General features: G+C 36.1%; 2 protein-coding genes across 2 annotated transcripts; both read right to left on the reverse strand.

Annotated features, from left to right (window-relative positions):
• Positions 1-3,838: 3,838 nt before the first annotated feature.
• Positions 3,839-196,180, reverse strand: LOC134535278 (neuropeptide CCHamide-2). The gene is made up of 3 exons (XM_063374351.1): positions 196,064-196,180; positions 17,180-17,379; positions 3,839-3,982 (listed from the first exon to the last, which is right to left on the reverse strand). The coding sequence occupies exons 1-3, from the start codon at positions 196,140-196,142 to the stop codon at positions 3,938-3,940; spliced, it is 324 nt and encodes a 107-aa protein (XP_063230421.1). The 5' UTR covers positions 196,143-196,180; the 3' UTR covers positions 3,839-3,937.
• On the reverse strand, positions 23,300-31,777 carry LOC134535520 (uncharacterized). The gene is made up of 2 exons (XM_063374663.1): positions 31,562-31,777; positions 23,300-25,662 (listed from the first exon to the last, which is right to left on the reverse strand). The coding sequence occupies exon 2, from the start codon at positions 25,616-25,618 to the stop codon at positions 23,531-23,533; it is 2,088 nt and encodes a 695-aa protein (XP_063230733.1). The 5' UTR covers positions 25,619-25,662; positions 31,562-31,777; the 3' UTR covers positions 23,300-23,530.
• Positions 196,181-288,358: the final 92,178 nt, after the last annotated feature.

Raw genomic sequence — 288,358 nt, forward strand, 5'->3', positions numbered from 1 at the left:
TAGGGAATTCTGTTTTAAAACATTTCTCTGGACATAAGCTATTGCACTGCAATGCCGTATGTCCAAAGAATGGTATTAAATAACTACCTTGAATATTTTAATAGAAACATATGGAGTTATTAAGTTTGTTAAATTTTTCATTCTAATTAAAATGTTTTCGTTTCACTTAATTCGTTCTGGGATTTAAGTGAAAAGTGGTGTTATCTTGATGCCAGTAAACAATTTATTTGTGGTTCCTCGTGCCTTCTCTAGTAGAAAAATTATTGAATATGTTTGTTTGGAAAAGGTTTTTGGAAATAAAATTATTTTTTATGTTATACTAACTTCTTTAAACACGTTATGAGTGAATTTTTACGATGCGCGTTTACCATGCAACGAAATTTTCACAGAATAAAAAAAAGGTTACATAAAAAAGGAAACAGACAAAAATATTATGTAGGCTATGTGCTTTTAAATATTTTATTTTAGTGGTTGAAATTGCATTAAAATCATTTATTTAATTGTATTATTAGTGATAAAATCGTATTTATAAACTTGTTCAAGTTTATTTTCAGATTTATTTATGTAAGCGATGCTGTGTTGGCGTATGTATAATTTTTTACTTTATAATTTACTATTTTTTAATTTATTTTTATTAAATTTATAATACGTAAATAAGATTAAATATTCCGCGTAGTTATTGATTTTCAATATTAATAAAAATTTGTTACTATTATTTCAACACAATTAAACGTTTAATATTAAACCTACACGTTTTATATAAATATTTAATACTGAGGTTTTATTACTTTATTTTTAATTTTATTTAATTTACACTTATCCAATCGTATTCATATTGATACTCCAGTCCTTTTATTTTTCTATTTCTATTAATTATTTGAATGCCAAATTAAAATTTGATTTTTACTAAGCTCGTACCCGTACCTACGCTTCTAACACTCGTACTGGCACACAATTTTTTAAAATTTTGTTAATAGTGTGTCCAAGTGATACAATATATAGTAAAAACATTCACAATCCATATTAAGTTTATTTTATATTTTATACTAGTTTAGTAAAAATTTGTTAAAAATATTAATTATAATTTATATTTTTATTATAATGTTTCATCTGTTTCATATATTTATTATTATATTTTCTAGAAATGTACATAAACACATAGATATAGTCAACACTTTATCCTCCACAGTTCCAAATTTTATTTTTCCTTAGTTAATTTAGTTAGGAAAGTGTTATTAAAGAAATGAGCTTATAATAATATGAAGCTAACATTAAACTGGATATGCAAACAAAATCACAAAAGCAAGCAATTACGACACAATAAGAAAGATAAGATGAAAGAACAATTGATAGCCACTTATAGCAGCCTGATCACAGTAAAAGTTGTCATAAATGTAGCATATTTTAAATTATTTTAGTTCTAATAAAATAATTGATTTGCAATAACATTTTTAAAAATATTTCAAAAAAATATATACTTTATTTTAGTTAATGACTGAAAGTAATGTTTTGTATAGAATACGTACGCCTTTACAAATTTTTGTGTCTAACGTCAAGAATTATGTTTTTTATAAAACTATGTGAAAATAAAATTTGTTTCTTTTTTTTTTTTTTTTCAGAAGCGTGCTTCAATGAATTTGAACTAGACCCAAACTAAGAAGAACCGTTGTTATTTAATTTTAACTATCACTCCTCACAAAGAAGACTGTACCGTAACTTATTTAATGAAGTGAAAATGATTAAGTGAATTTTCTATTAGTCTATTTATTGCTGAAAGCTACCTCTTGTTTGTATAAATGTGAACCTTAGAATAAATTATTTCATCCCACCTAATAGTGTGTATTATTGTTATTGAAGTTATTGTTTATTGAATAACTTTACCCATTTTTCAAACCAGGTAACTTGGATTTATATTTTAACTTAATGAGTTTATATTTTGTTATTACTAAATGAAAAATAACCATTTTCTTTGTCCCCTTATGACACTTATAAACTTACACTTAAAAACTTTATTTTTCTTGTATATAATTATAAAATAATATTAACACACAGTATTCTAAAATTAATTAAGAGCAAAATTCTAAATATTATGGTTTTAACATATCTGGTGTTTGACAATAATTGGTTTGACTTAACATGTTTTAGTATTATGTAAGTTTTGAGCTTATTTTGTCAGCCAATTTCATTTTAATTTTTGTAAAATACAAAAATTAACTTGGAATTAATGCTAATTGGAGTTTAAGTAAATGTCAACTTTATCTTTAAAAAAAGTAATATTTTCAAACATATAATAAATATAAATTGACTGTACAAATTAATGTAATAAATGAACAAAATACAACCTTTTTCCATCATTAACGAAAAGTATGTATTAAGTCTTCAGGTATCTTTAAAACCTTAATTTTATAATTAATAAATGTATAAACAAATACAAAAGTTACGTTATTTTTAAATTCAGACTTACGTTTACATAGTACAATTTTGTTCCAAAAACACAAGAACAAATTTCAGGCACATTTAACTACAAAGACTGGGAATAAACAGTCACCATTGTTTTATATGATACATGAAATAACTTAATACTGCTAGCTATGAAAGTAATATAACTTTTTTTTTAAATCTTATTTGTCAAATAAGTTTTATATTTGTAGTGAAAGTATGTATCTGTAACATTTGAATTTTCAAATTTTTTTTAATTTTATTTTGGTATTTGCGCAATTGTTTTACAGAGTCAAGTTACAAGTAATAATAACAATATACTGTAGGCAAAATAAATATGTGTGTGTGGGTAAGTATGCAGGTTTGGACAGTAATTGCGGTTTTGGTAAGTTTTTGAGTTGTTGAAAATGGGATGCGTATATTCACATTTAGGATGCATATATTCACATTTCGGAAATCCATTGTATTAAAATGATTTTTATTCATAATATATTTTAAAATTTCAAAATTATATTTTATTAAATCTAACTAATTATAAACTAGCATTTATTCAGTCTAACATAATTATCTAATAAACATGTGGAGATATGACGTCGTAGAAGGGTTTTTTTCTTACTTGTACCAAGTACGTGTTTGAAAAATAGATACTACACAAATACGTCGGTAGTAAATGTTTTGAGAGTATCCACACAAATGTTTGTACTAACCTTAACAATAAGAGTTGAGACAGTCATAGTAATTTTGTGTGGAATAAAAAATATTTTCTCAGATATTTATACTAGTATGTTGTTTTTGTATTATTGCTATTAATTTTTTTTTAAAACCTGTTGAAGCACATTAAATATTCACACAAAACATTAAGGAATTTTAAACACGTGAATAATTAATATTACTTGGTAGTTTAAGTAATTATTTGAAACGTTTATTGGTTGTGTTTTAATTACTTTTGTTATTACCTGTTGCTTCTTTATAATAACATTTTGATAACTGTTATTCTTATTTAACGGTTGAATATTATGCATTTTAATTTCCTGAACTGTTCAAGGGTAAATTCTTTTTTCATAAATGAAGTTTTATTAACTTTTTTAATTATTAGCAAATGGTTCGTTTGGTAAGTATAATAAAATACATTTATTATTGGTGGTAAAAAAATTTTATTCTGAAAAGTTTGACTGTAATAATTTTAATGGAAAATATCCCAGAATTTTGTTCTTGGGATGAAAATATTTTTTTGTATGGACAGTTAAAAACATGAATACGAGCTGTAAAAAACTGACAGAATTAATTAATTGTGTTATTACGTCAACAGTTGCAAGAATTGTGTTGTAGTTGTAAGATTTCACTGTAGCTTGTAAAAAAATGTTCATAAATATGTTGAATGAGAGTAGTCACAGAGTCATGGAAACGTATTTATTTAACAGAAGAAGTGACACACAAACAGCTCAGACGAGGAGATCAGAGAAGGTGGATGGGTGAGATGTTCTGGACCTCTGCGCTCTCACTTCCTCTCCTCGATCCCCGAGCTGCGTCGGTAGGACTCCAGCTGCAACATGAGAACAGTTCTCGTCAACTGCTGCTGCTGTGCTTTCTGGTCGAGGTCATGTCCTTTAAAAATTATGGTGAACTCTCTCATCATGGCTCAAGACTCTTTACTGAAAATTATTGCGTGAGTTTCAGAAGCTGCACACCGGAAATTATAATTGCAGACACACGCCACAATGCGAAGGCATTTAAGTCACAGGTGTGCCGCTTTATATACATTATAATATTTTTGAAAGATCAATCTTAAAATACAATACATCGAGCTTTAATATACTAGTTTTACATCCAAACACAAAAAGTTAAAATTATGTTGTTTTTTTTCCTATAATGAAAGTTATTATTTAGATCAGCGTTAAAAACACTGTCAATCCAAAAAGAGGCTTCTAAAATTTGGTAGCAGAAATTTTTTGCTGTTCTGGTTCATTTATGGTTATCAAAACCATTTTTTATTCAACAGGTAAAATATATATACAAATCATAACAAGTCAATAATAACCATAATTTTCACAGGTACAGTGACAATTAAAAACAGTTTAGTTTATATTGCACACTTTTATGGTGTGTGCTATGATAATTACAAAAATCTTCTCATACGTTTTCTTTCAGATGTTTTCAAAATCAACGCGTTAAAACAATATTTGAGAGGGGGGGGGGTGTTGTGATACTCCAACAGGTCATTACTATTTCTGTTCTGAACTTATTACATATTTAATATTGATCGTGGCCACCAGATACTTGCTGCTGGTTATATGCAAATTGTGTAAAGAAAAGAGTTTGTTGGGGAAAAATATGCTTTACTACATTTTTTGCTTCAAAAAGAAACTCATTCCTGTGTTTACTTGTAGAGCATTCGTTGCTTTCAAACTAAAGCCTTAAAAAATAGTTAAGTAGTTCATCGAATTTTCATTCAAGTTAAAGTAAGAATTTAACAGTTGACAACTAGGCATCATTAAATAAGAGTACACAAAAATATGTAGGAAGTGGTCTTAAAAATATCACTAACAAAAAAGGCAATAAAAATATTTGGGATGAGGCAGATAAGTAGTATAGGAATGGGGCGCCGAGGACAGGCTTCAGGCTGAGGTGCGAGGTGCCGAGCCACATCTCTGACGTCACGTCCATCTCTGACGTCACGGCGGCCATCTTGGATGGTTGCGACCTTGTCCTTTGACCTTGACCTGACCCCGACGGCCATTCTGGATCCGCCATCTTGGATCCGCCATCTTGGATCCGCCATTTTGGATGACGTAATTGTGTGTTCTCGAAAATTCCTGTGTTGTGTTTTACGCCATATTGAGTGATGACGTCACCGTTGCAATTTTCGTTACGGCCGCCATCTTTTACTTTTTTATTTATTATCCGATTTTAATGAAATTTTTTTTAAAAATTATAAAAAAAATTAAATAATAAAATTTTAATAAAATATTTATAAAAAACAAACATTAACAACCCGGAGTTCGGAGTCCTCGGTTCGAACACGGTGAGGGCAAAAAAAAATTAAAAATGGCGACCGATCCTTCCCCCGTGGTGGGTGCTAGCAGACTGACTCCCACCAATTTTTTTCAAAGCATATATATCGTCATCTAGTATGACGTCATGTCCACCATCTTGTCTTTGATGCCATCTTGAAAATCTTTATTTATTATCCGATTTTAATGAAAAAAATTCCAAAATTCATCAAAAAATTAACGCAATTAAATTATGTTTGATTATATCGATGTACGTCCTTGGTTCGATTCCCGGCGAGAGTAAACAGTCAATCCTTCCTCCATGAAAGCTACCTAGACTGATCTACCACCACCAATACCAAGGTATATATCGTCAACTGGTATGACATCATGTCCGCCATCTTGTCTTCATCCGCTGGAGACCACCATCTTGTTTTCGTCTGCTAGAGTGTGCCGATACCATGTAGTATAATTATCTGGTCACCACACCTTTGACCTTAACCTTGAAATTTGACCTTGACCTTTAAATTTGACCTTGACCTTGAAATTTAACCTTGACCTTGAAACTTGACCTTGAAATTTGACCTTGAACTTTGACCTTGACCTTGAACTTTGACCTTGACCTTGAACTTTGATCTTGACTTTGAACTTTGACCTTGACCTTGAAATTTAACCTTGACCTTGAAATTTGACCTTGGACTTTGACCTTGACCTTGAACTTTGACCTTGACCTTGAACTTTGACCTTGACCTTGAAATTTGACCTTGACCTTGAAATTTGACCTTGACCTTGAACTTTGACCTTGACCTTGAAATTTGACCTTGACCTTGAAATTTGACCTTGACCTTTGTAATTTGACTTTGTCCTTGAAATTTGACTTTGTTCTTGTCGACCATCATGGATCCGACATTTTATGTTCAGTACATGCTACCAGGAGCTACCACCTGCTGAAGTACACCATATTGTGTGTGTACTGGTATTATAGAGTACATTTCCATCTGGATAATTTTATTCTAACCCGCTACAGTGCAGTAATCATTTATTATGGAGGTGCCCCCCCGCCATCTTGAAATTCGGCCGCCATCTTGAAATCATGTAATAATGTAGCTAGAAAAGCGGAAAAAAATCCAAAATTCATTAAATAAATTAGTAATCCATATAATGATTTATTTGATCGACTTAGGTCCTTGGTTCGATCCCTGGCCGATATAAAACAACTTTAATTTAAAAAATACTAAAAAAGTGTTAGGTTTGAGAAAATAAAAACACTACAAGTTCTTTTAAAAAAATTTTATTACATAAATTCAATACACTACTACAAGTACAAAAAAACACTGACAAATTACCAAAGCCTTTTGGATTCCTCGATTCAAACAGTCTTCTTATTGTACGGACTAAGCCTTTTACATGACTTTAAATGTCTATCCGATCCGTTCATCACTGCAGCCAGAGACGGAACGAAGTTCATAGTACCTATATAGTCTCATTAGCCGGTACAACACATGAGTCAAATCAATAACCATGTTCATTATACTTCTCGGAGCATTTTTTATAATGACGATGTAAGCTACCGAGACGTGAAATTAGTTTATTGCACTTATTGCACTGAAATTGTATTCTTTGAACATTATTAGAACAACCGCTTCTTTCATGTCTGCGAGCATTTGAAGTGATAGTAAATGATGCACCACAGTATTTGCACTGATGCGAAGTACGCTCTTCATTAATTGAAGTATTCAATGCTGATGAAACGTCAGCTGATGGTGGAACAGCACATATCGAAGTCTCCTCCAGTGTTGTAAGAGGCGTTGCCAACGGGATCTGGTCCAACATCGTCGGCGCCGACGTCATGGTTCCCGTAGTCGATGGTACATCCTCCATCGAGTACGACGTTAAAGTCGGTAAAGATGCCATCGAAGTCTCAAGAACAGGCAATTACACGACTTATGCACCAGAAGAAACAAACTAGGTGATCCGTACACCGTCGACGGCAGTAACAAACTGAGCGTCCTGCTGTCTAGGACTCGTTTATATACATTAACCGGTTTGAATAATACGCTAGTCAAATCAAGAACAATTTACTAAAATACTAGAGTCAAAACAACATTTAAAAAATAGAAGCACCATCAACAAAAAAAGGATGCTTATTTGGAAGCACCATCAAAAAATAAAAAAACAATAGGAAGCACCGACTACGAAAAGGCAGCACATTTGGAAGCACCGACAACGAAAAGGCAGCACATTTGGAAGCACCGACAACGAAATTGCAGCACATTTGGCAGCACCGACAACGAAAAGGCAGCGCATGTGGAAGCACCGACAACGAAAAGGCAGCACATTTGGCAGCACCGTCAACGAAAAGGCAGCACATTTGGAAGCACCTACAAAGAAAAGGCAGCACATTTGGCAGCACCGTCAACGAAAAGGCAGCACATTTGGAAGCACCGACTACGAAAAGGCAGCACATTTGGAAGCACCGACAACGAAAAGGCAGCACATTTGGAAGCACCGACAACGAAATGGCAGCACATTTGGAAGCACCGACTACGAAAAGACAGCACATTTGGAAGCACCGACAACGAAAAGGCAGCACATTTGGAAGCACCGACTACGAAAAGGCAGCACATTTGGAAGCACCGACAACGAAAAGGCAGCACATTTGGCAGCACCGACAACGAAAAGGCAGCACATTTGGAAGCACCGACTACGAAATGGCAGCACATTTGGAAGCACCGACTACGAAAAGGCAGCACATTTGGAAGCACCGACAACGAAAAGGCAGCACATGTGGAAGCACCATCATCGAAAAGGCAGCACATTTGGAAGCTCCATCAACAACAAAAAAAAGGTAAAAAGGAAGCACAAGTTACGAGATCTAAGTCTTAGTTAGAAATCAGAATACAAGAAATAAAAAACATTAAATTCTTATAATTTAAATTATTTATTTTATTGCTTTACATTATACAAATGCAAGTAAAACAAGCCATTATTGTATGTAGCCAGCATTCCTCAGTTCCTTGAGTATGAAGGATATTTCGTTGATGCACGAATAGTTTCCTGCACAAAGCGAACCATGTAGAAGTCTTAGCCGGTCAACCAATATGTTAGGATCTTCCCATGTGGTATAATCATTCTCTTCTACCACCATCTTCCTTGCACGTTTATAATAAATATTATTATCTCTGGCGTCTATCGTTTTACCACCAACCTCAGGGTAACTTTCATGTTTGAGACGGTGATCATCACAAGCTTGATCAGATTTATTTAATATATCACGTCGTTTCCACCGTTTCGGTCTCAGGACACCACCACCACATTCTTCGATCTTGGCAGCTTTAAGTGCTTCATCATAGTCTATGTCTTTGTCAACAGTCTCAGAGTCACTGTAACAATCACCGTAGAAGGAATCGTCTTCACCCAATTTACCGTAATAATTCGATGTTGATGATGTTAAAGTGTCTTCATCGTCTTCATGCTTCCTTTTTAGGAATCCATCATTTTTACAAAGTAGGAAAGATCTACTTGAATTCGGCTGGAACATATTCTCACTTTTCACGTTAAGGATTCTTCCATTGTCTTCATTCTTCCGTAAATCATCAACCTCCTTCAATTTAAGTTCTTTGTCGAGATCGGAAGAGCCATGAAAATTATTGTCGTAATGCAGATCACTCTTCCTTAGGCTAGTAGATTCATCGTTGTCCTCTAGCTTGTACGCAGGCTTGGCGCTACAAGTTCTGCCATGTCTTTTTAGGCACTCTCTCCGCGTAAACGACTTGCTACATCGAACACAACTTATCATATTGCGCAGTGGATTTTTAACACAGTCATTTTTCTCGTGTTGTCTTTTATTCTTTCTCAAGATAAACTATTTACTGCAAAACTTACACCTATGTTCTTTCGATACAGCGTCAGATCCCAAATCGGAATTCATATTAGTTACTGAGACTAATACCAGATACCAATTGAGTGTTTTAAATTAGATCCAACACTTAAATAGAAATTTTTTCATATTTCATCAGCGAGAATTAATATATCTCATGCAAAAGTACTTTATGCATGTAGTTCTGCTTTTCAACAACAGATGTCGCCACATGTTGCTTGCAGGTAAATAATATTTAGTTCTTTTATGCGGGATGCGGGATGCTCACTAACGATCGCAAAAGAAGGATGGCTTCGCTAGACTCCAAGGAAAAGGAAGTTCGTCTTGCATGTTGGTGCTCCACAGATGTCTCATGGCGTAATATTAATTTGACTGAGTAATGATATTTTTTAATTCCACCTGATAAAAATATTCCAAGATTTTATTTAGTAGCAGAAATTATCGAATTAAATGTAATTCCAAATAAAATGACATGTCTCATTAGACAAAAAAATCCACGCAGAGAGCGGTTTCTCAGAATAGTCAGAAACACTTGAAGAAACCACAGGAATGATTGCAAGAACACGGGAAAAACCATCAAAATATTGACAAGAATAATCAGGAGCACACAGAGAAAACCATCATAATATTGGCAAGAATAATCAGGAGCACACGGAGAAAACCATCATAATATTGACCAGATTAATAATAAGTACTCGGAGAAAACCACCACATGTTTTCTTTGATATCATAAAATTACAGGAAAAAATATTTAAAAATAAAAATAAATTAATAAAAAAATAAAAAATAAATAAAAAATGCATAAGTTTCTGCTAGCTTGTAAACTTATCATTGTTGAGCAAAGATAGAGTTCTTGTACAAGCCAGAAATTTATGCATTTTTTTATTTATTTTTTATTTTTTTATTAATTTATTTTTATTTTTAAATATTTTTCCTGTAATTTTATGATATCAAAGAAAACATGTGGTGGTTTTCTCCGAGTACTTCTGATTAATCTGGTCAATATTATGATGGTTTTCTCCGTGTGCTCCTGATTATTCTTGCCAATATTATGATGGTTTTCTCCGTGTGCTCCTGATTATTCTTGTCAATATTTTGATGGTTTTTCCCGGGTTCTTGCAATCATTCCTGTGGTTTCTTCAAGTGTTTCTGACTATTCTGGTAAACCGCTCTCTGCGTGGATTTTTTTTGTCTAATGAGACATGTCATTTTATTTGGAATTACATTTAATTCGATAATTTCTGCTACTAAATAAAAACTTGGAATATTTTTATCAGGTGGAATTAAAAAATATCATTACTCAGTCAAATTAATATTACGCCATGAGACATCTGTGGAGCACTAACATGCAAGACGAACTTCCTTTTCTTTGGAGACTAGCGAAGACATCCTTCTTTTGCGATCGTTAGTGAGCATCCCGCATCCCGCATAAAAGAACTAAATATTATTTACCTGCAAGCAACATGTGGCGACATCTGTTGTTGAAAAGCAGAACTACATGCATAAAGTACTTTTGCATGAGATATATTAATTCTCGCTGATGAAATATGAAAAAATTTCTATTTAAGTGTTGGATCTAATTTAAAACACTCAATTGGTATCTGGTATTAGTCTCAGTAACTAATATGAATTCCGATTTGGGATCTGACGCTGTATCGAAAGAACATAGGTGTAAGTTTTGCAGTAAATAGTTTATCTTGAGAAAGAATAAAATACAACACGAGAAAAATGACTGTGTTAAAAATCCACTGCGCAATATGATAAGTTGTGTTCGATGTAGCAAGTCGTTTACGCGGAGAGAGAGCCTAAAAGGACATGGCAGAACTTGTAGCGCCAAGCCTGCGTACAAGCTAGAGGACAACGATGAATCTACTAGCCTAAGGAAGAGTGATCTGCATTACGACAATAATTTTCATGGCTCTTCCGATCTCGACAAAGAACTTAAATTGAAGGAGGTTGATGATTTACGGAAGAATGAAGACAATGGAAGAATCCTTAACGTGAAAAGTGAGAATATGTTCCAGCCGAATTCAAGTAGATCTTTCCTACTTTGTAAAAATGATGGATTCCTAAAAAGGAAGCATGAAGACGATGAAGACACTTCAACATCATCAACATCGAATTATTACGGTAAATTGGGTGAAGACGATTCCTTCTACGGTGATTGTTACAGTGACTCTGAGACTGTTGACAAAGACATAGACTATGATGAAGCACCTAAAGCTGCCAAGATCGAAGAATGTGGTGGTGGTGTCCTGATACCGAAACGGTGGAAACGACGTGATATATTAAATAAATCTGATCAAGCTTGTGATGATCACCGTCTCAAACATGAAAGTTACCCTGAGGTTGGTGGTAAAACGATAGACGCCAGAGATAATAATATTTATTATAAACGTGCAAGGAAGATGGTGGTAGAAGAGAATGATTATACCACATGGAAAGATCCTAACATATTGGTTGACCGGCTAAGACTTCTACATGGTTCGCTTTGTGCAGGAAACTATTCGTGCATCAAAGAAATATCCTTCATACTCAAGGAACTGAGGAATGCTGGCTACATACAATAATGGCTTGTTTTACTTGCATTTGTATAATGTAAAGCAATAAAATAAATAATTTAAATTATAAGAATTTAATGTTTTTTATTTCTTGTATTCTGATTTCTAACTAAGACTTAGATCTCGTAACTTGTGCTTCCTTTTTGCCTTTTTTTTGTTGTTGATGGAGCTTCCAAATGTGCTGCCTTTTCGATGATGGTGCTTCCACATGTGCTGCCTTTTCGTTGACGGTGCTTCCAAATGTGCTGCCTTTTCGTAGTCGGTGCTTCCAAATGTGCTGCCATTTCGTAGTCGGTGCTTCCAAATGTGCTGCCTTTTCGTTGTCGGTGCTGCCAAATGTGCTGCCTTTTCGTTGTCGGTGCTTCCAAATGTGCTGCCTTTTCGTAGTCGGTGCTTCCAAATGTGCTGCCTTTTCGTTGTCGGTGCTTCCAAATGTGCTGTCTTTTCGTAGTCGGTGCTTCCAAATGTGCTGCCATTTCGTTGTCGGTGCTTCCAAATGTGCTGCCTTTTCGTTGTCGGTGCTTCCAAATGTGCTGCCTTTTCGTAGTCGGTGCTTCCAAATGTGCTGCCTTTTCGTTGACGGTGCTGCCAAATGTGCTGCCCTTTCTTTGTCGGTGCTTCCAAATGTGCTGCCTTTTCGTTGACGGTGCTGCCAAATGTGCTGCCTTTTCGTTGTCGGTGCTTCCACATGCGCTGCCTTTTCGTTGTCGGTGCTGCCAAATGTGCTGCCATTTCGTTGTCGGTGCTTCCAAATGTGCTGCCTTTTCGTTGTCGGTGCTTCCAAATGTGCTGCCTTTTCGTAGTCGGTGCTTCCTATTGTTTTTTTCTTTTTTGATGGTGCTTCCAAATAAGCATCCTTTTTTGTTGATGGTGCTTCTATTTTTTAAATGTTGTTTTGACTCTAGTATTTTAGTAAATTGTTCTTGATTTGACTAGCGTATTATTCAAACCGGTTAATGTATATAAACGAGTCCTAGACAGCAGGACGCTCAGTTTGTTACTGCCGTCGACGGTGTACGGATCACCTAGTTTGTTTCTTCTGGTGCATAAGTCGTGTAATTGCCTGTTCTTGAGACTTCGATGGCATCTTTACCGACTTTAACGTCGTACTCGATGGAGGATGTACCATCGACTACGGGAACCATGACGTCGGCGCCAACGATATTGGACCAGATCCCGTTGGCAACGCCTCTGACAACACTGGAGGAGACTTCGATATGTGCTGTTCCACCATCAGCTGACGTTTCATCAGCATTGAATACTTCAATTAATGAAGAGCGTACTTCGCATCAGTGCAAATACTGTGGTGCATCATTTACTATCACCTCAAATGCTCGCAGACATGAAAGAAGCGGTTGTTCTAATAATGTTCAAAGAATACAATTTCAGTGCAATAAGTGCAATAAACTAATTTCACGTCTCGGTAGCTTACATCGTCATTATAAAAAATGCTCCGAGAAGTATAATGAACATGGTTATTGATTTGACTCATGTGTTGTACCGGCTAATGAGACTATATAGGTACTATGAACTTCGTTCCGTCTCTGGCTGCAGTGATGAACGGATCGGATAGACATTTAAAGTCATGTAAAAGGCTTAGTCCGTACAATAAGATGACTGTTTGAATCGAGGAATCCAAAAGGCTTTGGTAATTTGTCAGTGTTTTTTTTGTACTTGTAGTAGTGTATTGAATTTATGTAATAAAATTTTTTTAAAAGAACTTGTAGTGTTTTTATTTTCTCAAACCTAACACTTTTTTAGTATTTTTTAAATTAAAGTTGTTTTATATCGGCCAGGGATCGAACCAAGGACCTAAGTCGATCAAATAAATCATTATATGGATTACTAATTTATTTAATGAATTTTGGATTTTTTTCCGCTTTTCTAGCTACATTATTACATGATTTCAAGATGGCGGCGGAATTTCAAGATGGCGGGGGGGGGCACCTCCATAATAAATGATTACTGCACTGTAGCGGGTTAGAATAAAATTATTTAGATGGAAATGTACTCTATAATACCAGTACACACACAATATGGTGTACTCCAGCAGGTGGTAGCTCCTGGTAGCATGTACTGAACATAAAATGTCGCATCCATGATGGTCGACAAGAACAAAGTCAAATTTCAAGGACAAAGTCAAATTACAAAGGTCAAGGTCAAATTTCAAGGTCAAGGTCAAATTTCAAGGTCAAGGTCAAATTTCAAGGTCCAGGTCAAAGTTCAAGGTCAAGGTCAAAGTTCAAGGTCAAGGTCAAATTTCAAGGTCAAGGTCAAAGTTCAAGGTCAAGGTCAAAGTTCAAGGTCAAGGTCAAAGTTCAAAGTCAAGGTCGAAGTTCAAAGTCAAGGTCAAAGTTCAAGGTCAAGGTCAAAGTTCAAGGTCAAGGTAAAAGTTAAAGGTCTAGTTCAAAGTTCAAGGTCAAGGTCAAAGTTCAAGGTCAAGTTTCAAGGTCAAGGTTAAATTTTAAGGTCAAGGTCAAAGGTGTGGTTACCAGATAATTATACTACATGGTATCGGCACACTCTAGCAGACGAAAACAATATTTTGGTCTCCAGCGGATGAAGACAAGATGGCGGACATGATGTCATACCAGTTGACGATATATACCTTGGTATTGGTGGTGGTAGATCAGTCTAGGTAGCTTTCATGGAGGAAGGATTGACTGTTTACTCTCGCCGGGAATTGAACCAAGGACGTACATCGATATAATCAAACATAATTTAATTGCGTTAATTTTTTGATGAATTTTGGAATTTTTTCATTAAAATCGGATAATAAATAAAGATTTTCAAGATGGCATCAAAGACAAGATGGAGGACATGACGTCATACTAGATGACGATATATATGCTTTGAAAAAAAGTGGTGGGAGTCAGTCTGCTAGCACCCACCATGGGGGAAGGATCGGTCGCCATTTTTAATTTTTTTTGCCCTCACCGGGTTCGAACCGAGGACTCCGAACTCCGGGTTGTTAATGTTTGTTTTTTTATAAATATTTTATCAAAATTTTATTATTTAATTTTTTTATAATTTTTTAAAAAAAATTTCATTAAAATCGGATAATAAATAAAAAAGTTAAAGATGGCGGCCGTAACGAAAATTGCAACGGTGACGTCATCACCCAATATGGCGTAAAACACATCACAGGAATTTTCGAGAACACAATTACGTCATCCAAAATGGCGGATCCAAGATGACGGATCCAAGATGGCGGATCCAGAATGGCCGTCGGGGTCAGGTCAAGGTCAAAGGACAAGGTCGCAACCATCCAAGATGGCCGCCGTGACGTCAGAGATGGACGTGACGTCAGATATGTGGCTCGGCACCTCGCACCTCAGCCTGAAGCCTGTCCTCGGCGCCCCATTCCTATACTACTCAGATACTTTTGCAGAATGCTGTAAATGACGCACAAATACAGTAAATATAAAAAAAACTACACGCAATAAATGTGGGTCTATACGTAGGTTGAATAGAAGAGACAGCAATTCAATTGAATATAGGTATGGACATTCTTCCTTTTATCTGTTAAAGTATATTAAAGCGAAAAAATTAAAAATAAATTATTAAATAAACACCGTGAACATGTATATACGCAGGATCATCATTACTTGGAATGTTCTACCGGCAAGGTACAAAACTACAACCTGTGTCATGTGACATGTATGAATTAATTTTCTCATTTTAGTACAGTGATAGCCTACTCATTTCTCTACTTTATCTTGCAGATTTTTATATGATGATTGATTTCAAACATTGACAACAACATTGAACTACACTGTTGACAGTGTAAGAGTGGCAGAAAGATATGTAGACCATTAGTAATTATTTTAAAAAATTGCCAATTTAAAGAAATATAACATGACACACACTATAGCCATACGCATGTTGTATTTTGTTCCTTGCACAATATTTTTGAAGTGGCGTTCCACACAAAAGGGATCCCGGGCATTTAAGTATACAAGTTAACGGCTTTTGGGATAAATGGAAGCATCTCCGGACTTACACTTTAAATTCCTTCTTGCAAATGAAACATATATTCATGTAACATTACATATATCGAACTTCTAAATTTGAACATTTACATGAAAACAACTGTATCACTAAAAAATATGTTCACATTAATACTGGGTTCGTATTCTTACCCAGGAATAAATGCTCAGTGTTGTCCCAATACCTCCAATAGTTAAAGTTATTTTTAACCGTTCCCTGAATAGCGTTCCAGTATTAATAGCACACATTATCAAGCGCAAATAAATAAAATGAAGTCCAATTATATAATATTCGGTTAATTTTTTCATGGTTTTGGTAAAAAAAAAAATTCTTGAATGAACATCAATTAAAATGTAAAATTATGTGCAAATTTTCGTGAAGAATACTCATTACTATCTCCAAAAACGTATTTCATATAAGCAAAAATTACCTTAGACATGTTGTGTACAAAGTTAGAAAATCTTTCTTGTAATGTTAGAAACTATTTGTTGGCAACATGTTTCCAGAGGTGTTTTTGTTACGTACATTTTTCCCTGTGTGTGACCGTTGTAAATTTGGTCTCCTATGCGTGCCCCTGTACACGGAGCCAAAGTTGTGGCGTGCAACTGAGCTTTGTGACCCAGCACTAGGGTATCCTGAACCGTAAACGATTATCAGAACCGGGAATTTCGTTAATAGTCTTCAACGGAACCGAGAATTACAGGTAATTTCGGTTCTAGTTAGTCTTTTTTTTTTTAATTAATGGTGCAGTAGTAGGTGATTCAAGTAGTAATAGTTTTAGTGATGAAAAGCTAAAAAGATAAACATCTGTGTTAAAATTTTTATAGCAAAGTAGTATCTACTAAAGTAAACAAATCACTTTAATGTCAGCCTTACTCTCAATTTTTCAACTTTAGAAGAAAAATTTTTTTAAACAAATACTAGTTACGACGCATGCAAAATCACAGAATCGTTAACTACGTAACAAACTTGATTGAAAACAAAAGGCACAGCGCAGAGGAGAGTATTAAATGAAAGTAGCCGTAGCGCGCAATAAATACGAAAGTTTCTTCCGTCGATGTCGAGTCCTGAAATATTTAGTTTTTGTGTTTGTACAGTATGTTTGTATATATGTATGTATTTGTATTAATTGACTTGTTCTATATCCTGGAGTCCTTACGTTCATATGGGATCCACAAATCAAAAACTGAATAAATAAATAAATAAATAAATAAATAAGTAAATGTACCGAAAGAACAGGGAATTGATTTTCAATTCCCTGTTGTTTTAACTACATGAAAGGCGCTGACCGGGATATCCCGGCGGGCACGTGCACGTACCCACTGGCGCAGGAAGGGCGGCACGCGCAGGCCCGGCTGCCGGGAGAAGTCGTTGCCGCCGTCCCGCCCGCTGCCCAGGTACACCTGCTCGTCCTCCCCTGGGCCCTGCTGCGGCATGGGCGGCCCCGCAGCGAGCATCGCCTCGTCCGAGCGCTTGCCGTGGCCGCCGAAGCACGAGTGGCCGAAGGACGAGCACCCGCCTGCCAACAAGCACTGCGTCAGCTCCGCGGACAGCAGGAAGGGAAACACACGCCTCAAGCTGGACAGCAAGCACTGCGTCAGCTCCACGGCAGACGCCAGCAGGAAGGGAAACACACACGTCTCTTGCTGGACAGCACGCACTGCGTCAGCTCCGCGGCAGACGTCAGCAGGAAAGGAAACTCACACGTCTCTTGCTGGACAGCAAGCACTGCGTCAGCTCCGCGGGCAGACGTCAGCAGGAAGGGAAACACACACGTCTCAAGCTGGACAGCACGCACTGCGTCAGCTCCACGGCAGACGCCAGCAGGAAGGGAAACACACACGTCTCAAGCTGGACAGCACGCACTGCGTCAGCTCCACGGCAGACGCCAGCAGGAAGGGAAACCCACGCGTCTCAAGCTGGACAGCACGCACTGCGTCAGCTCCGCGGCAGACGTCAGCAGGAAAGGAAACTCACACGTCTCTTGCTGGACAGCAAGCACTGCGTCAGCTCCGCGGGCAGACGTCAGCAGGAAGGGAAACACACACGTCTCAAGCTGGACAGCACGCACTGCGTCAGCTCCACGGCAGACGCCAGCAGGAAGGGAAACCCACGCGTCTCAAGCTGGACAGCACGCACTGCGTCAGCTCCGCGGGCAGACGCCAGCAGGAAGGGAAACACACACGTCTCAAGCTGGAAACAACAGTAACTGTAACACAAGATGATCTGACTTCCATGTTTGCAAACTTCCTCATTTCTAATTCGTCGTGTACACACCCTATGAGAGTACAGTGGGCTGTCTTTTTTGGCGGGACTTGAGAACTGTTCATATGTATCAATTATACAGTATCAAGAGATGGTCGAGGTAATACAGTTCTTATGTATATGTTATTTCATCTTTAAAAATAAATAATTGTTATTACTAATTTAAATAATAAATTTCAACTAATGTAAAAAAAATTAAAAATGTTCGCGGTTAGAATTGTAAACTGAAAATTATAAATTATTTGCAAACACTACCAACGCATGTCTGATACATCGTGAGACTACATTGGTTGAAATTAACGATAATATTTCATTTGTCGACCAATTTCGCACAGGTTGTGTGCACAATTGTGTATTTGACCTGTTAGGCACTAGCTTATGTTGTTTATTTAAACTGTGAACCCAGCTCTATCGACAGCGGGAAGTTTGAAAATTCACAACACATGTCTCGTCAAGAGTGAGGTCCTCAGAACTAAACAAAAAAAAAAGTCGATTCAACAGTGTGTTCATCAGAGACAGAAAACTATTTTAATGAGCTTAATAAATGTGGTCATTACAAAGACTGATCTAACGAATTTTCGCTCAGGTTTGATATATAATATAGCTGTTTCTGCATCACACGAAGCTGTTGAATCATTGGTTTGGAGTGTTTTATCTGCACACCATTCTTTCTGGTACCTACTGAAGATGGTTACTTCTTCCTTGTGAACCTGCGACAGTGTTGTGGTTTAACATTTTGCTGCCATTTTTTCTCATTATGATAAATGTTAATTATGTTTCATTCTTTACCTAGCCAAAGTACATAAAATATTTAGCTGTTGCCTTCTACGATGTTGCTTCTCTGCTGCTATATTTCCCAAAACATATTCTGTCTTAAAAACTGGTTATGCTCTTGGAACTAATTCAGCTTAATAGAGCTGAATGTTACTGTTCTTAAGGTAATATTTGTAGGACAATCAACAGGATTATGAAGACAAAAACATTAAAGTGCTCGTAAAGTAAAAGTGACTTTCAACATTTCAGTTAACGACTACTAATTTATTATTTACGAACATAAATAAAAAAAATTGGCAAACTCTTTCGTTGTTTTTTTTTCGGTTTATTTTGACTCTTTAAAATCAATATGTATAACAATGTGGTCTTTATTTTTTCCAATTTAATAAAGTACTCTTATATTTTAATTTCAGTTACCATTAGAGTTTGTTTAATATCCTGCATAAATATTAATTAATTAGAACAATCTTTTCTACCTCTTTAAATATTTAGTTTATATTGAAGCGCCAATCTTGCTTTGGTGCAACTTATTAAACAGAATTGTGCAATGATTCTGCAGTTTTTGCAAAAAATATAATGCTGAATGTAATGCACACTACAGTTATCAATGGTTGTCATATATGGAAATATAATTCCAAGTACCTATGTCATATGTTCGCGTAGCCTGTATAAAATATCGCAGGCTGTGTAGTGAAATAAAGACCAACACGTCTTCGAGAAAACAAAGGCTGTTCCTGACTTACAAAATGAGGACTAACTCTTTGACTGTTTAAAATACCTTTTGAACTATTGAACTTTCAATTGAAACAAGCAAAACATGCACAGTAAAACGTTTAAAAACCCTGCTAATAATTAATAATTTATTATGTGACTATGCTTTGATACGCTTAACCAGTTTTATATCCATTAGAATGTGGAAATAAATTTTGATAAGCGCAGAGCTAGTTCCACTCATTAGTAGCAGTTGCAATTTTAACGTTATTTACCGTCATTTAACCAAGAAAAATAAGTATTTTTGTTAAATATATAAGTACACTAGCTGCCCGACCCGGCTTCGCACGGAAATACTAATGGAAAAAAATTAAGCCGCATCTTCCATTTACAGTAATGGTAAATAAAAAAATATTCAGTGAAAATTTATTACAATGCTGTATAATGTACCGGAGAGAAAATGAATAGCACAGATGGTTTCCCGACTCGTGCACGCAACATACAACTGATGTACCCGTACTTCGCTACGGCAGTCTACAGGCAGATCACTCTTGCGCCGCTCATTATACATGCCCCTCCTTGTGGGTACGCCACTGCCGCGCGATGCCCGTTGCCATGGAGACGCAGAAGGCGTGAACAATGCCAAATTCTGCTCTCATGCATACAAAGTACACACTGTTGCCTGGTTTTAACCACCCATGGGATCTAATTTTCGGAAAATGTCATCCTGCGTAACATAAGGAACATTACTGTGAAGTTTCAAGTCTGTAAAATATATATACTTGAAAAAAAGGGCAATTTTTGATATTTAAAGTACCCGCAAAATTTCAACGGTGATGAGGACTGCACTAACAATTAAATAGTCGTTGCCATAGAGACGAATGAAGGATCAACACAGCAACAGATGTTGCCATGGTGATTTCCTAGCAAAAACTGGAAATTTTGGTATATTACGCCTCCGAAACTCCCCTTGGGATCGGATTTCCGCAGAATCCGTTCTTAGTGAGCGTCTACATCACAAAATGAGTAACTATGCTAAATTTCAAGTCAATCGGGTGTATAGTTTTAGAGATCTCGTGATGAGTGGGTCAGTGAGTGGTATTTCGCTTATATATTGTCACGTCTCACTTTCAGAGGGGGGGTTCAATTCTTCAAAAATGTAGCTCTGAACATAAGAAACTCAAAACATTAACTAGCCATAGAGCATCTCACTGAGGATTGAATCTTAGTAGGTGTATTCTTATACAAGAATAGAAAATCAGGATACTGAGAAAAAAATAAGAGTAACCTAAAAACAATAGAACAATCACATTTATTTATAACAATTAAATAAAGCTGACAAATAATGAGGCACCTTCCATGTCCGCTACCAGCCTTATAGATATTCCGACAGAAAAACAATAAACCATATATAAGATTTTCTTAGTAGTACTAACACATTAACATAATCGTAATAATTTCCTCCAGGCCACCCAGTGATACCAAGCTTCATTAGCTCTTCCACAACTTCATTTTTAAAATTTATTAAGAACATCCACTACCTTGAAACGGATTTTAGAAATTATTTAGTTTAAGTTTATAACGTCATCATTTACATGAAAAGACAAGGATCGTGATGCAAACAAATTACCGAGTTATACTTGAAAATAAAAAGGGAACGGTAGTGCTCAACGTATTACACGTTAAAACCACTAAGTTTCTAAGAACAAATTATTTATAAGAGCAAATAATACACCAAACGAGAATTTTTAAAGTTAACTACGAAGAAACACTGAAGGCTAAGAGTCCGGCATCACTCAGGCGCCATTTCCGATAGCACTCACCTAACCATTACCAAGTCGCCGCGCGGCCGGGCAGCATGACAGCCTTCCACAGGATTACCGCCCCGCGAAAACATTTTACATCTCTTTTAAGCTATTTTCTTGGCCGCAAAACCCCTACGGGGAAAACATCCTGACGGGAAGTTTTCCTGTGTTTTACAAACACGTAAAGTTATTACAACAAGCCGGCCGCGCGGTCGGCCGCGCCAGGTTGCCCACGTAGTCAGAAAACCGGCCGCTAGATTGCGACACTCGCCTGCGCACGGCGACTGCGCACAATCTGCGCTCTCAGCTGGCCTCAAAAAAAAACGACAAACAAGTCTGCGCCGCGTTTCTCTGGAACTGCAGCAAACAACGTGTCAGCTGGCCTGGCTGAAACGCGGTCACGCCTGCGTTCCCAGACAAAGACGTGCAAGACTCGCACTCTTCCAGCCCCCCCCGCAAACCCAAATCCAACAAAGGTGTTACCCCATCTTAGCGTGAGGGAAACCAAGTCCCGAACTAGCGAAAAGAATTTAAAATTGTATTTTCAACAAATAAACTAATTAAATAAATTAATGATAATTTTGAGCTACGCGACATCACCCCGGGCGGCAGGAGCTTGTGCCCCACAAGCTTACAACAATGCTTGGGGAATATTTAAGTTTGCTTCAAAAAAAAAAACCAATTGTCCCTATCATTTCTATGTGATCCAGTTACAAATTTAAATTAGTGATTACAGTGGTTGTTGTTTAGGTATAAATACCAACTCTAAGTTCTACTAGCACTTATTGACAATTTCCTCTCGGAGGACAAATGTGTTTTACAAAATTTCACATGTTAGCACTGCTTGGGACAGCAAGCAGCCAGGAGGGATACGGCGAAGAGATGCACCAACTCAGGGCAGAGACAGGAACAGCCAGCGGAACTGTGAGCTGCAGAATCACACCCCACTCCAACTTCTGCCTCTCCCAGCCGGTTCATCCCGACGTCGTTCATCCCAACTGCTCGTCATCCACGGTACACGACACCATTCCTACACAAAATACATGAGCAGCATCAGGAGTCATACAATTACAAACAACTAAAAAAAAAACTCTCAAACATCAAAATAATAGTGAACAAATCAAACAATTAAATTATCTTACTTAAGTTAATGACGTATTTTCATGTGTTTATCAAGAAGTATTCATGAGATCAACATAGATCAACACAACTAACCAAGGAGGGTCATACCAGGTATCAACACAAAAATAACTTTTAAAGATTCTTAAAACAAGTAACTATTCAAAAACTAAACTCGTAACTCATCTGCAATATTCAACATCTTGAAGAAAAGCCTACCCCCCACATTTCGTAGAGGAAGGATAAGGTAAGGTACCTAATAGGAAAATTTACAACAAAAACTTGACTGTGTCCACGTGTAGGTTGAAAGTTTATAACTACACTGGCCTTGTCTTGCTATACACTTTGTTTTGAACGTCAGGTCAGTAGTTTCAAACGATGGATAATTCTAGTCTTCTCGATAAATTTGTTGTTTGGGGGGCCACACCCTATCGCGATGCGTAATCACTGTCCTTGGACATGGCCACTCCCAAACCGCTGATACTCCTGGTAATCGTGCATCACCACACGATTCGACGATACGGGCACCAGCCCGCAGCAATGGGTAGAAGCAGGTCCTCTTCTCCCAACTGGCCCACGTGGTATCTGGCTGACCCTTAACGACGCGCCTTCTCCCAACTCGAGAAGGGACAAGAGTTCTGGATGGAGCTGCACCACAGCACTCCTTTCGAAATTGCCCTTAACAAGTCCGCCTCAAAAGTCATTCTCTTCGATTGACGAAAACTATCAATGTCACTTCTTGAATAATAAAAACACAAGGGGGGGGGGGGGGGGGGGGGTTATGGTGGAAAATGGGAATACGGAAAGGATCCCACCCACTTTCTCAATGATTAGTCCTGACGTCATAATTCCCCTTATTGAACCTGGTATTCTCCCTCCATCGTTATTTGGTTCTATAAAAATTATTTATGGGCGCATGCCCCTTCACATAAACATTAATCAAATTCTAATTTTTCTAATCGTAGGTAAAGCTTTACATTGAACAAAATTCATTCACTACTGATCATCACAAATGGAAATGGTTACTTTCAATTCCTCCCCAGTTTCACTGGATAACTTAGCTACACAACCATTATCTCTGGCTAGTATGTCTTTTAATTCTACCTTTCCACTGGTAGAAGGAACAGCATTTTCTACTGTAGTCGAGATTTCTACAGACATACTGAGGGGTTTCCGATTTCTCAGATATTTTAATAACAGAACTAAAAACATTCCAACTATTACCAATATAGTAATTACAGTTACACTTATTTCTATGCCAAGGGTAGTAACATTGTCCAAGGCGGATACTCTTGGTAGCGTTCCAATACCTACTAGATATGGATTTTTAATAATAATAAATAATAATACACTACTTACAATGGAAAGCGCAATACTCTGTAAGTTTTTCATTACAAATCTTGGTACGTTTTCTGGTTCTCTTAAATGAATCGGGTCTAAAGGGGTTTCAAACTTTGTCAAAGAAAAATTTAAATGTGGTATTAGAGTTGGCCAATTTTCATCTAAACAATCCATTAAGGATGGAAAAACTGTATGTGTTGACGTAGGATGAGGGAAAATTTTCAATTTACGTAACTTCGTCCAAGCAGCTGGTATTACATGTACCAATTGAAATTTAGATTTTGTTAACGCATCACATGGATACAACTCGTTAATTTTAAGTTCTTGGTTTAAATACAAACGACAATCACACGGTACTTCTATATCTACAGCTCCGAGGATGTCTCCACTTCCTAAAAATAAAGATTCATTGTTATGTTTCATGCATTGCAAGTCTAATTTTCCTGACGGGTTTGTTAGGAAGTACCGCTCTGGTCCAGCCTGGGTGATCATCAGTTGGTTTCCGGAATGGCATCGAAACGCACATGTGGTACTAAGATTTTCAACGGTAATCCCCTGAAAAAGAGCCTTTGGACACAAAGCACTACCTAGGGTATCTCCGGAGAACCTGGGAACAAAACACAATTTATCTTCAAATGGTCTACAATCTAATAAATTTCTACCCTGAATAGTGATTAGATGGTCTCCATCCACTGCCAGAAAATTCGGAGCATGATCCAAATGACAAGTTGAGTTCTTCCACTGAAATGGGACTGCGACGAACTGAAACAATCTCCAATTGGAATTTAGTTTAACAATTGGTACTTTAATTTGAAGGTATAAATTTTCCTTGTGGACTTGACATTTACAAATGGGTAAATTAAAATATTTCTGAACTTCTGATACACTTATGGACAACGCATAACCATCCCTATTAAGAATTTCATTTAGCATATTTAATTTCTCTTTCAATTGAGCTGGTGTAACTACAATGGCAGGTATTTTATTTGACCGGCACTGGTCCAGAATCTCTAGTCTTGTAAATGTATGCGCTTGTTTGGCTAATTGAGAGGCCAACAGTACCTGAAACTGGAATGAATGTCCTATGTCTTGAACCATTCCTGAAAACTTAGTCACCATAGTCTCTCGGAGGTCTTTTAAGTAATCAGACAAATTTGTGAATTTTGATTGTACTCTTTTTAGAATTCCGGTCATTCCCTCGTTTATAACAAAAATAGTGTTGCTCATATTTGCCAGTGCCTCATGAGTGTTTAAAATTTGTGATTCCATCTTGTTTATGTGTTCTGACATTTGTTGTTCATTTAGGAAAAGATTATTCAATTGACTATTGACGGCAATGTCACAACACCAATGAAAAAACTCTCCAATGAAATTTAACCCTCGTCTTTCCCGAACTTGAGACTGAAAATCCAATACGTCATCCCCTGCTGCTTCGTTTACCTTATTAATTAGCATGTCAGTATAAATTAAGCTATGTTTTAATTCTTTGAAAATAACACACCATTCACTTGAACTATTGGAGGGACAAGAAGTGATTTCTTTGATACTATCCTGAATGTCATCTAATTGCATTGGCCAAGCAACCTTAAAATTTACTGGTACCGATGAAGTGTACAATGTTACCTGAGGTATCGGCTCGAAATGCGCTCCCGCAACCACCCCCACTGCTCCTTCAGGTAGCGGTCGATGTTGTCTGCTGCTTCCCAGCTGCAGGAGCACCAGGACGATGTGTAGCATCCTCATCGTCAGTACGGAAGATGATCACGCCTTAAGACTCTGTAAAAATTCTATACAAAACTAAATATTAGACACGCTCAATTTTTGTTTACAAGTGTTACAAAACTTTCGAATTATTTTTTTTTTCTCTCTCTCTTTGTTTTATTTAGTTATCCACAACCACAATAAAAAAATCTCTATTACATAACTTATCATAACTTATACACTGTAAAAATTTTTCATTCTCTCTACGTTTGTAACTTCGTAAACATCTCTGCCTCGACTCGTCTTCTTTAACCTGTACAGGTTATTAGACAATTTGTCCACCACAACATAAGGACCGAACCATTTATGCAATAGTTTCTCTGACAAACCCTTTTTTCGAACAGGTGTGTACACCATAACCTCCTGTCCTATCTTATAGGTCACCGCTCGTCGTCTGCGGTCATACCTTTTTTTATCGATACCCTGTTGTCTCTTTAAATTCTCTCTGGACTGTCGCAGGATCTCCTTCCAACGAGTACGCAGTCGAAGGCTGTCCTCATCTTCTACAGGCTGACTTAATTGAACATCTGAGGGTAATACAGGTTCTCTACCATACATGAGCACAAATGGGCTAAATTTTAATGTTTCCTGCCTCGCCGTGTTGTATGCCAAAGTGACCAAGGGTACATATTCATCCCAATTACGTTGTGAGGATGCCACATACTGAGATAGCATCATTGCTATTGTTCCATTTAATCTTTCACATAATCCATTTGTGTTTGGCCTGTATCCTGAGGTTTTCAAACTTTGTACATCCATTAACCTAAGTAATTCATTAACGACTTTGGAAGTAAAAACTTTTCCTCTATCTGTCAATATGGAACATGGTACAGAATGGCGACAAATTATGTTTTCTAGTAAAAACTTAGCTACGTCATTGGCGTTACTAGTGGGGGTGGCTTTAGTCTCCGCCCATCGAGTACCGTAATCAATAGCAACAAGAATGTATTTGTTTCCTGACACGGTTTTTGGAAAAGGGCCTAAAATATCGACACCAATACGTTCGAAAGGTTCACAGATAGGTAATGGTTCTAATAACCCTGCTTTCTTTTGAGGAACTCCCTTTTTCCCCTGACATCCCCTACAACTCCTTACATAGGCCTGAATCTCTTTTAGCATATTGGTCCAATAATAACGACGTATAATTTTGTCTGCGGTGCGAACTACTCCTAAGTGACCGCCAAAAGTGGGATTGTCGTGACTTTCCCTCAGAATTTCAGCCTTTAAGCTTTCTGGGACTACTAATAGCTTGTCTCTACCACTTGGGTTAGAGTTATTTTTGTACAAAACACCATTCAGCAAAGAAAAATTTTTCGCTTGTCGGCTTAACTTATTATCGATTCCTGACGGTTGAGTCAACTCAGAAATTAAAGGTCTTAGACTCACATCAGAATATTGCAGCTTAGCTAAATCCACATCATGCATCACAAAAACAGGTAACTCAAGGGATTTTTCTTCGTCAAGGGCTGTCCCTGTGTTGACAGCATTTCTACTCAAACTGTCTACATGTACATGAGTTTTTCCACTACTATAACATACAGTGTACTCATACTCCATCAATTTCAATGCCCACCTGGTTAACCTTCCTGCGCTATGAGCATTAAATTTCAAACGATTCAAATAACATAGGCTATGATGATCGGTTACAATTTTGAATGGCTTCAGGTAAATGTAAGGCCGAAACTGGTCTAAAGCATAAATCAAGGCTAAACATTCAAGGTGAGTTATAGGATATCTAGTCTCAGCTGACGTGAGAGTTCGACTGGCATAGGCAATAGGTTGTAATTTTCCATCAATTCTTTGTAACAATGTGGCTCCTATCCCTAAGGTACTAGCATCTGTATGTATTTCAATGGGCTGGTTTTCCTGGAAGTGAGCTAACACGGGGGAAGAAATCAGCTTTTCTTTCAAAATTTGGAATGCTTGTTCTTGCTTGTCGGTCCAGATAAACTTTTCATTTTTCTTTAGCAATGTCGACAAGGGTTTCGCAATCTGAGAGAAATTTGCTATAAACTTACGATAGAAAGAAGCTAGGCCTAAAAAGCTTCTCACCCCTCGTTGGTCCTTAGGTGTAGGAAATTGTTTCACTGCTACTACTTTATCAGGGTGGGGTCTAATCCCTTCATGGTTAACCAAATGTCCCAACACATCGGTTTCAAAATAACCGAAGGTACATTTTGACGGTTTCAAGGTTAAATTAGCATTTTGCATCCTTTTAAAAACTTGTTCTAATCGGTCAAGATGTTGATTAAACGTACTGCCCACTACTAGAATGTCATCCAAATAGACTAAGCATGAACCCCACTTTAACCCTGCCAAAGTCTTATCCATGTATCTCTGAAAAATTGACGGAGCGGTTTTCAAACCAAAAGGAAGGGTTTCAAAACAAAAAGTACCATCGGTGGTAACAAATGCAGTTTTTTCCTGATCCTGTTCAGCTACTCTCAATTGGTGGTATCCTGAATTCATATCCAAGTGAGTAAAATACTTAGCACCAGTCAAGTGACTTAAGAAATCATCTATTCGAGGAAGGGGGTATTTATTATCCTTAAGAATAGTGTTAAAACGACGGTAGTCCACACACATCCTATAATCGTTGTCTTTTTTTCTAACAAGAACAACTGGTGAACACCAACTCGTGTCACAGGGTCTCACAATCCCATTTTTAATGTGTTCTTGTACTATGTTATGAATAATTTCCCGTTCCCCAGGAGAAACTCGATAAGGTACAGATGATATGGGTGTGCTGTCCCCTGTATCCAGAAAAACTACTTCCTCTTTTGTTCTCCCTATCTGGCTGGGGTCCCAACTGAAAACATTTTGATATTTATACAACAACTCTACCAGTCTGTTTTTTTGTTCCTCTGGTAACTCTGGATTAATGTTTAATTTAGACACATCAAAATCGACATTATTTTTATCTCTAGCTTGTAATACCTTAGTTACTTCTTTGTTCTCGATACTGGGTGTTTCCTCAAACTCATTTAAATATCCTAATTTCATTCCCTTATGAAGAGTAACTGACTGGTTAGTAGTATTAGTAACCCAAATGTGAGTATGCTGTTTTCTGTTTACAATACTCCTAGGTACAAGTACAGAATATCTGTTGTAAATATCCTCCTTAGGCTCTATCAGCACCTCATCAGGTAAATTATTTCCTTCAAAATTAATTTCGATAAGATGATGCATCCTTGGCTCTACTCTAACATGATTGTGAACTGTCACACAACCTAACCTGAAAATATTTTCTGGCTCGATTTGGCTTAACTCCTGTGTTCCATCCTGACCTACATTATGATTAACCCGATTTTGGTTTTGATCTACTTGAATTTTGTCTCTTTTTACTTTGGTTTGGCTTTTAACCTCCCTTATTTCGGTATTTGTGGTATTTACGAAGCAATCAGGACGTGTTATGGTCAATGACATTTTCTGGCCTCCCTTACAAGAAATTTCTGCTCCATATTTGGTTAAAAAATCACATCCTAAAATGATCCCTTTTATTGGGGCTTCCACCAGACCTACCGCATGTGAATAAACATACTGTCCTAATTTAAATCTTAATTTGGCCATCTTATTAAGTTTCTGAACTCTTCCTGAGACTCCTGTAAAACCTCTTGGTTCTGCGGATTTCCAACAACTTTTCGGTACTAATCTATCCTCAATTAGTGATACCGCAGCTCCTGTATCGATAAAAACGGGGATTTCTTTTCCGAACATTTTTGTCTTCTGACTTAAAATACCGTCATTTTGTAAAAGAGACATTTGGTTAACAAGGGACGAGTTGTCACCCCGACCGACTCTCGCCCTATTTAGTTTCCCTGTTGTGACGTTTTGCAATCTCGTATCAAGTGACCTGGTCGTTTGCATTTTAAACAAATCGGCCTACCATCTGAGGTCCACTGTGGTCTGTCAGTTATTTTTGGAAATGAATTACTTGGGGTCTGCCTGAAAAAATTGTTGTTCTGATTTCGATGGTATTGTGTTAGTGTACTGTTATTTTTGTAATTTCCTCCCTGAGTTCTAAACTGTGACTTTGGTTGTGCCTGTAATCTCATGGTATCCAGTTCCCCGCGTAATTGTTTTAATTGTTTATTAAACTCTATCAAACTGTCCTCAATTCTCGTGTTGATAGATGACAATTCTCTTTCTGGTGTTTGAATTTCTTTAAGATTTCTGATAGGTACTTGTTCCTGTTTCGAATTTACCCACTGTGTCCTCTCATGATTTTTAGCGTAATACAGACCTGCCTCAATATTCCTCAAATTACCTAGTAACTGTTCCACAGTATTGTTTGGGAAAAGCATAACTTTCTCTACAATGTCTGGCCTTAACCCACGCAATACATATCTAACCTTACTAGCTTCATTCATCTTAGCATCAAGTCGGTTACAAAGATTCAATATGTCGTACACAAATGACTCGAAGGGTTCATCTACTGCTTGTACTCGCGCCTGCAATCTTAACTCTAAGTCCTCTATGTGACCCACTCTCACAAACGCATCCCTTAATTTATTTGCTAATTCCTCAAATGTAGTTAAATTCTCCAATGTGCTCTCACAGCTGTCATACCATTTTAAAGCAGGCCCTCTCAAAAATGTAGGCAAGTATGACAAACATTTTTGCTCATTCCACCCATTTACCTTGGCTGCTCTGCGAAACTGTTTTAAAAATTCCTCAACCTCCTCACATCTCTTTCCAAAAAAATATCCCGGGTCCACAAAACACCTGCCTGTCTCCATGTTTAAATTCTGATCTTTCAATTCTGGTTTTATGTCGCTTAATTTATCTTTTAACACTTTCAATGATTCATCATCTGACGAAGAACTACTATCACTGTTCTCAGGGTTTTTTACTTTGTCATCCAATATTTCAATTGTGTATTTACTAGCCATCCCTAATAGACTCCACCTTAAATTATTTTCATTAGTCCTTAACTTAAGCATACATTTCACATTTCACCTTAAATTAATTATTGTTAGACAAATACAGCCATCCCTGGTCTCCCACTGGTTTCCTGAAATAACCTAAAATAAATTTTATTATCATTACACAATTAATCCTATAAACACATCAATCTTAATACACCAGCTGCACTGCATGCTCTTCTTCTTCACTAAAATAAATCAAAATGTTAGACCACACCTAACACTCTTATCTTAATTTATTTTTCAGTATCCCAACATTCTTTATACCTACTAACCGGCGATCTCCACCATTTGTCACGTCTCACTTTCAGAGGGGGGGTTCAATTCTTCAAAAATGTAGCTCTGAACATAAGAAACTCAAAACATTAACTAGCCATAGAGCATCTCACTGAGGATTGAATCTTAGTAGGTGTATTCTTATACAAGAATAGAAAATCAGGATACTGAGAAAAAAATAAGAGTAACCTAAAAACAATAGAACAATCACATTTATTTATAACAATTAAATAAAGCTGACAAATAATGAGGCACCTTCCATGTCCGCTACCAGCCTTATAGATATTCCGACAGAAAAACAATAAACCATATATAAGATTTTCTTAGTAGTACTAACACATTAACATAATCGTAATAATTTCCTCCAGGCCACCCAGTGATACCAAGCTTCATTAGCTCTTCCACAACTTCATTTTTAAAATTTATTAAGAACATCCACTACCTTGAAACGGATTTTAGAAATTATTTAGTTTAAGTTTATAACGTCATCATTTACATGAAAAGACAAGGATCGTGATGCAAACAAATTACCGAGTTATACTTGAAAATAAAAAGGGAACGGTAGTGCTCAACGTATTACACGTTAAAACCACTAAGTTTCTAAGAACAAATTATTTATAAGAGCAAATAATACACCAAACGAGAATTTTTAAAGTTAACTACGAAGAAACACTGAAGGCTAAGAGTCCGGCATCACTCAGGCGCCATTTCCGATAGCACTCACCTAACCATTACCAAGTCGCCGCGCGGCCGGGCAGCATGACAGCCTTCCACAGGATTACCGCCCCGCGAAAACATTTTACATCTCTTTTAAGCTATTTTCTTGGCCGCAAAACCCCTACGGGGAAAACATCCTGACGGGAAGTTTTCCTGTGTTTTACAAACACGTAAAGTTATTACAACAAGCCGGCCGCGCGGTCGGCCGCGCCAGGTTGCCCACGTAGTCAGAAAACCGGCCGCTAGATTGCGACACTCGCCTGCGCACGGCGACTGCGCACAATCTGCGCTCTCAGCTGGCCTCAAAAAAAAACGACAAACAAGTCTGCGCCGCGTTTCTCTGGAACTGCAGCAAACAACGTGTCAGCTGGCCTGGCTGAAACGCGGTCACGCCTGCGTTCCCAGACAAAGACGTGCAAGACTCGCACTCTTCCAGCCCCCCCCGCAAACCCAAATCCAACAAAGGTGTTACCCCATCTTAGCGTGAGGGAAACCAAGTCCCGAACTAGCGAAAAGAATTTAAAATTGTATTTTCAACAAATAAACTAATTAAATAAATTAATGATAATTTTGAGCTACGCGACATCATATATATATATATATATATATATATATATATATATATACACACACACAAGTCCTTGTCAGAATTGTAACAGGAGAGGAAAATTATTGATAGTCCGAAAAATGAAAATTAATTAAAAATAATAAAAATAATTCTAGCAAAAGAAAAAAAAATTAAACACAGAGAGAGGAAAAAAACAATAGTTTAGGTTTGTGATTTAAAGTGATAAAAAGTATTTAAATACTAATTGAACTCTTATGAGGGTACTGATTGCTTCGTTGTTAATATCACACGGGTGTTTTTACTTGTATGGGAAAATTAAGAATAATAAGGCATCTAGTGCGTGGCAACAATGTTAATAGGCAATAATAAACTTCTAGCGCCTGCAGCATTGTCAACACACACTTCGTACGTGTACTGCATGTTGTATCTAACCCCCTCCAACGCATTTGATTTTAAATTGCACTTTTAGTAAGGATCCCTAATATTATTGATAATATAATACAGCCTATAGCCTTCCTCGATAAATGTACTATCCAACACTGAAATAATTTTTCAAATCGGACCAAAGGTTCCTAAGATTAGCGCGTTCAAACAAACAAACAAACTCTTCAGCCATATAATATTAGTATAGATTAAATATCCGAAACAATGCTCATTCCATGATTACTGCATTATTAATATGTTTGAAATAATTTCATTCATACAAATACATATGTCACAATTGAAGTTAAGAAATATATCAATTTGCAAAAAAAAAAATCATTTTCGTCATTGAATAAATTTGATCATAGAAAATTAAACGAGCCAGTTGAAAGTCAATAAATGTTTGAAAATAATTTTAAAATGACAATAATATTAATTTAGATAATTTACTGCATAACAATTTTCAAATTACAGTTTTATATTAAAAATAAGTGAACCTCCATCATTTACTTAAATGTTTATTTTTTTAGTATATGTGAATGATTAAATATTTCGGAAGTAGTTTGGCTTCTGGGTTGTAGCCGTGTCCTACTGGTAACTGCTCCCTGATGATGGCGACTTCAATGTCGACCGAAACGTCGGTTAATTATTCGGCAAGGACACCGGCTACAACTCAGAAGCCAAGCTACTTCTGACAGTGACCGTGAAAGCCTGCGAACATTATCATTTAAATGTTTCGTTTGATCGTTTGAGTCGATTATTGAAGGGTAAAGTTTCACATCTTAACGGTCGTGGCCGTCACGAGAAGTTTTTTTGAAGTGAAACTTCTAATGCGACTTCCAACAAGGTTGCGTTAAACGTTTAACGCTCCTGGGGAGGGGGAATAGAAAGATACAGAGCGAGTGTGTGTCATTTCTCTATGACCACGAGGTCTCGCCGCGTCAATTTTCTCCTTGGGGCGAACCCGTCCGCTTAGTTAAATAAACAGCTTTTATCGTTGAACGATTTCATGATTTTATTTTAGTTTGATTTGATACAATATGATTTCACTAAAAATCAATTTCTACCCCTTCCTATTTTCATTTCCACATTACGAAGTTTCACTTCTTCCGCGCGGAGGGACTCCACGCACTATTTTTTTCTTCTTTCCCTCCGTGGAGAAAAAGCGCCCACCTGGCGAAAGGAGGCGCGTGTACTCTTGGCCTTTCTTTAACCCCGCGCCCAGGGGAGGAATCCAGTGTCACGAGTGGGTGAACACCCGTGCTATTTCCCCGAGCCTTGGTCTCTAAGCGTCGTGACGAACAGCTGGGGAAGGAGGGGGGGGGGGAGACGTTTGAAATATGCGGCTTAACAACGAGAGCGCCTTTGGGAGCGGAATGGCAGCCATATATTTTTTATTATTATTCCGAAACCACCCCTTAGCTCAGGAAACAAAGCGCGGGCTCGTAGGTATGGCAACGAGGGTATTTCACGCATTGTGTTTTACGTTCCTACCTATTTATATTTCATAATTTAAAAAAAAAAAGAGTCGGTAAAACAGTTTTATTCGCAAACAGCTCCCTTGATTCCAGCTTCATTCCGCATTTTAAATTCCTCACTCTGAATTTAAATTGGTAACGTTGCTGGACATGAAATATAAATTCTTAACCTATAAAATATAAAGGGAAATTTACATTACAAATTTGGTACCTCTTTTAAATTTGATTACGAAAAAGTTAAATTAATAGGGAATCATTCATATTTGTATGATAAAATTTCCATGCAGTTATATAGGTTAATAACTTCCATCGCATATTTAGTAATATTATAAAAGATTTTATAGTGGCTAGGTGTTTAAAAAAAATAAAAAAAATAGTATAGTAAAGGTTTAAGTGAACATACATCAGGCTGCGTTTGTATAAAATGTAATAAGACTCTGATAAGAGGGTTTTTTTGAAATACATTTTTCCATGTTTTAAAGTAACGGGAATACACTGAATATTTTAAATTGATGCTTATATTTTCACGTGAATTTTTTCCAAATAAGATTGATTCAACAGAAAGCGTTGAAATTGGTTTGAAATAACTACTTGCTTTTGAAAGAACACTGGTTTAGTTATAAACACGAAGATTTGTTCAACCTTGTTATTAACTATCCCGATAAAATGAAATTTTCTTTTTGATTCCTAAATGTGTCCTTTTTTTTAACGTGTCTCTCTTCCATTTAACTCATTTAAAGTATTGTTTTTTTTCGTTTTGTTAAACTATTGTTACGGGTATAACTCCTTAATAATGTTCTACGAATTATAAACAATATACTAAAAAAATTATATCTTGAAAAAACATTTTACATTATAACCTCTTTATATTTTTCGAAGCTATCCAAGAATTGTTACATAAATAAAATAATATATTTAGAGAACTCATAGCAAATATATATCGTGGTTTGAATAAGATTTAAATGTATGTATTTATCTTCACATTTTGATCAGTAATTTTAAAAGTGAGTTTTGGTTACAAAAGAAAATAGATTTACGTAGTCTCAAAATTTGGCACCAACGTCAAAGAGTTATGCACATCACGAGTAAGAATGGCCTGGTCTCTTTCATGGTTTTGAAACCATTTGTGAAGTGAATTCATGCTCTAACGTTTAATCGGTCGGTGATAAGTTCCAAACATTTCATCACATGCTGCATCACCTGTAGGCCAAAATTAATGCGTAGTTGCCCGAATGACGTCTGTTTAAGTGCATTGGGTATAACTTTGCTGTTTTTATACTAATGTAATTTTAGTAAGGGGTTAGAAATAACAGTAAGTTTTTGGTCTTTTTCTTTTACGAAAAATGCATCTGAAACATATGTATTTGTAGCTGAATCTTGAGAAAAACGTACCCTGATTTCTGACATCCGAGTTTTATTTTCGGCTTTAAACATGATGAATAAGCATTTGAAAAAAAAAACGCATTGCGTTTCTCTCTACACAAAAAAAAAAAAAACATTTTTAAGTTTTACTTCAAGAATTTTTTGTGTGTTCGTGTTGAAAGACTTGGAAATTGTAAATTTAAGAATAATTTTTATACGTTAAAAAGTGAAAAGTTTTACAATGAGTTAGAACAATTACCAAAGATCAAAGGCTTTCGTGAACATTATCTGGCGTTGCTTGTGTTCTGGGTTATAGAAGCGTCAAAGACGAAGACATTACAATGTTTCGGTCGACATTACAGTTGCCATCATCAGGGAGCAGTCAACTACTATAGGTAAATGTAGGCAACTGCTCCCTGATGATGTCGACTGCAACGTCGACCGAAACGTCAGTAATGTCTTCGCCTTCGACGATGCTACAACCCAGAAGATAAGCAACTCAAGTTAGAACAATGATGAGACATTTGACTGAGAATTGGTTTTGCATGTTATCGTGGTATCTTTTAAGAAATTCTGATTAGTATCGAAAACAACTACATTTTTAAAAAGGATTACAAATTGATAGAAATAACAGATTTCTTGATACGCGAAGTTAAGCACGTGCCGTTAGCATGATTGTATCTGAAAAAAAAAATACCAACACCAATAAACAATTATGGAGAAGAAAACATTTCTCAAACTTACAAAATTTAAGTCATAAATACACTTCTTAATTTAATTATAATTTTTGCTATGGTTTGTTTAAAGAAATCTGTGTACTTAAATGATTGTATCTTCTCTAGGTAAATATTAGTAAACGTAATTCTGTGAAGTTTCCAACCACTTTGAGAAAAATTAAAATGATATTGTCGTTAAAAATTAGGAACACATTAATATGAATTTGACAAATATAATTTCATGTGATAACCTTTTATTGTAAAAACAAAAAAAAACATTATTTTATAAAGAAAGAAAACTCTTTCAGTACCAAAGACGTGCCAATACATGCATCACATAATGGATTTATGTCATTTGCTAAATAGAAATTAAAGGATGCTCTGAATTTTTTTTATACGCAAGTTACCGTAGCAATTGACTGTTACAATGGAGTTAACTCACCCTGTAGCTGCGAACAGTAGCAAGGGAGGCGTTCATTAACGGCAATTATCACTGCAATGAAACGATCCGCTGGCGCGTTAAGGAAGAAAAAAAAACGCCTTTGAAGTAGTCAGATCGGAATTTAAATGACTGTAAGGTGTAACTTCACGAGCGACCAGTTTCTAGCCGAGTAATTTAAAATGCTTGATCTAAAAGGATCCATTCTGTGTGAAATTTATCTTCAATTGGGCTACACATTATATGCTGTAAACATGTTTTCTTCAAAAGGTAATTAAAACTGGTGAGAAAAAAATTGAAAGTAATTATTAATAATTTTGGTAAATTAAGTTAGAAGTCAACAAGCATGTAAGCCACTGTGTAATATTAAAATATTATTAAATAGACGAAAAGTAATAACTTATAATTTTTGCAAAAAACTTTTAGTCTCATAGGTTGGAACTTTGAAAAATCCCAAAGAAAAACAACTTTGCATTGTTCTAATATACATAATAGAAATATCTCATAGAGTTAGGAACTGTCACGATACAGCATGCTGTGACGTAACTGAAGTCAAATTTTAACCTCTCTATCGCCATATTGTTCCACCCAATACCTTGCGGAAATGTGCTTGACTACATCTGATGATGGTTAATGAGCATAACAGTACACTTCAGCCAATGTTTTGTGCGTATAACCAATATGGCGCAACAAAAAGCTGGAGAAAAAAGATTCCACCCAGTAACCATTAGGGTATTTGGAAACGTAACCGATTTTCAGAATCGGGAATTTCGGTACCAGTCTTCAACGAAACCGAGAATTATCGGTACTTTAGGTACTAGGTAGTTTTTTTATTATTAATGGTGGAGCAATAGGGGATTAAAGTATTAATAGTTAGTTTTGTTCGAATAAAATGTGTTTGTGACCAAAAACTGTAATACAAACATTTTTTTTTGCAATTTTTTTTTACTGAAAAACGTATCTACCAACGTGAACAAATCACTTTATTCTAATTCTTTTTCTCAATCTTTAACTATGAAAAAAAAAACATTTAAACAGATAATTGTTTTAATGCATGCAAAATCACGGAATCGTTAACTAAAATAATATTTCTTCTTTTCATATCAAACTTTTAAATAATATATATCGTTATTTAAGGAATATTTGGTGCAACAAACACAAGACCAGCACACACACGGCGGACCGGACGCCGACTGCCTCCTGAATATCTCACCCTTCCCCCCCCCCCCCAATCCCACCCCCTGCGCGACAGACTCCCTCCCCTCACCGCTCTCGCAACCTCCTCCTCGTCAGAGGAGAGTAACAAATGAAACTTATTTCAGCGCGCAACAAAAATTAAATTTTATGTTGTCGATGTCGACTCTCGAAAGTACCGAAAGAACTGGGAATCGATTTTAAAATCTCGGCTACTTTACTACATCAAAAGTACCGGGAATTTCCGGCTCTTAGGGGACCGAGATTTCCCGGCTCTGAACCCTGGTAACAATGTGATCATGTAGACGCGGCTACCCCCTGTCAGGTCTAAACTTTCCCTTGACGCGATACACTGAACGACTTTGGTCAGGGATGTTGGCGCAGGAATCGGCCATCGTCTATAGCAAGAAACTATCGCAGTCTTTTTTTCCTGGAGTTACTCCAGTAAGCCGTAGCAAACATAGCTCAGGAAGGCCGGCCGGGATTCGAACCCAGGTGTTCCGGAATACGAGTCCAGTGTCTTACCTTCTTTTTTTTTTTAATTTTTAAAAGATGGGTGGCACACAGGCAAGTCATGACAGTCACCAGTGTGCCAATAATTCCCCCCCCCCCCCTTAACGTTGTATTGTTATGTCACCCCGAGTCATTGTGAAATTGTAGTTTTAATTGTTGGTGTATTAATACAACACAAATTACACCCATGTCTTACCCGGGATTAGAACCCAGAGCCCCCCACTGTAGCCCGGTGTGTAATCGACTGCGCCACGGAGGCTGACTTACCACCTGAGCCACTTAGCTTCGTCCCAGCAACCAGGGGTGCAAATATGTATGAATGACGTAGAAAAGGGTAGTGGAGGGCGCTTCCCTTGAGTTTTTTGCGTGGTTTAAACGGACAAAATTAATTCATTTCTGGATAAGGGGGCTTGTAAGTTGTACAATGCCCATATTTTGGCCTAGATTCACGGAATAAGCATAAAACATTAAAAAATATACGGAAATATTTCTATAAAACATAGTGTTGACGTTTATGTTTATCAACTACATTTTACAATCACGATTTTGCAAGCAATGAGAGGCTTCTTAGTTTCCTGATCGTGAAGTGGGGGGGGGGGGGGGGGGAACTGGCCCCCTCGGGATCTACGCCCTTGAAAGAAAACAGTTCATAATGCTCAGTAAATCAATATTCCAGGAGACACAAACAGTAATGTCACGAATTCTTTAATAATTGCAAATTTTTTTCACTTTCATATTCCTGTAAGCGTTTTTGAGAGTAAAGTCTGCATATCATAAGCCATATTGTTTAAAATGGGGTTTCTTTCAGGAAATCAGCAAATTTTTACGTGGTACAGAAATCTCGATAGAGCAGGGAAAAATTTACATTTTGTTATTTTGAAGGATCCGTAGGCCTGTAAGTAAACCAATTTTTTTAATGCTACTACCGTAATATTAAATTAATCTCCGTGCCTGGAGTGTGACTCGAACCCACGACCCCATGGTCGAGGGGCATTTCACGTTCATCACTACACTGTCCAATCCTACATAATAATTTTATTACAATCATCACTTACTCACTGAATCTGTAAGGCCAAGGGGATATGTATACCTTGGAGACAAGCGTATCATGAAGCACAAATATTAGCCTACTCCATAGATATGTGTATAAAATATAAAATGAAAGTTTAATAATAGAATAACATTTTAAATACAGTTACATAATTGGAACACGCCTTAAATAATAAATTAAATTGTTTGTTATATTCATCAAGAGGCACCTTACGAACATTTAAGCTTATACTTACTAAAAAGGCTTATATCTCAAAAAGTTTAGCTATTAAAAAAGATGAAAATTTTCCCTTTTTGAACATTTAAATTTGCGTCACTGGGAATCTTTTGATGGTGTTTTGAATTTTGTACTTATGTTCTTTCGATTTATTTAAATATGCTTATAACTTTGAAGTATATAATTTTATTAAAAAAACGTTGGTATTTTAGTCTTTTATGTATGTAATCAAAATTTTCATAAAAGAATGTCCTAATTTCAATGGTATATTATAAGAGTTAAGTTTAGACTATTTACAACAGATCATACATCGAAATGAAGGTAAGGTAACCTAGTTTCTTATAATATCCGGGACACCCGCTACTATTTATTTACGCTGGTTGTCACAGAACACAGTGCTAAGCTAACCAGCAGTGGTGCAGCCTAAGTCCAGAATGTTAGGTAGAATCAATCTTCCCCGATGAAAGAATCATTCAAGGTCAACGATGAGTGTTTGGAGTTTGGAGCGTAAAATGGAAACAAAAAAAAATTAAAACAAAAGTATTTGTTTTATAGTAAGACCAATTTGCATTTATTTCATTTGATATTTTAAAAATTCTGTTCGAAATTTTCACCATTAATTTTTAAAGATTAAGAACGCTAGTTACCTTATAACCTATCCAAGAGTCTCAATAAATTTACCGTTAGTTTCGTAAATTTACGGGGGAAAAGTTCACTTGTTTTGAAAGTGAACCTACAAAAGTAATTTTTGTATATAAGTAAACATTTTAAGAACTGGTTAAGACTCCATGCAAAAACACTTTTTTTTTCCCTTCCAAGTGTTTATACCGAAATTAAATAATTCATAAGTTGAAATACGGCCTAGTTTCTACAAAAACCCAGCAATCTAAAATTACGAAGAACTCTATGTTGGAAATTCCGTAGTTATAATGTAATTTCTAACAATGTAGTATTGAATTTAAAGAGGCTCAGTAAGCACGGATAGCCTATTAATTCTTTTGGAGTGACCTCCGGTAAATAATACACGTATACAAAGTAATGTGTCATCGGGTAATATTAATGAATACTTGGGTTATAATGCAGGTATTCCTACTGTCGAAGTACCGCAACTTAATTTGCATTTTGTTTCTATGAAGTCTCGGTCTCACGCGTCTAGTTATTTATTTCATTTTATTTTGATTTCTATTATTTAAGAGATTTTTACGAAAATGTGTAACTATTGTTCTTGCATTTTTTTTAGTTTCTTCTCAAATCATCCCAAAACATATTCACTAAACATATAATAGCGATAAATAACAGTCACGGGACTGTTAAATAATTATGTCACTTGCGTGACCTATCACAGCCTCAAAATAACGCTTAGCAAATACGTGGTTACAAAATTTGTGTACCAAACACTGAGTAATACAGTTGACAAGAAATATGATATGACCTTCTAGGCGTGTGAGACAGTGCCTTAATTTAAATTGCCTCTCGGTGTACCAGATGAAACTAAACAGATACAAATAACGAACGTCATAGTGTGAGCACTTATTGTTGACCCCATGACCGGGAAATGATTAATGAAATAATTATTCTCTGAAAAACCAACAATGCATATGCGTGCTCTTTACAATTAACAATGCACTTTTCTTCTACACTCGTGGCTGTCAATATCCACAGCCTCAGCAAAAGAGGGGATTGGCTGTTGGCGAAGTGGGTCGGAAGGGAATTGATTTAAAGTAGAATGGAGGTCTATTTATATTTGTCAGTACTGGGGTTCACGCCGTCGGAAAGAAATCACCTGGAGAGAGAAAAAAAGTACGGAAGAATTTACTACATCAGGTAGCTGAGGTATTCGTTGTAGCCTATTAAAGAAAAAAATATCTGTACGGCTAACTATTTCACTTTCTTCTCCTGTCACTCAACAAAAAATATTTAGGTTTTTTTTTTTAGTTACATGACATTGCCTGCTCACACGACTTTTCATTAAAAAATATATTGAGTTTTATATTTTATTAATAATATTATCATTGGATATTTTATTAATGTTATTTTCAAAAATTGAAATAAAAATGCCAGAATAATATTTATGACTATATGTTTGTTATCTGCTTAATGGTTACTTTCTAAAACACTTTATATGACAGCCTGTGAGTAAAGCGTTTAAAAAAATTATATTTTGTTTTCGTATTGATTAAATGTTTTTATCAAGACATGATATCTATGAAAAAAGCACAATAAAATGACGGTTGGAAACCAACATTTATAATCATTCTTCTTTCTTTCGTTTCTCCTTTCTCTTGAATTTTTTTTAACAGGCGAATTAACAGAAATTCTCCCTTATTACCATTTAAAACGCCTTATCTATAAACAGACGTATCAACCTCGTACGACTTACCGTATCTATTAGTTTAAATAGTGTTACCGGTATTAATTAAAGAGGAAATAATGGGAAGTTCAATTACATTATCTATTGTGTCATAAAAAAATTGTGAACTGTCGATTCACAATTTGAAATGGACACAAAATATAATTGTAAGAGTGTTTTTTTTATCAAAAGCTGTCCTTTGATATACAAATAACGATGCAAAGGGTTTTCTTTAAGTATAAGGAGTAAAACTCCACATCTGTAAATTAAAGTTTTTTTAATGATTTTCTTTTTTTTTTAGTTACGGCCTATTGAATTGTAATATTATATTATTATTATATGGTACCTAATTTCTTGTTGCTAAAATTATAGGTTAATAGTAGGTACATATTAAAGGGTTTGTTAAATTGATTTTTTTTCAACGGTACCTTACTACTAACCATGATTTTAATTACTAAAAATGCTAATATACTCAGAAAGTTTAGCTCTAAAAGAAAAAAAAAATGTGAAAATATTTACTTTTCTGGAAACATAACTTTGTTTCACTGGAAATCATTTCATGATATTTTGATATGTTTACTTATGCCTTTTCGAAAATATATGTTTTATTTTTTTTGTTTATGCTTGTAACTTTTAAGTTTTTTATTTTATAAAAAGCCGTAAGTATTTTGGTTTTTTTATGTACATAATGTAATTTCATATGCCGGAATTGTTTTTTGTAGATTCACTTTTTTGTAGTTACGTCCTTTTTCATTTTATATTATAGTCATCTTTTGTTGCTATACTTATATACTTTATTTATAAAATATGAAATTATAAAATAAAAATTTTTACAAAAATAATGTATATTATGTAAGAATTATTTTTTTCGTTTTATATAATTTATTATATTTGTATATATTACTTGATTAAATAAAGATAATAATTTAAAAAAAACCTGACTTCTTAAACCAAAAATAATAAAAATAAATACTTTTAATAGTAAAAACAGGTTAAAGCCACATATTATCAATAAATTAATTAATGCTGTGTATAATTACCTAATTAATAAAATAAACTAATCAATGATAAAACATAATTTTAAAAATAAAACAAAAAACTATTTTTTCATAATTTTTTTTTCTAATATTATATATAACAAATTATTTAATTTTTAAATTTAAAAGAAACGGAATTATTAATCAAAATTTCAAATATATTAAATTAAAGTGTTTGTTATATTATTTTTAATAATATTGTATTTTAAAAATGGCCAACAAGATGGCATTGACAGCTTACTGGTGGTTGATATAATATGATGAATTTAAGTCGTGAGATTTTTCACCATATTTTATTTAACAAGTTTTTTTTTACCTAGGATAAACCTTTTTTTTTTGGATCCAACAATGATCGAAAAAAAGACAGGAATCGTTAGAAAATATCGTTGTTTTACTTTTTTAAAAACGATTTTGGGAATTTTTTTCCAATATTTTGTTAAATAATTACGGATTTTCAATATGGCGGTCCAGGCGGCTGACAATATTACGGACGCCACAGCAATAAATACTAGGTTCTGAACTCTAGCAAAAAAAAAAAAAACATTAATCCAATATGTTGGTAGCACACTCTGGCAGATATCATGTGTAATAGCACTCCTAATAGCGAGTACTAAAAACAAGCTTGCGGCAGTGCTCAATACTATAACTCCTTCTTAATTAAAAAAAAAATTACAAGTCCTAATATGTGTGTGTTATTGTGTTATATTTTTATATACATTTTTAAAATCTCATTTTGGTAAATATATTGACGGTCGTGCGGTTAAAGGCGTATGTTTACCAACCAAGAGGTTAAGCTGTCATGGTTTGAATCTCAGCGCTTTCAATCCATTTTGTACAAATAATATATATTTATTATGTCGCTAAGGGCCACAACAAATCTGCTGGTGCTCTCTAGGAATAAACACCAGAAACGAAGATCGCCTCAAACAGAACGGAAAAACCTAGATGCCGATTTGATGTTATCCAAGAGAGAGACCCCAGCATACGACAAAAAGATGGCAGCTGTGTCACCAGAATAAAAAAAAAATAGCGACAGTGATGTCAAATCCAAGATGGCGAACTTGACATCAGATTTGAAGATGGCGGGCGTGACAAGATGGTAGACATGATTTCAACATTAAAGAATGAAGGCGTAACGAAAAGTGCAACGTTATAGAGTGGGGACTTGATTTCACAAAGGTGGGATTCAAGATGCTGTAATTTAAGATGGCATAATTCAAGATGGCGGAATCCAAGATGGTGACCGAAGACAATGACCTGTTCAAATTTCAAGATCAAGATCGTCCAATTTGGCTGCCGTGATGTCAGAATCCAAGATGGCGGACAAACGATCCAATCCTATCTCCAACTCCAGCCTGGATATATATTGATATATGTATGTAAAGAGATAGAGAATTAGAGAATTAAAGGAAGATAGAAATATGCTTTGTCACTTACTTCAAACAAAATACAAAAAAATATTGAATGAGATATTGCAATGCATGCCGGGCATTGGCTAGCAGGCCTATAAATTAGTAACCAATATTTAAATATATTTATCCAGAACTAATCTCGTAAAAATTCATCCGTTCTTTCTTGATTACTATTTGAAAAAAAAAGAGGAATTCAGGATTGTTTAGAACCTATCCGCTGTTTGCTTAATGTTTCCATACAGTAAAAAGCAATTAGGAAATATATCCCCCCGATGTACTTTCGTCGCAGCAATCGGCAAATGATGCCCACAGCAAAAGGAAATGTGACCAGTGTTTGAGTGTGTTTTTTTTGACGTGACAACGTCTAATAAATCGATGAACGCCGGCTGCACGCACGAAAAAGTGTCCCGTTACGCACATTGTCCCGTTACTCTCATTGTATTCTTGCGCCGCATCTATCTCTCTTCCACTCGATTGGAACAACCATCGATTTGACTTTTTCGAGGCACATTAAACTTGAAACACTCCCATTGGTTTCCTACTTTTCCTATCATCGTCTGATCCTTAACAGAATAACACAGATTGGAAGAAGATAAATAGCAAACATGTATAAAAGTTATAGTTAAAATAATCTGTTCGTTAAAGTAATAAACATATTTGAATTAATGAGTGCAAATAAAAGTAAATTTATCAATTAAATTGTAGATTTCATTTCACTCCTTCTTTGTATCCATACAAACTAGTGATAATTAAAAAAATGATTCAATTTTATTCATAAAAGTATGCAATCGTTTCATCAATGTTTTGTTATGACGTTGTCACGTTAAACTATCGTCCATAAACCGACTGTACAGACAACCAATTTTTTTTTCCTGTGAAAGAATACCAATTATGAGGATAATACAACCCGAAAGGCCTCGGACGCCTAAGGCCGAGCGTGAACTGCGGCCGCGGCGGTAACTCTGTACCGGCGGAGCGTGTAATCTCTGCTGAGCTTCGCGCCGATGAAACAACACATAATACACGAAGGCTCGTAATACCGGCTTTGTCAGCGCTGTCCAGCGGCGAGGTGCTGGAGTAGCCAATTGGATTCCTCTTCGCGTTTCACACGGCGTAGCAAAACGAGGATAACTTTACAGTTTAAATGGCTCATATTGTAGTTTAACCTAAAATGCCCCAATAAGATGAAATATTACTTGGCTTTATATTTTTTGACCGATTTTGTTTATAAGAAACAGAATACGTCGAATTTATTTTTTATTATATCTATATCAATTTTTTCAACAAAAACGGAGTCATTTTCACTGATAAATTAGACACGTTTACAATCAAATAATGTTTTGTAAACATGTCTAGAACTAAGCAACTTAGAACAATAAAATTTATTGTTAATATTAATCGGCCAGTGTTAGCGTGTTTGAAAAATGTACCAATGTTATTATAAATTTAAAAAGGAGTTACTAGTATCAAAGAGATAAAGATTAAAACAGTCAATTTACATGTTTCCAGTACATTCAGCCCACACATTTTGGTACTACTTCATTTATACATATAAATTACGTTAATTGAATACAGTGTATTAAAGGATTACAATTTTGTGCTCTGGGATCATTTTTTTTTAAACGCTGTTTGATATCATGATTTAAGTTACGTCTGAGTTGTTTATGGTGTGTTTAATGAATTTCGGTGCAATATGGTGTATTGGCACGCTTTTAGGTGTTATTTTGTTTGAATCGCAATTCGCTACAAAACATTGTTCCTAATCATAGACGCAAACACATTGCAATTTCGTCAACTGATAGCTGAGAAAATACAATTCACCCCGTAACGAAGGAAGTATTCGTACGAGTGAACGAATGGGCTTAACTGCCCGTCGACATCGATGTCATTCGGGACGACGAGGAGCGGTGATTTGAGAATGGAGCACTGTAGGAATAGATGGGCTGGGAAAACAGGAGTTCCCGGAGAAAACCCACCGGCTACTAGGAACGTCCGCCACGTTTCCCACTTAAAAAAAATAAAAAATTAGTTCGACTCCGTCGATAAAGTCGTGTACCAATATAGGAAACGTTTTATTCATCCATGTATTTATTTGATGATTCCTAGGTGTAGTTAATTGAACTCATTGAAGTAGAACTACATTGGCTAGGGCCGAACTCCCAGACGCTTTATTTTGGTGTAAAATGTTTTTATTTATCACCGTCTTTATTGGTGGCGAAGTTAAGGCATCACGCCTTTCCTTACTTCTAACCACATTACTTTGTAAAAATACGTAAAAATAAACATAGCATATTATAAATTAGTTAATAAGATTTAAAACAGAATAAAGCTTTAACTAAATGTTAAAAGATAAGTAACCATTTAAAAATTTAATCAAAATGCTAATTTAGGGGTGACTGACTACTAATTAAGCACAGACACACTCGTGCTGGGAAATAATCAACGCTTAAAAAACATGGCGTTGCCAAAAAATGGTATTAATAAGTAAAATAACAGTAAACCAATCACTCACACATTCACACACAGTTCAAGCAGTAGGTAAGCAATGGAGTGATCATGTAAGTAGGTGTTCCAAACGATATTCCGGGTAAGGCATGGTTTCGTATAACTTGGTCACAAATGCATCGAAATCAATCAAACTATGATAAGAAACTGTCGCATCAGAAGCCAAATAAAAAGAAAAGATGGTTGACTTGTTCAAAAACAAGCTAAACCATTATTAATTTCATTATAAATATAAATCGTAGCCACTCCACAGAGGCTATCAGCACTAGATTGCCGTCGGGTCAAACCCGGAATTTTCAGCATGTGGAAAATGTGGCGGACGTTTATGCGAATTTGAGGTTCTTCCTCGGGAATTATTTTATTCGGGGCAGAACTAAAATCGTCGTTCCAAGACGCCAGCCGAATATTCGTCATTCTGGCCAAGAATTTGACAGCCTAAGTGACTGAATCAGTTTGTTAAACAAAAAAAAATATTGTATGCACCAAGATTCTCAAAGCGGTTGTGTTGTTGACTGTCGTTACTGTGCTTGAAGAAAATGCAAACTAAAAGTTTTTTTGCACCATCGCACGCATTACTGGAAGTAATGTATATATTGAAACTAATAAAAACAATCAACTCAAATTGTGTATTATTTTTAGTTATTGATAAGTTTAGCTGAAACTGTAATTTAAAAAATTTACTTAAGACGTAGAATTGATCACAATACTCTCATTTGAATTACTAATAATTTTACTGTCGTATTCGTAGTCTGCGTAAGAGTGTTCTACCTACATGGATACCATCGTTATTATTTGGAACAAAAGTAAGTAAATGGCAGTGTGATATTCGTTAACTAATAGATAGTTAATTAACTGATTTCAAACTTGAATTCATATTTTTTTCCTAAAATTAGTGGAAACCATTAGAAACTGGTCAAGTCTACAATAAATTCACCCTTATTTATTCCATACACCTGTTTACTACTAGTTTCTAACAGTGTGCAAGTTTTCGACAGAGTTATACAGGAGGCTGTTTTTTTCTTCATTGTGGAGTATGTAGCGGCGTGTATTTATAATATATTAACGGAATAATAGGAGTCATACTTAATCACAAAAAATGAATGCAGGAACAAAATTAAGTCTATATATTAACATCATCGAAAGAAAGCAGTTGTATTTGACGGAGATTGGAGTAAGAAATAATAAAGATTTATTGTTATGTTATATTCAAATCTAAAAATAATGAAAAAATTACTTTCATGTTTCTTAGAGAAAGGTCATTATTTAGTAATAGAACTTTACTTGGATATTATCGTCAATTTCAATATTATGTGTGTCTTTAAGGCATTCTCTATAAAATAAATGTTAGACAAGCAAAATATACTGGTGTTTGATTTTCATGTCTTGGTTGTGCCATTTCTCGGTTAATCAGGCTGAAAATAATTCGGTGATATTATTCAATATTAAATTAATGTTATTTAAAGTATATTTGATTTTTATTCTAAAAACATCATGAAAATATTTTTAAAAAGGAATAAAACGTTTATTTCGTAATTGACCGGTAGAATGTTATTTAATTTGTTTTATTTAAACCAGTTTATAGGGTGACGTTTTACTGAGAGACAGTCGCATGAAGGAAATACTCTTACTGGAAGACATATTTTTAATACGTGTTCAAATAATAAGTCAAGATTATCTCTTAAAATATATTTTAAAATAGTAAAGTATATATGGCATAGAAGAAAATATTGAGTGATTTTTGCGTAGTGTTTTTTCTATTAGTTTTTGATGGATAACAATAATTAATATGCATGTTCCTCAAAACAATAGCAGTATAACACTTTTCAAGCAGAGTTGTAAACTTTTTTTAAAGTTTTGCAGGCTAATGTAAACACACTTTCACCTTCACATACAAACAAACCATTCTTAAACAATCTTATAAAGCATGTTTAAGTGTGGATGGTTGCCAAAATGTGTTAAATTATATTTCCAAGCTTAAGCAGTAGACAGGCAAAAGTGATATGGCTGAAAAATCCCTCCAATAAGAAAATAAGAATTTCTAAAACTTAAAAAATAATTTCCATGGATTTGATTTCATTGTTATTTACAACGCCTTCAGAGATTCGAAAGAAATGAAAGGTATTTAATTTCAAACATGAAACTAAATATAACAGTTAATAAAATCTTACATCATTCATGAATATTTGAGCACACCTACTCATTTGGTTTAATTGCTTTTAGTCAGAATTTGCGTTATTTTTAAAGACCCACACAATATCTGCAGACACCCCAGTGAATGTTTTATGATTCAACTTCCTTTAGTATTTTGCTTCGTTTTCGTTTGGGTACCTACTAAAATTATAATTCTGACTATCAACGAAACTATGTTTATTAGGTTTGCTGAGCAAACATTTGCTTCTCCTAGAAATTTCAAGTTTTATTCACAAAGTCAAGGTTTCAGTAATACATATTTACAGTTGTATTTTTTGGCCTAATATTGTATTTTTTTACGCGTTACAATTCCTAACGAATAGGCAGCGGTTTAAAAATAAAAAAATATATATATAGGCTAAAAAAATCCAAATTTTTCTTATTTGAATAAATAAATATGATCATTTTGTGCAGTTTGCAAAAACTTTCTAATTTTTTTTTGTGATTAGAAGGGTTTCCATTTCTTCTTTTTGGCTGCCTTTTACTAAAACCCTCGTTATGTAAGTCAAAAATTTATTAATAAATATTTTATTAATGCTATATATCAAAACATTTTATTTTAGAAAACAATACACAATAATACTATGATGCTGTCATATACCACACTTACTATTAAAGCATTTTCTATTAACTTAACGGAAGAGTCAAATTTCTTTACAAATTAAAAAATTAAGTTTTACTGTATACTAGCTGCAGTACCCGGCTTTGCCCGGGCTGAACACCGGGTGATATATTGTCCGCGAGTTACAGCAAAATGGATAGTGATATGTCCAGTCTGGTGGGCATTAAGAAATGACACATTATTACTGTTTGTGTATCTGTGACCTATGGTTTTCTGTTTACCCATGGCGATCGGTTGAAAGGTTTAGAAGTTGATGCGCTACAGCGCCATCTAGCGGCGAGTTACAAAAAAATTGTTAGCGTAAAAACCTTCTCCATGATAAAAACACTTCGATGTGCCAACTAACATGGCGATCGGTCAAACGGTGTAAGAGTTTATCGACGACATACATGCCAACATCCAATTTATATATATTCTTATATTTCGAAATTTTGGGGCTTTCACTTTTGCAGAAAGTGGATGTTCAGGACCTCGAATGGTTTGGAACACTCCATCTCAAAAGAATAGATATTTGAAATTCCTGAAATTGTCGAAATTTTGGGGCTTTGTTCCCAGAGGGGGGCGGGGGGTTCGAGGACCCTGAGGCTCGAAAACACTTAAAATCGAAAGATATAGATTTTTCAAATTTTTTAAACTTTCGAAATTTTGGGGCTTTAACCACCTGGGGGGGGGGGGGGGGGTGGTTGACGTTGAGGACCCCGAATGGCTCGGAAACATTCCAAATCGAAAGAGATATAAAGGAATATAAGAATGTAGGCATTTACTGTACTCCTATCTACCATAATAACAATATTGACAAATAATAGAAAGCTTATTACCTACCTATTAATAATTATCTAAATAAATTAATAAATAACTGTATGTTTAGGAATTTACGTACATACATAATATTAAACTACAAACTATACACACCAAAAAAAAACTAAGGATGTTTGTGAAACTATATTTATTTGTCATAATGTTTAAAACATTTGTAGGATTTCTTTATATGTAAAACTGTGATGGCAACATTCCGCTTATCCAAAGGAGTATAGAAATTAATAGAGATGTACAAACCACAAATCTTTGAATTAAGTATAAAAAAACCATAGTCCAAAATGAAACAAAAAGTATAAATAACAACTAATTTGACAAAAAAATTATACAACTGGAATGACAATGTTAACATCCGCCTAAAATTTAATAGAAGTAGGTAGGTAAGAATATATATATACATATATATATATATAAGAAATAAAATGAAATTAAAACATACATAAATAAAATTATCACATACTCAACCAAACATAATGTTTAATATGAAATAAAGGAAGATGGCAATTACACGTAACTATTCTTATTAATAAAAAAAATCAACTTTCCTGAAATAGTAAAATTCAAATTTTTCAACAATATATTACATAATTGATTAATATTTATGGTCTTTGATCTCAGCAGCCCTAAGACTCTTGACGCTCAGCAGATAAATTATAAACACTAAACCAAACTCGCAAATAAGTAGGTAATGTAAAAAAATAACAATATTGACAAATAGAAAATATTAGTAGGCCCTACCTACCTATGAATAAATTTCGAAGAAATTTATAAGTTTAAGAATTTATGTACCTACATAATATTAAACTAATTTTTTTTATTTGTCATAATACCTAAAATACGTATGTTTCAAAAATGAAACAAAGTATAAATAATGACCAATTTGACCAAAAAAAAGTTGTACAACTCGAATGACATTGAAAACATACACGTGAAATTAAAAAGAATTATGAGTGCCCTAGGTAGGGAGGAAAAATATATATAGAAGAAATTAAATTAAAAAAATGGGTGCGTGTACTTAGGTACGCGCATGTGAAGTTATACTTCTTTGGCATCATTAAAAAATAGTTTTTAATTGCATGCAAAAATATTGCGTGGAGTCCCTCCGCGTGGAAGAAGTGAAACTTCGTAATGTGGAAATGAAAATAGAAAGGGGTAGAAATTGATTTTTAGTGAAATCATATTGTATCAAATCAAACTAAAAAAAAATAAAGGAAATAAATTTGTAACGATTCATAGATTGATCTTCAGAGAGAGAGAGAGAGAGAGAGAGGGAGAGAGACCTATTGAATGTCTATAAAACTAACGTTTTTATGAGAGCAGATTTTCATGAAATATATCATGAAATCATTCAACGATAAACCCTGTTTATTTAATCAAGCGGACGGGTTCGCCCCAAGGAGAAAATGACGCGGCGAGACCTCGTGGACATAGAAAAATGACACACACTCACTATTTATGTGTCTATGAAACATGATTTTTTTTCTGCAATTTAAGTTGTAATATAAAAAAACGGTATTGAAAATTGAAACAAATATGGCGACACTACAAACTGTCAAGAGCTTTTTTTTTTCTTACTCTCTACTTAGTTACTTACAATAGCAAAACGTAACGTAATGGCTTGAAAGCTATTGCTCGGCAGACATAGAGGAATGACACTAACAGTTTGTATATCTATGACACACATTACATTTTTTAGTTTTTTCTTAACTCAGAATCGAGATAAAATATCCAATCGTGAATCCAAACCATCCTCGAATCCCCGTGAACTCACACACAAAATTTCATCAAAATCGGTCCAGCCGTCTAGGAGGAGTTCAGTGACATACACACGCACACAAGAAATATATATATATATACTAGCAGACCCGACAGACGTTGTCCTGTACACACGTCGTTAATTCGAAAATTTCAAACATTCTTCAATAAGCTCTAACAATCTGGACTGTTTTGATGAAAATTATTATTTAAGAGTTATTTTAATATCTAACTTCATTACATGTACACTTATACAAATTCGACCGATCGGTAACATGTGAGTATATACTGTGTGTGTAAGTATGCATATACTGTATGAGTGAAGTGAAATGTAGAAGCTGTGTTAACTAAAAAGATGCATCTATTACCACACTCCACGGATAAAATTTGTAGACTGGATAATAGCAGCCACTTTCTATGATTATTGACACGGATATTTATAGGCGTCACCGAAAATTTTAAGTGAATGAAATGACTGATTACAGGGTGGGATATTATCCGTGGAGTGTGGCAATAACAGCATCGTAAATACAAACTTTAACTTGTTTTAAGTAAAGGTAAACAATCTTATAATGAAACTATTTTATAACATTTATTTATTAATTTACAAAAACTTAATTTATCTTAATGCTATTGAATGTACAATATTTTAAGTTAATCCTTGAGGTGTATAAACAAACAAATTCGATGGTTTTCCAACTCTGGAACACGCAACATATAATTGACCGTGAGAAAAACACGGATTTTCTAAATCTAAGCCACAAATTGTCATGGTTTGGCCTTGTGACTTATTTATAGTCATAGCATATGCCAAGCGGATTGGAAATTGTAAACGTTTGAATGGTATAAGCGAATCTGAAGGAATCATTGGGATCCGTGGTAGAAGTACAACCTCACCTTGAAATTTTCCACTCAAAATAGTAGCTTCAAGAATGTTGCCCATGATTTTTTTTATAACTAATCGCGTCCCATTACATAATTTCGGAGCATTCAAATTTCGAAGCAAAATTATAGGTGAACCAACCTTCAGTCGCAAATTATGTGGTGGCATTCCAGGTAAATCTAATGAATTTAAAAATTCTACAGGATAGTTAACAACTTCATCAGGATCAACAACAGTGTCGATCGATTTAAATGTAGTTTCATTACCAGGCAGTAATTGCTGTATTTTGACATTGATAGCATCAACATCTAAATTTTTCGCAGCTAAAATTGCTCGCTCTCGTAGCCATCCATGATTAGTAAAATTATTTCTCAAATCTGGAAAGATACTGTTTATTAACTCATCTTTGGTAGCCACCATGTTGCAAAAATTCTCTGGAAGTCGAATATATTGTGTATCTTCATACAATTCAATTTTACCATTGCCAATATCCAACAATTGTTCAGAGAATCTTGACGCTAATGGATCATTTTGAAGTTGAACGCGCATATTAATAGTAAGGCATAATTTGCTGACCTTTCGCCATAGATAAGATTCTTTTAAACATGCGTTTATTTCGTCTGCATATGTCGCGCGTGGAATGACTGGTAATGTTTGTCTGAAATCACCAGACAGCAACAATAGAGCACCACCGAAAAGCCTAGTATTATCCTTGATATCTTTCAGGGACCTGTCGAGTGCTTCAAGAGAATGCTTGTGGGCCATGGTACATTCATCCCAGATAATAATTTTGCATTTTCTCAAAACTTGAGCCATGCCTGAATGCTTCTTTATGTTACACATTGCTTCGGGATTTGTGTGAACATTCAAAGGTAATTTAAGCGCTGAATGCGCCATCCGTCCACCATCAAGTAACGTTGCTGCGATTCCTGATGAAGCAATAGCCAATGCAATATTATTTTGTGATCGGATGCGCGCAAGTATCAATGAAATGAGGAATGTTTTACCAGTACCACCTGGTGCATCCAAAAAAAATAATCCACCTTGGTGCGCTGCGATTGATACATTAATTTGATCATATACATTTCGTTGCTCAGCAGTGAGCAATTGTTCATTATTGGCAACAAAAGTAGCCAAAGAAGTTCTATCGAAGTGGTGTTCCCGTTGAACATCGCTGTTGATGGTATCTACTGCTGGGCGGTTAGGCGCTGGCATGCCGAAATGGATCAGCGGCATATTCGAAATAAGAATACAAATATGCTCAATAATTATTAATGACTCATTATATATTTCTGCGGAGAATTCGATATTTTGATTTTGATTAGTAATTCTAATCCGATGTAAAATATCCTCACTCATTGAGTCTTTATATTTGTCCCACAAAGCAGATGCTTCAGACGGAAAACACATTGTCAATATTATTGAAAATAATTGACGAATTTGTTGTGGAGATGAGCTCAGTGCTGCATCTGCAAGTGTGAGATCCCAATGGTTATCATCCTCCAATAAATGTAACTCACGACACGCATCAAAGAAAGTGTCATATAAAGTACCATTGACTTTTCGCAAATATCGGAAAGATGTTGGTCCAGGAACGTTAACCAATAACAAACGCAAAAAAAAAAAACATTCGCGTTGCTTAGGATGAACTGTATATATTCGACCTAAAGCATTTGTCATAAATATGTCGGTGAATCCTGGGACTGGAATGCCTCGTTTCCGTGATTTTCAATTTTTTGATTGTTTATTCCACGTAAAAAATTTAGGAACATCAGTATACATTAATGTCCTTGCGAATTGACCAAAAACATCTTGTCGGCAACAAAGGTTGAAAAATTCAGTAAGAGTTGTTTTTGGAGCCGTTAAAGCTTGTTGTATTGCAGTCTGTTCTGTAAAGTAAACACGCTGTCCGTTTTCAAGATGCACAGCCAAATGTATAACAGCAGGATCCCTTTCATGTATAGGAAACGTAAAAATGCGCCAATTAGCTTCGTTACTGCTTATGTATCGACCCATTTGATAACGTGTAATTTCGTCATTGTCATTTACATTTTGAACAGCGAATACAGCTTTATCACTGCCCTTGTGAACATACTTACAAATGTATTTTATAGATTTCACTGAACTGCATAGTTCAATGTTTATGTGCGCTTTATAGGTTTTGCACAGCAATGGAGAATATGGAACTACCCAGCGATTATCAATATCTACTCTCACACCGTTTGACAGACGCAATTCATATGATTGACCGCCATTGTCTACGTCTCTACGCCGGTAAGATGGATAACCGTCAATATTGGTGATAGTATCAGATTGGCATGGTTTTGGAAAACGTTTCGTACATTTTCCATTGTCCATACATGGTGACATCATGTTTAGAGTACCACATGGACCATGGATCATATTAGTAGTTACAATGTCAAACAATTCTTGATCAACATTCGGATCTGGAATTTCGGCTGAAATAATTTTGTCGATTTCTTCTGGGCGTACTTTATCCACCAACCAAATCAAAATATGCGCATGAGGTAAACCTCGTTTTTTCCATTCAACAGAGTAAAGCCAACAACGTGTTTCACCAAATACCGAGTGATGTGTAATCAAATTCATCAAAGATTTTAATTTTTGTTTAAAAACACGTGCAGTGATATCATGGCGATGCATCGATGTTTGACCTGGCAACAACAAACTTTGAATTTCATCCCAGTTTGGATTACACGTAAATATGATAAAAAGATCTGGTCGGCCATATGCACGTACGTAAGTCATGGCGTCTTGAATATACTCTTGCATATGACGCGGACTACCAATGTATGATGATGGGAGAATATATGCGCTACCGATGTTGTTGATGTCATTAGATGCATCTACGTTACCAATAACAGCGTCACGCAAATGAATGTACTCCTCAGCACGAAGTTTTGTTTGATTAAATTTTATATATCGTAATCTCTCACTTTCGATTTTTTACGTACATATCGACAATATACTGATGAAATAGCTGTCTGCATCGGAGAATGGTATTGTCTTCATTAGCACGAATCATCAATCGACATGCGTAGAAGTTCATAGCACTAACTTTCTTGACCAGTTCTTCACCTGCAAATAAATATATATATGAGAGATACAGAAATTATTTAAAAAAAAAAATCTGTAAGATAGTTTATAAGTTGTACCTGTAGTTAGATTCCTTTGTTTAATACTTAAATGGTATCCATCTTCTCCTTCCCAAAATATCAACGGATACTGCAATGCAACGTAAGAACGATGATTGTCTTGAATTATTTGCATCGTATTATTTCTGCGTTGAATGCAAATGTCTCGACGTTCACATGGGTCACCAGCCATAACAACTGCAACTTCATTAATAGTTGGAACATTATATGTGCCTGCGTGCTCTCCGTAGGGCACTTTGTCTGCTTTAATAATAATGGCGTAGTTGTCGTTTTGCAGTCTGCTAGAAAAAGTCTTGAACAATTGCAACAACTGGTTATGGTTTTGCAAAAACGTTTCCAAAATGTCCACAATTTCTCGTTCCTCCATCTGCGCTATATAGTTGTAAGGGCAGCGTGTGTGTGATTGTTGCTCCTCATTGCCCATAAAATAAATTTGTAAAAATTTTGGATCGGCATCAGGCATTGGGAGCAATGAACCAATTTGGTGGTACACTTGACCTTGAATTTTGAATGTAGATTCGAAATTACGACCATCTTCATTATGAACAATTTTTGTTGCTCCAAATGATGTTATTTGGAAGCATGAATTGAATTTACGAATTTTTCGCAAAAACAATTTCGATTGAGATGTGGTGCCAGCTAAAAGTGTTTTTAAAGGTTCCGGCGGTGGATTTAGCGATGGCAGTGAAATTTTTCCAGATGCGCAACATAAACCAGCTGATTCACCTTTGTACTTGAAAGCATGACAATGTTGACACTTTATGTCCATACTACCAATCGAGATTAATGCATGTGACGAATAGTTGATTTCAGGATCATATTAAAACGCAAGGCGATTGAGTGATGCTCTTGTCAATGCTCGATCATTTTGCATCCGGCGTTGGTTATACGTTCTCTATGTGCATCCGTCGCTTGTTGACGTGCCTCTCGTTGTCTTACTGCATTAGCACGAAGACGTCGAGTGCGTTGTACTGAATTTTCATTCGCACGTGTAGATGCAACTTGATCTCTCAGATTTGCATTATCCGCCGAGTGTTCTTCATCTGTTCTATTTATTCGACGATCATGGACTAATTGCGCGTTCGGAGTACGTCGACCAATATTTCTGGCTCTTCCTCAAAGACGTGGCATTTTTCTGGAAAAAAAAAAAAATACTGTAAAATAATACGCAACGAATGTGAGTTTTTTAAATTAAGAATGAAATTTTAATTAACTAACAAAAAATATTTATTGTAACAAATTTTAGATAAAAAACGTGTAATTTTATTTTTTTGCTTGATAACTTTTAAAATGAATAACTTTTTCCAAAGTTAATAATTTTTTATAGAATTTTTTTCAAATTTTTTTATAGTTTTATTTTAAATTTTTTTTAAATTTAAAAAATGAATAATTTTTATTAAAAATGATTGAAAAATATGTTATGGAATCAATAAACTACACAAATAATTTTTATATTAGGGTGGTTGTTAACAAATTTATACGAAATAAACTCAAGTAATCCACAACGAATATGAGTTATTTATTGAAAATAAAATTTTAATTAACACCGAAAACGATTTAAAGTATGTAATTTTTAATAGAATTTTTTTCTAATTTTTTAATAATTATTTTTATTTAAAACATGAATAAAAAACAATTTAAAAAATGTATTATGAAATTAATGAGCTACACAAATAAATTTTTAGGTTAGGTTGGTTGTTATAAAACTCACGTTATAAAATTCTAATTTTTATTAAAAACAATTGAAAAATATGTAATGAAGTCAATAAGCTACCAAATAATTATTAGGTTATGTTGGTTGTTATAAAACTCACTTTATAAAATTCTAATTTTTATTAAAAACAATTGAAAATTATGTTGTGAAGTCAATAAGCTACACAAATAATTTTTAGGTTAGGTTGGTTGTTAACAAATCTATACGAAATAATATCAAGTAATCCACAACGAATATGAGTTATTTATTGAAAATAAAATTTTTAATTATCACCGAAAACGATTTAAAGAATGTAATTTTTAATAGAATTTTTTTCTAATTTTTTAATAATTATTTTTATTTAAAACACGAATAAAAAACTATTTAAAAAAATTATTATGAAATTAATGAGCTACACAAATAAATTTTTAGGTTAGGTTGGTTGTTATAAAACTCACATTATAAAATTCTAATTTTTATTAAAAACAATTGAAAAATATGCTATGAAGTCAATAAGCTACCAAATAATTATTAGGTTATGTTGGTTGTTATAAAACTCACGTTATAAAATTCTAATTTTTATTAAAAACAATTGAAAAAATATGTTATGAAGTCAATAAACTACACAAATAATTTTTAGGTTAGGTTGGTTGTTAACAAATTTATACGAAATAAACTCAAGTAATCCACAACGAATATGAGTTATTTATTGAAAATAAAAATTTTAATTATCACCGAAAACGATTTAAAATATGTAATTTTTAATAGAATTTTTTTCTAATTTTTTAATAATTATTTTTATTTAAAACATGAATAAAAAACAATTTAAAAAAATTATTATGAAATTAATGAGCTACACAAATAAATTTTTGGTTAGGTTGGTTGTTATAAAACTCACGTTATAAAATTCTAATTTTCATTAAAAACAATTGAAAAATATGCTATGAAGTCAATAAGCTACCAAATAATTATTAGGTTATGTTGGTCGTTATAAAACTCACGTTATAAAATTCTAATTTTTATTAAAAACAATTAAAAAATATGTTATGAAGTCAATAAGCTACCAAATAATTTTTAGGTTAGGTTGGTTGTTATAAAACTCATTTGTAAATTTGATAAAAAAATGTATACAAAATATATACTTACTTCGATTCCACCCTAAATTCGCAAAAAGGATCGTTTTTTAGGAACACTTCAAAACTCTTCAAACATCAATTTACATTCATAGTTAATATTTTAATTAGCACACGACTTAAACGAACACATTAATAACACAAAATTTCAAAAATTTTTCTCAATTTGATCGAAGCACCAACTGTCGGGACAAACTGAAATTAAAATAGAATAATATTTAATATTTTATGCTGCGATGGTAGCGCAGTCTACCGGATCGAATGTAAAACATTCCAAAATTAACAACTACTTATAAATGAAAAATTAGTTAAATAAACATTTTCTAATTTTTATTGAAAACAATTGAAAAATGGTTGGTTGTTATAAAACTCACGTTATAAAATTCTAATTATTATTAAAAACAATTGAAAAATATGTTATGAAGTCAATAAGCTACCAAATAATTTTTAGTTTAGGTTGGTTGTTATAAAAATCACGTGTAAATTTGATAAAAAATTATTTTTTTGCTTGATAACTTTTAAAATGAATAATTTTTTCTAAAGTTAATAATTTTTAATAGAATTTTTTTTCAAATTTTTTTATAGTTTTATTTTAAATAGTTTTTTTATTTAAAAAATGAATATTTTTTTTAAAAAATTATTGAAAAAAATTGTTATGGAGTCAATAAACTACACAAATAATTTTATAGAGAAATGACACACACTCACTATTTGTGTGGCTATGAAACATGATTTTTTTCTGCAATTTAGATTGTAATTTACATATAGGGTATTGAAAATTGAAACAAATATGGCGACGCTATAAACTGTCAGGATCTTAATTTTTTTCTTACTCTCTACTTAGTTCCTTACAATAGCAAAACTTAATGGCTTCTAATAATGCGTTGAAATTTTTGCTTTTAAAGCGTGTTTTTTTAGTTTTTCTTAACTCACAATCGAGATAAAATATCCAATTGTGAATCTAAACCATCCTCGAATCCCCGTGAACTCACACACAAAATTTCATCAAAATCGGTCCAGCCGTCTAGGAGGAGTTCAGTGACATACACACGCACACAAGAAATATATATATAAAGATAAAGATAAAGATTTAAAATTAATAACAGTTCATATATTTAAAATATTTTACTATCATTAAAAGATTTCAAATATTTTTTAAGGAATCACTTATTTTTAAAATTAATTTCATTAATTTATTACATATTATATATAGTCACTAAACCTTATCACATAATGTACGTTTACAAAAATGACATGCTCAATTTATATAAAAAATAATATTTAATAATATCATACAATATAATTTTTAAAAATAAACTTTTTTCAGTAAAGGTAAATTATTTTTTTTGAAAATATATGTTATGTGACATGAATTATGTTTAAAAGAATGTGCTGGATTTATTAAAAAAAAATAGAAACTATGTTCAGCAAAATTGCACACATGTTTACATTTTTGTTTAAAATAAATTTGTGCATATATTTTGTGAGCAATAGGCCTATGTGGTTATAGACTTTAGTATGAATTAGCGTACTAACACAAACTTACATTTTTGGATTAGCCTATGAAATCATTCCTCAAGATCTACAAACATTATGGCCATTATGTGTCCCAAAAAATCCAATGGATTTTTTTAACCGTATAATATAATTTAATTTTTCGCAAGCGAAATGGGGGTTTGAACTGCGTCTGTAAATGCTCGTGACATGATCGTTTTGAGCTCTGGAATGACAGGGTAACAGTTGTTCGTCAAAGCTGGAATCTCAAGTTATATAAATATATATAAATATATATATATACATATATATTTATATATATGTGTGTGTGTGCGTGTGTTTATATATAAGTACAATTCAAAGATTCATACACCTGTGTATTGATCCAGATAAAACTTCTCGCTTCCACGCGAATCTTTACTCACATAAAAGAGTATACATAGCGTAGGTTTATTGGGTTAATTAATTTAAACGGGAGCCACAAGTGTTTTATGCTCTTGATTTTCAGCATTTTAATTAAAATCTGACAATGAAGAAATCTGTTAAAAATAGAATGGGGAGAACTTTTCGCTGTTTTATTTGTCTCGACACATTATTCGGAAGAAGGTAGTTCTGTTACATAAATCTCTGGAGTATGCCGGTCAACTTTTACGCTAACGTAGGACGACGGGGAAAATTTGCCAGCCACAGTATAAGAAAAATAGAGTAGCAGCTGTTAAAAGTTTTTGCATTGTAAATTACTCTTATAGTGTAAGGTGATTTTTTAATTAATTACTTGCAACAATGTAGTGATAATATAAATATAAAGTAATTTAATTCCGTAAGTATGTAGAAAGTAAAGTCACTATAGTATTCAATGGCTGTTCTTTTCTAACTTTATATCCATCAGAATCTGTGTTCATGAAAGCAACGATCTTTTCGTCTCAGGTCACATATACATAACACTCATATGATGAAGTCCCAGGTTTGACTCGTAGACATAAATTTAAGGGATTATTTGGCTTTCTGTGTCAAACACTAAATTCAGTAGATTATCAGCTCCTCCCTCAGACCTTTTCCTTCGACTAATTCGCTATAGTGTTTCTGTTGTAAAAAAAATGTTTATAAGCATAATGAGCGAAGTGGGGTAAAAGTTAAAACATTTTACTTGCACTTGGGAGGATCCGAGTTAGAATTCAAAACCGTCATATGGTTTTTGAAGTGAAACTATTTTATAGCCGGTATAGTAACATCAGAATCGCAGGGTAACGGAAGTGAATAGGTAACGGAGTTACCGTGTGTAACGTACAGGTATGTAAAGTATGTAAGAAATATATTGTTAGATTGCGCGGAGTTTTTCAAAAAACGTTTTGAATTGAAACATATATACAGCCGGTTAGAGGTGGCAGTAGAAGAGCATAACTTAGTATACTTTCCAATAATCTTGTAAACGTTTACATACATATATTTTTTTTAACGTTTACATACTTTCTCATACTTTCACTACATTTCATACATTTCGCATAATTTTGCATGCTTTTGCACACTTTTTCTACTTCCGAAACTCTAAACCCTAAACACTTAACTCTGAGAATAGATCGGGGGATAGTTTTTAAAGGTATTTCCAATATAGTTATGCATTATATTTAAACTGTATTAAACCCATTCATTCATTCTAATTTCCACTTAATAAATGAGCAGACATAATTAAAAGTTGGTCTATTTTCAATGCATAACTACGCTTGTTTTAAATATTAGAGTACTCTAAAATTTTCTTATGCCAATTATCTGTGAAGTTTTACTTCTAATGCGCGTGCTAGTCAGACACTTGTATTTAATTTTCCTTACCCCACGTAAATATTTATATATTTTGTCGTAATGAATCACGCTTTTTTCTCATTTCCAAGGTTTTCTGGAAAAAAATGCAGGCAAATACTGGGCTTGTTCTTTACTATATGCCACTACCGATTACCTTTTTGATATTCATACTTTACATCAGTTTTATGTGTCCTTCTCTAATAGCCACCAAACCACTAAGCACATAAAATAATTAGACTATCGAATTAAGTGCATCGCATATAATAACAACTCATTCTGACAATCTGCAGTTATGGATAAAATCCCTGCTTGTTGTAGTAAAAATGCTTACGAATGACATGTTCGTGGACACTTATATACCTTACATCCCTACTAATATTATAAATGCGAAAGTGTGTTTATCTATTTGTCCTTTTTTCACGCAGAAACTGAGCAATTGATTGACATAATATTTTGCACATAATAGTTTAACGTCTGGAGAGTGAAATAATCTTTATATAATTATGAAATTCAATCCTTAAGGGAGTGCACAAGGGAAAATTCAGTTTTATAATACGAACAGTGAGTGGTGTCATTTCTCTATGTTTGCCACACGGTCATTGAGTAAGTTATTTATCCTTATCCTTGGCGAAAACTATACGCTTAGTAAAGTTCGCGGCTGCTAGCGAACTAAAGGTGCCAATAAAGGTTTATTTTAGAACTTCGACAATAGATGGTGTTACATTAAATTTGTAGCGCGTTATCGTTTGGTGCGTCCGTCACGTCTTTCCTATTGGTTGCCTGTCTTCACACAAAATGAAGCGGAAGATTGGCGTCCTGGTTTTTCTGATGCGTAGCCTTGATGCACTGAAATTAAAATTCCGTTTCTCAAGTGTATGACCTACAGACTTTAAACTTGGCAGGGATGTTCCTTATATAGGGAATTTCCTTATATTATGAGGTTTTCAGCCTGGACAACGCTGGGTATTTCAGTTGGTATACCTATACATAAAAAATGTTGGCCGTAACTATTAATGATGTACTTCATGTACTTTTTACAATGTTTCAGGATAATGTGTAGTTTTTTTTATATCTGCACTATTAAGGGCGCTGGAAGGCTAATGCAGTCGCCCGAATTCCGCTAGGTAGCAGAGGCTGCTCTATCCGCGGTGGCGGCTGGAAGCACGCCTTATCTCAGTTACAATCTGCGGTTGCCCTCTCTCTCGCACCCGGGCCGTGCCGAGCCGCGCTGGGCGACAGGCAGGGATCAGCTTACCAGTGTTGTCAACTCCACTGACTGACATCACACCCGAGAGCTTTTATCAGCGAGTCCTGTCCTTGAAGGAACACATGGCTCTTGCCGATGAGTAGGGCCTACTCGGCTTTCTGAAGCGAGTGGTTGCCACCGTATCTTAGCATATGACCTACCCGAGTTAAATATAGACAAATTTGTATGATAAAATATTCTATAATGTACATTCCTAAACTTTTATACTTGCATATAATTGATAATGTATTTTGTGTTCCGTTGTTTTGTATACATTAGCTATATGTGAAATTGGAAATCTAAAAACTACAACGCCGAGAATTACGATTTATGTAATTATTATCTTTTAAATAAACACATATACAAACATAGCGTGTAATAAAAATTATATTCTAAAGGAATGGTGTCGCTTACGTATCACTAATGTGCCATGGGTCGTGGGTTTTATCCCAACACGTTTTGTCTTAGTTTATCAAAACTGAGTTGTTACCACAGTGATTGCATGTGTAATTTTTGCAGTCTAATTTGCACATTATTACATCGTTTATTATAAGATGTTACTAAATTATTGATGTTTTACTACACATAAAAAGGTTATTTAAAAGGAAATAAAAAAACGAGATTTTTAAGTTATATCTCAAACAGTTCTATTTAAAATTCTAAGTGATCTAAACTTCATACGTAACAGTTTTCTTAGTACATACATAAGAAATGGCGCGTGGCTTGATCGTTGAATCTTGATAACTTAAGTAAGACATGCGTACTCATTTTTAATGATAAACAGCCCTAGCATTAAAACTCTCTGTAGACGGGAACACACAGTTTAAACTTTTAAAAACCGACAAAAGAAAAGTAATATACTTTATTACAAACCAAAAACTTTCATCAAGAAATATTCTGCTTACTAACAAATTGTTTGGGATCCCATTTTTCTGTGTTTTTTTTAATGAAGACATTTTTTAGTGATTAACTACCTACCGTGTTTATTGCCCTACAAATCTTTGTAGTTGTATTACAGATACATATTGTTTCGATATCGCCAAACATATCTAAATGCAAACTTGATTTATTTATAGTAGACCATAATATATTCTTTTATATACATACATCAATTACCATTTTGGGATTGTGTCATTATTGAGTATTACAGTCTATGGAAGTCTCCAAACAGCGTTTTATATTTTTATATACTGTATACATATTTACGTATAAAAACGTTACGGCACTATATTTAGCGAGATGCTTTTGTTCAGGAATCACTAACATTAATTTAATGAAACATTTATAACTGGCAATCACCAACAGCAAGGCCCTTCCTCAATTAAATATTAATGTAACAAGAAATTTGTAAAAATGTTTGTCCACTGCCTCAGAGAAAGCAACTGGAGGGAATTATTTTTATTTAAATATTAAATTCAAACAGCTAATATATTAACACGCACAAAGTGATTGACCAAATATGGTCAATTGTTTGATTTATTTTTTGGCAAACCTTTTTGTACAAAAGCAAACAGGCAATGTAATAAGATGTAATGTCTCATTAGCTAACTATTCAGCCAAATACTATTAGAATATTTTTACTGTAATTTTTGTTTTGACACTATTAACATATTTACAACACAAAAAGTAGAAACACATTAACAGTCATCTGAATACAAATTTAAACACAAGTTCTATTAGGCCAATAAATTAGACTAAAAAAAGACAGTGCTGACGAATAATTAGAGGAAAGCTGGAAACTGTTTTAATGTATTCAGCATACCCCTAGTATGATCACATTAGATTTTCCCCAATTTCCGAGTAAAGCTTTATCCGCCATTTTGAAAAAACTGAATATTTTTGTTTGTTTTTGAGGTTTTTCTCAAATTTCTCCAAAACGAAGCGACCAATCAAAAAGTATGTAAAGAAGTTAAATTTAGATAGTTTAATTTCGCTTCAAATGAATACCATATCTACGAAAAGGGGTATTGCGTTTTCTTTAGAAGACAATTTGAAAATTACTCATTTATTTAGATTTGTGGGAAATTCCAAATCTATCGGTTTTGCACGTTCAACATCTCTGAAGCGGCTCATCATTAAACAAAAAAAAAGGGGTACATCATTTATAGGAAATTTATTTCAATATTTAGCAACACCTAATTATTTTACTAATTTTTTACATTAACAGGTATATGCGATTTTACATGTTGAGGTGTGAATGATTTTGGTTTTTTTCCCACTTATAGATAATTCAGTAGAATGCTTGCATTTATTCATCGTAAATATGTAGGTTAAAATCAAGTATATTAAACATTTGATTTTATTAGATATTCATTAAGTTATGAATATGGAAACCATTTACATGTACAAGTAAGATGTATTACAGACAGTACTCTGGCAAAGTGGATCTCTTCAATGCCTGCTGCTATTGCGATTTTAGACCAAATTGAAACATTCTGTGGAGTGTCATTTGCGACAACTGAGCAGCATGTTGATGCCAGGGCATCACGTATATTAAGAGACGACATTGATGTAGAGAAATTGTTGGACTGGTTTACCTCTCATGATCCATTCCCAGTTAAGGAAGATGTAATGTCCATAAGTACTGGACTGACAGGAGAAGAGAAGATTAACTGCCACCTAGTTTATGAAGCCGGAAATTTCAGCATTTCGAGGATGATTGGCAGTAATTTTGGTATTGTCAAGTTTCAGCGAAAACAAAGAGTTATGCCCCTACGATGTGTTAATTCTGCTGTGAAAATTCACAAGGAAGAAGTTACAGTCAACCCTGTTACGATTTTCCGCAGAATTTCATTACATAAAAAATCAAATGAACAACTGAAACAATACTTTCAATTTGAGCTGGCTCCGTATCCGTTGTCCTTATTTGACGAAGTTGGTGTGCGTAAAACACGCAAATCAGCATTCTACGAACTGTTTACTCCTGAAAAGGATTCAATGGATATGAGTAACTCTGCTTCTGTCATAGATGGAGGCTACCTCTTACACCGTGTGTTGTGGCAGGCCCGAGAACCATTTTCGTCAATATTAAATAAATATGTCGAGTATGTTAAACATTACTTTGAACAAGGTGCAACCATTGTTTTCAATGGATATCCAGATGAAACAAGTGCTAACGGTATAAAATATGCGGAACGACTTCGAAGAGGCAATAAGCTGACAGCAGCAAATGTTATGTTTGATGAGACAATGTCGGTGACAATGCCACAATAATTATTTCTATCAAATGAACATAACAAGAACCGTCTTATCTCCATGTTGAATGAGAAATTTAAAGCTGAGCAGTTTGTTGTAAAGCAGGCGAAGGAGGATGCTGACACTAATTGTGACCAGTGCAATTGTCATCGCCCAGCATGCTGATTGTGTGGTTATTGTGGGGGAAGACACTGACCTGTTGGTGATTTTGACTGCATTAGCTCCAGACTCCCCCAACATATATTTATTGAAGCCAGGAAAGGGTCAACATAGCAATGCACTTTACAGTCCACGCAATTTCAATTCATCCGAACCTGCTAAGGATAATACCCTATTCATTCATGCATTCAGTGGTTGCGACATTATATCAGCTTTTTTCAGAAAAGGAAAACTGAAATTCGTTAAGATGCTGGAGAAATAGAGTCAGTTGCAAGAAGCTGTAAGGGTGTTTAACAAAGCCGAAACTACTGCAGATGAGGTTGATGTGGCAGGACTGAAATTCATTGCAGCAATCTACTCTGGACGTAGTGATATACCACTAGATGAAATACGCTACAAGATTTTTCAGAAATCGCTACAAAGAAATGAATTTAACCTCGCTTCTTTGCCTCCAACTCCAGCAGCTGCTCGCCAGCATTCCTTGAGAACATATTTGCAAGTGAAACTGTGGAGCAACAACCACACCGATCCACTGCTATGGGGCTGGAAGATATCCAAACATGGTCTAGTCCCTGCTACAACAAAGAGTTGCAGCACCCGAAGAGCTCCTCAAAACTGTGTCTTCCAGGTGTGCCAAAGGCTGTCATGGAGTCTGCTCTTGCCGAAAAAGTAATTTGAAATGTACAACGATCTGCAAGAATTGCAAAGGCCTATCGTGTGCCAATTCCCCAGTAGACGACATTGTTCAACCAAACTTTGTCTGCAACGAAGAGCATATAGACCTCCAAGAAGACAAGTGTTTATCAGACTATGAGAATGAGATCTTAGAGCAGCCACCTGAATTACTTTGTTCTAAAAGAAAGAAAACATAAGTGTGTGTATTATGTACTTAAAAAGTGATTTATTAGCTCACATGTTATGTACTGTTTTGTTTGTAAAAATTGTTTGTTATAACTGTACAATATAAATGATAATGAAATGTCTCTTGATTATCATAGATGCACTGCTGAATGATTTGGTTTAAGATGAGAAGGGAGATTGGTAAATCTACAGAGTTAGAGGCACCATGTATTACGAATAACTGTCTGATGTGATATTATTTTGAAAATATGTTAACATATCATTTGTGTTTTGTTTTAATCACATGTGTGGTTATGTAAGCAATAATATGTCATATTCTCAGTGTCGAGTTAACTGGCCAGTCTTTAAATCATTATCATATGTGTTTATTGTATTCTCTGTGTTATAAATATTTTATTTTGAATCGTTATTATTTAAAGAGAAACTGTTTAATTCTCCACGAATGCACAGTGCTAATTGATATTAACAAGTTTCTGATAATGTTGTCATGAGACTGATAAAGCCATAGTACATTATATTGAATATATTTGATAGAACAAGTTTCTAGTTTTTTTGTTTTATTATAATGTTATATTTGATAATCACTATTTTGTATTTATCTATAAAGATACTGGTAAAACATTTTAATGCTGTTTTTTAATCACTGTGTTTCTATATTTTCGGTAGTATGTATGTTACGAGTATCCAATAAATCCATCATATATGATAATTCTTAAGTGCTAAAACTTTCAATGGATTGTATGTATAGTGTGTAAACGAATAAGTATGTATATTATTCCTTCATTTTCAGTAACAATAGAACTTTTTCGATTGTCAAAATTATTTCGGATTAGGAAACATTTATTTTATTTTTTACCTTTGTCGGCACCCAGCCTTCCATTGATTTTGATTACCTTATTTTCAATATATTTATTAAGTCACAAAACCATTTCTTATTCTCAATACAACATATGAAGTAAAAGAAAAGTTTATATCACTTAAGTGGTTTAGCATGTGTGATCCTTTTTAAAGTGTTTTTAATCCTATGTTGTATAAAGTTTGCGTTTCCTACCAAATCAAATTAAATGGTAAATGTTATGTTTGACCAAATAAATATCTGCTTATCAAAAAAAATTTAATCGAAAAGAAAGATTTCTCACAACATAACCGTTTTACAATAGTGGCTCAAATTATTAATTTATATATACAAATGTATGTGTACTAAATAAAACTCAGTGTTCGTAAAAAGCATAATAAAATGTTCTTCAACTTTTATTACATTAATTTTTCGGTTAGGATGGGCTATTTCGGATATATTGCTAGTAATTAAACTAAAAAATTAAATATTTAGAAAATACTTTTTAAAAGGTGGTTTTCAAAAAGTGTTAATTAAGTTAAAAAATAACCCATTTCAATGTATTTTGTACTCTTACGAATCGTAATTTAATAAGCTACATTTATCTTCGGAACAATTTCTTTGATTGGAAAATTCGTTTTCGAATATTGAGAAAAATCAGGAAAAAAATGAAAAAATATACAGTTTTTTAAAAATGGCGGCCAACGCTCCACTCGTAAATCGGGGCAAACGTAGGATACTCTTACTACGAATGAACTCCGTCGATTTAAACAGATTCCAGCTTTCCTCTAATTATTCGTCACCAAAACCTTTATTTTACTGGCCTATATTGTCTACCAACAAAACACCAAATTACAAACGCATTAACCCACAGACCGAATCGGTGTTAGTTTAATACAATGTACACAAAACTCTGAAGTTAATATTCAATACAATTTACATAAAACAACCCGAATATCAAGTCAAATAATAAGAAGGGAAAATGTTTACACAAAGAAGTGACTATTCAAGGTATCAGAATTAATCCCGGTAACATTTATATACATTTTATATTGGCTACTAATAAAACTAATAATAACAAAAACATATTAACTCACAAAAAATGTCAAATACCTAACAGAGAAAACAAATGCCGATAGTAAAAATACTTTAAAAATAATATCACGTTATTTAGCATTTACAATGTAGGTATAGTGATTATTTAAGCTTCCTAATAATTTTTGATGACATACATATCTTGTATTGCCTACCAATAAAACTTGTTATTGCAAAAAAAACATGACAACATACAGAATTACATGGCAGATGCTTAGAAAAACATTTCACTACACTATTCACAAAATAAATGTAATAATTTATTTGGCGTAAATATATCAATTATAGCATATACAAAATAGACTATATTATTTAAATGGATACATTCGTTACTAACAAACGTGTATATATATATATATATATATATATATATATATATATATATATATATATGGTGTGTGTGTGTGTGTGTATTTACTGCTGCCACAATTTTTTATAATACACATACATAAAACAAAACATGGAAAAACGCATCAATATTTTTATCTTACATTAAAAAATGGATGGCTGGCACCTAAAATAAACTTGTGTTCTCAACAGTCATACAAAATTAAAAACGAGTGGGAAATATACACACATATATGATAACTTAAGACATAAGAGAGAATATTATTAAAATAAAAATATCAATATACAACGTTTTTAAAACGGACTAAAAAGTATAAAATAATTTATCCTAGTCTCATACAGATTTATAACCCCATACAGATTCCTAACTCCACACAGATTGTCCTGTAATATTGTATTTATGAAATTTTAAAATCTATGAAAATGCCTGTCCACATAAAAATGAAAACAAATTACATTAATTTAATTAGTTAAAACAACTTAACACGTACTTCTAATGTAAAAATGCTTCTGGGCTCATGAATAAACCTAGTCATTTTTAATATGACCCACTACCATGGGCGCCGTTAGCGAGGGGCAGGAATTGCCCCCCCCCCCCCTCCTCTAATATTTTAAAATTTGTGCCCCCGGACCCTCCTGTGCGCAGTATTCCATATTCTCCCACTCCCCAGATTAGGTTCGTCCCCCTAATTAATTTTTCCTAACGACGCTGGTGCCCACTACTATGGAGGCACAGTTTTTTATGGTCTATATCATAGGCGGATTTATGGGGTGTACCCTAGAAGGGTAAAATATGCACTGGATAATATGACTTATGCAGTAATACACAGGTATTATACTAGATACAGACTACCCGTGCACCCCCCCCCCCTCCCGTCACCCAAAGGTCATTCCGATTGGGCCCCCCCAAAGGTCATTCCTATGCCCGTCGTCCCCCCCCCCCCCCCAAAAAAAAAGAAGGAATTCCTGGTTCCGCCCCTGGTCTATAGTAAGGAACCATCCCGGCGTTTGCCTGGAGTTATTTCAGAAAATATTGTGGAACGGGCCTTAAAAGAAACACCGTAGCACCATGTAAAAGGCAATAGGATTTACACATCAAGGTAGTCTAATTAATTTCAAACTTCAACTGTGTGGACAAAATGGAAATTAGTGCTATGTAATTATTACATTAAGTCTATGGTTTCTATTAAGTACATTCTAATTATCACACTAGCCAGGACCGAATATTAAAAAAAAAAAATGGGGGGGGGGGGGGAGGGGCCAAAATATTTGACTAGAGTAAGTTTGCATTGAAAGTCAATAGGTAAGAAAACTATGTTTATCCTAATTCCGTAATCGTTACAATTTCCTTATATTGCTGTCAGTATAAAATATAGTAATTACAACCAACTCTATTTTAAATGAAGCATATATTTTTTTAATTCACCCTAAGATAAAATTTAAAGAAAGTAACTGACAAACCATTTTACATTATTTTGTATAATAACTTACCGCTCATCGGCACATTCTTGGTACATTTAACATTCACCGGAATTAGATGCTGTAGAAACAGTTAATTGCACGCATTCGGAAGTAGATGCGGTAGGTGCGCACAATTTTGAATCGGAACCTTCACATTGTTGTGAAATATAATTTTTTAATTTTCGCTCTGCGTGAAATTTCTTTTTAATCCTCGCTTTCTTGTTGTTTTTTGTTTTCTTATAAGGCCGCCCAACCACAAATTTTTGTAGGGCCATTTGGAAACAAAATAAAATAAAATCTACTCAAACGCGGAAAAAAACCACTAGTTTGTGTTGCACACTGAGCGATGCTAGCCGCACGAGTGGAGCTACGGGCTGAGCTCGTATACCTGCTGCCCTGCTGGCAGCGCGGCAACAGCGCGCGCCACGAGACTAGGCCGTGCCGAGCTGCGCTGGCTCCAGACGCGATAACACCAGACACCGCGGCGCCTCCAGTGCTGCGGGCTGCATCCGATATATTCTCAGAATGCCAGGCGCAAAAAATACATGCACTGCTTGCATCCTACAAATCTGCTGCAATTTTATTACAATCCAGCATTGTGAAACATGAATAATAAAATGAAATCCAAACGCATTTCGCGCATGTTCTCATTTTCTTATAAGTATTACCATGACGTTTATATAGTCTAATGAAAAATGACTTATTTACATGCCTGCACACTTTTTTCGTAACAATTTATGAGTAATTTCATTTAATCCCTTCAATAGATTACTTAACATACTTCAGTTATACCAAATTTCATTGACATATCTTATCTTGTTTTCAAGATTTGTATAATGCCAAACTGAAAAAAACCAAACTTTGAAAGCGATTTATTTAAAAACTATTTGCCTAAATAATATTAAATTTGGTACAATCGATGCTCTTCGCAGGATGATTAAATGTTACAAATAAAAACGAAAAAATATTTTTCGAGCAGCCCCCTTAATGCCATTTAAATCAACCTTCATAATTAAGTTTTTTTTCTAAGGGAAATAATAAATTATCATAATTTTTTCACATGTTTATGTTCAAGATCTAAACATTCGTCAATTGTTTTTATGTACTCAGTTGTCACAGATGTGCTATACACACAGAAATAAAAGAATAAGAACCATCTTCCTCTTACCATAGATAAGATAAGAACTATGTTCTAGAAAATCAGTTTTTTATTATTCTGATTATTTCCAGAATAAGTGATAATTTTTTTTTTTTTTTCAAACAGAGTCTACATTTCTTATGTGTCCCATGAAATAGACGTAATGATTCACATTGTATTAAGGGTAGTCTCACATGCTAGGCGCCATTTTATGTATATTTTCTGTGTCGATAAACTACTTACTTACATATTTCGTGGAACGATGAATTACCCAAATGTGAACTATCCATACCACTCCTTACCGACGAAGAGCTTGTTCACGTATGGAACTCATTCATGGATGGCATTTCTTCATAGATTGAACTTCTTTATATGTAAATCGGACGATGCTCGTTGCTACTCTAAAGTTGACGATTTAATCACTAACGCCATTTTACCAGTGACTGAAGAACGCTTTCGGTACATGGAATAACGACTGCTTGCATTTCGACCATCCTGTAAAGCCTTGTAGTTCCATTTTAAATAATTTAATTTTTACAAACAATTCCATACATAAAAATTAACACGCGTGTTTCTTATTTATACGCCCTCGTACAATACAAACGTGCAAACGAGTTCTGCATCTACCATCTGAGTTTTAGACAGGTAATTTTATGGCTAAAACATGGAAAATGTATGTATTCTTCTTTTTCAAAAAAGTACACAGTCAAAGTTCACACAGGAGTTTACAATCGTAACAAGTATGGCGACGAAACACCTTCAAAGAATCGTAAGTCCCCCACACACACTTATCAGTCGGAACTTAACAGTCGGAACTACCGTGTGTGAGCAAGAATGGTGGACTGGACATTTGGAACTTACGGACTCACGAACTGATGGCTTTACATTAAAGCGTATTGTGGGCTCGAGAGCCCTAACTACGAACTGCAGTGTGTGTGCAAACAACGTATCGTCATTCCAAACAATCTGTCCATCAATCCATCAGATGAATATCGTGGCAGACGTCTTTGTCCATACTCTTTGGTTACTTTGATAATTATCTTTTTTTCTTTTTTTCTTACTTAAAGCGCAACTGCAATTGCAAAATCCAAAGGTTCTTCCATATTCAGCGATTAAACGATACATCCAACAGCAACAGCCAACACAAGACTGATCGTGCGTGGGGAAGGCTTCAGTGCAGTCCAAACTGTCAGTCAGGCTTGTCCGTTTCGAACTGATATCCTGGCCAGATGACGTGATCAGAGGAACTCAATTCAATACAAACTGATCAGAGCGAACTAGGATCTGGAGAGATCGTGAAGGGACACCTGAGCATCGCACTTGACAGTTTTCGTTGTTCTCTGATCTCGACCTTATCGACTGTAAACAGATTTTACTTAAAAAATAAAAAGGGTGTTGTCTGTAAAGTCGGTTTACAGACGATAATTTTACGTGATAACGTCATAAGAAAACATTAATGAAAAATTGCATACTTTTTAATTTTCAAAAACATTATTTACAGTTTTTGCAAACCTAATTTAAATAATTCGTTTAAATATAATCACGAACAATTAGTTAAAAAGCCCGCCATAAGCTGTTTGATATTATAGAAGATTTTCTCGCACGGTGTTTAGCAGGTTCTTGCACGCTCGGCTCAGGTGGAACGTCACAATTAGACATGCTTTTTCGTGCGTGCAGCCGGCGTTCATTGATTTATAAGAAGTTATCACGTCAAAAAATTGGTTGTCTGTAATGTCAGTTTACGGACGATAGTTTAACGTGACAACGTCATAACAAAACATTAATGAAATGATTGCATACTTTTATGAATAAAATTTAATCATTTTTATTTTAATAATAAAATAATAAATACTTGAATTTTAATAGTAATCAGATTTTTAAAATGCAAGAATAATTAACCTTTACCTATTGCCGAAATTGTTGTTGTACTTAATAAGCAATGAAAACCACATTAACTTTTCAATTCACTTTATAAACAATCGACGTGTAGATGACTTGAAATTAATTTTAAAAACTAGTGTTTAGCTATAAATTTTATACATAATAATGAACAAGTTTTCATATAAATAAACTGTAATCAAATATCTATCATAAATTATATGAATCACCATAACTGTTTAGTCAATTGTAACATAACCTATTATTACTGCAATCGCCGACAGCGTACCAGAACAGAGCGTAACGGAACAATGAGCGTAACGGGACACATCGTATCGGAACATTGTGCTTAACGGGACACTTTTACGTGCGTGCAGCTGGCGTTCATCGATTTATAAGACGTTATCACGTCAAAAAATCGTGTGATAGCAATGATCGCTCTGGTGCACTCGAACCCACACGGCCTTGTTCTCTGTACGCAGCTCGCGATGAGAGCTGTTGTGTTCGAGACCCACCTGACGGCTGCGTGGCTGGCTGGCGCCGCCGCGCATCGCGAACAACAAAACACTCGAGCAGGCAGCGCGGGCAAACAGCCTCCGGAGGGTTGCGATTATTTCCGCCGGTCAGGGGAACCACCGACGATAAAAATTTCCCACGGAGCAGTTTATTTCCCCGTGCCTCTTGGCTCCGGGCGTTTATCGTGCCATTTATCGGGACACACTCGACTACAGTTCGATAACGGAACAAAATTATGTTTGCCGAGGGATTATTTGTGTGCGTAGAAGAGGGCCGTTGTTTCTTAACAACTGCTGTAATATGGTTGTTGTCGGGCGGACATTTCCCGCCCGAGAAAGTAATGTTTTCTTTTCATTTTTATAACCTTTAATTTGTTATTTTCATCCGTAAAATATTAATTAAATTAATGAAACTAAAAGATTTAATTATGTGACATTATTTCACTCCCTTTGCGGTTGAATTTCCAAACAAAAGAGAGGAAAACACTCTATATAAATAATTTCGTATAGTATAAGTGTTAGTTTTCTTACATTCCGTATGATTTGCTTCGGAAGTTTAGTTTTATTATAAAATCATATACTTTTTCCACCTTCCTAGGAGTGAAATTTCGTATAATTAATAGCCCAATACTCATCTTAGCAAACATACTAATATAATAATCAGAATTCATTCTGAAGTTTTGTAGCAACGAAAAACAAACAGATAATGAGAAAAAAACAGACGAAAAACAAAAAATATAAAAACGTATATACATGTGATTCAAGTAATGTAAAAAGCCATTTCCAATAGATTTTTTTTCATGAATACGTGCTTCTTGAATACGTTCCACCCTGAACTCAATGAATGGATTGTTGTATGTGTAGTTGATGTAACGGTTTTTATAATTAATGTATTTATTTGCAAAACTTTTGTCATAAAATAAGACGATTACAGAAATTTATTTAAATCAAACCCTTAATTACCTAATGTTTCTTTAAATCATATTGTTATAATAACAAGAATTATGTTAATATTATCCTGCTGCAGTGTTATTACTTCATAAGGAAATTTTCATGAATTTAATTCCTCTGTTCATAGACGCATTAGATAGTAATACTTGGGTACATAAGTTAATTCATCGCTAAGTATGGCCGGTTCCAAGTACAGCGGTGTTGGACTAACTGTCGCCCATCGCTTTCAACTCGATGTAAAACGGTGCTGCATGACTGCTACACGTTAAATTTTTCTTTAAATTGAACAGAAATATTCAAGAAAAATTACATATATGCGTAAATTTATAATATTTATATTAAACCAACTGTATCACAAAAAGAGGTGTTCGCAGTAACACTTGGTTCGGATTCTTACCGTGGCATTTACGTATAGTATCGTCCCAGTACTTTCAATAGTTAAATTTATCCGTAAAACCGTTCCCTGAAGAGCTTTCCAGTATTAAGTGCGCACATTAACAAGCACGATTAAACTAAATAAAGTCAAATTATGGAATATTGTACATATTATCTTTCCCGTGGTTTTAAAAAAAAATTATGCCTGAATGAAAAAAAAAAACAATATAACATAAACAATTTTGAAAGATTTTCGTAAGAAATTCTTAGTATTATATTAAAAAACGTACATGTTGAAATATACTTAGCCATATGTTGCACAAAATTACGATATCCTCCTTGTAGTATTACAAACTATCTCTTGGTGACTGGTTTCCAAAGGAATCTTTTGTGAAAGTGCTACAGAACAATTTTTTTCCCCTGCGTGGGAACCACAGTGCCCTAGCACCGGGCCGGGGGGGGGGGAGGTGATGGGCGCTGATTGCTCCGCCCTTGAGCCCAGAGGTCGACCCCGGCTCTGACGCCTCGCTAGGCTTCACCGCGCGGTCTTCATCCCCGCCGGAGTGTTAGGTATCCGTCGTCCGCAGGCGGCGCGAATTACCTCCAGGCAATCGCCCTCTTGGATGAAGCGCTTACGAGAGGCGTTCCAAATTGAACCAAGGATTCAAAAAATTGAAAAAGGAAAAAAAAAACGTAAAGAAGATATACTACATAATGTTTGACTGGTGAAGGGTTCAATTTATTTTCGGTCTCCATCGGAAATTGTAGTTTCAAGAGTAGCAGTCTTGAACTGATTGAATTATGTTCTGTGTCCTGAAGATGGTGACTGCCATATCGAGCGAAACATCAATGGAACCTACGCGGCTAGAACCCAGGAGCCTGGCAACCTCGGACTGCGACAGCTGGCGGTCCTTGTCAATGGTCCCTCTTGCCCGGGAACACATACGGCGTTGCACACCGAGCATCAGAAGAAACCATGTGATTTGGAAACAGCTCAACATAACCTGAGTCCGGTCTGTTGACTAAAAGCATTTAATAATGCACTGAGGCCAGATGAGGTCTGTTTCCGTAATTTGCTTTTAAACTGTATTTATATGATAACAGGAATGACTAAGACGCGTTTTTTCAGGATAAATTATAGACATTTTAACCCCGCAAAATATTCTTGAAAGCACCTCCAAAGGTCTTGCATTACTCCTTTACCCTAATTTTTCCGCCATCTAAATTTATGGATACTGTTATTCTGGGAACGACAAGAAGTCTGCGCCCCAGTCCATAGCTTTGCGCTTAGAGGCGACACCCCACTAGAAGCACCAGCGAGCGTTGCACTTATCATCCCACCTTATTAACCCATATACCTACACCCTTGATTAGGAGGGCCCCTTAATGTACACTGTTCCTCATAGTTGAATTAACTATAAAAAATGTTATTTATGAATTTTTCAAAAGTTTATAAAGTTATGCGCAGTCTGCAACAGTCTTCTAGGTTTCGTTGATCCAAGAGATAACTGTAGATATGCGTAAACTTGTACTTGAGGGATGACTTATAGGTCATCCTGCAACCTTTAATAAGACGCCTTCGCCGCTATGGATGACTCGCACAGACCTACAGCTTTCTATCGACAAGTTTTGAAATAGATCTAAGATTACAGTGATCAAGTACGCACAATTTTTGAAACACGGCAAAGAAGTGTTGTGACATTTTAGCTTTCTTATTACATGCTTTAAAAGTAAAATAAAAATAAAAATAAAAGTTTTTTAAACCAAAATTATAAAAATCAATAATGGCCTACAACTCTAATGAGATGCGTTTTCGCTTTTCTAGAAGAAACTCGTTCAGAATTACTTAAAAAACTTCGTTTCGTTTGCGAAAATTCTGAAGGCTAAGAGTTGGGCAACCTGGCGCGAAAAGAAACTATTCCTCAAACCAGTTGTGCCTAAACCACTATGAAGTCAGATCTGTTTAGGGCCTATATATGTTCAACTGTTTTTTGTATCATAACTGCGCGTTGTTAAACTTTATAATTCTTTGCCTGCATGTCCAGCAATTCATTTATTAAAAAAACGCTTAAGCAGTTAAATGCCGAGATACTTACTCTTCTAAAAATAATGTCGCGCGCTTTTGCATGCGGGAGCCGAGGTCTTGCCATCCCACTTGTGTCGTTCAGGTAGCGGGCGGTCCGTGTTTGCTGTCTTCATTAGCAGCTCCGAGGACTGTCAGTACAGTCGCTAGTGGAGAGGGAAACGCCTATGGAAAAAAAAACACTGTTCGTGCAAAAACAGCGTCGAATAAACGCAAGAACGGGCTCAGAGCTCTGTCGTCCCACTGCTTAGGACAACAGACCGCGAGGGTTGAATTAAGCCGGGTTCCATTGACCGAGAACAGGAAGAGACCGTGACTTAGTTAGGAGAAGTGTTCTATTTCCGATGTCCGGAAAGTAGGGGTAATTTTGAACGCAAACCTCTACCCCTAAGTGGGTTTTGGTTTGCTTCATAACCACTTTAGCAGTACACACTGTTTGGATGGATTTATTTCAACCATAAACGTGTTTGTCACATTGAAAACCTGAAGTGAATACCTTTAAATGGCACAATAGCACCTAGAAATTTTTTTTTCAGCAATTTAAGAGATTTCATACACTATCCCTATTTTATTTTTAAAATTAATTTTTAGTTGCAAATTTTTTTAAAAACTAAACACATTTTTGCATGGTAAATATTACAATAATCATTACTATCCTCTTAATAAAAATTTGAAAGATAAAAAGAAAATGTATAAAAATAAACCAAATAAATTATTGAAATAATAGTCTCGTGAATTTACTATTCTGTCTAGTCATAAGCCACGTAATAATAATAACACTAACTAATATTTTTCTTCAAAATTATTAAGTACTTTTTTGTAATGTTTGGCTTTTTTTACATTTGTTTACATAAAACGGTGCATGTGTTTAAATAGTAAGAGATTAAGCTTCATAGTGGCTAAGAAAAAAAAAAAATAGAAAATTATTTTTTCAATATTTTGGGTAAAATATTCTTTTGTGTGGGGCCTGCTATGAAATTTCGTATTGGTGAGTGAAGTGCTGAGAGGTAATTTTACCATATATTATGTCGTGGTAATCCACACTGACATTTACTTGTTTAAACTATACGATAAACTGCCAAGCCTTTGGTTTAGTAATTACTTGATATGCTTTTAGAGAAATTATCTATAAGTAAATTTTATGTAGACTGTACAATATTATTATTTCAAATAAATTTTGCATATATAACAATGTTAATTCAAATGAATTAAGTTGGAAGTAATTTTAAGTGGCTGTTTTTAGAAGATTTTAAATTTTGTAACCCTTTTGAGAAGTCATTATTTATTTATCGATTCTTGTACTGCATCTAGCAAATAACAAAGTTTATTTATATGATCGTATCAATTAAAGCGATAAAAATAAATATCTACCAAATTTTTCTTTAGAAAATTTAGACATTTTCAAATAATGCAAGAAATTTTTTCCATAAAAATGGCCTTTAATATTACGAAATAAAAAAGATATATATAAAATTTAACAATATATTTTATACTCCGAAGTTAGGGTCAGGATTCTTAGAATAATATTGTTTGTTTTTATTTCACTGTAGAACTAATTTTTGAGTTTACTATATTATCGCCTGAGGCTTTTTATTTCATGAGTACTTCACTTCGCTCCACATATTTTTGTAAACTTGAAGTACCAACCTGAACGTTTTTAGGTAAATGGAAACAATTTTTTTTTTTATGATTTTGCGTCTCAGGCTTCAAAGACAAAATTTGCTTTGAAATAACCAGCACTAAAAAGTCCCTCAGAAGACAAATGAGATAAAGGCATTTGCAGATATATAAATTGCATAGTCGTCGGGAAATACTGCTAAAGATGAGTGTTTTTTATTATAAATTTATTACAAATGGAACAAATTTACTAAGAAGAATGATTGTAATAAATTGTTCTTATGTGAAGCAAACACTGAAATTTTAAATACTGTTATTTCAATGCAAATCTAAAAATGCTCTACACAGGTTGTTCAGATTATCGAATAAAACAACGTTTCTAACAAAAAACTTTAAATTAACCTAGATCTCTGTGTAAAATTGTTATATTTTTTGTAAGCTTTATTGTTATTTTTATGTTTAACGTTCTGCCTGGTATTTTTGGCAGCACGCAAACAATAAATGTTTTTTTTATGACCATAAAATTTTAACATATTTTTTGAAGTGGCAAAACAATTTTTTTCATTTATTGTGCAGATATATTAATTGTTTTTATTACCGTTTGCATAAAAACGCTAATGTATTTTGAGTGTCTATAAAATAATTTGGAGAATTGAGCAAATTATTAGCATTTTAAATTATTTTAGTTATTATTATTTCTCGCACACAAAAATACATTTTTAATCACTTTAAAATTTGTTTTGAATGGAAAGTAAATTTCTTATTAAAAATTAATAGTGATGATAATAATAATTATGTGTGAGCAAAAAAAAAAAAGTTAAAATATGTATCAGATTATTTCTAATGAAAGTATATTTCACTGTTTCTCAGATACGCTAGTTTCTAGATGAAAAAATGAAAGTTTTGCATTAAAATATAACAATGTATATTCAAAGGTTTTTGGGAAAACAAAATAAAACTGTTAAAAAATTGCGTACTTATTAGTTTAAAGAGTGTAAAATTCGTCTTGTAAAGGAGATAGTACAGGAGTGCATTCAGATAGATCAAGGACACTCGAGACTATAGAGCATACCTATTTTACAGAGAGATCAATTTAAAAAAATGAAAATTAAAAAAATTCGTGCTAGATTTATTTTTTTATGTGGTCCTATCAATTGGTCCCTTACAAATGCGATTAACAAACGAATATTTAAAGGTTATATGGGGTTATATATTCCTTAAATAATAAGCTTTTCTATTTGTTAAACATGCAAAATGTTACCAAATTACTTTATTAGTTGAACCAAACAAAAATTATAGTTACAAGTTTTAATGTGTCCAAAATAATTAAAATATTTTTGCACAATAAGCTAAAAAATAATTTACTGTAAAAATTATTCCAAATAATTAGCTGAAAGTTGATATTTTTCTGCGATTAATGCCGTGGAACAATGGATCTTGCGTTTCAAAAAAAATTGTAATGTACTTTTCCGTGGACAGTTTTGTAGTCTTTTGATATTGGACAGGAGATGTCCCTAGCATTAATGCCAGACAGCCGGCGAATGTTATTTCGTATGTCATCGCCAATAACATCGCGTCGTATTTCGTTTCATTTCGCGTCGCTACGTCGCATCGTCCGCCCTGCTCTCGGATCGCGAAGTGAAATGAACGAGGCCAAAAATACATTCCGCGTCCCGCGCTGGGAACACGTATTTACAAATAATCAGCAACCCGAACTGTCTGGCATCTCTTCTTTCGCCCGTGCTTTCTGCATTTCATCCAGCTTATTTTTAAAATATTTATATGATTCTTGGTATTTTCCTATTGTAGGCCTACTGCTGATACAAAAATTATTATTATTTTTTTTTTCCAATTTTGACGTGACAACGTCTAATAAATCCATGAACGCCGGCTGCACGCACGAAAAAGTGTCCCGTTACGCACATTGTTCCGTTACGCTGTGTCCCGTTCCACTCATTGTTCCGTTACGCTGTGTCCCGTTACGCTCATTGTTCCGTTACGCTGTCGGCGAGTGCAGTAATAATAGGTTATGTTACAATTGACTAAAAAATTGTGGTGATTCATATAATTGATGATAGATATTTGATTACAGTTTATCTATATGAAAACTTGTTCATAATTTTATTTAAACTTTATAGCTAAACGCCAGTTTTTAAAATTAATTACAAGTCATCTACACGTGAACTGTTTCGTCGACTGTTTATAAAGTGAAGTGAAAAGTTAATGTGGCTTTCATTGCTTATTACAACAACAATTTCGGCAATAAAAGTTAATTATTCTTGCATTTTAAAATCTGATTACTAGTATAATTTCAAGTATTTATTCTTTTATTATTAAAAAAAATTATTAAATTTTATTCATAAAAGTATGCAATCATTTCATTCATGTTTTGTTATGACGTTGACACGTTAAAATATCGTCTGTAAACCGAATTTACAGACAACCAATTTTTTTTTCAATATTTAACAATAAATAATTAAATTATAAATAAAACACGTGAGGTAGTAGTCTTTCAGTACTCACCAGAGATGTATTACATCTAACCTCGGTAACTAGCAAATTCGTGTGTTCTCATGTTGCAAATACGCTTTTAATATGAAACTTATACGTGAAATTTAACGTAGAATTCTTATAAATAGTGCCGACCATGAAACATATATAAACAAGTTCCGCACCCACCGCTGGAATTCACGACCGGAGCAGCTACGTCGACAATTGAATCTTATGACAAGCATACCAAATTTTATAATGAAACAATTACGATGAAGGCAAAGAAAAACTTAAAAAAAATACTTAACCTTGGTTTTGATCCTGATTTGCGAAAAGAAATTTTCTTAAAATACTGCCCATCCTGTTAAAATTTAATAAACAATTAATGCTTTTAAGTTTTCCTTTAACATTATGAACACTGACTTGATGTAAGCTTTTGGACAATTTGAGTAATTTGGATGATTGTGAACACTGGTTTGCACTATCTGCCACCAATGGCACAATCGTGGTTACACATTTCCGTGGAATGCAATTTACATTACATTCACGAAATTACTACTACCAAATACCTAATACCGAGAACTAACATGTTACACATTGATACACATAAAATAAACAACATAGAAGAGGCCCTTTTCCACATCTAATTGCCGTAAGAAACACTCTTATATACACGCACACATACAGGCAAGAATCTCCTTGTGTGATTCACTCACTTATCTGTACCAATTGTAACCATCCCAGACTTTATATTTCACCCCAGAGAAGTTGATTTGCGCTATGAGGGAAGGGGAGAGGATTTAGAATATAAATATGCGGGGTTTCAGGATGGAGCAGCGAGGACCATCAAAACGAAGCCACAGTGAATCGATGACATAGAGAGAGAGAGAGAAAGAGAGAGAGAGGAGAGTACGAGTGTATGGAGGTTATTGGAGAGAAAATATAAGTTTTGTGTTTATTTAATTTAATGGCCATATTTTTTTTATGTCCGGATGTCTACTGTTCTACAATGATACTTGTATTTTTCACTAATGTTACTGACATCTTTTTCCTAGTACTTTTTGTTTGTGTATGATGCACCTGGTAAAGATAAAGTAACTGTTTGTTATGGTGCTCATAATACTATTCTTTTTTTCTCTCTGCACTTGTTTGCAATTTCTGCACCTTCTGTGCGTTTTACTAGGTAGACATAATTGTTTCAGAGAAATGAAAATAACTTAGCACTCCCAAGCCTTGACATTTCTTGTAATTGTCTATTATATTATATCTCAGGGTTGAATACATTATCACTGTAACCTTAAAATGTTTGCTATAAAGGAAATTGAGATAAATAATTATCAGAGGAAATTAACCTTATAAGATAACTTATTTTGGTTATTGCTGTTACCTCAATGTACCTGAAAACTTAATGTCGAACATAATGATTATTTTTATATTGTGTTTATTACATATGTTTGATATTTAGAATTGAATAAATCAATATATATTACTTATTTTGTCTTGTTAAAAATCTGCCACCTTCTAAAGTTTTTAGCTTATAGTCTATTTCCTATAATGTTTTTTTATTTAATATGCAGGCTAGGCATCCATATGGCCAAGCAAGTTATAACCTTGTGAGTTGGTAAAAGAGTTGGTGCTTGCAGTGAGTGTTTGGGACCAGATGGGACCAGCCTCAATACGTGAAAACGAAATTATGAATTCAGGTGTAGGTATTATTTGATAATTTCCAACTTTAAGAATGCCTCTCACATCCGTTCCTACAAAAGGAACTGAAAAAGGCGTGTTAGTGTTTTATGAACTCATACTTTTTAATAAAACAGTAATTATTACTAAATTATTATCATACACATAAATATCAATAAAATTTACACGAAAATATAACATGGGTTGAATGCTAAAATTGAGCATATTCTAAGTTTGTCATTATGAAGCAGTACTCACATCTTTAAATTAAAACACGTTTTATTTCGCAAACACGAGAAGTTCAAATCCCAGAAAAGAAATTTGGATTGATTAATTAATCATTTTATGTTCATTTAACATAGGAAAAAAATATTTTTGTGCGATGACACAATTCTAAAGTTTATGGGTAAATCTGCAGAAGTGATGGTGTATCCTCACCTTGATCAAACTTTGGTACTTTGGTAAAGTTATAATAAATAGTTTATTTTGCTGAATATTTTAGTTGGGTAGGTTGATCAACCAGGTAAATAAGAGAGCTGGAATATCACTGGTGACAGTTACAAAGGTTACTAATTTAACATACAAATACTTATTCGCATACGATAGGTAAACTAGCGCTCTTCTTCCAGTTGGCAAAATATTTGGACCTACTATTCGTAAAACGAGGCATTCCCAGAAGTACCCTATGGCTGACATCACGTCCGCCATGTTATCAAAGCAGCAATAATTGCGGGCTTGGTCACCCTGGAATGCAACTCGGTTCACTGGTCCGAGCGTCCGTCAGGGGCCGGTACACAGAACAGAGTGAAGTCAAGGTTGAAGGGCTTAATTCACTCGGGAAGCCTACGATTCACTCGTACTTCTGGACATACCCGAATACTCACGTTGGCAAGCCTTCTTTTCACAGACCAGAGAGCCACACCCGAAGTTCCCCGAAGTTCATGCTCGCTTTTTTTTCCCGTACCACAAGAGGTGTATTTATTTGGGGGAAACCGTTTACATGATTTCACAGTATCTTTAATGTAGCTATCCTAACCAAATCAACCGTCCACAATGTTTTAAAGTATTTATAATGTAGCTAACCTAACCTAATTTACCATTAGTTATCATGAGTTGTATATTTATTTACAATGAACAAAAAAACCGACGATGCACGATCGGACGTTTGGCTCTCTCGTCTGTTGAAAGAAGGCTTGCCAACGTGAGTATTCGGGTATGTCCAGAAGGACATGTGAATCGTAGGCTTCCCCATTCACACGGATGTGACCAGAGACGTGTGAAGGATGACGCGGAGCAGAGTGTCGGGATGCGTTGATGAGAGCCAAGTCTCTTTCTCACAAGCAGAGTTGGTTATTGAATTAGTCCTTCTCATTGCTATTGTTTGGCCTATCTTCCTGTCGATTTCATCAGGATAGCTATTTTGCATGTGAATGTTCACGCGATTTATGATATGACTTGATGTAACCTTTTGGACATACGCCATTGCTAAGCACATGCATGTCTGTGGAAGAAAACTACAAAAAAACACAAAATACTGTAGTTTTCTTCCACAGACATACATGTGCTTAGCAATGGCGTATGTCCAAAAGCTTACATCAAGTCATGCACTCCCATTGTACAAATCTTTCAAAGATAATATCGATGTATGATATCATGGATTCTCGCTGTAATGTTTTACCACTGTCGTAGGATAATTAATAAATAAATGTTTAGAAAATTTGAAAGGAGAAATAAAATACATGAAAACAATTGTGATCAATCTTCAGTAAAATCCCTCGAACAATAATAAGGACAGTAAAATTAGTGTAAGACTATATCTGGTTCGTAGCAACATCCGCCACTTGTTCAACTGGCACAAAAAAAAAAGGTTACTTGTTTGACGTCGCCCAGAACACAAACCCTGAACGAGTGATCTGACCGCTGTGTCACCGAGGCCACCTGCGGAGAGATTGTTTTGGGGAGGGTTTAAGAGGGTAGGGGTTAAAATCTGAATACGGTGGCACGAGGCGCGTGACTTGGTTTTTAGTGGCCCTTAACTCGTAACCATAACGGCGGGTCGCCGATTGCCTTCCAGTGTTCATGCCACCCTTTTCCCCTTCCCCCGGCTTACTTTTACAGCACCTGCAGCTTCTTACAGCTCCTCTGGCCAGGGAAGCAGTTAAAGGGCGAGCACAGGAAAAATATTCCAGGATCCATTTGGCAACACGCTGAGTTTCAGACCCGTTCAGAGCTGTGTCGCTGGTGCCATCGGACCACAGATGGTGCAGAGGAACTTGGCTCGGTGAAAAAACCATCAATTACAGAAGAACCGAACCACCTTCATGGAGGCAAGAAGCTAGGGAGGTGGTGTGTGCTATCTTTGTCACGTAAGTAAATGAAGTCCCATCTGAATAGCAATAATATTTTTGACGTGACAACGTCTAATAAATCGATGAACGCCGGCTGCACGCACGAAAACGTATCCCGTTACGCACATTGTTCCGTTACTCTGTGTCCCGTTACGCACATTCTTCCGTTACGCTGTGTCCCGTTACGCTCATTTTACGCTTGCGCCGCATCTATCTCTCTTCCACTCGATTGGAACAACCATCGATTTGACTTTTTCGAGGCACATTAAACTTGAAACACTCCCATTGGTTTCCTACTTTTCCTATCAGCGTCCTATCCTTAACAGAATAACACACTGGACGAAGTTAAATAGCAAACATGTATAAAAGTTATAGTTAAAATGATTTGTTCGTTAAAGTAATAAACATATTTTAATTAATGAGTGCAAATAAAAGTAAATTTATCAATTAAATTGTAGATTTCATTTCACTCCTCCTTTGTATCCATACAAAATAGTGATAATTCAATAAATATGATTCAATTTTATTTATAAAAGTATGCAATTATTTCATCAATGTTTTACTATGACGTTGTCACGTTAAACTATCGTCCGTAAACTGACTTTACAGACAACCAATTTTTATGTATGCAGAGGATCGAGGAACCAATTTTTATACATAAAGACGTTTGTCGCTAATTCCTTGCTGAAATGTTCAAGATGGCATTTTTAAGATACTGCCTACCGAGTTCCTTACAAGTTATTAATAAACTTCTAGAGTTTTTTGCCTGTATACAGCTATTGTTTGTTTGGGAAACCAATTTTTAATTATTTGAGTGACTTGAGCTCCAACACTCACTCCATAGTCTAATACTTTATTGAATCACACTCAATGAGTCTTAGCTAAAGGACCTAGCCTCCTGGAAACTGTACTCAGTGACAGGGTTTTACGTCTTAAATACAGGCCCTACTTAGCGCGATTTTAGGGATTTTAAAATAAATGGTTTTCAAACTATCACAAAGAACACGGCTATAACATGAACAGAACGAAAATGTTAGTGTACATTTGGTTTTAAAGGTAAAAAATATATATTATTAAAAACTAAAACTGAAAATAAATACGCACAACACAAAAATACAAAACGTTTTGTCTAAAACCAATTTTGTTAGATTTTTTATCTTTCATAATGATAGTAAAAAATTAATTTTTTAAAAAAATTAAAAATATAATTAGTACTGATATAATTTGTTCAGAGTCACATCCAAGTGAAGGTCGCTTTTTTTTAAGTCGAGAAAGATTTCGATATTTCTAACTTAATTCACTCAAACTATATCGTACACTAAACTTTGAAATATAAATTTTAATCCAGCTTTTATATAAAGTATTTTTTATTGTATATTTCACTCATATATATGAAATAAAAATCGTAATTTTTATTAATTAAACATATATTTCAAACCATTCCTACATAAAAAATATTGTAATTGATTTATTTTAATTCACAGTTTACCCAGTTTGAAATGTAAATTACATGTAGAAAGTTTTAAATATTTTTATAACCTGATGTTCATAATATTAGAAGTTATGATTTTACGTAAATGATAATTTAACAGTAAAATTTTTATACTAACAATTTAATAATGTAGGCAGCGTGATGGGATTTCAGTAATATTTGCTATTTTTACCAACAATCTGTTGGTACACAGTCACTAAGATTATAACGCAAAACTATATTCTGGTAAGAAAAAAAATGGGATAAAATCATGCAGAAAAAGGCTCCAAAAATTGTGAATGTTAATATTAGCTATAACGTATTTGATTTAAGTCATTTTTATAACAAGAACTAAATATTTGAGTTGACACCTCAAAATTTTTTGTTTAAAATATATGTATGAAGGAGAGAACCACGGGAAAGATAAAGCATAAAGAATGAAAGAAGTCAGTAAAAAAAATGACAACAGAAACATACAAAAATTTATAACTCTGATTTTACTCCTGCAGTTTCATCGCTCATATACCTATATTTTTTAAAGTTTTTACAGTCAATAAAATCTAATACAAATCTACACTTAAGGAAGATTCTGATCATGGCCACAAACTAGTATTCAGTCATTCGTTAGTGATAGGGATACTGTGAGACTAAAATTAAGATCGCACTAACAAACAGATTTTATTTGTAAATATAAAACAGACAAACTTACTTTAAGCTATGTAAAGTTGTTCAAATATATAGTTTTAAGTTACTGCAATACAATATTTTTTATCATAAATTCTAGCTACAACGCCAATTTCCAAACTGGAGCTATCCCAGCGGATGTGGTCGTTAAGCTAAACACTCTTGTTGGTAGGAAAGAATTAATTTCAATTGTGAACACTTTATTATGTATATTGTGGACCGTAGCCCAAATATAAATCTACAACCGAAATAAGTTAACTCTCCTGAAAGATTATGTTCGTTGCAGGCCTGCCATTTATTCGGCCGTAAAGTGAAATTAAATACATATTCATAAAGTTTGGGCCAGTTATATTTTACCACTCACTCCTAGCAGTCTGAATTTTACTAGATATTTACCATAGTGTTGCTAGACATACCACAAAATTAAACATAAATTTATACTTTTAAATCTATCTGAAAATGTAGTCAGATCTGAAAGAGACTTTTGCTTTGAATATCAGTCATGTTTGACCCCCAATTGTCTGAGTGATTTATTGCCCAGTACACAGCACCCATCTGGGCAGTTCAACAAGCTTGCGAGAAATCAGAAAGCGACACGGGATTCTGCATTTGTTTCAACAGCCGCCCGTAAGAGTCGGGAGCAGTGTCCATAAACTGCAAACGACCTCGAGATATGGTCTCCCGCAACAATCCTCAGAGTTTTACCGGCACACGTCTCGCTAGGCTAGTGAAAGTCTAAAAGCGATCAGAGTGAACGACTTACAAAAACTACTTACATATTGGGTTCCAGCTTTCGCATTCCAGTGTAGCTTTCCTAACTGGCGTCTGCGGGGATTGTAATAAAGGAGGTACCTAAATACTTCCGCGACCACACAGTTAAGTACTTATTTCTTACGTGGGCTAAAGTATTTGATGTTTTTTGTGTGTGTGTGTTTCTTTTCCCTCGCTCTGCGTTGCACGGTGTACGTGCGAGCGGTGGTCTATCATCCGCGACGGCAGTGGAGTGCGCGACTCCACTTTCTTGCTCCGACGAAGGGCACAAAGAAACAGGCCGCTGGCTATTGGTACATTCCCTCACGGCCACGCCTGCGCCCGGCCCGGACGAAACATGACGGATATAAATACTGGGGGAGAAACAGCATCCAGCATCAGTTCGCTCTCTGTGTTCGAATAGACCACAACAGCTCTCTTCCTGCAAAATGGCTTGTGTCTCACGTGTAAGTAGTGAACTATTTTACCTTCTGATAGACCTTACGTTTCGTGGGAAGACTACCCACTGCAGTCGCTATTCGGGTGTGACGTTCGGTACTTGGTTACAATTCCTGGACCTCAAAACCATTGTCAACTCAAATATACCTCTTATCTTTATATATTGCTTCATCATGGGCATGATAACTGTCGTAATTTTGTACAATCACTTCCGGACTGATAGATCAAATAAAGAGATGTAAAATTTTGGTCGAAATCGTTAATGGGTAAAATAGGACCAAGGGGTTTTTCTATGGGGAATGCTATTGAAAAGTTAAAAAAAAAATCACTTTAATATTGCGTAGTACTGCATCCGTTCGAATTTATTATACATCATGAAAGTATTGCTAAAAACGTTTGTTTGATAGGATTTTTGTATAAAAACTAACCATTAGCTCAAAGGGTGGGAAAAATTAGATGTCAAGAAACTAAAGAAAAAAAATCTGACTTAGTAGGTACATAATCATGTTATTTTCATTCCATCATACAGAATTGTGTATTTTTAAATCTATCTGTAACTGCAGGCTGTGGTATGTGGTAGCGCCGGCGTACCAAGTGGATTGCGGCCACTTCGATGGCTTCCGAGCGACAGAGCCCCCACCAGGACTCGGCCACAGATACTTCTGTTTTGAATATCAGTCATGTTTTACGCCTGAACTGTCTGAGTGACTAAACGTATCATTCCGAAGTTGTTTTCCTAGCCCCCGTTAGAAATAATTTTGCCATACAACTACCACGGCTGTATTAAGTCTGCATGAACAGATGTTTACGAACAGGATTCATTTTGCAGTACTTCAACAAACCACATGATCTATGATTTGCTTGGCGAACAATTTCCAGCCTCTGATTTATTAGAATATTTCTTCTGCTCTGTATTTATTTAATCCTAGAAATTCTACAATTTTTTGGGCCAAGAATAAAATGTTGATAGTTTTAAAGGACAGTTTAGAAGTAATATGTTTATTAATTTTTCGATCCACTGCAGAAAAACGAATGTTAATTTACTTGAGGTTTAAAAGTTAACAGGAAAAACTGTTTTAAAATAAAATAATGCTGCAAAAACTTCACTGTTTACTTTACTGTTTATTTCAATAACTTTAAATTGTTTTACTAATTTTAGCATTGAATTTCGCCACCACATTTAAGTCTAGGACTATATGAAGTGTCAGTCAGTAAAGTTTATACACAAGTATCGCAATACGGAGTAGTTAATTAGCTCAATTGCAGTTTAAAAGTATTTTATCGATCAAAGTCATTGATTGAAATTCAGAGTATAATAGTGCAAAAAATTTGGCACCACTTATCAATTAAATAGAATTTTTCATCTTATTTTGTTTTTCTGAATACAATTAGCCGTTTCGTGAGCTGACCACAGCTGCTAAATTTAACTACTCAAATTTAAATGTTTGTCCTCCATTTATACTGTCTAAACTGTCGAAGATCAATTGAATGACGTACGCTTAGTTCCTGTTTGGGAAGCTATGACGAATGAGACTTGGCATGTTTTAATAGCGTTGTCCCTTATTCACGCCTCAGAGTAATGCTTTCTCGCTGTCCTAGACCTGAGGCTTACGTTACAACTTACTGTAAATCTAACTATTTTTCTAAATAATTTTCATAAATATGTTTTCAATGGGATTGAATAACTTAAACATTCTGACGTAATTCCCAGATGCTTGAAAAAATTACTTTATTGTTTTTGAGAAATCAGTTGATAATCGTTTTAATTATGAAGTACTGGTTAAAGTATTATTACTGTGCACTATATTTATAGAAAAAATACGCTGACAAAATAATGCAACCTTTCTTCTACTGTGGTCAATTTGATAAGAACAGAAAATATGACTTGTCTCTGGGTACCAGAAAAAATATTTTTAGTAACTGAAATATAGCTAATATTATCTTATTTAAGTTGGAAAATATGTGGGGAAGTAATTTATAATTTAAAATAATTTATGTTTTTATTTTTGTATTATTTTTAAGGTGATCGCAGTGATTCTACTCGTAGCCGCCTTCTCCGTATACGTGACAGCTGGCCATGGAAACTCACATACTTCCTTACGTAAGTTTTGAAAAAAACATAATTTAATATTTGTGAAACGAACAATATAATTAGCTTAAGGTGTCATATGCAATAATTTATAGCCTTTCGTTTTGACAATTTCACATAAAATAGTAAGATGTAATTCAAATAAAAAGTTACTTATGTGTATTTTAAATGTTCATCTCTTGTTGGATAAGTGAAACTATGAACTTTTGGGAAGTTTTCGACAGTAAAATAAAAATATAACTTAACATTTCACGTTTACAGTGTGTTACCTGCTCAGAATTTCAAATAACTAAAAATACACTTTTAATTTAAAAACCACAACAAAAAACATTATTTCAAATTTTCTCAAGTTGGTGAAAATAAATAATTTTATCTCCAAAACGTGCAACCAAAAGCAAAATTTAACACACTTTCATGATCATGTGATTTTGGTAAATAGAAGACTGTATGATAATCCATGATTTTTTGGCTAAGAAATAGTTAGTGACACTGACTACGTAATCTTAAGTTCCAGATTTATTTATTTTAGGAACTGAAACGTTAAAAATTTTTTTAACTGAATATAAAAATCAAATTATTTTAGAAAACAATTACCACCCTTTGGTATGTATAACATCTTAGCTCTCGGTGTACGGCATTTGGAGGGCGTAGTTTTATGAATACGACGGAAGTCAAATAACGGAAATGTGTAACAACCACGGTGCTGCTATCTGTGACTAATGGCGCGAACCAAAGTTAACATTGACAAAGCGATAGTTTAAAGTAGTTACGTTTTAGTGTATTTTAACCAGTTGGACAGTATTTTTATAAAATACCTTGTCGAAAATCGTGTCCAAAGCAGGGTTTTAGTTGTTTTCTTTTTATTTCAAGTCTTTATCGTTTATACCGGAGACGTTTCATTGTTTAGTTTACAATTTCTGCCTGCCGGTCAAATGATTCAATAGTAGACCAAGCTGCTCTGACAACGAATTCTAGCGGTGGATTCGGAAATTATGAGTGATTTGCGTCAATGAATATACTTAAAAACGCAATTTTTCGTTGTTTTTTTTTTCACGCTCGGTATTATTTTCTTAGTTTTCGTATTATAAGTGTACATATTTGCAAAATAAGAATACACGAATTGTCTCGTTACCGAGGTTAACAAGCGCGGCTCCAGAAGGGGGGCGGTGGAGGCGATAGCCCCTCCAGAGATCAATTTTATTGATTAGTGTATATTTATGTTTACTTAAATATTTAATTTCATATGTTAAACTTTTATCTCATCAAGAGTTGTATGGAGCTAGTAAGGTTCTGTATTTCCTGTAATTTGTAAATAATATTCCAAGGCCAATATCGTACCACTTTCATTTTTTTTTTTCAAACTTCGACTTTTCTTTGTGCGATAGCCCCTCCCGAAAAGTCATCCTGAAGCCGCCATTGGAGGTTAGATGTAGTACATCTCTGTGTTTTCCCCGCAGACAACGGGCTCGGGTTCTACTACAAGTACGACATCGACCACGCGCCTCACGGCCACTGGCACGGGGCCAGCCACCCCAACGGCTACGGCGGGTTCGTAGCGCAGGGCTACCACGTGGGCGGCGGGCGCTACGACGGCTACTGAGCGACTCGGCCCGGCGCCGCGGCTTCCAACAACCTGTCTGCGCTTCTGTTCAAGATGCTTCATAGAAGGAGCGATCAGACATCGCGGAGTTTCATTTGCCCTGATTTGTAATATATATACATATATATACATACAATTTCTGGTTAAAATGCACAACCTATCTCTATTTAAGTTTGATTCGATCCGTGGATCAAATACACATTTTTTTTTTCAAAATACTTAAATATTTTCCCGGCCACAGCATTATATTTGTATATTATTATTATTTTTTTAATTTTGTACTTTGTATATTTGTAAGGAAATAAATTTCTATAATGGATGCTAAAAGTTTTTTTCTTTGCTGAGATTTCAGTGGATCTATAACCTGTTATACTAACATTTTAATAATAAATTGAGATTTAATTGCAAAAAAAAATTGGTGTGTTTGTAGACAGTAAATTATATAACCGTTCTGTGGCCAACTCAAATTAATTATGTTAATATATGACCCACCAATTATCTTGTGTTAGCAACAAAATAATTTTGAGGACCACGAATTGGATTTTCAGTGGAAGCAATTTGTTATGTTACATTACTTTGTCACTATGAAATAATTTGTCTTCAGAAATAAAAAAAAGTTTTCTGTGTTCATTAGATAAGACCTACAAAATTTTTTACATTTAAGTTTGTAACTGGCGGTAAAAAAAACATTATTTCTTGGAAGGAAAATAACGATTTTATTGTTACATTTAATAACATGTAAATACATTCCAATTTGATTTATATTTGCGTGTCACCATTAAAAGGAACCATTTAATTTAATATACGTTCCATAGCGTGTTTTCCTTTATTTCAATTCAACTCATCGGCATACACGTAGCTTTCCAGGAAATGTGTTCCGTTAAATGTGCACAGTTCATCGAAATGGGCTAGTGCCAGCATCCACATCAGGGCGTGGGGGTTCTAAAACTGAAACACAAGGCGAGGTATGCTCGTTTGTGGTGGATGGAATTGAAAAATTTAAGTTTGGCTACATGTTTTCAAGTCAGTGTATATTAGCCTTCCATAGTTAAACACTGGCGCCAAATAAATCAATATATTTAAAATTCTAAGAAACCTACACTTGAACATAGATATTTACAAGCATTGTACTGAAAAGTATGTAAATCTGTAACATAATTTTCTTAATGTTTCAAAACGTGTAATGAATTATTTATTCCTTTAAAATATAAATATAATAAATATCTATGTTCCTGGCTGTTTTTTAAACAAATTTATGAGATATACTATGGGTTAATGACAAATTTTCATGCAATATAAAATATAGTGTAATAACTTCCATTTTAGGTTAATAAATATTACCAAAATTATATGAGCGGAGGGAGATACAGCACTGACACGCCGGCTTTTATGGTAAAATTTAAATTTATAATTTAACATCCATTTAGCAAGAAATCATTGTCATAGTGTCCTAACATGTTTGGACATGTTTTTCGAATCTATAATTTTTTTTTTAAATTTGAAACCTTTCATCGCGTGCTGAAGCAACACCGTTAAAAGGCGCTCTATGTTTCAGTCTCTTGTTTGAACAACGTTTCCCCCATGTTGACTCAGCGCTGCCAACATCGTGGGAAAAAAATTTTGACTATTCCCTCACGTGGCAAAACTTGGAAAAATATTTCCCATCCGGATCGTCGCCCAAGCCACCGGAATGTTAATGGCTTGTTACTTCATCAAACAGTGGCGCTGCCGCTTTGTGTGGGGTGAGGAAGAAACCAGCGACGGACGGCATTCAAACAAACAGTTGCACGCGAGCTGAATTGTAATCAACCTAACTGCTCCGTCTCCATGTCATGCTAGAAGCTGTGTCCTCGGTCAACAAGAGAACCTGGATGGGCTGGAAGTTGTGCTATAAGTAATGCATTCCAATCAAGTTGGGGTTTAATGTAACTTCATAACTCGACTGCCTTGCGTAAAATATTCAATTTTAAAAATTAAGTAATAATTTAGGATATTTTGAAATTTTTTATTATCACTGTTACATTAAAATGTTTTTTTTTTTTTTTTTTTTTTTTTTTACATTCACAAAGTACCAATATTTCATCATTAAAATCGTGCTTAGATGTGACGCATGACAGCAACGTTGTTGCTGAAATAATTTAGTAATAAATTTGTTTCTTTTTATTTGTAATAATTTAATAGCTCTAGTGAAAATCTAAAATTCCACTTTGAACATTATGAGTGTAAATTTTTTTTAAATGATTTTAAGATAAATATAAGTGGACGATTAATTGCAGGTAAAATATCATGATTCAGCTGCCAAAATTTATCTTCCCATAACTTCAAATATGTTGTGGCAAAATTAAAGCGTTATGACGTCACCGAAAAAAGCACTAGCGTGACAATTTGGATGGCTTGATTTTCCAACAAATATTTTGGATATAGGACGTTTTTTAAAATGTGTTGGATCTTGGATGCAATCGGGCAATCAAAATCGTAACCAGCGAAAAACGTAAATGACATACGATTCCGTCACAACGAATCTTTGAAATGGCGAAGAACACATGGGCGAATTAAGAGGTTATAAAAATATAATTATAATAATTATGTTAATATAAATGTCTTATGTGAAATAATTTTATGTGTTAAACGAAAATTATGTTTCTATGAATTAAATTTATATAGTTTCAAAAATTTTCGAATGTACCAATGGCATAAAATTTTCAAAAATTTCATCCAGCACTGTGATGCATTATTTTTTTTAGAAATGAGATAATATTTAAAAAATTTGAGATGGTTCAGACCAAAAATAAACTTTGATATTGTGACATGATTTTAAACATATATGAAGTTATCTGTCCAAATTTATTTGATGGGGACAATCGGAAGCCATATTTCCGTCCAATACTGCCCCTCCAACACTATTGTAAAATATTGTTTGAAGACAAATAGTTTTCAGGGTGACAGGGCCTTAAGTTTTCTGTTGTCCATTGACGTCCGCACTGCGGAAGACAATGGTAAACCACCGCAGACATATCTCGCCTATAGCAGGCCATCGCCACACCGTGGGGTACGTTCTCGCCGCGAGGTCTGTGAATCCAAGCTTGCCCCAAGCTGTTCATCTCATCACGCCGGCGCAGAAGTAGGCGAAGCAGCCAAGTTTCACACTATCACGTTAAACAAAACAAAAATATTCTGGACTACAGCCGCCAGGGGTTTGTTTCATGAATTTCCAATTGCCCTTGAAGACTGTACGAATTATTTGTTAGTTATTGGTTGCGGACTAAAGCTATCAACCTTTCTTCCATTTCCTCACGGGTCTCTTTCTTCAGAGTTTGGCTGCTGAGAAAAAAAAAATTGCGTCACCAAACCGCGACAAACTCGGCCCATTTTTCACATTCACCGGCTCGACTGACTCCATATCAACATCAGAATCTTCAGAGACCATATCCATGTCCATTACCGGACATCTGCATTCCCTGTCGCTTCTCCCGAGGCTCGCTCGAGCGCAAATATCGCGCCTCGTTCGAGGACTCGTTTTTCCCCACTGGCTCGTTTCTCTCTGCTACATTTTTTCATCATTCAATACCTACTAACTTTTCGGCATTTTTAATTGCTTCTGCTCGGGTGATTTTGCTTTTTTTTTTCTCCAACATAACCTGTTTTAGCTTAGGCATTTTGCGATCAATGGCCCCAAAACCAATGTTAATAACTCTATAGTTTATTCCATCCAACTAGCATCACTCGGTGCTCAAAAGATGAGCAAATGAGATTTTAAATCACGCAAATCTGTCTATTACTTTTGGAGTTACAGCTCTCATTGACTTCAATTTGACGTTCCCCATCACCAACGCTCATCACATTATGTTAAACGGGTGAGTCATACGTATTGACCACGAGCGACGTGTGCTATACGGGAAGCCTATGATGTACATTCTATACTTATTACACAGACCCGAATACTCACTTTGGCAAGCCTTCTTTTCACAGACGAGAGAGCCAAACCCGAAGTTCCCCGAAGTTCATGCTCGCTTTTTTTTCCGTTCTAACTCATTGTATAAACCGATGTGGCATTAAATTTTGCGGTCGATTAGTATAGATAAACTACATTATAAGTAGTATGTAATAGCCGGTCCGGGGACTGGCTTCTGGCTGTGGTGCCGAGTTGCCGACCGCCATATTGGATTGTGACGTCACGGCGGCCATATTGGATGCGTGTGACCTTGACTTTTGACCTTGACCTTGACCCCGGTGGCCATTTTGGACTACCATCTTGGATTTGGGCGCCATTTTGTTTTATGACGTCATTGCCACCATGTTGTTTTACGATCGCAGCCATTTCGTATTCCGGAACATTCCGCCATATTGAAATTTGAGCATTGCACACTTTCGCTATGGTCATCATATTTAACTCTTTTATTTACTATCGAAAAAATTAGGGAAAAAATTTAAAAATAAAAAAATTTAATTACTAAAATTTTAATAAATTTTTTATATACAAGACTTACAATTAAAAGTCCTCGGTTCGAACCCGACGAGTGCAAAAAAATAAAAATGGCAACAGACTCCTTCCCCCAAGATGGCTGCTGGCAGACTGACCCCCACCACTTATGTCAAAGTATATATATCGTCAGGTAACATGACGTTATGTCCGCCATCTTGTCTTCGTTTGCTGGAAGCCATCATCATTGTATCGTCGGCTAAAGTGCGCTGACGCCATGTTAGTTTTATTCTTACCTGCTAGAGTGCAGTAATCATTTATTATTTTACTGTGACACCCGCCATCTTGTCATTTAGATGCCATCTTGGAATTGTGTAATTATTTAGCTAGAAATTCGGGAAAAATTCCAAAATTCGTTAAATAAATCACTCATTAATTTACATATTGATTCGATCGATTCCTGTCCTTGGTTCGATACCCTATCGATGCAATAATGTTTAATTTAATGTAAAATAATAATAATTACAATAAACCATTTTCAAAATTCTTAAAGAGACTTTAAATCCTCTACAACCATCATCCTATAAGACATCAAGACCACCATATTGTAAATTCGTAATTTTAATGCTAGAGATTCGGGAAAAATTTCAAAATGCATTAAATAAATTTGTAATCTATATACTGATTGATTAGATGGACTAAGGTCCTTGGTTCGATCCCTGGCCGATACAAAAAACTTTAATTTAAAAAAAAGTGCCACTAATTTGGCAGGTTTGAGAAAATAAAAACACTGCAAGTTCTTTTAAAAAACCTAAAAAAAATTATTTCATTAATTCTACACTACTACAAGTACAAAAAAATACACAGACAAATTACTAAAGTTTTGTGGATTTCTCGATTTCTGCATCTGCCACCCACGAATTAAAGCTAGGTGGTAAGCCCCACCACTTGACGTAGGATCGTCCATTTCTTCGTTTTATAATCTTCTCTACCAAGTACGTATCGGGATACAACATAGGCTGAATCTCTTCGGCATAGAAACCGCCACAGATATGTTTGTGGTCCAAATCTTCGAGGTAGTAGGTCCTAGGCTCTGATTCACGAACATGTGTCACACGGAAAAGTTCAGGACTCCAATTCGCAGTGAAACCTTTCTGGAAGATGCCATTCTGCTTGGAGATTCGCACAATGTCACCGACGTTAGCTTTAAGGTTTCGTGGATCTTTCTTCTTCGTGTTTGAAAACACTGTTTGAAAGACGATTGTCCGTTACGTCCTTTGGCTTCATTTTCGTAGTAGAATGTACTATGGAATTATACTCGCTTATTAGTTTCGGCAAGATGTCAAGCCACTTGTAATTTCCGTTAGCCGTGAACTGCCACCACATCTTGGAACGCAAAGTTCTGTTAAACCTTTCGACAACGGAGGCTTTGACGTTACTAAATTAAGAGTAGTGTTTGATGCCATACTTCTTCATCAAAGCCTTGAAGGTTGCATTGTAGAATTATTTCCCGAGGTCCGTTTGCAGGTGCGACGGTACACGCCCATCACGCAAAATATTGTTCATGGCCTTGGTTACTTCAGTTGCAGATTTTGATTTTACAGGTCTAGCCCAAGCGAACTTGCTATAAACATCGATGACTGTTAACATGTATTTGAAACCTTTATTCAATCGGGAATACGGTATCATCTCAACAAGGTCCACCTGGAATAAATCATCAATTCCGCGAACTATGACTTTGCGACGAAGGTATTTCCGTCTAGTAGGAGCATGAAGTTCGCGAGCGATTCCGGTTCGACTCATTGTATGTAGCCGGCTTCCCTCAGTTCTTCAAGTATGGAGATTATTTCGCTGATGTGCGAATACTTTCCTACACTAAGCGAAGCATGTAGAATTCTAAGACGAACCACTAATTCATTGGGGTCGTCCCAATATACATAGTCAAATATCTGATCACTTTCTAGCTTTTATAAACCTTCACCATTTATTGTTAGTTCACTGAAGAGATTAGCGATAATGTCGATTTTTTCATGATCTTCTTCTTTAAATACACCACTATTTGGATCGTTATCGCGAAAATGTGCATTGGTTAGCTCTATCAGTTTTTTGTACTCTTGTAAGTCTTTCTGAGAATATACTTTAGGCTCCCTGTCAAACAGCAATTCGTACAGACCCGGATTACCGCGCGTTTTGAACTCTTATACGCGCACGATATTTCCTGGTAGAAAGTCTATATCTTTAGCACCGAGGAACCACTTATTATGTTTTCTGTACACTCCGTAGGTCGTGTCATTATTCCGACTCGTAAACGATATCAAGTATGGCCGGACCATTGAATTAACTTGGTGTCCCTTTTTCGGTATTTTTTTCTTGTGCATGCACCTCGGCACCCCAGTCAGAAGCCAGTCCCCGGACCGGCTATTATATATTACTATTATAAATACTTTAAAACATTGTGGATGGTTGGTTATATTAGATAAGTATAGCTACATTAAAAATACTGTAAAATCATTTTGTGGTTGCTTAGCAAATAAACTTTTAATGTGTAGGTATCCAGGGCTAGGAAACCGTTTTCATGATTTCACAGTATCTTTAATGTAGCTATCCTAACTAAATCAACCGTCCATAATGTTTTAAAGTATTTATAATGTAACTAACCTAACCTAATTGAACATAAGTTATCATGAGTTGTATATTTATTTACAATGAACAAAAAAAACCGACGATGCACGATCGGGCGTTTGGCTCTTTCATCTGTGAAAAGAAGGCTTGCCAATGTGAGTATTCGGGTCTGTTCAATATATAATGTAGCCTACATCACAGGCTTCCCGTGCTATACCAAGATATACTTACTTCAACTCTGTAGCTTTCATAGTTTACGAGTTTTAAGCGGTGTCGAATTCCAGCCGAAGTGACACCCAACCCGAGATTAAAGACATTCATATTTCTGTCGAAAACTCATGTCGAAACCCGTGCTGTGTGTTTTAAAAGGAAGAACATATCTATATATAATAATAAAACAGAAAGTTTGTCGGTCTGTAGTTTGCGTTGTGTGGAGACGCGTAAGCTTAAAGACGTGAAATTTGATATGTAAATTCTGCAGACTGGTGGACTCTTTGCACATCAAAGCGATTATTTTCAAAAAATATTATTTATTGATGTTTTATTTACTTTTTTAAAGCGATTTTCAACCACATTTTCCCAATTATGCCCGCTTATAACTATTACCAAATTACTATCGTAAAGCCGTCTGTAAAATAAAGCTTGTACCAACATTATAGCTTAATTAACCAGTTTTTGTTAAATATTTAAACATGTTTTTGATAACCAAATACCTAAGTGAGGTACGACTATATCAGAAAGTTATTAAAACATGAAGGAATAATATATTGTAGGATTGTGTTTCTAAATTCGAAAAACGAAAACATTGACTAACTTTGCTTGAAAATATACCTACAATAATTATTACGAACTTTTAATTTAATAGAAATTTCATTATCTTTGCCCCGCACAGTGGGTTTCGGTGATGATATGAAACTAGAGCATTGTCGGAATGAAATGTGCGGGGTAGCAGAAGAACCCTGAGAAAACCACCAATCATATTTTCCACTAGCGAAAATTTCAATTTTGACCCCACCGGTAATTGAACGCGGGTCGTATTACTGGGGATTGCAGTTGTTTCAACACTCAGCCACCGTGACCTGGTTACGAAGTGGACTTAACCACGCAAACCACTGCAAAATAACTCACAATATTCTACCGCGCTCGGTTGCTCAGCTATTTCACTGTCATCATTATATCTGCCTGCTTAACTTCAAGGAACTTACTAAGTTTAAGCACATCACGAACTATATGGTTTTTTGCTTTCAGTTTTGTTGGAACCTTCCCACGAAAAGTTTGGAATAAAGGGGGAAAAAATAAGACGTGGGAATAATTTGTATCTCTCCGTGTTCACCGATGTTCTGAAACTGTGCGCAGACATTGAGATCCACACTTTATACACCATGAGGCAACAAAAACAAAGTTTCGGTCGTAAATTAAATAAGTTTCAATATTTTGGCACACATAATAAATATTAGTTAAAGGTAGAGTAATTAAATTCAGGCGTATCCCTTCTTCTTGTGGGTGACATCTGAATGGAGATAGTTCAAATGTTCACTGTGTAGAAGCACGAGGATGCTAAGGGCGACATTGACTCACACATCAGATGCCTCGTCATCCCTGCTCACAAGTCACTGATCTGGCATGGAGTCGTTCCGGAGTTGGCCCGTTTATGTCGAGCCTTAATGTTAAGACCCATTATTTTCTTCCTTATGATTAAAGATAAAAGAGTGATGTGTGTGTGTGTCTTCAGATTATTTTAGATATCGTATCGGGATTGTTGTACCAGTCAGGGCTGTAACTGTGTTAGTGCGACGCTCTGTGGGGTTCTAGCGTGTTGTCGTCTCTAAGCGCAAGGCTGCGGCCTGGCGCGCAGGATTCTTGTTATCCATTGGACAACTGTGTAATTTGAGCGGTTACCGTAAAATTATATGGCAGAGAAATGAATTTTAAAGGTGCATTGCAAAGCCATTCAGTGCTTCCAAGAATTTTTACTGGGTGTTATTATTTTGAAAACACGCATTTAGCCGTTTTTACTCTCCTAAAAATACTTTTAAAATTTAAATACGGAAACGAAACTACTCATCCGCTATCAGCGCACATTAAAATGTTGTGTTAGCGCATGCTTTGGAATGTACTCTGTGAAATTTCAGCCATTTTGGTAGCGCAGTTGTTTTTTAACAATCGTTTCGCGTGAGTCGATGTACATACTTTGTGAAAATGGAAAAAAAAAAACAAATAAGTATTGATCTGTCATTAAAAATTGGCTTATTGAAAGGCAATACGCCTACGCAAATTGAAGACAAGTTAGATGCTATGTACGGGGACTTTTCACCAGTATTTACCACCTTGAAATTTTGGGCAGCAGAATTTGAACATGGCTGTAAAGGTTGGGTGATTATGAACGTTTTGAATGGCCATAAACTGCTACTACGGACTATAACATCACTCAAGTGCAATGCATATAAAAAAATTAGTAGTAAATCAACCATATCATGAGTACATCAATCACAATAGTGTGTGGCACAAAGAGTGCGCCGTCATACCAAAGCATTTGTAAGCTATCATAGACCACCAGATATGCCCACGTAAATTTAATCTTTGACTTTCCTGTGCAGTCGTTACTTGTAGATAAGCAAGTTTTATGACATTCGTGGTTGTTCAGTGCGGGGTTCGTTCTGCTGTTCGAGCGGTGATGAGTGATACCGCTCCTCCAATGAGGTCCGCCGTTGCTTGTTTTGTTCCGACGAGACTCTCCAGATTCGACCCCGTATTCACGCCTCGAGTCCAGTCGTACCGTTAGGGTTCGGGCGTGATCTCGTTTCAATAGCCGGTTTAACAATGGTTGTGTTTTGAGCGCTGAGCGGAGATCATTGGGAATTTTGGGTTGAACCGACCGCGTGGCGGTTCATGGCCATGATCTCCGATCGACACAGCGTGAGTAGACGTGTCCTGAAATTGTACGGAATCAATACAGGTTATTTTAGTAATCAGGTGTATAAAAAATTCAAGAATGATAACTAAATTTAACATGATGTATAAAAATAAATAAAACAATCATGCTTTTTTATGGCGTTACAACCACAGTCCATGTGTAAAACCAATATTTTAAGTGTTTGTAATGCTCTCTCTATTTTAGTAATATAGCGTTACCTGCGCTCTGGGAAGCAATGCCACCACGCGTACCAGGTGCCTGAGCGGGCTTTCAACGGTAATCTGGCCTGGCGGCCAGGCACGGGCGCTGACGTCACTCACGCATACCTTTGGGGATTAGGGCGGCCCAACCTCGGTCTCCCCTACCACCGCTCCCTCCTTCCTCGTCACTGTCATCCATCCATTAGTGGCCTGGGAATTCTGCGGGCTTTCAGAGGCCGCCGCATGGAGTGGTGTGAATATTGCGCCGCTATTCTGGATGCTTCGGGCGTCGCGTTGGCCCGGGATGTCGCGACACGTCACAACCACTCCAGTCCATTCCAGAAAGACGGCCAACTGGTATAAAAGCGGCGACGCCGGCCTCTGCGGGAGTTCTGAGAGTTGGAACAGGTGAGTTGAGTGAAGTGCCAGTTTGACGAGGATAACGAGAGGACCCCCCCCCCCCCCTTTACCATTTTTTTCCGAGCGGCGCGACTGACCGTGCGTGTGTGACCGAGTAGCGCGAGACTGTGTATGGACGGGTGCGTGGTAAGGGGCGAGGGAAGCCTTCTTTTCACAGACGAGAGAGCCAAAACCCGAAGTTCCCCGAAGTTTTTTTTCTTCCGTATCTTTAATGTAGCTATCCTAACCAAATCAACCGTCCACAATGTTTTAAAGTATTTATAATGTAGCTAACGTAACCTAATTGACTTTTAGTATCCTTTAATCAACACCGACATATTTATTTACAATGATTAAAAAAAAACCGAAGGTCCACGATCGAGCATTTGGCTCTCTCGTCTGTGAAAAGAAGGCTTCCCAAGGGGCGAACCACTGTTGAGCCTAGCTCCAGTGAGGAGTGTGGACAGATATTAGTGATATATCAACAGACATTAAATGTGATGATTTAATTCGTAATGTAAATGTTAGTAACATATAATACTGTATTTAATTAATTGGGCGATCCTTACGAACCCGTTTTTCCCCACACGTAAGAAAACTGTATACATATTATTTTCTAAATTAAATATATATTTTTTGTATAATCAAACCATTATTTATTTTTGGTGCTACAGCATTTAAATTCTAGTATGTGTTTTTCAGTCGTAGCTAAAAGAGAGACTAGGCAGGAAACACATGTCCTACTATCTAGAGGGAACAAGATCAATAATATGCTATCCATTGCCCAATCGATTGTATCGACTTCACGTCGTTCCAGCCCGCCAATCGAAAAATGTATCTAACGTTTCTTCAACGCTGCAGCGGCCTGTCGCCACAGATTGTTAACGTATGAATTCAGTTCACGCGAGCGAAGATCGTGTAGTCCCGGCTTGTGTTGGCACGAAGTTCAGAGGAATGATTGTTAGTTAATTCTTACGTGAAGGTCATCGAAGAGCAGAATAGAGGCCTGGGAGGATGAAGGGAGAGGGGTGGAGAGGCCCACATACACGGCGGGCATCTCTGAGCCCCAAGCACCGCGAGTCAAACTGCGTGCTACCACGTGGCCTGGACCTACACCTGCTCGGGAGCTGCGCGGCCGAAAAAAAAAAAAAAACGCATAATATGGAGCTCAGGATGGCCAATTTTGATACACGAGCCACAAGGCCTGCAGTGGCTGTCATGACAGCGCAGTTGCCGCTTTCCCCTGCGGCGTTGTTGCCAGATTGCTACCCTCCCCCCGCCGACCCGAGCACGCACGTCAACTGAAGAGCTTCAGAAAAAAACTAAGTGATCTGAAAACTGCTCAAGACATCCGAGTGGTGTCTGTTTACGAAAATAATTTAACAAATTGCAGAGGGTGGATGAATAGTTCCTTTTTTTTTTTGTAAATCGTTTTTTAAACTACCTAACCAGTAGAGAGTCTTGACAGCACTCGAGGGACTTGCATTACATAATTATCTTCATTTCTCCGCTGGATGATGTTATGGACACCGCATGGAATCTCACTTGCACGACGAGAAGACTGCGCAGACTGTACACAGCCTCGCGCTTAGAGGCGACACCGCATTGTATGCACCGGCGAGCTTGGACCTTCTCGCTCGCCCCGCCCAGCAAGTCCAAGCCTCCGAAGAGTCGCTTGCGTCTTCTTGGAGGTGAGCTGCGCCAGACCCCTGCTTCCCAATCGGCGTGAATAATGACCAAAGTGTGACCTCATCTCGCTCCAACTTGGAGAGACCTGGTAGCCGAGCCGTCGTCCCCAGGCGGTGCTCGGCTGCCCGCGGACCCTGGCCTCATCAGCCCGCCCCCAGCCACCCCCTGCCGCCCCCAGCCGCCCCCAGCCGCCCCCGTCACCGCGGCGTGACTGCACACACCCCTGTCGGCGCAGGCAGCTTTCCGGCTTCATACTCCTGTTCATGTAATACTTGGACCTTTTAAAATAACTTTGAACGGAATCGATACTCAAGTTACTAAGGAATTAAGAATTTTTTAAATATACTTCAAGCCCTATTTTTTCCCCTCTCCTTAAGCTAATGGTTAGTGTTATAACAAAAAAAGGGTGCGTGTTCTCATTTATGCGTGTTAGAAGATATACTTACATGGCGTAGTAAAAAAACTGACATTAATCATGCACGCAAATAAATAATATTAAATAAAATAATACAAGTACTGGGGTGATATTATAAATACGATTGATAGGTAAAGGATACATTTAAAAAAATTAAATTTTTTAACAAAGACTTGAGATAAATATTTAATAATAATGAAAATATACACATATGCTGAATGTTTATTCTTATTTATTAATTTTAATTAATTGCTAAATAATAATTGAACTTTATAATTTATAATGCAAATAATTTAAACATATTAGAACATAACCTCACTTATATAAATACTTGATAATAGCATTGAAAATGTTTATGTACATAAATAATATTAGTAATATGAAAAAATAAATACTTTAATTCTCTGCACCAGTATTCAAAATATATCTCTGAGGTATATTATTTAAAAGCACATACATAATTTTTATTTATATGTGGCCTTTTATTATGATGACAATTTTTTGTCGCATGCTGCGAGTCAATTGTAAATATTCATTGCCATCATTTTTTCATAACGCGCCTAAAGAAATGTAACCTAAACTCACTTATATAAATACACTTGAAAAATTCTATAAACACCATTTGTATAACTTGTATTCACAATAACTATGTGTTTTTAATAATACGAACCAATATTCAATTTCAATCACTAAATAACAAAATTTAAAAACACACATCTATAATTTGTATTAGCCTCTTTTAGATTGAGAAATACTAGCTATTGTAGCCGTTAACATGGTGCGACGTCCGGAAAATTTTATATAGTTTTTCATTCTATGGTCCATATACCCCAAAACCATTATATCATTATATGTATAGATATATATCACAATTTTGTGGACATTATAATTATCGCAAATTTTCTCAAATCACTTCCAAGCTGATAAATAAAATTTAGTAGTAGAAAATTTCAGTCGAGTTCTTTAATGGTCAATATCCAACCAAAGGGGTAGAAATGGGGAAGGTTTTATAAAAAAAAAACAGAAAATTCATTCTAACTCCCGTAATATAGAACATATCACATCCTTTTGAACGTTTTATCACTCGTAAGAGTAATGCCAAAATATTTTGTCTGAATAAGTTTTGATACAACCAACCATAACTACAAGGGGGTTGAAAAAATAAAGTTGAAAAAATTTCGTTACTCCTTTAGTAGGTACACTTGTTTCTAAATCTTAGAATTTTTACCTAAAACTCTTTCTGAAACAATTTTTAATAAGACAGACCATTTTTTTTTGCGGGGGGTTGAAAAAATAAAGAGGGATAATTTACAAAAAAAACTCATAATACACGCACAATTTACACTGTTAAATCCGTTCTGTTTAATTGTAAAATCTTAATTTAAAATTTACAACTCTTGTCTGAAATAACTTTTTATGCGACCAATCAAAACTGTAAGGGGTTGAAAAAACTGGGGTTGGAGGACAAATAAATGAATCATTTCTCCCTTCGATGGCATAACATCGAATTGGTACAAATTATGTATTATTCTTATATTATTATCTAAAACTTTTGTCTGTAACAATTTTTGATTAGACGAAAAATTGCTGTAAAGGGTTGAAAAAATGGGGGGTAGAATTCAAAATAAATCATAACTAGCTTAGTAGGTACACTATTAAATCCGTTCAAACTGTTTAAAAATCTCATAATTTTTATCAAAACTCTGTCTAAAACAATTTTCGATAATGCATGTCATTACTGCAAGGCATGGAAGTAACAAGGTTAGAAAGACAACATGTCATTACTTTTATTGAATCCATTATAATTTATTGTTAAACGCTTAAACTTTATTTAAAACCTTTGGCTGGAACACTTTATGATGAATTCAACTATTACCGTGAAACAGGGGTTGAAATTAAAAAAAAAAATTAGTATTAAATTCGTCGGAACTTATAAATAACTATCTTAATATCACCTTAAACCTTTGTCCAAAAAATTTTATTCGACTACGTATTAGTGCAAGGGATGAAAAAAAATGTTCAAAGATAAAAAAACATGACTATTTTACTAGGCATATTATCAAATTCGTTAAGACAATCAATGCTGGATGCATTAAGTTAAAAAAATTCAAAATATTTTTGCTGCATGGAATATGAGAAAAGGTTAAATCGTTCTTTTTAGAATATTAAAATGTCCCAGGGTTTACAGAATTTTTCAGAATATTTCTAAAAAATAGGTTCTTTGAAATCTACCTACTGTATGGGCCAGGAATCTTGCGAGCTGTCTGCGCGGGGGTGAAGGGGAAAGAGTGGTTCAAGGCCGGCAGGGGAAGTAGGGGTTGAAGGGGAAGGGAGTGTCATGCGATAGGAAATTCCGTCTCCCTTCCTGCGTTACTAACCGTGTGAAGTATATTGGCAGGTAGTGTGGGACGAGTAATGGAGGCGAATGTAAAGCGTAGGAAAAGTAATAAGGTGAATCACAGCAAAGAGAGAGAAATTATTACTAAAGTAATATAATTTTGTGATCAAAAATCTCGTGACAAATTCCTTTCGATTCCTATTCACAAAGCAACGGAACGTGCTGCAAATTATACAGATGTAAGCAAAGCAACAGTGATGTGTATTGGAAAGAAACAAATTGCAATGCCAAATGAACCGCATACAACACCAGGGAAAAAGAGGTAAGCCATGCATTTTAAACATGTGTAATGTGCATTAGTGATATTAAACAAAGGGAATTTATCATTGGTTATGTTAGTTTTACAAAATATATCAGACGTGCATATTTTTTTATTATTAAGATTGCTACAGAATATTTTTTTTATGTGCAGGCCACGAAAAAAACGCAAGATTGGGATCGACAGCTTCGATAAACGTGTCATAAGAGACACAATCCAGGAATTCTATGCGGTTAAAAAAGTTGTCCCCACAGCACGCAAACTGATTCGCGTATTAAAGGAAAAGATAGGTTGGCAGTGGAACCCTTCGTCACTCAAGAGATTATTGCAAAGTATAGGCTTCGTCTGGAAACGGTGCGAAGACAGGCGGCGTTTGATAATCGAACGAGCTGACAAGCGGCGTGGCTCTCCAAGTACCTCACTCAAATTAGACAGTGTAGGTCTGAAGGTAAGGAAGTGTTTTACCTTGATGAGTCGTGGGTGGATACTAATCTCACATTCCAGAAATGTTGGCAACGCCAAAATGACGTAACGGGAGTAACTAAAGGCAATGCAACAAAGAGGCTAATATTGGTTCATATTGGTTCAAAATGTGGATTTCTCCCAGGGGGATTATTGATATACAAGTCAGGTACGACAGTCGGAGATTATCACGGGGAAATGAATGCTGCTAATTTTGAAAAATGGCTGTCCGAACGTGTTCTACCAAACTTGCCGCCATCTTCTGCTGTAGTAATGGACAATGCGCCATATCACTCCATACAAGAGGATAAGCCTCCTTCGAAATAAGTACAAAAAACGAAATGATTACATGGCTAAAACGCAGAAGTGTAGCGTGTGATGAAAAAATGCTGAAATGTATGTTGATGGAACTAGTAGAAAAACACAAACCAAAGGAGAAAGTATTTCGGGTTGATCAACTTTTAAAAAATGCAGGACATCATGTCATTCGGCTCCCACCATACATGTGTGAGTTCAACGCTACTGAATTAGCGTGGGCAAAGATGAAGAGGTGCATTCGGGAATGTAATACCGTGGGAGAGTTCTCTGCGCAAGCACTTCAGACGCACACACTGGATGCTGTTAACTCTGTAACAAAGGATGACTGGGTAGGCTACTGCAATCATGTTCAAAAATTAGAAGACGAATACTGGAAGAGGGACTGCATCATAGACATGGCAATGGACCAATTCTTAATAAATTTACATGACGACAGTGACGATGACGAATTCCTTTCATCAACAAGTAACAGTGTAATGGACAACAGTGATGAAAATAGTGATACTGACAGTGCTACATCGTGTTTGGCTCAGCCTTTGCAAGAACTGGTATTTATTCTTTGACTTATAGAGCTCTGGTAATATTTTAATGTTTCCATATCGCCTAGTTTCACATAACTAGGAGGTGCAATTTTGCCACTCTTGGCTTACATGAGCTGCGAATATAACCAACACACCCAAAGACCGGTTAAGAGACTCGTGAAAAAAAAAAAAATTCTTCCAAAAGTGGATTGAAACTGTTTGTACCGACGAAACAGAACTCGGAAGTTTAAAGGCGGCGTAGATCCTACATAGTTACAGCTATGTGAAATTACGAACAACACTCAGGTGTATTCTTCGTTGAAATGTCAGTGAATTTACTGTAATTTCCAACAGCGTGGAGAGAGATCTGTCTGAGTCGCCTGTGTTGAGGACGGCCACTCGTGGTTGTCAGTGGTTGAAGAATGCATGACCGCGCCGTGGCGTGGACAATCAGGCGACGTCAGGGCCTCCATCCCTCTTCCCTCCATCCCTCTGTCCCTCCCTTTCCCTTACGTTCTGCCGGTCGGACTTACCCTTCTCCCCGGTCAAGCCCCGCTTTCGACGAAATCGAATGACCGTATCCCGGCGGAACAAGCGACCGTGGTTCCCGATAGCAACTAACCTGATTGATGTTTCTCTATGCTACAATAAATCCAACTGGTACCGTTCAAAAAAATTGGGCTAACTTCATGCAAAGAAAAATTCAGCTGACGCTCTTCTCGACTGCAGAAATTAAACTCGGGAAAATTTAATCCCACATTAACCACGATTTCAAGGAGGTGGTCTGCTCATGTAACATTTTTGTATTTTTTGCAATTTGTTTTTATATTTAATGTATAATGTAATTCTAGTTTATAATTTAACAAAAAATATATTATTGAATGGTTTTGACAACTGAAAATGTCTATTTATATTTCAAACCTAGCGTGATTTGAGAACATAAAATCGTGTGTTTTACAATTTTGAAACAACCGTTTGTATGCAGACTTTCTTGTAAAACACTATGTTTTAGAATATAATCAATACATAAATAAATAAATATTTTGTTTCCCCAAAAAACCCAAAAGCTTGGCTTTCAGCAGTGACGTAGAGCACAAAGAGACATTCCGGCCTCATAGTCTCCATACTGCACTTCACATGGTGCTAGCTGTCTAGAAACGAGTTACAGGCAAATGAGCCCAAAACAGCGTATACTTCCGTAAGCCTAAAATGAATAGTTTTATAGAAGTGAAAGTCAATATGCAGATAGTTGTCCATTTCAGCAGCAACGTCCGCTTCCACTCTATTGGGCAGAAAGAAAACAAATTGTATATATATATAGACTTATAATAGGGTTTATAGCATTAAAAAATTCTAACATTTATGCTTATGGACCAGAAATCATGACAGTCCATGCGAAATCAATGTCAATATTTAATGTAAGTCTTTCACTCACGTGTCAGAAATTATTATTAACAGCATTAAAATATATTGTTTTATAAATATTTTATAAATTATATCAACATTTAAAGTTTTAAAATTTCCTTAAGTTTATAAAAAAGGGAAAAAATGTTTTATTTGGTAATCACAAAAATCGCGTGTAATGATCTCTTAAATCTTTAATAATATAAGTGCATTTACTTGACCAATTGTATGTTATTAGTTATGTTTCCATACATTTGAAGGTTACACATCACTGTACATTTTTCTACGTATATTTTAATATTGAACCAATCATTTATTTAGCTGACGTGACTGTCATTATGACTTGGGAAGTTACCTTTTTGTGGAGAGTTAAGATGTTTTCGGTATTACTTATAGCATTGTTTTCATAGAAACTAAAATTTTACTCGTAGAAAACGAGACCATATTAGAGTAATGTATCGTGTTTTGTAAAAATATTTATATTATTTATAGTTTTATTACACTGTTAAACAATTTGATAATCTGTGCTTTTAAGACATAAATTTTAATGGTAAAATATCAGTAATAAGAGTGATGTAAATTCATTTTAATTGGAATGAATATTAAATTAACTTCTCGCACAAAATTACTGTGGGACATAATTTCATTTCATGCACTATGCTGGAAGCGAATTATTGATTTATTTCCAGTGTAATTCATTCTATGAATGGACGTCATGCCTACAGAACTCATATCAAATGTCAAGAGTGACAGATGATGAAGACAAATGGCGATGCTATGTAAGTATCCCATGAAAGGTTACTCCACAAATGCCATCGATATAAAGTTAACATGCATCGGAGCCTTAACATACGTACGGGCTAGTACCATTATATACATTTTTGAAGAAAAAAACCACATAGCTTAGCATTCATTAATACAAATATATTTGCACAGTTGATAAAAATACAATAATCATATAATTACAGTACAAACCTTTGTTCACCTAAGCAAGTCACATTGAAATAAGTAAGTTTACAGCCTGGAAAGGTATTAGCTAAGTAAGAAATTTCTGAAGCCAACCACGAAAGAGCAGGTTTTTTTTTGAAAATAATTATTAGGTAAAAGTCGCTCATGGCTTTAATTTAAAATGATGGCTTATTGAGCGTTATTTCCAAGTAATATTTTTTACAATAATATATTTGGTATTCATATCAACATGTTTTGTTTACTTTTTTACTCGACAAGCCTTACTGAATATGCTAATGTGTATGACGTCAAGATCTTCTAATCAGGGACGTCTCATTTCTGGGTTAGTACTACTCCAAAATACTGTACTACACATAATGACTTCTTGTTAGGACATTAAGAGTATCAGGTCAGCTACGAACCTTTATTTTGATCAAACTCTTTTTTGTTTTTGTGATTGGTAAACGTGACGGTCGTTGTCGTGAGCCGATAACTATTCTCGCAGTATTCCCGTCTCCTTCACGAATGTTTGATCGCATATCAATGGGACGTGGGACGCGGAAACTTCTTTCATTTCTCAGGGAATCCTCCATCCTGAGCGTGACTGTATAGAGTAAGAAACGTTTCAAAAAAATATCATACTGAGAACTGTACGTAATTAAAAATAAACAGATATAGAGATATTTCCCATGAGTCCACGAAATGTTTCTAACAGGTAACAAAGGTCACATTAGATACGTATGTAAGGTACAAGATTTTAATAGTAAATTTATCACTAAGTTAATAGGTTAAGAAGATCCATTATTTTTTGGTATGTTATTTAAAAAATATTAACACAGCCCAAAACTTAACTTTTTAATTTTTAGGACACTACGCATTAAAGCGTTGTGACTGTTTTTATATAATTTTTGACGTGACAACGTCTAAGAAATCGATGAACGCTGGCTGCACGCGCAAAAAATTGTCCCACTACGGATGTCCCACTACGGATGTCCCACTACGGATGTGTCCTGTTTATGCATGCGTGGCATCTCTCTGGTATGTTGCGGACGGTACAGAGAACTCGGCCGGCACGTGGCGGTGTACTGCTCAGGTTTCACCCCGCCATGCTGCAGGGATAGGCGGGTCGCGCCGGTTGGATCACGCCTGCGCATTTCGCCACACACGGCTTGGGGCAGACGACAACATAGCGGGGTTCGAGGTTATTGTTGTGCACCGCGCCACGGGAGTATATTCGCAAGGAAATGGCGTTCTCACAAGTACGTATTATTTTAATTACTATTGTAAATCAGTTTATTTAAACAGTGTTGTATGAGTATTGTTTTAGCTGTGTAACTAAATATTTATTGCTGGTATGATACTTTTCACGCTTTAGTTTGACATTGGTAATTATTTGTCATGAGTTATTATTTGATCAAATAAATCACACACGATATTATAGTTATGAGTCCAAGAGTGTGTAAATATTTCGAGTCCAACAGAGAATATGCTAGTTAAAAGAAATTCAAACCAATATCGTGCGTGGAATATTATTAATATACAACATATGAAAAAAAAATTCCAATATGGCCTCGTGGCCGTGCGGTTAGCATCGCTGATTACCAATCCAACGATTGACAGATCGAATCCCGGCCATTACAATATTTTAATTTTTGTACTTGTAAAAATAAATACGGTGCACGCAACATTTCAAAAGTAATAAATATATTTGAATTAATGACCGCAAATAAAAGTAAATTTATTATTTAAATTGTACATTTCATTTCACTCATTTTTGTATCCATACAAAATAGTGATAATTCAATAAAAATTATTCAATTTTATTCATAAAAGTATTCAGAGGTAAATTTTATCATAAAAAAGACAGAAAAATTTAAAAAAATTCTTCCTCAAAGTATATCATATTTTTAATGCCTAAATGGTTTGGTTGCAAAAACCTATTACGGCTCAGTCTCAGGCCGAATATGATATTTAATTTTCTTCTGGATCAATCATTTCATCAATGTTTTGTTATGACGTCACGTTAAACTATCGTCCGTAAACCGACTTTACAGACAACCAATTTTTTTTTGTAATTAGCTGACCATGCTAGACGAGGAGCAATCTAGCTCGGGATTGCCTCGAAGGATGCGGATCAGCCGTCTTACCCCGGCGACGCGTGCGAAGCTTGTACTGTAATAGGTCCGTTAAAGGGTGGCAGCTTCAGGGGAGGGGTGGACTGAAGGGGGGAGGGTGTCTCTCCAGGGAACGGCGGGTAAAGAAAGGCGCAACTGTGGTTAGCGTCCGAGTTAAGTATAGAGGCGAGACGGATGACGGTGAAACTCTTTCCCCGCCGTTTAACGAAGACGCCTAAGAAACCACCTTCACGCTCTTCGAGTTGAGGTGGCTAGGTCCGTGGGCTCTAACCGCACTTACAAAAGAGGAGATCATCGATGACGTCGCAGTTACCATCTTCAGGGTAGCAGTATTTTACTAGAGAGTCTTAAAAGTTATCTCGCCTTTAAAAGCTCTCACTTGAGAGGTGAGTGGTTCCTGGTTAACTTTAACTGGGGGCGAATCAGAGGCTTCATTTCTTCTGATTGGCTGAGTGCTTTGGACAGTAATAGATGAGCTTTAGTGATTGTATGGAGCTGCCTTCCAATCAATGGCCCCTTCTCTTCTGGTTGGCTGGTCTATATCACCAGTAAAAGGAGATCTATTGAATTTATTTTATGTACCAGATCCCACTCACGTGGGGGCGTGCGGCTCAGATTGAACCCTGCCAAGCTGCAGGAATAGGCGGGTCGCTGCAGTAGAGACCAACCTTCACCTGAACACACCTGACTTGCTGGAATCTAGTAAGGAATTATTTGGGCGGACGGAAACACAACGGGATTGTGCTTATTGTTGCGCGCCGCGCCACGGGCCATATTAGCAAGAAAATTGTGCTGTTTTAAGTACGCATTATTTTAATTACTTGTTTAAATCAGTATTGTTAGACGGTTTTTGCGGGGTGTGCAACCACTTCAGTCGTGAGCCCGACCCCTGTGTTTTGCTAAAGCCCAAGTGTGGGCTGTGAAGGTGTTCCCGCGATTCGCCTAGTGTAACCGTCACCGCAGCGGTGTGAGAGTGACGTTGTGGTGACCCGGAGTCGCTGATCGACTCCTGATACATATACCAATGAATATAACATAATTATAATTTCTGTTTATTGTAAGACTATGATATGTGGATAAATAATTAGATGACAAATGATGTTTTATAAGGGTTACGTATATAACATATTAAAACGTAGCTTATAGTTAAAAGACACGCGCAGTAGGCTAGAAGATGCGCGTAGAATGTTTGTGAAAATCTTAATCACAGTGTACTAAAGTCTGACGTCAAGGAACCTCGCAGTGGCAGCAATGTCAATAAACATGTATACTTGCTCGATGCCCTGTGCAAACGAACGCACGAGTCTGCTTGTGTGCTCGTGGGAATGTGGAAGCTTCGATGGAAGGCAGGCCTCGTGACCAAGAACTGCCCGATGGACTTGGGGGAGGGGGAAATCTGTGGTAGAAGGCAAGACAAGGGAAGGCTGGTGGACACTCGGAGGGTGGGACTGATTGGCGTCAGACCTGCCATGTAATTCTGTAAGCTGTTTTTAGTAGAGAACGTATATGGAGTTTAAGATGTGTTTAATATAAGGACAGTCTTCAAGTTGATGCCTGCAGTTACTTCTCTGGAGGTACCTATCCCTTAGACTTGGCAAACGATACACGTCCGCTCGTTGTAGGAACACTCCGCGGTCCGGCTGCGACTCTAGGCTGTTTACATAGGGCAGCCTGACACTACAGCGTCATGCGACCAGCGCGGGTGCGTTAACCCCCGCTTTCGTTCGCCTCAGCGCACAGTAGACTCCGAGACTCCTAGACCAGACCCAAGAACCACTGAGGAGTTCTGGACCGGGCGAGACCGTCAGACGTGATCAGCGGTGGGTTCCTTGTCCAAGCTGTGTTAGCTGCAGACGTCACCACGTCCCTGTGAAGACTAGCGGGTGAATGTCCTAGTGATCTCCGAGGAAGAGATACAAGTGCCTGGTGACCCGCGACGCAGGAGACGGCTGGAGGAGGAGTGGGCGTGGACCCGGGGGGAGACGAGGAACAACTGAGGACTACCGCCGCCGGTCCCAGGTTCCTGTCCGAGCCGGTGCACTCGGAGGCTCGCAGGCGGTCCACCTGCGGGGGCGGCGGAGGACTTCAGGTCCACAGGAGACTTTGAACCAGGCGAGTAACCGAGGGTTCACCGGGCTGAACCAGACCTGAGTCCACGGAACTCGCGATTGCTGAAATCGTAGGTCTGCCAGAGACTGAGTGAACTTAGTAACTCGTTAAAATATTCTAGCGAGATACGTTAGTGACATACGTTTCCACACAGAGTTAGACGGAAAATGCACGGTGTCACTAGCACGTGTATGAACTTTGTTTACTTGGTAAAACTGTTCTGGGTCATCTGCGTGTATTGAATAAGTTCATTACAGAGAATCGTGAATCGTCAGACTTTTTTCAGGTACCGGGAGTTTGTGGCTGTCGGCCAGCTCACTCACGTTACGTCATATCAGCATCACAGGAGATGATACAGTTTTTAGTTTGTGCAGGCCTGTTTACTCCAGTGAGCTGTGCTACGCTACCAAGACGTGAGCAGTATAGCCTGGGCTCGACTGTCCCATTATCAAGGGGCGCGAACTGAAAGGTTTAGCTAGTTCACTTTGTTACCTAGTTAAAATGCTGTTTGAATAAATAGATGATGTATCAAGTCTCATTCGTCACCACGCTGTCATATCATTTTCCTTTAATTCAATGTGTCGGTCAAACTTCACTTTGGGGTCTGACCATTACACAACACAGTGTTATATAAGTATTGTTTTAACTGTGAAACTAAATATTTTTTTCCTTGTATAATGCTTTTCACGCTTCAGTTTGACAGGGTAATTATTTGTCACGAATTATTATTTGATTAACTTAATCAACACCGTAGCGTGAAAATGTGTTAAGTTTTACTAAGAATATTCTAGTTTAAAAAAATTAAACTACTCTCGTGTGGGGAATATTAATTGTTTTTTTTTTATTTTTACTTTGTGGCAAATTGGTTATAATGTAAATTATAACTGCGAGGAAGGTTCGTACCGTTTAGTTATCATGTCACGAAGTGGCAGACATATTACTCATTGTTTATTCATTTAAAAGCAGAACATTATCAATTCCTATGAATGCATTCAGAATGTCTATGTAGCCTATTGGCAGAATATGTTGCACATAACTAAATGATGGGGTTATATTTGCAGAACTACAAAACCAGTATTAGAATGACCAATCACATCAAACCTATAGATAATATAAAATTAAATACTAATTTATTATTTTTAATCTTAGCTTCTATAATCACTAAATAAATTTTGTTTATGATGTGAGTATTTCAACAGTGAGTAATATTTATTGTAAATTAATCAATATTGATTTATCAGTAATTATTCATATCCTGAGCTGATATTTTGAACTGAGAAATAATATTGTTAATTCATATTTATTTATAAAATGTTCTTTCTTCTGCTGCCTTTTAACCCCTTACGATATACTAACGAGTCGAGGTTTGAATTGCCAAAGAATTTGCACTTATATGACATATACTGAGTTACACACGCCTTTTACTCTCTTATTTGCTTTTATTTAAATTCAAAATGAATAATTACTAAATTTCAATCAAATCCAATGGGCAAATGAAATATTTCCTGTTTTGAGTTTTAAAGAACTTCAGACGTGTTTTTGTTGCCCCTGCTGCCGGTGCGACGCGTGTTGTTGCCCGCAACACAAAGACGCACGGCGGGCAAGTCATCCTTCCAGGCGGAGCATATTGAACTCCTGCGCGAGATGTCTTTGGCTCCGAGGATAATATACGGAGAATAAGATATAGTGTTGCGTATACGATGGTAGCCAGTGTGTGCAAAAGAGGAGGCCATATACCCTCCAGTGTCGATTTGCCTGTCTTGAACAATCAACCGTGCAAGCCGCACCGATTATGTACACCTAAAAATTTTCACCGACAATTTACGAAACACCGGTTACATATTATTCAGGAATCTTCGTAAGTTTACGGCTAACTTTGCAAAAATTACGGACCTTAGTTCACTTTCTTTAAATGTGATTGCGAAATACTATTCTTGGTGTATTAACAAAACATTAAAAAAAACTGGTTAAGTCTACATTAAGAACACAATCCTTTGTCCACGTGTGTATTTACATTTGTTTAGAATGTAACATCGAACTTGGAAGTCGTAATACAGTAGAGCTCTTTGTTTTTTTGAGTTCAATTCGTTGTTGCAAAGTCTGTAAATTCACAGTAATTTCTAACAGTGTAGTTCAGTGTCTCGAGATGATATTAGGTGTGTTATGGCTACGTGTTGAATGTAACTTTCTTTTCTTGGACACCCAACTAACAAACTTTTGAATCATCCAAGTGAATTCGTTCGCTCTTATGTGACTTTCGCGTGGAACATGTAAAATATATTTCACGATAGCTGTCATTGAATTTCAAAGATCGTATGGCCATATTGATTTAGGTTTCTCAAAGATCTAAATTTGTAATAGTTATAATATATACCTAGGTGAAAAGAATTATTCTTTTATTATTGTAATTTATTATTTATAATTGGTCATTAAATAAAGCGTATTACTAACAGCGTACCTAAATTCAATAATATTATGCTATACAAATCCCTTAACTCATCAATATTCTATAACATCGTTTAATTAATATTATTAAAGTGAAAGTTATATTAAAACTTATATATATAGATTTTCTTTTGTCAACATTAATAAATTAAAATACAATCAATTTTTCGAATTGATTAGGTCAAACTTTGAGCGGTTTCATAAGTTCGAATAATAAACTCTAGTTACCAGGAACAAGAACATTTAGTTAATTAAAAGTTTCTGCAAAAACGTTTTAACAGTCTGTAATGTAACCAACTATCATATAAACGTATTTAATGGGTAAATATTAACAATTTAAGTTATTAACTTATTTCGTTCAATGGCTGGAGCGTTATGAACAGGATAATCTAAGCGAAAAGGTATTGACCCTACTTTTCCTATTCACTATTTATTCCTGCCACATCCGGCAGTTTAGAAGTTCGTTTTCTTCCAAAGTATGTAAGCTCTCAAACGCTGTAATCTATTTTTTCACTTTAAAAGCCTACACTCTTAAAAACATTTCTTATTGGTGTTCTTAAGCTTGTAATGAAAGTTATGAACTTACACAATTGCGCAGACACCTACTATAAACATATTGCATTTCCTTTTATTAGTTGCGGAAAAATTAGTTCGTGGAAATAAATGTTTAAGTATAATTTCCATATAGTTTTTTTTATATTTTTAAGTTCTATAACATGTTTAGGTATAATATAAAATCATTCTTGAGCAAAGTAGCCTACGCTAGAAAAGCATCCACGTATTTTATTGTAAAAAATTTGATCAGTGAAGTAAAGAGAGCAAAGGTTACGGAGAGAAATTCTAATGCTACCTTCTCTCAGAAAAAATGAAAAGCCTGCCTTATTTTCTGTTACGTATATGACTGACTCGAACAAACCAACAAAATAACTGTTCGACGCACTCCTTGCGCGTGAGTTGGCCCACGCTCTTGGCTAATAACGGAGTGGAAGCTCCACGTTAAAAGTTATTGCTTTATTAATTTTGGTTCGGTTCTTACGTTATTCTATTAACTGCTTTTCTTTTAAGAACAGCATGGTGCCTCTGAGAAAACGTTCGCTGTTCACGCCGTCATTGCAACAGCTGGCGGAAACAGCCCGCGGCAAGAACAACCCTTCCGATGTTTCGGCCGTGAGGAGTTCTGCCTAGCGACCCTTACCCCTCACCCCTTCCCCTTCTCGTTCCTACAATATATGAACAATAAAAGTGGAGAAAAAATTAGTTTGAAAATATTAAACAATTTCTTGAGCTCTACAAAAAATAAACGTAACAAAGGCATGCGTAGACTGTAATACGCTAAGTATTCGGAAGAAAATAATCACCTACGTTTTGAAGAGTGGATAAATTAAATTTAAATATATAAATATTATATAATAATTAAAATAATATAAATTTTCCTATTTTCAAGACAATTCTCCGTCGGACAACCATTTTAATAAGTCTTTTTAGTATTTAAGGCAAAATGAGGAATGTTATATGGGTTAGATTTAGGTAGATTTCGAAGAAAGACTACATATTGTAGCCGTCATCATAGTGCGACTTCCGGGAAAATTCTATACAATTTTTCGTTTCATGGTCCATAGACTCTGCAACCATCGTCAACTCAAAACTGTTATATATATTTATATCTATATATAATTTTTATGGAAGTGATGATTACCGTAAATATTCACCAATCACTTCCAAACTGATACATAAAATCAAGTAATAGAAAATGTCTGTCGGGTTCATTAATGGGCAGAATCCGACCAAAGGGGTACAAAAAGGTAAGATTTGTCAAAAAACAGAAATATCGTTAATACTCCCATAATGTTACGAATGTCGCTTCAGTTTGAATGTATTGTAACTCGTAGGAGTAAACCAAAAACTTTTTTCATAATACATTTTTGATACAAGCAATCATAACTGCAAGGGGTAGAAAAAACAAGGGTTTGAGGCCAAACATTTTCAGTACTCCGTGAGTAGGGACACAATTGAAACTATTCAAATTGTTTGCTAATCTTATAATTTTTATCCAAAACTTTTGTCAGAAACCATTTTTAATCAACCAAACTACTGCTGCAAGGAATTGAAAAAACTATTAAATCCATTCTTTTTATTTTAAAACCTTAAATTATTATCTACCACTTTCGTCCGCAATAATATTTTTTATACTAACCATTACTACATGTGGTGGAAAATAACAGGGGTTGAAAGACCAAAAATGAATACCTACATAGTAAGTACACTATCAAATCCGTCCAAACTCTTTGTAAACCTTATAAATATAATCTAAAACTTTTGTTTCAAACTTTTTTATACAACCAACCATTGCTGCTAAAGGGGAAATAAACATGGGTTAAAAAAAAGACCAAAATATAACCTAATTTCCTGTTTAGGTACCCAGTAAAATCTACAATTACTAGAGGGGTTGTATGGCGCTTAAGGAGCCCTTTAAAATTTATAAATATAACTTACATTTTAATTTAATTTCAAAGTATTTTTATGAAAAAGCAAACTCTTTTAATATCGTGCAAATAAAAATTATTTCTGTAAAAAATTCAAAAATACAAATAAATTATTTGACAAAATATTACATTTGTATATAGTGCACGTGTTCTATTTACCGATAATTTTAGCATCAAGAATTTAAGTATTAAGAATTAAAAAAAAAGAATATAATATAAAAATTCAAAGAAAGTAACTACAAAAAAGCCAATATGCCAAACAACTTCCGGGGATTAAAACATATATATATGTATATACATAAAAGACAATAGTGCCAAAGGACATAAGTATAAAATTCAAAATAGCACCAAAAGATTCCCTGACGCAAACTTAAATTTCCAAAACAGGAAAACAATTTTCACCGTTTTTTGTTTAGAGCTAATCCTTCTGAGATATAAGGCATTTAGTAATTATAAGCATAGTTATTAGTAAGGCACCTAAGGCACCCATTTAAAAGTTATGAATACAACAAACACTTTAATTTAATAACTAAGACTTGTTACACTTATGTAGCTGTTTTTCAAATGTTACTCTATTGTTACACTTCCATTTTTAAATTTTATAGTCATCTCTATGGATTAGGCTAACATTTATGCTTCATGATACACCTGACTCCAAGATATACATATTTCTTTGCCGTTACAGAGTCAGTTAGTCTGTGATATTTAAAATTTCGTTGCACATTAAGTTCATACCAACAAAAAAGGAATGATCATTCAAACATCCCTTCACATAAATCATTTAAACACAGAATCACATGAGGAAAGATCATTAATACATAGAGTGACATAAATAAAGAAAAGAGCCACAAATATGGGAATATCAAGAGCATCTAATCATCGAAAAATAAAAAAAATAATGCGACAGAGTTAGATAAAAAAATGATGATTTTATTAGAATATATATTATTATGATTAAAGATTTAATGCTTTACAAAAAATTTTAGCGAAGCATTTGTAGAGACAACTAACTGTGTTTAGTGTGACGTGTAATAATAATTTTTTTTCCATTACCAAACGTAATGTGAATATCTATTTCACTAGAGGGATTAACTTGTATTTTGATTGTGTTACAGATACCTAAAGATGAGCACTGCATTTGACAAGATGAAAAGATACAAGCCGCAAGATATCAAGACTCCAGATTTCAAGCTTCAAGAAAAGTAGATACAGTCAGCCGTCATGGACGCAGAAGTCAACATTGATTATAAGATCATGTAGAAATTTTAATTATTTTCTTGAGTAAATTTTTTAATTCTTCGGAAAGAGGACCAGGCAGTGATCTGAGTACATTCGTGTGTGAATAACTCTTACTCCCAGACTAAATCGATGAGGAAAGAAGCAGAGAAGATAATTTCTTAATATTAATTGGCTAACAATTTTTAATTTTCAGTGAAGCAGAACTAATGGGAAGTTTTCTAGGTTGTGAGGTGAATTTACAGTTTTTTTATATCATTAATTGAGTTGGTCCCAGGACTACAAGAAGTGTTATGTTTACAGTTATTTTAAAGTCATTAATGCTTATTGTCTTTTAAAGTTGGTAACATTTAAAGCATTTTTTATGATGGTTAAAGTTTTGCTAGCCAAATGTTTCTGAGATTATGGGAAGTTAGAAGTAATTAATTTTTTTTATTAAAATTTGTTTGTGATAAAAGTAAGCACAAATGGTTAGTTAGATTTGTTAGCAAAATATTTTAATTAAAAAAACTGGGAAAATACTTTTACATTAAAGGATAAATAGTTAGGTAATTGCTGCATAAGTAAGTAACAACATTTTTAATTATTAAATGCAGATAGGTTGGTAGAATATTTGTAATGGTTCCCAGAATTAATTTTATTAGTTTTGATGAGATATAAATAAATTAATTTATGTTGTCCAAAGTAATTTAATTTTTGAGAAAGTTGCTTTAATAATTTAATAATTAACAGAGAAAACAATGTTTAAACTGATGGCTATGAGAGGGGGCAGGAGTTTTAATTTAATTTTTTGGTTTTGAATAATAATTTTAAATTTTTAAGAATTTGACTTTAATGGGAAAAAATTTTTAATTTTCTTGATTATGACCTAGGCTGGCGATGGGGTGAGATGGGACCACTTTTACCCCATAAAATTCCTAACATGACCTACTATTAATAGATTTAACATTTATCAATAAGTAGGAGAATATTGCAAGATACACATTAAAGTTTTTATGAACTGAACTTGGTTTTCATAATCAGCAATGTGCTAGGATGGACTTAGGCTGTCGCACTTGATTAACTGTTGGAACCCTACGTTTTAAAGAAGAAGAAGTATTAAAGACAAACATTTCGTTGTTGTTTGGAGGAGATGTGTTACTTTTCTCAGATTTTCAGAAGCCAAAGAAGCAGAAGCTGAATTTGTTTTGTTCGAGAAGACAGAGTGTGGTGTTTCCCGCTAAGCTTATAGCTAATTTCTGGCTTCCTAATAATCAGAGGTGATCAAACCGTAATTCTAGTTTCAAGATAATGATTGATAGCCAGTTTTCCTTAATATTCATAAAATTTCAATTGTTATTAGTGAATATACATCCAAACAAACACAAACTATTATAAATCATAAAAAAAAAATACTCTCAAGAAATTTATTTTGAAATAACACGCCTTTCTGAACTATTCAGCAAGTAGGCTACCATGGATAATTTAAACAAGCAAATGAGATTTGATGGAACACCTCCGGTCTACGGGCGACGGAAATACGTATAGGTACATTTATTTCGTGTGTTCGTTACGCAAGTTCAGGAAACGTGTCCGACGTGTGTGTAATTGGACGGCTGTCTGCCACGGAGACGCTTCAACTTAAATATCTCGACACGCCTCGCGGCTTGACGAAGCGCTCTTGGCGGATTCTCGCGTTCCTTAATTGGCTTCCTCCCCTTTAAACTCCCTCCCCCCACCCCTTCCCTGCCTTATCGACGGGGCGCCGCTAATGTGTTGATTCGAGAAGTCTCGCGCTAACGCGTTCGTTACCGCGGGTGAGAAAGCGTAGGTTTGCGAAGGATGAGGAGGGGGGAGTAGGACGCTAACAAGGTGACAAGTTGGGGCCGCGGGAGCCAACTGCCGCCAAACAAGGTTTAAAACCACGCACCCCTGCTTCAAGTCGACGCCTTGCGCGCGCCTCTGCCGAGCCGCTAACTTGCCCTGCTGAAGCTGAAGCCGAGCTGAAGGTCTACACCTTAGGTGGTTAACACGAGCTGAGTCCCTGACATGCGGTCTTGTCAGTAGTTCTACCTGCCGCTGCGGGACTTTCAATCAGTGAACATTTGGTATATTTACTGGCGACCATCCGGTGTATTAAACACAAATACTATGTAATAGGTAGAGACATGCAAAATTCGCGGTTTCGATGGCCTTCAGGATAGACTGCACATACCCCTGTACACTCGGGAAAATAATGCAAGTTCATTGGCTGCCGACTTGTAAGTCGTCTCAGCTGGTTTGTCTGTGATTCGATTCTTCCTTGGTTGAGGGTTTATAACTGGTTGTGATTCTTCCAGATGAACAGTAAGCCAATAGCAAAATTATTATCTAAAAGGTATATGTGTTTATATACTAGCCTATCACCGAATGAATCCGCGAATTTTGCAGGTCTCTAGTAATAGGGCATACTGGCCCTGACGCCGGCGCGTGGTGCCGGGTGCCGACCGCCATCTTGGATTGTGACGTCACGGCGGCCATCTTGGTTGGGTGTGACCCTGACCTTTGGTCAAGGTCACGGACATCCAAGATGGCCGCCGTGACGTCAGAATCAAAGATGGCGGACCGGCTCCAGCTCCACGCGCCGGCGCCAGGGCCAGTATGCCCTATTACATACTACTAACACAGATTTTCTTTCGGAAAGATACAACGAAAACTATATAACAAAACGGCTCCGATAAAAGCGAAAAATAATTGGAAAACAATAAACCCCGACTTTGAAATTGATTTTCAACGATAAATTGTATTAAAATACAGTTCACCTTGTTAAAATTCAATAACCAGTTAATGTTATAAAATTGGCTCGTGCCATCCGCCACAGATGGCAGCACCGTGGTTACACACTTCCGTCCCAATGCCTACCTCCTTTCCATTCACGAAATTTCTCCTGCCAAATGCCATAAACCAAGAGCTATGATGTTCCACATCAAAACTTAATGTATGTAAATGCCTAAAATTAGAGATAAAGAAAGAAAGACAGAACGAACGTCCAGCCTCTACGAGCTTCTTAATAAAACGTAGAATTTAGAGTTGAAAATTTAATTTTCTCCAGGTGAAAGATACGGACACCCAGAAGTTCTGTTATGCGTCGTGTAGTTATCTTCGTGCTGCGTGCAACAGAAGTTCATTCAGGCTTATATGAACAATTTTTAAATAAACCTATGAGAAATATCATTCCAAGTAATTTGAAGTAACCAGGTTTACTCAATGTGAAGTTGGCAGCTAATCAAGACAACTAGTGCCACAACTTTACGTGTCAACAAAAATTCTAATTTAAAAATGGTTAGCCCATTTAATGTGTTCATTTTTGTTCTTGAATAGTAAAGAAACTGATTTTTTCACTGACGAAACCGTAAGGGTATTTAGAGTTTCATTATTAAACGGAAAGAGGCTAATGCATTTGAGTGTTGTCGATCTCAGTAGCTCAGTGTGAATATGTATGGTCTACATTTAGTCAAACGTTAAAAGTCAAAATACGACTGCTCGTTGGTGATAAATATTACCAATATACCAAAAATTCGGGGGAGGGGAATCGTACGTTTAATCGCCTCCCAACAGAGCAAACCTGATTCGATTGAAAAGTGGTTAAAGTGACTAATGTTACCCTGAGACGGTAGGTCTTCTTGGGGTGCTCCCATTTCCCGCAACCATAGTCTCCGTCTTTGTTCCGTTATCACCCCAAAGGACCACAGCTGGAGCATCTAAGTCGTGACTACCGCGTACTGGAACACTGAACCTGCTTGATCCTAGGATTGAACACACTTTGGTGTTTTGCTATCACGACATAGCTTAGTATTTTACTTCACGTTCGTGTACTTTTACTAGGACATTGTGTGTGTCAAATTATCAGCAGGAATCGTTCATTTACATACACGTCGGATGTGTATTTTTAAAAAACTATGATTTTTTCCAAAATATTAATCGCAATGTGGTGTAAAATTACATTATGTAGTGGTAATTTTACACAATCTATGTGTAAAAGTACACAAAGTGTATTTGTTCGTTTCGTATCGCACGACAAAAATATTGTAAAAATACACTAAGACTAATGTGTAAATTTACACGAATGTTTTTTTTGCAGCGTAGACAAAAACTGATTATATTTATGGACTGTTAGTCATGTGGATTCATAAAATTTAAATCAGAAACCATTTTTTGACGTCCCAAAAGGTCGGTGGCTGGTCAGCAATCAAATTTTAACGTCCGCAGACGACGTTCGAAGCTCACGATGGCTCCGGGACTCGCAGCAGGGAGATTTACCGTCACGGCAACTGGGGCAGTATTTCATCCCCCCCCCCCCTGAGGGTTTATGAGTCGGCGGCGCCGGGACGTGTTGAGGGCCGTGGCTTCCGGCTGCCGGTCAGAGCCAGAGCCGCGCGCACGCAGGTCTGGCCCTCGGACCAGTGGCGCGCCCCCGCGGGGTCATTCCGGGGGGCTTCCAGGGGGTCTCCAGAACCGTCTCCGTCCAGTCGGGATAGTGCCTGATCCAGGGAAGATCTGTCCTTACGGCGTACACACCTGTGTGACAAGGTGGCCATCTTGAAGACGTTTTACAACAAGTTGTTACGCAGTTTCGCACTGCGTAACTATAAGACTACCCGACAGCGCCCCTGCGCTTCTGATGGATACCACCCGCAGCACAGGGGCTCGCAACGTTCGATTCCTGCGCGCCGGCCGGCAATGCATCGGGGCCGCTCGGGCCGCTTCGACTCCGCCCGGCTTCGCGGGCTTCGTCCGGAACTACCAGCGTGACGTACTTCCGCCGGCGGGTATCCAAACTGTTCCTTGGTCAGGCCCCGGCGGACTATATAAACCGGCCCAGCCAACGCTTCTGCAGGCAGTCTGACTCGCCCGGCTGCGAGAACTAGCGGTGACCACGACCCGCACCAACGACCTCCTCCGTCACGCTGCCCGCGGACGTGCCGACAACTTCAGCAGGAACATACTGTAAGAGACGCCGTCAGAAACTACGTCTGTCAGAAACCAAGTCCGTAAGGGACTTTGAAATTATTTTCAGCGTAGTAGAAAAAAAACACAAGTCCACAAGGGACTTAGAATAATTCAAAGCAGAAATAGTTTGGACTTAAGAATATTTTCGCAGAGTGAGGAAATATAAGATTTGCCTCGTCTGTAGAATAAAAAGAATTGTTTCGTGAAGGTCATGAGGCATGGAAGTGTTTAACTGGAGCTGATGGTAATACGGCAGTAGGGCAGTGTGGCAAGTGACGGAGGAGAGGTCGGGTCATTCGCATAACGTAAAGTATACCAACCAGCAGTACGTTGATGATTAGCGTGACGTAACAAACTGGCACGTCCGCAACAAACGTAGCCTTTACGTCACTGGATTCGACTGAACAGTTTTATAAGTTCCCGAACAGTGCAGGACAATGTTAGACGTGGCCAACTCCGTGGCAGGCGTCGATCCAGAACGGGCGCGCTACCAGCGGAGGTGTCTGCTGAGTTCTCCCGGAGGTAGCTACCTACCAAGGCGAGTAACAATAAAGAATTCTCGCCGCAATATTGGCGGGGCACCACGGACTACCACTGTCACTAGTCAGGAGACATTTCAATAGAACTCGATGACTATAACTAAACATGTGTAAGAACATAAACATTTTAGTGTCATCAATTTGCAACTTGAGACTTACACCAGAAACACTATTTAATAACTTTAAATTAAATTATACCACAGTGAGAGAGTATGTATTTAGAGTTTAATCGATATTTTTTGACGTGACGACGTCTAATAAATCGATGAACGCTGGCTGCACGCACGAAAAATTGTCCCACTATGGATGTCCCACTACGGATGTCCCACTACGGATGTGTTTACGCATGCATGGCATCTCTCTGGTATGTTGCGGACGGTACAGAGAACTCGGCCGGCACGTGGCGGCCTACTGGTTCGAGGTTATTGTTGTGCACCGCGCCACGGGAGTATATTCGCAAGGAAATGGCATTCTTACAAGTACGTATTATTTTAATTACTAGTGTAAATCAGTTTATTTAAACAGTGTTGTATGAGTATTGTTTTAGATGTGTAACTAAATATTTATTGCTGGTATGATACTTTTCACGCTTTAGTTTGAAATTGGTAATTATTTGTCATGAGTTATTATTTGATCAACTAAATCACACACTGTATTATAGTTATGAGCCCACGAGCGTGTAAATATTTCGAGTCCAACAGAGAATATGCTAATTAAAAGAAATTCAAACAAATATTGTGCGTGGAATATTCTTCATTTAGACCATCTGAAACGATTATTATCAAAGTGGACTCGTGGTCGTGTGGTTAGCGTGGATGACTTAACACCACCAGATACAACATAAAAGTAAAAACTGCAAACCCTCAAGACCACGACAGCTTAAAGAACTTCCTGAGGATAAAAGGATTTGAATTCTTCTCGCACCCACGACCAGAGCAGAAGAATTCTAGGTTCGTAGTTTGGGGCCTAGATACAGAGTACAACACAACTGAACTTGCAGACCAGATCCGAACTCTTGGCGTGGATGACGCATCAATCAAAAGAATGGACCGTCGTACCAGCACAGGGGAAACCATCCCGGTGCCTCTCTTCCTGGTGTCCCTGAAGGGCACCACACAACTGTCGAAGGTCCTGGGCGCGCACCGCCTGGACCACATGGAGGTTCGCCTCAAAGCCTACCGTGGACGCCAAGCAATACAACGTTGTGTCAATTGCCAGCAGTGGGGCCACTCGAGCCTCTACTGCGACATGCATCCCAGGTGTGTGCGCTGCCCAGGCGACCACGCATCCACCGCCTGCCCTCGGACCAGGGAGGAACCTCCCACCTGCATCAACTGTGTTCAACACGAACTCACGGACACAGCGCACATCGCCGCGTCCACGACCTGCCCAGTCAGACTGGCCGCGCTCACCAAAACCAACCAAGCAAATAACTCACCCCCCCCCCACGCCGCAATTGCCACCCACAAACACAACAAACTTCCCCCCCCTTGTGCACCCCACCAACCACTTTTGCCAGCCAACTCAGAGCCTACTAAACAACAGTGCAAAACTCCACAACAGACCAACAGAAACAACAACCGCCCAACCAGTCCCAACGAGACAACCACACTCCTGTAACATCCCAACACCGCCATGACTGGCAAGCCAACCCACCAACCCAAACCAACGCAGACGCTAACCCCATCAATGACCTGACAGAATTAATCAAACTAATCAAATAGACGAACATTATTAAATGTATCCCATTCCTTTTGGATGCAATCAAACAATTCAAAGCCTCACAGACTTATGACGACAAATGCGCTGTAATATTTTCAACACTAAATTCCATATGCAATGCCTTTCCGTAAATTCTCTTTTTTCTTCTTTACTTTACAAAATAGTAGGCACCTGTTGAAAAATTAAAAACCAATCTGACTGGGCAGTGTCTAGGACGCCCGGGCCGAACAACAAACTACGCACAGACTACCAAATGTAAATCATGTTTGTATTAAGTCAACCCTTTGTGTTTCTTTTTCTACAAATGTGTAAATATAATTGTGTAAATTGTTATTTAGGTACAGCGTCATACCGAAGACATTGAGTCCAAAAAAAGGCTCCAAAAGACAAAGCAAAAGGTTTTTTTAAAATTTTCCTTTTATTTTAACCATGTTTTTTTTCCCAACTATTCAAATAGAAACTGTAAATAAATTTAAAATTAAATTAAGACAAAAGAGCACTGAGTGCTGGAGTGTCCTGTTGTATATACCAAAACTGTACAGTGCAAAATATGTATTAATAAAAAACTTTAAACTGTTAACTGTTAACTTCCAATACAAAGGTTATCGGTTAGAATCTCGGCAGCTGCAAAATTTTTTTTGTACTTGTAAAAATAAATACGTCACACGCAACATTTCAAAAGTAATAAGAATATTTGAATTAATAAATGCAAATAAAAGTAAATTTATTAATTAAATTGTACATTTCATTTCACTCCTTTGTATCCATACAAAATAGTGATAATTCAATAAAACTGATTAAATTTTATTCATAAAAGTATGCAGATGTATATTTTATCATACAAAAGATAGAAAATTTTTAAAAAAATTCTTCCACAAAGAATATAATACTTTTAATGCCTAAATGGTTTGTTGGCAAAAACCTATTACGGCTCAGTCTCAGGCCGAATATATTTCCTTTTCTTCTGGATCAATAATTTCATCAATGTTTTGTTATAACGTTGTTACGTTAAACTATCATCCGTAAACCGACTTTACAGACAACCAATTTTTTTTTATTCTAGCATACCGCAAAATGAATGCGCGAATTTTTTCGGTCTTTACCTATTCCAAGGGTCAAGTACTTATCGAGAAAAGATTTCCAGACCAGTAAGGTATTAAAACTTTGTAGCATTGCTTGTGTTTGGTGGATGGCTGGGTTTATTCCAGGTACATGTCAACTTTCGGAACAGCAATCACAGTAAATCAGCGCGGAATAAGCGCGTTCTTAATGGCGGTCAAATTGGACAAAGGCTTCTCTTGAAGATGGCCGGCAGTTGCGAGGAAGAAACCGCTGGCGCCTGAATACCATATTGCAGTTTAATGGGTGTTAAAATTTATTTTTTTGGTGAAAAATGTTGCCCTTACCTATACACCACTACAAATTTTATCGTTGTCTAGGATTGTCATTCGTGAGAGTTCCAAAATTCCCACGAGTGGATTATGTTCAATCAATGCCAATACAATAAACCTCATTTCTGTAGATTGTTCTGTTTTTTTTTATAAACTGTGTAACCAAGTTAAACTGTGCTATAAGCGATTTCATGTCAGTTCTCCTAGATTATATTATTTAACATTTGTTATTCTCTAACGGTAAATTGATATTGTTTGGCAATTGTAAATTCATGTTAGTACATATAATTAACGTAATATTTGAATGAGCCAACAACCTAATAATGTGACGTTCATATTTGCTACAAGTAAAATTTCGATTGCTGTTTGCTTTATAACAAGGCAGTAATTCAATGTGTGTAATTTATATCAGTGTTCCAATATTGTTAATTGTGTTATTCTGTTCACAGGCACCCTAGGCACTTGGGGGTAGTCATCAAAATAATAACTCAGAAGTTTATCAAGTCTGATCATTCGTGTATTGAAGGATGTGATGTTGTTACAAGTTTTGTCAATAAAATAACTTTTGTTTCACGAACTTTGGAACCACTTTCTGAGGTTCTAACCCTTGTCCTCCCGCCCTTCCGGACATGAGGTAACAAAGGCTCAAATGCTCATTTGGAATTGTGTGAATTAATTTAGAAAGTCACTTTTCAGTGCATGTGAGTTTTGACGTGACAACGTCTAATAAATCGATGAACGCCGGCAGCACGCACGAAAAAGTGTCCCGTTACGCACATTGTCCCTTTTCGCTGTGTCCCGTTACGCTCGATTTAATATTGCTCTTTGCTAACCTGAACCTCCTAGCATTGCGACCGAGTCCGTGGCGTAATTCTGTATTCATGCATTTCAATGTAACACCTTCATTGCTCTTTGCTAACCCGTTCCTCCTAGCATTGCTGCAGAGTCCGTGGCGCAAATATATTATTTTTGACTGCATTTTGGTGATGGGTAAGCCTTTTCCTTCACATCATCCTTGAAACACTCCCATTCGTTTCCTACTTTTCCTATCATCGTCCTATCCTTAACAGAATAACACAGATTTGAAGAAGTTAAATAGCAAACATGTATAAAAGTTATAGTTAAAATATTATCTTCTTTAAAGTAATAAACATATTTGAATTAATGAGTGCAAATAAAAGTAAATTTATCAAATAAATTGTAGATTTAATTACACTCCTTCTTTGTATCCATACAAAATAGTGATAATTCAATAAAAATGATTCAATTTTATTCATAAAAGTATGCAATCATTTCATCAATGTTTTGTTATGACGTTTCCGTAAACCGACTTTACAGACAACCAATTTTTATTTTTATTTTTAACTTTTTGATGTCAAGTACTAGTAGTAACAATTGAATCGATTGTATAATTTCATCTGAGAACAGAAAACTGTTAAGCGCTTAACTACCACTATATCTGAAAGAAATGTATATGTAAGGTAACAATAACGCTATAACTGAAAAATGCATTGAAAGAGTTTTCAACACAGTATGTTAAAAAAATATATGTCTTAAAACGTCATTAACATAATTTTGGGTTTATTTTATATTTTTTTAAAAAAATATACAGTATAGTAGGACTAGAAAATATAAAATAAAACATTTCATAAAAAAATTAACAGACTTCAAAGGCTAGTACTCAACCGGAGAAAAATATTTTTATGTAAAACGTTTTTTTTATTCAGAGGGCGTTATGGGAACCAGTGGATCGATCGCACGCAAGGAACATGGTAGGAAAGTCTTGATCCCAACCGTACAGTGAAGGTAGGTATACAGGATGTGTCTGGATTTGATCGGCGATCTCTGACTGCGGGAATACGACAAAAAGGAACTTACATTACAATATACTTATGAGCTAAATATTTTCCCAACTCTGGTTGGTGCACGCCCTTCGAGAATGAGCTGAACAATTAATTTATTGCAAGTGTTATAGGCAGTATTTAAGAGCGTATGGATGGTCTTAGCACTTTTATTTTCTGTACTTTTTTTCCGGAAGATCTGCCACTCCAAATTATTTCTTTAGATCATTTTACGACAGCAACAAGTTTGCAGTGTTTGTATAATTTTGTTCATTTACACAACATCCAGACTCTTAGGGGTTTCATCTTAAAAACTTCATGTGTTATTTAAAAAAAATTAATTTGTTCAAACTCCAAAATCGTATTGATACCAGCCATAAGTTGTGTCTTATTTTCGAGTTACATTTTTTGTGATGAACCTGTAACGGAAATTCACCAGTCGAATTCAGAATCATTTTGTAGAGTGAGCTGGGTCTACTGTGCAATGTGCTAATATATACGTCACTGTGTATAAAAAATGGGATTGTCTGCAAAGTCGGTTTACGGACGATAATTTTACGTGATAACGTCATAATAAAACATTGATGAAAAATACCATATTTTTTAAATTTCAAATATTATTTACAGTTTTTGCAAATTTAATTTAAATAATTTGGTTTAAATATTATCACGAACAATTACATAGTTAAAAAGCCCACCTTAACCTGTTTGATATTATCTAAAATTTTCTCGCACGGTGTTTGGCCGGTTCTTGCACGCTCGGCTCAGGCGGAACGTGACACTTTTTCGTGCGTGCAGCCGGCGTTCATCGATTCATAAGACGATATCACGCGAAAAAAAAAAATTTCTCCTTACATATTGGAGGTGGTAGATTCTGAACCGAAATATAAAAATAAAATAATTGTATTTCTCAAGTTTATGTAACTTTCTTTATTGATTTAACGTGTTTTGGTATATGATTTCAGGAGATGAAATGCGAACGTAAGATAAAATTGTAAATATTGAAACCGATTATTGTACAGGTGTGTCACGCAATTTTTTTTTTTATTTCGTGCTGGCGTGCATTCACGTTGTACGGCACGCAACTCCAGTGCGCCCGGCGTAACGGTTGCACAAGGCGTGTGTGCGCTCGTAGATAAGACCTCCAGTGCGAGCTGTCTGTCATTCCAGCCCGCAACGACCGCTCTGCGTGAGCGAACTGCTCTAGTCTTCACTCCATCAGACACAAACATTCCACGAACATACATTTCCGTGTTGACATTCAACTTTTTATTTTTAAAATTCCACTATAAGGTGCTATCCAAATACCGACCAGGTAATGTTTAGGGTAGGTAATGGGTGAATTCGATTTTACTGTAAGAGTATCCAGTAGGATGTGGAAAACAACAGTTCCCAGTTATGAAGAGGATTATATTTGCTGATTGGGAACTTAAAGGAAAGGAATAAAGACGATACATGCGGCTGCACTTATGCACACACTACTAATATTAATCAGTAGTTCCAAATAATTACATAAGTATAAAGAAGTGTTAAATAGAATATTGTTTTTCTACTTTTTTTGGTCGTATTTGAAGTCAATTTATACCTCATCATCAACGTTTTGAGAACTTCAGAACATTGTGAAAATAGCGCTTGACCACGCCTGATGGTTCAAAATTAATAGGGGCACGTATTTTTTTTTTGCCAAAAATATCTGATCGCTCATTATAATGCAATAAGGTAGGACTATGCTAGCGATTGTTCCGTTATAATTGACGGCCGTCTGCTATATAAGCATTTGTCCGTGCCATCAATTACGCCTTTTCTTCCGCACTTTATGGTGTGCCGACAGTAGAAATGTACCTGAAATAAACCCCAACAACAATGAAATAAAATGTTAGTAAGTCTTAACGCACAGCTGATCTGGAAATATTTTCGCGAAAAATACATGGCCTTAATAATTACGAAGCAGGATTGCCGTAATTCAACACAGTCAAATAGAGTATTTTATAGTGGTTTTAATGATGTACATACGCGATATTTTGGGCGTCACGCAAACATGGTGCAGACCATCCACAATGATATAATATTAGTCCTTGCTTCTTCCTGAATATGAAAAGGCTGAGTCTTTCTGAAGTTTAAAAAAAAAACTCACTAACGCAAGGAAAACGAAGAGGTGGCGATGTGCATGGCCGAACTGTAACCTGGTACTCGTAAATTTATGCGAGGTTATTAATTAACGATGCGGAGGTGCACATAACGGAACGCGTACGTACGAGTAAACTGCATTATTGGAACTTATCGATATGTTAATGGCTACGAAAAAAAATACATAAACAGAACTCCCGTGGAGCAACGGAAGTGATATAAATGGGTCTAGCGGCACCCATGAGGCAGGTCGGCGAATTCTCTTCTTTTTTTTTCGGAAAAAAACGAAAGGCGGAAAAAAAAAGCATGCAGACGGGAGGGAAACGATATGAATATCACCGTCCCTTTCAGAAGTTCTTTAGTTTGGGACTTCCCAAGGGTGGAACTATCACTTGGGGGTTGACGAATATTATTATGATAAATAACGGTGGTGAGTTCGAACTTGACAAAACTGGGCTTTCCGCCTTCTGCCTGGGGAGCTCGGTCACATTCTTCCTCCGGGTCTGTTTCTTCCCGTCTTGCCCGCGGCGAAAGAGGTGCGACGAGACACGGTGTTCTTGCAGATTTCTCATCCCTCCGGACCGAGAGAGAGAGAGAGAGAAGGGAGTGAGAAAGGGAGGAGGGAGGGAGGAGTTAAGGCGGAATACGAAATGATAGCCGCCAGCCACATGCTCTTGCTTCCACGCGGTATCGGGGGCGCAGGATTTGCCGAGAGGTACAGATGTCCCTGCGAGGAGGCGCAACTGCCGCGGGAAACATCATTCACGCTCACGTGATTACGCTCGGAGCCGGAGCGCGCGAGCTTGCAGACGTCCCGGCGTCCTCCGGGAGTTGACAAATTGGACGACCTCTAATCCCACAAGCCGTGGAAGATTGGTGCAGATTAACAAATTTATAGAATTTGAAAATTAATATTTTAGAATATGTCAAGACACGGTAAAAAAAAAGAATAGCAAACAAAGCAGATGTATTATCAATATTAGATAATTTTTGTGTTTATTATTAATATTATTCATTAAAAATGTACCACCATCAATTGACGGAACACACCCAGGAACGAAATATGTCATTATAAAGTCACATTGGAAATTTTTTAAAAGACAAAATGTGTATATGAACAAATATTATGACAGTTAATTAAGAAACGAAAAGCCTATAATTTTTTTCAAGACGATAACATAAAAATTTAGCATTCTATAGCAAAAACAACATAGCTTGTTTTGTGAAGAGATAAAAACTATTTTTTTTACTCACACGCACATTATTTTATAATAAGTATGTAATTTTTTTTTATAATTTCTAGAACGAAATATAACTCACCGTGATGATAAATGAGGACCAAAAAATTTATCGAAAAACCTACGGGAACAAGCTAAAATATTGGTATGGTTTTCGGGAACACAAAACCGTGTTTTTCTTTTCTTAAAATGAACATCAGTTACAATGATAAACGGAAATAATTGAGCAGTAGGATGAAGAGTACCAACCCCTCACATCAAGGATATACGTCATTGCTTTATTTCACAGATTAGGACACGATAGACTTAATTTCTACATTAATTTTAAGGTTATGAGTGACTCAACCACTCGGATTTCGAATAAGAGGTCATTTTAAAACGATTATCGCCACGCATGAGCTGGCTGGTATTTTCCAGGTACTTCTGTTACACCCCACCCAATCCATTCCGTAAATGATCCAGTCTTATCTCATGATCACTTGCACGACGTCAAAACCACTTCCGAGGTTTTGCATCATTGACAACTGACAGTAATCATCAGGACGACTGGAAGTCCACACGATCTTTGAATATATATACTGTATAGAAGTCGCCAGCCCAGGTTAAAAATTCTAATACGGTTTTGAGGTAGTTGGTTAATTCACCGCCGCAATCGCCACCATCTCTAGGGCATCGACTTGTGGTGGTCCCTAGCGGACAAGTGTCTAACTCTTCAAACACCCCTTCCCCCTCATGTTGAACGACGTTGAGCTGCAGTGAATGATGGATGAGGGGTGCGGGGAATGACAGCGGGCGACAGTGCTGCGCTCTAACGTGTAAATAACAACTAAGACGATACAGGGCGTTACGGGCAGCGCACTGCAGCGGTGAAGTTCCCAAGCTGCTCATCATACGCTTCTGAAAAACGTAGAGTAAATCCTATCCACTCGCGACTTCTATACAGTATATATATTCAAAGACACGATGGAAGACCAAACCATTACTCATATATGTCCCGGCCATTCCTGCCATTTATTTAATAAAACTTTCAGGACCATCAGTGGGGTCCACTCATGTATTTAAAAACAATCTATATAGTAAAACAATTTAATTCAGCTTATCATAAAGAAAGTATTCCCTTCTACTTTAAAAACATAAAGACCATCTTATTAATAGCTTCTCACAACATTTAAACTTTCTACCACAATTAACATTTGCAATAGTGCTAAAATGCCGGTGGTACAAATACTATGTAGTTTCTTTTATACCTTCATGTCAGGATCACACAAATATAAAAGTAATTATTTTTTTATTGTGTTGATGATCGTTGTTGTAAAAATAATGTAATTAAATAATTGAAAGTTTATTACGTCAAAAATTACGTTTGAACAGTAAGGAATATTCGAATTTTCTGAAACATCAAAAAACATAGAAATATTTTCAGTAGTACATTGTCTATAGTTAAACTTTTTTTAATTTTAGCTTTTAAATGTTTGTAAGTAAAATTATGTAAATAACGTGACCAATAAGTTTGAGGAATTGTATTTTATGAAATTTTATCATTTTTAGATCTCTCATTAAATAGTGCAATAGTAGATAATATTTATTCCCGCATGTATTATTCGTTTGACGTGAATCCAATTCAATTATTCTCTGCCGGACCATAGGCAGTCAATAAATTCAAAAAAAAAATGACAATGAATTAAGTATTTCTTATACGTCATTTAAACACAAATATAGGTTGGTCTCCCAGTATTTAACTGTATGTTGAGGCAGAAGACACCAAGAAAAGAAAGGACGCACGCAAAGAGTCATGGAAGTACAGTTAGACCCTTTACACAGCTCTGAAACCGTGGACCGCGCTGCCAATAACACTTCGGGCAGAAGTGATGTGTCCCTCTGTTCACGGTCCAAACTCATGAAGTCCAAGATGACCGGTCGTCTATGTTCCCCGTCGCAAATTTATTTTCAGCTTCAGGGTTTCAACGATACGTCATAACTACTACTGTCACAGATCATGGTGGCTTCATGACTTCAATAATTTTCATTCTCTTCCGCGGAATTACAAACTGCACGTTTGATATTACATTCTGAAAAATCATTTTCCGTAACTATTGCCGCTCTTCAAGTATCCTATACAGTGATTTTCAAACTTTATGTCTTGCTCCACTGACAAGTCATAATCGCGCGATAGGATTTTTTTTTTAATGTGGATTATTACTTAACATCAGGCAAGATTCCGGGTGTTCACTACCTAACAACCCAGGCCCCGATTGCAGGCAGCTAGCACTTTCGGCAGGTAATCTTTAGACTCGTCCTTTCCCAGTTTCCCTAAACATCCTGAAGTTGTACAAATGCATGCTTATTTACCATCAGTTTTTAAACAGCACATTATGCAACTGAATAGTAATGATTTTTGAAAGACAAAGGCTGTTTCTCTTTCTCGCTTTTCCAAATTTGATAAATGGTTGTTGAAGTTTTATACAGCTGTAATGTCTACCGTAATGTTAAACAAGTTTTAAATATATTATTTTAAATATTTAAGGTCTAATATTTTTATGTGCATTGCTATAGATAATAAAAACTAAAATTTCCAATTGACATGTATTTTTGAAAATCAAATAATTACCGTAGGTTTAAAAAAAAAATCTTTTTTCTTCCGTCCCTCAAATTCTTCCGCCCCTCAACAACTGGCGCTCTGAGCAAACGCCAAGATGTTGCCCCGCTTTTACGTCGGGGCCTACCCGCAACGCTGAACGTCATGCATCTCCAGTGAAATGCCACGCGATATGAAAAAAATACGTGTGTGGATGACATTGCTCGACGGCAAACCCTGCGAACGTCTTCTCAGCCGGATCCCGGCCCGCCTGTCCGTCAAGGGTTCGCCTCGCCGGCAGACACGGCCAGAGGGTGTTGAGGAAGAAGGGGGAGGGGGGAGGACTCGCGTTAGCTGCGCCTCGTCGGACGTCAAACGCGGGCGGCCAGGGGCCGAGGTGTGGTCGAGCGAGCCGGCACAGCAGCCGGCGCTGGTCGAAGCTGGAATACAACCCGCGGGAGCAACAGCCCTGCATTCACGACACCGTCGCCTCGCGCACACTTTGGGAAATCGATATCGACGGCGAAGAGGTTCCAGGGCGAAAGGTGACGCGGCTATTTAGCCAGTGGGAGTTCGATCAGGTGTTATTTTTTTCCTTCCTCTTAAGGTACTGGACTGGCGGCATATTGAATGTGCTTGTTTTGCAGAATCACATTTGGTCACTGCCTTGCTACAAGCTCAGCACTCAAGAGGGGATGGCCAGACCATTCTCACCTTGCCGTCAAAGTCTCAGACCACGCGCAGTCTATGTGCATGTTTGGCCGGAACTATGGTATTACTGGTACCGCCATTGGGATTGAAGGACTAATATATTCGCGCACAGTATGAAATATAAAGTAAGGAAACCCTTCACACGGTTAAAGTGAGCAAAAGTCTCGAGGCAAGGGCTAAACAAGCTTGAAAAAGAAAAAGAAGAAGGGGATTTTTTTTAAATTTCATTTTTATTCATGAGTGAGGAAGTCCTTAAGACTTTTCACAGATGACGCAGTTAAGTTCAATTTCGTAATAAGACTATTTCAAAGAAATGAATAGCATACAATCAATCTATTAGTACTTTTTTCCTTCAAAATTTGTTGTTTAAATTATGTTTCAGTTTTTTTTTTCACTTTGTAAATGGGGGGAAGGAGAAAATTTTCCCTCTTACGCCTCCCTGGATACTTCCTTGGTCCCGGGCTCGTTAAACATTGAGATAGGTGCGGGTTGCTAGTGACTGAGCAACGCCACTAACCTAGCTCTAAGAATTTAAAAATTTATTAATTAAAAATATCTACAACCTTAAATTTATGTTAAATGTATGTTTTTAAATACATACGGGGTGTAGTGCTGAATTTTTATATCGGAATACTTAAGATATTTACAGATTGTCCTATTAGCTATCCACTCTATTTGATTCAGTCGAAGTAAAAATTAATATGGGACGGACTTATGGTATAGGTAACGTAAACGGCGACTTTTGCAAATACTAAGACTTTGAATGGGCATGACCATTCCCATTAGCACATCCGGAAATTGTACAACAACCCGTAGTTCTCCCGACTAATATTTGTACAAATATATCATTTATATAAGCAAAAAGGTATATGATTCTATATTAAAGACTACCTTCAAACATAAAATGTTTCTAGATACATTATTTCTTTTCAAATTAGTATGAATTGTCATATATGTACTATTTTTATTGTGATTTTGTAATATAGATGAAGAATATACACCTACGCTGCATTGAAATATTTTATACTTTACATTTTGTGTACCATACACAGCACAAGATTATAGTCTAAACGATACACCAAAATAAAAAAATTAACATTTAATATAATTTTTTACAGGCCGAATAGAACTATCAACGTCCGCAATTTATCAAAGTGGGAAATGGTTCATAAACTAAACTAAAAAAAATGGCTTCTATGAAAATAGTTTTCAAGTGCCTTAAAAAGAATTTAATGAAGTCCTAGTCATCTTTAAATTACACTATCAATGAGCGTAAACTGAACTTCTGAAATAATAGCCAACAATGTTTACAGATACATTATCACACTGGTCCATGCCTGCGCATAGGAAGCAGTAAGTTGAAACGCATTTTGTTGCCTCAAAGTGTGGTGATATATCAATGCAACGCTACTGCAAATACACACGAATATAATGTAAACTGAATAATACAAATTGGCGTAGTAAAAGGTTTGCTCTTGCTGGAGTATAAAACATCGTGACAAATAAATACCATCGGACATTGCGTTGTTATTGAGTTATACTTATTGCTCTCCTTTTTCCATAAAACTATTGGGAAGATATACTGGCCAAATAAACCATTGGCGTGTCTAATCTTTCTATGTTGTTGATCGAATTATAAGACAAATTGAAATAACCCATAAAAAGAGACATAATTAGGAAAATATTTGAAAACTTTTTGTGGCCATTCATGCAATACCATAAATAGCTATGTACAGTAATAAATATTTCCTATGTAATAAAACACCTCATTTAAACCAATAACATAAATTTATCTTCAATGTAACTAAAACCAAAATACTTAAGTTTTATTACTTGTCTGCAATTTTAATATTAAACTTAAAAAAAAAATTAAGTTAAAAATTCAAACAATTAATGTAAATTAAGATTTTCAACTGTTTTAAAACCGAACAAGACTAAGCTAGCTGATATCCGAGTATTTTAAGGTTTTCAGACGGAAAATACTAAATTTCTAGTTTGTCACGGTTAAAAGCATTATAAAATTTTAAATTTAATATTTACATAGCCTATATTCGAATGTATGTATGACACATTTCAGAGAAATTTTAGTCGGGCCTTTTGCCTGCAAAGTTTCTATTTCTTATTTTCGTCACAAATAGCAAACGATAATAATACATGTCAGAGATTAAATGTCCGCCGCAAGCATTTAATTTACAAAGACTAATATTATATGCCTTAAATAAAAAAAAACCTGATTGGGGGAAGCAGGCATACTTTTAGGTGATATTTACCTCCCCATTGGCGCCATACGTATGTGTGATATATATATATTTTTTTTTTCTCCCTTGCGCACGGACATTCAACCCAGCAATCATGCGATTGTATCACACCCTTCTACTGGAAACAAAAATTAAATGTTTGTTCTGAACAGGCCGAGTGGTTTCCTAGCCTCTGCCACTCATAAACATTCTACGTGTCACGTCACATTTCTGCGATAACGCTTGTCTCGCAGTCAGAGGGTTTTGGAACTTGTTTTTCCTCTCGTAAGTAATTCTGAAATCCAACATAAAATTATATACGTCTGGAAAATTTCTGGCTTCAGAGGGGCTGGAGGGAAAGCATCTAATAATGATGATAATATCACGAAAAGTCTTTGTTTTGGAGTAAAATACTCTTATAATGATAAAAATAATTTTGCCTAAATAACGACAGGGTTGTACTATATTCTAAATTTTACGTGTTTGGTAGGTGGTTTCTTTTAACGGCTCTGAAATTACATAATTCGCTTTGTAACTGACCCTACATAACAATATATTTATTAAAAATCAGTTCATCTAGCAGTGAATAATGTAAGGCATGTGAAATGAAATACAGGTAACTGATGAAGGTTTTAAGGCAATAGATTTAAATGTATAAAATAAGGAAGATTTATTTACACTATAAACCGAAACTTTAAAAATAATGCTCTTTAAGAAACGCGATAACTTTCAAATTTTTAAAAAAGCCTTGGAAAGTAAAATAAAAATGATAGCTGTGTTTAATTAATTTCACTAACAGACTACGCGAGTAAAAAACTGCCTATAACTCAGTTATATATTTGAGATACATAGGAAGACTCTTTTATTCGTATTAAAATCAGAAATACAGAAGTATTTATTAAAGTATTACATTCTTCTTATCAACCCACCATCCAACATCCATGTGTGGCCGGCAGGGCCACATTTTTACTTGTAATTTATTTTTGTTGCTGGTCTCTAGTTTTATATGGTTTTTTATTTCACGTATTTTTACGCCTTTTTTAATTAATGTTAATTTATCTGTAAATTGTTTTAATTATATTTGTTTCTTTTAATTAGGTATACGACGTTTGGTAGCTATCGATTATGAGTTTAAGAACATCGATTGTGTTTCACGTAAATACCACTTGGCGAGCGCCCGGCGGTTGGCTGATGACGTCGGACATTCGGCTTGCCGGAAAGAAAAATCAGCTGGGGCCTGTGGAGAGTGGGTGCCGAGCGACCGTCGAGGACAGAGCCATGTGACGGCGCGGACTGGTATGCCGGACGGCAACGGGCGACGAAGAGTATTGGGATGGAGGCTCCACGATGGGTGACAGGGCAAATGGATTGTCCTGTGGTACAGAAGAAATCAAGGTAAAGAGAGGCCGCGATTTTGAATTTTACCCTCGTGGTGCTGCACTGGTTTTTGGCAAACCTAGTGAACTGTGTATTTTCCCATACTAAATTTTATTTGGACGGAACTTTTATTAGCCTGTTTGGTGAAGAGGCCCATTTGTTTCACACGTTGTTCCAGTGTGGGATTTTTTAATAAGGACGCCCGTTTGCCTGTAGTTGCAATAAAAGTATAAGTTTGGAAGAAACGAACATTTTGCAATTTGTTTTTGAGACTTTGTCATCGGAATTTGCATACGTAAAGTTGGCATTTAGCTAATATATCAGCTTGTGCAGTATTATTAAATGTATGCGATCGGTATTGGACTACATGCGCAGCCTGATGTTGGTGGGTGCGGCCATTCTACGTTTTTATAAAATCATTGGCAAGTTAATAAAGAAGTAAGACTTTGTTTGAAGCTGATGATAAATACTTCTGTGGTAACATGGTTATGTTACGTGAAGAGTTTTTGCTACATTTCCCTTAAAAAAAAAAATAAGATAATTTTTTTTTGGTCATCGTTCACGCCTTTGTGAATTCGTACCTATGGCCCGGCGTGGCATTAGACTCTGGAGTTGGTGAGGAAGGTCAGGAAGCCAGCGCACGCCTAGGATATTAACTTTGTTTTTTTGGCAAGTCTTTAGCAACGAACATCTGAAGAAAGACTAAACCGTTGATTGAGAGTTTAAGAACTTTATTTAAATAATTTGTTTGTACTTCAGTATTATTTTTGTAGATTTTTTATATATTTGTATTGATTGTCTTGTTTGATTTTTGGTATTAGGGCAGTCAGTAAATTTTGATATTTTATAGTGGCCACGCCTCACGCCCTTATATATTTTTATACTTGTTATCAGTATTTATATTTTTACGATTTTTTAAAGGTTATTGTTAGTATCGTAAATGGGGATAAGATGCTGCCATTATTAACGTCAGCTTTTGTAACTAAGCTTGTATGGTTATGTATAGTAAAAATTATTTTTGCAAATTTCTATTTTTTAATAACATACGTCCAAAGTCTTGCCTCTTGTTTGTTTAATGGGTACTCTGCTATTATAGCCTTTGAATTTTTTGGCCTGACCCCTGGGCAGTGGTGTGGGGAATTTATATTGTTTAGCTTTTTATGCCTGGTTTTAATATTTATTTTTTCCCTTCGCGCCCAGAGTGAGTCGGGGACGCAACCCCTCTTCCAATTAAGGAGGAAGAAGGGTTTCACATGAATAAAACTTAAGAAGAATGTATTTTTAAGGTGTATTGGTCTGCACACGGCAAAAACAAAACAAATCACCGTTTGTGAAAAACAAATATGAACAGAGTTTTCTAATCAATGTGTGTGGGTCTGTAACATGTTATTTTGTAATTTCATTTATTTTTCGTTTTAAATTATTTTTAGTGGAGTAGATAATCTCATTTTTTTCTTTTGTCTTTTATATGATGAATGCTTTTACAATTCATTTGGTTCTATAATAGGAAATTCTTTAGTTGTACATACTAACGTGGGCGAATGTGATTTAGTAGGAAGATATTCTCATGATAAATTTTAGCGCTCGTAAGAGATCAATGCATAGTTCAAAGAAACCAGCTCAGACAGTTTAACCTTACAAGGCGACTTCAATCGTCCCAGTGTGTTTCAAGTAGCATGACCCTGTAATTTGTTCTTACAGCATAGAAAATACGAGTCCTGCTACTTGTGGGGTGTCAAAAATTACATATAAGGCACTGTAACAGAGCGAAACAAAAAAAAACACAAATTTGGTATAAATTACGTTCGGAAATATTGTTTTGCAAAAATATCTTCTACAAATGTTTTATGCACTAAATTAAAACGCTTTCGTTGCCAACACAAATGGTTGAGCCATTGCTAAGATTACGTTACTGCAAACAAATGTTATTAATTTGTATATTTAACTAAACGTAAGTTAAGAAGGTCATTAAAAATTGAAACAGTGTTTTTAAAAATGAAATTATCTACAATTGCTACTAAAAATATGTTTATGTTACAAGCATAATTTTTGAAACCTCAAAGAAACATCAATGTTTTACTAACCTTTACATATATTCTATTAGGCTAAATAAAAATACTTGCAATGTACCTATGATAATTATTATATTTGCTATCATCGATATTTTATTGTTATATTTATCAACCAATCGAAGTGACGTCTTTCAAACACCTTGAGCGTCTGGCGTTGTATTCTTGTTGTATGCATGTATTTTTGTGGCTTTTTCCAACAAATACCGAACCGTTAATTGGTTTTTCATCAAATTTGGTAGCTAGCTAGGTTTGGCGAAGGAATTTTTAAAATCCTGCTATGATAAAAATATGTAGAGGGATTTTTGATGTATTTAATAAATACACAAATAACTTTCAAAATCACACGCATTACTTTAATTTATCTTGGGATCCTAAGAAGACATGGCCCATGGAGATAATGATACTACAAGCCTCAAAGAAAAGTAAGGAAAATATATAACCATAAAATAAAAATAATTTAATAAATGGCTAGGAATCCAAACAGGATACTATCCATAGGTAATGATAAAATTAAATAGTTACTTCTTACGTTGATCATTAGGTAACGTAACTTAGCGAGGTATCAGTTTGGGACGAACCACTAGTTTAATATGGACATAACTACTATTGCTATCTTAGTTTTGTTTTAAAATAAAGTTTTAAGGTATTGTTGAATCCAACATTATTTCACAGTGACCCACTAAACTCGTAACTTCAGCTCCTTTCAGTCAAAGGCAAGGGAAGCCTTCATTTCACAGACGAGAGAGCCACACCCGAAGTTCCCCGAAGTTCATGCTCGCTTTTTTTTCTTTCCGTTCTATCTCATTGTATAAACCGGTGTGGCATTAAATTTTGCGGTCGATTAGGATAGGTTAGCTACATTATAAATACTTTAAAACATTGTGGATGGTTGGTTATATTAGGTAAGTATAGCTACATTAAAAATACTGTAAAATCATTTTATGGTTTCTTAGCAAATAACTTTTTAATATGTAGCTATCCAGGGCTAGGAAACAGTTTACATGATTTCACAGTATCTTTAATGTAGCTATCCTAACCAAATCAACCGTCCACCTTGTTTTAAAGTATTTATAATGTAGCTAACCTAACCTAATTCACCATCAGTTATCATGAGTTGTCCAAAATAAAAAAATAAAAACAACCGAAGATGCACGATCGGGCGTTTGGCTCTCTCGTCTGTGAAAAGAAGGCTGCCCGAAAGGCAATGGCGAACGCCCGCACAATCGTCCGAACGGGTACCCCCGTGTCTCGCCGCGTCCTACCGTGGCGACGACCTCCGGAGTGATGATCCCACTGCAGTCGTATCACTCAACACTGCAGAGTGACTGAGTTGCCCCTCGGGCCCTGCAAGCTGGCCAGGCGCACTCGCGGGGACTCGCATTCCTCCCCACGCTCGACCAAGAACACCTGCCCCATTCTACCACTGCGTGCACCATGCGGAGCGCGTTTCGCAACAAGTCCGAGACACTTGCGAGTCAAAGGTGCGAGCAACCCCTCATTAATTAGTGCATTTGTTTGTCAAACTGTTCGGCTGGTAAAAAAAATGACAGCTTTGTTCCACTCATAACTCAATTATTATTTTATTTAGTACTTCAATTTCTGGTTTTAGGCTTGTTATTTTTCACTAAACTTGTTTCATAAATATTTCAATTAAAGACGCAGTAAAAAAATTGTGTATTCGGTGTTTCTACACCAGCTAGGATAAAAGAAAATTGTGCATCTAATATTATATTAATAATTTTCGCAGGCTTTCACGGACATTGTCTGAAGTAGCTTGGCTTCTTGGTTGTAGCCGTGTCCTAGGCTGATAAATTCACCCACATTTCGGTCGACATTTCAGTCGCCATCATCAGGGAGCAGGTAACTGCTCCCTGATGGTGGCGACTGCAATGTCAACCGAAAAGTCGGTGAATTTATCGACCAAGGACACGGCTACAACCCAGAAGCCTAGCTACTAATATTATATTACATTACTATATTCTAGATTAATTACATCCTTCTATTATTCGCTCGAAACTACCAACTGATGCACGCTTACAAAGGTTGCGGCATGTATATTCGGAGCTGCACGAAAAGTATTGTTGTGTTGGTGTTCGCATGTATACGGACTGCTGTGATCGGCCACCGCGTCTCAAGTCGCAGAAGCAACATGGGGGAGAGACTCTTATTACCGAGACTGAGACCTAGTTTTTTGAAGTAGTTATAGGCCCAACCGCTAGATAGTAGTTTTCATAATATATTGCTCACATAACTGCATTAATTTATTAGGAGAAGTAATGTATAAGCTATTATAAAGGCAAACAAACCAGTGAAAATTCACTCTATTTAGGTAGCCACTAATTTTGCGGTGTGTAATACAATGAGTTTTTGCACCTCCTACCCCTTTATTTATTACATGGCAGTTTATTACAAAACAGCATTAAGTATTTTCGCATCGATTAAATTAGTTTTGCGCCGCCAAGGAGTTAACTTGATATAACCAAAAAAAAACGTATAGAGAACCACTTTTATTTGCTGGTAGTTATGGGCCCGCCCAACAGATAGCGACACATGTCGCGTGAAACATGGGTTCAGTTTCCACTGTAAGAGTCGCACTTATTTTTTCCCTCCTTGTTCTGTGAGAAGGAGTGCTGGCTGCCGCTCGCACCAGGAGCTCTCTTCGTCGCCGGCGGCGGGTGCGTACAGGCGCGCGTGGTCGCGTGTGGCTCGAGCGTGGCGCCGGCGATTATGCTAATGAACCTCTCGGCACGCCACGCCTCCGCTCCCCCCCCCCCCTGCTCTATGCCCCCTGCACGTGGGGACACGCCGCTATCGGCGCGTACTCCCAAGGTCGCCGCAGCCTGGGTATGTGAGGCAGCGAATTTTATATTAGATTTTATTAGGGTTTTACGCATGGTGCGAATTTAACTTATGCTCATGCTGTAGGGGTATAGTATAAAGTATACTATAGAACCGTATAGTTTATTATAGTATGTAGTTTAGTTTCTGATGGAGAGGGTACAGTTTAAAGTATAGTATATTAAAGTATACTAAAATAAAATTTTTCAAAATAATTTTTAAGTTATTTTTTAAAGTTTTCAGGAGTTAATTTATAAAATTATTTTGAGTCCATAATATTTAATTTTGCCAGTTATTTAAATTAAATCAATAAAATAAATAAAGTTGATAGTTAAAAATGATTTCGTGGCTTTAGAAAGTTTTATATATTAGTTTTGATATTTTTGAAGACCAAATTATAGTTTAAGCAATAAAGTTATTATGATCATTAAATCAAGCTATTGTAAGTTTAAGTTGACCGTATGTGTAACAAATTTGTATGTAAAATCATTTATTTAAACAATGTCATACATAAATAAGTTAGAATTTAGTTTTTCCAAAAAACTATTATGTTTCAGGTTCCCGAACCTTTTAGAACAATAAATTTTATTGAATTTAATAACGATGTCCTAAAAATAAAGAGCTATACGAAAAAAGCCACATACGAACATTTAGTTCAAACTGATTACCACACTATGTTGATGCTAGGATGGAAATATAATATGGTGCTTCAGTTTCTCTAAATATTTAATAAAATTTTGATGTTACAAGTTCATTTATAATAATTACAAGAGCGCGAATTAAAATACGTGAAACCATTTAATAATGATTTTTATCACTCTTTACAAAACATTATATTATACCTTATCTAGCTAAACATGTGCAAACTGCTGTCTAAAATATGACGTGAATGATTTTTGGACATTCGAAACTTAATACCACTCCAAATACATCAATTTTTGCGGGAAATTTAAAGCAAGGTACCCAAAATTGTGTTGGCCCGCGCGGGATTTGAAACCAACTCCCCCCAAACTGTCATTTTAATGTTTCTTCGTTTTTATAACCTCACTCCTTCAAGGCAGTCATCTGTTACATAAACCAATGCGTACCGTGCGGCATTGCGTTATTTTTCTTCCATCGTCCTTAAGCATCAATCTAACACCAAATATATCGCAGATTTATTTTTTGTTCTGTTGAGGTTATGTTTGGTTATGATGATGAATTTAACGATGTTATAAACAAAATTATGTGGTTCGTGCTCATAAAAGAATGTAGATATGTGTATGGGTACTTAAGTGTTTCGTTTGGACATTAACTACAACACAATGACCTAATTGATGTGTGTCGAAAAGTTCATGAACTTGAAATAGGAAACTTTTAAAATAATAACTTCAAAAAATTGTGCTTGTTGGGAAAAAAAAATTGCGTTACTGTAATTTCAAAAACCTGTTAATATAGTGTGCGGTTTTCATGTACTATTAACGTACAGTAGTTACTTTATAAACATAAACTAAATCATGTGTCAAATAGGTTTAATAGTTTAAATGACGAACGTAACTTCGATAATGAGGGGAAAAACTGTCTTCTGGGAGCCAGCGTACAAATTTTACCTAGCATTTCATCATTCTACTGGCCAGAATATCTTATTTAATCAGATATAATAAAATAATAAAAGGCAGATAGAAAAAATGATTATGGGGACAATGTTTACAATTTTAAATACTTCCAAGTTTTAATATGTGTTAGTACAGTTTATATATATATAATTGTAAAAACGTTTGAAAAAGAACACATATTTGTGTCAAATGTATTGGAGTGTATAAAAGATTTTTATTGTACTTAAATATTTGGTAATACATTTAATTTCCAGCGTCAAATTCATTATAACTTAAAATGATCTTAATTTATTTGTATGAAAATTATGGGTATGAGAACATTTTTGACCATCCAAGAGGTTCAGCTACGCGTAAAATAATGTGTTTATCCTATAACATTAAGTTATTTCAGTGTTTAACAACACGGTTAATCAAGGTATTGGCACGCTAATAACATGACGGTACAACACTACATGGATTAACAAGTGGTTTCGTTCATGCAAGTAAACAAAAGCGAATTATGATACATAGGTTGAGGGGTTTATAACCCCCCAGTGTTCCTGGCTTAGATATTTCCTCGCTAAACACATCGTAAAATTGTAAAACAGATCGAAAAGAAAAAATGTGTTGTTTAGCAGAAAGTATTTTAATACCAAGAACCCATGCTGTGCTCTTTCCATGCGCGTAGCTCCAGCCCGCAAATTTCGAGAGTGTTGCCTGCGGGATAGGCAACCATGCCAACGCAGCAGTCGTGCGGCAAACTCGCATCTGTAGGGGCGGAACGCAAACTCATCTGCACATTAAGGGCAGTAAACCATTTTGCAGACAACGGCACAGGGAGGGAGACTGCTATGGGCTGAAGCGTTTGAAATTTAAATGTAACGGCAGTCAGCAAAACGGCTCCATTGCTGGCTCTTTCTACTCGGCGCATATGGAAGGCGATGAGAATTTGAAGCGTTTCGAACCTCTTGGTATGCCATCAGTGTATCAACCAAACTAACAATAACTTAAAATTAACCTGCCCCAACATTTAACATACTGAAAATAATGTATACCAGCTAATGTATACATAAAAATAATGAATACCGTTGAGAAAAGCATCTTGTTAAACGTCTTGTGACCAATATGCAATTGGAAAGACAGAGTATGATATACGTATATATATATATATAACTTTACTAACTCAAAATGCTAGCACAAGCAACAAGTTAATTAAACGCAGAAGAAAACTTTGGATTTTTGTTTTTTTCTGTATTCACCCAAAAGTGTTATCCCGTTGTATGGCTGTTTCTGTGTATGAATATATGTGTACACATATAGTCAATGTTTGTGATATATTTTGAAAATTCAAATTGAACAAAAATTGGCAGCAGTAAATAAATGTTTTCCAACCCAATTTGAGAGAAAATAAGTGCACTGATGCATTTCTTTCATTCAAAACTTTTCTCCGTAGTTAAACATTTCTGTATTTCCTATTTATACTCGACAGTTCAAATGTAAGTTGGTAATGGTTCGCATAGAAAAAGCCCGTTTTCCTCGAGTTTATTAAAAATAATTCAACCAAAGTTCCAGTTAATGAATACAACAGCTAAATTTCTTTTTGAAAGAAATTGATAAATTGATATCTCTGAAGTAACATGACTTGTCATCTAGCGCTAATGTTTTGAAATTTCTGAAACTAAAATTATGAAAATGTGTAGGGGAAGGCGGGGTAACTGGACGCAGTGGGTAATGGTACGCAGGTCAGTATCTGGCTAACGAAGAGGAGACGCGCGCGGGAGCACTGGTGCTACTATGCGGCGAAAGGCGTAACTTCGTTCTAGTCGAGTTGCAATGGCATGCGGCTGAAGTTGTGTCGGATATACGTGATTTTTTAAATCGGAGATTTTTCCAATAAAATCCTGCCTTCATTGCATTCGAGGTAAGGGAAAAACTGTGTACTTTGACTACATTTTGCACCAATGTTTGTTGACCAGCACAGCTCTTAGTAGAACAATAAATCCCCCCTTAAATTAATTGGTGTAATAAACAGAACGGAACTGGTTCTCGTTTTATGTCCCTTAAACAAAACCAACCAGCTACTCCAGTTGCTGCTGTGATAATAAATCAAAGAAATTAAAATTATAATCAACTTTGTTTTCCCAGGTCACGTCTCCCCCGAGTAGAGTTGAACAAGTGCAACTCTAAGCTGGAGATGGGCTGTTTAATAGCAACCTGCCAAATATAAACAGGTGTGCGATAGTAGCTGCAGAAAAGTGTTAATATATATTGAAAATAACGTTTGTTGTCAAACACACACTGAGACATCGTTGCTTTTCCCATGTAGATACTCTTAATGCTGTGAAATACCACTCTTCAGTAATTCTTTAGCGGTTACTTATACCTGACTTCACAGCATAGTACAAGCGTATTGCCTTGAATCGACAACACACAATTTGTAGCTATCCTTTTTTACCACGATTTTAAAATTTTCTGCGATAGTGTAACCCGAAATCGTTTTAATCTTTTTTTAAATATGTATTTTTGTACTTTTAAATTCTTTCTTGAAAACAACTCGAACAGTTTTAATAAAAACATACAAAAACTGTAATTTTTTTCTTTCAAATCTATTTGCATGGTTCTTAACAACGGAAAATATTATTTTCTTCATTCCAGTATTACCAAACGTAACACGTGTATTTCACAGGTAGGAATCACTAGTAATATAAATGCATGTTTTTTATTTGGAGTTGACAATAACACCCACCTCCGTTCCCGCACCCCTCTCGGCTGGAAGGAGACTCTCCAAGATCTCAATCTCCCTCCTCTTTATCGAAATTCCTGCTGGCCAATCACGATCACTGGTAAGTCACCACCCTTCAACCTCTGGTAACAGCCAAGCCCTCACGTTGCCAAAATCTCGGGTTTTATTTTCTTATTTAATAAAAACTACCTACGCTACGCTAGCGCAAATTACAGAATAGTGTCGATATTATACCTAACATTGTAAGAAAAGTATGTAGTCAACTCCAAACATACTTAACCAAAACAACAGACAGTAACAAAAAGACAAGGGCACATATAAATTAATTTATATTAAAACCAATGTAGGTTTGAAATTTAGAAACGTAATGTATAGGCATGTTTGTTATTAACATAGATAAAGTGTGCCGATTTAATATATACCGTTTGTGTGCATTCAGAGATATAACTCAACGCTTAGTTACTTACTTTTAACTTAGCTCGTCAGTATGATTTTAAAAAATAGTGAATTAGGCCTATTTAATATAAATGTAGATTATACCAACTTTTCTAATTAGCCTATAGGTATTTTATGCTAGCTATATGCGTATGATTTGTCCATTTTTTTGTTATTAAGGAAACAGTTTTTTTTTAATTTCTAAAATAATCGCATCTTTATATTTTCGATTAAAATACAGTAATCAAATTCCTTACCTATTGATTATGCGTAGTGTTAATGAAATTTAACTCATAAAATTATATATATCCCAGAGGTATTAATCACTATTACAGTATATCCTTTAAGAAGAGGAATTTCAAGAAGTAAAATTATGTACCAACTAAATATTTATTTGTGTTATTCATGCCAAGTATCTTACTTCCTTCTTTGGTACAGTCAACAGGAAAACAGGAAACCTTTGATGTGTAAACATCTTTAACTCCCAGTATACGGCAGTTGGTAGGAGGAATTTCGTGAATGGAACGGAAGTGGAATGAACATAAATATAAAACCACGGTGGCGATGTAATCAAAATGTCAGACCCACGTGTAGTAACACAAACCCCGTATGTAGTCACTACCGTTAAATATTAAGGGACATACTGAAAAAATTAATGTGAAAATGAAACGTTATGATAGTGAAACTACCCTGATATATACTCGGTAAACTAAAAAAAAGCCATAGTAAAAATAATTAAAAGGTTTAAAATACGAAACAAAACTAGCAATACTCTGATTATATTACATATTTTGCTTACATAATTCCAGTAGTCTTGGTAGCACAGTTGTAGATCGCGTGCATGTAAAGCTCAAGGGTGGATTTTCGACGTGGTTAAAACCCCGTAACTGGAAAAAAATTACTTTTTAATAACATAATATTAAAATATTGACTAGTAATAATGATGCATCAGCTCAATAAGGTTATTGTTTCTTTCTAGAAAGCTTTTGTAGACTGATTTCAGTCGTTTGAATAAAAACAAATACACAAACATATACTTAGTAATATAATATGGTTTTTAAAATGTTTTAGGTTTCATATATTAGTAATTCCATAGGTATCTAACTTTCAACATATGCGAAAATTGAATAGTTTTAATTGTTTAGATAAATTGAACAAGATATGCAATATGTTAACAAAATCCCTTGTCGATAATCAGTTCCAAATCTGGGGTTAGGATTTTTTTAAGTCTTTTTCGCTTTTATCAGAGCCATTTCTAATGGTTCAAAATTTCTGTCTGTTTCGTGCAGACATCTGGGTGTTGATGGTGGCAAGCAACGGTTACGATTCCAGCAACGAATTTAAACCGGCGGGCGAAGAATGTATGTGTGTGATTCACATCCAGAAATTTTGGTATTTAAAAAGAAATTATTTTATCTATAAGTACATTTAACACTCTCGGCATTATTATAAAGGTTTCTAAGTTAAATGTTGTGCCCGAGATTTGTATTATAAGTTTATTTGGAACATGAACAACATGAGAACACATGAATTTGCTCGTCACAGAGGTCAGATGTTTACACGTCGCTGAAGAGCACTGAAAGACTCGCTCAAATTCCATGTCAATTTCAAAGAAAATTCTACCTATTGTAGCCGTTACCGTGGTGTGACTCCCGGAAAAATTTTATAAAGTTTTTCGTTTCATGGTACATAGTCCCCAAAACCATCGTCAACTGAAAAGTTAATAAATATATATATATCACTTTTATAGACACGATATATGCCGTATTTTTTTTTTTCAAAAATCTCTTCCAAAATAATACATAAAATACAATAGCGGAAAATCTCGATCGAGTTCGTTAATGGGCAATATCCGACTAAAGGGGTAGAAATGGGAAGGTTTAATGAAAACCAGAAAAATCACTATAACTCCCATAAATTGACAAATATCACATCCGTTTCGACATATTATAAATCGTAAGGTAAGTACCTTAAAATTAGGTCCTTACAATTTTTTATGACCAAACATAACTGCAAGGGGTTGAAAAAACAAGTGTTGAAGTACAAAAAATCATAATTTCTTTCGTAGGCACACCATCAAATTCGTTAAAATTGTTTCTAAAATTTATATCTTGTATATAAATCTTTTGTCTAATACATTTTTTATTACAAAAACCATTGATGTAAGGGATTAAAAAGGGGGTAGAATTAAACAGATATTCATAACTCCTTGAGTAGACACACTATCAAATTCTATTGAATTGTTTGTAAAACTTAAAAATACTATATAAAACTATTGTCTGAAACAAATTAACTAACAATAGTTGCAAAGGGTAGATAAGTAGTGGTTAAAATACAAAAAGAAATCCTTAACTACCTTTGTAAGCACACCATTGAATGAGTTTACATTGAATTACAAATATTATCATTTTTATCTAAAACCTTTTTCTGAAACAAATTGTGATAATACGAGCCATTGTTCTAGGGAGTTGAAAAATTCAGTAGTTGAATTAAACATAATCATTAATTCCATACCATGTACACTATTAAACCCATTCTGATTTATGGTAACTTCGTCAATTATTATCTACAACTTTCGTCTGAAATGATTTTTATTCGACCAACTATAGCTGTAAGGGGTGAATAAACGGAGTTTAGTGACAAAAATAATTATTTCATAACTCATTTAGTATGCACACTATTAAATAAATTAATTTTATTTTAAACCTTATTAATATTATTAAACTTTATCTTAAATAATTTTTGATACATCCAACCATTGCTGCAAAGAGTGGATAAAGAGGGTTAAAATACGAAAATAAATTAATAATTCCCTTAGTAGTCATAGCAATAAATTCGTTGACATTGTTCGTAAATCTAATAATTTTTATATAAAACCTTTTTCTGAAAAAAAATTATGATAATTCAAACCATTACTGCAAGGGGTTGAAAAACATTGGCGCGGAAATAAGAAAAAAAAAACAAAAAATTCTTACCATGTATTTAATATTATTAATGTTTATTTTTGTTTAATTTTTTTTTACATTTTGTTTAAAACTTGTGTCTAAATTAAACATTGTATAACAAAACTTTACTACAAATTGTGGAAATAACAAGGGTGGAAAGACAAAAATGTCATTAGTTTTTTAATTGGTTTACTATTAAATCCGTCATAGTAAATTGTAAAACTCCTAAACTTTACCTAAAACTTTCGGCTGAAAGAATTTTCGATGAAACGATTTGTTACTGTAAAAACATAGTTTTAATTTTTTTTTAATGTATAATATATTACTTAATTTTTATCAAATACTTTGGAAATCGGTATTTATTTTTAATTTTAATAATATCTTAAAACTTGGTGCAAAGAAATTTTTATACATTCACATATTAATGCAAGGGATGAAAAATAGTGTTTGAACGTCAAAAATAATTTCATAACTACCTTAGTAGAAATAATGTGAAATTCGTTAAGCTATTCAATGCTGGATACAGTATAATAAAACATTAAACATGAGTGAAATAGCCCTACAAGAAAATGTTTAATCGATCAGTTTATAATATTAGAGAATATATAGGATATTATGTAAATTAAGTTCTTAAAATGTTTCAGGAGTGTATAGAAGTATCCAAAACATTTCCAGAAGAAATAGGTACTTCGAAATCTACGTACGCCTGTAGGTTGTGCCGAAAGGGAAAATTTTTTTGTCATGTTTTTTATTATTATTATTTTGTCTTCACTGCCTAAGCGATGGCTTTTCGGGAAATGAAAAAAAAAATGTTTAGCATTTATTCACTTCTTTAGGAGTGAATTTTCGGTAAATGGTAAAAGGAAGTTTGTAGATTCTTCATCTCGGTTTGTTCATACCCGATTATTTAATGTCTAATGGATTGGAATCGGAGAAATTATTTTTTTGTTATAACAACAATTATTGATACATTTTAATCTCTCTTAGCGGTCACGTATGAAAGGAAAAAAAACACACACACACAATATTCAACATTTACAAATTATAGTCAACCGTTAATCTTATTTTATTCTTTAGTAGATTAATTGAAATGGTTAATTTTTTAAAACCAAAATTACTTCTATTACAACACTTAAAATAGATATTTCAGAAAAAAACTTAAAATGTGTAAGTTAATTATTCATGGGAAAAAGCCTAACTTCAGTTCGATTAACTTCGGAGATTTTTTTATAAAACAACAATATTGGTCCCATTTTCAACCTCTTTAAAGAAGGAATTTTCATAGTGGTTAAAAAGATTTTTATTGCCGTTTGATTGACTTTGGAAATATGATTTATTACGACAAAAATTAATCTGTTTTGAATCCCTTTGCAATATAATTAAAAAAAATATAAACAAGGCTACGTGATACACGTATAAATTATATTTGCTTACTTTCTTGCCTCTTGTTTGATTTGTTTTGTGGATACGATTTCGATGAACCAAAATGACTCACATTTCCAAACTTTTTGGCCGCGTTTAACAAAATGAGAGAAAAAACTACTTATTTATAATGCATGTTACCCGTGCTCACTTTCATACCACCCGCTTGATTCGCATTGGGTGTATAATTTTTAATTATTAAATCACTCTTCCCTCTCTTTGAAGTCAAAATTATAAAAAATACTATGCGTCAGTTTTTTATCTGTAAATCACATATAACCTAGTTTAGTACCTCCCATTTAGTATATTCGAGACGCAATTTTTATAAAACAAGTTCACTATTTAACATCCTTTTGGTATTGGATTTATGGAAATAATTGTAATGTATTGATTGTGTTTGATGTTTACTTCAATATCTCAACTTTTGCTTGATTAACTTCAAAAATTATTTTTCGCAAAATTAACATTTGTTCCTTTTCATATTCTTAAATATTTGTGTTCCAAATGGTATAAATATTAATTGAAAATAGTGTTTTTTTAACTCAGTGCCATATAAATATTTTTACTCTGCAGAGTTTTTTAAATACAAAATTTCTACCTAAATAATAACACTTGATAGTTTCTGATCAAACACAAAACATTTGTTTTAATATCAGTTTTGGCACCTCAGATTAATTTGAGTTATCTTCTGCCTATTTATCACACAAAGAATTTTAAACGCCTACTTTTGACTTGGTATAATAGAAAAAGGTATATTTTGTAAAAACTTTCAAAGAAATCAAAACGGTGCGAGGGATTCTCGGTTAGAGTCCCGGGTAAGGCATGTGTGTTAATTTGTAAGTATTTACATTTGTCACTAATTTGTTGAAGTCAATGAAACTGTCAAAAGAAAATGTAAAACTATAAGAGCAGTTTGGGTGGCTTGTGATGAAAATCATGGGCCGGCCAAACATAAAAAAAAATTGGTCTAAGGCGCTGCAATCAGTTCGCAGTCCACTTCTGAAGGCGTGGGTTGAATCCCAGTCCAGACAAGTTGTTTTAAAGTAAATTTCCGTCAAACGTAAACCAATTAATTACAAATTGCAACATGACTCTGATATGTTAGTAAATATTAGTTACCTAGAAACGTTTATTTTTACCTGATATTTAAATGCTAAGGATTTGAGTGTTCTAAATTTTTTTAAATTTTTACGTACAAAAATTAAACCAACTTTCATCAGCTGTTAATCGTGAGGCTGTATGTAAGTGCGAAATCCAAAAATTCTATAAACCAACAGCGTGTGTGTGATTATAACGCGGAATGTTTATTGAATCACGAAACTGATTTAAAATTTAAATGTTTTTTTTTTTTTAATTTTGCTTCTATATCTGCTTAGAATTAGAGAAAGGAATTGTAACAAAGATTTAAAGTTTAATTCATTCGTTACTATTGATATTTCTGTTTCATTGGTTCATGAAGTGGGTTTTTTTTTATAACAGATACTACGCTACACAACGCAACGCTCACTTTCACGTCATTATCAGATTTTACGTGTCGGCCTTGGCTGGGAAAAACGGTGAAAACGTCACCTTCGAGATAATAATAAAAAAATAAACCACGTGGAACAAGAGTTACTGGCCTATGGCTTTGAAATATGCAGGAAAATAAGGGTGGGAGGAGGGGGGAATTACTGCGTAGATAACGCGTTTTTATGAGAGACACGTCAGCGCAAGGGGGGGGAAAAAGTTTTTTTTCTGTTGTTCTTTATTGTTTTTTGTTAGACCACGTGTGTGCGTGTGTGATGTGTTTTGTGCGGATTAATGCTTTGCGGCCGTCCCCCTACCAGGCAATCGTTCAAGCCTCGAGCGGGTGTTATCTGTTAGGTGTTTGTAGGGGCGATGAGGGGGAGGGGGAGGAGTGGTGGCCGGTCTCCTCGCTATCTGACGCGGCCGCAAAGAGTCCATGCGCTCGGACAGCCGTATACCCGCGCGCCAGTCGATCAGACAAGTCGTCCACACGCGTCAGCCCTGAGCGGCAGGCGGCAGGCGTATACGTCGGTCCTATCTCCTCTCCCCCCCTCCTTCCCGCGCAGACAACACTGTCCATCGGGCGAAACAGTCGGACCTCCGTGTTCGGCGCAGGGATGTGACCAGAGGTAACCAGAGGTGACTAGAGGTAACCAGAGGTGACTAGAGGTAACCAGAGGTAACCAGAGGTGACTAGAGGTAACCAGAGGTGACTAGAGGTAACCAGAGGTAACCAGAGGTGACTAGAGGTAACCAGAGGTGACTAGAGGTAACCAGAGGTAACCAGAGGTAACCAGAGGTAACCAGAGGTGACTAGAGGTAACCAGAGGTAACCAGAGGTGACTAGAGGTAACCAGAGGTGACTAGAGGTAACCAGAGGTGACTAGAGGTAACCAGAGGTAACCAGAGGTGACTAGAGGTAACCAGAGGTGACTAGAGGTGACTAGAGGTGACTAGAGGTAACCAGAGGTAACCAGAGGTAACTATATGAGGGCAGACGGTTCTTGTGCCATACCGTGCTTCAGAACTGGCAACTTGGACCATGTGGGCCCGGCATCATACTACATTAAGAATGGCAAACGTTCGTTAAAAAGGATAAAAAGAAATAACGAGCAATGGCACGGAAATAAAATCTTATTGCCGACAACCAACAAACTCGCCTAAGAACATAAAATAAACTGTTCAGCGCAACCGACCGAAAACTGTCAAAATACGAGAACAACCAACAAGCATTTAATCCTTAAGAAATTCTACATTATGAAAAATTAGCAAAGCCGAACATAGTTAATTGGGAGAGGGGCTAAACTGCAGGAGTAATGTTTACTAAAGATATTTACGTAAAGTGCTAGAAAACAAAAAAATAAGTTCGACAGATAAACTGTATGATTTTTATTAAAAGAAACATACATGCATATCTACAAATATTTCTTTCAAATATATCCAAATTGAAACGTATTAAAAATGAAATGACCGCCAATAATAAATTAACCATCTAAGTTCATTCAAACATATTTGGGATAGTGTAATAAAAATGTGGTGGCGATATGAGGTGTTGTCGGAAAAGGTTTTGGTTTGGTTGGTTTGGAAAAACAAAGAGGGTGCCAAATTGATTTATTGCTCCGGTTGGAAGCTAGTCTGGTTACGTATCTGGCTCTCTGACGTCATCTGGTCACGCGGGTCGTCGGTGCTGAGGGGTTCTGGGTTCGAGTCCCGCGTGGGACAGAGGCGCGAATTCGTATCGTCCAAATTGGCCACGTAATTCTTCGAAGTCATTTAAAATGCTAAAAGAAACTTTCAAACTGTCATTTAAAAATAAACTTGGCTCGTTCGTGACGAAAAATCTTGGTCCAAAAAAATTACATTTTTTTACGTGGTTTTACCAAAGTAATTCCTGGCAAATTCTTGGATGCTTTTCAACTACAATCCATGGTTAATTTATTCTCCAGCTTTTATTGTCTGTCTTTTCAGAGTGAATGACTCTCGTTAATATCCTTGCTAACAACGAGACTTAAGGCCGTGTATGAATGATTGCATGGAATTGCGCCCGGGAAAATAGGGTCCTGGCACAAGAAGCTCTTGTTTTGTTATCTGAGAGCTGACAGAACTAATGAGCGGGAAATAAGCGCCTCTCCCGACAAAATCGATATAAGGAGAAAACAATTAGTGGGTCTAAATTATAACACCCGCCTTAGGAATGATGATATTCAGACCAATCGGTGGCATAAGTAACCAGTGCTCAATTTCCTACTATCAATTTTACTAAACTAGCAAGATTTTTTAAGATAGCTTACTGCAGGGGAATTATCTGCGGAATATTTTATGGAAGTTATGCCAAAAAGGCACTAGCAAATAATGTGCAGTATGTGCCAACTACCTTTACTAAAACTTGAAGTTTTATTAGACATTTTAGATATAGCTAAAAAAAATATGAAAATGTTTTTGCAAGAAGTAAAACCCATAACCGGCAACAAGTGATGGTACTGTAATAAAATATAATTGGAAACTTGGATGAATAATATATTCGGAATTTAACGACAATATTTGCAAATTATTTAATTATTTATTGATAGCTACTTTAATTGCTTAGAGGTTTTTAACGAAATATCAGAATTATTTTGGTCGTTATAATAAATACCAAAATTATTGGGTAAATTTAGTTCTACAACAGCAATGATACCACTTACTCTTTGTGCTTCATATTTCTTGCCTAAAATATTGCCGATGATGTAAGGAAGTTAACTTAAATCAGTTAAGGCTTTGCTTAAAAAATTTTATGTAATATTGGTTGAACCCATAAAAGATGATTTTTATGCTTTGAGTCACATTCCTTAAGTAAACGGGGCTATTATAGTTATTAATCCGAATGCCTTCACCAAGATGGATAGGAAAATTTCGTTCCGTAATGTTGTTTGTTTCCCCCCCCCCTTGCCCTTTTAATTCCTTTATCGTGTGCCTCATTCTTAATGCCCCTCAAACTAATACTTTTGTTATCCTCATTACCAGGGGTGCGGGTTAGGTGGATAGACGTATACTTTGTGATGGATCCATTGAATGTAACCTAGACAGTGAAAGGTAAGCCGTGTGCGTTGTTCGAAGGATCTCAATATAGAATTAAGGATAACACAAATGATAAAGTGACTTGCCTACGTATTAAAGATAAGAGAGGAAGTGTAGAGGACAGTGGATGCCAAAAATGTACGAAATTATCAGTGCAACCGGTCACAAGTGCAAACAAAACGTCGCCTAAACCAAAGTCCAGATTCAACGAGCGGCAGGTAAGAAGAGAGTAAGAGAAGGCAAAGATCTATACCATGAATAAATGTGTCCTCTGTTTCATGAATAATTCGGCCTCGTAACATAAGTTTCTGCGTAAACTAGCTTTAAATGTAGCGTTGACTATATGAGACGGCAAGCAAAAGAAGATATATGCAACCCGGTATCTATGAAGAATATTGTTTTGTCTGAAGATGACAAAAAATTATTCTTTTGAGTAGATGAAGGAGCTGAACTAAGTACTTTTTTTCTAGCTCTGAAGTCTGAGAAATGGTACAGAGTCAAGAGCAGCACTTGTAAATTGTGTAGCAAGCAGTTCAACGCATTATACACAATTCATCCACACTTCGTCAGTACAAAACACCAGACGAACATCGCTTCAGAACAATTCGCTTTACTGCCCAACAAAAAAGAGAAACGTAAAACTTACATTTTTTTATAACTTACGGATTGTATACCGGGATGTAATTCGTAAAAAAAAACCTTCATCGACTTCGAAGACATGAGTTACTTCGTTTGTTTCAAAATTCCCATCCAAAACCGCAAAGAGGATCAATTTCCACTTCAACCAGTGCTTGTGGCGCGAGGTTCAACACCTGGGATTGGTGCAGGACTACGAGAATGACGGAGTCGCATGTGCAGCTCTGGCAACGACACCCCGCGAGGTCGTTGAAGTGGGATGGCTCCAAATCCACAGCACGGCGCCAAGGGGAGAGACACTAACAAAGTTCTTTGACTACATTTTGCACCAATGGCTGAAAATTCCCATCATTCCCATTGATATCTGAGATTGTGGAGACACAAAGCATCGAAAAAAACATACCATCGAAGGGTGCAACAGTAATCTTAAAAATTGGTTGTCAGTAAAGTCGTTTTACGGACGATAGTTTAACGTAACAACGGTATAAGAAAACATTGATGAAATTTTTGCATACTTTATTAATAAAATTGAAACATTTTATTGAATTATCACTATTTTGTATGGATACAAAGAAGGAGTGAAATGAAATCTACAATATAATTGACCAATTTACTTTTATTTGCACTCATTAATTCAAATATGTTTATTACTTTAACGAAGAGATTATTTTAACTATAACTTTTATACATGTTTGCTATTTAACTTCTTCCAATCTGTGTTATTCTGTTAAGGATAGTACGATGATAGCAAAAGTAGGAAATGAATGGGAGTGTTTCAAGTTTAATGTGCCTCGAAAAAGTCAAATCTATGGTTGTTCCAATCGAGTGAAAGAGAGATAAATGCGGCGCAAACGTACAATGAGCGTAACGGGACACAGCGTAACGGTACAATGTGCGTGCAGCCGGAGTTCATTGATTTATTAGACGTCACGTCAAAAACTAATTTCATCTTAACGCTTTTAACCAAAATTTCTACACCAATTATGAAGGTACTGAAGCATGAAACGAAATATTCTGGTTACAGAGGGGTGGAGCAGTGTGGGCTATATAGCCTTTTTGGAGCCCAAATTTTTTTCGGGTGTATATTTAAATGTAGGGTCTTGAATAATTAAATTCGTGCGTAAAATTTTTGTCATAAAATATTGCATAAAACAATAATGATTCAGTTTTTGAGACCATAAATTTGAAAATATTCGAAGGCCTATCTTGACTTATTGAATGTAAACGAAGCTGTGTTCAAATCTGGGGTTTAGAATTTTTTGTTGTCTCAAATATTTTGTGTTACACTTGCATCAAGTCTTGAAAAGTCTTGCCTACATTTAAAAAAGTGTAATCACATGTCAACATAAGTTAATGGTTACGTTAACAATAAATAATAAAAATATTATTAACGGACATATCCTGCTTCCAAACTGGAAATATATAATAGGAAGTGTCCAACCACAGTAAATACTTCAGGTGGATTCAGACGGTATCGGATTCAAACCCGCCAGTAAAATTCGTTGCTTGTCACCTTCACACGCAGATATCAGCACCAAACAGACGGAAATTCTGAACAATTAGAAACGACTCCGGTAAAAGCTAAAAAGACTTGAAAAAAATCCTAAACCACAGCTTTGGACGTGATCATCGACATGGAATTTTGTTAAAAATACTGCCCATCTTGTTCGAATTCTTTAAACGCTTAATATTATAAGTTTCTTTTGGCTTTCTGAACTTTGGTTCACCCCATCCGTCATGTATGGCAGCACCGTGGTTACACATTTCCGTTACATCCGGCTTCCGTTCCATTCACAAAATTACTCCGACACAATGGCGTATGCCGAGAGCTAAAATAAGGTGTTGCGTGGCGCGGTTTTCCACAGAGGCCTAGAGTTCTACCAGTGGTCTACGAACCACAACTACGCTCGTGTATCTAATTGATACTTAGGCTATGTCTGAATTCAAGTATACAGTTTTGTACTGCCAACCTTGCGTACTTCACTCGCTCGTGTGGCGTACTTGACTAATCCGGACGGGATCAATTGTTCAGCCTCTTCAAGCGATATAAGCCATCCCATAGGTTGCTTACATGCATTTTATCAAAAATAAATTTTATGAGGAAAAACAATTATTAATTTATAACATTTATTAGGTCACACGAATTTATGGGTCTTAATTTTATGATCATAACTTTGTTTCGAGTGTACGATTGGTATGAAGTATTTGTGCGTTCATTTGTGAAAACGTACGTATAAAGAAGTTTAAATAATTTTAAAAATAAATTATTTCAAATAAATATTTTATAAAATGAAATGTTTAATAATATCACTCATTTTCTTAAATATTGTATCATATACAACCTACAAAACATGTTTCTAATGTTTCTCTAACTTGAAGTTCCGTCTGTTTGGTGTTGATATCTGCGTGTGATGTTGGCAAGCAACGTGAACGATTCAAGCAGAGAATTCTCTTTGCTGACCAAGAGAGTACGAGTATGATTCGCATCCAATAATTTGGGTATTTGAAATGAAAATATTTTGTTTATAATTATAAGTATCACTCTCGGCGTTATTTTTAAAGAACTATACGTTAAATGGTGTGCACGAGATTCGTTTTATAAAATTATTTGCGACATGAACATCATGGGAACACATGAACTTGCTCGGTACCGAGGTCAGGTGTTTACACGTCACTAGCGAGTACTGAAAGACTCCCTCACATTTTTTGACGTGACAACGTCTAATAAATCGTTGAACGCCGGCTCCATGCACGAAAAAGGATGACTCATTGTCCCGTTACGCACATTGTCCTGTTACGCTGTGTCCCGTTACGCTCATTGTACGCTTGCGCCGCATCTATCTCTCTTCCACTCGATTGGAACAACCATCGATTTGACTTTTTCGAGGCACATTAAACTTGAAACACTCCCATTCGTTTCCTATTTTTCCTATCATCGTCCTATCCTTAACAGAATAACACAGATTGGAAGAAGTTAAATAGCAAACATGTACAAAAGTTATAGTTAAAATAATCTCTTAGTTAAAGTAATAAACATATTTGAATTAATGAGTGCAAATAAAAGTAAATTTATCAATTAAATTGTAGCTTTCATTTCACTCCTTCCTTGTATCCATACAAAATAGTGATAATTCAATAAAAATGATTCAATTTTATTCATAAAACTATGCAATCATTTCATCAATGTTTTGTTTTGACGTTGTCACGTTAAACTATCGTCCGTAAACCGACTTTACTGACAACCAATTTTTTTTTCTCAAGCACTGTCTGGCGGATAAATGCCACCGCATGCTGCAGCTTAGTTGTAATACAGTGAACTTCGGTTGTAGCGCGATCTGGCATTCCTGGTTTCAGTTCTCCGCGCCGCGCCGTCCTGAGTTCCCTCAAGGCGAATGCTGCCTAGCTCCTTACTACAATTGCAGATTTCTCCTCCGTTTCCCTGCATTGTGTTCATTCAACGAACTTTTCACAGACAACTTAGTTGTCGCCGAGGAGTCAACCCTAAAAATAATATTTAAGTATTATAAACATTTAACATTACTTTATTGCTTGATAAACAAATTATTAAACTTGAGTGCTCTTATTAAACGTTTATCTTTCCCGTCACCCTATGTTCACCGAAAAGTTCTTTTTTTATTTTGGTCTTACACAAATAAAATTACCAACCACTACAAATTCTTACGAACGAAACGCAATAAGTGATTTTACAAATACATGTAGGCCTACCATTTTAACTGTTCAGATCGTTTTACTATTTATTTTTTTATAAAACGAAAATTTCCATTATTCTCTGCGAATTGTTTTGTACTAAAAACGGTACATAAAACTGAAAGTGGCTTAGGCGAGTGAAAAGGACCTTCATATTTACTGTTCCGCCGTGAAGTTTTAGCGGTAAACCATTTTACTTGCACGTAGTTGCGTCACAGACGAAAAGCTGCACGCTAGTTGGGTTTCTGGCGCGTAGAGACGAATATACGTATGTTACGTGAGCCAATTTTGTCCTTAGCGCGCACTTTTAGAGCTGGTGCGCCCAGCCAGGCTAAAAACCGTGTGATATTTTAAAGAATGAAGCTAATGAATGGTGTTTATAATTTTTAATGTTTTTAATTCTACAAATTCAGATATACGTTTAGTTATAACAAGCTGTTCCTGTGACTTCGTTCACTTAGACAAAAGCACAAAATTGTTTATTAATAAGTAGCCAAAAGTTAAAAATACAATTAAGCTTCTCTGTAAACTAAAGTTTTGGATTTACAAACATGAGCAAGCACAAAAAATTTAGGGGAGTCACAAACTACATGTACATACTAACTACATTTACATAATAATGCACATTATTAGTCCAAATTTAACACCTAAACTGAACAAAAAAGATCACTTCAAACTTATTTTAAAAAATTTAAGAATACACGAGGACTTAAGTTATCGCATGAAATATAGTCTAGTAAACTTAAAAATTATTCTCATTTTTTATTTTAGTTATTTACTTATAGTTATTCATCAATTTACAATTCAATCGTTTTTTTTTTGTTTTTTATATCTTAACAATAAAAACGAATAATTAACTACACAATAAAACAACTACTATGTTAATCCCGGTGTTAGCATCAAAACTCTAAATTTTATGTCAAACCATTAGCAGATGCTAAGTTTAAGTTAAATAATTTCTTACAGGAAGAACAATTATTTATATATTTAATAGCAGATTTGGTTTGGATGCTTAATCTGAGAAACATAAAGAAATATATGATGTGTAATAATTTTAAAATCACATACACGTGTTTTTTATTTGGTTCGATCGAATGCTTGATGAAATATTTTTTATTCGGCCCTTCGAGAGAGGCGAGAGCCCCATAATACGTCCAGTACTATAGGCTCGCCGCGGGCTGTTCGAGCCACAAAAAGCGCGCCTGTTATCGATCATCGCGTTACACTCGTGCGGCGCTCCGAACAGCAAGGAACTCTCTCACCGCGGTATGTGCCTGTCCTGCCACGGAAACGAACACATCTGTCAGCCGCGAACTACCGGGAAGCCTAAGATGTACATCAAGTTCTGTCCCTGCCCGAACACGCCCGAATATTCACCTTCGGCCAACCTCGGGTTTATTTATATATATTTATATGTTTATTTCAATGTAGCTATACTAACCTAAATAATCGTCCTTAGTGTTTTAAAGTGTTTTAATGTAGCTAACCTAACCGACCACTTTTAATATTTTAATTCATTTTTCCTGCGCAAAAATAAAACAAATCTCGAGGTTGGCCGAAGGTGAATATTCGGGCGTGTTCGGGCAGGGACAGAACTTGATTTACATCTTAGGCTTCTCCGATTTATCACGGGAGAGTCTTATCCCTGACATCGTGTGTTTTATAATGTTCTCATGTTATTTCATTTTATTTTACTTAATTATACAATATTTTTTTTTGTACGACAGGGCAAACAATAAAATATTTCCAAGCCTTCACAACAAGTAACCGTTGAGGTAGCATCAATATTTTGGATTTTCCACACGTGTGTGACACAGAAGTTACAACTGGTCAACACTGACATGAGTTAGCTTTCGAAATTGTTTTGTTTCCGTTATTTTATGTCTTTGCCCATTATTTAAGGTTAGCTCATAGTATAGCTTGAATTCATTGCTTTCAAATGAAATCATTAACTTAATAAAAAAAATTATGAACGTTATAACCTTAAAACATTCAATCATTTGTAAGTCCTATAATAAACTGAAAGCCTTATGTCAGGTTTAAAACAAGTTTTTTTTCCGTTTATTTATTGGATTTTTTTACTAATACGTAGCCTCAGTCGTAAAACGCTTAGTTTTATATAACCATTAATAAATTTCTAAAAAAACTGTTTCCTTAAATTCTGGAAATATAATTAATCTTCGAATTTTTAAATACCCAAATAATTTCAGTACTTCGGACAAAATAATAAATCTAAAACGTTATTTGACAAGTCTTCATACAGACAGTTAATTCAAATTTGTACACCACAGGATTACTCTCTATCACTTCATGCCACGGTGGGAATATCTATATTCAAATAAAAAATCTTATTATTTTTAAAAATGTGTTCGTATTTAATCAAAAATATATATATAGAGTTAACCATTATTATATAACGAATCAAAATTAAATTCGCCGTAAAACTACAAAACTATTGAAACATAATAATTAAGGATACTTACCCGTTAAAAAGATCCCGTAAGTTATGCCCGGTTGAGTAATAACATTTAATACTGATATCGAATGCAAGCTGTGGCTTAGTGCTTCAAAAATCAAGATAGTGCTACGCTATGGAGCGCTGCGCATTACGGACGTGCAACGTCCAGAAATTAAATTCGATCGCCGACACATCCTTTGTAGGATAAATTTCAACTAGTCGATCCCCAAAGAACCTGTGGCAGTTTGAGTAATGTCCGCCTCTGCATGCCGCGCCGGTCTCGACGCGGCAGAAAAAATTACAAAATAAAATCCATTCATCGACAGACATTATTACATGCCTACGTGGACGTCGCAAACCTCTGCTCCGACTGCTGGACGGTTCCGACCTCAGAGTTGCCAAAGTGGAAGAGTGCACGTGGAATCTGCGTAGTAGCCATGGAGGTATTACTCTATGGAGTGGATGTCTGTTCTGAGGTTGAAGCCAACTGGTTACCAATTGACGCCGCTAGAGCCAATGGCTAGGGACCGGAAAAATTCGCGAGTTCAATTACCTCCAGGATGAACTACATAGTTCTACGTACACTCGGTCAAATGCCACCCTCTCATTGAAACACTGCTGTCTTGTGAGACGTCCCAACGTAGCAGCCTGGTGATTCGATAAAGCTTCGGTTGGGTGTTTCTCATTGGCCCAGATTCATCCAGGTGAGTTGTGAGCGAATAACAGAGGCAGCACGGAGGTATAACTATTTGTATTTTAGCCTATCTCGAAATGAATTCGCGAATTTTTCTGGTCTCTACCGATGGCAAGCCTCCCTGCATCTTGATGCGTGGGCCGCCCCGGGCACACAACTGTTCCCAACTCCGTGTCACCGCCTGGGAAACAGCTTCACGGCTTGGAGCATAATGCTGATGCTAACTCTCCCCGAAGGCACCGGTCCGTGGCATTACCTGGAGTTCCCGCGCAGTTTCATCCGTGCCATGTCATCGCCGATAGTTCCACGAACTGATTTCAATAGTCAGCGAAGTAACAAACAAGGAAAATTATTGTCATTTTATAAAAGAGAAGAATCATAAAAAATTATATTTTGATTCACGCTTAAACTGTTAATATTATTACAAATTATTTATAAAACTAAATAGTACTCTGCTGTTATCAAGATTTAAAAAAATAATGTATACATTAATTTCTGGTCACAGCATTAACATAATCAAAATTACACATTTACAAAGACAGTTTGTGTGTTTTTGAAGTAGGTACTTTATATAATAAGAAAATTCATAGCTACATATACAGTGTCACTTATGCATTATCAATAAATTTTTTTAAATGTAAGAACTTTTACCAATAATTACATATATTTTCTATTGCTTTCTACTGTAGTTAACTGTGTATTTAATTAAATTTATTAATATTTTTACATTTCTACGGGAAGATAATTTTTAATATGTTAAACTCGTGTAATTATATATTTATTTGTTTTCTAAAACAACAACACTCGTTCAACAATTGAGAATATCCGTAGTTACCTGTTAGGTGTCTCAAGTCTCAAATAGCGATTGCCGTAAAACAGCAAGATAGTTTTATAATTAAAACACTCTCTTGATTTGACTACTCATAGCATGTCCATTAACCATGTCAAGAGCTTGCAAACGTAACACTTTCTGCGTAAACTCGAGAGGTTAATTATATTTTGGGATAAAAATGTAGTTTCCTCTAAAAAAAACTTTTAGACAGTGTTGAACCCTGATCAAGTAGCATGGTTGTAAGACACAAATCATGGAGATATTTTTTTTCTTAGAAAATATTTGATTCTTGTTGACATTTAAAACTTTGAAACATTGCGTTTATATACAGAGAATATGTATATAATGGCCTATACTAGGAAATTTTAACGTTAGCAGGTGCATGAACACTTATTTTTTTTTCCCTTCAAAGAGCGTAAAATATCCTGATTTCCCGTGCAATCATGAAGACGCTGGAGTAATTACGACTGTTAATTATGTAATCCTTGTGATATGGATGGTAACGTCGTACTTCTTTATGATACTTCAAAAATAGTACACACGTTGGAGAAATACACAGAGTTCAGCATTCCGTAATGAATAGTGAATACCAAATGCCAAAATTTGAGTAAGTCTATCAAACAAATAGGTATATTAATTTTTATGCGCGATGCTATCTTACATGAGTGTGTAATAAACCTGAGTTCAGTCCAGTTGAATCCGTTTCATTTCAAAATTCATAAACCCAGTTAGTATTAATTACTATTTTACATTTAACTATTTATTTATTTATTTCAGCCCAGCCTTCTTGAACCATAATTAATTTATTCATTTAGATTTAAGGTGTTCAAAAATGGTTTCGAAGGTAGTTTTAAATCTATAATTATAAAGCACCCTTACTAAAATAATGTTCAAGAATGGTAAAATTTAATATCATGCCAAATCATGACTCATATTTGCAACATTTTGATCAAAGTTATTTTATCTGTGTTAACACTGTACCTGTACACAGGATGTAACTAAAGCATTACAGTAGGTTTTTTTCAACTCTTTAATTCCAAATCAGTGAATACAGAAACCTCTTCTCGGGTCGAAATGTAACGATATGAAATTTCTTTAACATTAAATTCCCACTCTACGCTAAATACAGGCCTATTGTTTCAATGTCAAATTCAGTTTTTTTTTCATTACAGGCTTTTCAACTTCAGTCAGCACTGCTTTGTACTAAAAATTTTCTTCGTCTTTTAAGGAAAATATTTCTTTTGTAGGAAAAAAATATTCGATAATATGAAGTGGCGTATTTTAAAGTGCTTGTCCCATCCTTAGATCAACGCTGAGCTGAGCCTATTTAGCAAAATTACATTTGAGATGTCCTTTTCTTTCTGAATTTCATGGACTCCTGTTCTCTTGAATTTTGCAGGTGAAGTCTTTAATAAATGACACGTCGTAATCTTTTACCAATTAGATTAAATAGTTTAATTACCTCTTTTTAACCATTATTCCACAAGATATTCTTGAACTAAATTTGTCTTAAGTTGTTATATAACGTCATTGGGACTGAAATACCTTATTACGCACACACCAATGCAAAGTTCACCTGCAATATGGCATGAAAGTGTGCAGTACGTTCGTTCCCAAAAGATAACTCAAAAAGTTCCAGCTATGACTATAGGCGACTAAAAGTCAACGTTTGCTAAAATTAAAAATGCACTATCCATATTTAAAAAATATTTATGTAAGCGTTTTTCGTATGGCCTTTTTAATTTCATCAAAACTCTGTCTTGTCACTGCAGTTTCAAAATTACAATTAATTAATAAATAAAAACATTTAAAAGTTATATTTTTATTCCTTTTGGAGTTAATAAATAACTGTACTAAGTAAAATATCCAAGGCTTTATCGTTCAGTTCGCAGACGAATGTTTTACACAAAAAACTAACCAGTGACCCGGCATCATAAAAACAATATTATATTTTTGAGTAGGAAAATGCAAACAATTATGTTTGTACAAAAAACCTTACAAACAATAGGTGTTAATTAAGTAGAACAAATTTGGTTTGCTATTTTATTTTTCATCCACCACATGCCAGTGTTATCTAAAAAAATTATCAAGAGAAACTGATAGAAGTGTTTTTATAAATTAAATTCTTATTGAAACTATGGCAACTTGAAGAGTAATTTAAATATCCAATAATGAATTATCTAATTTTTTGAAAAATATTCCTGACTTAAAATTGGAAATGCTACCGATTAATAAACAAGGAAAACTAATTTTGGTGCAAGTCAAGAAAGAATACCTACCCTTCTAGTTTCAGTTTTTGGGCAATATTCTGATTCGGGACACAAGGGTGGAAAATAATTTCTCTATCTCCCTGAACGGGCAGTCTGCGCCAGCGAAGCGGAACTCCACAGATGCGTTCCTTACGCCTATTTTCACCGGCGTTGGATCTTTAGAAACTGATTTAGCCTGCCAACGCAACATCCTTCGACAAAGGAACGTTCCATAAACAAGAGTATGAGAAGTAACGTCTCAGAAATTATATGCTCCACAAAATTGATTAGAATACAATTTTGATACCTTAGAAATATAAGTTAGCTTACGTTCACACTGCCAAATGTTAAATAAAAATTATATATATACATATGAATATTTATTACATGTCACATAATGTTCACAAATGTTTTATTCTAATGTCCATAACTTATATCCTGTTTTTATTCTAATTTTGTTAGCCGAAGCAAGTCAAGTCTCCAAATTTTTTCGTACTGACAGTTCTTTTATCCACTTAAAATATCAACTCAGACATACATTATGCGTGTTTCGCCAGAAATATAAAATATTGTAAAGCTGTTATAGTTAACAATTTTAATTTGTAATAGTAGTATAGGATAGGGGCTCCTGGCACACGGGTTCTGGGTGTGGTGCCGGTGCCGGTGTCCGCCATCTTGGATTGTGACGTCACGGCGGCCATCTTGGAGGAGTGTAACGGGACATAACGTAACGGGACAAGTTTGACCTTGACCTTTGACCCTCAAAATTCGCCAAAATTGGGCAAAAATTGCCCAAAATTCCTCAAAATTCGTCAAAATTTACATTTCTGTGAAAAAAATTCCGCCAAAAAAAATCTCAAAAAATTCCACAATTCAAAAATTCCCGTTTTCGAGAGAAAAATTCCCGTTTCGAGGGAAAATTTCCCGTTTTTAGTCCTTAAAAATCCCAGCGGCTAGAAATGTCCATATGTAGGCTTAAGCATCCATGTCTACAGCCTACGATAAGCCTCTGACGTCATCATGGATTATGACGTCACTGTTGCATTTTCCGTTACGGCCGCCATCTTTAACTTTTTTATTTATTATCCGATTTTAATGAAAAAAATTTTAAAAAATATAAAAAAATTCAAATAATAAAATATTAATAAAAATATTTAAAAAATAAACTTTTACGACACGGAGTTCGGAGTCCTCGGTTCGAACCCGGTGAGGGCAAAAAAATTAAAAAATGGCGACCGATCCTTCCCTCACAGTGACTGCTGGCATACTGACTCCCACCACTTTTTTCATAGCATATATCATCCGGCAGTATGACGTCATGTACGCCATCTTTAAATTTGGACGCCATCTTGAAAATCTTTATTTATTATCCGATTTTAATGAAAAAAATTCCAAAATTCATCAAAAAATTAACGTATTTGAATTCTGTTTGATTATACCGATGTACGTCCTTGGTTCGATTCCCGGCGAGAGTAAACGGTCGATCCTTCCTCCATGAAAGCTACCTAGACTGATCTACCACCACCAGTACCAAGGTATATATCATCAACTGGTATGACATCATGTCCGCCATCTTGTCTTCATCCGCTGGAGACCACCATCTTGTTTTCGTCAGCTAGAGTGTGCCGATACCATGTAGTATAATTATCTGGTCACTATACTTGTGTCCTCAACTGTTGACATTGAACATTGACCTTGAACTTTGACCTTGACCTTGAAATTTGGCCTTGACCTTGAAATTTGACTTTGTCCTGGAAATTTGACTTTGTCCTTGTCGACCATCATGGATCCGACATTTTATGTTCAGTACATGCTACCAGAGGATACCACCTGCTGGAGTACGCCATCTTGTGTGTGTACTTGTATTATAGAGTACATTTCCATCTAGATAATTTTATTCTAACCCGCTACAGTGCAGTAATCATTTATTACCGAGGTGCCCCCGCCATCATGAAATTCGACCGCCATCTTGAAATCATGTAATAATGTAGCTAGAAAAGCGGGAAAAAATCCAAAATTCATTAAATAAATCACTCATTAACTTACATATCGATTCGATCCGCTCCAGTCCTTGGCTCGATCCTCGATCGATGCAAAACATTTAATTTTATGAAAAAAAATAATAATTCCAATAAACCATGTTCAACATTCATAAAGAGACTTTAAATCCTCTACTACCATCATCCTATCAGACGTCAAGACTACCATATTGGAAATTCGTAATTGTAATGCTAGAGATTCGGGAAAAAGTTCAAAACTCATTAAATAAATTTGTAATCAATATACTGATTAGATCGACTAAGGTCCTTGGTTAGATCCCTTGTCGATACAAAACAACTTTAATTTTAAAAAAGTACCAGAAAAGTGTAAGGTTCGAGAAATAAAACACCTAAAAGTCTTTTACAAACATAATATTTATTACACAATTTCTATCCTACTACAGAATCACTTGCGAAAGCCAGCAATCTTATAAAAATTTAGCCCTGCATAGACGTACAACGACTACTTCTTAGCTCCAAATGGCTCCAAATGCTCCAAACGGCCTCCAAATGGCTCCAAAAGCTCCAACAGCCTCCAAATGCTTAACACAGTTCCAAATGGCTCCAAATGCTCCAAACGGCCTCCAAATGCTTGACAGCTCCAAATGTTTCCAGCAGCTCCAAATGCTCCAAATTCTTGACAGCTCCAAATGCTTCAAAAGGCTCCAAATGCTCCAAATGACTCCAAAAGGCTCCAAATGCTCCAACAGCTCCAAAAAAAAAGGCTCCAAATGCTCAAACAGCCTCCAATGCATAACACAGCTTTAAATGGCTCCAAATGTTCCAAACGGCCTCCAAATGGCTCCAACAGCCTCCAAATGCTTAACACAGCTCTAAATGGCTCCAAATGCTCCAAACGGCCTCCAAATGCTTGACAGCTCCAAATGTCTCCAGCAGCTCCAAATGCTCCAACAGCTCCAAAAAAAGGCTCCAAATGCTCCAACAGCCTCCAAATGCTTAACACAGCTCCAAATGGCTCCAAATTCTTGACAGCTCCAAATGCATAACACAGCTCCAAATGGCTCCAAATGCTCCAAACGGCCTCCAAATGCTTGACAGCTCCAAATGTCTCCAGCAGCTCCAAATGCTCCAACAGCTCCAAAAAAAGGCTCCAAATGCTCCAACAGCCTCCAAATGCTTAACACAGCTCCAAATGGCTCCAAATGCTTGGCAGCTCCAAATGCTTCAAAAGGCTCCAAATGCTCCAAATGGCTCCAACAGCTCCAAAAGACTCCAAATGCTTCAAAAGGCTCCAATTGCTCCAAGAGCTCCATCTTCAATTGGTTCCAACTGATTCCTATTACTTTTATCGAACTTGGCATGATTACTAACATGTCTTTATCAGTATACATTTTGACTGGCAGTGGTAACGTTTTTTACACCTTTAAGTTATAAGTTTTATTTAGAAATCAGATTTCGATAAATGATAGCTTCCATCTGGAAAGAAAATATATTAATTTATCTTCAAGTTTATACACATACATTTAATTTAATCCATTATTGTATGTAGCCAGCTTCCCTCAGTTCTTTGAGTATGAAGGATATTTCTTTAATGTTCGAATAGTTTCCTGCACAAAGCGATCCATGTAGTAGTCGTAGCCTGTTAACCAATATGTTAGGATCTTCCCATGAGGTATAATCAATCTCTTCTGCTGCCTTCATCATCCTTGCATGTTTATAATAAATATTATCTCTGGTGTCTATCGTTTTAACACCAACCACAAGGTCACTTTCGTCATCTTGCCAGTGACTATCACAAGCTTGATCAGGATAATTTATTTTATTACGTCGTTTCCATCGTTTTGGTCTCAAACCACCATCACAGTCTTCGCTCTTGCATGCTTTTGGTGCTTCAGTACAGTACTCAATCATGCCAGCTTCTGATGTGTCACCACAGTCTTCAATCATGTCAGCACCACAAACTTGATCAGGATAATTTATTTTATTACGTCGTTTCCATCGTTTTGGTCTCAGACTGCCATCACAGTCTTCGATCTTGCCTGCTTTAGGTGTTTCAGTACAGTACTCAATCATGTCAGCCTCAGATGTGTCACCACAATCTTCAATCATGCCAGCCTCAGATGATTCATCAAAGTCTTCGACCTTGTAAGCTTCAGGTGGTTCTCCATCTTTCACATTTTCATGGAGACGACTAGATATTGGAGTAAATATATTTTCATTTCTAATGTGGTTACAACTTCCTTCGTTTGTTTTAATTTTAAATTATTATCTTGATCTAGATCAGTAATTTTAGCATTAGCTTTTTCGCCTTCGTTCCTCTTCAGCGATGTTGTAGCCCAGTCTTCGTTATCTTTATTCATCTTAATTGTACAGGTCTTGTAATGTCTATCCAAGTAATATCTTCTACCAAAGGATTTCTGACACTGACTGCAATGTAATGGTTTTTGACAAGGACCCAAATTACACTCGCTTCTCTCATGTCGTTTAGCATTCTTTCTCAAGGTAAACACCTTGCTACAGTATCTACAGTGATGACGTTTTGATACAGCAACAAATCCCGTTTCAGGATTCATATTAGTTATTGAGACTAATGCCAGATGCAAACTAAGAGTTTTAAATTAGATATATTACTTAAATAGAATTTTTTAATTATTTCATCAGCGAGAATTAATTTATCTCATTCAAAGGTACTTGTTGCAAGTAGTTCTGCTTTTCAACAACAGATGTCGCCACATGTTACTTGCAGGTAAATAATATTTAGTTCTTTTATGCGGGATGCGGGATGCTCACTAACGATTGCAAAAGAAGGATGGCTTCGCTAGACTCCAAGGAGAAGGAAGTTCGTCCATCCTGTTAGTGCTTCTTAGATTTCTCAGAGATTATTTGACTGAGTAATGATATTTTTTTTTTTTAATTTCCGCCTGATAAAAATATTACAAGTGCTGATTTATTGACAGAATTTCAATAATTAAATGCAACCTTGAATAAAAAAATGACATGACTCATTAAGTAAAAAATTCTTCATGCAGAGATCAATTCCTCATCAGTAACCAGAAGCACTCGGAGAAAACCATCAGATGTCTAGTCAGGAATAATCAGAAGCACCCAGAGAAAACCATCATAATATTGTCAAGAATAAACGGGAGCACACGGAGAAATCCACCATAATATTGACAAGAATAATCAGGAGCACACGGAGAAAACCACCGCAAGTTTTCTTTGATATCATAAAATTTCAGGAAAAAAAATAATAAAAAATAAAAATAAATTAATAAAAATTTAAAAAAAAATAAAATAAAAAATACATAAAATTCTGGCTTGTACTAGAACTCTATCTTTGTTCAACAATGAGAAGTTCACAAGCTAGCAGAATATATTTATTTATTTTTTATTTTATTTTTTTTTAATTTTTTATTAATTTATTTTTATTTTTTATTATTTTTTTTCCTGAAATTTAATGATATCAAAGAAAACTTGCGGTGGTTTTCTCCGTGTGCTCCTGATTATTCTTGTCAATATTATGGTGGATTTCTCCGTGTGCTCCCGTTTATTCTTGACAATATTATGATGGTTTTCTCTGGGTGCTTCTGATTATTCCTGACTAGACATCTGATGGTTTTCTCCGAGTGCTTCTGGTTACTGATGAGGAATTGATCTCTGCATGAAGAATTTTTTACTTAATGAGTCATGTCATTTTTTTATTCAAGGTTGCATTTAATTATTGAAATTCTGTCAATAAATCAGCACTTGTAATATTTTTATCAGGTGGAAATTAAAAAAAAAATATCATTACTCAGTCAAATAATCTCTGAGAAATCTAAGAAGCACTAACAGGATGGACGAACTTCCTTCTCCTTGGAGTCTAGCGAAGCCATCCTTCTTTTGCGATCGTTAGTGAGCATCCCGCATCCCGCATAAAAGAACTAAATATTATTTACCTGCAAGTAACATGTGGTGACATCTGTTGTTGAAAAGCAGAACTACTTGCAACAAGTACCTTTGAATGAGATAAATTAATTCTCGCTGATGAAATAATTAAAAAATTCTATTTAAGTAATATATCTAATTTAAAACTCTTAGTTTGCATCTGGCATTAGTCTCAATAACTAATATGAATCCTGAAACGGGATTTGTTGCTGTATCAAAACGTCATCACTGTAGATACTGTAGCAAGGTGTTTACCTTGAGAAAGAATGCTAAACGACATGAGAGAAGCGAGTGTAATTTGGGTCCTTGTCAAAAACCATTTCATTGCAGTCAGTGTCAGAAATCCTTTGGTAGAAGATATTACTTGGATAGACATTACAAGACCTGTACAATTAAGATGAATAAAGATAACGAAGACTGGGCTACAACATCGCTGAAGAGGAACGAAGGCGAAAAAGCTAATGCTAAAATTACTGATCTAGATCAAGATAATAATTTAAAATTTAAAACAAACGAAGGAAGTTGTAACCACATTAGAAATGAAAATATATTTACTCCAATATCTAGTCGTCTCCATGAAAATGTGAAAGATGGAGAACCACCTGAAGCTTACAAGGTCGAAGACTTTGATGAATCATCTGAGGCTGGCATGATTGAAGATTGTGGTGACACATCAGAAGCTGGCATGATTGAGTACTGTACTGAAGCACCAAAAGCATGCAAGAGCGAAGACTGTGATGGTGGTTTGAGACCAAAACGATGGAAACGACGTAATAAAATAAATTATCCTGATCAAGCTTGTGATAGTCACTGGCAAGATGACGAAAGTGACCTTGTGGTTGGTGTTAAAACGATAGACACCAGAGATAATATTTATTATAAACATGCAAGGATGATGAAGGCAGCAGAAGAGATTGATTATACCTCATGGGAAGATCCTAACATATTGGTTAACAGGCTACGACTACTACATGGATCGCTTTGTGCAGGAAACTATTCGAACATTAAAGAAATATCCTTCATACTCAAAGAACTGAGGGAAGCTGGCTACATACAATAATGGATTAAATTAAATGTATGTGTATAAACTTGAAGATAAATTAATATATTTTCTTTCCAGATGGAAGCTATCATTTATCGAAATCTGATTTCTAAATAAAACTTATAACTTAAAGGTGTAAAAAACGTTACCACTGCCAGTCAAAATGTATACTGATAAAGACATGTTAGTAATCATGCCAAGTTCGATAAAAGTAATAGGAATCAGTTGGAACCAATTGAAGATGGAGCTCTTGGAGCAATTGGAGCCTTTTGAAGCATTTGGAGTCTTTTGGAGCTGTTGGAGCCATTTGGAGCATTTGGAGCCTTTTGAAGCATTTGGAGCTGCCAAGCATTTGGAGCCATTTGGAGCTGTGTTAAGCATTTGGAGGCTGTTGGAGCATTTGGAGCCTTTTTTTGGAGCTGTTGGAGCATTTGGAGCTGCTGGAGACATTTGGAGCTGTCAAGCATTTGGAGGCCGTTTGGAGCATTTGGAGCCATTTGGAGCTGTGTTATGCATTTGGAGCTGTCAAGAATTTGGAGCCATTTGGAGCTGTGTTAAGCATTTGGAGGCTGTTGGAGCATTTGGAGCCTTTTTTTTGGAGCTGTTGGAGCATTTGGAGCTGCTGGAGACATTTGGAGCTGTCAAGCATTTGGAGGCCGTTTGGAGCATTTGGAGCCATTTAGAGCTGTGTTAAGCATTTGGAGGCTGTTGGAGCCATTTGGAGGCCGTTTGGAACATTTGGAGCCATTTAAAGCTGTGTTATGCATTGGAGGCTGTTTGAGCATTTGGAGCCTTTTTTTTGGAGCTGTTGGAGCATTTGGAGCCTTTTGGAGTCATTTGGAGCATTTGGAGCCTTTTGAAGCATTTGGAGCTGTCAAGAATTTGGAGCATTTGGAGCTGCTGGAAACATTTGGAGCTGTCAAGCATTTGGAGGCCGTTTGGAGCATTTGGAGCCATTTGGAACTGTGTTAAGCATTTGGAGGCTGTTGGAGCTTTTGGAGCCATTTGGAGGCCGTTTGGAGCATTTGGAGCCATTTGGAGCTAAGAAGTAGTCGTTGTACGTCTATGCAGGGCTAAATTTTTATAAGATTGCTGGCTTTCGCAAGTGATTCTGTAGTAGGATAGAAATTGTGTAATAAATATTATGTTTGTAAAAGACTTTTAGGTGTTTTATTTCTCGAACCTTACACTTTTCTGGTACTTTTTTAAAATTAAAGTTGTTTTGTATCGACAAGGGATCTAACCAAGGACCTTAGTCGATCTAATCAGTATATTGATTACAAATTTATTTAATGAGTTTTGAACTTTTTCCCGAATCTCTAGCATTACAATTACGAATTTCCAATATGGTAGTCTTGACGTCTGATAGGATGATGGTAGTAGAGGATTTAAAGTCTCTTTATGAATGTTGAACATGGTTTATTGGAATTATTATTTTTTTTCATAAAATTAAATGTTTTGCATCGATCGAGGATCGAGCCAAGGACTGGAGCGGATCGAATCGATATGTAAGTTAATAAGTGATTTATTTAATGAATTTTGGATTTTTTCCCGCTTTTCTAGCTACATTATTACATGATTTCAAGATGGCGGTCGAATTTCATGATGGCGGGGGCACCTCGGTAATAAATGATTACTGCACTGTAGCGGGTTAGAATAAAATTATCTAGATGGAAATGTACTCTATAATACAAGTACACACACAAGATGGCGTACTCCAGCAGGTGGTATCCTCTGGTAGCATGTACTGAACATAAAATGTCGGATCCATGATGGTCGACAAGGACAAAGTCAAATTTCCAGGACAAAGTCAAATTTCAAGGTCAAGGCCAAATTTCAAGGTCAAGGTCAAAGTTCAAGGTCAATGTTCAATGTCAACAGTTGAGGACACAAGTATAGTGACCAGATAATTATACTACATGGTATCGGCACACTCTAGCTGACGAAAACAAGATGGTGGTCTCCAGCGGATGAAGACAAGATGGCGGACATGATGTCATACCAGTTGATGATATATACCTTGGTACTGGTGGTGGTAGATCAGTCTAGGTAGCTTTCATGGAGGAAGGATCGACCGTTTACTCTCGCCGGGAATCGAACCAAGGACGTACATCGGTATAATCAAACAGAATTCAAATACGTTAATTTTTTGACGAATTTTGGAATTTTTTTCATTAAAATCGGATAATAAATAAAGATTTTCAAGATGGCGTCCAAATTTAAAGATGGCGTACATGACGTCATACTGCCGGATGATATATGCTATGAAAAAAGTGGTGGGAGTCAGTATGCCAGCAGTCACTGTGAGGGAAGGATCGGTCGCCATTTTTTAATTTTTTTGCCCTCACCGGGTTCGAACCGAGGACTCCGAACTCCGTGTCGTAAAAGTTTATTTTTTAAATATTTTTTATTAATATTTTATTATTTGAATTTTTTTATATTTTTTAAAAATTTTTTCATTAAAATCGGATAATAAATAAAAAAGTTAAAGATGGCGGCCGTAACGGAAAATGCAACAGTGACGTCATAATCCATGATGACGTCAGAGGCTTATCGTAGGCTGTAGACATGGATGCTTAAGCCTACATATGGACATTTCTAGCCGCTGGGATTTTTAAGGACTAAAAACGGGAAATTTTCCCTCGAAACGGGAATTTTTCTCTCGAAAACGGGAATTTTTGAATTGTGGAATTTTTTGAGATTTTTTTTGGCGGAATTTTTTTCACAGAAATGTAAATTTTGACGAATTTTGAGGAATTTTGGGCAATTTTTGCCCAATTTTGGCGAATTTTGAGGGTCAAAGGTCAAGGTCAAACTTGTCCCGTTACGTTATGTCCCGTTACAATCCTCCAAGATGGCCGCCGTGACGTCACAATCCAAGATGGCGGACACCGGCACCGGCACCACACCCAGAACCCGTGTGCCAGGAGCCCCTATCCTATACTACTTGTAATATATATTTATTAAATTTAAATTTTTTTTGTTTCAATGAAAGTATTTTTATATCTCTGTTACCGTCATACCGTACACATTCTTTCCGTTGATACAGAAATTAATTTTTGTGAGCTGTATTTTAATAAATGTGTTGGTATGATTACGGAAATGTTTTCTTTTTAAAATAACTTAAATGTGTTGTAAATACAAAATGTTAGCAGAATTTTGTAGGACTGGATAGGTTTATATGAATAATTTTATTATATTTCAACTTGTAGTGTTTTATGGTAAACTGTTAAGGTGTTTAAAAAATAAGGGAAATGTTTATTTAGTTTATGGAAGCTTTTATTAAATATTATCATAGTATTCAGAAATTTCTGCATTTATTTATCCAATAATAAATAAATCATTTTTGAGATAAGTCCCGTTTTACATGGATTTATATATCTTACACGAAGAAAATATCAATAATAATATTTTCATCACTTTGCAGTGGATGAAGGAAAATGCTAGTTTCTGGGAAACGAAAATATAATCCGAGAATAGGGGTTCATGGGGAGTTTCATCAAACCTTCCTTGCAGACTTGATTAAAAAAAAAAAAGGTTTTCGTGGAAACTCCTGCAATACCTACCAAAACATCCCGAAGCTACGCCGGCTGTACGCTTTCCCGGACCCAATAAACACTCCCGAGCGCACCCAGAACACGGCCAGTTTCCAGAAAGCAACAGGTGGCTGACCACTGAGCACATGCCTCAGAGGCGGAAGCCCTTCGATGTGACGTCACCGGACCTGAGGTCAGGCTCACAACCTGGGAACTGCTGCTGGGGGAAACCCAGGTGCTGCCGATGGCCCGTGATGGCTCATGGGAAGAGGGTCGTGGGTTCGCTCCCGACATCCCAGCATGCTTCCAGTTAATCGGCACAAAGAAACAAAACTGTGTACTTTTACAAAAGATTTCTTTGGAAAACCAGTGGCCAAGAAATAGTTTGTAATACTACAAGAGAGTAGTGTAGTAAGTTTTTGGACATACGCCATTGCTAAGCACATGTATGTCTGTAGAAGAAAAATATAAAAAACCCAAAAGACAAAAAACACAAATTATTTTTAATTTACTTAATTTGTGTTTTTTGTCTTTTGGTTTTTTTAGTTTTCTTCTACAGACATACATGTGCTTATCAATGGCGTATATCCAAAAACTTACATCAAGTCATGCACTCCCATTGCACAAATATTTCAAAGATAACTACAAGAGAGATAATGAAACATTTTATAATACATTATTGAGGTTACTTTTGCATATATGAAATACATAATACCTACTGAGTATTTTTAACCTAAGTTGGCACATAATTTTATAATTTTTAATGGGAGCTTAATTTTTTAAACCATGGAAAAGATAATCCTATATTCAGTAATTTTACTTTAATTTGTTTTATTATGCTTATAAATGCGCGCAGTTAACGCAGGAAAGCTATTCAGGGAACGGTTTACAAATAACTTTAACTATTGGAGGTACTGGGACAACACAAAGCATAAATGCCCGAGTAACAATCCGAACCCAGTATTACTGCAAAAACTCTTTTGTAGTGAGACAGTTGTTTTCATGTAAATGTGAGAATTTACAAAAATCTGTAATCTTACATGAATATTTCTGTTCAATTAAAAAAAATACAGTGTAACTGATTCGTCGCGCGCTCTAAGCCTCAGTACACAGCCGTTTGACGCAGAACTCTATCAAGCCACATAATAAAAAAAAGCTCCCGTACGGCACTTAAAGACGCCATCATGGTTTCAACAGATTTTTTGGCCATAACTTTTCCTGTTTTTCAGTATCAAAAATTTGGCTTCTTTAAAACATAGTATAAAATTTGAAATACCTGGTGTGGTCAGTGAAAAGCTAGTACAGTTTTCTCTGTGAAGTCACTGGCGTTTAGAATGGAACTCATTAATGTGAATGACTACAACTGAAAGAATACAAAACACGCAACGTTGGTGCCTTTTAAAATCTCTTAATTGTGACAATGCAAAAATTTAGGTTTATAAACGATATGAAATACCAGTGGCATGTTTTCAAAACTATATGGCTTCTGTCGGATTCTATATCCCCTCCCCATTTTATGGTTATAATTAATATAGTATCACGGTTGCAACAGTTTTGAGGATCCACTTACAAATAAATAGTGTCCAGAAAAACTAATCTGTATTGGCATAAAATTATAAGATTTTTACTTTTTGAATGCAACTACAACTAACCAAAATTTAATGTGTAGGAAGTTAGCCAATTATGATTCATCTAACACCTTAGTTAACACATTTTTAAACTGTGCAGCCAATAAATAAATGGTTTCAATCCTAGTATGTGGAGAATATAAAGGTGCAAGAAACCCTTATAGTTAGAATATTAATGTTTTGAGTTAATTCACTATATTTGTAATAATTTGAGTTTTTTTAATGAAGCATTTAGTGCAAAATGTAGGTGATATATATATTTTTTAAATTATTGATTACATCAGCTGCTGTGGTATGACTGTTATCAGTGGAGAGAAACTGAATAAACTCGACCGAACAGCGGAGGATTGTGACTATCGGCAGACAGGGAGAAGTGTTGAGTCTTTGGAGCGCCAGATTACCCTGCGCATCGGCGAGCTGGAGGAAGCACATCTGTTGGATGGTCAGTAAAGATATTATCTTTTTAAATATTTGTGCAATGGGAGTGCATGACTTGATGTAAGCTTTTGGACGTTTGCCACCTGTGTTTTCGTACCATGTGCGTATCTTCCTGAGGACGGGGGCAGATAGCAGTTCTGTTTCTGATTTGGAAAACTATTGTGTTTGTTTCGTCTTTTCATTTTGTCGTGTTTTTGTCTCGTTTCAACTGTTGTGCTGAGTTTTTTTGGGGGGGTTCAATATTTTTGTGCTGTGATTTTTTTTTTTTCGTTCTCTTTTGTTTTGGAAAACTATTGTGTTTGTTTCGTCTTTTCGTTTTGTCGTGTTTTTGTCTCGTGTCAACTGTTGTGCTGAATTTTTTTGGGTTCTATATTTTTGTGCGGTCATCATTTGTGGTTTTTTTTTCGTTCTATTAGTCCATTTTTCTTTGTTTTTCTTTGTTTGTTGACCATATTCCTGTTATGAAATATTATGTGGTGTTTATATCGTGTTAACAACAGCAATTTTTTTGCTTAATTTTTGTTTTTGTCTTTTGGATATTTTTTTTAGTTTTCTTCTACAGAAAAAGTGCTTAGAAATGGCGTATTTACAAAAGCTTACATCAGGTCAGTAAAGACGCACGAAAAGAGGTCAATGGCTTGACCTCGTGATTCTTTCAGCAAGTGCAGTTTCCTGGAGCGTTCTTCCAAGACGTCCCGGCGAGGTAGCGAATAATAAGCACTGCCTTTATGGGACGAGAACCGTGACCTAACTCGCGGACCGTATTCCAAAAGTTTCCAAAAACCGACTCCCAGTAAGGAAACAGATCGGCAAACCTTTTTATTAAAAGGTGCCCCGCGCGAGGCTAGAAACTGGTTCCAACGCATTCTAGCGGACGTTCCGCAACCATCGATACAATTGTTACGGCAAAAAATACTAGAGATAGCAGTCCCATCGCACAAAAACAGAACGGCCTTTAAAATATTTTCAAGTACTTTTTAATTTGAAATTATTTCTTGTTATGACCTTGAAATCGTAAAACAAATTGTATACCACGATATTTTCGCTACCATAAAGTTTCATTTGGCACACCAACAAGTTTGGTACGTCCCCCGAGGATAAAAAAAAATATAACTACAGACGAGTTGATGGCGCCAAACGCGGGTCCGCCATCTGGACGGGATCAACGAAAAAGTGAGCTCTGCGCATGCGCGGAATTTGGGCAACAGATCGGCAACGGATAATAGACCAAAATCCGTTCCCTAAAAAATAAGGGGACTGGCCATGTCCTATCGTGCACTAGGAATAGGTTAAGGGTACAGGTGTAGCATATTCAACACCTAAACCGTTGTTATTGTGTCTTGGAATACCGGCCTAGTGTAACTTAGCCTCACACTCGCGGCGAGGAGACGGCGCGCCTGGAAGCAGACTTCCCTGCAGCACGCGCGGCAAGGGAGACATTACGCAGATAAGACTGAACAGCAACCGCTAGCTCTGTGCCCACTCTGGGTTCCCAAGGGGGCGGGGCGAGAGAGTTTTGAGCGCGTGTTTTACCCGACACAAGTCATCTCCGAATACGGTGCTCGTATGTTGTACACTGCCTATATATGCATGCAATTAGCAGGAAACTTTTAAATAGACAAAATGTTTTCCATGATACATAGTCTTGAGGTTATCGTTTTTCAACCCCCTTTTACATTCACGATTTAGCAAGTATTAGCGGGTCCCCTTAATTAGGAGCTTCTTAATTTCAGGGGACTCTGCCTACACTGCCCCCCACCCCTTACCCGGGTTCAACGCCTATGTGCCGTGATATAAACACATAGCAGTTATATTTTGAACAGAATACGTCTGTTAAATAGCTTAAACCAGTTTTAAAAGTGTTGTTTTACAGAAATATGGCGGAATTTGAAACCTTAGAAAATATTAACCCGTCTTAGAATAATCGATTTGCCCATACATAAGGGTAGGGTAGGGCTTTACGCATGCACCATTATGAATAGTTTTTTTATATCCACAAGTAACTACGAGTAATAGACAAGTTTTTTGAAAGTTCTATTCCGGGTGCTTCAAATATTTTTAGAACAAGATTTTGAATACATGCGTCAACCATTTAAAATTAATAAAAATAATTTTGTGCAGCAAATAGTGATTTTTTTAAACCATGTTTCAAAACATTTGAAATTTTTAACTTTTTGAAGTTTACCTTATAACAACAGTGAGAAGATATTACTAAGATTCTTTCGGAAAAATAAAATTTCCTTGACGAAGCATGTGATGAATTTATAAAATCGGAATTGCAAGAAACAACTATTAGAAGATATAACAGTTGGTAGGATTCCGGAAAGGTGCCACTCACGGTTTCGAACGGCCCAGACTCTGCAAGAAGAAGAAAATAGCTAGGATGGAGGACGTTGCGAGGTCTATTATATATTGTGACTGTATCAGGAATAAATTCTTCTATTAAATTTAATTGGATCTACTGTCCTTTTTTTAACTTCCCATTTACACGATATATTAACGTTAAAAATTTGCGGACGTGTCCTGACAGCCTACTTCATTTATTTATTCTTTATCCTCTGTGCAGTGAGAAGTGAACATTGGAGAATGTAAAGTTTAACACTGAGGTCGCTGAACCTGTGGATATTACCAGTTGCCGTGTACAAAGCACTACAGCGGCTTAGTGATATGTGTGTGTTCGTAAACAGACATCAAGTGTTGCAATGGAAGCGACATTTTTGGGAAATGGGCAGGACAGACTATTGAGACCTGCAGGGTTTAAGACAAGTTACACGAGAGAGGCTGTGGCAATTATTTATAGCTATTTCAACTAGACACGTATTTTATAGCATTTTAAAAATGTGTCTAATTCGAAACTCGTCACTAACTGTGGCTTGGTGCAGAATTATCTCACTCCCCCCCCCTCCATAACTTCATAATATATTTCTTAATTCATCCAGTTCACTTTTTCGCACTTCTCTGAGGTGAAGGAGAAACTTCCATAACCACTCTTACCTTCAAGTTTACACGTCGCGCGCTTCGCGTTGCAACCTACGAATCTACCAGAATATATATATGTATGCTTATATATAGCATGTGTAAGTAAACATGTGCGTGTGGTTCTTCTATCGCTCCAGATGAGTGCCGTTTGCGCGAAATCGTTTTCACCGCGTTCAAAAAGGTATAAATCCAGGACTGACATGTCTGATCACTAGGGACTGGAAAAATTCGCGGTTTCAATGACCACTAGGATTGACTCCACGATTATCTATGTACTCGGGCAACTATCACCTGGTCATTGGCTACCGACTCGGGACACCTGCTTATTGCGATTCTTATGATTCGATACTTCTTTTGTTGAGTGTTTTCCATTGGCTCAGGGCGCGGTTACACGGGAGTCTGAACTACTTCAGGTGAACATGTTCAGCTGTTGAGTGCGGTTACACACAGTCTGAACATGTTTCGTTCGAGGCCATTTCTCATTTAACTTAAACAGGTTGGCTAAGTAGTTCAGATCGACATATCTTCTACATTAGCCTCTGATTGGCTGGTTAGAATATAAACAGTCTTTTGCAGAAATTCTAGATGGAAAGTGTTTCTGGCACAAGTTCGAGTAATATTTTACCGAATGCAACAAAAAAAAACCAACAGATAATTACATATATTTTTTAATTTATCCTGACCTTAATTTTCTTAAAACTGAGATAGGTACTCTCGCTCAAAAAATAATAAAAAAATACGTTTAAAAATTTTACTGTGCATGTTTGAATTCCCGATTTGTAAAAAAATATTGAGCAATATGTAAACACATTTCATTTCTGCTGATACTGCTGTATAAACAAGTGAGAAAATCCCGCGTTTTCTGGATGCAATTAAAAAATAGAGATCAACAACAGTCATTCGTTGACAGTAGACAATCGGTTTTAGAGCTAAACACACTTTTCAGTAACTATCGTGTAACCGCACACTTTCGCGTTTGTAAACGTGTTTACTTAAACATGTTCACCTGAAGTAGTTCAGGGTCCCGTGTAACCGCGCCCTCAGAGTCCTTCAAGTAAATTGCGGTCCAATCACTGACGCAGCATTAAGCTATACGAGTTTGGATTGCAGCCTGTCTCGAAAGGAATCCGTGAATTTTCCCGGTCTCTACTGATCACTTGTCCGGCACTCCAGTCAGAGGACCCTCGCGGCTCGCTGACGCCTGCAGCTCGCGAGACGGCCAGGGATCGATGCTGGACGCTGACAACCCGACACCACTCAGGCTTCAGACAACTGATTCCGTTTCGAGCAACTGGTAATATTCACAGGTTCAGCGACCTCAGTGTTCAACTGTACATTACATTCTCCAATGTTCACTTCTCACTGCAGAGGGGATAAAGAATAAATAAATAAATAAATAAATAAATAAATAAATAAAGTAGGCTGTGTCAGGACGCGCCCGCAAATTTTTATCGTTAATATGTCGTGTAAATGGGAAGTTAAAAAAAATGGACAGTAGATCCAATTAAATTAAATAGAAGAATTTATTCCTGCAACAGTCACAATATATAATAGACCTCGCAACGTCCTCCATCCTAGTTAACTTCTTCTTCTTGCAGATTCCGAGCCGTTCGCAGTCCACTTTCACCTTGGAAATACCGTTGCTTTAGGAGGTGGTGTCATGAATTATTTTGCGCCTAAAACTTTCTCTTAAAATTTAATAAATTCATAATATAACTATGATTTATTATTTATAAGTTGCTTTAAAATGTTAATTTTTTTTTTTTGAAAAATTAAATTTATCTTTATATTTTAATCACACCTTGAACTACGAGGTTACAATCGTGTTGTATACAAAGTATAATTAATCGTATATAAGTACATTCTTTCATAAAACATTTCAATTTTTAAAGCATTTTTAATAAATTAATAAAAAATTGGTTTAAATAAATCATCAGAATATTAGAAAACGTGGTTTTTTTTTAGTATCTGCCAAAATAATTTATAATGTGTTTTACGATAAATACTTCATTCAATCGGTTGATTCGAAATTGAATATCCCATGAAATTCATGCTAGGACTGAAAGATAAATGGTCTTTAATTTTCTTCGAAACACTCATAAATTATTATGAATAGTTATGTTATTTATACACAAAAACCGAACTTATAAACTTATAATAGCAACATGATTGAGAAAAAGAGACAGTAAGACTGCGTGCATAATAACGTAACGCAAAACCATGTTCGCTGCTTCTCTCTTTCTGGCAGTACCGACAGCCTTATGCATGTGTTATTCTGGTCCTAAGTAATGATATTTTTTTAAGACTGACAGTAACACGTGGTTACGAGTGGCACTTTCCAACTATACGTCTTCCTTCTCCAATCTCCGTATTTTTGCGTCATTCCCATATTACTTTCTTGTTTTCCAGAATCGGGAGTGCGACACCTGAGACTAAAATAAATAACACAGTTTTGTCACCACCTCATTATATAATTTTTTATTTGCTCACCCTGTCAAATATTTTTGTGAAACATAAATTTGGTAGTGACCACAAACCCTATTTGTATAAGTAATCACGACATATTTTTTTTATGGAAGCAATTAAATTATTTTCAGTAACAAAAATATATATATTTTTAAAGGTTATTATTTACAAAGAGTTCATAATTGTTTAGACTGTGATTTTTTTGCAGTCTGACACCCGTAAGGCGCGATTTGCAAACGTTTGTTTGGTAAATACAGCCACACGGTGAGGCATTTCTCTCTACAGCCTGAGAGTTCCGTTACCTCACGCTCACGCATTATGTGCTGAGACGTAGTTCCGTTAATGTACATCCCGCTACAGACAAACGTTTGATTCAAAACTGTATACCACACGATTTGGTCTCAAAATTTCTCATAACTATGAACTAAACACTTATTAAAAGCATATAACTATTTATAAATTATAACCCAAAATTGTGTTAGAAATTATTAAAAATCCTAAGAATAAAACTTGAACTTATAGAAAAAGAATAGTTTAGGAAAGAGACGCCCTCTTTAGACTCTGTGCATGCGATGCATACGCTGACGTTATCAGACCCGGATCTGAAGTGACAACGCGCCGATATTTTTAGGTTTGCGAGTTAGTAAATAGTAAAATACAGGCTAGTGGCTAATGGATGCAGAAGGTTCCAGATGACACTTAGAACTGCTTGGAGAGCATTTTAAAGGGAAATCTGCGTACTGTTTGTTACACGCAGTGAATTATTCAAAAGTGTTTACGTCATTCACTAAATACCAGCAAAGTTGCAGAAGCAAAACAATGTTTCGTTCCACATCTGGACTGTATCTGAAACATTGTTTGTTGCAAAGATGGTAGTTTTTGACGTGATAACGTCTTATAAATCGATGAACGCCGGCTGCACGCACGAAAAATTGTCACGTTCTACCTGAGCCGAGCGTGCAAGAACCGGCCAACCACCGTGCGAGAGAAATCTTCCATAATATCAAACATTTTAAGGCAGGCTTTTTAACTAATTGTTGGTGATTATATTTAAACAAATTATTTAAATTAAATTTGCAAAAACTGTAAATAATATTTAAAAATTAAAAAGTATGCAATTTTCCTTCAATGTTTTCTTATGACGTTATCACTTAAAATTATCGTCCGTAAACCGACTTTACAGACAACCCCCTTTTTTTCCGTTACACTTTTGAACGTATCGCGTGGAGCAGTGGTATGACTCACGTGGTTGGCATGTTCGTGTGAATAACCGAACACAGTTCCAGGGTAAAGACCGTACGCGTGTGTTAGTTGACTGGTGAGAACTGAATAATTATGTATTGGTCTCACGTGTAATTTTGGTTATTTCATTGGCTGTCACTTCTATTACTCGTCAATTTATTAAGAAAATCTCTTGCAATTTATGTTCCTTCTCAAATTTTATCAATAGATGTTTACTTAATATTATGTAATGGCTGCAAAATGTCTCGCAAGTGTTCACAATTATCATTACTTGCGTGACCAGTCACAGCTCAAAAATTAGTTTAGTAGATAACTGATAACAAAATTTGTGACCCAAAATAAAAGCAAGAACGCTGTCTGAATAAATTTACAAGAGAATACCATTATTAATAATAATTAGAATAAAATAACCACCACAGCGTGTGAGTTCCAGCCTCCACCCTTGACATTTTCAAACTGCTTATACGGGTGTTTTTATTTTCTTAGATTATATTTTCCTAGTAACGATGTATTTCATGAACTGATGTAGCTTACGGACAGCATTCGCTGGGGTTTGGAGCTAAAAGCAGTGAAAACTAGTCTCAAACAGCGAATTATTTTATTGAAAATTTGTTAATACTGCTCCACTTTTTGTAAATGGCTAAAGTTTTCTTCAATAAGTGAATTTAATTGGCGTGTTATTGATTTTCACTGAATATAGCAATGAATTATAGTACCTGAAATAAACTATTTGTAGAGTGGTTTAACTTATAAATCTCTAAGAAAAGCTTATTATCTAGGAAGAATTAATATTATTATTAGTAAATTATTGAACGCACTGATTAATAGGCATATTTACGGAAATATCGCCGAATTAAAAAAAATAATTGCTGCATAACCTGCAGGGGCACTGTCTCAATAGTTGAGTGAATATAGATGTAGAGCGAATCTACGCAAATGATATTCGTCATCGCACCGGTAATTTTTTTTCTCTACCACAGTCTGTGAAATAAGTTATATTTCAATACCGTTCCTTCTTTTTTTTATTTGAAGTGTGTTTAAGCTACGTCGTCGGCGATGAAACAAGAATACAACATAAAATAATCATTTTTAAATTTTAAAAAAAATATATTTTAGTGCCTTTTGCCAATTATGCAAACATTACACGCTAAATAAATGTAGGTAGCATTTCACGAAAAAGCTAACGCAAATCTAATTTGTTTGTTGTGTTTTTCTAATGAAGTGAGTCGGTACGGTTTTACTTGCATTAAAAAATAAATAATTTCCCGTATTTATTTCATACTCAGTGGACACACACTTGATGGTTGGCGGAAGAATAGTCACGTGAGGGCAGGTTGTCTACCTGAGCAAGGAGTATAGAAATAAATATATTTCACTTCCAGGTTAATAACAAAATTGCTAAAAATTTTTTTCCTCTGAAAATGATCACTAACGATTCTTACATAACAAACCACATAGCGTAAAACTAAAGAAAATTAGTTTTGTCCGGAGTGATATCAGAATGTAGTATATTTGGCGAATTCTTCTGGTTCAGTGTCTAGGTATTTGTAATAAATTTATACGTTTTAATAAAATATATTCGAACTTGTGTTTTCGTTTCTTGACATTGATGACAAAAAAAATCAAGGATTTTCATAGAATTTTATTAGAGACGGAAGGTGGTGTTCGCTGATGTTTTAAAATATATATATATATATAAGATTAAACGATTTGTTTCACAATACATAACCATATTTGACTCGTACAATCGCATTTTTTGCGTTTCTTCAAAGCGGTAGCTTTAAATACCCCAAAAACGGAAAAAGGAAATTTCCATTAACTATTTGACTTCAAGAATGAACTTATACGGTGAAGCACGCATACAATTAATAATTAACATGAATGTTGGTATTTAAAAATAAATATTTACCTAGGTTTTACATATGAGGCGCTACACATTATTTTAATAGTCATGAAACCTATTTATTATTACAAATATATCAGACGGGCATATGCAAAACACAACGATCTTTGCACGAGCACGATTTAAAAATTCAAGACCTCCAACCTGACGGAGGTGCAAGATCTGTTGATTCGCAACTTTTATTAAAAAATATATTTATATGTTAAATGGTTTTCTCAACGGTAAAATATCGTACGATTCAAAATAATCGCATTAATAACGTAAAATTTGCCGTTTTCAGAAGTCAGGTTATTGAGAAATGACTAGGGGGCAGGCACTTTTCGCGAAAAAAAATCTGAACGCGTATTAGAATGCAACAAGGCATACCCGCACCAGTGGTTTCTTCCTTGTGATTGGCGGCCGTCTGCGAGAGAGTTGCTGCATTGTTTGACCGAGCCACTCAGGACGCGTTTGCTTCCGCACCGAATTACTGTGATTGGTGCAGTAACAATCGACATGGAAGAAACCCGACCAATCGCGAAACACAGACGATGCTACAGTGTTTTAACTTTCTGTAAGTCTCGAAATCTTTTCGCGAAATATGCATGGCTAGGGACAGGAAAAATTCGCGGGTTCAATGACCTCCAGGATGAACTCCATAGTTCTACGTGCACTCGGTCAGATGCCACCCACTCATTGGCTGCTGTATTGTGAGACGTCCCAACGTAGCAGCCTGTGATTCGATAAAGCTTCGGTTGGGTGTTTCTCATCGGCCCAGATTCATCCAGGTGAGTTGTGAGCCAATAACTAGGGACCGTAAAAATTCGCGGATTCAATGACCTCTAGGAAAGCCTCCATTATCCTCTGCATTTCTCAAGTAAACACGCGTGTTCATTGGGTACTAAATTGTGTGGTGTCTCCACTGGGTAGCTTGTGATTCGACGCTTCTTTGGTCGATAGTCACTCATTGGCCCAGAGTGTTCCAGTTAAACTGCGAGCCAATAGCAGAACCGGCAGAAATGTACACAAGTTAGAATTTCAGCCTATCGCGAAATGAATCCGCGAATTTTTCCGGTCTCTGCCAATAACAGAGGCAGCACTGAGGTATAACTATTTGTATGTTAGCCTGTCGCGAAATTAATTCGCGAATTTTTCCGGTCTCTACCAATAACAGAGGCAGCACTGAGGTATAACTATTTGTATTTTAGCCTGTCGCGAAATGAATCCGCGAGTTTTTCCGGTCTCTACCAATAACAGAGGCAGCACTGAGGTATAACTATTTGTATTTTAGCCTGTCGCGAAATGAATCCGCGAGTTTTTCCGGTCTCTACCAATAACAGAGGCAGCACCGAGGTATAACTATTTGTATTTTAGCCTGTCGCTAAATGAATCCGCGAGTTTTTCCGGTCTCTACCAATAACAGAGGCAGCACCGAGGTATAACTATTTGTATGTTAGCCTGTCGCGAAATGAATCCGCGAGTTTTTCCGGTCTCTACCAATAACAGAGGCAGCACCGAGGTATAACTATTTGTATTTTAGCCTGTCGCGAAATGAATCCGCGAGTTTTTCCGGTCTCTACCAATAACAGAGGCAGCACCGAGGTATAACTATTTGTATGTTAGCCTGTCGCGAAATGAATCCGCGAGTTTTTCCGGTCTCTACCAATAACAGAGGCAGCACTGAGGTATAACTATTTGTATTTTAGCCTGTCGCGAAATGAATCCGCGAGTTTTTCCGGTCTCTACCAATAACAGAGGCAGCACTGAGGTATAACTATTTGTATTTTAGCCTGTCGCGAAATGAATCCGCGAGTTTTTCCGGTCTCTACCAATAACAGAGGCAGCACCGAGGTATAACTATTTGTATGTTAGCCTGTCGCGAAATGAATCCGCGAGTTTTTCCGGTCTCCGTGCACGGCCCTAGATGGCGAGAGCGCACTCACGTTTCGCCTGGGCCTCGTGCACGCCCGCCAGCAGCGCCAGCAGCGCGGTCGCCACGCACAGGGCGACGGGAGCTGCCATCTCGTCCAGCGGCGGGAGACAGACAGACACGCAGACGGCGGCGCCCAAGACGGAAGTGAGCCGGCGGCCGGCCGCAGCGCGCCTTTTTAAAACTCGGCGCCGGCCGCGGGGGTGTGCGCGCGCACGCGCGACGGTGGCGCTCCTGGCGGCGCGCGCGCGAGGCTCCACCGCGCGGGGGCGGGCAGAGAACACGTGGCGGCGGGGCAGCCTTCATTTCACAGGCGAGACCGCCACACCCGAAGTTCCCCGAAGTTCATGCCCACTTTTTTTTTTCCGTACCACAACAGTTGTATTTATTTGGGGGGGGGGGGGGGGTGAACTCGCAGGCATTTATTCTCCTAATGCGCGGGTTTTAACTTATAAGATGTCATTCTTAAAATTAGCAAGAAGTAATTTAAATAATTATTCAGGAAATGAAGATAAAACGGTATTTAAAACATTGTGGATGGTTGGTTATATTAGGTAAGTATAGATACATTAAAAATACTGTAAAATCATTTTATGGTTGCTTAGCAAATAACGTTTTAATATGTAGCTTATCCAGGGATAGGAAACCGTTTACGTGATTTCACAGTATGTTTAATGTAGCTATCCTAACCAAATCAACCGTCCATAATGTTTTAAAGTATTTATAATGTAGCTAACCTAACCTAATTTACATTTAGTATAGAGCCTTCGTAATTTTTATAAACATGTTAGATACAAAACGATCCAGTATTCTAAAAATCAATCATAAATAGCGTAATTCCTTACCTGAAAATTTCAAGTTCCGTGAAATTGCCAGGAGCCATATTTATTTACAATGAACAAAAAAACCGAAGATGCACGATCGGGCGTTTGGTTCTCTCGTCTGTGAAAAGAAGGCTTCCCAGAGAACATGTGGCAGTGGCCCTCTGCCCCACACAACCACACTGCTTAAGACTCGGCGTCAACAAACATACTTCATTGTATTTATCCTTTTTTTTTTTTTGAAGTTGTACTTTTTGAGGCGCATTATGAAAAAAATGGGAGTAAATTTTTACGATGCACGCGCACCATGCAAAAAAAATTGACCGGATGATAATAATTACGAATATATTACTGGTTAGACTGTGAAAATTTTCCAGACCTGCATGTAAGAAAGAAATTACAGCTTACTTCTAAGTGAACATCTGATGAAAATAATTTTGACAGGTCAACAAATACAAGGGCGACATCAGTTAAAATTATAGAAATAAACCTTACATAAAAGTAATGACGAAACAACGAAGAAATAATCACAACGTGTAAAACTGAGCGTTAAGGGTTGATTTCACACTCCTTTTAAGTTATTTATTTTCTGGTGATTGTTACTAAACGATGGCTCTTCTTGTAAGTTCATCACAATGGTATATATATATATATATATATTGTTTGTAATTTCTTACGGATATTAACTAAAAAGTATACAGTAGTGGTGAAAATTCACGCAATGTTCATAATTATGTCAATTGGATGACTTTTTACAGATCAAAAATAACAGTTAGTAAATATATGTTTAGAAAATTACTCACTCGACAACAAAATGCAAGAGATCTATGAATAAAATATACCGGAAAGTCTATTGTAGTTTAAGTCAAAATAATGAAATAATTTTGGCATGCAAACAAGCCTTTAGAGAATACGGATTTATAAATTAAAGGGTACCAATGACTAGTGACATTTAATTAAATTATTACAAACAATTTTATTGAGTAATGGCATAGACTAATTATTACGTCAGCAGTATGGGATTGTTTGCAGGTTATATGTAATCCTATCAGTAATAAATCTACAAAATTTTATAAATCAATTATATAACGTATTTGAATATTTGAATAAATAGAACAGATTTCTTTAACTTTGCCAAATTTTTAAAATAATAGGTGCCAATTTTAATACCTCGAAAAAGTCTCATAAAATATTACTACCCCTTAAAGGGAAACCCCACATTACTCCGTAAAATATTTATGGTGTATTGATATGTCCGTTCACAATTCCTGGCAAATAACAAGAAGTGTTGGGGAAAAAATCTCTCCCTTAGAGTTCAGGCGTGAGATATTTAACAAGGTGAAACGTTTTTACTGGGGCTTTATGGCTATACGAAAACTCATATATTGACAAATAAGTTCAACAAACCCAATGCAGGAAAATTGAGGAAGTAATAGCATTGAAAATAAATATACTTATAGAAGTCATCAAGCCATTAAAAATTTTTCATTGCATTATTGATCGCTAGTAGGGCTGCCCAAAACTAGATAGCACTGTATCTATCTTGTCATCTGGTGGCGCCATTGTGTGGTCAGCAGGGCAATTACTTTAAACATAACTCTTTCTCTTTGTAAACTTTAATCAAGTAGAAAAATAAAATATTATAAAAGTGCCTTTTACCTCAAGGAGTATTATAATTGCTACTTTCAGGGTACTTTCATTATGCTTTGCTGTTATATAGTATGAAGGATAGTAAATTTTATTTAACATCAGGACTAGATAATGTTTTAAAATTATAAATATTGATTGAGCCCTTTGAGCTCTGTTTGACATAAGGGTGCGGTAAAGTGGCATTTGTCGGTACAGAAGCCATACACGGAAATGCTTCTGTGTGTGTGTTACTGCACGTGCTTTAAACTTTAATTTCAGCCTTGCCGTGTGCGCCCGAATAAAAAGCCTTAATGTCGGGTTGAGCAGTCAAGCCACGAGCTATTTCAGACGGGAGGCCCTTGGCCCGAGATGGGGGCTAAATCCGATTTATGAAATGAATAATTTATGTTTTATATTTGTATTGTCTCGCTGACAAAGTCTTTAGAGACGGTTGGAAAGTACCACAGTGTGTTGAAACGGTGACAGCATGCGTTAGTGGGGGAAACCGAAAAACCAAATAGGTATACCAAGAAAACCCACCGACCAATGGCAACCAAGATAATTTCATTTTATAACAGAAAAAATCATAGGTCATAGACATACAAATAGTGAGTGAGTGTCATTTCTCTATGTCTGCCACACGATCATACACATAGTAAGCACCTTAAACAATTGCGAAAAAAAAAAATAGTTTAATTCAGTCAAGAGTATCTAGTACGATCGGGTTCTTTTCAAGAGACTGCCTGTGGATCTCAAACTCAGAATGCTTAAGCATTCAGAAACGAAACCGTCCTGTTTATCGCCAAGTGCTGCCGCTCGCGCCAACAGGACAGCCGAGCCGGACAGCAATGCGGCGGATCACAATTCACAAGAATAAAGTGCCAATGAACGGTCAGCCAGGCCTTCGTCAAATTTTAGGCCACGCAACGTTGTTATTTTAGGTAGATTTCAGAAATACTACCTATTGTAGTCGTTACCATTGTGCGACTTCAGGAAAATTTGTATATTGTTTTTCGTTTCAAGGTCCATAGACCCAAAAAATATCGTCAACTTAAAAGTATGTGTATATATATATATATATATATATATATATATATATATATATATATATATATATATATATATACCACATTTTTTTATGGACACGATATCTGCCGTACTTTTTCACAATCACTTCCAAACTAATACATAAAATAAAGTAATGGAAAATCTCGGTCAAGTTCGTTAATGGGCAATTTACAACCAAAGCGTTATAAATGGAGAAGGTTTCTTCAAAAACATTAAAATCGATATAAATCCTATTATATGAAAAATACCACATCCGTTTGATTGTTTTATAACTCGTAGATGTAATACATAAACTTTGGTCTAAATAATATTTTGGTATGGCCAACCATAACTGCAAGGAGTGGAAAAAAAACAAGTTTCAAACGGAATAAAATAATCTTATCTCCCTTCGTAGGCACACCATCGAATCCTTCAAAGTGTTAGTAAAACATATATTATCCAAATATTTTGTCTGATACTGCAAAGGGTGGATAAAGAGGGGTTAAAATAGTAAAACAAATTCATAACTACTAGAGTGATTTCACCATCAAATACGTTCAAATTGTTTTTAAGTTTTTATAATTTTTATCTAAAACTTTGTTTGAAACAATTTTCGATACAACCAACCATTACTGCAAGGGGTAGAATAAACAGAGTTTGAATGACAAAAACATTCATTACTCCCTTAGTAGGCACACTATCTAATTAGTTCAAATTATTTGTAAACCCTACAAATATTATTTAAAACTAATGTACCTATGTGTTTCTCAAACAACAAACTATTGCAAAGGGTGGATAAAGATGGGTTAAAATACACATATGAATTAATTACTCCTTTAGTAGGCCCACCATTAAATCCGTTCTTATTGTTTTAAATCTTATGATTTTTAGGTAACCTTTCGTCTAAAACAAATTTTTATAATACAAACCATTATTGCAATGTGTTGAAAAAACGTAGGGTTGGAATTAAAAAATAAATAAAACTTCCCTACAATTTACACCAGCGAATCCATTCTTATATTTGTTTAACTGTCTAAACATTGTTTCAAATTTTTCTTAAAATTTGTATGTAACCAACCATTACTCTAAGCGAAGGAAACAATAAAGTTTGAAAGTAAAAAAAAAAATATTATTTTTTAAATATTTTATAAAAACAGTTTAAAATTTATTTTGTAAATCATAAACTTTAATTAAAACTTCGGTTTAAATATTTTTAATGGAATGAATCATTACCTCAGGAATAAGTTTAAATTTAAAAAATATTCAAAACTTCTGTGTTATAAAATTGGTTTGAATTTTTTTAAACCATCTTAATATTATCTTAAACCCTGATGCGATGCAAATTTTTATACGACCACGTTATTAGTGAAAGGAATAAAAATGTGTTAGAATATCAAAAAATTATATAATTACTTCAGTTGGAGTAATATGAAACTCGTTGTAAGCTTTTCAATGCTGGATGCCTTGAATTAAAGTATTCATAATATTTTCGCTGTATGAAAAAATAAAAAAAAATATATATTTAATATTGTAAAACTTAAGGATGTTATGTACATTAATTTCTTAAAATGTTTCAGAAGTTTATAGATGTATACTAATATTTCCAGATGGAACAGGTACTTCGAAATCTACCTACGCCTGTAGAATGTGAAAAAACTAATTTTTTTATTGATTTTGCTCTAATTCAGCCTCCAGGATAATTATCTTTCTAATGTTTTGTTAAATTTTAATTTTGTGAAACACAAATTTATCAACATATATAAACTTTAACTAAAGCTAAAATGTTAAGGAAGTAGCAGTTATTTTCACAAAGGCTTGCAGCTGATATTTTAATACGTTCTTCAGTTAACACAACAAAGGCCTAATTTTTGAAACTTGGTTATACCAGCAAAATTTGGGAAAAGGGGGAATTTTTTATAATGAGAGCTACCAAGGAAAAACTTTAATTCTTTAGTCATAACATTCATGTATAATACAACCCGATCAAAAAACAGACTGCATTCCAATATTAATTAATCACGAAGTATTGCGGAAAAATTAATTTCTTGTTGCAGGACTTTAAAACAATTCTGAAAATCTTGGAATTGAATCTAAGTTAAGTCTTGATCTTTACATCACGTGTTTTGTGTGCTCCAAACCCCGCGGGTACCGACTCAGTCCTCATGGGTTTCAGTCAGGCTGAGGTGTTGGGGTAGAGCAACTACGATGCCAAATGAGTGAGACTTATTACCAACCACTGCCACTGCAGACACCTCATAATGCAAATTATGCTTTAAAAACTTCATATATATTACACTTATTGTGTTTTAATGCTTTACAAATAAATATATTTATTTATTTAACAAATTTAATAACTAAATTCAAAGATATTTGAGAGGTTTTCAAACATATCCGAGGTTATCTTGCCAGAATTTATTCAATTGAATAATTTGAAAGCCATATTTCGTGAAACATATCCTACACCCTACTAACTGTACTAAATAAAAAAATATATTAAGACTGAATTTAATCGGCGTGGTGGGATCTCAAGACAAAAGTTTAAAATAATAATAATAATAATCTTTGAACACGTACAGCACTTTTTTACTGCAATGAGTAGCAACATTACTACAATCTCTCCTTCGCTCTCTCTCTCTCTGTCTCTCTCTCTCTCTAAGCAGCAACCACGTAGAAATGAAACATGTATAATGCATTTATATGTCCAAGACAACAGTTATTCATGTTTTCAATATACTTTCTCTTTGGTAGGAAGAGAAGGCGAACGGTTATGATACAAAGAAAAGAGATAGACGGTTCAGGAGTGGGGAATTAGATTGTGGAGAAGTTAAGGGGGCTTAAGATTGCATCACTCGATGATGGCAAGGGAGAATAAAAATATTGAGCGCTCCACTCCTCACTCTAGGGCAAAGGCTGCATTATTCATTACATTGTAAAAGACAAATTTTTTCTTTAAATTAATTCATATTGAATTGGATTTGTCAAAACTTGTGCAGTCATACAGAGTAGGATTTTTTTAATCATATTATAGCTATTATAAACCCGTTAATTCGTTCTAGAAAAATCCTATGGCAGAGAGAGGAAAGGGGCTAAATCATGATTCACTTTACAAACTCCCAGTATCAACATAAATAACAGAACTCATGTATTATAAAATGCGAAAGCCGTCTATTATGGCCGAGGCAGTTTTGGTATTATTATTTTTTTCAACACCTTTTATGGGTTTGAACACCTGGAAAACAATAATCGTTTGGGTTTTGAAAAAAATATATAATAAATTACGTCGAAGAAAACTAGGAGTTTCTACATTTTGTACGCTAAAGTAATAAATGTATGAGGAATTAAAATTAAAGATAATAAACATAGTCTGTTTACTGATCTTCTTATATGTGGCAACGCTTTATGCCATATAAATTGTTAAATTCACGTAATATTTTATTTTATATAATAATTTTATAATTTATATAATATATAATTATAATAATATATGTTATAACAATAAAAATAATATAATTAAAATAAATAATATTATAAAATAAAAATATATAATTTTAAAATATGATTTTTATAATTTATATAATATTTTTATAATTATTTATTTTATTTTTTTTATATTTTTATTTTTTTTTCCAAAATATTAAAATTCATAAGATGTTACTTAATGATTTATCGTCGTTCTCTTTGCTTGTTCACTGTTTTGATTGTGAATTTTTGTCAGACCTGAATATAAAAAAGAAATTAAAACTTCAGAGCTTATCATGAAACAATTCTCAGTCAGTCTACAATATATTTAGTCAGATTTAAATTAAACATTTGAAAAAAATATATAGCAAAAGCCCTTAGTGTTTAAAAAACTGTTTACCTCTATTATAATAATAATTGTTTAGCATTCAACACACAAGTCTAAAGAGAAATATTAACTGGTTTTTCGTAAATTCTTATGTTGGTATATTTAAAAAAAAACTATAAAACATTTTTAAAACAACCCAAAATCAAACGATGTTATGCAAGTAACGTCTCTGGTTATTATCACGAAATGAAAATTTTGCATTCCTACCAAATATATTTCCATACTTTATGACCTGGTGAAAAAAAGTATTGGGAAATGCCCTAAAAAGTCACATAAGAGTATATTTTTCTTTCGCAAAACAAATTAATACACCGTCTAGGGATCTCAAAAATTTTCGTGAAGTTAAGTCAGCATTGAATCATGATTATAATTAAATTTTAGCATTTACTTTTAACAATTTAAACAAAATACATTTTATTTTCTGCTTGGCTATAATGTCCAATTATAACAATTAATTTTTAAATTTGAATTCTTTAAAGAAAAGAAAATTCTGGTCAGGTCTCTATGTCCTATACAAAAAAAAATCATAACTTTGAGAAGTTACTTTTATATGTTGTTTGATATCGGATTGTGTCTATTACGTCAAGTTTTGGTATTTTGAATTACAGGTAACGAGATCTTCAGCCACAAAATATATTAAGCTATTATCGGCAAAATCTAAAGAATAAAATTTCAAACTATATCTTAATGGAATTACAAATTTAATTTAATATTTTCTTGGATTGAAATGTAGGAAGTGTTGGTAGATTAATTTTATTATGAAATTTCTTATGGTCTCAGACCGTTGAAATTTTTGTTGATCAGCTTAAAGTTTAGTTCTTTTAAATCAATGCTGGACTAAAAATATAAGTACACCTAACATAGCCGATACATGCAAAATTAGTGATTGATGTGTTCCCGTTGTAAGTATAAAATAAATCAATAAATCTTAAAATTTTAATCATCAACGTTAATTCCAGTCACAATGACCTCATATTCCCAAGACGAAAGCGGGCAGCTTGTTCCGTGGTCTGTTTACTACAAGGCTATTCGTGAAACCAGCGAATTTTACACAGAACAAGGAGGGAGATACAGAAGTGTGTCTCTTACAGTGGAAACTGAAACCATGTTTCGCGAGATATGTGACGCTATCTGTTGGGTGAGCCCATAAAAGCTAGCAAAAACCACTCGGGCGAAAGGTTCAAACCCAAGGATAAGGTTAATAATGTTAATTTAACTACACGGATACCAATTTCTTGGTAAAGGAACTTAAACTGAACAGAAAACACTTAATGCTGTTTTGTAATAAAAAAAAAAGCATCAGCACGAGATGCAAATTTTTTCGGTATGCCACACCACAAAATATGTGGCTACCAAAATAAATTAAATTATTTGTCACTGGTTAGTTTGCCTGATAATAGCTTTCGCATTACTTCTCACAATCAATGGAACTACTTTAGTAATATATTATAAAAGATGCTTTCTAGTGGGTGGTCCTAAGACTACTTAAAAAAACTATACCTCAATCTAGGCGGATTATTCCGACCTTACGGCCGGCGTACTCGCGTTCCCCTCCCAGATATGCGCCCTAATAGGGTAGGGTGGGAGTAACTTCCAGTTTTCTTAAATTTGACATTCCAGAGCTTTTAAAGTAACAGAACTGTTAGGGATCGCTACCTGTTGTTGATCGGGAGGGTATTAGAGCTTCGGCTCCGACCAGCGGCTGGGGCCACCAACCAAGCATAGTCACCGCCTCAGCCCCTCTACCGCACTCAGCTAACCAGACAGTTGGCTGTGTCCTGAGACCTAAGACTTTGTCAGCACTGCTGGCGCCTTCCCCGATCTCACACATCACACTGGGACACCTCAAAACACCCAGTTAACCCGTGGTACGGTGAAGGCCTATCCAACCTCTGTTAGCTATCCAGGCTAATACCGGAGCTGTGTCGTCGCTCACCACGTCGACTCCGCATCGAACTTGGGAACCCTTGGAGCCTGCTCCAAGCGGTCGGAGCACCACTGCCAAGTACGCGTCCTACCCAATCAGAATCCAGGGCCTTGTAGGAAACCTCAGCGGGACACCATTCAATATTTCATGAATTCTTCCCGTACTACTACCAACTGGCGTTGATTCGGCAGACTGTTCGCCAGCTGCTAACCGACTGCCACTCTTCAGAGTTACTCCACAGGATGTCCTCGTCTCCTCGGATTACCCTCCGACCTGCCGTACCTCGGCCCGGCAGATTTACAGCCGATTAAGGCCCGGAAGTGCCTGAACTCATCCGGCGGCGATCGCAGGAAGTCCTGGCTAAAATGACAACCTCGGTGCGTACGCTGGAGGGCCTCGGGGTTACTTCGGTACCCCCTCACCACTGGACTAGTAGAACGTATCACACCTAGTCGAGCAGTTTACAGCTCTTTTTTAAGCCCGGGTGCACCCGAACACAGGGGCGCCTTTCATAGTCCATCCATTACCATAGGCCTGATCCATTCACTAAGGGGCCTTTTGGGGCCGAGACAGCGGGGCTCGGCAGTCGAACCCCCCAGAATGGTTTCAATCGCATCTTCTGTTGCCCGCAGATTCAGCCAATCCACCATTTCTGGTCCCATACATGCAATTGAGGATGCACTGTGGCAGGGTTACACCCGGCATTGTGCTCTTCAGTTAAGGCGATGCTATGACCAGAGGTTGAGGCTACCCATCCCAACATAGTCACCACGATTCGCCCCCAACAGCGGTGCCCACGTGGAGGCAGAGGATTGCCACTTGGTGCGGAGAGGCTATATATTCGCATCCTTGCACCCATTCCGTGAACCTGTTGGATCATGTCTCGGATACTAGAGCTGGCAACAGCTCCGACACCTCAGGGGACAATCACCTTCCCCGCAGGGTCAGGTCCTCTCCCGCCCTCAATCTCGGCAAGTTGTTTCGGGCCGAAGCCTGGCCGAGCCTCACCACTTCCACCTCCTAGGACTGAACCCGTTAGGGTATTCCAGGAGCACTAGCATTTCTAGCATTTCTTCTTTTCATCCAGATGTCACCGGATGTTTGATGGCATCTGGATGTTTGGCCTTAGATGTTCCATATGCCATGATATGAATGGTTAGTACCATTCTTTAGCCTTAACCAGAAACAACTTATACATTCTGTTTGAGCCACCGTGCCCGCAGCCAGAATATAGCTTTGTCAATTGATTATAATCCTTGTCCAAATTGCATCCATGCATAGTTTAAACACGACAGCTGATGTTAAAAACTCTATGGTCACTCCGTGTGAGATCTCTTGCATGCCATTACTCCAGAACAATCTCGACAGTTAGAATTCATTGGAACTTTATTTTTATAAAAAAAAAGCACGGAATATTGAATGATTACTTTCCCTGCCCAACGCACAACCACGCCACCAGCTTGACGAGGCGATTTGAATGCCATCTCGTGTCGGGAATCCTAATCTCTTCAGAAGTGCAATTAGTTTATCACATGGCTTGGTGACTTCTGTAAGTATTGTTTGTGTTCAATGGTAAAAGGCCGTGGCCATTGCTAGGGAATCATAACATTTTATTTCGGAAAACCTTAATAAGGATGGACTGAGATGCAAGTCTAGTGTTACTCCCACTGCACCACCTTGCTGGGGACGCACCAAAACGCCGAAATACCACAACGCCGAAATACCACAACGCCGAAATACTCTAACGCCGAAAAAATCTCATTGTAGGACTGCCACAAAGGTTAGGTTAGACTATGTTAGGTTAGACTAGTTTAGGTTAGGTTAGACTAGGTTAGGTTAGACTGGTTAGGTCAGGCTAGGTTAGGTTAGGCTAGGCTAGGATAGGCTAGGTTAAATTAGGTTAGGATATATTACGCTAGGTTAGGTTAGATTAGGTTAGGTAAGGTTAGGTTTGATTGTAGTATTTCGGCGTTAAGGTACATTTAAGAAACACACACAAATTCATTCAGTTGTTATTTCGGCATTGTGGTACACAGCAGTTTTCTGTCTGTCGGCGTTGTGGTCAATTTTGACATTCAGCGTTATGGTATTTCGGCGTTGTGGTAATTCGGCTTTGTGAAGCTGTCGGCGTTGTGGTCAATTTTGACATTCGGTATTATGGTATTTCGGCGTAGTGGTAACGACCCCACCTTGCTCTATCCTTACCTTTGTAATTTACTGTGCGGAAAATAATCCAACAACTTTGTTTACAAAATATATCGCAATAACTAAGATCTAATTAATGTCTAAAAATGAGAGCGAGTCTTTCAGTACTCGCAAGTGATGTGTAAACACATAAACTCTGTAACGAGCAACTTTAAACGTTTTCATGTTGCAAGTAAACTTAAAATAAAAACCTCGGACACCAAATTTAACATATAATTATTTAAAGTAATGCGGAGAGTGAAACACATAATAATGCTATTAGTTTTAAGGTAAACTGCAATTTTTAGTTTTTAAATTCAACTATAATTCTGTTTAACAAGACGGTAATAACCTAACCCAACCTAACCGAACCGAAACAAACCGAAACGAACCGAAACGAATCCTCCTAAAACCAGGTTATGTTAGGCTAATTTTATTTATTTCCTACAATTTTTTTAAACGATGCATATAATGCGCTTCGGCTATTTTCCAAACAGTTACGAAGTAGTTTGTCCACACGGTGAAGCTAGTGTGTTGTAAATATTGGCTTCATTCTGGTAATAAATTCCGTACGACTAACTAGAAAAACATAACACCGCTGTCTGAAGGGAAAAAACTGATTGCTAAAAATAGCAAAATTATATAAAGAACAGACATTTTCATGCAAACAATCAATACATCCTAATTAATGCCACATTAAAAAATTGTCTCTTGACAAAACTATAATAAAATAATGATTATGTTTAAGTGCAGGTTACCTTGTGAATGTTAGTAATATACACAAACCAGCATCTTTGATAAAAAACACACGAGCTAATAAAAAACATCAACACGCAATATTCATAAATAAAAATTAATCGCGACGAACAAATCAATAAACATGCATTTTCCAATATATGGGCATATAATTATATATATATATCCTACTTATAATTATATAAATGCGAAAGTGTGTGTGTCTGTTTGTCCTTATTTCACTCAGAAACTGAGCAACAGATCGACAAGATATTTGCATATAAATAGTTTATTGGCCTGAGAGTGACATAGAATATATGTAATTATGAAATTCCATCCCTAAGGGAGTTATAAAGGGGTAAATTCAGAGTTATAATAGAAAATCATAGGAAGTAGGGTATAGACACAGAAATAGTAAGTTTGTGAAATTTATCTACGTTCGCCACACGTTCATATAGTAAGGTCTGGTAACTTCTATCGCTCTCCTTGGCGAAACCCATCCGCTTATTGAAGCTTGTGGCTACTGGCGAACTATTGGCACTAATAACAGTTTATTTTAGAACTTGGTCAATATATGGCGTTGCCTTGAATGTGTAACGCGCTATCGTTTTGTGTGTCCGTCACGTCTTGCCTAGAAGTTACCTGTGTTCCCACAACATGAAGATGAAGATTGGCGTCACGGTTTTGCTGATGCGTAGCCTCGATGCACCGAGATTGTGCGATCACTGGGACTTTAAAATAAAAATTTCCCGTTTTTAAAGTGTATGTCCTACAGACTTGATACTCGTTTGTTCCTTATATTATTATGTGTTTAGCCCGGGAAACGCCAGGCAATTAAAATAGTATATGCATGTATATATACATATATAAATTAATAACGCCATATTTTTGATAGTTCTGAGATTTCTACGCAGAATTCCACGCATGACTACACTTTTCCGTTCGTTCAACTTTCCATATACAGGAAATTACTCTCATAAAAATGCTATTTATCGAGAGCTAAGATGTTTACACATTCGAAACCACGACGAGATTAATTTAAAAATCCGCGTTTATCATTGTTTTCGATATCGTGTGATTTATCTTTTCTTTCTTCAAAAACGTGATCCAACAGGTTATAACTTGCAATTAAATAATTAACTGGCTTATCTTTTTTTTTTTTGGGTATCTCATGAAGGATGCATTGATGTAAACAGGACTCAGTCAATGGATGTGCACACAGTTTGATATGAACTATATTACCATTGATATCTATTGTCCTATTTCAATCATCCGGCATTTAGAAATATCCATTACTTTATTAATTTTTGAGGGATTTTTAGTTATTTGCACATTCGGCTACTTGTATATAGGCTACATAGGCATACAATACACATATGTATATATGTTCATAAAAACGAACATACAAACACATCCATTCCTACTAGATAAAATGTTATCTGAATATGTTTAGCTTGGTATTTATTTAGATTTAGATTAATGTTAGTTTGTAAATGTTGTTTGGGACTAGAGGGTAATGAGAGTGGATAATACCCTTAAACACGCCGCTGGAAAGAAGAAGGACCTTGAGAAGGGGGGAGGGGAGATGCATGTAGGAGCACGCGAGGGGAGGAGTGGTTGAGGGCGGGTAATGAAGCGCGCGTCCCTCCCTCCCCTCCTCGGACGACGCTCAAGGGGGGAGGGGGTGGCGTCCCGACGGGCGGGCGTCGGCGTCGCCTGGTCCCGTGGCAGCGATAACAGCTGCTCCGCCGCCCGCCTCCCGGGGCCTTAATCACGCGAACCCTCGCAGGAACAACGAGATTGAGCTCGTCTCCTCGGTGGTTCGTGAGAGAACGGGGAAAAAAGTCAGACAGAAAAAAAAACTACATTTTTTAAAAATGAATTAACTTAATTTAGCAAAATTAGTTTGGTTTTTTTTTTTGCAGAAACTTCTGTAAAGCATCTATATGGTGTTTGACATCTTATGTTGCTGTCAAGTTAACTACAAGCCGGGAAATTAGCTCATTAGCATGTATACGCATCCACTCGAAACCATAATAGGAAAGCATTTTGGTTTTTAAAAAACTGTAACTGGCGCTTTCTGTTGAGATTGAAATTAAAGTTAAATGTTAGCTTTTTATATTTTTCTATCTTGCTGAGATATTCATTTTATCTCTTGAAATCTTTAGTAACAACAATTTTCTTATTTACTGTATAATTGTGTACTTTTATTAGAACATGGCCGTTTAATAATTCAATTTTAACAGAGTGATTTGTTACCAAGGGCAGTTGTAAAATTACATTGTTTGATTACCAACTATGCAAGCATTTTTTGAATTTAATGATTAATTTTAAAATTACCAGAAAACGTTTTCGTTTTTATTAATGTTATTGAAAATACTAAATGCACTAAGCATAGCGTGATAAGAGCGTATGTACATCCAGCTTTGCAGTGCATACAGTTAAATAGTCTGCTTAAACGCCTGAGTTTTCCTTATGTTAATAAACACGCAGTATGTGGGTTTTAAAAAGGTTAAGGCTCATCAAAACATGTGTAACTACATCTTAGTATTACGACACTTTTTGTGAAACAAAGCGTCTCTGTGGTCAGTCCACTTAGGTCTCACTTGAAATGTATAAAATTGGTTGTCTGTAAAGTCGGTTTACGGAAGATAGTTTAACGTGACGTCTTAACAAAACATTGATAAAATGATTGCATAATTTTATGAAAAAAAATTGAATCATTTTTATTGCATTATCACTATTTTGTATGGATACAAAGAAGGAGCCAAATGAAATCTACAATTTAATTGATAAATTTACTTTTATTTGCACTCATTAATTCAAAAATGTTTATTACTTTAACGAAGATATTATTTTAACTAAAACTTTTAAACATGTTTGCTATTTAACTTCTTCCAATCTGTGTTATTCTGTTAAGGATAGGACGATGATAGGAAAAGTAGGAAACTAATGGGAGTGTTTCAAGTTTAATGTGCCTCGAAAAAGTCAAATCGATGGTTGTTCCAATCGAATGGAAGAGAGATTGATGCGGCGCAAGCGTACAATGAGCGTTAAGGGACACAACGTAACGGGATACAGCGTAACGGGACAATGTGTGATACGGGACACTTTTTCGTGGGCGTTCATCGATTTATTAGACGTTTTCACGTCAAAAACATACTGTTTGGTTATACTTTAATTTGGCTGGTGTGCGTCTTTGTGGTCATGCCTTACAGCCAAACGAGGCCTGTGTGCGAGGTGAGCTGGACCTAAAGTCATTATGGAAACGTCACGCACACCCGTGTGTGTCCCGAGACCAACCCTCGCTCCGAATTTGGCTGTCCATTTTGTAAAGGAGCAGCTGACAGTTCATTACCTCTACTTTGGTAACGGTACCTACTCAAGCCGCGAAACGCACACGATTATATTTCGAAGTAAGTACATCTTCGCCGGTGTTGCTGTGACGTCAATCACCCATGAGTTCAAAACAAGTGAATGTTATAATGGAAAGAGGAAGCTGTCTATAAAGTCAGCTACCTCTATGGTAATATATAAATGTGGCTCCGGGAACAAAATATTTCTTATTGCTGATTTCAGTGATATCCATCCTTGATTCGATCCTCAACGATGCAATAAAGAAGATTATTTAAACAAACTTACCAAAAAAAAGAAGTACAAGTAATAAAAAACTAAATACAAAACAAATTATTATATAATTTATAAAAGTACAAAATAGGAAATTACTAGCGTTTCTCGATTCCTAAAGACTTCTTAGAAGGCGAAGCGAGTCCATTGCATTAATTTTTTTTGACGTGACAACGTCTAATAAATCGATGAACGCCGGCTGCACGCACGGAAAACTGTCCCTTAACGCACATTGTCCCGTTACGCTGTGTCCCGTTACGCTCATTGTACGCTTGCACCGCATCTATCTCTCTTCCACTCGATTGGAACAACCATCGATTTGACTTTTTCGAGGCACATTAAACTTGAAACTCTCCCATTCGTTTCCTACTTTTCCTATCATCTTCCTATCCTTAACAGAATAACACAGATTGTAAGAAGTTAAATAGCAAACATGTATAAAAGTTATAGTTAAAAAAAATCTCTTCGTTAAAGTAATAAACATATTTGAATTAATGAGTGCAAATAAAAATAAATTTATCAGTTAAATTGTAGATTTCATTTCACTTCTTTGTATCCATAAAAATTAGTGATAATTCAATAAAAATGATTAAATTTTATTCATAAAAGTATGCAATCATTTCATCAATGTTTTGTTATGACGTTGTCACGTTAAACTATCGTCCGTAAACCAACTTTACAGAAAACCAATTTTTTTTTCAGGACACCTTAACATAACAGTTGATTAACCAGCAACGTTCACTTGGTAGTATGGCATGTCTATTCAGTAGCCAGGCACGTAATTGGCGAGCAGGTACATTCAATTCGTGGCCGACATGTCCATTTGTCAGCTAGGCATGTCCATTCAGCTACCAGGCTCGTCCAGTTGTTAGCTAGATACGTCTATTCTGTGGCCAGCCACGTCAGATAAGTTGGCAGACATATCCTTTTGGTGGACAGGCATATAAAGTCAGTAGCCAAGAGGTGTAATATTTTTATACTTAAAACAAATTTCAAAAAAAAATCATGTACACTGTCACATTTTTCCTAAATCAAGATCATTAAATACCACCAAAAAAATATTTCAAAATATTTACTAAAATCAGTTTCTTCCAGCGTGTGAACTTCTCATTTGTTCAGAAAGGATCGAGTTCTAGCAAAAGCTAGAAGATAATTTTGTTAATTTTTTTATTTTATTAAATTGATTTTTTTTACTGATCTTTATCAAGAAAACATGCGACATTCTACATGATTTGTTTGAAAGGTATGTTAAGTATTGTTACCATTTTTGATTTATAAATTGCATTAATTCAATAAACATAAATAAAGTAGGTAAGGGGAGTATGAGCCCTCATTGTAGATGTATTAAAAGACTTATATTGGCATTATTGCTCAGTAATTTTAAAATAACAATTATGTTACTAAAACACGTAAAAGTAAAATACTATGGTGATTTTGAAACTGATAAATTAGAAGTTGTACCACCTGAAAAATAATCTATACTAATAATCAAACTGTTCTAGGCAAAACGTCTGTACGTTGGATGAAATGAAGGAGAAACTATTTGAAATACCTATTTACATTATTCAGAGTTCCAAAATATAGTTTTTAAATTTATAATATAGTTTTTGAATTTAAAATATAATTATTAAAAAGTTGGTTCTTTGCCTGTTTGTTGAGCATCAAGCGAAAACTACTTAACGGATTTTGATGAATTTTTTTTATTAGAAAGTTTTTTGGCTAACTTAAAAACTATGCTGTATAAAATTACAGAAATCCACCCCTGAAGGGGTGAAACATGGGTTAGTAGGTAAAATGGTTCTAAAACAATTAATTATATCTTAAACTAGTCAATTTATGAAATGATATTCGGCACCAATAATTGACATACAAAACCATCCAAACAAAAAAAATTAATTTTGCGAAAATAACCTCCAATGGGTGAAAAAATGGTAAGCATATTTTAAAGATAAATAATAATATTTCTGAATTAAATTAAGCGTAATAAATAATATCGGGTACCAATATAATAAACATACTAATACAAACAACCAATTTTCTTTATTTTGCGGAATTCGAACCCTAGGTATTGAAAAAAAAGGGTAGGTATATTTTTAGATTAATAATTATATCAACTTATATGATTAATCGTAATAAATTATAGTCTGTGTCAATAATAAACATAAAAAACTACGAACTGGAATTTTTATATTTTGTGGAATTAAACATTTAATGAGTATAAAAGTATTAAGTAGACTATGATTTTAAGATTAATAATTAGATATCCTAATTTAATTAAACACAATTATTTATATTGAGTACCAGTAACTAACATATGAAAAATACAAACAAAATTTTTTATACATATAATTTCCAAAATTATTACCGTAAGGGGTGAAAATGAGGTATGTGAGATTTTAAGATTATTAATTATATCTCCGAATTTGATTTAGGTTATAAATTATATTGGGTACCAATAATAAACATACGGAAATTACCAACCACAATTTTTTAAGATTTTGCGAAATGCAACCTCTATGTGGCGAACAAAATAAATGTGGTCTTAAGATTAATAGTAAAACCTCTAAATAAAATAAAGCCCAATAAAAAATTTGGGTATTAAACGGTAGAAAACTACCAAACATAATTTAACAATTTTGCAAAATGCGATACTTATGGGGTGAAAGAAGTTAACATTATAAAAAAAATATTAAATCTATTAAAATTTGTATTGGTAAGATAAAATTAAACTTAATAAAAATATAAGTTTATTATAATTGTTTTGGAATTTAATGTGTAACAAATAATGTGGTGAATTAGATGTTTGTTTGTTTAACGGAAAGATATTGCCATATTTATTTAGTTCACATGAGCATCCGTGTGAGAAAAGAGATGAGGGGAAAAAATTGATGAATTTATTTTAAATAATACTAAACAAACTAAGAATCAAATAATAATTTGGATAGTAAATCGTACACTGTATTTCAAATAAATTTTCGATTGTATCAAATATCCTTAAATAATGGCAGGTATTTTTAATAAGGTAAAGTTATTTAATTTTTCTAAGCATAGCTTTAACCGTATTAAATTTGCGTGTTAGTGTAAACTATAGTATAAACATAGTAAAAATTGAATAGGTGCGTGATTTACAATTTTTAATGTGTCGAACTCATTATTTGTAAATGAGCTTAGTGCAATTTTATTAAGTAAAATATCTATTGTTACAAGTATAATGTGGGAAGAACTACTGGGTTCGTAAGGGATAGCCAAATTAATTAGTACAATTTGGTTTATTACTAATGTCTACACTATAAATTTATTTACTTCACTCATGAGTTCTGTCCACGACAATTAGTCTTACACTGATCATTGAAACATTAACACTTTCCACTGGGGCTTGGCTCGACAGTGGCTCGCTCTTCTGTCCGCATAACTCAGTCCTCGACGACTATCTCACCCACACCGCGCCGCAGCAGAGTTCTGAAGTATAGCTCATCGCTGCCGACTGGTTCGCCAGGCCTTCACTCGCAGGTATCGCCTCCCGATAGGTCCGGTTCGCTCAGCAAGGGCCACTTGCCCTCTTTATTGCACGGGTATCGCCAGTATCACTCCCCGAGGGGGAGACTCTCTCCCCTCCTCTCAGAACTCTCCGGACCCTCGGAACTCCCGCGGGGGCCGGCGTCGTCGCTTATATACCCGTGGCGTCCTTCTCGAAAACACGAGAGCGGCTGTGACGTGTCGCGTAATCCCGGGCCAACCCAACGACCGAAACATCCAGAACAGCGACGCATATTCACGCCACTCTTCGCGGTGGCCTCTGTAAGTTCGGAATTCCCAGGCCACTAAAGGTGACAATAGTCTGAGGCGGGACGGTGCACAGGCAGTGGTGGTTGGGGGGGGGGCGGTTAAGCGAGGACCCTTGTAATCCGGCCAGGCATGCGTGACATGTCTTACGTCAATGGACGGCGCATGACGTCAGTGGCCGTGCAGGGCCGCCAGCCAGCTCCGAACCTGGCGCGCATCGCGGTTTCGTCTCTCGCGTTCGTTACATTATATTCCAACTCTCTTAAAACGATGTTTTAAAATAGATATTTTTTAAAAAATATTATTCTTAAAAGGTTTTGTTATGAAACAAATAATTTATGCACATCACTATTTATTGTGTCTGTTTATTTAGCAAAAATGTTTGGAATTAATCACACACTTTTCTTTCAATGGTAAGATATTAGAAATACTTTAAAATTGCGCGAGCGAAGCCGCGGGTTTAAGCTAGTACATTATATAACTCCGTGTAGTTTTTCTACGACAGATATATTTGGAAATTAAATTCAAGTCGATTTGGCATGTAGCAACTCTCATTCTGATGAACTAGTCCCGATTTCAAAATTTTTAGTCAACTTACATTTTATAGGGTCGTAATGCTTAGTTTTTTGTTCACCATACGTGTTTTTCCCCTTTAATTTTAGTAAAGTGTTTTTCCCCCTTAATTTTAGTAAAAACTTTCAAACCATGGTTTTTACATTATACAATGAATTAAATATAGAAAATAATTTATTATGCGTGTTAGACGACGCATGCGTTAAAGAGTAACAGAACACTCAGCTTCAGGTTTGTATCGCGTTTCTGCCGAGTTAAAATTTGAAAAAAAACATAGAACGAAACGTTGTGCAGAGCCGTTACTTGAAAACAATAAGACATTCGGGTGTAAAGTCCTCATCTCAGAATACAAATATGTGTATATATTATAAGTACATGTTAGTACCTTTTTATTTTGCACTTAGTAAATTGTATGGATTGGAGTGTTAAATTTTCTCTTATTAACATTTTCAAATAAGTTTTTTACAGGCTAAGGAAATAGAAATTACAGCAAAACAAAAATAAAACATCCCCATTACACAACATTATTCTACCGGTTTTTACATGCAAAAAAGGCGATATTCTCATATACCAATACAGAGATGGTTTTATTTCTCCGTAATAGCTGTAAATGAAATAAATGTCTGCTTGAAATATTTTGATTACTCCAACAAAAGCTCAAGCCTTCGTCTGGAGTGCGGATAGGAAACAATTGAGAGAGAACAAAAATCGCGTACACGTGGTATGACCTCGGGCAAACAGCCCAATGACCAAACTAATTTCTAACGTAATGAACTATATACCGCGCAAAATAATTACTTTCGAAAATACTGACTTTAGCTGTTACTGGATAACCACGACAGAAAAAAAAACCAAGGCCTCATTGGGGACAGCTGATATCGAAACCTCATATGCGTGAGTGGAATTAAGATAACGCTATTCACAACTCAAACTTCACACTGCGAAGTGTAAATGTATCTTTGTGTTTTAAGTTATAAATTTATCCAGCCTCTTGGGAAATCTAACCATTAAAGTTCCAACGGTTTTGGGGAAAAATTCTCCATCATTACATTATGGTTAGCTTATACTACCTCGAACATCACGCCTCCATATAAATTATTATTCATAATTTGAACATACGTAGGAAACATGTATTGATACACTGTGTGCGTGTAAATTTTTTTTTATAAAAAAGGTACAGCGAGGAAAAAACTAATTTATATAAAAACAAAAGGTATATTTGTTGCATACTTATTAAATCAAAGTTTGCATCTACCAATATAAGTCAATACCAATATAAGTACTTTCATATATATGGTCGTTGATTGTACACGCTAGAGTGTCTCGTGACTGTTTAAATAGGTATGCAGGAATGAAGCAATAATTTATGTTGAAAAGATAGTATTCGTTTTAAAAATTATTGTGGATAATATTTTCATTTCTGATATAAGTAGAGCATATTATCACATTTGGTCTTCCATTTCTCGCAGTCTCTACCCAACTAGTCTACATTTTTGGCATCGCTTCACTACTGGTCAGTGGTACTCAAAACACATTTTAAAAATTAACAAATATTATGAAGAAAACCTTTAGAATAAGAGAGATTTTAATTCTTTCATGGCTTCAAAATTTTTAAATAAGAGAGCGAAGGCACTTGTTTGGTGCAAGTTATGGGTGAGTTATAAAACACCTTCTTTATCTGTTTAACACGCGCAGTAGTAATAAGTAAAACATATTTTTAATAAAAGCATTTTTAGATAAATAAATACCTCTATTTGAAAGTAATCTTGACGTGCGCCTACGCGTAGGTAACTGTCGACCTAGTGCGACCAATCGATTATCCACTAGACCGAATTAAATATGGTCAGTAAATGCAGAATATTAAATAAATATTATTTTATTTGTAAAACTGTTTGTCCCGTTTCAGAATTGTCGTAGCAGCAACGTTTGAATACCAAATGTAAAACTACTGCGTGTGCTATATTAAAAGCGCCACTGATTCGAAACAGCTTTGAAGTGAACGCAAATATTTCATCGAAACATAATAGAAAAACAATTTTGAAGAGTGGACGCCCGAGTCTTTACACATGCATTTCACGCGCCGTTAACTTTCCCACGCGCTGATGAGCTTTAAATGAGATCACAGCCGCTGTGTTTCAAGCGGCTACGAATGGCCCACGTAGCGAAACGCTTCGACGACTCATTAAACCGGGAGGCACACTTGGCAAACACGTCTCCAAAAGAGCCCGACAGGGTTATGAAATGCAGTGCTGGGTAGAGTTTATTTTCAGTGCTATTCAATATCAGTGTCGGCCTAGCCTGTGTTTCAGTGACGTGGAACATATGCTCGAAATTACTGGAGTGACGTACTAAAGTATAGCCTACTTATCATACTGTTAATAATATGTTGATCAATATCTGGGATCGAGGTGAACAGCGCCATTTCATTTGGAACACAACGGTTCGTTACCACAACGCCGAAATACCACAACGCCGAACGTACAATAACGCCGCATACCATAACGCCGAATGCCAAATTGACCGCAACGCCGACAGCTAGAAAACTGCTGTGTACCACAACTCCGAAATACAGTAACGCCAAAAAATGTTTTTCCGGGGGCGGGGGGGGGGGGGCACAGGAGAAAAATTAAAAACAACTGAATGAATTTGTGGGCTAACCTTACCTAACCTAACCTTTGAGGCAGTCCTGCAATGACATTTTTCGGCGTTAATGTATTTCGGCGTTGTGGTAATTCGCGTTGTGGTACACAGCAGTTTTCTAGCTATCGGCGTTGTAGTCAATTTGGCATTCGGCGTTAAGGTTTTCGGCGTTTTTGTACGTTCGGCGTTGTGGTGCGTCCCCGAACACAACTAGTTGCTGCAATTTGTTAACCTCACTCACCTTCGCAGGGACTCGGGTCCAAGTTCCGGTTCCCGCAACAGTCGCGGATACATGTGGTATTTTCCACGCATGCCTGAAACACTTGCTGTGTTCGATGAATACGAACCAAAGTGTGTCGTTTCGCAGTCTCCAAGACTTCTGACCCACCTTGTCGAAGGGCAAGTAGACACCTAATGGAAAACCTACGGTTGTCAAATCCTTTCGTACGCGCCCGAATACTTACCTTTGTGAAACTTCGGGGTTATTATTTGAGTTGAAAAAAAAAATACGCGAGTTAAAAGCGTGACATAAAGCTATCATGTGGACGTGACCAAGATAATAATCCGTTGAAAACAGAATATATATATTTTGCAGCAACTACGTCTCTTGATACCTATATATATTATTCTCCCAAAAAGTTGTTTTGGGAAAATCGTCCAGTAATTTACAAATAAAGGTTTGTGCTATACCAAAGAAAAAAATTCAAACAAGTTATAATTTCACAGAAGAACACAAATAAATTGTATTAACAATTTTTACACAAACGTAGCCAAATTAAAAGTACATACGTTTTGTTCTTTCTTTATCGCCTAATGGCTCACTTATCATTAGATAATTTGGTTCCATGAAACCCTCTACCAACTGATAGGAACAAAAATTTGTTGTCTAAACATTGCCCACCAAATTTGCTGAAAATAATTGATTGCATAACGTATAACCAACTATCTTAAATTATGTAAATCTATGTTGGTAATGGAAAAGAAAAAGAAAATTTACCCAATCACATCTCTACCTGTCACATCACTTGATACTTGACAACTACGTAACGTGTTATTGTAAGGTCCCTGTGACCTTGAGGCGAGCTGCTTGCAAGCACGGCCGAGACTCTGACACGGAGGCGCCAGCGTTACTGCGCCGGCGAACGTTAAAACGGTTAACTACATGTTAAGTTAAAAAAAAAAGGTTACGTGAAGGCAAGAATTCAGGAGTGTACGAAAGTAAATGTGAATCGTAGGTTTCTGCCACTTTAAAGTTTAATCTTTTTTTGGAATAAATTATTCTGTCAGTATTTTGTTTTACCCATAACTGTGATCTTTATTCTTAATTTTTAATTTTATTTTACATGACATTTATTGTTTTCTCATATTTGTCCCATAGTTGTTTAAATTAAAGTATTAGTAAGTGAAAGTGTTGTGTCGTCAGTGTTATTATACTTGTGCTTTTTAAAGCAGACATTTGACCAGTGAAAAAAAATAAATAAATTCATCAATAGTTCATAACTTCATATATCGTTGACGTTTAACTTCAATTTTAATAGATTTGACTCTCAAAAACAAACTACTATGTTAAAATAAAATTTTACCACTGCTTTTATAATAGAGTGATGAACTCACTCATATTTAATAACTACTAATAACTATGGTATGTTATAAATTAAATGATTTAGTGCTTCTGTTTGTATAATGGCATAACCCCGATTTTTCAACAAAATTACAAAAATGTTACTCCTAATGCGCAAATTTTAAAATGAAGCGTATGGTTTGTAAATATAACTTTTCTGTCATAAAGAAAGTTATATGAAGTACTTAGATGCTATTTAAAGCCAATAAACGTATCTTGTATATTTTAAACATAAGTTTGAATATGGTGTTTATTGTCATTATTTTTTTTAAGCTTTAGGTCATTTGTACGAACTAAAAGTTCGTAAGTTTGATTTTTATTTTCATTATCTTTTCAGTCATTAGCATAAAAATACGCAATGGTTTAATCATACTCAAAATATCGATATTTTCGCCCCACATAGTGTACACGCCCGAATGTTTCTAGTACGCCAAAGGGAAAAATTATAGGTTGCAAGTACCTACACAACTTTGTACTTTAATTCTGACACGGCCTGTATAACTACTGTATAACGCATGCCAACTAGTTTGGACGGATTTTAAAATAAATACACGGGATTTTTTTAATCAGCTCCAACAAGCCATTGTTAGTCATTTCACGACAAATGGATGTTCTGCATGAAATTGTTAAAACCAATTTGTTAAACTAATTAGATTATTGTATAAGTAATTACGCATTGGGGAAGGTGGAAAATGCGTAAACAAAGAGTTACGTTAAAATGTGGCCAATGGATATTTCACACGCACCTTACAGCGCCCGAGGAATCGGGAACGTTTCGTCCTTCTCACGTGCTCCAGCGTCGGTGGAATTCTAGCCACGCTGATTGGATGCTTTAATCACTGTCACGCAACTGTCTCTGCCTTGGGGTGGATCCCGAGCACGAATCTGAAATAAAAGTAGACGGGTACAATTCCCGCAATACAGTCTGTTCTTTCTTAACGTTTTTACAGCTGTGGACTTGCTCGCGTGAGTACTTGTATGGTAGTGACATTGAGAAAATGTAAAGAACTTTTTAGCCGTCGTTACGTAATTTAATAGGTACAGTACAAAATTTATTGTCTTTAGTTTATCTCTCATTAATAATTAAAGTCATATAGGTTCCTATATATTGCACTTATGCAATATTGCGTTATCTTAAATAAATATTAAGGTCAGGGGGGGTAATAAGGCCCAGCAGGTAATAAGGCCCGAGAGCTGATATCGATAGTAGCGATGAGATATTTAGGTTGCAACGCAAAGCAGTATGTACCTACCCTGGGCTACCATCTAGCGGTGTATACGAGAACCCGGTGGATTTAGTTACGCGTGAAGCACGCACGAAGCAAGGTGAGCAAGGTAAGAACATTGATGTTTTTATAAATTTGTATTAGAATCGTGATATGCTATTTCATTGTAAGTTATGTATTACATTTTTGTGAATTAGTGCAATGTGTTGGGTATTGAATTAACAATAAACTAGATATGATTGTTGTTATAATTTACATAAAGGAAGCGACGGTATAACCGCAAACCAAAATGTCTACGTTACAGGAAATATGGCCCTCATGAAAGAATAAGTGGGCCTTATTTCCTGCAAGGACCAAACACCGTTATTTTTATTTTATTTGTATGAAATCACTGCTGAACTATGGTGCAAGTATGTACTATATATTGTCAGTAGTCAGTCAGGAGTTTATACAATCAGAGAAAGAGGTTTGTTGGTATTTTTACATGTTAATTTATTTTTAAGTAGGTAGATATAATGGTAGCCATGGACTTCTTATGAACTCTGTGTTGAAAGTGAAACACCCGGCACCATATTAGGTGTATGTTGATTGAAAAGTAATAGTTTAAATTATTTGTTTCTAGCTTATAACTTTGAGCTTACCTACCTGAGTTAAATTAACCTTACTTTAATACATAAGAAAACAGTCACCATTACTGGATGATTTTAATCCATTGTTGACATAAGAAATGCGTTTTTATTTTTGTTTCAGATTGTCACAATGGGTAAGAAATGCCGAGGCCTAAGAGGCAACTGGACACGTAGCATGATGGAGGAAGCTTTACAGTTACTTAGGAAAGGAAAATCTCAAAGGTATGTTGAAAATCACTGCGGTATACCTCGCAGAACTTTAAGAAATCATTTAAAGTCTGGGAGCTGTGAAAGAAAATTGGGTTGCCATAAGATTCTCACTGCAGACCAAGAGAAGGATCTGGAAGAGAGGATTGTTCGTTTTGCTGATATAGGATTTCCTTTAACGCCCTTAATCATGCGTAGGTGTGTTTTCAAATTCGTAGAAACACACAGAATCAAACATCCATTTAAAAAAGAAGACAAGTTAGCTGGTAGAGAATGGTTTCGTGGCTTCTTGAAACGCCATCCACGTCTGTGCAGAAGAAAGGCCCAGTCACTGAACCCCGCAAGAGCTCAGAAATTGAACCCATTCATTGTTGATGACTACTTCACTAAACTGGGTGCTGTCATTAACCAACTTAACCTGAACGGACGCCCTCAGAACATATTTAATATGGACGAAAAAGGGATTCGCTTGACATTGCACCACCAACAGAATGTTCTTGCACGCAAGGGAGCCAAACGTGTTCATCTTGTCTCTCATGAACATGCTGAGAATGTGACAGCTGTTGCATGTGTTAGTGCCATGGGAGCTGTGATTCCTCCCATGATATTGTTTAAAGGAAAGAGGTACAGAAAGACTTTCAAACATGGCCTTCCTCCAGGATCAAAAGTGGTTATGACACCTAAGGGGTCAATGACAAGTGAAGTTTTTGTGCAATGGCTGGAACACTTTGCAAAATTCAAACCTGCGGGTGATACTTTACTTGTCATGGATGGAGCAAAACCTCATTTGGACATATCTATTGTAGAGAAAGCTGAAGAACATTCCATAACTCTGCTTTGTTTGCCGAGTAACACTACACACGAATTACAGCCACTAGACAAAGCAGTCTTCCGACCTTTCGAGCATTATTGGGATGCTGAACTGCTATACTGGTGGGACCGAGACCCAGAAGATCCTGACAGGAAATTAACGAAGGATACTTTCTCTGAAGTATTCACTCCTGTGTGGAGCAAATCCATGACTTTGAGCAACATAGCTAATGGCTTTCGTGCGACAGGAATTTATCCATTCGATTATAAAGTGATTCCAGAAGAAGCCTTCGCCCCCAGTACTGTCACATTCAACGAAGAAAAAGAATCTGATGATGATACGCCTCTCTCTGTAAGGTTGGCAAAACTACATGATAAACGCAGACATGAAATGACAAAATCACCATTTCAAGAACTTTTACCAACACCACACAAGAAAGCCAAGAAATCAAGTGGAGTTCCTCGCAAAAAGGCTGTGAACTATAAAGCTCAAAGACTATCAAGGAATTTGTTCGCAGCTGTCCCAGACAACGATGCATGCACAAACCAGTTGGAAGGGGTTACACCACTACATCAACCTGCAACATCTTCGTTAGCTCCAGGAAGATCTACTGCTCGTTCAAAAGCAACTACTCCATTATTACAAGCTGGTACTGCAACTGTACAATCTTCAACATCTGACACCACGACACAAAGTTGGTACTGCACTGCTTGCGGAGAAGACTACCAGGCTGACATGCGGGCTTGCAACAAGTGTGGGGTTTGGGTCCATGAGATATGTGTCGGTCTTACAAAAGACGACAAGGAAGATTTTTTTTGCTGTTAATTTTGTAATTGCTCAGTCAAATTTTTGTTTCACTTATTAGAGAAATGTTTCATTTGGTCCTTACCTTTAGTTTTAACTTTAATAAGGTTACAAACTACATGTATCGCATTTTACAAGACAAAAATGTTCTATTTTTGGTCAATAAAGTATGTATGTAATATGTAGGTATATAAAAAAGTTATTTTAATTACATGTATTAAACTTGTTGATTTTATGTACCTTTCATGTAGTGGGCCTTATTACATGTCAGTGCAGGAAATAAAGCCCATTTGCAGCGATGTCTTCACCTTCATTTCATGTCAACTGTACCTCTCGCTGAAATTAATCTTAATTCCATTTAAGTGCAGTACTTTACAAATGTGAACTTTCATTTATAAGATTTTTTTATAACTTCATTACTTTACGTACAGGTGCTGTTTATTTCGAAAGTGGGCCTTATTACCCCCCCTGACCTTATATAATGTGTTCTTCTTTACAAGATATAGTCAACGCTACATCAAATTCCTATCAAATACGAAATTCACATAGAGACCCAACAAAAATAAAATTACGAAAATATTGTTACGCAATTTGTAGTTTGGGTTCAACTTAAGATTAACATTAAAATTTTTCTACTTGCCATTTTATTCATTTTTTATCAACAGAAAGATGGACAGAGTAGTGAAGATAACGGGTATCCATTAATGGTAACAATACTCTTAACACCAAATTGATAAAAATAATATAACAATAAAACGTTAATGGTAAAATCTTAATTGTTTATGTCAAAATATTTGTTAATAAGATCGAGAATTTTAATGTGATCACGAGCTGGTTGACAGCATTGATATAATAACGATTTTATTTAAAACACTAAATTGCTATCCAAATTATACGGAAGAGAAATAACAAGAAACAAATTCCAGTTTTAAAAGTGCTTAGCTGAATCTATCTTCGAAATTTTTGCTGTTTACTCTTAAGATATATATGTAAATTAAATAAAAGTATAAATTTTATGTAATTAACATTTATACTAAAATATATCATTCACTGCCTTCACAAAAAAAAAATTCCCTCGTTCAAACCACAGTAACGATTCCTTCAAAACATGTATTAAATTTACCATTCTTTTACTTCTTAGAATGGCTTACTGGTGGGTAAAATTTCGTAAAATTTTCTTCATCTGTCTGAATTTGTAAATCCCTAGTGTGTGAAAATTTTGAACATTGTTTTTTACTTCTATGTAAAGGCTATGATCAAAAACTATGTTCGTATGCCTTCTCAAATCTGTGAAAATCTGTTCATGAGATATTTAATGATGATGTTCTTAAACATGAGCAACAAACTATCTTTGTGTTTGCAGTACTTACAATAATGATAAGCCCTGGTCAAATATTGCAGTAGGACAATATAGGAAAGTCGTCGTAAAAAACAAGAGTCACGTTAAACAGCGCATTCTGGCGGCAGCGCCTGATCCTAGCGCGTTAGCATATTTGCGATAAGGGTATTTTGGTAATTTTAAATGTACTTTTTTTCAATTTTATGCAGATGTAATTATTTATTACTAGCAGCAGTACCCTGCGTTGCTTGGTTGAACACAGGGTGAACGGGATATTCTTCGAAATCAGATGCAGACAGTAATTTTCTCCTTACTTTGAATGCCAAGATGCAAAATAATTTATATCACTGGCAGAACCCGATAGACGTTGTTCTACCAGTGTATAGTTATTTACTTCTGTATATCTAAACAATTGATGGTCTGTAGGTAATCTAGACTCAATAAAGCACTAAAGAAAAAAGTTGAAAAATGAAATATTACTGATATTGAGAAGATTCCATTATCTAGCTAATGTTCGGCATGTGTTGCAATGCCTCATTCAATTTTGTTTTGTATTTTGTTTGAAGTAGGTACACATATTAAAAGCATCTCTCTATCTCTCTTAATATGTAAACCTATATCTCTTTAGCTTTATCTACATCTATATATATATTTATCTCTCTATCTCTATATATGTGCATCTATATCTCTCACTATTTCGCTGACATCATTAAATGATGGTCTCGCGTATTTCTTATGCGTTTCCTATATTGTCCCTATTGCAATATTTGTATGAAATATACGCATTTCTTGAGACAATTCGTGCGCCACCTATTGTATAATAGTTGTACTTACTCATGCGCATGCGCATAATATTTCACCAAAATTTCATCGCAATCGGATGGTATATAAAAGCATACGGGACAAAGGGTCGCCCCAAACGAAAGCGAGCATGGAATTCAAGGCATTGCCATCTCTTGAAGAAGTTCAAAACTGAACTGTTATTAGCGCCGTTAGTTCGCTGGCCGCCGCGAGCTCCACTAAGCGGACGGGTCTCTCCAAGGAGAAGGATAGGAAGATGTCAGACCTTACTATGTGTATGACTGTTTGGCAGACATAGAGAAATGACACACACTCACTGCTTGTATGTCTATGACCTATGATTTTCTATTATAAATAATTGGACTTTAGTTTGTTTTATTATGATTATTAATGTGAGTCATTAATAGTTGAAAGCTATTCAGGGAACGGTTCTTGGATAACACTAAGCATAAATGCCCGGGTAAGAATCCGAGCCCACTATTTTGTAGTGATGCATTTGTCTTCCCGTAAATGTATAAATTTAAAATAATACATCTGTATTTGTAATTTTACGCTAATATTTCTGTACAATTCACAAAAGAAAATTCCAGTGTGCGAGCACTGACAATCGCATGCAGTGTTGTTACAAACACTGATGATGCAACAACAGAGGGCCTTCCATTGGACTGGCGACCTTAGAGCAGGTCTGAGCGGCACGAACGCTACTGGCAGGCTTCGAGCCGCGCATTGGTAATCTTGGCGGGTAAAAGTTCGCAAGTCGCACTTCCTGCGCGCACACACACACACACACATCCACACACCCACCCACCCACACACACCCACACACACACACACACACACACACAGCGTCCTGTAGCGAGTACGGCTGTACACTTCTAGGAAGCCTTGCCTTTTATCCTTATCCTCTTTATAGCTTTCCGCTCGAGTATTTTTTTCCCCGTTTGTCTCTTTTCCGTTTCCGTTCAATGCGTAGTGCATACAAACAAACGTAAAAGTCGTAAAAAGGTAATATTTGCTATTAAATATTAATCCACTCCACATTAGGATTTGATGAATAACCTTGCAAGCATCCTTCGTTGGGAGTATGCGTTGGGGGAAAAAAATCAATTTTATTATTTTAGTTACTTTACATTGAAACATTAACTTTTAGAAAAACGTATCTTTATAATATTTTTTGGTAAGGTAAGATAGTAGATTTAGGGCAATTGACATTCAATAGTAGGCCAAATAAATCTTCAACATTTCCTTTCAAAATGCACTCAATTTAATGCAAATTTAATAGAAAAAAGTACATATTCACGATTTATATTGCAGTAAATTGAGTATGAGTGGTTTCTCTTTATCATAAGCCAATCGTGAATACTTAGCGATTTGTTATAAAACTCTAAAATAGATTAAAAACTGCAATGGAAACAGCCTTCAATAGTTACAAGCTGCTTATAATCATCATATCAAAAAAATATTTTTCTTTAAAAAAAAAGCTAAAACCTAATTGTTAAAGAGGTCGCATCGTGCTTCAATGACGAGAATATAAAAACAATAATATAATCTGAAAAACTTGACGAAATTCGATGTGGGTTGTTTTGTCGGCTAGATATTTTCATTGCATATAATATAATTTACAGAAATATTCAATACAATTCATAGTTTAATAAAAATTGCAAACAGATTTTTATAAATTAAGAGCTTGAAAACCAAAATAAAATATAAAATATAAAACAAATATTAAAAAAAAACATTAGCCTGCAAAGTTATTAAAACCACATGATAAAACTCAATGATAACCAAGTCTTACAAACAACATATATTTCAATAGTTTTCCTTCACAACTGCAAAAAGAATGTTTAAATAAGTTATAATCAGCTTTAAACTGGAATTTATTTAGTTTCTAAGTTTTGATTACTGTAGAGGCTTTCTTATGTGATTTTAATTAATGTACCGCCAATTTTATTAAAATTATTTATTTTTTGTTTTAAGCCCTTATTTTACGAAAAAAAAAATTGCTATAGTTTTAACTATTCACTGCATTGACTATTTCTGTACATTCACGTCTCCGTAATAAAAATATCGAGTCAACAAAACCAACGCCACTGAAATCTGTCAAGCCGTTAAGATTCTATTATTGTTTTTACATTCTGTCATTCATGCACGATGCAAACATTCCTATCCTGTTAAAAAAATAATAGTTAAAAAAACTAAAAAAACACGCTTTATAAAGAAAACAAACTATTTTAACAGGTTTCGGTAAAGGGGAAAGTGATATCATACCTCGAATTCCAATTATCAGCACTGATCTACCGTTCCAATACAAAAGAGTTAAGTTTCCCGTCAGGCTTAGTTTTTCTGTTAACATCAACAAAGCGCAAGGGCAAACATTGCAGGTAGCAGGGGTGCATTTGGAAAAGACATGCTTTTCCCATGGCCAACTATATGTGTAGCCTGTTCGCGTGTGTCCAATGCCCGAAAGCTACACATATTTGCACCGAACATTAAAAAAATCATATAACCTAGTATACAGGAGTATCCTAGAATAATACTCTGATTTAAGCTCTTTTAAAGAAAAATTAATTAATTATAAGTTAATACTTTGAAATTTTATAATTTTAATATTTAAAATTATTTATTTTTTGTAATAGTGAAATATATTTCAATAAAGCATGTTTTCAGTTTTTTAAGCTAAATTGTATGTTAGAAATTATAAATACTGATGATCCCAGTCACGCAATAAAAAAACAATTACCATGTGATTTTACTTTCTTTGCAATGATCTTTGATACGTATTTAAGGACATCAACGCGAGCGAAGCCGCGGGTAAAAGCTAGTACATTATAATTTAGGTATTAAAACTTTGATAATCAATATTGTAATGTACCTAATGTGATGAAATAAATACATTTTAATTGTGAAATTGTGAATTGTGATGATTGGAAGTTCATTAGATGGCGGACTGGTACCTCAGCATCTCACACTGGAACTATTATACAGGAGTAACTATTATACAGTACTTACGACCAAGCAGTTGATTTATTCCATTTTACTGAAACAATTTTTGCGCAATTATTTGTAAGGCATAGAATGTAGACAATTTTAGGTAGTGTACATAATTTAAAACTTGGAATTCGCACACGCCAGTGTGTTTATGTCACTACAAGCGGTGAAGTAAAAAATGATTAAACACGTGGAACCCTTAGGCTAAACGGTTACTTCTGTCAAGTGTTGAAATTAAATGTGACAATTGATGTATACATTTTAGGGAAAAGAATAAAGTTTTAGAAATAGCAGCGAAGTGTATAGGTCTAAATAGCCCTGTTGCAAGAAGCTCTATTAATTACAGTGTTTTTGCGTAACTTACTACCTACTCTAATAAAGTTTTCAGTAAACTAAATATAGCAGATCGTCCTATAAAATTAAAGTAATTAAGTCAGTTCGTAAAAACTTGAAAAAATTAAAAACTTTCGTTCACTGCTCCTAAAGAGTTTACCGTTTACAAAAATTAAACCCCGGCTATAATGCAGATTATATCCCAACACGTTTGAATAAATAAGAAAAAATGTATTATACCTTATAATGAAATTTAATCTTACGATTTGCAAATGAAAAGTTATACATTGCTATGAAACACTTGGAACGATAAATTATTATTGATATGCTAAATGTCTAACATTTTAATCATATTTATTATTGAAAAAGTAAGTCAGTTTAATTTTTTAGTTCGTCATTTTTTGCCATTAAATCGACTTATATCACATTAATTTAAATGATAAGTGTTCCGACACTAAATAGAGAAGTGTAATGTGAAGGCCTGATTGATGGAGGTAGTGTCGAGCATGACACTGCAATCCTCATTCCCGAGGACCCGGGTTCGAATACCGCGCCAGAAATCCTAATTTTGGTTTTCCATATTTTCCCAAAAAATTGCCAGGAAAATGCTTCAGGGAAGCCATAACCACTTATTCAATTAGTTTCTTTAACTGTGGTGTTCTAAGTACCTAACCGTCAACAAGGGATAGCCTACAGTTCACAGGAATGAATGCCACCAACCGTAACCTGGACAGTTCCGAAGTTAAGCGAAGTAAAAGTTTAGGATAGGTTCGGTCAGTGTAATAAAAAAAAATTAGTTTTTTTTTTCCGGCAGGGTAAGTTATGTTAGGTCAGGTTATCGTAACTAAAATGAAAGATAGGTTAGCTTAGCATTATTTAAAATACTCTGTGTTCATAAATTTGATATATCCTTGCAATTTTGTCTCTTTTTTTTTCACGAGAAATCGACAAACTTTGGATAACTTCAGAAGTGTTTGGGTGTGTCTCTCATGTCTGTGAACTTGTAGGCTTCCCCTCGACTAGCCCAAAACCAAATAGACTATACATAAAACCATAGCTTTCTAAAGAATTTCATGCCAAATTGTATAAATCCTAAGTCATTATTTCTTGAATTCTTTGGGATGAATATTTCCTTATAAAACCCGGGCTTTGGCTTTTTCCAAGTCCCCCCCCCCCCCCCCCCCCATTTTCTTGTAGTCGAAATGTTTTCAGTATAATTCATAGTTAGTTGCAGCACCTCACAACAATTTTGCAGGAGTTCACTTACATGAAACCACATGTTTGTTACAGGTGTAAGCTGTCACCAGTAAGTAACCTTCTTCCTACTCCGCATGGCTTGTCTTTAGTTAGCCCCTGGTGGCAGACCGACCGCCTAACACTGTTGCTTGCCAAGATGCGTGCAGTTTTGTTTGAAGGGGTAATCAACCGCGACTTGGTTTGACGTCATTACACGTGAACGGACGTAACAGCACGTCATCACTCGTGGAGGGAATTGGGAAGAGGGAGGGTGGGGGTGAGGAGTCAGACTATGGAAGATTGTTCCGGTCGGTTCTGGCCTTCGAAGTTCGTTGTCCCCGAGTGAGTGTACATACTCCCTCGAGAGTTGTTCAAGCAAGAGCCTGAAGAAGACCTGCCCGCCGCTCAGACAGCAGACGTCACGGTGCTCGAGGCCACAGCAGTCGACAAGTGCGGAGATAACCTCTGTGAGGGTGAGAGACATCTCCACATTTCTTGGGAACAAACAAGGCCCCTACGACTGGAGAAAGTAGCACACGCTGAGCCACGAGGATTCGCCCGGCGACTAGCAAGAAGGCAACTCGCTCAACGAGCAGTGAACTCGCTCAGAGACCAACACACGAAAAAATTTTCTCACCAGTATCTCGAGAGTACTCGGTGTGTAGAGTATCCGGGGTATGTCTGTAACTACTCGCTCGACGACTGAAGACTTAAAGTCGTCGATCGAGTAAGGTGGAAGCGAGTTGGTGGATTAAGTGAGTGCAATACGGGTATGTGTAAATAACACACTGTGAACATTACATAAATGGGCAAGTCGGTCAACTGTGGGGTGCGTGTGTGCATAAGAGACTGACATCGCACGCGTGTTCCTGGTTTATTCCGAGGGGAATCTTCCTGAAAGTGACAGTAATAATCGAGAAGGTACAACTATAACTGATGCGAGACATACTGAGTGTGTCCAAGGTCGCACGAGTGGCAGTGGCCTGGAGGTTACCAGTCGAGGTTCGTGCAACATCCTCGCCGAGTGTCGAATCGCCTGTGGGCTCGGCCTGAAGACCAGCCAGCGACGTTGGTTTACCATTAATCACATTCATTATTAGATTAACATGAATTTAATCTTGGGTTTGGGACACCTAGAAGTGATACATGTGTTTCTTGTGTCAAATTTTGCGCAATGTTGGTCAATCCTGACTTAACTGACCTGGAAAAGCAAAAGCTACTTACGAAAAAAGAGTTGCATGTCAAGAAGGCAGATAAAGGGTATGAGGAATTGAGGAATGATATCAAAAAGAGTGATGGCAAGAAGAAAGAAACTATAACATTTGATCTGCAGCAAATATTGCCTACACCTCACCTAAGCCAATCCCAAGCATTTGACAAGCGTCATTTGTGGGTGTATAATGAATGTGTACATATTGGATCAACTGGAGAAGCATTCATGGTTCTTTGGACTGAGGGAGATGCACAACGTGGGTCATGTGAGATTGCGACTGCTCTGCTCAAGACTTTGGTGCTTATGCTTGGTAGAAAAGCTCTGCCTGTTCAAGAGTTAGTGTTCTGGTCAGATAGTTGTGCTGGACAGAATAAGAATTTTCAAATTGTTGCTTTGTTGTCATATCTAGTGCAAAGAAAGTTTGCTGCAACTGTTCGACATCGGTTTCTTGTGAGTGGACATACCTTTCACCCATGTGACCGTGATAAACTAATAACCTTCAAAGTTTATTTATAAAGCTAAACTTTACGCCTTACTAACATTTATCACACCATTCAATTTATAAATTTAACATCACATAATGAATATCAGACCATAATAAAGGAGTTTTTGTTTCACTCATAAATCAATTTACAATATACTGACTGAATTCAGCCACTTTACTAATGACACAATGCATGTTCTCCGCCAACCCTAAAAGTATTGGAATTTATATTTGCTATTGGGAGTATGACCAGGCAAAATTGTATTTCCAATAAGTAAATCAATTGTAACATAATTTCCAGCACCGCAGGGAAGGTGGGTGTCAGTCGGCAGGTGAGCAGGAAGCAAAAGGTGCTTCGCTTTGGATCCGAACCAGGAGCTGTATTTACCTCAAGGCGAGTGAAGAACCAGTACGTATCAGTCAGAATTTAATTTACAAAACTTTAGCATTATTGGAGCTGTAGACATAACTTTTATTGTTCTCTTCGTTAATTAGTTTAGATTTAGTCGTTTGTAATAGAATTGTTCTTTGTATCAGGGGCCAAAATGGCACACAGCTAATATTTTTTCATGAAGAAAAGAACCCTCATGGAGTTTTTTTCCGGTATTCTTGTTAAAATGTATATATAGTTAATTTATATCTTGAATGTCAAGGAAACGAGTAGTTGAATTCTGGGGAAATAAGTTATTTCCGGTCTTCGGTACATATTGCTAACTACATGAAGTTTGAAGTCAACTATGGGTATTTTTGACGTGACAACGTCTAATAAATCGATAAACGCCGGCTGCACGCACGAAAAAGTGTCCCGTAACACCCATTGTCCTGTTACGCTGTGTCCCGTTACGCTCATTGTACGCTCGCGCCGCATCTATCTCTCTTCCACTCGATTGGAACAACCATCGATTTGACTGTTTCGAGGCACATTAAACTTGAAACACTCTCATTCATTTCCTACTTTTCCTATCATCGTCCTATCCTTAACAGAATAACACAGATTGGAAGAAGTTAAATAGCAAACATGTAAGTATAAAAGTAATAGTCAAAATAATCTCTTCGTTAAAGTAATAAAAATATTTGAATTAATGAGTGCAAATAAAAGTAAATTTATCAATTAAATTGTAGATTACATTTCACTCCTTCTTTGTATCCATACAAAATAGTGATAATACAATAAAAATGATTCAATTTTATTTATAAAAGTATGCAATCAATTCATCAATGTTTTATTATGACGTCACGTTAAAATATCGTCCGTAAATCGACTTTACAGACAACCAATTTTTTTTTGTATTTATTTGTTAACAGTCACCACTTGCCGCGAAGTGCAGTGTTCTTGAATAATAATAATAATAATAATTCCAGTTGTAAAAGTCAATAAGAGAACATGTGGAATGATGTCAGTCAAATGTATCTGTTATGTTTGACATTGTTGAAAATAAAATTGCATTCTCCGTTAAAACTCGTTCTCATTTCTAAATCTTCCTTCCTGTTGTAACCCCAAGAAGGAGGAAAAATGAAAAAATAGGGGGGGGGGGGGGCAACTTGTTCATGATACGCGGGACCGGTTGCTGTGTCAAACACAGAACACAGTCTAGTGAAGTAGTTCAAAGAACCGTGTAACCGTGGCCTTGCTATGTGGCGTCTCCAAGTTGTGATGGTCTTCTTGGCCGATGAGCCAGCCACACAGGCCCGGGCTGAGTGTGTGGATCGTGACGGTCCATTTGTCCAAGGTTCTGCCATACGGCGCATTACTCAGGCTTATTTAGAGACGATGGGGCTTTTTTTTCAATTCAACTACAAAATTTTAGTGGAGGCATATGAAAAATTGAAAGAATACCTATAAAATTAGGAAAAATTTTCTTAGCTTGCCAAATTGCTTTACTTTGTTAATTTAAATTTTTTTTTAATACTGATTAGCTCTGGGGCATGACCATAGCAAGTAAAGGATTAAAGACGATATGACCATTATGACCATCAAGAACAATGAAGCAGCGAATCTTATGGCGCATGACGCAGGCTGGGTGAGAACCATTATCGCTTCGACTCCATGTCTCATTAACCAAAATATTAGGCCTACAACCATCGAATATCACGAATGTTGTGCTGTTAGAAAATTTTCCTGTGGTGGCTCCGTGCCAAAGCTAATTATATATATATATATATATATATATATATATATATATATATATATATATATATATATATATTACTAGCAGAACTGGGCAGACGGTGTCCTGCTGGTATTTATTTATGTACCTTTATATACCTAAAATAAATAGGTTTTATATAATCTTTATGTAATTTTATCACAGTCACAATCACTATTTGTTGTTATAAAGAATTAGGGACAGTAAAAATCACAATATACGAATATTCACGGTGATTGTTTGAACTGAACAGAAGTTGCTGCACTGAGCGCCATCTAGTGGCGAGTTATAGAAAAATAAAGAGCATCAAAACCTTCTCAATGAAAAAAAAAAACACACTCAGAGATGACAACTTTCATGATTATCGGACAAACGGTGTCAGAGTTCATAAACGTCATATATACCAACATACAATTTTTATATACTATGTAGTTGTACCGGCCATGCGTTGCTTTGGCTCAGTCTGTTTTAATAGAATAGAAAGAAAAGATAAAGCACATAATTTCTTCGAATTTATTTTAAGACGGTACACACATACAATTAATCTCTCACCACATCTCTTTCTCGCTATGTCTTTATATATGTCCCTCTGTAATTATAACTATTTTTCTAATTATCTAAAAAATGCAAATAGCTAACATATATAAAAAATAAATATGTAATATATATTAAGATTTTAGATTTTTAACTAAAAAAACACTTACATTTATATATATATGTGTGTATATAATTGGATGTTGGTATGAATAACGTTGATAAATTCCGATACCGTTTGACCAATCGTGATGAAAGTTGGCATATCGAAGTTTTTTTTAATGAAGAAGGTTTTTATGTTTTACAATTTTTGGCAACCCAACACTAGATGGCGCTTCAGAGCTTCAAATCGTACACCGTTCAACCGATAGTCGTGAAAATGGGTATATTGTGATGTTTACTGGCCTTAATCCTCAATAACAACAACTAGTGGTTGTGACTGTAATTAGTAATTGGTGAGTGACTTTAAAATGTACTATCATTACTGTCTGAAGTAATGGATATCGATTTGAATAACTATTTGTCGACTATGTTTGGACCGCTGGACATAGATATGAATAAACATAATTCTTTGGTTTATAAACGAATGATCTTGTAAGTGTGGTGCAGGGTAACATCTCGAAGCACTGCTGCGATACACGCTGGCGCTGCGAGAGCTGGTCGAGGCATGTCACGTGCGCGCCGCTGGAAAAGGGTCACAGGGCTGATGGGGCCGAGCGATTGAGAAGTGGGGGGGGGGGGGGGTGAGTTTGGGGCAGCCGTGGGCGGATGATGCCAATGACTAACCGCCGCCTCCGCCCAAGTGTAAATGAAGCGGGAAATTACAGCAGGATGGCCAACGTGAAGGGAGACTTCATATAATCGAATTGATTTTCCCCTCTGCCCAAAACTAATTGATACCGGCCACTGTCCGCGCGGCTCTGATTACGGGCTCAAAATTGGAATCGGTTAGCGCCGCGCGCCGCGCCCCAAGAAGCGCGCTCGAAAAAATTGGACGGCGCCGAAACGTTCGCGCGGTTCGCGTGTACGTGGTCATTTCGGATTACAGCCGCCTGGTTGGTACTCACTGCGGCGTGTGCCGTTCAAGATTATTACTTCAGTGACATCTGTGACGGCGTTGCTAATGGCCACGCGTTCGCGCGCTGAAAACACGGTTTGAGGTGCACCAACAACATTCAAAACAAAATCACGCAAACGTTTCTTTACATATTCTTGTTATGGATATAAATAGATATAAAAACACATTATGAAGTTAACATTCTAAATTGATAGGAAAGCCTGCACGGATCTCGTATGCTGAAACGTAAATCACGTAACAGAGTATCTACAATGGCACGCATGCGAACCGAGAAGCGTACATTACTCCGTACGACTAAAATAAGACACGACTATTATTTAAGTTTTGAATAATATGAATTTTGTTCATGTTTAAAAAATATTTAGTGTTCTATTATTTATTTGAGGTTTTTTTTATTACATAATGCATATCTTAATCGAGTTGTTTTCTCGTAAATAAATTATTTTTAATTTTTATTATTTTTTCGTAAAAGTAAAATCAATGTCAAATAGTTTGCCAGATATTACGTTTCCGTTTACTACGGAAGTGACAGACGGATAGTGAGACGTAAATGTATTACACTTCCGTTTCAGTTTGACGTTTCCGGGTCATTATGGAAGAGAGCTTAGTTCGTAAGCTTCTTGCCGTAGAAACATGTGATTAGACGGAATGCACGAGAAAATGTTGTGTTTAAATTAATCCTAATATTTTTAGTTTTTACAAGTTTTTTAGTTCTTTCAATTATATGTAATATAAAACCAATAATTAGTTTCAAAATTAAATAATACGCGAAAATACTGGACTTAATTGTTAATAGACAACAAGACGTGCTTTCGTACAATTTATTTTAAAACTCGTATCCATAATAGTAGGTTTCTCGATAATGTGCAGTAATAATTATGAATAAATATTTATTTTTTAAAGTAGAAAAGGCGAGTTTCATCTATCTGGTATATAGCATCAGTTTGTATTATCAAAACATATATATATATTCATAGACTTTGAGAGAAATGTAAAAATGCATTCATTTAATAGATTTACTAGATTACTTAACAAAGATATTACTCCAATTGAGTTTAATAATTTCATTGGTAATATTTACTGTAGTTGTACACAGAAAGAGTTTCTGTACTTTAAGAAAATACTCCTTAGGAAACCAGTAGACAATAAATAGTTCGTAATACTAAAATAAAGATATTGTAATTTTATACTACACATGGCTATGATTATTTTTGCATATATGCAAGTAGTGTGAAATAGAGAAGACTGGGACAGGCTTCAGGATAGGGAGAAGGGAGCGTGTCAATGACCTATCGCCTTCTTGGATGATCTTTGTCCTTGACCTTTAACCATGACCCTAAACCTTTTACCCTGACATTGACCTTTGACCATGACCTTGACATCGTCTGCCATTTTTAATTACGCTACTTTAGATACTAGAACAAGCCACCATTTTTAATTCCATATTTTTTTTCTTGAACCTTCACCCATTTTAATTATGACGTCACGTTCACCATCTTGGAATACGCTATCTTGTATGCTAGAAAATTCGCCATTTTGAATTATGAAATCACATCCACCAAATTGAAAAACTATTATTATCAACCAGAAAATCGGAAAAATTTTAACATTTATAAAAAGTGTATTTATAATTTTTAATAAAAATTTAATAAAAACGGAATTAAGTCAGTTTAAACTCATTGATGGAAAAAAAATTGGCGACGGGTCCTTCCTCCATCGAGGCTACCAGGAGACGGCCCCCCACAACTACTAGCAAGACATATATCTTTGCCAGTCAAAAATACATCACGGTGGCCATCTTGGATCGGCAATATTGTTTTTATCTGTCAGATTTCGCTGCCTCCAAATTAGTTTACTATTTGCCCACTAGAGTGCAGTAGTAGTAGTTATTACGAGACAGTCAACTATTGTCACTTCCAACATCTTTTCGGCCATTTTGTAAACCATATTGAAAATCTGTGATTATTAATCTAGAAATTCGGAAATATTCCACAAAAATTACCAAAAAAACTTTATAACTTATGTAAATTATACTGTACTACAAAATCATAACTCACGCATCGTCAACATATTTCATTTAATACCACGTCCGTTTGAAACCAAACCTTGGCATGAATTGGCATGTCTTTTTAATGTATCTTTTCGGGGACACTAGATTACCGCATCTATCACACCTATACCGCACTAGAGCCACATTTTTTTTTAGCAATATGCTTCATGATTATTACTATTGAAAAATGAACAAAAGTCTTATCGCAATAGATGCGGCAGCACACAAGCATATGGGATGATAGCACAACAGTATTGGTAGATGATGAGGTCGGTGGCATTGTCGGTACTGTAGGCGTCAAGTCCTTTCAGATGGCGTAACTGCACTCGCTAAAGTCTCCTCTAGCATTCCCGGTGACATTGTACTCCTTCCACCGAAATATCCATGCTCGGCGGCAGGATCTCTGTTTATGATGGAGTTGACAGTACTGTTTTTTTTAGGTGATAAGTCAGACAGAATCACAGAAGTTGCAACTACCGATGGTACGGATGCCATCAAGGTCTTCGTCGCATATGCTACTGCAGCTATCAAGTCCGAGGAAGGATTAACACTGTTGAAAAACGTTCAGGAGAGTCTGGTCTCGCTTTTCCACAAAAAAAAAAGCTGACTAAGAATGACACTGAAAATAAGCCATGTATGTATCCACGCCCGAAAGCAACGTGATACTGTGGAGCAATTGGCTTTTAAGTTTTTAGCTTTGAATATTTTGTCGTGATTTTTTAGATGATCAGTACGACAGCATGTTTGACCTCATTTTATAAACAGCAAAGAGTTGACTCAAGCGTTAAATGGACAAAGGTATATATTTTATGACGCTTTTCATTGCACATGTTCGTAAAGACCATGCCACGGATCATTGTACTTAACATGCCTTTTAGAGTTTTCATAATGGATAAACCGACTATAACGCATGTTGCACTGGTATGTAACACATACAGAGTTATAATCGCGTATTACACACTCACACACATTCATGTTTATGTTATTTCCATAGAAAAAAAATGATGAAGGGACATTGCCAGTTGATAATGCTTTGATAATTGAAGTACCTGCAGTTGATGGTATGGAAGCCATGGAGTTCTCAAGAATGGTCACCGAACTAACGCACCAAACTAGACAAACCAAACGATCCACACTCCACCAAAGATACAAATAAACTATGGCCCCGCCACCTGGAACTCACTTGTATACGCTCAGTGACTTATGTAACACCCCTCGTGCCTCAAAATAGAATTATTTGGAATTAATTAAAAGAGCCTTGGAAACAAGCTGGAAAAAAAAATACGTTAAATGAAATGATTTACCAGAGGCGACACGAGGTGGGAACAAACACAATTTAGGAACTTCCTGTAAGAAGCAAAGGGTAAGTTGGGGGATCGTTATAATCAATAAAATAAAAACTACACGATTAACTTGATCTATAGTTTCCCTGTTTTATTTGCCCTGATGAATATCATGTTTCAATTATTTTAACATACATACAAAAGATTTAACAATTTTCCAAGATTAACAAAAGGAACACGAAATTGGGGCTGGCCAGCGCTTACTTAAACTAATTTACATTCTTAGTTTGAAATATAAATATTTGCATTATGAGTGGATGGATTCGATGATTACATTGATAATTAGTTCTATTCGTTTTACATTTTCTTGAGAAAAACACTGGTCGCTGGTGGGTTGGTCATCCGGTTGAGATAGTTCGTCGCTAGGTAAAGGGGAAATGTTGAAATTACATTACCACCCGGGGTCTTCAAACAATCACGTCGGGTAGTAGAAGCGTTTCTTCGAATGTGACCCACGGAACAAAAAAGGGGGGGGTGGTCACGAGATGAGACCAATCAATCTCTCCCCGTCATCGAACCCTGTCTGCAACAGTCCAAATCAAAACTGATTAGAACTTGTATACAGGCAGTCAATGGGGCAGAAAATGCCCGGAAAAAAATTTAAAGGGAAAAAGGAGGGTTCGCGAATTATCACTCACCAAAACAGGGGAGTTGCCCAGCACGCTGCAGTCGTGGAGTCAGCCAGGCTCGGGAGCTCGCGAATTGCGCGGCAGGACGCGGATGATTTCTTCATAATAATAAATTTCAAAGAGAAAAATTTCTAAGGCAAATAACTAAACTATGCAGACAGACTAATCTACTAAAATGGACTTGAGGGATAGCATCCCTTATACAAGGCGACTACATATTCGTTAACGGTTGGATGAAATCTACCCGATTCGCCGATACTCGAAGGAGGTCTGTCTGCAGCCGCGACGCGAGTTGATCTGTGTGTCGCAGCAGTCCGCGTTTCGTAATTAAAAGAGCCGCCGGCGCTAACAGGTGGAAAGGGGGGGTGTCTGGGCCGCCGAAAAATACCGAACTTGCCCGAATCCGGGCGGAAAAAAAACTCTAGCAGGAGTCTTGAAGTTGGCCACACTGGGCGACCGTAGAGAACTCTATCGGAGGAGGCTGAGTTAAAAAGAATCGACTCGCGCCTGGCGTCCATATAACTCAAGGGAGAGCGGTGCTGCTCTCTGGTGCCTTAGAGGGTAGGCAAGCGGAGAAGTTCGCGACTTAGTCGCTAGGTAGTGTTTGCTGTCAGTTCTGGCGCCTTCGTTTTTGCGCGGCAGACCTAGAGAACGGTCACCGGTCCCCAGGGGGTTACGACCGGTCATTGGTCTTACTTGGAACTGAGAAGGGGGGGAGGTGGGGGTAAAATGCAACGTTGGTGGGAAACTACGCCCCGTCGTGGCTACAGAGGGGCGAATATAACACTACGATGTGATGAAAAAGGCGAATCTCAGCTCGTCTCTGCGAACTGGTCGCCTGCAAGCTACAGGCTTGCTTAGGCAGTTAGGGTCACGAAGGGAAATAATATTACAGGCTTGAGGCGTGACTGAAGGCGGGGGAAATGGTAAGCGGTCTGCCAGTCAGTGATTAGGCCAGCAGAATATCCGATACGCCGATGGGAAAGGGGCTCCAGAGCACTGAGACAAAGTTTAACTCAGAGGAGTACACCGGACTAACAAATTAAAATTACACTATAGTAGGGCAAATAAAATTTCTACACAAAAATTTAAAATCATAATAAAAATTTAAAATATATTGTGTCGAATTTACAAATTAACGGCACATACTTCCCCCCTGAAAGACGGAGTCAGGGTGGCCCACTTGAGCCACCAAAAACCTGGGTTCCATAAACTTACCCTGTACCAGGATCTACTGTAGTAAACTACTTACAATGGCTAACAATTCTTACGTGTCTAAATAACGGCTAAAACTTACAGATAACTTATTGAATTAGGGGCGCCCCTATAAACTAGACAACTTAATGTAACACTTCTTAACCTAAATTTCTTATAAACTAGTACCATGGATTTTTTATATTACCTATAATTATTACCTAGGTTTTTTGTTATATCAACACGTTGGTTGAGTATGGCATGCCGTAGTAGGAACGCTGTTCCTTGTAGAAAGAAACACAGTGAAGAGTGCCCTCATTTTAGGTTGGGGTGTACTTTCTTCAACTGAGAAATGTGCGCGCGCGCGCGATATTCGCCGGAACTGGGGTCGGCTAACGCGACCGTGACTGGCGTGAGGTATCGCTGGATCTGCCAGGGGCCATTCCAACGATATGAAAGCTTGGCTGACCTCTTGTCGATCGCCTTGCTGAGTGTGTGTGCTCTGCACAACACTAAATCTCCTACTCTGTAGGGATTGGGATAGCGTTTCTTGTTATATTTTTGCCTGCTTGCCTCGTGGGCCAAGTTCAGGTTTTTACGAGCTCTACTCCAGACTTCCTTAATGTTCCTGGGGTCGTCTGGTAGTAACTCTTTTAACGTCCATTGATTAGAGAGTGGGGTGTTGGGCTGGTACGTAAACATGAGTTCAAACGGTGTTGCTTTGTGACTCTCATGTCTGGCGGAGTTGAAAGCCATTTGCAACCACACGAGATTGGAATCCCACCTATCCTGCGAGTTCGCATGGAATGCTATCAAGGCAGACCGGAGGTTTCGGTTGAAACGCTCCGCATGCGAAGGCTGGGGGTAGTAGGGAGTCGTGGTCACGTGCTGAATGCCGTGTGAAAAACACATGTTTTTGAACTGAGTCGATTTAAAGTTTGTGGCATTATCGGAAACAATAATGGAAGGTACCCCGGATATTTTGAAAATATAATTTTGTAGGGCTCGAATGGTGATTTCGGCCGTGGCTCTTCTAACAGGGATTAGCCACACAAATTTTGAGAATGCATCTACGCATACTAGAAGCATCGAATTTCCGTCTTTTGACCTTGGGAAGGGTCCCACAAAATCTATGAAAAGCTTCTGCATGGGCCTTTCGGCCACGTCAGAACTTAAATAGCTGAACTGGGTCTGCTGCGCAGGTTTACTCAATGCACATAATTTGCACAATTTCACCCTTTGCGTTATATCCTTGTGCATTCCGTCCCAGATAAAATTCCTGCGAATGTTTTCAATTGTTTTGAAAATTCCTAAGTGTGCGCCCAAAGGTGACGAGTGGTAATATTGAAAAACCATGTCCCTGAGATTCTGAGGTAGGGCTATTCTGAAATTTTTTGCTTGTTGTGTCCTTCGGTAAAGTATGCCTTTTGAAAGTTTGTAATATTTTGGAGGTGAGCCTGATTTTATTTGGTTAATTATGTCGGACAATTGTGGGTCAGAATTTTGATTTGATTGTATGTCGGAAAATGCTAGAGGAAAATCTGTTAATAATGCGTGGCAGGACATAGGATTGTTTTCCTGAATCTCGGAGTTGGAAGGATTCTCGAACATTCGAGAAAGAGTATCTGCCACGATGTTCTGTGAACCACGAATATGTTGGATTTGAAATTTCAGAGAAGCTATCTTGACAATCCAGCGTCCTAATTTGCCTAATTGCTTGGGGTGAGCCAAAAGCCAAGCAAGGGCCTGATTATCGGTTTCCAGCAGAAATTCTTTGTGTTCCAAATAGGGCCGGAACTTATCTATGCCGAAAACTACGGCAAGGCACTCAAGTTCGTATACCGAGGAGGCTTTCCTCTCCTGGTGTGTTAGGGTGCGGGAGGCGAAAGCTATTGGTTGCCTGCAGCCATCGAATTCTTGTGACAACACGGCCCCAATGGCCACACTGGATGCATCGGTTTGCAAAATAAAAGGTTTACTGAAATCAGCCATTCTAAGTACTGGAGGGCTAGCTATTGCATGTTTTAGAAAATCAAAAGCTTTGTCCTGTTCTGGACCCCAATTGAAAACGGAATTTTTTTTACGTAGAGCATTCAGTGGTGCTGCATGCTCAGCAAAATTGGGTATGAATTTGGCGTAAAAATTTGCCATGCCAATAAACCTGGAAATGCCCTTAGCATCTTTAGGGGGTTGGAAATCCTTTATCGCTTGTGTGCGATTAGGGTCAATGGTTACTCCTCGACTTGAAATCAGGTGTCCGAGGAAAGAAATTTCCTGCACTGCAAATTTCACCTTCTTTGTATTAACAGTGAGTCCGGATTTACGTAGGCGCTTAAAGACTTCTTGCAAATGAGCCATATGCTCTTCAAAGGATTCTGAATAAACAACAACGTCATCAAGATAATTAAACACAAATTTGAATTTCAGATCGCCGAAAATTTGGTCTAGAAGGCGTGTTAACACTTGGGCGCCTGTGGCTAGGCCAAAGGGTACTACCTTGTATTGATACAGATTCCACGGAACGCAGAAACTTGTGACGTGTTTTGACTCTGGTGTTAGTGGTATTTGATGATAGGCCGAATTTAGGTCAAAGACGCTGAAAAATTTGGCTTTACTGAACCAGTGACATGCCGAATTTAGGTCTGGTAATGGCGTCATCTCTACTTCAATTTGCCGATTTACGCGGCGGAAATCGACCACCATGCGGTGACCTTGGCCTTGGTCCTTGGGTACTAAAAATGCCGGGGAGGCGAAACTGGAAGTGGAAGGTTCGATAACATCTTTGTCTAATAAATTTTGTATGTGATCCCGCATTATCTGCATTTTAGGTCCTAATAATTGGTAAGGTTGACACCTAACTGGGGTTTTGTCCAAAAGCTTAATTTCATATTGGGTGAGATGGGTACGCCCTAATTTTTCACTCAAAACGTCGGGAAAGTTACTGCATAACTTCTCTATTTCTCGTTTCTGTTCAAAGTTAAGAGGGGTTAGTGAAATGTTATTATCACATTTAGCCTCTGTGTGAATGGCATTTACTTTGCTCTTACATTTTGCGTCTGGTGACACAAAAGAAACAAAAACTTGGTTGTTAAATTTAAAGTGAATTCTTCGTGCTTTCAAATCAATTATCATGCCTGTTTTTGCAATAAAATCGGAACCAAAAATTAAATCTGTGGCCAAATCATCTGCTACTAAGAATGGGAAAGACCAAGAAAACAAATCGATTTTTACTTTAACAAAAACAATACGATTTACCTTCAAAGGCTGTTCAGCAGCTGTAAAACATTTTATTTTTATTGGCTCTACCTTTTGAATCAAACGGTCTTGTTGTAATTTCCTGAATAGCTGACCTGACACGAATGATCGCACGGATCCAGTATCTATTAGCCCTGGAACTTCTTGTTTTCCAATTATTGTGTTGGCGTAGGGCAAAACTGTGGGTATATTAGCTAGAATATTATGACATGTTCTTTTGTCCGTGGTTCGCGGACAATTACATTGTCTGCACATAGTCCTAAGCGTGTTACAGTTTTCCGTTTGCTTGTCTTGACGAGCTTTGTCTTTCTTAGCTCGCCTTTGTTTCTGTTTTCTTCTTTTATTTTTTCCTATGTGTGGGGAAGCGGTGTTCTGTTGAAACTTTTGGTCGGGTTTGGCATTAGGTTCGGTGTGAAGGGAAAAATTTCTAACTGTTGTTTTGGCGGCTGGCTCAGAAAGAATTCTTTCTGGCCAGCGATTTACACGTTTTTTGAATCACGCGAATTTTGATAGTTTGGGCGATAGTTTTTTGCGCGACCCTGTTCAATATAGTGCCCGGGTCTTTTGCAGTACCTGCAGACAGGTATCCGTTCCTCTTTATTTTGAGGCTTAGCGACTTGTTCATTGCTGTTTTTGTGTTGCGAATTTTTGTTATAATACTGCTGTTTATTTTCTGTTACTCTGGTATTGTTGTGGGCGTAGACATTAGCTTCTCTATTTCGCTGGTGGTCTGCGTATTCTACATTCGTGTTGGAGATGCACAAGCGATCAAGCTCGGCAAAATTTTGTGGTCGGGCCTGAAAAACTGATCGCGATCGTTCCTGCGGGTTAATTCCATCTAGGATGTTTGAGACTATCTCACTCTCAGATACTCGCAACCGAAGAATTTGAGCGGCTAGTTTGATGTCTGCTATGTAATTAGGCAAGGCTTCATTCCTTTGTTGTAGCCTGTTGTACCATTCCAACCTGATGTTGGTCATCAAACGGGCTGGAATAAAATAATTTAGAATGTCCTCATGAAATTGGTCAAAAGAATAATTTTGTTCAATGGCGAGCGTCACTCGCTCGCTCAAGGGTGGTTGTGTGAAGGGGAAAATAACTTCTAGGAGTTCCCTGTCTGGAAGGTTTGCCTTTTGTTTAATTTTGAACAAGTTCTTTAGGAAGTCGATTAGACTCTTGGGCTCCAACCCTGTGGTTTCCTGAAAATTAGCCAGCAGTCTTTCGACGGGATTAGGTATCTTGGCGTAAAAACTACCTCCAGTTGTTTGATTGAAGGTAGGAACCACAGGTACTGGGTTCGGTGCTAGATTAGAGGCGTGAGGTGTGACTGGCGGAGGTTGAGTTTGGTTTTGAAGTTGGTATACCTGCGGGCCCAATGGCAGGTATGTGGTGGTGGGGCTGGGGTAAGGAAGTTGTGATTCAATCCTGCCACCAGGGTGCACAGGGGCTGGTTGTGGTAGCGTAGCTGCCAGGGTGGAAGGAAAGGCTGTCAGTGGCGAAACTGACCTTCCACTGGCCGAGGAGGTTGGAAGGGCTTCCGGGGAGGTATGGAGGGATGTGAAGGCTGACCGGAATTCATGATAGGGGTTGAAAATGGCGGGTGAGGTGGAGGGTAGGTATATGGGTTGGGGCATGTAAACAGGATGAGCTGAGAGCGAATGCGTAGGATAGGCGAAGGTGACATTGGTGCTCGGGTGAGTACTCGTCGCCATGACAGTCGCAGATGGAAAATGAGATGGTGTGAATGTCGAAGTCAATGCCCGGCGACGTGATGTCAAGGGGGGTGAGGGTGTTGGGGAGGGTGAAAGAGGTGGGGTAGGGACTGGGCTGCCTCCAGTGTGCATTTGTTTTAGGGGTTCCTGTACTTGACTGTCAGTTACTCCTCCTGCCACTGCCTCTACGGGTTCAAGTGTTCTTTGGTCGATTGTGGCTAGTTTGCTCCGCAATTGGAAATTTAGACCAGGAATCTGTTGCCTACATTTCTCGATCTCCTTTTGGTAGATCCCATTTAATTTTTTGGTGGCTAGTATTGTGAGGTTGGTAAATCTCGTGCCAATATGACTCAAGTGAGTTAGCGCACGTAAGATGTTGTTTCTATTTGTCTCGTTTCGTACAGAATTAGTATAACTGTGGAGTTCCTGAAATTTACTACAAACACAGTTAAATTCCTCCAAAAAGTCCAAGTCAGCGAGATTAGTGACTTGTGGTTGAATTTCCTCGGCACACGCAGCTCGGAATCTTTTCCGGAGCGTGGCCACGTCACCGAGGCTTGACAACCCTCGAAATCGGAGTTCATACTCCAGCTCGTCACGGAGGAGATACTCCGGCGTGAGCATTGTGTCCCTTTCGTAGGTGGGGCTTGGCCCAGTCTTACGAGGACAGCAAAGCATATACAAAAATTTACGTTGATTGGCCAACCAACCATGGTTGAAACAGTACATTAAATTCTACACAAGACACTCTTAATTTAACTTAGCTTAGCTTAATAATATCGTAGTTGCTCCGACGGGTCGGAAGTATGTGCCCAGAATACAGAAAGTTAACTATTTTTGCCGGCAGACGAATGAGTTGGTATGCCTGTCGGCGTCGCTCTCAGAGGTAAGCGACCTCTGGGACCTGCGTGAACAAAGGGGGGGGGGGTGGTAGGCGACGTGCTATCACGCACGCATGGCAAGATTACAGCTGTCAACAGACGCCACGGCCCTCGGCCGTCGGGCGAGGAGAAAAGGGGGGGAGGGGTGACTGTGACCTTGTGCCTGTCACGTCCGGGGACGCGCGATGGGGGGGGGGGAAGGTCAGCTGGCTGGCTGAAAGACGTCTTGCGCGCTACGCGCTACCTAAGTCCGCACGGGAATTTAAAACTCAATATAAATTTTAAAAATTTAACTCATTATAACTAGGGGGTGTACCAGCGATCAGTTTACAATATTATTACAAAATTGCTATTATCAAAAATTAATTAAACTAAAAAATTTTGTACTTTTATTTTTAGTTTAGGTATACTTATATTATTCAGGTATGCCTATAGACCAAGGTAACCATGCTCTGCTACCAAGTTGTAACACCCCTCGTGCCTCAAAATAGAATTATTTGGAATTAATTAAAAGAGCTTTGGAAACAAGCTGGAAAAAAAAATACGTTAAATGAAATGATTTACCAGAGGCGACACGAGGTGGGAACAAACACAATTTAGGAACTTCCTGTAAGAAGCAAAGGGTAAGTTGGGGGATCGTTATAATCAATAAAATAAAAACTACACGATTAACTTGATCTATAGTTTCCCTGTTTTATTTGCCCTGATGAATATCATGTTTCAATTATTTTAACATACATACAAAAGATTTAACAATTTTCCAAGATTAACAAAAGGAACACGAAATTGGGGCTGGCCAGCGCTTACTTAAACTAATTTACATTCTTAGTTTGAAATGTAAACATTTGCATTATGAGTGGATGGATCCGATGATTACATTGATAATTAGTTCTATTCGTTTTACATTTTCTTGAGAAAAACACTGGTCGCTGGTGGGTTGGTCATCCGGTTGAGATAGTTCGTCGCTAGGTAAAGGGGAAATGTTGAAATTACATTACCACCCGGGGTCTTCAAACAATCACGTCGGGTAGTAGAAGCGTTTCTTCGAATGTGACCCACGGAACAAAAAAGGGGGGGGTGGTCACGAGATGAGACCAATCAATCTCTCCCCGTCATCGAACCCTGTCTGCAACAGTCCAAATCAAAACTGATTAGAACTTGTATACAGGCAGTCAATGGGGCAGAAAATGCCCGGAAAAAAATTTAAAGGGAAAAAGGAGGGTTCGCGAATTATCACTCACCAAAACAGGGGAGTTGCCCAGCACGCTGCAGTCGTGGAGTCAGCCAGGCTCGGGAGCTCGCGAATTGCGCGGCAGGACGCGGATGATTTCTTCATAATAATAAATTTCAAAGAGAAAAATTTCTAAGGCAAATAACTAAACTATGCAGACAGACTAATCTACTAAAATGGACTTGAGGGATAGCATCCCTTATACAAGGCGACTACATATTCGTTAACGGTCGGATGAAATCTACCCGATTCGCCGATACTCGAAGGAGGTCTGTCTGCAGCCGCGACGCGAGTTGATCTGTGTGTCGCAGCAGTCTGTGTTTCGTAATTAAAAGAGCCGCCGGCGCTAACAGGTGGAAAGGGGGGGTGTCTGGGCCGCCGAAAAATACCGAACTTGCCCGAATCCGGGCGGAAAAAAAAACTCTAGCAGGAGTCTTGAAGTTGGCCACACTGGGCGACCGTAGAGAACTCTATCGGAGGAGGCTGAGTTAAAAAGAATCGACTCGCGCCTGGCGTCCATATAACTCAAGGGAGAGTGGTGCTGCTCTCTGGTGCCTTACAGGGTAGGCAAGCGGAGAAGTTCGCGACTTAGTCGCTAGGTAGTGTTTGCTGTCAGTTCTGGCGCCTTCGTTTTTGCGCGGCAGACCTAGAGAACGGTCACCGGTCCCCAGGGGGTTACGACCGGTCATTGGTCTTACTTGGAACTGAGAAGGGGGGGAGGTGGGGGTAAAATGCAACGTTGGTGGGAAACTACGCCCCGTCGTGGCTACAGAGGGGCGAATATAACACTACGATGTGATGAAAAAGGCGAATCTCAGCTCGTCTCTGCGAACTGGTCGCCTGCAAGCTACAGGCTTGCTTAGGCAGTTAGGGTCACGAAGGGAAATAATATTACAGGCTTGAGGCGTGACTGAAGGCGGGGGAAATGGTAAGCGGTCTGCCAGTCAGTGATTAGGCCAGCAGAATATCCGATACGCCGATGGGAAAGGGGCTCCAGAGCACTGAGACAAAGTTTAACTCAGAGGAGTACACCGGACTAACAAATTAAAATTACACTATAGTAGGGCAAATAAAATTTCTACACAAAAATTTAAAATCATAATAAAAATTTAAAATATATTGTGTCGAATTTACAAATTAACGGCACACTTATATAATATCTGAGTCCAAACTAGGACCTTTTTCATTAATACATTAATAAAAAACAAACATTTTTCAGTATTTTTTTTTAAATATAATAGTTTATTGTATATTAAATTTTGATTAACTTGTCAGATTCGAACAGTAAGTCCCACGGTGATCAAAACTAAATGCATCTATGAATACTAAAGGACAAAGTGTCCATGAATGTTTTAAACTTACTACAGGACCTAGAGTTCTTGAAACAGAAAATCTTCAATCCATGTCAAAACTTGACTCCAAAGCTTCAAAAAAAAATATACCCAGTTGGACACACTTTCATCATTTATGACTCATATTTGAACATACATTTGTCATTCAGGATGCACAGTTGGACACACTCTCGACATCTAGGCAACACAGTAGGACACACTCTCATCATCTAGGAAACACAGTTGGACACTCTTTCATCATCTAGGACACATATTGCACCCACTTTCCTTATCTAGGAGACAGAGTTCAACACACTTTCATCAAATAGAACACAGTTGAATACACTTTCGTCATCTAGGACACACATAGTACACACATTCCACAAAATGGAAACATCGTTGGACACACAATCGACATCCAGAACATACATTGTACACACATTCAATGAAAAGGACACACATTTGGACGAAATTTCAATTCAGTAGGATACGATAAGATACGATCCCATCAGTAGAATATTATCACATCAGTGAAAACGATCACAGCAGTGGGATAGCATTGATAGGATTCGATTACCATCAGAATATAATCGTCAATATATGGTAGGATACGGAAGCATCTAGTTACAATGGCTCCATTTGTATTTGGCTCAATCTGGCTATAATGGCTCCACCTACATTTGGCTCCATCTGGCTACAATGGCTTCATCTGGATGATGTAAGTGCGTATTTTTATTACAATTTTATTAAAAATAGTTTTTAAATAATTTTCTTTTAAATATTTTTTTTCGTTTTTTTAATAATAACCACAGATTTTTATATGGCGAGCGTGATCTCTGAATTAAAAATGGCTTAGGTTCTAGAATACAAAATGGCGGATTTTTAGATGTTGGAAATGTCATCATTCTAAATGCCGCAAGCTACTAGAAAATAAAATGGTGGAATATAAATGTAGGAAAGTTCTAGAATCTAAGATGGTGGAATTCAAAATGGCGGACAAGGTCAAGTTCAAAGGTTATCAAAGATGGCGGCAGGTCATTATCCTTATCCTTGCTATTTAGCCCGAAGCCTGTCTCAAACTTCTCTATTTCACACTACTTATGAAATATGTTTTTCGGGAAAAACTGAATAGTTATAACGAAAACGGGTACGATTTTATATTTTAATTAATATATCCTTGAAGCATAAGCACGGAAAAATTATAAAACATTTAATAATTGTACTTTATTTATTTTTATTATGCTTATTAATGTGGACAGTTAATACTAGAAAACCAATCAGGGAATGGTTTAGAAATAATTTTAACTATTGGAGGTACTGGGACAACAAAAAAGCGTGAATATCCCGGTAAGCATGGGCGCAAATCTGTAGGATTTCCAGGGGGGGCCGGTGAATTCTGTGGTTTAAGAATTTTACGCTAAAGGTCAACCGAAACAAGTCTTCTCTGGATGATAAGCTCGTATGTTATACACTTTATTTTTACGTAAGTGATATTAACAATAAAGCAGAGCAAAATGTTTTAGTAATTATTAATTCATGACTATAAGCAGTGATCTCTCAAACATGTTTGAATAATTTGTTAACCTAAGTACATAAAATATCCATGAAAAAAAATATAATAATAATATACGTGAATATAATGCAAATATATAACACCCCACCGATACATTACCATTTTCCAAAAGTGTTTATTCTAATTTCAATTTAAAAATAAATTATTAAATTAAAATAAAACAAATATTTAAGGGGGCTCCCTTACAATAAACGTGAAAACAGAAAAAAAAATTCACAAATGATGTATTTCTGTTGCCGCTATAACAAGAAATACTAAAACAGAATAAAATAAATATTTAAGTGGGGCTCCCATACAACAGACATGGTTTTTTTTTTTTTTTGCCGTTTTTATAGATAATGGTACGGAACCCTTCGTGCGCGAGTTAGACTCGCACTTTGTCGGGTTTTTTTATGCCACATCACATAATTACTGCGATTCAAATGCTGTTCGTGAAATTCTTTGTTCACAGTTTTTGATGCGCCCTAAAAACCCAAAGCGCCAAAGCTAATAAACGGATCAACATCAAATGAACGATCGAATCATATTAAAACCCTTAAAGAATATTTTATTTTGTAAAGGTATCAACCAGGTAAAAAAAAAAAAAAACTTAATGATACAAATGAAAAATCTCGGAGATAGAACTATGAAATTTATCCTTCAGCTAATTAAACTACATACATTTCTCGGCTTATATTTAGTATAATCAGTGTTTTGGAAGTGAATTATTTAGTTAAAATATGCCGCTTGATTAGTTATTAAAGAGACGCGTTTGCTTCCTTATTAACTTAAATACGTATGTGTAACTTTTAAATACTTCTTTCTCACTCTTACTTCTGTTTACTCATGCAGTGTTACAGTTATCAAATAACAAATGTTATAAAGTGATTATCGGCCATGAATTGTGAAAATTATCGATTGATAATAAAAGGGAAGTGATTTTAAATTCCATATTGACGAGGAAAAAAATTATTCCCTGTATATTCACATGTAACGTACAGAGCAGCTAGCCTTACAGAATTAAGATGAGCTAAAATTTCCAGAAAATGGTATATAAGTTTCAGTTCGTAAATAAACTAAATTCTGCTATAATTACTGTTAAAGTATTAAGTTGTTTATTTACTGGAAAAAATATTACATAATCACTTAAATAAAATATATTACCTAAATAATAGTCACTACATATAAAACAATAAAGCTTACCAGGTAAGATTCTGTTTTCCGTGTCTTCGGCGTCACGAACTTATCCATGTTTATGTTTGCCAAGAAAGCAGAAGACTGGCGCACACGAGTGCAAAACCACTTTAAAAACAGACTACCTGAAACCTGTAATACTGTCGATTCAGAGCAAAAGGTAGTGTGGGTAACAATGGGGAGGAAATGCTAACGGAACCTTACCCTAGCTTCGTCCTTTGGAATGAACGGTTTCTAGGAATTAAGGGTTTCAAAGTTCTCACTGGAAAACTCCATTCCATGGCTTTCGCAGAAGGGGTAAGGGAAAATAACTACGGAACTCGAAGGTATGAATGTTAAGCATGTCAAAGTGTCTGTCGTCGTTGTAAATAATAATCTGATATATATCTTGTGTACACCATTAACTTTAAAATCACGAAGTGGGCCCCCCCAAGGGGGGGCCCATTAATTCCAGGGGGGGCCCGGGCCCCCCTGGCCCCCCCGGGATCTACGCCCATGCCGGTAAGTATCCGAACCCAGTATTACTGCGAACACTGTTTTTAGTGATACAGCTGTTTTCAAGTAAATGTACAAATTTTAAAATATATGTAATTTTACATGGATATTTAAATTTAATTTGCAAAAAGAAAAATTACAAAGTAATAAAAATTCTGCGTATCCGGTGGTTTTCCAATATCGCGTGAAGCGAAAGAAAAATGTCTGAAGGGGGAAAGGGCGAAACCACGCAAAGGGCCCAGCTAAAAGAATTGGATCTTCCCGAGTGTCCTGGCTTGCTGTGTGACGTGTCGAGCGAGTGTCGTGGCTTTCCCGGCATGCCTAGCGCCGCTCGGCTGCGCGGGCCTTTTCTTTGAGGGCGAGAGAGGCCGCACCCACTCCCCCCTCCAAGGCTTCAACACCGGGACTAGCGATCTACAGCCAGTGAACTTAGAAGGCAGCCGCTTAAACAGGCTGCAGCTCGAGTGACGACGAGTTTACATCTTGAGTTGGAATTCTACCAAAAAAACTTCACCTACAGGTTCATCACCAAAAAAAAAAAAAAAAAAAAAATTATAATCCAAAACAGTAGAGTATAATTCTGGTATAATACTGTTTGATGGCTTGAAGGCTCGTTGGCTTGCTAATCGTGTGGATTCGGCTATGTTCGGGCGTGTTCGCCTCTCGTTGCCTATGATCGGGAACACGTCGGACATGTTGGATAATGCCACATCAGCCATCTTGTATTCCATAATTTGAAAATTTGTGATTATTAAGCTATAAATTCAAAAAAATTACAAAATTCATTGGAAAAATAACCTATTAATCATCTGATTATTTAAATTTAATTCCGTCTTTGGTTCAATACTTGCTTGATGCAAAAAAAAATGTTTATTTTAGGCAAAAAAATTTTAATTAATCAAATATGATAAAACATTTCTAAAAGAAGCATATATTCCTCACCTACCATCTTTCAATTGATTCGTTCGATTCCTGTCCTTGTTTCTATCATTGCTCGATAAAAAAAATTAGGTAAAAAACACTTATTTAATAAAAAAAAATGGTAAAAATCCTAAAATTGGCTTAACTTCCTCATCCACCATTCGCCAGTAAAATACTGATTCCATCTTGGACCATATCTTATAAATTCGTAATTACCCTACCAATCCGCAAAATAAAATATAAAATTCCTCAACATAATACATATTAATTAAATGATTGAGTAAATCAATTTCCGTCCTAGATTCGACCTCTGGAAGATGCATAAAAGTTATTAGGAGGTTAAAAAATATTTACTTTGATTTAACATTGAAGTGACAGGTTCGTGAAAACAAAAAATATATATATATATATATATATATATATATATATATATTGCAATGCCTCAATCAATTTTTTAATTTATTAATAATGTAATTTTTTAAACGTATACTAAGCATCTCTCTTTATCTCTCTAATTCTCTATCTCTCTTTATAACTCTCTCTATCTTTCTATTTATATCTCTATCTCTCTATATATCTTTCTACGTATATATCTCCATATATCTTTCTAGCGGACCCGACAGACATTGTCCTGCCCAAATGTACTTTTTGTGAGATATGGATATGGCGGTAAGTATTTCTACGCTGGACATTTTGTATCTTCTCATTATACATACCCCTCCTCTTGGGCACGCCACTGCCGTTACCAAAAACCTTTCCCATGGTTACGCAGAAGGCAACAACAATGCAAAAGCCCGTTGCCATGGAGGCTAATTATCAACAATGCTTAGTTTTTTTGCTTTTAAAGCGTGTTTTTTTAGTTTTTTCTTAACTCAGAATCGAGATAAAATATCCAATTGTGAATCTAAACCATCCTCGAATTCCCGTGAACTCACGCAAAAAAATTTCATCAAAATCGGTCCAGCCGTCTAGGAGGACTTCAGTGACATACACACGCACACAAGAAATATATATATATATTATATATAAAGATAATAAATTACATAAACTATAGAATACAAACATAAAATTTACTAGCATTTCTCGATTAATGCAGTCTTCTTAGAAGGCTAAGAGAATCAATTTGCACGCATTGGCATGGGTTTTCAGGGCAGTTCTACATGGCAGTCGAATAAACAGGCACGTCCAATCTGTGGCCAGGCACATAGAGTCTGTGGCCAGACACGTCCTGATATAAGCCATTCGTGTCAAGTTGGTGGCCATGCACAGCAGTCAGGTGGTCAGACACAGCAGTCGGGTGGTCAGTCTAACACGTCCAGTTGGTGGCAAAGTACGCCCATGCTTGGCCAGGCACGTCAGATGGGTTGGCCAGACTAATGTGGCAAGTTGGCCAAGCAAGTCCATTTGGCGGTCAGGCACATACAGTCAGTAGTCAAGCGGAGATCTTCGTCGAAATTCGAAGGGACATTTTAAACAGGTCATATGTACTCAGTCATTCGCATAGGCCGAGCATCTCCTAATCAAGATTTTTATTTGGTCGATACTCGGCGAACATTTTGAACAGGTCATGTTTAATGTCAAATGTCAGGCGTATAGACCAGGTGTCTCCGAACCTCGAGTCCAATCATGTCCTACCTTCAGGCTAGGCGATGTACATTCGTTAAAAAGGTAAAACATTAAAAAAAAGAAACACATTTGAAAGCACATTAGGAAACTCAATCAAAATGGGAATTATATTTGGAGGCACATTAAAAAAAACACATTCAACGAAAATAACTCACATTTAAAATAAAATTCTACTTGGTAGGATACGATCTCATAAGAGGGATACCATTTCATCAGAGGGATACAATTTCAACTGAGGGATACGAACTCATTTGAGGGATTATGTATCTTCAGAACGATACCATCTCATCAGAGGGTTACGATCATCGCGATAGTATATGATCCCATCAGTAAGATATGATACTACAGATAAAAATGTGAATTCAACAAAAAAAACTTAAATTTAAAGAACATTTAGCTCAGTAAGATGCTATCCTATCGGAAGAATACGTTCACCAATATACGATAGCCTCCAACTGTTCACACTGTCTTTGGCTCCAATTGCTCCAAAGATATTTGCCTAAAAGACTACAAGGCTACATGGCTACAAGGCTACATGACTTCGAGGCTACGAGTCTACCATGCTGCAAGTATTTAGGGCTCCAACTGTCTACAATAGCACCATTCATCAACAAGATTAAATTTATCTTATACAAAAGAATTTGTTGCAAGTATCTCGATTCTTTCCAACAGATGTCATTACATATTGTGTTGTGGTCAATGTGATTTATTTTTGACGTGAAAACGTCTAATAAATCGATGAACGCCGGCTGCATGCACGAAAAAGTGTCCCGTTACGCACATTGTCCCGTTACGCTGTGTCCCGTTGCGCTCATTGTACGCTTGCGCAGATCCATCTCTCTCTCTTCCACTCGATTGGAACAATCATTGATTTGACTTTTTCGAGGCACATTAAACTTGAAACACTCCCATTCGTTTCCTACTTTAACTATCATCGTCCTATCCTTAACAGAATAACACAGATTGGAAGAAGTTAAATAGCAAACATTAATAAAAATTATAGTTAAAATAATCTCTTCATTAAAGTAATAAACATATTTGAATTAATGAGTGCAAATAAAAGTAAATTTATCAATTAAATTGTAGATTTAATTTCACTCCTTCTTTGTATCCATACAAAATAGTGATAATTCAATAAAAATTATTCAATTTTATTCATAAAAGTATGCAATCATTTCATCAATGTTTTGTTATGACGTTTTCACGTTAAACTATCGTCCGTAAACCGACTTTACAGACAACCAATTTTTTTTTATGTGTGATGCAGGATGCTCACGATCGCAAGAGAACTTGGACTTCGCTTAATCACAAAGAGAAGGGAAATCCACTTGCATGGTATTGTTTCTCAGTTGGTCGTATTAGCCTGGCCACAAATGGAAGTGCCTAACCACCAAATGGATGTGTCTAGCCAACAACTGGTCGTGCCTGGTTGCTGGCTGGACGTGCCTGGCAACCAACTGAACGTGCCTTGTCACCTACTGGACGTGCGTTCTTGGACACTGATTAGACTTGCCTGGCCACGACTGAGAGTACCTTGCCACAAACATGACGCGTGAGTCTGAGCTAGTAATTTCCTTGTTTGTATTTGTAGAGTTTATGTGATAGATTTTTTCGTAATTTTTTCCCCAAACCTTTCATTGCAATGTTAAATTTAAAAAAATATATATATAACTGCATTAAATTTTTTTTATCGGCCAGGTATCGAACCTAGGACGGAATTTTATTTAAGTAATCGATAAATATTTTGTGATAATGATGAAGATTTTTAGATTTTTTCCTTGATTTGTAGGTTAATAATTACGAATTTCCAAGATGGCGACTAAGATTGCATCGGCATCTTACTTGGGATATTTGGATGAGGAATTTAAGTATTTTTTAGGTTTTTACACCATATTTTATTTAAAATGTGTTTTTTTTATCTAAAATAATCTTTTCTTGCTTCGATCAAGTTTTGAACCAAGAACTGAAATCAATTCAATAATCATCACATTTTACGAAATTGAAAATTTATATATTAGCCTAAACATACCCTGACATACGGCAAGAATTGTATTTCCAAGTAGTCAATATTTGATGTCAGTTAGCACGTTTTACTGCATTTCTTTCAAACAAACTTGACATGTGTGTTTCATGTACATATGTAATAACATTTATATATATATGTGTGTGCGTGCGTGCGCTTGTGTGTGTATTTATGACCTTTTTTTTAACGAAATCATCAAACAATTATCTTAAGAACATAGTATTGTGAACAATTAAAATAAAACTGATAGTATAAAATTTTTAGTTTTATTTTCTTAAGCAAAATCATTACTTAAATTTTTGTGTGCAACAAACTTTGGCCCTCTGAGATTTTAGTTTGACAATCTATTTGTCTTTAAAAGGAACCAATCTATATAAAAATCACATGATGGTTCGCCGGACCCCTTCCTTCACGAAGCCCTGGGCGCTAACGAGCAGTGACGTCACGGACCACCCAGAAACCAGGGGGGGGGGGGGGGGGGTTGAAGCACAGTCTGTCCCCCCACCCCGTCGTGCCCGGTGCGCGCATATCATGGGGGAGAAACTCTAATTACCGAGACTGAGACCTAGTTTTTTGAAGTAGTTATGGACCCGTCCGCTAGATAGTAGTTTTCATAATATATTGCTGACATAACTACATTAAGAAGTAATGTATAAGCTATTATCAGGCAAACAAATCAGTGAAAATTCACTATATTTAGGTAGCCACTAATATTGTGGTGTGTAATACAATGAGATTTTGCACCCCCTACTCCTTTATTTATTACATGACGGTTTATTACAAAACAGCATTAAGTATTTTCGCATAGATTAAATTAGTTTTGCGCCGCCAAAGAGATAAGTTAATACAAACAAAAAAATGGTTGCCTGTAAAGTCGGTTTACGGACGATAGTTTAACGTGAAAACGTCATAACAAAATATTGATGAAATGATTGCATACTTTTATGAATAAAATTGAATCATTTTTATTGAATTATCACTATTTTGTATGGATACAAAGAAGGAGTGAAATGAAATGTACAATTTAATTGATAAATTTAATTTTATTTGCACTCATTAATACAAATATGTTTATAACTTTAACGAAGACATTATTTTAACTATAACTTTTGTACATGTTTGCTATTTAACTTCTTCCAATCTGTGTTATTCTGTTAAGGATAGGACGATGATAGGAAAAGTAGGAAACGAATGGGAGTGTTTCAAGTTTAATGTGCCTCGAAAAATTCAAATCGATGGTTGTTCCAATCGAGTGGAAGAGAGATAGATGCGGCGCAAGCGTACAATGAGCGTAACGGAACAAAGCGTAACGGGACAATGTGCGTAACGAGACAATGAGTCATCCTTTTTCGTGCGTGCAGCCGGCGTTCATCGATTTATTAGACGTCACGTCAAAAACTTTGTACGAGAACTTCTATTCCGATTTTTTATTTGCTGGTAGTTATGGGCCCGCCCAACAGATAGCGATACGTGTCGCGTGAAACATTGTTTCAGTTCCCACTGTAAGAGTCGCACTTCTTTATTTCCCTCCTTGTTCTGTGGCGCATATCCTCGCCCTAGCTGGACTCTCCCAGACGTGTCTCCACTCGCACGTGTGGGCGCTGAGGAGGGCGGGGCCAGACGAACAGGGGTCTGGCTCAAGGGCGCGGTAAGGGGATCAGTCCGACACGGCAGCGAGATCAGACCAACACGTACCAGCTTAACACCCGCGGCATCGCTCGCGCAGTTTCAGGGTATCGCTAACATCTTACCACTATGTGATCGATTACTAACATATTCCACTAAACAACTAGACAAAATACATTGGCAGGTGCATTTAATTTTTATTTCATAACAAAACCTAAAAAGGAATGATATTTTAAGTGGTTATGTGGAGACTTTTTTTTTTATTTTGAGAATTAATTATCTGATTTTAAAACTTTTGATGAAATTACAAGTATCTCATTTTCATTTCATGAGGTAGACAGTTAAAAAAAAAAGTACCACTCACCTAATTCATAATTATGTTAACTCCTATACCAATACTTTCATTTATAATAGTTAAAGCTATGATTAGAATAATTAAATAAATTTACCTTAATACAATTGTATTATTATTTGCAATAAAGATTACAGATACGAATTCACTATCCTACATAGAAGTTTGCTTAGTATTACGTAAATAAAAACTCGAATTTTTTTTGCCCCTCTCCTCTTTTCTCACACGAATACCCATGTAAACATGCAGAACTAAATAAATATGGCAATATCCGTTAAACAAACAAAAACCAAACTCATTCTGTTTTATTTTTTCTTTTTACTACAGATGTTAATTTTAAAATATATATAATAAACTTATATATATTAAGTATGGATTTATATTGCCAATGCTGATATCATAGATTTCATAACTTTTTTATTATTTAAATTATATTAACCCGTTACAACTTCAGAGTTTATATTTCGAAGAACTTTGAATAAGATAAGGTTCTGAAGGTAGGTTTATCATATCCAATTTTGTATAGGTTTGATATAATCAGAATATTTTACCCTTTTTTTTTAGCCATATTTACAACATTTCACTTTTTAAAAATTAAAAATGCAGCAAATTGTTAAAAGAAGATGTTACATTTGGCATGTTTATAAGTCAATGATTTATTTACGTTATTATTGCGAATATTCTTACATCCAGCTTTGTTTGCTATTAAGATTTAATTTTTTTATGATAAAATAAAACTTACTCTCTTTTCACACCCTTAAAAGACGAAATCCGGAAAACTTAAAAAATTCCATTTGTAACTTCATATTCTTAATATTCATTCTTAATTTCTAACCCTGTGATCTAGTAGCCTCGCAGTCTTCCAGTGTTATAGCTTCGTAGCCAATTCGCCTTGTAGCTAAATGTTGCTGGAGAAGTTAGGCTTAAGATACGTGAATTTAAGTCTACAAACCTACAGCATCAATACTCCTAAGTACCCGAACCATGAAGGCATAACTGAGAAAGAGAAGTGATGGATCTTTTACATGTCCTACTTCGGAGAACCTAATAGGGCATGTGTTCCGAGAACCGGTAAATAGATACGCCATTTCCAATCGCGGCATGGATTCTAACAACTGAACGGCTAGGTCGAGAGGTTGAGGAGACCCATCCCAACTTCGGAGCCACCGAACAGCCGATATCCCACCGTATATCCCAAGTCACCAACAGTGCAGGCTCCCCATTGCGGTTTCAAGGAGTACCGACACGGGCCCATGCCTATCACATCCCTGGGACCCCTAGGTCATGATCCAGGCGAGGACATCCACCTCAGCTAGCTCAGCAGGCTAGTACCCGAGTGTTAAGTAGCTCAACACTTCCACTCGTCAACGGAGCGGGGACTCCTCTGAGTGAGCTCCAAGCTTAGGAGTTAGGAGCTAACACTGCCACCACGAGTCCATCTGCAATTCTGATCCAGGGCCATTAAAGAAAACATCAGCAGGGAACTTTCACAGCAAGGGCCAGTCCCGTGGCACCCTTCATCTCCAGGTAGAGTGATGTCCCGGGCAGTTACCGGCGCGAGACCGCTCCGAAAAGACCAAGGAAGTCCTATCTCGGACTATCCCCTGCCCGAAGGTTACAGCCTCGCCAGACCCCGGGTTGGCCTAGACCAAGGACGTACTTGAATACAAACCTCGGATAATCCACCGCCCTAGGTTTACAGCTTTGCCAGAGCCCGGTAAGGCCCTGCTGGAACAACCGCACCCCAAGCAAACGCCCTTCATTATTCCATACGCATTATGGGTTCTTCGCTGTATACCCGATGCCTTGAGACTCCACCTAGGGTTTGGGGGTCCCAAACCCCCAGTAGGTTTTCGAATCGTCCAAGGGCGTAGCCACCCGTCCACATTCTACTAACCTACCAGAATACTCGTTCCGACACACCGAGGAAGTCTGAGGAGTGAGCACCCCCCGGCATAGCCCAACCCTGTCAACAACGCTGGCGCCACGAGAATGCTATGGGATGTCACAGCACCCTCTAGCAGACGAAACCCAGATGCAACATGATGCCGGACCCAAGATGGCTGTCATGTCATCATACTGGCTGGCGTAATATCTGCCAAGGCATTAGTGGTGGGAGGTCAGTCTGCGTGTGGCTTTCGTGGAGGAATGATCTGTCGCCATTTTTAATCAAATGACCTCATCGGACTCGAACCGATGACTCCATGACGCAAATACAGGTTTTATTAAAATTTAATCAAATGATTTTTGTTTGTAATTTTCCCATTAAAATCGGATAAAAATTACAGATTTTAAAGATGGCGACCGTAACGAAATTGAAACAATTTAAGATTTGAATTCTTGATGGCAAGATGGTAGAATCCAAGATGGCGACTGAGGTCAAAATATCAAGGTGAAAGTTGGTCAAGTCAAAGGACAAAGGTAAATGTTCAAGTTCAAGGTTAAAATTCAAGGTTAAGGTCAACGTTCCAGGTCAAGGTCCAAGTTCCATGTCAAGGTATAAATCCAGGTTCATGTTCAAAGTTTAAGGCCAACTGTCAAGGTCAAGGTCCATTTTTATGCCATCCAAGTTGGCTGCCGTGACGTCACAATCCAATAAGGCGGACGACAATCATCAATCCTGACCCTGGTACCTGCCTACAAACGTTTATCATATACAATTGTCAATCATGCAGTTGGTACCCTTTGCAAGAAGGTTCTTGATTAGAGTGTGGCCGGACTCGATGTGGAGATGATGTTTATTTTAGTGAGATAATGATATAGATGGTGATGGTGGTAGTGATGGTGGTGATGATATTGCTGATGATGATCGTGGATGTAGCTGTGGTGATAGTGTTTATCTAATAGTGATGGTAGTTATAATGATGGTTGATGAATCAGTGGTAGTGATGATTACGTTGTTGAATATATTAGTGGTTGGTGATTGCGGTGTTTTTACATGCTTTATATTAGCTTCACCTGTATGTTTGTTTGTCTGACCGTCTGTAACTCTTTCGACTAAGAGTGAGTGGCTCATCACTGTAAAATGTTCCACCAATTTCATTATGTTCGTTAGCCGAGCGGTTTAAGGCGCGCGACTTCTGAGACGTCAGCTTTCGGATTCAGCGATCGTGGGTGCTACTCCCGGCCACACCGAAAAAAAAAAATGTATTTTTTTTCCCCCCGGTAAATTCTAAGATTTAATCCATACATTAACTGTAAATTATTCGTAGAGACTTTACCATTTCTTTGTGACGTTGCAACTCCAAATAGTTATCTCAGATGGTAATAGGAAGTGTCGGTAACTCATTTCCCTATGATAATTATACATAAATATAGTTTAAAACTAAAAAAAACATGCTTTTAAAGAATATCAAACTAAAAAGTTAAAAATAAATATAGTTTAAAAAACTAAAGAAACATGCTTTTAAAGATTATCAAACTAAAAAGTTAAAAATAAATATAGTTTTAAAAACTAAAGAAACATGCTTTTAAAGATTATCAAACTAAAAAGTTAAAAATAATTTTAAAATTTAATTTATGACAATAGTATATAAGCAATACTAGTATAAATGAGAAAAAATCATGGGGCGCTTAATACACAAAAAATATGGCACAAAGCGCCTCAAGCTTTTTTCTCATTTATACTAGTATTGCTTATATACTATTGTCATAAATTAAATTTTAAAATTATTTTTAACTTTTTAGTTTGATAATCTTTAAAAGCATGTTTTTTTAGTTTTTTAAACTATATTTATTTTTGTAATTGTGGTGATAGCAAAGGTAATTATGGTTATAGTGAAGGTATTGTTGGTTGTAGTGCAGGTAATGGTGGTTGTAGTGATGTTTTTGTGTTAGTGAGAGTTTTTAAAATGGTACTGTTGGTGATAATGTTGTTTTTGATGGTGATATTAACTTTGGTGGTTTTGACAATTTTTTTTCAAATGATAATAGTTTGGTAGGACTCGCTGAGGTGATGACGATGTTAGTAGTGATGGGCTAGTGAGTTAATCTGAAAAATCTTTCTGTCGGTTCGCATGAGGTATAGTAGAAACGAGGGTAGCAGCTCGTTTGAACCACGATACATAACCTGAGGACTAGAGATAACAAACTGTGTGTAAAACATGGCGCAACTAAACATCAGCCCGTTAGGCAAACAATTTAGTCAACAATGTGTTAAAATCAAAGTTCCAATTTTAATCATTTAGTCAAAAGTACAATACTTAAATTTAGAACCAAATATTTGAACAAAAATTGTAACAATAAATAGCACAAGGAGGTTATACTTATCTTTGTTTATAAAAAACTTTACAATTTTACATGAACGATACTTGCAAATTCAGACAACATAAAATTATGGCTTTGTATTATGTTGCCAGGGTAATGAAATATGTAAATTTCGTAAAAAAAAATTTCAGAATATCAATCAAAATCTAAAAGGATGAATAGACAGTAAATTTTAAACTTCACAAAAATTTCAGTTGACGTAATTTTGAGAGTATACTTTTAACATTTACAAATTGGTGGGTAGCGGCAGTCAGAAATTTTTGCGAGCTCATCGAATCATTGTTGCGGTATCATTGATCCTAAACGCAAAATTTGATGTACTGGATTTGACGCAGTGCAGTTTAAAATATGAATCACAACGTTTCATCAGTATGCTCGAAGAATGCAAATGTCATTTCAAACAGCCAGCTTTAAAACAGGGCGAACAACGAGTTGGTTACGAATTGCTTCATTTTCCTGATATTAATATCACCCGCAAAAGGGGGGAAGCTTCGCTGTTCCAGCCACTTCCCCACAGCTCCGGGCATCGCGCGGGGTGGACGTATCGTAGCTCTAAACCTCGCGCGTTATTGTTCCGAAAGGACGTTAATGTATTTAAACAAAAATAGTAGTTGTGGTTTCCGACATGACGCCGCGTAACTTGAAGCGGATTAAATCACGACGCGACAACGAGACAAAAACACGGTCGTGTGAAAAAAAACTCTCAGGATGCAGGTGTCACGAATGAGTAGCGACTCGCAATGAAGTACTGTCTAGCGTCACCACAGCACTGCTAAGGAAGCTCATGCTGTTATTTATTTGGGCTTTGGTCCATTGCAGAGTCGTACAGCGTATTCGAACAATGCACAAACACATACAAATGCACCTTGAATATCAAAGATCAAAATTCTCCCTATCTATAGCAAAGATAATAAATAAATAAGAGACACTGTTTGAAAACTTATAACTTAAGAATCTAAAATAGCTTTTTATCTGTAGGCTAAAGTCTTAAGCTTTCAGTTTTATTTTGAAACTTTTGGTTCTGCTTTACTATCTATTCGAGGATGAGTAGAAGAGACATAACATTGTTCTGAATGTTTGTTTCGCAGAAATCACGTGACATCGTTTAGGTGAGACTGGCTGAATGGCTGCCAGTATAAATTTGTTCTTTTATTTCTGCTCTGCCGGTTGTTATGGCAGTCTGCGGTTTTGGCTGAGATATCACGTGACAAGGGGCGGAGGATGCCCTTTTAAACCTTAAAATTAAATATTTTTTTTGATAGAGCTTTGTAACGTTCCAGATCATTATGCTTAAGGATTTCAGTGAACTGAGACTTTGCATAAGTGATTGCTTACTTAATTAACCATACTTCTCTAACACGAAGATAAGATTAATTAATGCTTCTGTAGAGAATTTAACTTAAATTTTCCTAAATACCGAACGTTTTTGAACCTATTATGACACAAGAAAACCAGCTATATACTATGTAAGATTTCAGAATTTTATAGTATTTGACGTTAAGAAAACGTTTTATTTGAGATCTTTGGAGCAGGCAATGAAAAAAATATTTGTTTGTTTTAAATTGCTGGGTCTAAACTAAACGCCATATAATAAACTAAATTTCAGAATATAATTTACAGACAAGAGCATATTTTAATCGCAAACCTTTTTTGAGTTGTTAAGTAACTTTAATTTAATTTAGAGTGAACAAATGGGTAATGTGTTTTAAGTTAAACAACTCTATCTTAAAAATTATAAATAGATTGCCAGTGGTTTTTCTGTTTGATTTTAGGGTGCTGACACATGTCAGATTCCTCAGTGAACTGGGTCATATAAGGATAGGTGTTACCCAATTAAAACAATTCAAAACCTGTGTTGTTAACTTTTAATGCATGTCTGCATAATGCTTAAGCATTGATCTTTAAATGCTTTCGCGTGTACGAACGAGATAGTAGAAAAGTTTAAAATAATTCATATTTCGTTACATACATATATGTCCATCGACAAAAAAGATAAATATATATTTAAAACCAGTGAAAAACTGGAAAAAAGGTCTTTTAAAATATGTTTACCTTTAAAAAATACTTTCATAGAAAGGTTAAATTTTTGTATTGAATAGTTTTATCATTTACTCAAACAAGCAGCATATGACTTTTCAATATTTTATTTCATTGCAAGTAACTGTTATTGGCATTGTAAATATTTACAATTAACATCATCACATTACTGTAGGCAAAAATACATGACTAAAAAAGGTACAAATCAAATAATTGTTTAAATTTTGTAACATTTATTTTGTTAAAAATAAAATGTATTTGAGGTGTTTTTTTTTTTTTTTTGTTGAATTTAACCCACGTTGAAGAGATATGTCATTTTCTTACAGAAGATATGTTTACTTTGCTTAAATTATTTAAATTAACTTTAAGTCGCTTTACTAAATTGTTATGAATAATACTAGCTGCAGTACCCGGCGCTGCCCGGGCTGAGCACAGGGTGATATATTGTCCGCGAGTTAAAACAAAATGGATAGTGCTATATGACAGTGTGGTGGACATAGGAAAATAACATACAATTGTTGTTTGTATGTCTATGACCTATGATTTTCTGTTTTCTCACGGCGATTGTTTGAACGATTTCGAAATTGATGCGCTGCAGCGCCATCTAGCAGCGAATTACAAAAATATATATATAGCATAAAAACATTCTCCATGAAACACTTCGCTGTGCGAACTTTCATGGCGATCGGTCAAACGGTGTCGGAGTTTATCAACGTCATACATACTTACATCCTATTATAAATATTTCAAGCTAACCAGTGCTCTCGGTTCTACTATTATTTCATTTATTTAGATAGAATTTTTTTATTTATACTGTGAAAGTAGACTAAGGAACTTGGAGCGAGTCATTCGTCCTTTTACTTCGCACAGTGCGCAATGAGACAGCTATAACTTTTATGCGTCGTGGAAGGTACACAGTGCCTCGCTAGCGTATCAGCTATAATCTCTCTTAATATCCATCAAGCACTCTTGAGCATAAGCTGGCCGAAATATGAGAGAGGGGAATGTGATGACATAGAGTTTTCGATGTTTGAAAAGTACCATATTTTAGTTTAACTCTTATATATTTCAGTGTGGAATTAATTCGTGAATGTTCATCTACAATCAAATATACGAGATAACGTGGTACTTTCCACTTGATCCATTCAACATGCTTTAGGATTATTTAGTGGAAAAATACTTCAGCTACATTATTTCAGAGATGTAGTTCTTAAGTTTCAAACTCAATAAGCAAGAAATTTATCAACAGAAATTTGATGTCCAATAATATCAATCCAAAGAACAAACTCTCGTATTTCTAATTAACAAACATAAGCAGAAAATAAAGTAGTTTGCAGGCTTCGCAGCATTTTCTGATAAATTATCTGGTCTTCGAGGTTAATCCAATGGTGTTGTGCACGAATGTTTCGCTCTGCATTACAACAATAATTTTCAAGATGAAAATCAACTGAGATAGTATTAATATATCTACCGATGTGTGTTCATTAAAATTATAAAGGGTCTTCGTTCAAATGTCAGGGTTCCACCTCAATAAGAGAGTATCTTATGAGTCTATTCTTCACTGTGATTTCTTTAAGTAAAAAAACATAAAAAGAGGGAAGCGGAGTTTTCCACAACCGATTATTTTTCTATCGTAAGGAAAATGTTTTCTGTGTGACCCGACAGAATCGATAAACATTTCATTGCAATGGTCGATTAACTAATCTAAATGAAACATTCATTGCCACCGAGTTTGACAGAATGAACGCTTCACTAGTGCATATTAATAGGTAGTTATTAAACTCCAAATATCTAGCTTGCTTGATTTGAAGGGTTCAGGTTAAAAACTAATTACTCGTCGTCGTCGAAGCATTAAACAGAACCGCAAGGTATATATATTCTTATTTATTTGGTTTTATGTGCTATCCAACAGCTGAAGAACATTAACAAAATAACACATATAAATCAATAACATAAAACATACAATAATACACAAAACAAATATTTACACAAAAACACAGCTAAAACAAACATAATTTACAATATGCATACAGTGTCAATCCAATTGATAACACATAAATAAATATGTAAATGTGAAAAAAGTACCTAACATTTTTTTCCCAGCTTTCCCCAAATATGACAAGAATACATATATATATATAAATATATATAAATATATATATATTTATATATATATAAATATATATATATTTTTATATATATATATTTCATTCGTACTACAAAAATCCAGAAAAATTAATGTTTCATAGAAGTTTTAAAATGTCGCCTTGCTTCATTTTCTTTTCAGTGAAAGGCTCTATTTTTGACAGAAAGTATTATAAATTGTTAACACGCCTTTATAATAAGCGTATTTGTTTACTTTTAATATTGAAAGTGTCAATTATTCAATTATTATAATATGGTATTTTTAAGCCTATCTGAGATATTATTACAGATCAGTTATAAAAGCCCAATGAATAAAGAATTAATTATAAAGATATATAAAAATGAAACGTATTCGTAAGATGTTGTTGGACTCAATTTTTTCCTTTTATATTGATCTAAAAAATTTTCTGTACATTTTCTAGTTTATTGGAGTCCATACTGTTATTGAATTCCAGATTACAAAGCAGTATTCTAATTTGTATATGATTAAAACAAAGAATAGTATAGAGTGAGACGTTGTAGCAGAAAAAGTAATATATATGATTAATCCTAAAGTTCTTGATGTACCGCTATGAAGATTAATCACATTCCCATGAAAATAAAGTTTTTGGTCCAATTTAACTCTTATATCTTTTACAATTTCACTCCTGTCAATTTTCCTTGTAGGATCGTTATGTTTCCCAATATGCTCAAGTTTGACTCAAAACTTAAAATTTCTTTTTTGAGGAATGAAGAAATGTATCTTGAGAACTATGTGACGCACAAAGCTGCAGCTCAGCTCAAATTGTGACTCATTTAGTCTTCTTTAAAAATGGTAACAGTACGTTTTTCACTATTACATATACTATTGGAATTAGAAGCGAAAAACCAAAACAGGGAAAACATTTTTCTATTTTATACAAAAATTTCAAAACTCCCTTATAAATTTTGTTTGATAACTCCATATTCGTATTCATCAACCCAAAAAAACATAAGGAATGATAATAAAACTGACTACTTGATTTTTTGCAACGAGAGGCCTTATTTTATATCGTTTACCTGGGTTATAACAGTTTAGTTTAGACTATTTACAACAAATCAAATATTGAATTGATGGTATACTAAACTATTTTTTCTTACAAATGTTCAATAAGACCACATTTAGTTTTACGGCACACATCCAACCTAAAGTTCATAGTGCGAGATCCGGTATAAGAAATTTATACCCTCATCTATTATTTATTAGTGATAAGAAATAAATGATGGATAATATACTCATTTACATATTATGAATAGGTTGCCCAGTTAAATTGCGTGCGCATAATATTAAATAATGAAATTTTTAAATAAGATATTAAATCTACTTTTCTCATTAGTTATTTAAAAAATCGTACACTAGTTAAGATAACATACCCAACGGAATTGAAAATGTAAAGGTTGCCTTCTTTCCTCTCTGCGCAACTGTTAAGTTGCCAGATATAAAGTTATTGATATACTCTCATTAGTTATTTCATCGTATATTATATCAAATTAAAGCTTATTTTATCCTGAATCTAACTGTATTGGGTTGCCTTATTAAAAAGTTGATCCAATCCATGTTTGCCTAGATTTTAGATTAAAATTTTAAACGCGAGCGGCGAGAGTGACAGAGATGCGTTGCGCGCGCAGCTCCATGCGACAGACAATGATGAAGCGAGGAAGGTGTGCGCCTAACAGCTGCTTTGTAAAGGAGAGTCCGAAACGCTTCGGTTTGAAGTAAATCTCGTTACATTGTAAACAAACGTACTATTGCATAGACAGTTTTAAATAATATCAATTTTGATAATAAATTACGTGTATTTAAATATGAAAAAGTGTGTTTATGTGGTTCAGAGGATTACATTATTGATTTTAATAATGAATCTTTCAAAAATTGTCATTTGAAATTAATATATCGAAGGAAATAAAATATTGGTCAAAGCGAATGACACCGATATCTTAGTAATTTTACTGGTCACTATCCACAAAATTCCGGAGACTTAAATTTGATTGGCGTGTTCTTCATCTAAGAGAATTAACAGGAAAGATCTTGATTGTATTAACTGTACTGAGCTTGCAGTGAACTTTACTTTACGATTGGGTTTGCCAGCTTTCCACGTGTTTACGGACTGTGATTATACAGATGCATTTTATAACAAAGGTAAAGTCGAGCATTTAAAATATTTTCCAAACGAAAGGATTTCCAAGAAATATTCGCGTCGTTAACGGACCCAATATATCTATTCGTCGATGAAAAAATTGAACGTGTTCAGGAGTTTACTGCCCTTCTTTGTGGGATAAAAAATTGTTTCAACATCAATGACGCTATATATAAGCTGTTCCAAAAAACATATGCAACATACAATGATAAAGAGCATTTTATAAATAAAATAAAAGGTATGGACTCCAATCTGATTCCACCATGATCGAAGTATCATCAAAATAAAAGTTTACAAACAATCTATGTAAATTCATTGTGGCTTCATGCAATAGATGCAAGCTGCGTTAAACTAAATCCTGAAGATTGTGGCTGGTTTTTGTATGGTTATTTGAAGCTTAGATGGATCGTAGGAGACCCCACACCTTTACAAGTTGAAGATATACTCAATAGTATCAGAATCAAAAGTAAACGATGAATAAATTAAATTAAATTTTGAAGTAGCCACTTCTGATGAGTCAGAATCCGAATAACCTTTCTACTGATCTATTTTATTGATACTTTTTTGTATGAATAGAAACATTTTCATATAATTCTGTAATTTTTTAATAAATACATGTGTGTGAAAAAAAATTGATATTGTTGTTAATATATTATTCTGCATTTAATTCAGTATTTGATCTATATAACCGCTTACGCTATGGGAAAAATCTTTATTATTAACAACTCGCTTCATCATTGTCTGTCGCATGGAGTTTCGCGTGCAACGCATCTCTGTCACTCTCGCCGCTCACGTTTAAAATTTACATCTAAAATCTAGGTAAACATCGATTGGATCAACTTTTTAATAAGGCAACCCAATACAGTTAGGTTCAGAATAAAATAAGCTTTAATTTGATATAATATACGATTAAATTACTAATGAGAGTATATCAATAACATTATATTTGGCAACTCAGCAGTTGTGCTGAGAGGGAAGAAGGCAACCTTTACATTTTCAATTCCGTTGGGTATGTTCCCTTAACTAATGTACGATTTGTTAAATAACTAATGAGAAAAGTAGATTTAATAAATTTAATTAAAAAATTTCATTATTTAATATTATGCGCACGAAATTTAACTGGGCAACCTATTCGTGATATGTAAATGAGTATATTATCTATCATTTATTTCTTATCACTAATAAATAACAGATGAGGGTATAAATTTCTTGTACCGGATCTTAGACTACCAGTTTCTCCCACACATTGGTTAACACGTCCGGAGTAATGGAAGCAATAGCCTCTTCAATTCTGTGTCATAACTCTGGCAAGTCATTAGGTAGCGATGGAACGTAGACACGATATTTTATAAAGACCCAAAGGAAAAATTCACATGGCATTATGGCTTGTGAACGGGGAGGCCAGCGAAAAATACCTCTGTTGTTCATTACAACCAATCCAACGGTCACGGACTTCGTCGTTCAACTACTCTCGTACAAAGATATTCCAATGGGCAGGGACTCCATTCTGTTGCCAAATAAAGTGTACAGGTTCACCCTCTTCTAATTGGGGAATGAGCTATTCTTTCAACATGTCCAGATAACCCACCACTGTTACGGTAGTTTCATCGAAACAAAATTGCCCATACACTTGATATCGGGAAACAGCGAAGAAAACATTTAATTTTGTTGAAACTTTTTGGTGTTCTATAAGAACATGAGAATGTGCTAACCCCCAGAAATGAACATTATGGGCATTTACCTTTCCAACTTAGATGAAAATTTTACTCATCGCTGAACACCACACAATCCATAAAGTCATCTTCCTGCTCAAACACTTGAAGTGCAAAGTTACAACATACACCATAGTCATCAGGCTCTACAGCATGTAGCAATTGTAACCGGCATGGACGCATGTGTAAACGTGTTCGTAGAACATTCCACACGGTCGTCTTTGGCAACTGAAGTTCGAGACTTGCTTTCCGAACAGATGAGGCCTTACTTAAGGCGCTCGAATTTAAAGTCGGGAGCCGCAGAAGGGTATACCAACTAAATGCAGTGAGAAGTACGGTCCCTAGGCAAAAAAGAATGACCTGGATAATAATTGAAAACATCACTGCCTGTTTACTATTTAATATTCCTGCTTGGCATCGGCTTGGTACATTAAAATACAGAACCATTTACACAAAACTGCAGAAGATCTAGATCTCGCATTAAAGAAAAGGACATCTAATGTAATCACATATTATAAACACTATATTACGGGTAATTTTACAAACATTTAGAAAGGTTAAGTTTTTCCCTAACAGGTCCGTTGATTACACTCCTGGATGACGTAATAGTCTATAAAAGTTATTTAGGCACAATTCCCAATATTTTGGTCTAACCGGACTCTCGTTTCGACGTAATTATGCGAGTCTCACATCCCGCAGCACAGCAACGTGATAAGTCTGGCTTGCAGTTTACGTAAATTCTCACGTAGCGTAAAAAGGAGAAGTAGAGTTTATTTCGCCACATTACGATTCAAGAAACTAGCAAGATAATGAATTTGAGTTTATGATCAGTCAAGTCTCTCTGCTCATTGTTTTTCCTTAAAAAACCAACCCGATCTCCGGTTGTTAATAGCGGTTGCGTCGAGGCTTACTTGTAGTTGCGCAGCATGGTGGACGATAACCCGGGCTGGGCACTGGTCGATGTGTAGGTGAATGGAACAGCCTTTTCCATTTTAGCAGCGGCGCAACACGCCTGCACCCGACGAGCCGAAGTCGACTCCACCAGCCGCCAGCACCGTCTCCCCGCTCGCCAGCCGCAGACCGTCGCAGGTTAACGCGTCACCATGACGTCATAAGGCTTCGCGCGCCGCGCGGTGTTGGCTCGCGGAAACACACACAAGCGCAGCGCCGTGAATGTCCGTAATGCTTATGTTTTAATCAATCTTCAGGACGAAAATGAACCAAGTGCCAAACAATCTATCATAACATATGATATAATTAATTACCAAATTAAAAGGAGGCGTGGCAAACGCCTCAATATCCCCCCCTTAAAAAAAAACTAAATTAACACCAAAAACCAAAGAAATTTAGGTAGCTTCGAGCCACTATAAGGCGAGAAAACGGGGAAGCACTCAAAACACGCCATTCAAACAAACGACCTCAAAGAAAAGCAAGAAGAAAAAGCACACAGTGGGAAAAAACACGCGAAGAAAAACACATGAGAGAGACAAAAAAAACAATGATTAAGACCAAACAATGCTTTGTGCCACTTTCCCGTTTACTCGTTAACATACAACAACATACTTCAAAAAAAAATCTCTATTCACATGACTAAAAAGGGCAAAAACAATCATTTACTTTGATCGGGTGTGAACCTCTTAAGATGACTAATATGCGCCTTACGTGTCTCAAAACTTTTGTCCACACGCTGCAAAAGAACGGTTACTCCCCCTAAATGCCTTATCACCTTGTAAGGCCCCTGGTAAGAAAACTCTAATTTAGCGGTTTTGTGCAGCGCTTTGTTACTGATGGGAAAACTTTTGCAGAGCACCCAGTCTCCCACCTTAAAAGGATTTTCCAAGCGCCCCTTATTATATTGTTTCGCAACCTTATTCTGAGCGTTCTGGAGATTTTTTATAGCTTCTACCCATTTACTTTCTAATAAACGTGGACTACTGATCGCCCATAATTCCTCTCCTATACCCCAAACATTTAAAAGAGGGTGTGGTATTTTCCGCCCCAGAAATAATTCGGCGGGAGTGAAATGAGTGGCGTCATGTTTAGCCATGTTAAATCCTAAACTCAGCATATCCAAATTTTCATCCCACTGGCGATGGTCTTGATGATGATAAATAGTAAGTGCAATCTTGATATTTTTATTCACTCTTTCTACCAGGTTTGGGCAAGGATAATGCGGGCTGGTGTTAATGTGGCAAATTCCCCAACGAAAACACATGTTCCCAAATATTTGACTATTGAAATAGGCCGCATTGTCAGAAACCACATTCTCAGGTGCTCCAAAAATTTGCCATATTCTTTGCGTAAGAGCCTTGACAATTCTCGCCGCTTTCATGTCAGATAAAGGTAAAAAAAAATTAAATTTAGTGAAACCATCCACAATAATCAAAAGACAATTATTTCCCTCTCGAGATCGAGGCAAAGGACCAAAAATATCTATGAAAACCTTCTCCCAGGGACGCGTGGGCAGAGAAACGGAGTATTTACCCAATTTCGAATTTACGGTTTGTTTACTTAACAGGCAACTTTCACACGTGTTAACATGATTTTGCACATCTCTTTTCATATCCGCCCAATAGACTTCATCTCTCAATTTATGATATGTCTTGTCCACTCCTCCATGACCCCCAAACGCACTATCGTGATAATATTTTAGCACCATAGGCCGTAAGAGCTTAGGAATATAAAGTCTTTTCTCTTTCCCACTTTGTTGATAATATAATCTATGCTTCACTAACACGAAATTCTTATTTTTGCCCTGCAGTAAATCCCGCATTATATTTTGCCCTTCCAAATCTTGTTCTAACACCTCCTCTACTTTGTTGAATAGTTCTGGCTCCACAGTAAAACGCCCACACCTGATTACTTCACTCTCGTCTTCCAAATCCTGTTCACCGCCTTCCTCCTCAAACATCCGCGAAAGGGCATCCGCGACCACATTGTCCTTTCCCTTTACATGAATTATTTTGAACCTAAACCTAGTGAGCCTCATTACCCACCGCCCTATTTTCCCTAGTTGTCTCGGATGCGAAAACAACCAGGTCAAAGCCTGATTATCCGTGTAAAGGTCAAATTCGTCATGCTCTAGATAAGTGTCAAAACGTTCCAAAGCATACACGCAAGCAAGGGCTTCCTTTTCATATGTGCTATAACCTTTTTCATGTCTATTAAGTGTTCTTCCAGCAAACATAATGGGTTGTAGACCCTTGCCAAAATCTTGCAAGAGAACCGCGCCTAACGCGACACTCGAAGCGTCAACCTGCACTACAAATCGCCTCTGGAAATCTGGTAACGCTAACACCGGTGGGTGGGAAATGGCTTTTTTCAAACCGAGAAAAGCGGCCTCCTCTACCTCACCCCAATTAAAAATAACCCCTTTTTTTCTTAAATTATTTAAAGGGTAGCACAAATCCGCATAGTTCTCAATAAAGCGGCTAAAATAGCCCATCATGCCCAAAAATCTCATGGTGCCTTTTACATTACGAGGTCTCACGAAATTTACAATGGCCTCAATTTTGTCAGGGTCCATTACAATTTTTCCTTCCCCAACAATGAAACCCAGGAACCGAATTTTCTTTCTGGCCCAACAAACTTTTTCAGGATTGACTGTTAACCCTGCACCTCGTAATTTTTGCAAAACCCCTTCCACATGTTCCAAGTGTTCCTCGAAAGAATTAGAAAATATACAAATGTCATCCAGAAAACTAATGACATTTTTAAATTGATATTCTTTCAGAATGTAAGATAAGATACGCGATAAGCATTGTGAGCCAAAATTTACCCCGAAAGGCACTCTTTTCCATTGGTACTGTCCCCACGGGGTAACAAAAGCCGTGAACTTCTTGCTACTCTCCTCCAACATGCATTGGTGAAAAGCAGCATTAAGGTCTAACACCGTAAAATATTTCGCTTGCCCCAAATATTGCAGCACAGTTTCCACCTTGGGCAGCGGGAAACCATCTAGTTTTATGCGATCATTCAAGATTCGGTAGTCCAAGACTAAGCGATACTTCCCCGGTGTTTTTTTTTTTACTAAAAAGGCGGGTGAAGCGTACTCTGAACTCGCTTCTTCTATAACATTTTGCTTAAGTAAATCATCTATGATTTCCCGAAAAACTAGCATTTTGGGAGGAGCACATTGATAGGGCACACACCTCACCGGACGTTGATCAATTAATTCAATCCGGTACGGCATCAATTCACATTTTCCCACCTTTTCCGTAATTACATCGGGATAACGAAAACAAATATCCCTGATTTCGTCCTTCTGTTTTTCTGTTAAGTGTTCCTCCACCCCCTTTAAACCTCCGCAACAAACTTCAAATTTATTCTTGGGTGCCTCAAGACTGATTTTGACTTTTTTATCAAACGCGAAGCATAACCTCCTATTCTTACAATCCACTATAGCTCCCGTGCCCTTTAAGAAATCCCATCCTAAAATCAATTCTTCGAGTAGTCCAGGCATTACCCAAAAATCACGTGTCCAGGCAAAATTTCCTATTTTAAAGTGCAAACGTACTTTCAAGGAGATTTTCCGGCTTTTCCCGTCAGCCAAATGTACCTCAAACCCTGGCTCCGTTTTTAAATTTTTTTTTAGTTCGGGATGTCTCGTTATTAACCTACTCAAAAACGCCTGCTGTACAAATGAATTGCTAGCCCCGGTATCAATTAAACCCGAGACTATCTCCTCATAAAAACTTACCCTGACACACATATTACTTCTAGCTTTCAATACCGCCAGACGATGCTTATTTTCAAAACGAAACCAGCTAACCCTTTTTTTTTGTAAACAATTGCGAGACAAATGCCCCCACTTGCCACAAAACCCACACACTCGTCTAACGTTATTCCCCTGACCTTTACTCTGCTTCTTCTCTGCGCATTTAGCGATGAGATGGCTCTCACTGCCACATGCATAGCACTTCTTTCTAATTTTATATTTATTACTTTGATCATATGCTGAAATTTCGGACTTTACACCCACCTTATCAACTTCACTGCACCTATCCACTCTCGTGACATTCAAGTCCGCTTCCCCATTTATCCCCACGCTACTTTCACCCTCTTTTAAAATGTTTGATTTTTCCTCCTCTTCGCATAAATCGGAAACCCAACACACATTATCCACCTCCACCGCCCAATTACTAATATCGAACAAGTTGGTGGGCCTCTCCACAAAGCTACACTCCCTCCTAATGTGGGGATGCAAGTTTTCTAAGACTAACCGTATCCACTCCATTTCCCTCATTTGGACATTAAGGGCCGAACCATGGTCCAAAATGTCATGTACATAACTCAAAGTTTTTTCCCCTTTTCTTTGAAAACGACGGGTTTTCTCTATTATAAGTTCCTCTCTAACTCTACAAGGACATAAATTTTCCCATAACGCCTCCTTGCAATCAACCCAGGACATATGACTCTTATAACGCGCAATGAGTATATCGTAAGCTAAGCCTGTGCAACGCGAAGCAACAGCTAAAATTAAATCGCTCTCATTGGAAAAATAATTTGCGTTAGCTAGCTTGTCCACGGCCATGCAAAACTCTAATATATCCTCTACATTTGCTGACTGCAGTTTCGGAACGTTTTCTAGTGATCGCAAAGCAAACTTATTTTTTAGAAAATTTGTACTAAGCGAGCCAGACCCACTCGCTTCAGCCTGTTCCATTTGCCACGAAACTCTTTCTCCTTTCAAATGCGCCACAAACTTTTGTCTTAAAACATCTATGCTTTCGTCCGCACTGTGCTCGACTGACGCAGCTTTTAAATTAGTCATAATCTCCTCTTTATGTAATTTATATATCCAAGCCAATGCCATACTGGTGATATAAAAAATCAAAAAGTATCTTAAACACCGAAAACTACCGCGTCTGCGACTCTGACTAGCAGAGTAGCGCAGTTTTGAGGCCTTACTTAAGGCGCTCGAATTTAAAGTCGGGAGCCGCAGAAGGGTATACCAACTAAATGCAGTGAGAAGTACGGTCCCTAGGCAAAAAAGAATGACCTGGATAATAATTGAAAACATCACTGCCTGTTTACTATTTAATATTCCTGCTTGGCATCGGCTTGGTACATTAAAATACAGAACCATTTACACAAAACTGCAGAAGATCTAGATCTCGCATTAAAGAAAAGGACATCTAATGTAATCACATATTATAAACACTATATTACGGGTAATTTTACAAACATTTAGAAAGGTTAAGTTTTTCCCTAACAGGTCCGTTGATTACACTCCTGGATGACGTAATAGTCTATAAAAGTTATTTAGGCACAATTCCCAATATTTTGGTCTAACCGGACTCTCGTTTCGACGTAATTATGCGAGTCTCACATCCCGCACCACAGCAACGTGATAAGTCTGGCTTGCAGTTTACGTAAATTCTCACGTAGCGTAAAAAGGAGAAGTAGAGTTTATTTCGCCACATTACGATTCAAGAAACTAGCAAGATAATGAATTTGAGTTTATGATCAGTCAAGTCTCTCTGCTCATTGTTTTTCCTTAAAAAACCAACCCGATCTCCGGTTGTTAATAGCGGTTGCGTCGAGGCTTACTTGTAGTTGCGCAGCATGGTGGACGATAACCCGGGCTGGGCACTGGTCGATGTGTAGGTGAATGGAACAGCCTTTTCCATTTTAGCAGCGGCGCAACACGCCTGCACCCGACGAGCCGAAGTCGACTCCACCAGCCGCCAGCACCGTCTCCCCGCTCGCCAGCCGCAGACCGTCGCAGGTTAACGCGTCACCATGACGTCATAAGGCTTCGCGCGCCGCGCGGTGTTGGCTCGCGGAAACACACAAAAGCGCAGTGCCGTGAATGTCCGTAATGCTTATGTTTTAATCAATCTTCAGGACGAAAATGAACCAAGTGCCAAACAATCTATCATAACATATGATATAATTAATTACCAAATTAAAAGGAGGCGTGGCAAACGCCTCACAGATTTCTTAGGACTACGCAGGAAAGATGTTCTGACACGGTCAACATCCTGTACAGACACTTTTGGTCGTCCGGTGCTTTTCCCTTTACGAAGACATCCGTTTGTTTCAAATTGCCTATACCTTGGGCAGATATTGTTGTCACAATTAAACTTTAAACGAAAAGCATATTGTACTGAAATTAACGTTTCACTCCTAGCAAATTGCAGAACACAAAATGCTTTACGCTCAGGAGTCACCATTTTTCGTAGGTAGCGCTGCAAAAAAGAAAACTATAAAGCAGTACTCGCACATGCGCTTGTCTAAAACTGTTTGAGTTACTCTTTAGACCTTGAACTAACACTCTACAATTCTTACAGTATATACCATTAAATATGTATAACTGGGACATTCTTTTATGTACATACTGCACATTTGTGCAAGTGTGTTATGAAGCAGATATGACATCGTCCTCTGCTGCTCCTATCTGTGTTTTCGACAAGTCATTTGTTTGCTGAATTATGACACATCAATTCCTTCTGCACATTTTTTTTTTTTTTGCCCTCTGAGCATTACACATTTCGTTATTAACTGACGTCATCACAACAACAGGGAATAAGTTTTAGTTCATAATCTGCAATAGTCACATGAGCCTAACATTTTGGGCAAAGTTAAGCTCATTATAGAGAAAATTCTAGTTAACTTTAAAAAAATAAAATTCATCCGGAGTTAAGCTATACATACGTAGGAGGCCACCTCAGCCGTCAAGTTGTCACATGAGCTGCAATACACTGACATGAGCATCACAGGGGGGACAAAAATTGAAAAGAAATGATCGAGGACTTACAAAGAAGAGGCTACCGCGGTGCAAAGATCCGCGTTAGATTCTCGATGGAGGCTCGAAATCTGCGCGTTGGGAAACATGGCGGACGTTGTCGGTATTCGTTGCATTTTCCCCAAGGTTCTCCAAGATACTCCATTCTGGTCGTTTCGCCTCTCGTTTTCTCGAGTAATGTTGATTCAACAATACGTTAAATTCTTATTCATTCATTCACTTGGTTGACGTATCCTAGTTAATAATTCGTTCTATATACGCTGGGCGAGGTTTGAAAGTCATGTTTGATATTGTCTTTGTATTGTAACTTTTGCCAACAGTTTATTTGAACAAGCCTTTGTTGGCTGTGTGTAGCAACAATTGAAATAGTAACAGGCTGAAAAACTATTTGCTTGTAGTCTTTTCTAGTTCAAGTCATAAATCATAAATGTCGCGGGAAAAAAAAAATCATTAGTACGGCGATTTCCCCCACCAAACGTAACTACGAATTTATTACCGTCAAATCGCAGAGCGATTGCTGTTCTCAACGGCAAGGAAAATAGCTGATGGAACGAAGAGCGAGTTTTCGTGTTTCCCTCTGCCTCTCTCTTTCCTCCAAATACATCTCATCCCATTTTCCAACCCCCCTTAATCACAAGCCGGGCGTTGGGAAGGGGGAGGAGTTGGACATAGCGCGGATCTACAGGTGGAAGAGAAAAAGATTTGATACGGAATTGCGTTTTTACACACCAACGGAATACGCGCGTTTTCTCATTCGCTTGGTAACTTTAGAACACAGCGTCAACGAGACGCGTAGCTGTCAGAAAATATGGCCATCCGACCAGCAAAATGTTTCAACGCAGAAATTTAATTTGTAATTCTTATTTATAATATAATAAGCTCATCTCTGCATACCGGGTGTTGTTGCATTAAATAAAATAAATATGAATATTTGTACAGTATTGAAAAATATACTTTTTCTGCCACAAGAGCAAAAGATAATTCACCCCTGAGCCCGTATCTATTTCTATGATTTCTGTATCAGTCTCAGTTTTCACTTTATAACATATTTGGTAAATTCTTACGTCAGAATATATACATTACATGTACCTAGCAAAATGACAAGCCTCCGCGACAAGAGTACCAAATATAAACAAGAAAAAAATACAACATAAAGGCAATGAAAATAAAATAACAAATCCAAAAATATTTCCTTCCACAAATATTGTGAGATTGCAGCAGGAACGTCTTTAAAGTAAATTAGTAGTCGGACAACATTAGGGCTATACAGTTTCGTTGACAACTCTCCTACATTTGAGTAATGTCTTGGTGGAGCCGTTTGCCATGTTTGTCACTAACGGTGCCAAGATTATCCGGGCAAAAGGACAAATGATCATTCACGAAATGTAGCGTAAGTGACATACGGTGGCATGATCTCAATTATTTATGTACAATGTAGCGATATTTATCTTCCTTACGGTTACCTACAAAGTTCTTGTAGATACTTCAGCAAGACAGCAGTGTCATATTATTCAAATCACTTAACAAATCCAGGAATAGTCCATCAGCCATTAATTCCCTAATTTGTGGTCCTGCAAATATCCCTTGCTTTATTTTTGCTTCAAAGATTCTTGGGAATTTCTTTCGCAAGTGCATGAATCTGTGTGATGTTTTGTTCATGACTTCCACAAAGTTTTTTACGAGACCCGGTTTAGTTTTAGCGCATGTGTGGGCTCAACAAAAGGAGTGTTCGTCACATTCAAGTGTCCAGGCAGTATTTCAATACGAGAAGGCTTTTTTTCCTTCAAACTACTGGTTTATTTTGTCTCTAGTGTCCTAATTGCATGTAAAGTAACATATTTGTGTGTATCCTAGCTGCATGTAGAGAAGAACTGCAATTACGTTATGATCCATACGTTATTTTTAATTATCGTATTAAGTATCATATGTGTGAGTAGTAGTTTTCAAGTTTTCATGTGTCTTCACGTCAACTACATTAACAATAGGAACCAAGGACACATTGTGGAGAAGTTTTGCTTTCAGACTAACTTTGCTATAATCTATTAACAAGCACGGCTCATTTGCATTGAAATCTTGGTCAAGCACCTCCATAGCAAATTCCACATCGTTACAAAAATAATATCACTTTCCTTAGAGAAATATTCAGAAAAAAAGCATGGCAATCACAAAAATGCTTTCGTATCGAAAAAAGAAGATTCCTTCCTTTTAATCATGAAGCTTTAAGCTCAGCATGTTGCCTTAAAAAATTAAAATCAAGATCAAGATCATTGAGATCTCCTTTAGATAAATAGAATGGCTCATTTTATTCACAGGTGGCGTGAAATGTTAGGTTGGCATGCATATCTTCTTATCTGTCTTCTTCGTGTTCGTCATTGTATTAATCTTCACTTACTGTCACATTATCAGGAGGCAGTGTATGAGGCGATTATTCTTCTGAATTAACAAAAAAACACAAAACTTCACGAAGATTGAGCAACAAGCAATCAATTCCCAAGTCACTTTCCAAGCTATCAGAATGCTCAATGTTGAGACGCAACTGACACCGAGCTATTCTACCTCCGTGCAAGCATGAGTCATCGGCAATATTGCCAACACTCATTCATAATAGGAGGTGAATTTCTGAATTAATTGGGTTACATATATGAGAATTTCTTAAACATATTTTAGTTGTTTTTTGTTCTTTATTATCAGCTGCAAAATAATTAAAGTAAGCCACGTAAGAATAACTATGCAGCATCTTCAAGGGTTTCACTAGATAGAGGAAAGCGTATTATAAGAAAACTAAGCCCGATAGACAAAAATAATTTCATTTTCTTAGTCAGCACCCAAGACTTATGTAAGAACACCAATCACATTCTTTTTGACAAAAAATGCTGTTTATCAGCGAATTGCTTAGGTGTAAACTTTACCTTCATCCGATATCGCATGCTTCTACAGTAAGCCTGTACATGCAGCTAGTCTAAGCAAATTTATTATTATAAGAACTTGACGTTAAGCACTTCACTGTTCACCTTTCTGTAGCCATCTAACTCTAAAAAAATCACAACATGAAATATTTACTTTAGGGGATCGCACGAGATTAGCTATGATTCCAATTGAATTATTCATAAAGAGAAAGCCTTCCGGATCATAAACAATTCCAGACGTAAGAAAAACAATCCTAGATTTTTTTTTCATTACAAGCAGAGTTTGTTTCGTAAACGACGTTAGTGAAAAAAGAGAAAATGACTGCTTTATGAACAGCATGTATAGTAACAAAACAAAAATTTACTGCTTTACTAAGCTAGCATCGAAATTATCTTTGTTTTCCCCTTACCGAACAGTAACAGAAGACAACACAGTTAAGGATAACCTAACTTATCAAATAAATTCGTACAGTAGACGGATATTTAGCATCAATAACTGTAATTAGAAATGATATCTAAATTTGCGTCATTTTTATTTCAACAATCTATAAGCTTGCAACTTTAAAAACACAAATTTCATTCCCTAAACCCTAAGGGCTAACCATGAATTTATGCACCGTAAAAAGACAGATAGTAATGCGATATTTTGGATGTCAGCTGTATGTTGCCAAGCAAATAAATGTAATACTATCTATATCATCGAATTTCCTTTCAAGGGGTCGTGTGAAAAAATTATTTTCGAAAAAAATACCACCAGATCATCTACATTAACTGGCTAATTATTTATTTAACATTCCAAATTTCATGCATAACACAGATTACCGTTTAACGTAATAAATGTGCAATAATAAAAATGTTTTTTTTTCCAGTAACGTTGTATAACACCAATTTGTTTTAAGGCCAAGAATTTAGTTTAGACATATTTACGTACGTTTCCAAATAATATAAATTTGTAGTTAAAATGAAAGAGTATTCCAGCAAATATGAATAACTTTTTAAAATGTTAAAATTTCAATTAAGTCCAGGTTGGTAATAAAAGCGAGCGATTCTTTCACTATTCACCAGTCACGTGTTCTCATCTTGCAATTACACGTTGAATACGAAACTGTTGACACCAAATATACATACAATTTGTAAAAAAATTGAGCGTAGTAAATAGCTATACCAAAATTTTTCATATTACGGAAAATCGGAAAATGTTTTCCCTTTTAAAAACCTTACTGTATTTTTGCTAAACAAGAAGGTACTATTGATTTCTGAGAGCTAGCCGTACAGGAGAACCGAACGCGTCGGATATAAATGCCTCAACGCTGAACCTGAGACGGCATTTCCCCCTAGAGAGGTATTATAATCGTCTGCGCTTTTGAGCTAAAGTTGTCGAGATGGCGGACCTACTTTTGGAAACATGCACCCGTGTTTATTAACTTTCATCGTGAACATCGGGGGATGTACCAAGCGTATTGGTGTGTCAAACGAAACTTTATGATAGTGAAACTCTCCTGGAATACATTTTGTAAACTTGAATAGTCATAACAAGATATAATGCAAATTTAACAATACTTATAAATTATTAGCCAGAACTATTGTGTTGGAACAAACATGGCGTCAAAGATATTAATAATTAAAACACTAAGTATATGTATATTTGTTGTTGCTTACACGACAGGAATCCGCCTGTAAAATTCTTTCTACAAACAAACCTTTATCATATTGAGCTGATTTAGCGTTTAATATTTAACGGTAACAATTGAATTAAGAATTTATTTTATTTAACATGGCGTCGAATAAATGTAAGCTAACAATTTCTTGTGTCTCTACAGAATGACGAACGCTCTACTTTCTCTATATTTCAAAGTTAACTAAGGGTTTTCAACATTGTAATGCGTGTTTTTTTAGTTGTCAGTAATAAATTTTGACTAAAAATTATAACAAGAAGTATTAAATGATACTTGTACAATTATAAATTGAGTTTGGCACACCAATCAATTAATTAAATCTCATGATGTTCCCGAAAATTAATATTTATGGATGGAATAACGAGACTTCCGCAGATGGCAGCACCGTGCTTACACAAATCCGTTCCAATCGACTTCCGTTCCGTTCACGAAATTACTCCTATCAAATGCCGTATAACGAAAACCAAGATTTTTACACATTTAAAAAAAAGGGGGGGGGGTTGTCTGTAAAGTCAGTTAACGGACAATAATATTACGTGATAACGTAATAATTACACTGTTAGAAATTACAGTAAATTTACGGACATTCCAACGAAGAAACACCCGTAAATAAATGGAACGCTCTTCGTATTTCTGTAATACGGAAATTCCGTAAAATTACTGTGGAATTAGAGAGAGAGAGAGATAGCTGTGCTATCGCCCCTCTCTCTCATTCACGGTTTAGTACCCTCTACGCATGCGCGTAATTTACTTCGGCGTTTTTCGGCCTGCTTCGTGAACTATCGTTTTTTTTTTCATGCATTCCGTGTTTTGTTTTGTTGCTGTTTCGCAATTCGCATATATATGGAATTGTTCAAGAGATATTCCTAGTGATTTTATATTAATTATTGTTGAAATGAAGTTTACTGCTTCTAAGATTGATAAAATACCTGCTATATGTAATGAAAAAATAGTTGAGTCTAGAAGTTGACCAACGTCAGCGGTCAGCCATGTGTGGAAGAAGTGAGAAAGCAAGGAAGTTTTTGAAGTTATTCAATGGGAAGAATTTTGTGAGTCCATGCGCAAGGTAAGTTCAATTAGAATATCTGTTTTTATTTAAATACATAATATTATATATACATACGTTTTTTTATCCCAACAATAAAATAAATAGGTTAAGCGCATGGTGTTCAGACACGCCGCAAGTTTGTAAATATTTAGTGTGTGGACGGTTGTTTAGGAAAGTTTAGCTACATTGGTATAATAATGAAAAATAAGGGCACTTAGTTATGCTAAATTAGCCACCTTTAACTTGGTAATTTCTAACCAATCATTGAAATGTTTTTATAGAAATGTTTTCATAGTTTTTTTTTATCGTAGCTAACCTAAACAAACACTAACTGTACAATTGTGATATAACATAAAATTAATGATATTTAGTTGAATAAAACACAAAAATGCAACTTTTATTCAACTTACAATCTTTATTTATTGTTCTACCTGAAGTTTCAATTATGTTCAGGATCGAATGATATACTTAACTGGGTCAAAATGTACAGTTTAATGCCATCAAGATCAAGGGCTCAACTTAGATACGCGATACGGAACTTTTACCATTAAAATTGAACAACTTGAAGTATCAAATGTCAGCTCAGAAAATGATTTGAAAACATGTCAGGAAGTGAAAAAAAATAGCTATTTAAAAGTTTTTTTTTCTTAGGAAAATATTCTTCAGTATTATCCAAGCATGTCTTCTTTGCTTTAATTTATTATGCTTGCACATATTCAAAACATTGTCAGTATGCAATGAACATTAACAATGTACTTTCTGATGAACAAAATTTGTTTCTGGATTTATTAATGTAATTTTTATGTACTAATGGATTTTATTTTGGGACTATGAACTTTTTTTATGCATGCACTTAAAAGCTTTTGTTTTGTACTAATTTACCCAACCAAAATTGACAAATGGGGTTAAAATAATGTTTTTTGTTTCCTGGCCACCCGCTGTACTCTGTTGGCAATGTGCTAAAGCAGGTGATCTTCAGAAAGTATAAAACTATGAATTTGAGATTTCTACTTTTGTGTTACTCTCATTATGTTTAGCATTATTAAAAATTTCAATTAAAAAAATGCTGTTGTAATTGGTATAGTGCATTCATAAGGAAAAAAGTTCATCATTCACTCATAAGAAAAATGTTCATCGTTCCAGAATAAAATTTAAAACACGTAAGTCACGAAAATAAATGCAGAAAAAGATTTGTCTTTCTTAAAGTACGTATGTTGAAATGTTCATCACATTCTTTTAATTTTTTTTAAATATGTTGTTAATAATATTAATTAAAGAAATAAATTGTATTTCAGTAATTCTGAAGGAGAGATGCTTTCATTCCTGAAAACAAAAGTTTTAAAACTGCGTTTTTTTTTTAAATTCTCGTGTTTTCGAAACAATTTCTACGAGGGTGAGGAATAGGTTATGTAAGCTACAATAAAAGTGTCTGTAAATTGGTGTGAATAGGGGTGCCGTTAGTTTGTGAAAAACATTAAAAATAATTAACTGTGTTTTTATGCACCTTCTTACTGGTAACCCTGCTGAGATCTGATTGTAAGGGGAAAATGTTAATAATTCACTTTACTTAATAGATTTTTTCGTTTAGGTCAGCTACATTATTAATGTAACCGAATGAACATAACCAAATTTTCATCTAAGTTAATTTTTGCCTGGTTTCCCAAAATTCACTATACTCCATAATTACCTTGTTGTAAGAATTAATGTACAGCAATTTAAATATCTCAATCAATATTTGTTTCATGGTAATATATCAGAACTAGCCATTACCCTCGACTTCAAAGGCCTTAAAATTTAACAAGTTTTCAGAAATCAGGGAATAAAAAGGAAGCTCTTTTATGATAATTTTAATATTTACAATTTTACAGATTTAAAGTATGGCTGATTACATAAGAAACCTTTCACTTTTGATTTTGATTCCTAGACCTGTACACTGAGCATCTGTGCATCTAGTCCTCTCAAAAACACTTAACTTCCTCCAGAAAAACACTACTTTTACTGGAAAAACCTTTACAATATTAAAACCATAACCAAATAGGACAGGGGTGCTTAGCACCCGAAGAAAATTAAAATTAGGGGTAGACTGAAGGTCAAATTAATCTCACCGTGCCCCTGGGGCTGGTTCCCTACCTCAAAATGTGGGAGGTTAAAACTAAGTTTAAAGTCCCCACAAGTCAATGACTTACTACAGCTAAGTGAATTTAAGTGAGAAGTCAGATCTAGTCTGCCTGTACATCAAATTAATACAAAAAACTTTGAAGTGGATAGACTATGTTTTCAGGGAGCCTAGCTCCCTGCGGTCCTTAAATAAATTCAAACTCAACCTATGCACTTAAACTATAATTCGGTGAACCTGGGAAGTAGCCCCTTCCTAACTTTACTTAAATAATAATAATTTTTATAGGCAGGCTGCCTGTTCCGAAGATAACCCAGTCATAGCTGCCCTCCACCTGCTACTTTAAGGGCCTCAGAACTGCATCCCTAACAAAGCTATTAGGGTGAGCAAATTTGACCAGCCTCGGAGAGACCAACTAAGCATGGACACCAGGATGTATTGAAGTTCCTACAAGCCCCAGCCAGGGTTCAGTCATGTACGCCGCGACCCCGTTCCTCCCAGCCAACTCCAGGAAGTGGTACGACAGGGGCGGGAGCATATTAGTAAACCTGACTGTTAAATCTTTCTGAATGCTGTCCTACAGTTAATTAACAAGCCCTGTTGTATGCAGGGCTGAACCGGGTAGGGGTGTCTTTCCCACTCCTCATTTGGTTTTTAAATAATTAGGGGAGTGAAGTTAATTATTATGTTCAATTTGCCATTTTGGCCAGGCATTATTTCAAAAATCAAACACCAGATAAAATTAAGATAAAAAAGGTGGCAGCCTTTGAGGGGACTAAAAGTCTGCTCATGGCAGACCCTACCACCCAGACACCTC

Source organism: Bacillus rossius, chromosome 8 (assembly GCF_032445375.1).
Source record: "Bacillus rossius redtenbacheri isolate Brsri chromosome 8, Brsri_v3, whole genome shotgun sequence".
NCBI classification, from domain to species: domain Eukaryota; kingdom Metazoa; phylum Arthropoda; class Insecta; order Phasmatodea; family Bacillidae; genus Bacillus; species Bacillus rossius.

Bases quoted from the DNA above. Each gene is read 5' to 3' on its own strand.
- LOC134535520 (XM_063374663.1), bottom strand. From the start codon at position 25,618: ATGAGGATGCTACACATCGTCCTGGTGCTCCTGCAGCTGGGAAGCAGC.
- LOC134535278 (XM_063374351.1), bottom strand. From the start codon at position 196,142: ATGGCAGCTCCCGTCGCCCTGTGCGTGGCGACCGCGCTGCTGGCGCTG. The intron at 17,380-196,063 runs GTGAGTGCGCTC...GCTTGTTGGCAG, and splicing joins GCACGAGGCCCAGGCGAAAC to GCGGGTGCTCGTCCTTCGGC. The intron at 3,983-17,179 runs GTACGTGCACGT...CTCATGTTGCAG, and splicing joins CGCCCTTCCTGCGCCAGTGG to CTGGAGTCCTACCGACGCAG.